The 288,358-nt window shown below is 37.1% G+C and overlaps 3 protein-coding genes, 3 non-coding genes and 1 pseudogene across 6 annotated transcripts; 2 read left to right on the forward strand and 5 right to left on the reverse strand.

The window, feature by feature from the left end:
• Positions 1-31,144: 31,144 nt before the first annotated feature.
• HFM1 (helicase for meiosis 1) lies at positions 31,145-149,991 on the reverse strand. The gene is made up of 38 exons (XM_049772559.1): positions 149,936-149,991; positions 135,950-136,062; positions 133,897-134,206; positions 130,467-130,729; positions 128,487-128,534; positions 117,539-117,609; positions 116,903-117,035; positions 114,647-114,798; positions 113,950-114,027; positions 108,285-108,443; positions 103,872-104,072; positions 103,702-103,790; positions 95,080-95,123; positions 94,531-94,632; positions 93,220-93,365; positions 91,969-92,063; positions 91,117-91,250; positions 89,506-89,553; positions 83,855-83,935; positions 81,545-81,636; positions 80,909-81,015; positions 80,766-80,813; positions 74,108-74,205; positions 73,897-74,028; positions 71,538-71,623; positions 71,244-71,327; positions 70,932-71,089; positions 67,470-67,573; positions 66,612-66,755; positions 54,675-54,755; positions 53,916-54,031; positions 52,713-52,792; positions 50,908-51,014; positions 46,420-46,533; positions 43,890-43,980; positions 33,959-34,085; positions 33,556-33,704; positions 31,145-31,211 (listed from the first exon to the last, which is right to left on the reverse strand). Exons 1-38 carry the CDS (start codon positions 149,989-149,991, stop codon positions 31,145-31,147), a joined length of 4,308 nt encoding a protein of 1,435 aa, XP_049628516.1.
• On the reverse strand, positions 38,999-39,131 carry LOC126008036 (U11 spliceosomal RNA). Its single transcript, XR_007495461.1, has one exon. It is a non-coding gene; the product is annotated as a U11 spliceosomal RNA (small nuclear RNA).
• On the reverse strand, positions 54,082-54,218 carry LOC126008224 (U4 spliceosomal RNA). The gene has a single exon (XR_007495568.1). It is a non-coding gene; the product is annotated as a U4 spliceosomal RNA (small nuclear RNA).
• LOC126007353 (U6 spliceosomal RNA) lies at positions 125,413-125,519 on the reverse strand. The gene has a single exon (XR_007494933.1). It is a non-coding gene; the product is annotated as a U6 spliceosomal RNA (small nuclear RNA).
• A 45,010-nt stretch (positions 149,992-195,001) lies between the features above and the next one.
• On the forward strand, positions 195,002-196,075 carry LOC126006772 (ubiquitin-conjugating enzyme E2 D2-like; annotated as a pseudogene).
• A 4,735-nt stretch (positions 196,076-200,810) lies between these two features.
• CDC7 (cell division cycle 7) lies at positions 200,811-236,529 on the forward strand. Its single transcript, XM_049772560.1, has 14 exons — positions 200,811-200,868; positions 201,278-201,492; positions 208,298-208,381; positions 209,932-210,067; positions 212,571-212,664; positions 212,756-212,898; positions 213,395-213,647; positions 214,231-214,326; positions 214,999-215,177; positions 216,331-216,413; positions 219,143-219,292; positions 221,836-222,224; positions 223,282-223,305; positions 236,269-236,529. The coding sequence occupies exons 2-14, from the start codon at positions 201,378-201,380 to the stop codon at positions 236,527-236,529; spliced, it is 2,007 nt and encodes a 668-aa protein (XP_049628517.1). The 5' UTR covers positions 200,811-200,868; positions 201,278-201,377.
• A 15,348-nt stretch (positions 236,530-251,877) lies between these two features.
• Positions 251,878-253,990, reverse strand: LOC126006753 (syntenin-1-like). The gene is given in 2 exon segments (XM_049772278.1): positions 251,878-253,301; positions 253,304-253,990. Coding segments are annotated over 2 exon segments (894 nt in total). The 5' UTR covers positions 253,869-253,990; the 3' UTR covers positions 251,878-252,972.
• Positions 253,991-288,358: the final 34,368 nt, after the last annotated feature.

Here is a 288,358-nt window from a genome sequence, read left to right on the forward strand (position 1 = left end):
AAGGATGGAGGCTTTTATTCTTAGGCCATGGCCACGTGGCTTCATCCCCCATCAACCGGCAGGTCTGGGATCCAGGAAAGCGACGAGTATTGAACTCACTCACAGGCAGGCTTCAGGAAGCATCAACTTTATTCATGCCCTGTCTACCACAGGTGTGGCCTATATCATAACCTTTTAAGCATTCAGCCATTCTTAGCTAGCCCTGCATCTTAACTCCTTTCAGCCGTCTTCCCTTTGACTTCCATGCTGGCAAAAGACAAAAAGGGCTAATCCCCTCTGATTAAAGCCTTATCTACCTTTTCCAAGACCCCTCCCAGGAAATGGGCGGGGTCTTGCTGGTAAGGTCAAGTTACCTAGGAAGAATGGAGGGATGAGGCTTCAGAGGCATCCTTGGAGAGCAGTCCTCTGGCAGAAGTGGGGTGCTGTCTGCATGGCAAGATGACTTAAGTTTGTGCTTTTAGTTGGAAGAAAATGAAAAAAAACAAAAACAAGACACACATGCACACAACCCACCCAGAAACAAACCCAGAACCTTGCAATCACTTGTTCCTCAACTGTTAAATGCACTGTTAATAAACACTTAACAGTGATTTCTTTCCTTCTACTCTGAAATTTCTGACAGCCTCATGGCAGAGCTGTAAACAACAGTTGTAAAAGATTGGCTCCCTGGAGAGTCCACAGGCCTCTAAAGGAATTTTTTCCTCTTAATTGCCTATATATAATTCCCCTTTCCTTATTTTTTATTGTTGGTTCAATGTCTCTTAGGGCTCACAAACTTGGTTGTGGGTTGCTGGGATTGCACACTTGTTGTGGCATCTGGGATCTCTATCTGTCTCTCATGGGGGTCCCTCTGCCTTTCTTTGGCTCTCTGGACCCATCAAAGCATCTGGCGCGGCACCCTTAGCTAGTTTGCTAAGTACTTGCTAGCTTGCTTACTCCCTACTTAAGGGAAACAAAGACAATACAATGCCAAGGCCTTTCTGCAAACCTGAAGGTAAGGCATGTACACAAACAAGTTTTCAAAGTCTTGTCCCCAATGTCCTGCTGTGTTTCCGGGTTCCATCTTTAAGGTCCTGGTATTTTTCTTAAGTCAAGGCTGATTCACATCCTGGACTCCCAAAATATACCATCAGGTATATTTATATTCCTGATATATTTATATATATTCAGATCAAAGGCCTATATATATGGGTAGAAACCCAGTTTACCATTAGTACTCTATCCCACCATATTCCACCTCTAGAAATTGCTCCCCTCTATTTCTATGCCTTCGTTGTTTTTTTTAGATTACACATATCAATGAAATAACACAGAATTCATTTTGCTCTGCCTGGTTTACTTCACTTAGCATAATGCTATCCAGATGCACCTATGTTGCAGCAAATGGCAGGATTTTTTCTTTTTACGGCTGGATAATATTCTACTATATGTATTAGATGTATAATTTTGTGTATATATTCACTTTTATTTTAAGGTTTTGGTCCACAGCTGGCCAAGGTCAGGGGTTACTTCTGTAGCCCCTGTATTCAGGAATTATTCCTGTCAACAATACTTGGGGGACTATCTGGAATGCAAAGACTTGAGCCTGGATCAGCCATGTGTAAGGCAAGCACCCTATCCTCTGTACTATATCTCTAGCCCAACTCATTCCAACTCCAATTTACTCATTCATTTTTAGAAAGCTGGTTATTGTGAATAATGCTGTGATAACTATAGGAATGCAGATAAGTCTTGACTGATTTCATTTCCTTTGGGTATATTGGAAGTAAGATTGCTAGGTCATATAGTAGTATTAATTTTAATTTTCTGAGGCGCCTTCATGCAGTTTTCCATAATGCTTGTACCATTTTACATTTCTACCATAGTGCACCCAGTGTTCCTTTCTCCACATTCTTACCAGGACTCTCATCTTTTCAGTGAGATGAGACTATCAGGTCCAAGATGATCTCTCACGGTGGTTTTGATCTGAAGCTCTTTGATGATTAGTGCTGTTGAGTGCTTTTTGAGATACATGCCGGTGCTCTGTATACCCCTTTGGAAAGTATCTACTCAGGTCCTGTAGGGCTTTTTGTTCTTTCAAAATCTCATTATCTGTTAGTAAGTTTTGTTGGCTTTACCTTAAAAATATATCCTGGAATAGACTCCTTAGAATTTCCACTACCACACACTGGTTACAGACCATCCATTCTCATCTCTCCTGCAGTTATTTCCTAATTGTTCCTCCTCCCTCTCCTCTCCTCTTCAGACTATTCCCAGAGCACAGCCAGAATGCCCTTGCTAAATTTGACCTGTCATGTGACCTCTCAGAATAATTCCCTTCTGACTCCCCACTCTGCTCGAACAAAGTAGAGTCAGTAAAGACTAAACCAAAAGACCAGGCCACTCTGCTTCACAGTCTGGTCCCAGCCTGAGTGCCCTGCTTGTCCTTTAAGTGCTATGCTCACAATTCAGCTCTTGTATCAGTCCTCAGGGAACTACAGGGAGTGTCAACTTAGCCTTCCTTTAATCACTGTCTTCACCTATTAGAAAAGTTGTCCTCAGCATCTGGTCCATAGCCTGGCCTAGTGAACACCCAGAGATATTATTAAACTAATCAACACAATTTCTTCAGATTGAAAGTTGATTTCATGATTTTCCAGACCTCAGGTTACTCAGAATTCTGACTAACCCCTTTCTCTACTGTATTAATGAATGCCTCAACTCTTTTGGGGCTAGTGCTATGGGAAGACTAGAGATCTCCCCAAAGTTTGGATTACATCTGAGGTCTAAACTTTTGGAAGTTTTCTCTAAGAAGCCAACTCTCCATATGATTCTTGTCAGAATTATCTTGGGCTCATTTCACATCCTGAGAAGACAAAGTAGACAACAGTCCCTAGAATCCCTGACAATGCAGGATAGTGTCTACAAACATCTCATCCTACTATCAAAAGACAGAAAGATACAACACATTCTATCATAGCTATTCTGGTTCCTGAAATTTCTTTGGCTCTCTTTAATTTACCACTCCTGGATTACTCATTGCCCCTTAGGCCTCACAAGCACAGGCAGTGTAAACCTGGTATATAGCTATAGTGGTCCCCATTGTTTTGGTTGAAGAGATTTAGAACTCTTTTACCTGCATTGTTAGGGTCAGTGAGGCTAGATCTCAGAAACCTGCTTTTCATTTCAATTAGCCAAGATTGGTCTGGATTTCAGAAACATGGTGTAGGATTATGCAAATATTTTATGAACATAATTTCTGATTTGCAAATAGTTAACAACTTGCTTCCTTCTTAATCCAAGTGTGTGTTGGAAATTAAGAACAACAATTTAAATGGATCTCAAAGTACCAGAGAGCTCATAATTCAGACCACAAACTCACACACACCCCAAATTAATTAGCCACTGTGGATTAAGGGGAGAAAACAAGAGAACAAAAGGCACCAGGGGGCATGTACCCACTATTTAGGAAGCAATGGAGTGTGGGAAGGAATTAAGGCAACCAAAAAATCTGCCTCACACTTCATCTATACTGTTTTTAGGAATCAAGTTGCAAATAACAACTTGGCTCTAAGAGTAGGTTTTACTTTAGTAAAACTATCTGGCTTGCCAGTTGTCCTGTTTCTGGATAATCTTCGCCCCTGGAATAACACAAACATGCAGATGATGGACTGCAAATACCACCCCCAATTCTACTTCAAATTATTCAAAGCTTTTTTTATTTTTATTTTTTCAGATCAGCAATGTTAGACTTAACATTAATTCTATCTGGGAAACTTGCTAGACCTGGAAATTCGAAGTGTTTTTGTTTGTTTGTTTGTTTTTCGGTTCCTTCGTTTGTTTGGGGGCCATACCCAGCAAAGCTCAGGGGTTACTTCTGGCTCTGTGCTCAGGAATTACTCCTGGCTGTGCTCAGGAACCATAAAGGATGCAGGGGATAGAATCTAGGTTAGCTAGTTAACTGATTGTACAATTACCCACTGTACTAACTCTCTGGCCCCAACATCTAAATTCTTTTTTTTTTTTTTTTTTTTTGGGTCACATCCGGCAGTTGGTCACACTCCTGGCCAACTTGGGGGACCATATGGGATGCCAGGATTCGAACCACTGACCTTCTGCATGCAAGGCAAATGCCTTACCTCCATGCTATCTCTCCGCCCCATGTAAATTCTTGAATTATCCCCTAGACCTGGCTCTCAGAAGGCATCCGCCTTTAAGTGATGCTGATGCAGACAGAAGTCTTAGAATTAGGCCTAAGTACTCCCCAGGCTTTGAAGTTAATGCTGGAACTGGGAATTGTTTCTACACAGAATCAAGCTCCTAAAGCTGGTGAAGCATAGTCAATCATTTCCATGTACGTGGACTAGAAGAATAATTAAAAATTTTAATTACTGTATTTTCCGGCATATAAGACGACCCCCTAATTTTGCAGTTAAAACATAGGTTTAGGCCTATATTCGCAACTGTATGTACCACAGTGAGCCAATCACAAGCAAAGGTTCAAAGGTTATACTGTAATAGACTTCCTCTCTGACTCTGGCCAATCTGAGCAGGCTTTTTACAGTGTAGATTTGGTCCAGAACATTGTCTAATTTGCATGCATAAAAAGCCTGCTTGGATTGGCTGAGTTAGAGAGGCGGTCCGAGCAGCCTGGCAGTGATTGGTGCAGGATCGAGTTGGAAAATTCGTTTTGTGGCAATATTCAGACAATTTTCATTTAGTGGCATATTTAAACATTTTTTGGGATATACTCGGTGTATAAGACGACCCCCGATTTCAGTTGACTTTTTTTTTGTTTGTTTCAAAAGTCGTCTTATACGCCGGAAAATACGGTATATGGGGCCGGAATGATAACACAGTGGTAGGATGTTTGTCTTGCACGCAGATGACCGGGTTCAAGTCCCAGCATATGGTCCCCGGAACCTGGCAGGAGCGATTTCTGAGCGCAGAGCCATGAGTAACTCCTGAATGCAACTGGGTGTGGCCCCACCCCCCAATTAATTACATATATTTCAAAATTTTAAAAAGTTTTAAGTGCTTGGCTGGAGCAGTGGCGCGAGCCATAAGCCTTGTGCACGCCAGCCTAGGATGGACCATGGTTCGAACCCCCACCCCTTGGCATCCCATATGGTCCCCCAAGTCAGGAGCGATTTCTGAGCACATAACCAGGAGTAACCCCTGAGCGTCACCGGGTGTGGCTGAAAAACAAACAAAAATTTTAAGTGCTAAGTACAAAACCACTTATTATGGGACAGGAAGATATCACAAGGATCTTTGATACTTTGATGCATTGAGCCCCTGTTTGATTCCCAGTACTGTATAACCTCCTGAGCCTCTCTAGGTGGAGCTTAGTGGCCCCGGTTTTAGTCGCTGACATCTCAGTGCCTGAACAACATCACAAATGCTGACCCTGCTCTGAGCCATCTTATCTGGTTGTTAGAGCATTTTTGTCAGAAGTAGGACTTGAACCCTGACCTCCATACAAAGGCCACAGAGCGAGGGGCAGGAAGTAAAAACTTGGGTCTGGCGCCTTGGACATCCAGATGGCAGTAGGCTCCCAGCTCCCTGAGTACTGCTTTGGGAGGTTCATCTCTCCCAAATTTTGTAGAACAAAAGAACTTAAATAAGCCAACAGCCCAGTGAGGATACTGGATGGTAAAGCTTAAAATCACTGCACACTGAACAGTCTGTTCTCTGAGGTGCTGGCAAGGTCAGCTTTTCAGTAGCCAGCTCTGGACACACAAGTAAAGGAGTACCTGAAGCAGTCCCAGGACAGTCACAGACCCCCAGAAAAAACTCACATCCAGGGATATTCTCTGGAAGCCTTGGATCCTAGAAGTCTCTCCAGGTAAATTCTGTGCTGACATTACTTCAGTTCACAATGGCCTTCAGGCAGGCACTTCCCATCATCTTAGAAGCTGAGGAAGTTTTTCCTTCACAGTCACACAGGTAAGAAGTGGTGGGGGTAGAATTCACCTTAGAATATTATGCTCTTCTCACTTCCCAGCAAGCCCTGTCTGGTCTAAGTAGAAATAGTGAGATGGATTCAAGGTAGCAGAAAGAAACACTAATGCATAGGAGAAGCCTGAAAGGCTCAGGGAACCACTATGGACATCTTCACAGCCCCTATGGCTATTACTGTGCTAATAACAATCATCCACTTCATATGGCAAAAGTTAGTATTTGCTTATTCAAACACCAAAGGCATGCAGTTATTTTAGAAAAGCTGAAATGAAATATGTGTCTAAATGAAATGACTAAAGGAATGACTAGAGAACATGATTAAAAATGTGTAATTGTTTAACATTAAGATGGAGAAAGAATACAGGGACTTAGCACCCCCTCCCTAGCAAGTATAAATTCCTGTGTTCAATCCCCAGTGTCTACACACATGGACCAGAATCCCGGCAGTTCTGCTGTTTTCGATCCCAGATCCATTTCTGGTCATACCACACACTTACATGTTGGGCATGTGTAAGTGTCACAAAGGGGTGAGACCCATAAAGAACTCATATCTGATGTGTTGGAACACCACAGCTAGGTGTATATGCAATCTGTTTATGCAACCTTTGTTATGGTAACAACAGTGAAGGGAAGAGAAAGGAGTGATAAGCTAAACTAATTTAAAAATAAATTTAAATATAATTTAGGACTTTTATATTTAAAAAAAAACAATAAAAAATACTGATGGGATATAGACCAATGTTCTTCAACGCTTTTACCCTTACAGACCAGCACCATCCTGCATTTCAGTACATGGGCTAGCAATTTATAATCAAGGTAGAGATCAGAAATTTTCATGCTTTCTACTCCTGAAGATCAACACTGAGCTATGCTGTGGTTGGAGATCACTGAGCTAGATAATTGAGGGGTCACTGCAGGTTGTTCAAATGCAAGGTGAGTTTTGGGAAGAACAAGTTCATCACTTGTATTTACTTTATAGCATGAACTCAACAGATTATGTGAACAACTAAAAGCATTTCATCTGTGGTTTGAGTAGTCAGCATTCTCTCAGCTGTACCTGCAAGTAGAAAGTTTCATCGAAGTCCAGCACACAAGCATTTCATTACATGGTTTGCATTAGTATTTTATAATACTGGGGCCAGAGAGATAGCATGGAGGTAGGGTGTTTGCCTTGCATGCAGAAGGCCAGTGGTTCGAATCCCAGCATCCCATATGGTCCCCCGAGCCTGCCAGGAGCAATTTCTGAGTGTTGAGCCAGGAGTAACCCCTGAGCACTGCTGGGTGTGACCCAAATACCAAAAAAAAAAAAAAAAAAGAAAAGAAAAAAAAAGAAATTGAATTAAAATACTTACCAATTTTCTCTAAGAAAAGACTAATCCTCTTTCCCTATTGTCAAGGAAATAACTTAAGAGTAGCACTGCTTGAGGCATCCTGATGCAAGGAAATATCCCACTCCAACTGACCATTATTAGTCCTTGTGCTCTCTCCTGCCTGCTTCGAACATGTTTATTAGTTACACCTGCCCTGTGGGTCATGCCAGGCCACACGAGCCAGAAGTCCACCAGATTCCTGTTCTGAGAATGGGAGAATTCATTATTCCTTTGAATCCTACTGGGGGATATGTGGTTGTTGTTTTTACCCCCTTTCTCAAATACAGCAGGAGAATTATTTCCTAATAAAACTTCCACTAGACCTGACCGTATTTGATGGAACATAATTTTTAAAATGTAGTGGCCTCAGATCTGACAGATATTGGCAGAGTGAGTTCCCCTGTTTTAAAAAGCTGAATGCGGTTGACAGTAATATCCCTGCTTGCTTATGTCTGTTATAGTCAGTGCAAGGTTAGACAAATACATTCCCATCAGCACAAAATAGCAACCTTCCAAAATGTATGTCAGCCGTGTATTTACTGCCAAATCCAGAAGGAGCTTGTACTTCTTATGCCGATCCCATTAATGAGACAAATGTCAGCATCCATAAGCTATTTTTTTTGTTCCTGCTTATCAAATCTTTCAAAAAATTGATAACTAGTCTTTATAGATTGTGAAAGTCAGATATAATTCTGAATGTATTACTTTACTGGACCCCTTGGGGTAAACTTATCACCTGGAAACCATTTTACATGGACGATTTGACTTTCATGTGGAGTGGCATAATGTACCCTAGATGGAAATCTAAAATAAAATATCTGGACTGCAACCTTCCTCTTGGTGGAATTTATGTTTCCCTCAGTACAATAATTTTGAAAATTGTATCCCTTAAGCTACAAGACTTGATATATTATTAACTGCTTGAATTGAAGAAGCTTTCCAATAGGCTTACGTGCTATCTAGAGGCATGGATTAATGTCTATGGAACTACAAGCTTATCTCAAACTGTTTTTCCGCATCTAAACTGCCAACTTCATCTTCTTTCTGGGACGGAGCACTGGGCTAGCTCATCAGGCAGCTTGGAGGCAGCTTTCAGCAGTGTTTCTACAAGGAGGCGGCCCTGGAGCCCCCAGAGAAATGACTGTGTTAAGTCAATCACACCCCAGAGAGTCTGTCATTCTCTTGGGGCTCTTTCCTTGCTATTTCTCATGGCATTTTCTGATTTTAATTTTACACGTGCCAAATGGAACTGTTGTACAGAGAATTCTGAAAGGAGAGACTTCTGAGATCATTTTTTTTTTAAATCCTTTGTTTATTCCCTATAAAACTTTAAGGGACTTGTACTGCCAGAGAAAATTCTATTCAACTATATTCTGCCATGTTCAAATTTCCGTTCTTTGAGTATAGACACCGTGCCTTGAAAACCCATAAGGACTGGTTGGAGAGGTAGTACACAAGGATGAAGGAGTTTGCCTTACATGATGCCAACCCCAGTTCAGTTCCCTGGCAGCTATATATATATATATATATATATATATATATATATATATATATATATGTGTGTGTGTGTGTGTGTGTGTGTGTGTGTGTGTGTGTGTGTGTGTGTGTGTGTATATGCCTCTAGAGCAGGAGCTCTTGAGTTCCACAGGAGTGACCCCAAAGCACCTCTGGTGTTTTTCTTTTCTTCCCCTCCTCCCCTCCCTCCCTCCCTCCTTCCTTCCCTCCCTCCTTCCTTTCCTCCTTCCGTCCCTCCTTCCTTTCCTCCTTCCCTCCCTCCCTCCTTCCTTCCCTCCCTTTTTCCCTTCCCTCTCTCCTTCCTTCCCTCTCTCCTTCCTTCCCTCTCTCCTTCCTTCCCTCTCTCCTTCCTTCCCTCCCTCCCTCCCTCCCTCCCTCCCTCCCTCCTCCTTCCTTCCTTCCTTCCTTCCTTCCTTCCTTCCTTCCTTCCTTCCTTCCTTCCTTCCTTCCTTCCTTCCTTCCTTCCTTCCTTCCTTCCTTCCTTCCTTCCTGCCCCTTTATCCTTTCTTCCTTCCTTTCTATTTCTTCCTTTCTTTTTTTTCATGAAGCTGCAGATTGAATCTGGGATTCCTTCATGCAAAACAAATATTTTTCTTAAAAAAAACTTTCAGGGGCCAAAATGGTGGCACAAGTGGGTAGGGTGTTTGCCTTGCATGTGCTAACCTAGGACAGTCCGCAGTTCGATCCCCGGCAACCCCTGTGGTCTCCCAAGCCAGGAGAAATTTCTGAGTGCCTAGCCAGGAGTGACTCCTGAGTGTCACTGGGTGTGGCCCAAAAACTAAAAGAAAAAAAATAATAAAGAAAAGAAAAGAAGCTTTCAACTTGTATAAGAGTCAGGCCTCACAAATAGTTAGATCTATCCTTTTCTCATTTCAGATAACAAACTCTAGATGATATAACTATCTACTTTGTGTATCATTTGATTAAATACCAAAACTAAGTTTTAAGATTTATAGTGTTAGAATCATACATCTAAAACTTCATCTCCGAAAATCATTTTTAAGAGATATCAAATGCATTAACAAATTGACATGGAGAGTCTTTTTCAAGTTAATATGGTAGAGTTTGTTGAAATCCTGAAGTTTCATCTGAAACATATTCTAGTTTACTCTTTCTTAGTTAAATATTCCTTTATTGGTCACTTAAAATAATCTCCTTATTTTTATTATTCTTATTTTTTTGGGTCACATCTGGCATTGCTCAGGGATTACTCCTGCCTATTCAGGGACCATATGTGGTACAAGGATGGAACTGAGACTGGCTATTGTACTCTTTCTCTCCAGCCCCTAACTATCTCTTTTAAAAGTACATGCAGGGCCGGACCAATAGCAAAGTAGTAGGGCATTTGCCTTGCTCATGGATGTCTTAGGATGGAGACCTCGGATCGATTCCCGGCATCCCATTTGGTCCCCCAAGCCAGGAGCAATTTCTGAGCACATAGCCAAGAGTAGCCCCTGAGTACCACTGGGTGTGGCCCCAAAACAAAATAAATAAATAAATAATATCATGATAAATAAAAGCAAATACTTTACTTTTCCAGTAAGTGCTGATGTATGACTTAAACTTACATTGAGAACTAGTTACTTGACTTATTTAATAATAAAAAAAAGTTGAATTGATACAAATAAAATCTGCTTCTTTTTTTTTGGGGGGGGGGGGGGTTTTGGGTCACACCCGGCAGTGCTCAGGGGTTACTCCTCCTGGCTGTCTGCTCAGAAATAGCTTCTGGCAGGCACGGGGGACCATATGGGACACCGGTATTGAACCAACCACCTTTGGTCCTGGATTGGCTGCTTGCAAGGCAAACACCTCTGTGCTATCTCTCCGGGCCCATAAAATCTGCTTCTTAAAGGAAGAACCAGATACTATTTTTCTGTGAGGAAAATCTCAAGTTATTGGGGAGATGCCTTGCATGTGTCAGGTAGGTTTGATCCCCAGCACCTCATAATGGTCCCTGAGCACTTCTATGAGTGATTCCTGAATGCAGAGCCAGAAGTAAGTCCTGAGCCCTGGATAGAAACAAAACACAACAAAATTAAAAAAAAAAAAAACAACAATAGCACAGAATTTCACATGATCGCCTACATGATTATTTACATGGAAATGTTCTCCTAAGGGAACTATGGCCTGTTTGGCAAGCAGAAAGTAGTGTTACAAACTCAATGGCCTTGCCAGCAGCTAATATACAGCAAGCAGTTTCTAAACCAATTTCTGTCTTGCAAGAGGAGAAACCAGTCAATACCCTGAGGGATGTTGAGCCAGAATTCAGGTAGATTTCAGCAGAGCCCAACTCCTTCCTTCAAGAATCTTGGTGCCTCTCTTCCTAAAAGCGGTGCAGCTGATCCAGGATCAGTTTCTTTTGAACCTTGAACTTTAAACCTCGGGGCAAGGAGAATGCCAGGTTGCGGGCACCTGGCAACTTGTACCAATTTCTGGGTAACCTTTTGCTTCCCCTCTAAAGTTTATCCGACTGATGAAGAACTTAGATATGTAAACAGGATCTCCCTTTGGTTCCTAAAATACAAAATAACCACCCTCAACCCTGAAATGGCGAAATCACTTCACCTCTTCCAGAAACTCCTAGCACAGTCCTTATTGTTCATCACATAGAAAACCAAGTTTGTACTTAGTAACTTGGGCTATCGAGTCCAGGCATTTGTAGAGCATTTAGCTTATTGACCCTAAATGTTCTCATGCCCATTTTTTTGGGGGGGGGGTAGTTTAATTAATTCATAGAAAACCCATTTCATGCAAGATAAAACTCATATAACCCAAACAGAATCGAATGTGTGATATGATGCAGTGATCAGCATGCAGCAGCCTTTAAAATTACAATATCTGACCTTAATATGTGTGATTCTATCAGGATTCCATTGTCGACATGTATATTTTTCAATATTCTTCTCTGAGCTGAAATCATGTCATTTATATGCAAATGACCACATCTTCAGCAGCAGCTGCTTCTCCGCTGAAGCACAGGGACTTATTTGCACTTAATAAAGCCTCATAAATAGGTTTTGCCTCTAAATGGGGGGGGGGCTTGTGGGTGGGGGTGGATGGGTAGGGAGGACAGAAAACTCATCTAGCCTTTTACAGTTACAAGCTTCTTTTTGTTTTGAAACCGAGTGGTCACCTCTAAGAGAACAATTCTCAGTTGCCAAAGAAACAGGGTCCCCCGCCAGCCAGCTCGCCCCCTTCCCTCTGCAGAAAAAAAAAATGCACCAGCCTCTGTGGACTGGCTGCGCGTTGTCCACACCCCCACTTCAGTGGCGGCATCACTGGGTGAGCGCAGACTTGACTGGGTAAGAACAAGGGCGGCTCTGAGGAAAGCCCTCTGGTCCTTCAGCTCTCCTGACTGAAGAGAGATGGAGAAGTACCTCCTGGGCAGCGGTGAAGAATTTTTTCCTTCACCAAGGATGAGTTCCTCTTTTGCAATTGTCTACTTTAGGAAGGGACAGCAATTGAGATCTTGTACACTTTGATGGTCCAATGAAACAGCCTTAGTAAGACATTAAAATTGCACCTAAGTTAGATGGCATACATTCGTTATGTATGTACTCTTCGTTCAACAAAATCTACTTTGGCTTCAAAATTTAGGGTCAAAATTCTATTTTAGGGCCACCAGAAACGTTCTATTTACCATTTAAGACCATTTAAGATATGCTGGGGAGGAATGAAGAATATTATGGGATAATTGTCTCCTGCTGTTATATGCTACAACTAACCCGAGCCATTTCTGAAAAATGAATAATGATGAGAAACAGAGTCGTTGGTTTTTAAAGCACTGTGCTGCTGATTTGGTAATAATGATCTATTATCCTTGTCAGAATAATAGACTGTTCCTGGAGCTTCATTTCTGATGGTTGAGCAACTGGCATAGTAGAGCTGATTGTACTGTCTGATAAATGTATATAATCAGTGAAGACACTAGTTGACAATGCTATCATTAAATTGTCACCAACCTGGCAAAGGCAAACATCTCCACCACATCGACTTGAGAGATGTTTATTGCTGCAAAAACGTGTCCTCACAATTTCCATGTAGCTAACCACATATATATCAACCACATATATTCCTCAAACTCTAGTCGCTAAGAATGGAGTATGGTCTCAGAACTGGAAGGGCACTAGAAATCTCCAATTCTACAAGTCAGTGGTTTCCCTCAAATAACATGAGGGTTAATTTAATGCTAGAAGTAAAGATCATATCTGACTTATGCCTCTCCCATTATCATGAGTATAAAAAATTTAAAACATATAAAATGCAAGTATCTAATAATAATAATAGAATTCTTCTTGTATAAAGTTGCTCTTAGTAAAAGGTTTTACATTAATTTACTTTGTTTTTTGGGTGACACTGGGTAGTACTTCTGCATACTCCTGGCTTTATGCTCAGGAATCACTCCTGGTGGGGCTAGGGAACAGTAAGTAGTGCCAAGGATCAGACTGGCGTCATTTGCATGCAATGCAAGTGCCTTGACACCTGTGATATCAGGGGCCGAAGAAATAGCATGGAGGTAGTGCGTTTGCCTTGCATGCAGAAGGACAGTGGTTTGAATCCCAGCATCCCATGTGGTCCTCTGAGTCTGCCAGGAGTGATTTCTGAGCATACAGCCAGGAGTAACCCCTGAGCACTACCAGGTGTGACCAAAAAAAAAAAAAAAAAAACCAAACAAACAAAAAAACCACCTGTGACATTTCTTTAATCCTTAATCTTGTATTATAGAATTTAATGGAAATTTACCCCCTCAGTTATTTTTTATTTATATACTTTTATGTTGTGCATATATAATGCATATACAATGTGTGATACCTAGAATTTATAGGTTATATATGTATGAATATATATGTATATGTTAAAAATTTATTAGAAATATCAGTCTTAATGTAGCAAATAAGAACCACTGGAAAATAAAACAAAATAATTTGGAATTGCCCAAGCCCAATTCTAAATTAGTTTATCTTGTTCAGGTTAGATGGCTATAATTTTAAAGTTCACCAGGTTATTTTAGTGAGTGGCCGAAGTGTGGAGTCCCACTAACCTATGTCCGTTCCACTTCCACTTTTAATTTTTTTGGTTCCATACCTGGAAATGCATGGGGGACTATGCAGTGCAGAAGAATCTGGGGCTTTCACAAGAAAAGAAGTCCTGTAGTTCTGCAAGTTTAAATAGTTGCCTCCTCTTTGAAAAGTTCTTGCTTTCCTAACCTTGATTTTGGGTCATCCTCATCATTATCAACTAAGAGATCAGAAATTCAGGATCTCTGGCTTCAAATCAGCCCTCTGAATCACAATTTATTCTTTCTTCACAACTTTGAAAAATGTCCTGTTGTCATTTTAACTAAAACAACAATGATAAGACAAATAGCTGCCAGGTGTCCAGTGTGTATTAGGACTCTGGCACTATTGTAAAGTGTTTTACATTGAATTGTCACTCTAGCCTTAGGAGGCATGTATTATTTTTTCCAGTTTCCTAGGCATAGAAACTGAAATTTAGAGCTGTTAAGTAACTTGCTCACATCACAAAATTGACTTTAGGTCTATCCAACTTCTAAGCTGTTTTCACAATCATTATATTATCCCCCTCAGATAATCTGGTTTCTTGAAGAAGTTGGGGCTCCAATTTCTTCTTATCCACATTTATTCCAACCCTTTCAGTCGACTCTGATGAGCAGTCTTCTCACACAGACAGAAAAGAGGTAGTACATACACCAGGAGGAGGGAATTTTGCTTCCTCGTGGCTGTTAGAAAATGCAAACCTATGTCATTATTTTCAAGCTGGGAGCCTTCCTCTTCCCAGACCTCCTCCTGCTATGAATTTCTTACTGTCTTTAGCATTTTCATTTGGTTCTGAGCATTAGCCTTCTTCCAAAACTTGAGCTACGCTAAAGACCTTGGGTATGTGTCATCTTGTTCATCTCTCACCCATGCTCATCAAAAATTTGCTCTCCAACCTAATTGGTCTCATCGGATTCCTTCTGTTTTCTTTCTCAGTGGGACTATTGCAGTGGTGTGAAGGAAAAGAAAAACAAAAGGGAAAAACACAGGGCTGCCTGTTGACCTGGGAGCTGTACTGTAGTAATTAGAGGCACCTCATCACATTCCTCTCTTCCTTATCCCCACTCCAGGAATGTGGACTCTGCTTGCCTTCTCTGCTTCCCACTTCCTAAAGTGGTCCAAACATGTATCTCTGACATCGAATGTGTTGCTTAGAACATCAGGATGGTGTACATGATTAAATATAATTAAAGCCCCTACGAAAGCATTTAGGTTTGAGTGCAGGTGTGGAAAAACTTTATTTTGCAACTACGAAGTCTCTTATTGAGTTCCCTTGATTATGAAAACTGCCATCTACCAAGTTGGAGTGATCTGTTTTTCTCTTCCTTCTTTACTTGTCCCCTGAATTGTCAAATGGTCCAAATCACAATGAGAACTTGCTAATTTTCTTAGTTTGTCTTACTTTTAATGTAACCACTACTAGCGAACTTTTTCATTAGGAACATAGAATTTATACTTCAGAGAGAGCCAAACTTGACCTATACTCATTTGACCACACTTGTCTATAGGGTTGGACATGGTGGTGTAGTTACTGTCTATATTTCCTCTAGAAAATGCTTCCTGTAGTTTCAGGAATTTATTGGATTTCACACTCAGGAAATGCAGAAAACAAACTAATCTGCCATGACTCCAAGAGTTTTTGTGAGGAAGGGGTTTAATGTAAGAGTACACAACCTAGTAAATCAAATCTACATTCAGGCTGTAATTGATAATTGGCAGTACCTTTTTTTGTTTGTTTGTTTGTTTGTTTTTTGGGCCACACGTGGTGATGATCAGGGTTTACTCTTGACTATTCGCTCAGAAATCGCTCCTGGCTTGGGGGACCATATGGGACGCCGGGGCTGGCGGGGATCAAACTGTGTCCATCGTAGGCTAGCGCCTTACCATTTGTGCCACTGCTCCATCCCCAGCAGTGCCATTTTTAAGGTTTTGTTCTTCCAATTAAAACTAGAGAAATAAGAATGAGAAAACAGTATAAGGAATATGTTCATTAATGTGCTATAAGCCCTCTTATTGAATACAGTGACTCTTAAAATGATCACTGTTCAACACCTTGACCCCAAGTGAGATTTTGATCCACTACCCAAACCAACCTTGCCAGTCTGAGTGCACTTCCAAATGAAGCACATGATTCCTCATAAAGCCACTTACCTAGCTATAGACTTCACTGATATAATTCCTATCCTCCAGGAGGTTCACTCTTATTTGAGGTACAGAACAGAGACCAAATTAATTAAAAGGCATTTGGGTTTTAGAATCTGCAAGTGGAGGATTAACTCATGGGGAATCTGGCTTCTTCCCATACCTAGGAACTTTCACAAATGCCCATTTTCTAAAATTCTTAAATAGGATCAAAAAGAGCTTATAATGAATAAAAGGCAATGGTGGAGTTTCTACTGCAGAATCTCCTAGTTTATGATCATAGGTTTTTCAGAGATTCTAGGCACATTTGGGGGAAATCATTTAATACATCTAATATGACATATGTTGTAGCTGTGTCATGCATACAAAGATGATATACTATCTTCTATTTTGTTACAACAAGTTGTTACAAACCTATTTACTTGAAACAAATACAAAATATTTTTTACAGTTTTGAAAATCCGAAGTCCAAAACAGCCTCACTGACTGGACTCTAAAGCCCAAGACATCCTGCTGGAGGTTGTAGGGAAGAACCAGTGCTTTGCCTTTTTGTTTGTAAAGGACCCTACATTCTTTCACTATTGGCCCTCTCTCCACCTTCAACGTCAGCACCATAGCAGCTTTAAATCTCCCTCACTCGGGCTGGAGAGATAGCGTGGAGGTAAGGTGTTTGCCTTGCATGCAGAAGGTCGGTGGTTCGAATCCAGGCATCCCACATAGTCCCCCGAGCCTGCTAGGAGCAATTTCTGAGCATAGATCCAGGAGTAACCCCTGAACGCTGCCAGATGCGACCCAAAAACAAAGAAACAAAACAAAGCAAACAAACAAGCAAACAAAAAATCTCCCTCTCTCTCACTTTCTGACCCTTTTCCATCCTCACTTCTCGTACTCTAACGCTACTGTCTTCCTCTTCACTTACAAAGACCTCTTTGAGTACACTGCTCCCCCAATCCCTGCTCAGATAATCTAGGATAACCAAGATCCTTCACATCCTCATAGTCACTTTTGTCAAAAGTGACATGTGCACAAATTTGAGAAATTAAAATATGGACAACTTTGGGGGTCTCATTTTGTCTACATCAAGTGTAAATTACAAGGGTTCATATTTTTTGGTCCCAATTTATATTTTGCACCTGATCCTTCAAATGGGACAAGTTGGCATGCAGAGAAGCTGGAGTTAATGAAATAAAAAGCAGGTACCAGCATGCACTTTATCAAGTCACCAAGAGAATCAAAATAGTATGATGGTAAATTTGACTCCTTGTCATGCTGAATTCTTCTTCCAGTGGCATGTTATCAGAAAGAGGTAATATCGTTACCAAGTAATTTATATAGAGCCATCCCCTGAGTGATGAACAGACCATTCCCAGGATCCTTAGAGAATTAGTCTATCTCTTTTTATCTTAGCTCAGTCACTCCAGCAATATAATACAAAGCAATAAAATATTTGTGTGCAAGAAATAAATCATTCACTGCATTTAAGGATGTTCAATTAAGAAAATTCCTTTTTGAACTTCTCCCCTATTTCATTTGAAAATGTTCTTTTAAAATTTACATTATATTAATTAAATCAATTAGTCTTTATATAGTAATCACCTCTGATGGCTTTGAATAACTACCTTTTAATAAAGATGTGCCTTGAAAAGAGATTATCGGCTTAAATTCCTGCCACTGCATAGCTTTAAGAAAACATGTATTTAGCAATTCTTTCTGCAATGTGCCTTGGGGTATAGCAACAATATCAGGTAGATAAAGCTTAGGGACTCAATGGGAGTTAATCAACTCAAAATGAGTTGATTATTCATTCATATTTACACATGTTAAAAACATGGATTTTCCTTTTTGAAGTGACTATTGGTAGAACTGAAATTTGGGCCTAATTCAGAGATTTTCTTCTAATCTACCAATATTTTCACATATTAATATTTATATTTATATTAAATATTAGATATATTTATATTTATATTCATATATTCACACTTATCATACTACCAAACTTGTACTTATATCCATCAGAATATAGTTTTTTTTTTAAGTTTATTTGAGGCATTGTGATTTACAAAGTCATTCAGAGTTGAGTTTCAGGCATACGCAATTCTAATACCAGTCCCACCATCAGTGTCAACTTCCCTTTACCAGTGTCTTCAGTTTCCTTTCTATTTCCCAGCCTGTCTTCTTGACAGGAACATTAAGTTTGGTTGTTGTAATTGGGTCTTATGTTGTCAGTTTTTGTTTTTTTTTTGGTTTTTGGGCCACACCCGGCGGTGCTCAGGGGTTACTCCTGGCTGTCTGCTCAGAAATAGCTCCTGGCAGGCACGGGGGACCATATGGGACACCGGGATTTGAACCAACCACCTTTGGTCCTGGATCGGCTGCTTGCAAGGCAAACGCCGCTGTGCTATCTCTCCGGGCCCCGTGTTGTCAGTTTTGTTGGTTCTGTGGTTCAGATATATAGGTATACCTCATCTCTCATCTTGGTACTGTTGATGTATCTCTGGCCTTGCCCACATTCTATTACCATCCCATCTACCTCTTCTTACTTGCCCTTCCCTTGGTTTCTTTGCTCCTTAGGGAGCAAAGGTTATGGACTAAGGTTATCTAGTTATCCCCTATTTGATATCTTGAATTCTCTTATTATGTTATTTGATATAACATAAATGAGAACATACAGTATTTGTCTTTTTTTCTAATGATTTACTTCACTTGACATAATATTTTCCAGTTCCATCCAAGTTGAAGTGAATTGCATGATTTAATCCATCCTGAAAGCTGCATAGTACTCCATTTTTATGTATACACCAACATTATACATTCATCTATCTTTGGATAACTACATTGATTCCAAAACCTAGCTATTACGCTAAGTACTACAATGATAGTGTGCATATGTCCTGGGGGTAGATAAAAGAAGTGGACTTGCTGGGGCTGGAATACAGCAGTTAGGACACTTGCCTTGCATGTGCCAGACCAGGGTTTGATTCCCAGCGTCTCATCTGGTCCTCTGAGTATCTCTAGGAGTAATTCCTATGTGCAGAGCTAAGAGTAACTTGCGGAACATTGCCAGGCATAGCCCCCACTGCCACCTCACCCCAGAGTGGAATTTTTGGTAACTCTAATTATTATCTTTTTCTCTGCTTCTCTCACTCAAGATTATACCATAATTTATTTTATAATAGCTATCATTTAATGACTAGTCTAATTATTACTTTGGATTAATTAACAAATATTTGTTGAAGCACGTGCTCTAGATACTAAATAGTCAAGTGTATATACTACCTCCAGTAATATTTAAGGATATTGAGAGATTTCATCTTTTTAGTTTTTTGGGTTTTTTGGGGGGGGTCATACTTGGCAGTGCTCAGGGGTTACTCATGGCTCTATGCTCAGAAATCACTCCTTGCAGGCTTGGGGGACCATATGGGATGCTGGGATTTGAACCACTGACCTTCTGCATGCAAGGCAAAAATGCCCTACCTCCATATCATCTCTCTGGCCCTCTTTTTAGTTTTTTAAAAAAATAGCTGAATATCCAACCACAGACACAGTTCTCTGCAACAGTACCACGAATCAAATATCTCCCTCACCCCCTGGGAGTTCCTAAAACCAAGCTCCATCAACTTGCACCAGGTTGATAGGACATCCTGATGAGGAAATAGTAACAACTTGATCTAAGAGCAGGTTGCCCTACCTCATCACCTAATGGTAATATGAAATCAGAAGACACTCTGTTTTTTGATCTGTACAAAAATCAAGATCACTAATTACAGAAGACTGACTTAGACAACCGCAACTAAGATGAACTCTTCCTGGGACCAATTAGTAAGACCCTATTCTAGGCTGCGGCCTAGATTTGTACAAAAACCAAGATCTCTAATTCCAGAGATCTGACTTTGACAACCGTGACTGAAGAGAACTTCTGGAACCATAAGGAAAGACTCTATACTAAACTTTGTTCTAGGATCTGTGCAAAAACCAAGACCACTACTTACAGAAGCTTGACTATAATAACCTTGATGAAGCAGAACTTCTAGAACCATAAAGACTCTATTCTAGGTTTCATACTAGGATCTGTGCAAATACCAAGATTTCTAATGATAGAGGACTGATTTAGTCAGCCACAACTGAGCAGAACATTTCCTGGCACCATAAAGACACCTTGGGGTTCAATAATCAGCATGTTCAGAGCCTGTATGCTTCAGAAGAGGAGAAACCCTGAATCTCTTAGGCCAAGAGAATTATTCTCTTTCTAATATCCCCAATACTTAACTGTGCCTAGGCAAAAAAAATAAATAAAAATAAAAGCAAAAAACAAAACATCTTGCTACACTAGCCCTCCTCGTTTTTTTCCTTTTTTCCTTATTATTGTTTCGTTGTTTATTTTTCTTGTTGCTGCTGTGTTTTTTGCCATTGCTGGATTTTTTGTTTTGTTTTGTTCCTTAACATCTTTTTTGGGGGGAGGGTGCACACCTGGTGGTGCCCAAGGGCTACTCCTGGCTCTGCAATCAGAAATTGCTCCTGGCAGGCTCGGGGGACCATATGAGATGCCAGGGATTGAACTTGGGTCCACCCGAGGTCGGCTACATGCAAGGCAAATTCTCTACCACTGTGCTATTGCTCTGGCTCCTGATCACATTTTTTTTTATCTGTTCATCCATGATGAGCTCTTTGGATGTTTCCCTATCTTAGTAATTGTACATAATTCTGCAATGAACACTGAGATGCATAAATCATTCAAAACTAGTCATTTCATAGTTGCATAAAAACCCACAGTGAATAGCAGAATCACACAGCATTTCCATGCTTAATTTTGGAGAAACTGTTTTCCATATTTCCACCAGTTTAATACCCATAGTGTTCAAGGATTCTCTTTTCCCATAATCTCACCAGTACTTGTTTCTTGTCCCCCCCCCCCCTTTTTTTTGTTTTGGGGTCATACCTGGCAGTACTCAGGGGTTTCTCCTGGCTCTATGCTCAGAAATCACTTCTGGCAGGCACGGGGAATCACATGGAATGCTGGAATTCGAACTACTGATCGTCCTGGGTTGACTGCATGCAAGGCAAACACCCTACCGCTGTGCTATTTCTCCGGCCTCAATTCTTGCCTATTTTATATTACTCATTCCAACTGGTGTGAAGGTGTCTCATTGTGGTTTGCATTTGCATTTTCCTAATAATGAGTGATGGTAAAGAAAATCACTTCATATACCTGTATGCCTTCCTCAGTGAAGTTTCTATTCAGACACTCGTTACCCTTAATCAGAATACTTTATGTTGTTATATATTTTGACTATTAATGTATTATTGAATATTTGATTTGCAAACATCTTCTATTTAATAGGTTACCACTTCGAGAATTTTTCTCCATTCAGAAGCTTTTACTCTAATATATACTTTTTTTTTTTTTAATTTTGCTTCTGTTTTCTGTCAGAGGTGAATACAAAAATACAGCTTTACGGTAGGTGTTAAATAGTTTACAATGTTTTCTTCAATGTATTTTATGGTTTGGGATCTTAAACTCAATCCCTAACCCATTTCAAAATAATTTTTGTGTAAGATAAATATTTTTAAGATGTGGTTAAGCTACATTCTTTTGCATGCAGTCATCCAGTTCCAGCACCATTAAAGTCTTTCCTTTATTCAACATGTACTCTTAACTCCATTGTTTTAAACTAGTTATCTATCTATCTATCTATCTATCTATCTATCTATCTATCTATCTATCTATCTATCTATCTATCTATCTATCTATCTATCTATCTATCTACCGTTATACTTCAAGGTTCTCAGTTCTGTTCCACTGATCTGTACCTGATTTATTTTATTATTTATTTATTTTGGTTTTTGGGTCATATCTGGTGACGCTCAGGGGTTATTCTTGGCTCTGCACTTAGAAGTCACTCCTGGCAACCTCCGGGACCATATGGGATGCCAGGAATCAAACCCAGGCTCCTCCCAAGTCAGCTGCATTCAAGGTAAATGCCTTATCACTTTGCTATCACTCCAGCCCCATTATTTTTTTCTTTTTCAATATTTTTTAAATAATATATTTAAGCACTATGATTACAAACATGTTTGTAGTTGGGTTTCAGTTATAAAAAAAAAAAAACAACCTCCCTTCACCAGTGGAACCTTCCCACCACCAATCCCTCCATCTCCCTCCTCCCCAACCAACCCTCTGATGTCTTCGAGACAGGCATTCTATTTCTCTCACTCACTCCATTATCATGATAGTTGTTAGTGTAGTTATTTCTCTAACTGCACTGGCCAATCTCTGTGGCAAACTTTATATCGTGTATTGATCCTTCCAGCCCTCATCTCTACTGTCTCTGGGTATTATTACAATACTGTCTTTTGTTTTTCATAAATCCCACAGATGAGTGAGACTATTCAGTGTCTGTCTCTCTCCCTTTGACTTATTTAACTCAGCATAATGGTTTCCATTTTCATCCACGACTTCATTTTTCCTGATGGCTGCACAGTATTCCACTGTGTATATGTACCACAGTTTCTTTAGCCACTCAGCTGCTGTGGGCATCTGGGTTGTTTCCAGATTCTAGCTATTGTAAATAGTGTTGCAATGAAAATAGGTGTGCAGAAGGCATTTTTGTATTGTTTTTGTGTTCCTAGGGTATATCTCTAGAGGGGTTATTACTAGATCATTTGGGAGCTCAATTTCTAGTTTTTTGAGAAGTATTCATACTGTTTTTCAGAAAGCTTGGGCTTGATGCCATTTGAACCAGCAGTGTAAGTATTTCTTCCCACATCCACATCAGCATTGGTTAGAACTACTATTTTTGAAAATTCATTCTACTACTGTTACTAATGAAGCCAGAGTTACTAATATGAAGTGACTAATGAAGTCAGAATCTTTAGTTTAAGAGTTAGGACAAACCTTTAAGAAAAGACACTTTGGGAGACCTGGAAAGGGGGTATACGAGTTAAGGCACTTGCCTTGCATAAGAAGAGTTTATCCTTGGTATTGCATATGGTCACTCCAGCACTGCCAAGACTGATTCCTGAACAAAGAGCGAGGAATAATCCCTGCGCACTGCAGAGTGAACTAGCAAACTAAGACACTTTAATAATGAGAGAAGTGTGCAGAGGAAAACGGATAACACAGGTTGGTACTGGAACAGTGTATGCCTGAAATTCAATCATTAATAACTTGGTACTTTACAGTGATGAGATAATTTAAAGAAAAAAATGAATACATTTAAAAATTGAAAACAAAATAAACCATTGATAATGACTTTAATTCCATACTAATACATGTATGTGTATTTTTATCTATACACCAGTGCAACAATATATTAAGTGATATAGGATGAAATCAAGAGTAGTTCTTATTACATTCTGTATGCTTTCTCTTTTTAGCTTAGTTCTTTTGTTTTGGATCAGGCGAAGGCAATAAAATTGTCAATTGAACACTGATATTAATATTTGTCCTAGTACTGATCTCTAACTGGACAGAATGGTGTCTGCAAGTAAGTCTATTCTATTGTTGATATCTAGATATTTGAATGCCCAGAATATGAAGATAATTTGTATGTTGGCTACTTTTCAAACATTTAAAATTTTAGGAATCAGAAAATTAATATTAAAAAAATAAAAAAATGCTATTTCTCGAGGGCAATCAAGATGGAAAGATGAGAAAGGTAATTCAGGTCAAAGGCATTAATTGTATGGTGAAAACAGATGTGAGATTTATGTAATAAATATACAGTTACTAATTTATAATGTTGCATATCTCAAACATATAACAATGTTAATTCAACAAAACTTTAGTGAAGTAAATAATTTTTGGGGGGCCTGGAGAGATAGCACAGCGGCGTTTGCCTTGCAAGCAGCCAATCCAGGACCAAAGGTGGTTGGTTCAGGTCCCGGTGTCCCATATGGTCCCCCGTGCCTGCCAGGAGCTATTTCTGAGCAGACAGCCAGGAGTAACCCCTGAGCACTGCTGGGTGTGGCCCAAAAACCAAAAAAAAAAAAAAAATTATTGCTGCATTAGTAAAAAAGAAAATCTAAATATTTATCAATAGGGTAATCATTAAGATATGTGCATTATGCAAAAATTATTAAGCATACCAAAATTATTGAGCATAATACATTCATAAGTAATGATAAAATGTGAAGAGATTAAGATTTCACTTGAAGTATATGCCATGTCTCTATGTATTATGATGGCCATATTCTAAAATATAGTATTATAATCTTCATGAAATAGCATTGAGGGTTAACTTCCTTTATCATTTTACTATTATTTGACAATTTTTTCTTTCATTCTTCTTTATATTTGTTTGCCTCTTGAATCACACACCCTTTCTCACTCAAATGTACAGATATTGGAAACTATCCTAAATTTTTTAATTTGTTAAGCACTCCCTCAAAAATTATTTTTAATTTTTGTATTACTGTTTTAAATTTATTTAGAATCACATCCTGCTTTTTATTTTTGTCTTTTGTACTACATCTGGAAGTGCTCAGAGCTTATTCCTGATTCTGTACTCAAGGATCACATCTGGCAGGACTCTGGGGACTATACAGAGTGTTGGGGAGCAAACTGGCCACATGTAAGGCAAGTACTCTCTCCACTGTACTATCATTCCAACTTGTTTCTAATATTTTCACCTAGTGTTAAGTAGTTTGATTTATGATTCTATGTATATACCTATTCTCTTCTATGTAACTGGTGAATTATTTTTATTTATTTATTTTTTTGGTTTTTGGGCCACACCCGGTAATGCTCAGGAGTTACTCCTGGCTATGCACTCAGAAGTCGCTCCTGGCTTGGGGGGACCATATGGGACACCGGGGGATAGAACCGCGGTCCGTCCTAGGCTAGCGTTGGCGAGGCAGACACCTTACCTCTAGTGCCACTGGGCCGGCCCCGAATTATTTCTATAGTATAGGTATTTATAAATAAGCATGCTGGTTTTATAATAAAAAATCCAATAAAGCTCCTTCCATTGTGAATGGAAAATAACCAATTTTTCTTCTGGTATAAGAGCATAAAGCTTTACAATGCACTGGAAATATCCAAATCAAGAAATAATATATGACAATGGAGATTCTATTTTACTAAATACCTCAATTTTGCAAATAGAACCTTTTCCATATGTATAAGAAAATTTAAAGATTAGAAAAGACTTATTTCTTTGTATGCTGATACTAAAATGCTTGATTTATTGTAGGAGGCAAAAATTGCAAAGTACAAAGTTATTTTGAAAGTGAAAAGTATTGAAATGAAATTACAGTGTATTCTCACTATATATTAAAAATTAAATTAAAATAATTTAAAATAAAAGAAACAAGACATTGTAATGCAAACAGAAATTGAAGAAAATCCCCAAAGCTTAGGAAATAGTTGTTTGATGGACAGCACAGAAAAATGAAAAGACAATCAGAGAAAGTAATAAAACCTATTGGGAAAAACCTGGAACTTATATATTGAAAGTTCATAATTTTTAACATAAAATCTAATAATAATTGCTAATCCTTTTCCTTTCTTTAAACTTTAAACATAGAAAGTAGAAGTTCAAGGCTAATTTTATTCTTATTTTTTATACAATAAATATTAAATACACTTAGTAAAGATTTTTGTTTAACTTTAAATCTTTCCTTCAAAACAACATATTCCTAGATAGATACAGAAAAAATTATATATATATTTCTATATAGGAAAATGGAAATAAAAATAATATTTCAGATATGTTATTGAAGTATCATGGTTCTGAAAATGTTTGAAAACAATAAGTATACATTTTGATTCTTATTTAAGGTTAGTTTTCTTTTTCTGATAGCAGTTTTTTTTAAAGTACTGTGATTTACAATATTATCAATGATAGGGTTTTATATACAACATTCTAATACCAAAACCTACACAAGATGGTTTTGTTTCTTTCCTGCACTGTTTTATAACACAACACCATCAGACAAATTGAAGTTGCTTTTCCTAAAATAAGTATTTTGTTGAAAACAGTTCTTGTTCTTTTCCTTGCCCTCCTCTGCCCTTTTTCTTCTTTCTCCTTCTCCTTTTTCTCTGTTTCAAAATGAACTGACTCACATTGACCTTGAAAATATAAACTAAATAAAACAATTTTAAAACTTTCAGAATACTGTTTCTGTTTTTCTTAATTAATATCTTTATTTAAGCACCATGATTACAAACATGTTTATTTTTGTTTTGTCAAACAAAAATACAGGGATTTTTAAAGGAAAACATAAATTTAAAGGAGAGGTTTGCTATGTTGAAATGTTAATACAAGACAAAAATTGCTTTCTTCAATTATCTGCTCTTATGCTAATGAAAATAAAAACTCTATAGAGCATCTAAGTGCTTCTCAAGTTACATCCAATTGATGAATGAGAATTATAAATATAATTTATACAGTTGAAGAAAACCTATACTGAAAGCAATTAAACAAGATATCACTATGTTACCTTTAAAATAATAAATATATGTGCAAAAAACCAAAACATCATCATTATTCTAGTCTTCTAGAATAGATTCTCTTACTATTTTTATAAATGTCCTTGTTTCACCTTAAAGCACTTCCACATTTCTTTTTGCTATTGTTTTTGGGCCACATCTGGTGGAATTCAGGGCTCTATTCTCAGAGATCATTCCTAATAAGGGATCAAGAAACTATTGAGGCTCTGGGGACATAAATGGGTTGGCTATGTACAAGGCCTTACTCACTGTACTCTCCAGCCCCAGAACTTTCCATATTTTAGTGTGCACATGATCACCATTAGATCTGTTAAAAATGCATATTCTGACTCAGAAGGTATGAAATGAGGCCAAGGACCTTTAAGCAAGCTCTGTGAGGTCAGGTGAGGCATAGACACATTAAGTATTGAAAAAGGCACCAATAAATTTTATGCAGGATTGCCAGATATGATCAATTTATAAGGAACAAATTAAGCACAATAAAATAAGGTATGCATTTACAGCTGTTTTTATCTAGGATGCCAAGGTCAATTCATGTAATGATATCTATGTAACCTAAAAACTAGAGTTCCTTAAAAAGTGGTCCCCTACAGTGCTTAATGGGTGTATTTTCTAGAAATGGGGATATTAGTGTCCCAATTGGCAGGAACATCTGTTTCTCCAGTTTCTTCGCTTTCTTCTGAGTCTGAATTCCACAGCAGGTCGTCTTCTGTGCTGTCCATTTTGATGATGCCTGTCTTCAAAAAACTGTTGATGATCATTTCTTTTGTTATGTCTTCCCATGATGTTTTAACCCAGGATGTTATGAGAGGTAGGCCAGGTTTTTTGAGTTTTTTTTTTCTTCGCCTTCGAGTACAATGCGTGGCTGCAGCCCGGAAAAGGCACAGTGTGAACTCACAATTTGCCTGAGCCTTCATTGGACTGGCTGCCACTGCCACCCCACCCCAGCCCTCGTTTATAATGCGCACCCAAACTTTGATTTCTTTTTTTGGTAGAAAATTTTGTGCATTATATTCAAATAAATACAGTAGCTTCACGGCTACACAGAAGCTCAGAAACTTTACAGACTCTGGCAGGCTCGGGGGACCATATAGGATGCTGGGATTTGAACCACAATCCTTCTGCATGCAAGGCAAATGCCTTACCTTCATGCTATCTCTCCGGCCCCCTAGGACATTTTACTGTAAAACTTTGACACAAAAGAGTTTCTATGGAAAAACTCTATTGTATAGTTTATTCTTGAATCAATAAATAAACCTTAAGTATTTAAAACTTATAAAATAAGGAAGCTTAGAGTTATTACTATAAAAAAGTATGACTGAATTAAAAAGTCAGCAAAAATGAGCCGGAGAGATAGCACAGCAGTAAGGTGTTTGCCTTGCATGCAGAAGGACATTGGTTTGAAGTCTGGCATCCCATATGGTCTCCTGAGCCTGCCGGGGGAGATTTCTGAGCGTAGAGCCAGGAGTAACCCCTGAGCACTGCCGGGTGTGATCCAAAAACTAAAAAAAAAAAAAAAAATTCAGCAAATGTTTTGAGTTTTATATATATATGTCACAATTATATCATAACGTTAAATAATTTTTTCAGGTAAACACCCAAGGCATGTCTATTTTGATTTTTTAGGAAGCAAACCTATTTTCTACTTTAATGTTTAGAAATTGATTTGATCATGACAAATGACCTATAATGTTTATTCAATCCACAGAATTTCGAATCATTTTATTAGAGATTCTAAATTAGTAATTGTTAGTTGAGATCGAGAAATCTTGTGTAATAGATCATATGAGAAACAGTCTGCTAAGTAAAATTCTGGCTTCTAAGCATCTTAAGTTCTCTAGAGTGTTGACTTTTTTTTTTTTTTTATGTTTTTTGGGTCACATCCGGCAGCACTCAGGGGTTACTCCTGGCTCTATGCTCAGAAATCGCTCCTGGCAGGCTTGGGGGACCATATGGGATGCTGGGATTCGAACCACAGTCCTTCTGCATCTAAGGCAGGGTCTCAAACTCGCGGCCCTCCGTACAACATTTTGTGGCTCGCAGCCGGCCTTCAAATATCGAAGTATTCGCGATTATTCGCTTACTTTTTTTTTTTTTTTTTTTTGGTGAAATCCCTTATGCGGCCCTGCCTCACCCTGACTTTGCCTCCTGTGGCCCCCAGGTAAATTGAGTTTGAGACCCCTGGTCAAAGGCATATATGCCTTACCACTGTGCTATCTCTCTGGCCCCTAGAGTCTTGTCTTAACATACATTCAAACATCTACATTATTAATATATGTTTAAAATTATCCATTCATTATTCCTTAGTATATCTTTACTTAGAATTTTGCTCAAGCTGTTCTCTCTGACTATAATATCTTTCTGATAGATTATTCATCAAAATATTAATAATTTTTCAAGGTTCATATTAAATGTTAACTTCACTAAAAATACTTCTCTGACTCCAATTGTATTGTATGATATGACATATGATATACTAATTCCCACAGTCCTTTAACCTTTACTTCAGTGATTCACAAAATGTGTTTCTCTGGACCAGTAGCAGCAATACTTGGGAACTTGTTAGAGATACAAATTCCTGGGACCAGAGTGATAGCATAGCAAGTAGGGCATTTATCTTGTACACAACCGACCTGGGTGTCATCCATAGCATCCCATATGGTCCCCTGAGCCAAGAGTAATTTCTGAGTGCAGAGCCAGGAGTAACCCCTGAGCCCTGCTGGGTATGATCCAAAAACCAAAAAAGGAAATAAAGGAAGAAAAAAAAGAATGAAAGGAAGGAAGGAAAGAAGGAAGAAAAAAGGAAGAAAGGAAGGAAGGAAGGAAGAATGGAAGAAAGAAAGGAAGAAAGGGAAAAAAAGGAAGAAAGAAGTGGATATGGTATCCAGAAATCTATTCTCAAAAAAACTCTATAGATGAAGAAATTCAAATCCTTAAGCTTTAGTTACTCCAGAACTACTGAGTCAAAACTCAGGGGATGATACCCAGAAATCTGTTTTCAAACAAACTCTATGGATGATCCCAATGAATTGTGAATATTTTATTACAAGTCTAATTTATTATATATTCATTATTGTACCACCATATATCTTAATTTCTCTGCAGAATGTAAAATTAAATCAATGAGCATAAAAGTGTCAATTTATTTTCTTTGTAATATCAAGCACAGTTGCACAGTTTTTCATTCAGCATATCATACATAATCTTGTTGAATTGAATTTTTTTTGTTGATTTTTGGTTTTTGGGCCATACTCAATGACACTCACTCCTGGCTATGTGCTCAGAAATTGCTCCTGGTTTGGGGGACCATATGGGACACTGGTGGATCAAATCGTGGTCTGTCCTAGGTTAGCGTGTGCAAGGCAAATGCCTTACCCCTTGCACCACCGCTCCTGCCCCAAAATTTCCATTTTTTTTTTGTTTGTTTGTTTTGGTCACATCTGGCAGCGCTCAGGGGTTAGTCCTGGCTCTGCACTCAGAAATTGCTCCTGGCACACTCGGGGGGCCACATGGGATGCCGGGATTTAGAACCAATGACCTTCTGCATGCAAGGCAAACACCATACCTCAATGCTATTTCTCCAGCCCCACCTAAATTTCCATCTCTTAACTGTTAACACCTATGCATGCAAGATGAGCAGATTGCATTATGTGATATTAAAACATTTTAATAGTGTTTAATAATCTTTAAAGTTGTGGCATGATTGATTCAACTGTAAGAACATACTAGTTGTAAAGATATATGAAAGGGATGGCGTTGTCCTTATTTTTCAAAACTCAGAACTTTTACATTTCAAGTCTTCCCCCTAAATGTTATATATATAACTCCTAAATGTTTACTAATAACAATGCAAATCTACTCTGAAAGTATCTCTTCTACTTTACTTCTCTTATCTATAAGGCTTTGATTAAAATAAAATCTGTTTCTCAGAATTAGATTGCAGGGTGTAAGGTGTATGCCTTGCAATCAGATGAACGGGTTTAATCACTGGCACTACATATATGTAGTCCCCTAAATAAAGTCAGAAGTGATCCCTTAGCTCAATTAGGAGTAATCTCTTCACATTACTGGGAATGGTAATAAACAAAAACAAAATTTCCTAACATTTCTTAAATTAGCTTCAACTTCATTTATACTACATATAAATTTGATGAATAGTGCTATTTATTTACTAATAAATATGAAATATAATTAATTGAAAAATGTAAGTCAACATAATATTTTAGAATTTTCCACATAAAACATGTAATTGAAAAATTATTAATTCATTTATTGTTGCTTCAAAATGGTAACATCTTCATATAGCCACTGTATTTTAAAAATGTTTAATAAGCCAACACTATTATTTAAGTCATATAACAAATTCACTTATTTAGCATTATTTTGCTTCCACAAAGTATCTTTATAAATAAAATATGAACCATTATAAAATAAATCCAATTAAAAACAAATAATTATTTAAGTATAACTTAAGTATCCATTTCCTGAAATAAGCTTTGTAAAAGTACATTCCAAAGTTATAATTAGAAAATAAATCAGTCTAAAGATTGTTATAAAAAAACAACTTCATGAGGAAATATATGAATAATCAAGAACTACTTTTACAATAAAATAATGCATATGTCTTTATATTTTTTATTAACATGAAAGGAATTTTTTAATTTGCCTTAGATAATGCCATCAAATATTCCCAATAAAGTCTTCATTTTATCAGCTTTATCATCAGGATGATAACTATTGGGGTAAAAAGCAAAAAACAAATATCAATATTTTTGTAAAACCTATTTTAAAATTCTTTTTTCTTTTTAGTTTTTGAGCCACACCCTGCATTGCTCAGGGGTTACTCCTGGCTGTCTGTTCAGAAATAGCTCCTGGCAGGCACGGGGGACCATATGGGACACTGGGATTCGAACCAACCACCTTTGGTCCTGGATTGGCTGCTTGCAAGGCAAACACTGCTGTGTTTGCCCCCCTATTTTAAAATTTAATAATCTAATGATAAATACAGATGAATAAATGTAAATATTAGTAAAAAGTTAATGTAGAAAGTTATTGACATATACAACTTAATATACAAAATATTTCAGAGTACTATATTTTCTGGCGTATAAGACAACTTTTGAAACAAAAAAAAGTCAACCGAAGATCGGGGGTCATCTTATACGCCGAGTATATCCCGAAAAATGTTTCAATATGCCGCTAAATGAAACAAACAAAAAAATCAGGCTGTAGAGTTTCCAAATCTCTTTCTTGGGGGCTCCCAAACAGTACTCAGGAGATCTGGGGGCCACTTTTGGCAAAACCCAGCTAACCGTGTTGGTGGTTCAGTGCTAGCTAGGGTCCGAGGATGGGGTATTGTTTGGCTCACGTAGTGGGGGAGATTAACTGATGCCACCAGGAAATTGCCAGAAAAGGTGCCTATGATAAGGGACCAATCACTGCAAGGCTGCTTGGACCGCCTCTCTAACTCAGCCAATCCAAGCAGGCTTTTGATACATGCAAATTAGACAATGTTCTGGACCCGAATCTACACTGTAAAAACCCTGCTCAGATTGGCCAGAGTCAGAGAGGAAGTCTATTACAGTATAACCTCTGAACCTTTGCTTGTTGTGATTGGCTCACTGTGGTACATGAGCACAGGAACACATGCAGCACAGGAACGTTCTGATATAGCGAATATAGGCCTAAACCTATGTTTTAACTGCAAAATTAGGGGGTCGTCTTATATGCCCAGTCGTTTTATATGCCCGAAAATATGGTATATACAAAATATATATGCAAAATCTTTTAGAGTACCTGTGGAAAAAATTATACTTCATAAACCATAAAAAGTAGAGATCAAGTCTCTTAGAAGTTTCTTTAAAAATTGAAAAATAGGGCCCGGAGAGATAGCACAGCGGTGCAGCCGATCCAGGACCTAAGGTGGTTGGTTCGAATCCCGGTGTCCCATATGGTCCCCCGTGCCTGCCAGGAGCTATTTCTGAGCAGACAGCCAGGAGTAACCCCTGAGCACTGCCGAGTGTGGCCCAAAAACAAAATTAAAAAAAAAAAAAAAAAAAAAAAAGAAAGAAAAATAATATAATCAAGCCTAGTGTATACAGGCCTCTAAATTTTGACTATCCAATAGAGAAAGGAATACTGCAACTCATAAAACTGACCAGCAGCCAAGGCACTACTGATTATATCTTTTTCTTAATTTAACCTATAAAATTGTGCAAAATTAGCTGGGTAAAATATAGCCTGAAAAGATCTGACTTAATCTCTAAGTCAGGTGACTTTCACTTTATTGTCAACATACAGTATACAAATCAATAAATACCATTTGTCAATACTATATTTTTTATTTAATAGCCTTAAACATATTTTCTGGGCTGAGAAAGTGAGTCAGTTGTAGAGTCTGCTTTATATGTGTATGTGGCTTGACACCACCATTGCTACCACTACCAAACATATACCGTATTTACCTGCATACAAGACGACCCTTCAACCCATGAAAGACTTCCTAAAAGTCGGGAGTCATATTATATGCTGGTATACGGCATGCTGAAACTTGTTCCAGCTTCAGGGACGAGTGATCCGCACCCCTCTTACTTTTAAGAAGTAACTTACTTTTAAGACTTTTAGGAAGTTTTTCATGGGTTGAAGGGTCATCGTATACGCCAGCAAATACGATAGGTTCTCAAAAAAAGATATATTTGGGCTGAAATCATAGCACAGTTGGTAGGGCAATTGTCTTGTATGTGGCTGACCTGCATTCAATTCCCAGCATTTCATATAGTCCCAGAACTTGCCAGGAGCAATTTATGAGTGCAGAGCCAACGGTAACTCCTGAAAGCAGTTGGCTGTGGCCCAAAAAATAAAAAGCAAACAAACCCAAATGCCCAAACCAACCTGAGATATTTGATAATATGAATTAATTTAAGGATATTAGTTTATCAAGGGTCCAACATATTAATGTTTTCAGTAAATATAATGTTCTGGTTTTGATCTTTAACATAAACCCAGCAAAAATAGAATGCTGAATAATTTTGTTAAAATGTTTTCATTGACAGTTTTCAAATGCTCAAAGAGTACTTACCTTACATCAACTCCCTTTTTATTTTCAGTATTTCTAACAACAAAATCAACTTTCTCATTTGAAAACTTCTTTTCAAATTTTGGGATTTTTTCAGAGCGAGTAAAGCATATCCTTTCAATCACTGGTGACAGACTTTGCTGTGAATGGATCTATTTGAGATTAAAAAATATTAGTCACTTAAAATTTAATTGCTCAGGCAAAATTGAAGAGAGAAAAACGTGCTTCTTACAATATCTACATTTCCAGTTTTTTTTTTTTTTGGTTTTTGGGTCACACCCGGTGGTGCTCAGGGGTTACTCCTGGCTCTCTGCTCAGAAATAGCTCCTGGCAGGCACGGGGGACCACATGGGACACCGAGATTCGAACCAACCACCTTTGGTCCTGGATCAGCTGCTTGCAAGACAAACGCCGCTGTGCTATCTCTCCGGGCCCCATTTCCAGTTTCTTGAGGCAAATTTGTCACGGAGGATGCATTAAACTCGAACATAGAAGGCTTTGAAATATCTGGCTCTTCATGTGATGAAACAAAACTGAAAAAAAATTAACCAATTAAAAAACAGCAAATAAGAGAAACAACATTCTAATTTATATCAATTATACTTTGAGGAAGATGATAACAATTGTATCATAATGGGGCTGGAGCGGTGGCACATGTGTTAAGTGTCTGCCTGGTGTGCATTAGCCTAAGACAGACCACAGTTTGATCCCCCGGCATCCCATATTGTCCCCCAATCCAGGAGCAATTTCTGAGTGCAAAGCCAGGAGTAACCCCTGAGCATCACTGGGTGTGCCCCCCCCCCAAATTGTATCATACTTTCAACAAAAGAATTGATATTCTATATCTTTTTTTTTTTAGTAGCAAATCATTATTTTACCCTCTTTTTCTTTTTTTTATATTGTATATACATTGTATTCCATTATTGAATAACAATATTTTTTTTTCTTAACACCACCCATCACCAGTGCAACATTCCCATCACCAATGTCCCAAGTCTCCCTCCTCCCCACCCGACCCCCGCCTGTACTCTAAACAGGTTCTCAATTTCCCTCATACATTCTCATTATTAGGACAGTTCAAAATGTAGTTATTTATCCAACTAAACTCATCACTCTTTGTGATGAGCTTCCTGAAGTGAGCTGGAACTTCCAGCTCTTTTCTCTTTTGTGTCTGAAAGTTATTATTGCAAGAATGTCTTTCATTTTTCTTAAAACCCATAAATGTGTGAGACCATTCTGCGTTTTTCTCTCTCTCTCTGACTTATTTCACTCAGCATAATAGATTCCGTGTACATCCATGTATAGGAAAATTTCATGACTTCATCTCTCCTGACAGCTGCATAATATTCCATTGTGTATATGTACCACAGTTTCTTTAGCCATTCGTCTGTTGAAGGGCATCTTGGTTGTTTCCAGAGTCTTGCTATGGTAAATAGAGCTGCAATGAATATAGCTATTCTATATATAGAATATAGATATTCTATATCTTAGGCTCAGTGAACTTTGTGTATCTTCTTTCTTTTAGAAATAATTATTTCTAAATTATATAGTACTTAATTTTTTTGATTTACTTTATTTAAAGAGCATTTATCACATAGTTACCATAATTGATCATAATACATTGTTTCTACATAACTGGGCATGAAACCACTACAAAGGAAAAAATAGAAAAAGAAAAAGTGGAGCGGGTGAGGTGGTGCTGGAGGTAAGGTGTCTGCCTTGCAAGCGCTAGCCAAGGAAGGACCGCAGTTCTATCCCCCGGCGTCCCATGTGGTCCCCCCAAACCAGGGGCAATTTCTGAGCGCTTAGCCAGGAGTAACCCCTGAGCATCAAACAGGTGTGGCCCAAAAAACCAAAGAAAAAAAAAAAGAAGAAAAAGAAAAAGCAACAAGTGCGGGCCCGGAGAGATAGCACAGTGGCGTTTGCCTTGCAAGCAGCCGATCTAGGACCAAAGGTGGTTGGTTCGAATCCCGGTGTCCCGTATGGTCCTCCGTGCCTGCCAAGAGCTATTTCTGAGCAGACAGCCAGGAGTAACCCCTGAGCACCGCCGGGTGTGGCCCCCAAAAAACAAAACAAAACAAAACAAAAAAAGCAACAAGTGCATTTGTGAACATTTTTTTTCTTCAATGAAGTCTTTAAGTCATTGTCAGAAGATTTAATAAATCTTGTTGCTAGTTGACCATTCTGTTACTTCATTTTTTTCTGAACTATAGATGGCTTCAGATACAATGGCATCTTAATTGGTATGTTCCTATGGGGAGGAGAGTATTAAACAAAAAGAGAGTTGTACAGAAATTCAAGCACTACTGCTGATTTACAGCTTTTGTAGGGCATCTTTTCAGCTGCCAGAGCTTCAAGAAGTATAAGATGATGGGTCATATGAAGAGGTTGCCTGCATTCTTACCAAAAAAAGTCCTAGTGATAGCATCCCAATATCATATACCTTGTGTTTTGGTCAGATTGGTGTTTCTACACAAAGCTGTAGAGAAGTGGTGAAGCAGGGCCATTGGCAAAGCAACAATTGTGGGTGGTGGGTGCAGCAGGAGTGGCTTTGGTAGGAACTTGGCCTGCCCTCTCCTCCAAAGATTGCAAGATTTCAGCTGTGTTTGCTGGTGTACCCATAGTTTTTCATGACTTGCTTCACATCTCTTTGAAGATATAGTGAGTCTATAGAAATGGAGGGGAGCAGATGTGGCAACTGCTTTTATAAGTGTGGTTTTGGCTACCAGAGCTTCTAGAAGTATGAGAAAACAGAGAAGTGGGGAAGGTGACCATCCAAAAAATTCCTGGTGATATCAACTCAAACACTAGCATACCTAGAGTTTTTGGCCAGATTGGTGTTTCTCCAGAGATTTCTAGAGGAGTGATGAAGCAGGGCCATTGGGAAGTAGAAAATATGAAAAATTCAAATTGTATAGTATTTTTAGAAACAATCATTTAATATTTTTTAAATTGAATCTTATACTTAGTTGTCTACTACTTAACATATGTAAATTAAATCATAACATTGTAAAATTATACTATATCACTATATTGTATAAAGTATTCATGAAAAATATTTTTTATTCATACTCATATGCCAGATACTATACTAAAAGGGGTTGGGTATAAGGTGGTATATAAATTACCAGGGAGTGATTATTTAGTAGATGATAATAAACAATGATATACATAACTTTAGATCCATAAATGATATATAATTAACTAGGTAAAATTATAAAAAGTAACAGTATGAATGTATTAAATAGTTATATTTAAATTTTTTTTGTCACAAACCAAGTGGTGCTCAGGATTTATATTTGTCTGGGTGCTCAGGGATTACTTTTGGTTGTGCTAAGGGGACCTATACAGTGCAAGGGACTGAGTCGAGGTTGACCACTTGCAAGATAAGCACTTTATTCATTGTACTATCTCCTTAATTTTAATTTCAATGTAAACCTTTAAGTTTTGGGTGTCTCCCAAAAATGATTAGAGGACCTGGAGACCATTATGGGAAATACAAAGCTAACAGTGTCAGTTAGGACCAACTCATGTGATTCTGGGGATCAAATAGGTAAAACATTGAGCCTATGATTCCCAAGCCATTTCCTTGGCACTATAAATCCACTTTAAAAAGGTGGTGATGAGAACATCTTTGAGGAGGTAATAACTTAACCTGATAAAATAGGTTAAAGATGGATAATTTGTATTGGAATAAAAGCTTTTCAACACGTATCAGGAAAATGTCAATAAAAACGATGAGATATGATCTCTCACACATAAAATAGAAACAAGTGTTCACTTGGATATGGGGGGAAAAGATACACTATTGGTGTGAGTGTTGAACAGCTTTGTAAAAATATTTCTTTGTATAAATATTTCTCAAAAAATAATGAAATAAACCCAATATAAAAACTGACTTTCCAGGGCTGAAGTGGTAGCACAGTGCTAGGGTATCTGCCTTGATTGGCAGACCCAGAAGAGACCCAAGTTTGATCCCTGGCATCCCATTTAGTCCCCGAGCCTGCTAGGAGTGATTTCTGAGTGCAGAGCCAGTAGTGACCCAAGTGCCACTGGGTGTGGCCCAAACCCCCAACTGACTTCCCACACAACCCAGCAATTTCACTTCTTAGCAACTACCTCAAGGGTCTACCCCCCCAAAACTATTTTGATACAATTATTATCCTCTTGATTTTATAGAGGTATGTTTTGTAGCCCAGCATGTGGTCTAAATAGTATTGAATAATGTCCAATATGCAATGAGAAGAATGTGTATTCAGCTTTTGGAGTATGAAAAGCCCTATCTATAGCTACTAGTCTCCTCTCTTCCATTATTCCTTCAAAGCTAGTATATCCTTGTTGAGTTTTAGTTTGGTTAACATATCAAGAAGTGAGAGCAATACTGAAGGCTCCAACTCCTACTTTTGCTATTGTTCTCATTCTTCAAGACTATTAGCAGTTGATTTAAGTATTTTTCTGGCACCTCATTGGTTGGAATATATTTAGGTGTGTGATTTCTTCTTGATGTAGATATCATGTGATAATCTCTTTGTCTCAATGTCTTGAAGGATTGTATTCCAACCTTTGACTCTGAGTCTGTTTGCTCTGATATATCCAAATTTTTTTCTTGCAGGCAGTAAAATGTTGGATTAAAATTTCTGATTAAATGCCACTCTGTGTTTCTTAACTGATGCATTGTTTCTATTGTTGTTGACTTGGCTTGGATATTTAGTTCTGTCCTTTTTTTTTTCTTCACAGTGCACCTGAGACTTTCTGGCCTCCGTCTTTTCTTTTTTCCTTCTTAATTTTATAGAAAAATGCAGAAACCTGAGGTAAAACAAATTCACGTCCCAAGGTTCTATGCAAAAGGTAGGAGCCCCTATTAAAAAAATAAAATAGAGAAAACAAAACAAAACAAACAAAAAAAGGATCATGTGGCAGTTTATTTGCATAGGCACAGCAAAAGTTGGAGAAAATAGAAAAAAAAACCCTTTGGTTTAAAAACAGGAAGACCCTACCCATAAAGTATCTTGCCAGAAGACCAATTACAGGCTCTAGGCATACTACGTTGTCTAACTCCAAAGTCTTTCTTCAGGGTCCCAGTAAAAGTTCTCAGTCACAGTTGTTGCAGTCAAGTTTCTGTAATTTAGAGATATGGTTTTTGCACAAATCCTATGTTTAAGTCAAGGTGTCACAGAGCATCTTCTGATTTCATCTGACTGTTAGGTGGTGATGCAGAGAACCTGCCCTGAGAGCAAGTTGTTGCTGTTTCCAAGTCGTCAGGGTATCATATAAACCCACTCAGGAGCAAGTCAGTACCAGGGCAGCATAGGACCTTCCCCTGTAGAAGTCTGATTCCTGGTACTGGTGCAGAAAACGGTGTAGGTTCCATAGATGGGATCCAAGGTCTGCTGTAAATCTTAAGGTAGCTCCTTGGTATGTGATTTTTTTCCTTTTTTTTTTTTTTGAGAACGCCGGGACAAACACTCACCAGCTGCCCAGGTGTTCAAAAATTATGCTTCTAAAACCTCTTGATGTAGATTCTGCATGCAGGGCAAATGAGCTACCGGCGTGTACCAGTCATGGCAGAAGCCCTTTTTGTGATTTCTTTTTTTGATCTTGCTGTTTTCAGTATTCTATCTCTATGGTTTTCATGATCCTAATTATGATGTGTGTTGGCATATTTTCATTTGAATCTCTTTTAGTGTGGCACCCGTTGGGCTTCCAAAATGTGGGAACATGTTCTTCAGTTCTGGAACGATGGTATGTTTGACTGTTATTCTTTGTAGGACTTATCTTCTGGAGCACTGATGGTTCTTATGCTATTATTCTTTAATTCATCCAAAGTTCTCCTGTTAGCTGTTCATTTATTTTTAACTCTTTTACATATTCTACTATTGTCTGAACATGTTATGCAGCTCATATTCAAGTTCACTGATTATGTTCTCACCAGCTGTTACTCTGCTGTGAGGCATTCCAGTGAGTTTTTCATTCACCTACCAAGTTTTTTAGTTCTTTCACTTTGCAATTTGATGGTGTTAATTATGCACTGTGGTGTGGCTCATTAATTGGAAGAAATGTGTGGCTATGGAATAAAGCATAGTGGCCAGACTCTTCTTGGGATGCACTGACCTGGGTACAAAAATGGCTCTTCTGAATTATAAAGAGGACCCAGCTGCCACTCTATTCATCTGCCTCAGTTTCTTGGGAGTACGTGGGCTGGGTGGAGTCAGATTTAATAAAATACCTATAAGGACACCCAGGAAATTTTCTAAAGAAAGAGTTCAAACATTCCTGAAAATCAAATAGAACTATAAATAGAATACCTAAAGCAATCCTTGAGAAAAAGAAGTTGAAAGGCATCACTTTCTCCAACTTTACACTATATTACAAAACATCAGCTATTAAAACAACATGGTATTAGACTAAAGATATATCCTCAGATCAATTGAGTAGACTTAAATATCCTAGACAAGCCCTCAGATATATCTTTAATAATCTTTGATAAAGGAGCAAGAAGTACAAAGGAGAGCCTCTTTAATAAGTGATGTTAGAAAAACTGGTTAGCTACATGCTAAAAAAAAATAAAGAACTCAGACCTCTTTTTAATGTCCTGCACCAAAAGCCAAATTAAAATTAATTAAAGACCTTGATAATAGACCTGAAACCATAGATCATAGATGCAAATGCAGACAGAACTCTCTAAACATTGAAAATAAAGATATCTTCAAGGATGATATTAAACAAGTGATTAAGCAAGTAGAAGCAAAGTAAACAAATGGGACTATATTAAACTAAGAAGTTTCTTCACCTCAAAGAAAATGATCAGTATGTGAAGACTGCCTATTGATTGGGAGAAACTATTCATCTAATACCCATCTGCTTAATATCTAAGATATATAAGATACTGGGAGAGCTTAACAAGCAAAAACATCTAACTCAATCAAAATTGGTGAGAAAAAATGAACAAAAACTTTCTCCTTTTTTTGGTTTTTGGTTCACTTTCAGTGGTGCTCAGGGGTTACTGCTGGCTTTGCATGTAGAAATTGCTCCTGGCAGGCATGAGGACCATATGAGATGCCGGGATTCGAACCACCATCTGTTCTGGATTGGCTGTGTGCAAGGCAAATGACCTACTGTTGTGCTATCTCTCTGGCCCCAGAAACTTTCTCAAAAAAGAAATATAAATAGGCAAAAAGGCTCTACATCATTAATCATCAGGAAGATGCAAATCAAAAGAATAGTGAGAAATCATTTCATACCACACAGACTGACACACATCAAAAATAACAGTACTGGTGTGGATGCAGGGGACAAAGGGTCTCTCATTCAATGCTGGTGGGAAGGTACTCTGGTCCAGCCTTTTGGGAAAACAATATGATCATTCCTCAAAAAACTCAAAATTGAGGTTCCATAATGCCCAGTAATAATGCTCCTGGGAATATACACTAGGTATCCAAAAACACAATGTTGAAATGAAATCTGCACTCCTATGTTCATTGTAACAGTATTAACAATAGCCAAAATCTGAAAACATCTCAAGTGCCTGAGAACAGACAAGTGGATAAGGAAACCATGGTATATCTACACAGTGAAATACTATACAGCTATTAGGAAAAATAAAGTCACGAAATTTGCTTATTTGTGGATAGATATTTGAGTATTTTGGCTAAGTGAAATAAGTCAGGGGATATAATGATCAAACTCACTTGTATGTAATATGTAATATGTAATTATTCTCAAAGACAATAGAGATGAGGGCTAGGAGGACTGGTTCATGGTAGTATGTTTACCACAATGAGTGAGGGAGTGCAGTTAGGGTAGAGAATGGACCACAATGACAATAACAGTTAATAATAATAATAGAAATGATCACTTTGGATCAGAAATTGTTGCTGAAAAGAGTTAAAAGTGATCTTCATAATTCCTATTCAGTAACAATATTGAAAATCAGTGGCTAAAGGAAAAAAAAGGAAGAGAGAAGAAAAATGTGTGTAATAGAGGAAGGTATGGGGAGGGTAAAAGAGAAACGTGGGACATTGGTGGTGGGAAATGTACACTGGTGAAGGGATGAGTGTCAGGTATTGTATGACTGAAACTCATGATAAACAAGTTTTTAACTGTATTTCATGGTGATTCTATTAAAATTTTATTTTAGAAAACTCGAGTATTTTGAAAACACATTTGTGCCCCTGTGTTCACTGCAGTATACATCACAATAATCAACCTCTTGAAATGATCAAAGTGTATAAGAACAGATATTTGGATAAAGAAATTGTGGTATATCTACACGATGAAATACTACTCAGCTATTAGAAAAGATAAAATAATAAAATTTGATGCAATGTGGGTGGAGCATGAGGTATGAAGTATGATTGACATGAAGTCAATCAAAAAGAGAGGGACACATACAGTATGCTCTCTCATAGATGGGATATAAAGAATCATAGTAAGGGAATAACAAATGAAACTGATTTGGCCTATAGAACTATAGAACTATTTACATGTGTAGGGGGAAGACTGGGAATGATCCCTGGAACTAATATTAGAGGAGAGAAGCAGTCACTCTGATGGTGAGTATGGTGTTGGAATATTGTGTACATAAAACTTCATCATTAATAGTTTTGTAAATGACAGCATCTCAATAAAAATGAGGGTAGGGGAAATGTGACAGTTATACAAGAAGCAATAAACAATGGAGCAGAGATGAGAAAATCATTTATATCAATCAGACTGATTTTTCACTTTATTAATAGCAATTCCAGTGGCAAAAAGTTCTTACTTTTCAAATACTTTTTTGAATCTCTGTTACCACTCATATGCACTGAGCTTGGACAGGTAGCTCTGCTATCTAAGATCCTCTGCACCATGACAGAGGTCTCTAGAGCATCATGACTAAGGTATGAGACAATGGAGAATGCCATAATTAAAATTGGAGGCACCACAATCAAGCATGTATGGTTTCATGTTATCACAATAACAACAAAAAAGAAGGGAAGTGGAGAAAGACAAAGAAGGAGGCTGGCAAATAGGTTAAGTGGGTAAAGTATAATCTTGCTATACTAAATTCCATTTTTATTGCACCACATGAACTGCCTATAAGAGCACTAATAGTTTAGTCCTGGTGGCTCTGGGACTTACAGGTCTGATCAGTAATGCATGCCAATACTGGCATTACTGCCAAGCACCAAACTGTCAGGCCCACAATGTCAGAGTACCACCAGAAATGGCCACTGAGTCCTCAGTGCCACTTACAAGGCCCCTATAAACACATTTATGTGCTCACGCACACACAAACACACACACACATGCACACAAAGACACAATACATCTATATACTATCTAGTGTAGTTCCCTACACAATACCTGATTTAAGGATATTGTCTTTTTGGGTATGTGGCATATAGATTATGTTCCATTTTACAAGTAAATTATCAATGATTGGGTAGATAGCTCAAAGGGATGGCAAGCACAGCTGATATACACCAGATCCAGTCTATTCCCTGATACCACATGACATCCTGGGCACTGGCAGAATGATCCTGTGGGCCTCAGTACTGCAGGGTTCCATAAATACTACATCACTGGTTGGTTGGAGATGAATTTGGGACAAGATTCATATGCTTTCAAGATCCGTACTCTGAGTATCATTGGAAGTTTTCTCTCAGTTCCCCCAGAATACTTCTTGGGAAGTCCTCCTTACCTTAATTCCCACCAGCCATCAAAATAAGATTAGTTTTCAATATTTTAAAACTAGGAGATAAACGTTTTTATTTCTTAAATTTATAAAAATTAAATAATTTACACTAAATTCATAGTGCCTGAACAATAATGTCTGGTTAGAGGTGACTGGTTGGTTCCCATTATATTAGATACTTTATACTTGGTTGGGCCCACCAAAATACAAGGGTATAACATACTTCAGGTCCTTCACAATCAGACCTCAGTAATCTCAGTCTTAATATTGTGGCTACATGGGTCACATATTACGAGCATGGCCATATACATAATTCTACTTGGAATGTCTCCTACTCCTTTTTACGTATCTATCAAACTTCTTTTTATTTTCAAGTTTTCTTATAAATGAAGCTTTTTGGACTTCAGTCCAAGAAACTAAGATGCTGTTAAATTTAGTGTGAAACTGAGGGATGTACAACTTTAACACACACCCCTTGATGATGTTGATGTTGGTGGTCTGACAACCATACTTTGAGAAGCATAACTCAAAGATTAAGAGGATTTAGGTTAACTAAAACCTTATGGCTTCTCTGACACCTAAGGACTTGATACCCTTCTCCAATTACATTTCAGATGGATATAAATATGTGACTATCCTAAAACAAAGTACTAAAACTTGCCTGTTTGACATTTCTCTTTGGAACTTGCTCTCTGACTCTTGCAAGGAGTTCTTGCTCCTCCTGCTACATGATCTCAAAGTGGTTCCAAATTCTAGGAAAAGATCACATATTTATTAAATCACAAATAAAATGTTTGTAATCAAATGAATAAAACATAGACAAGTTCTACAAAAGCTCTTTCCAAGACCTATGACATAGCAACATAAAAATAAATAATCCTTCACAAAAATGAAATGTTTTGTATAGAAAAATAAGAAAATAAAACTACAGAAACGTGTTAGATTATAATCGTGATATCAAAAGGTTCTCAAATCACTATTTACTCTTAATTACTCTTATGTATTCTTAATTCATATAAAAGATCATGTTCCAAGTCATCATTATTTTCAATGGGTGACATGTAATTTAGTTAAAGTGCTCCAAGTATAGGAAAATGGCATTTACTGAAACTGATTTTTTAAGTACTAAAGCAATGCTCTAATATAATCAGTTCACATCAAAGGATCATATAAAATTGCTTCTTAACTTGCAATACACATGACATAATCTGCAGGCACGGATTAGTAGTTGTTTTGTAATACAGAAAACTATGACTGTCTCGATGCCATAAAATTTTCCTGAATTGTTTTGTGAAGTTAGTCGTATCTTATTCCTTCCAAAATGAATATTAGTTCTGTAGATAATTCCTAGGCCTCAAAACAGTAATATTTCAACTTCTGACTACTTATATTAAAAGATAGTTTTAAAAATCTGAGATAGCTTTAAAAGGCAACCATAATTCTGAAGGACCAATTTTTTTCTTTTATTTTTAATTTAATTAAAGAAAATGCATTATATAGTTGACATAACTGATCATAATACATTTGTTTTAGGAAGCCCAAAAGCAACATGATTTAAAAAAATAGAAAATTGAAAGAAAAACTAAGAAGATGGAAGAGAAAGGAAAGAAGAAAAATTTCAGTAGCAGGTATATTTTTGAAAATTATTGAATCACAATGGATTCATTAAAGCACCAGCAGAAAGTTTAGAAAGCTCTTTTTTTTTTTTGGGGGGGCCACACCCTGTGACGCTCAGGGGTTACTCCTGGCTATGCACTCAGAAGTTGCTCCTGGCTTCTTGGGGGACCATATGGGACGCCGGGGGATCGAACCGCGGTCCGTCCTAGGCTAGCGCAGGCAAGGCAGGCACCTTACCTCCAGCGCCACCGCCCGGCCCCTAGAAAGCTCTTTTTAAAAAAAAAGAATAAGAGTTTAAAAAATACAGTAATAATTGTGTGAGAGTGGCAATTGTTGTTTGCATAGGCCCATCAAAATAAGGAAAAAAAAAAAAGCCTTGGCCAAAAGACAAGGAGACCTTATCCCTGAGGGTTTCTGGTATAAGACTGACTGGGCTTCAAGCATACTAGGTTGTCCAACTCCTGAGTCATTCTCTCTGGTCCTGATAAAATTTTTTTCCACATTAGCTGTTGTTGGTGTCAGGTTTCTGTTGTTAAAGATTCTGGTTTCTGTGCATTTCCTTTATTCAAGTCAGGATGATATAGAGGTAGAGAGTCCTCTAGTTTCACCTCACCATTAGATGCGGAGTGTCCTGCCCTGCAAGCAGGTTGTTGCTGTTACTAAGTCCTATCTGGGTGTTAAGAGAACACTCTTTGGAGTAAGTCAATGCCAAGGTAGCGATGATAGGGTCTTCCCTGGTAGAGGTTTACTTTGGTTGTTTCCATAGATGGTATCCATGGCTCAGGGGTATACGGGTAATGCCCATTCTTCTGAGGCCTGAGCCAAATCATTATACCAATATTCAGGATATAAGGCCAAATTACATTACAAAATATGTGTTCCTATCTCTATTAGATAAGAACTTGTTTGCATATGTAGTATTTTCCCATTTTAATGTGCCTATGCAAAAGAAGAACAATGCCACAAGATATTATTGGTGTGAAGACCATTTTCTTTCTGTCAATCATAGGAGAGTTTTCCATCTCATCCTCTGTCATACATGAAACATGATTTTTCACTTCTCTTAGTAAAACAGTGAATTTTCCAGAAACTCTAAAAACTGAGTTTAGTACTCTATATGACAAATATTCAATACAGGAGAAATTAATCCTTTTCTATTTACTTATTTATATTTAAAAGCCAAGATTTGCATACCAGAAATAAAAGTCATCTTTTATTTTCTTTGCCAGCTAATAAACACTATAAAAAGAGATATTAGCAGACCATGTATGATCATTAAATGGAGCACAGGATAGTTTTTTTATGAAGGGCAATTCAATATACAACCTGAATTTGATAATTTTTTAAAGATCATTTGGTATTTATCACCATAGAATTATTCTTACCTTATTCTTAGAGGGAGGAAATACTATTTGTATAATAACCATTCTTGGCTTTGCTAAAAATTAAATTTTTAATTAGTTTAAAGTAATTAAGCATGTATACAAAAAGGCAAAGATTAGTCCAAGAAACTAAAATAATAAACATTAAAATAATTTTTCATGAAATTAATTTATACTTAAATGCAATTTTACCTGATGATTTTATATTCTCAGTTTCGTATAAAAAGTTAGTAGCTTCCATTATCTTTTCATCTTCAAAATCACCCCAAATTTCGCTTCCCCATTCAAAGTCTACATTCTTAACTTCTGAAAAGAGAGAGTTGCTTTTATCTGCTTCTGTTAAATTCTGGCTTCCAGATGTATTAGAATTTTTATTGAACCTCATTTTTTGAGGTTCATTTTTGAGGGGCTTTTGCATTTGAAGTTGTAGAATAATTCCATCTTGAAAAGTCTATCATATGTATGTATGCATAAAAGAATATGATATTTTAAACCAAAAGCATCAATACGTTCTGAAAGATAAAACACTATCTTTAACTACTAAACAGAAAACTTGAGTTAGTTTTCAAAAGTACTGGTCAAGCATTGCAGAATTCTGTATTATATTAGTATAACATATTCTATTTATTGTATTACATGTACTGATCATCACAGTAACTTTCATTTTCAACAGGTACTTTTAGACAATTTTCTTGTTTTCATTTTTTTTGGGGGGTCACACCTGGAAGTGATCAGGGATTACTCCTGGCTCTATGCTCAGAAATCGCTCCTGGCAGGCTTGGGGACCACATGAGATGCCGGGATTCGAAACACTGTCCTTCTGCATGCAAGGCAAATGCCTTACCTCCATACTATCTCTCCGGCCCCTTAATTTTCTTTTTTTCTTTTTTTTTGGGGGGGGAGTTTGGGTCACACCCAGCAGTGCTCAGGGGTTATTCCTGGCTCCAGGCTCAGAAATTGCTCCTGGCAGGCACAGGGAACCATATGGGACGCCGGGATTCGAACCGATGACCTCCTGCATGAAAGGCAAATGCCTTACCTCCATGCTATATCTCCGGCCCCTTAATTTTTCTTTTAAATTCCAACTGCAAATAACCCTATCCCAAGATTATATTACAATAAATTTTAAAATGGTCTTCTTTCCTTTAGCTCTTTTCTCTACAAATTAATTTTTAATATTTCATTGAGTATCAAAATATATCTTAAATTTTATAGTTAAGAAAAACTTAGTTTTAGACTTATTCATAAGTCCATTAAGTTTTCTTAGTTTTAGACTTACCTATAAGTCTATGAGGGGGACTAATTGCTTCCACTTGTGCAGTTTTCATTTTAGTTTATGAAGAAATATTTAAGAATTGTTTTTATGGGGCCAGAGTGGTGGCATAAGCAGTAGGGCATTTGCCTTGCACGTGCTAACCTAGAAGGATCATGGTTCAATTCCTGGAATCCCAAATGGTCCCCCAAGCCAGGAGCAATTTCTGAGCACAGAGCCAGGAGTAACCTGAGCATCAGCGGGTGTGGCCCAAAAACAAAAACAAAATGTTTTCTAAAAAATATGTATATATATGTATATATATTTATATACAATATATTTATATTCATATAAATATATGTGTATATATATGTATATATGTGTAAATAAATAAAACAGACAGCATGCTTAATTATAAATTTATTTATCTAATTAACTATCAGTGAATATTTTTATGAAGTTTAGGTAAATTATTATTTTTATTATTTTTTTTGAAAATCTTCATTGTTATTTTATTTTAGAAAAGCATTCTATTTTAGGTACTGTGTTAACGGTAGGGTCTCTAAAAAAAAAATTACACCCTCAAAAAAAAAACATTACACTCTCCAATAGTGTTCACTTCTTTCAGTAATTCTGTTTTTTGTTTTGTTTTAGTTTGGTTTGTCTGTCTGGAATGTTTTCTCTTCTTTTAGTAAGAACATCTTTCTTGTCTTTTGGGGAAATTGCCTCAATCATTCCATGTGATCCTGGTAAGCATTCACTCATAGAATCTTGCCTTCCCTGGGATCATAGATATGAAACATATGATCCCAACCCCAGGGTACAGGGATTGATCAAGGGATGAATACATTATTCAAATCTGAACTATCACAAAAGCAAAAAACAAACAAACAAACAAAAAAACAAGATCTATGAAAGCAATAGCTAACACTAAAATTTTCTCCTGATGAGGCAAACAGAAAAGATGTATTAGGAGTCACCTACCCTGTAACTTGTATTTTATACAAAATAGTCAATAATAAATATAAATAATAAAAAAATAGATAAATAAATAAATAAATAAAAAGACTGAGAGAAAACCAGAGAGAAGAGTAAGTCACTGAATGTCTGGATCTAAAAAAAAAATCTAAAAGCTACATGTATGTCTTAACTTTATATGAGATTAAATCTGTGTGCATTTAAGTCACTTTGAGTAATTTTTGTTACATGCCATATAAAAAGATCATGACACACTGAAAAGTATATGGAGGTGAAAAAAGAAGACTTGAATATTTAAATTCTGAAGAGTAAGTGAAACAATGAGGAGAGGAAAAAATGAATAGCATGAGGACATAGAGAAGTGGCCTCCTATGCCAGAAGAGGTGAGATAAACCTTGAACAGAAGAAAAGGTAAAAATTCTTTTAGGACAGAGTGTTAATGGTGGGTGCAGAGAAAGCAATATGTTGTCGGGGTAAAAAGTTGAAAGAGTTCATATACTACGGGTTCAATTTTCAGTTTTCTAATGATAATTAAGAGTCAATTTCATTTTATAGAAATTGCATTGGACTGGGAATCAAGAGATATGGAATCTATTTCTGGCCCTACCATTAATTAGATTTGTGATTTTGAGCAAGTCATTTAATCTCCTAGTGTTTGGTTTCTTTCATTGAAAATGAGAAATTGCACAAAGGTCCCTTACAATTTAATGATTCAACATGCATTCTCATATAGTTTCTGACATTTCTTCTTCTTTCTTTACTTGAACTTATATTGAGTTAACAACTGCCATGATGTCAAAAGAAATAGTGAATACTCTGGCCCTTGCCTTTCAAAATTATGGCTTAGAAGAAGTATAAAGCAACAGCAGAAATGAAAGAAAGAGTAAAAATGGAAAGCAAGGGCACATACAAAATTATGTTTAAGAAACCACAAGCTTACCATTTTTACACAAAGCTACATGAACAAATAACTAGGATTATTTCTCACATGTTAAAGTAAATTAGCTATTAATAGTATGAACTAAATTGTCTATAGGCTATTAACTAATAATTAGTTATTATAATATAATATTAGCAAATAATATGCTATTAACAGGAGGATCTACCACAAGAGGATACATGAACCAGTCACAATTCCTAGGAATTTTTGGGGGGGATTTTTTTGGGTCATACCCATCAGTGCTCAGGGGTTACTCCTGGCTCTATGCTCAGAAATCGTTCCTGGCAGGCTCGGGGGACCATATGGGATGCCAGGATTCGAACCACTGACCTTCTGCATGCAAGGAAATGCCTTACCTCCATGCTATCTCTCTGGCTCCAATTCCTAGGAATTTATAAAAATTATTTCATTGGGGCTGGAGAGATGGCATGGAGTTAGGGCATTTGCCTTGCATGCAGGACAGTGGTTCGAATGCCGGCATCCCATATGGCCCCTGAGCCTGCCAGGAGCGATTTCTGAACATAGAGCCAGGAGTAACCCCTGAGCGCTGCCGGCTGTGACCCCAAAACCAAAATAAATAAATAAATAAATAAATAAATAAATAAATAAATAAATAAATAAAAACTACATCTGTATTACAAACTAGCAATAATATTACAAATTAGGTTCTATTAAGGTTACCATAGAAAAGTGTAAGAATCTAGGTTTAAGAAGTGGAGAGCTATTAAAGGTTCATCTAATTTACTGCTTTAATTTTATTCAGTTCTTAGAGTAATATCTGGCTGTGATCGGGCTTACTCCTAGCTCTGTGACCAGGGATCACTTCTAGCAGTGGTCAGGGGATCAAATGAAGTGCTGGGGATTGAGCCAGGGTCAGCCTTATGTAAGTCAAGAGCCTAGATGCTTATACAATTATTACAGTCCAATAATTCAAAAATTTTTGGAGGGGTTTTGGGTCACACCCGGCGGTGCTCAGGGGTTACTCCTGGCTCTATGGTCAGAAATCACTCCTGGCTGGCTCAGGGGACCATATGGGATGCCAGGATTCGAACCGCCCTACCTCCATGCAATCTCTCCGGCCCCCCAATAATTCAATTTTAAAGAGAAGGCTAGGGCTCAAAGAGACCAAATGATTTTTTCCAATATCATACAGTTATTTTAAATTGGATTAATCTTATATTACAAAATGATTAAAATAAATTTAAAGATATATAATGTAATTGTTCAACATAATATTTTATATATTTCTTCATATTACCAGCTTCTCTTTATACTACTTTTATCTTAAAATAGTCATCAGTATGTAGGAAAAAAATTTTTTTAATCTATGATAGACTAAGTAAGACCATCTGAAATAGAACCAACACTTTGAAATTGCTTCAGTAACCCAAGAGAAAAACTGTTGCTAAATTAATAATAATCTCATGCATTTGATTTTCAATAACATTACTTGTCTATCTGAAGACATGATAAATCACATTCTCTCAAGTCAATATCAATGATTTCTTACCATTGTTTTGATATTCATATGATTCTTTTTCTTGAACTTTTAAACAGATTTCATGATGATCCCTCTGCTCCGTTATAGGCAATTCAGGTAAGTTTAGATATTCTGACCTTTATAAAGATAAATCAAACCTCTAAATATGTTAAAGAAAACATTAGAAGTAATCTGCATTCAAAATTACATAAGTGAAAAATATTATCATTCACTCAACATTTATGTGAAAAACGACATCAATATGGATAGTAAAGGGTAAAGAAAAGAGCATTCAATGAATGTAATGGATAATTTAGTAATCTTTAGATGTCCCCATATGTTTGTATCTTATCTACATAGTCTTAAAGTTTTATTGCTAATGCTATTTTCAGTTAGATCACAAAAGGTAGGATTTCTTGAAGTAGCATTGGCATCTGTTCTGATTGGTCAGTCAGTGGCTGTTTTTTACTAGTTGTTAAGTACATTAAATGTCATCCCTGCATATAGAATAGCCTTATCTAAAAGGAAATTTATATATACTATTGCCTTCTAGATATCAAGATATAGCATTTAGTTTTTTGTCATTAGCTACAAATATGAGTGCTGGTTATTTCATTTATAAATAGTATTGAAATAACAATCTGTGAATTAGATTGCCATTAAGGTAAAAAAAGAGATAAAACACAAAGCACCATCTTTAAATTACAGACTAATTTTTAAACTTGAGATCTTGTTAATGTAAAATATTAGACTTTGAACACCAACATGATTTTCCTGTGTGTGTGTGTGTGTGTGTGTCTGTGTGTGTGTGTGTGTGTTTCATTCAGAACAATGAACTTACTTCCATGATTTTCCTGTGTGGTGTGTGTGTGTGTGTGTGTGGTGTGTGTGTGTTTCATTCAGAACAATGAACTTACTCCTGTGTGTGTGTGTGTGTTTGTGTGTGTGTTTGTGTGTGTGTGTGTTTCATTCAGAACAATGAACTTACTCCTGGCTCTACACTCAAGAGTCCTGGAAATAATTGGAGGACTATGCTGTGTCAGGGATCAAACTGAGTCCTCTGTGTCAAGCTTTATCTGCTTTCCTATCTCTGCCCCACAACTGCTATTTGTTAATTTCAGAAGGCAGAAAAAATCTGAGGGTGTGGCCTATAGGACAGTTAGTTTCAGGCAATTTCCCAGTAAAGATATGATTCCATTAACATGAAATTTGTCAACAACTACAGAATTCTAAATAAATTTGAGGAATGAAAAGTAACAAAAATTGAGGCCACAGTGGTCGCACAAGCAGTAAGGCATCTGCCTTGCCGGCACTAGCCAAGGATGGACTGTGGTTTGATCCCCCAGTATCTCATATGATTCCCCAAGGCAGGAGCAATTTCTGAGCGCATAGCCAGGAGTAACCCCTGAGCGTCACCAGGTGTGGTCCCCCAAAGCCCCACCAAAAAAAAGAATAACAAAAATTACAAAGTTAGAAAATCATTATTTCGGGCCCGGAGTGATAGCACAGCGGTGTTTGCCTTGCAAACAGCCGATCCAGGACCAAAGGTGGTTGGTTCGAATCCCGGTGTCCCATATGGTCCCCCGTGCCTGCCAGGAGCTATTTCTGAGCAGACAGCCAGGAGTAACCCCTGAGCACCGCCAGGTGTGGCCCAAAAATCAAAAACCAAAAAAAAAAAAAAAAAAAAAAAGAAAGAAAATCATTATTTCATTATCTAACTAAATGTTGTGATCTGATGGTCATCAGTGATTACCTTTCTCTGAATTTGGAGGAACAGAAATACTATAATATATAATTTGTTTTTTATATTAACATTATTATGTTATTATTATTACCTTGCTATACTGGGAAGAGATTTCTTGGGAGTAAAACTAAAGTCTTTAAGGTCAATGCTTTGAGATTTATTCATCTGCATCTATTAATAAAAAGATACAAAAAATTAGGTGAAATTCAGGTTACATCTCAAGTTATGTATGCTTTTAGGCCCTTTTAAATGCTGAGTTTTAAATGATTCTTTAGTATGCATTCTCTATTCTCAGCCAACAATCTCACTTAATTTCTTGGATTTAATTATCTACATAAGGTAGACTAAAATCTTTATTTCTCGCACATCTTCTCTCATTATAAAATAGTATATTTAACTATGTGTTAAACCCAGACATCCTAGCATCTCAACGTTTATTATTTCCCAAACTCAACAAATGCCTCATCTCCAAACTAACTTCTTTATTCAACTACAGATGAAACCAGCAAAGAGGCAAGTGTCCAGTTTTAATGGATAACTTTTTTTTTTCGGGCCACACCCATTTGATGCTCAGGGGTTACTCCTGGCTAAGCACTCAGAAATTGCCCCTGGCTTGGGGGGACCACATGGGACGCCGGGGGATAGAACTGCGGTCCTTCCTTGGCTAGCGCTTGCAAGGCAGACACCTTACCTCTAGCGCCACCTTGCAGGCCCTTTAATGGATAACTAATCCAAGTTATGTATATATATATATTTCATCTTTATATATATAATATATTTATATAAATATATAAATATATTCCTCTTTTCTGTTAAAAGGCAAATGAAGGAAGTCTATATAATTATGCCCCAAAGATTTACAGAATAATAATAATATATTTTCTTAGGAAAAATTATTAGTAATTTTTATTCTGGGGTATGTTCTTTCCAAGCAAGGCTCAGGAAGCCCAAGAGTCACTTCCAGTGATAGTCTACCAACTGAATTGGTAATCAGTGATAGGATTGAAAGAAACAGTTCTGGGAACCACCAGAGCCACCCAGGTGATTCTTAGGGGCCTTCAGGGCTACAAGAAGTGGTTTTTACAGAAGCCATGTGGTACCAGAGATTGAAATAGGATTAGGCACATGCTAGATATATACTCTAAATACAGTACTATTTCCTGGCCTGGTTATATTTCTAATCAAATCTAGAAGTAACTCTAAAGTAAATATGATTACCTATTTAACTGACAGACAAAAGAATAGTTAAATACATTTAATTACTGAACAAAGGGCAAATGTCGCTGAAACTAACCTTGAGGCGTTTAGCTGGAGGAAGGGATAAACTAGCATTCCTGTTTCTTAAGTCTGATAAATATGAAGAAATTACTGACACTTTCATTTCTGACTTCTGTGCAACTCCAATTTTACCTATAAAAAATTCTAGATTATTTAGGTTAAGTTTTAAATATTGTTCATCTAAAACAAATTTCTTCAAAACTTTCTTTTTTGGTCAATGCCAACTATATTCCAAATTGTCATGGGAAAAGTTTTCAATTAGCAAATGTCATGCCTCAACTAAACCTCATTGGGTATGATACTGCCACTGTGCAAAGCTCTTCAAAACTTTATATTTTCCCACGTTACTCAGAAAACTGAATTACATACTCTATAATTACATATACGTAGTTATGATGTCATTAATATTCATCAAAGACCTTCTTTTTCTATGAAGGGTAGTGGGGTCTCCCAAGCAGTGTTCATGGGAACTGGGACCATTCTTGGCTATATTTAGCTCAGTAGAGGCCTGACAGTTCAGTCCTTGGGCCTGGCAATGTGACATTGCTATGGCATGGAGCTATTCTGGCCCACCAGTGTTTAAAGGTCACCAGGGCTACATTCGTGGTGTTTTGGGCAGCATTAGGCCCTAGGGATTGAATTTGAGGTTAGTACATGTAAGGTATGCAGTCCAGCTCTTTCAGCTGTCTCCTTGGCTCTAAAAGATTTATTACTTTTTTAATTTTAATTTTATTCCATTAAAATTTTTAACATGAACTTGTTTTATGGAACTCACAGCAGTCATGCCCACACGTTTGTTTATTTTTACAGTGATGATTACATTCTCGGTTCCCAGGCTTTTTGCAGGCAGTCATTCCTAAATTTTTATAAGAAAAACAATTTTACTATGGCTATTATCATAAACTTAATATAATAAATTTTTGCTAGTCTCTTTCCTTTTAGACAGGATAAAAACATCATGATTTCATACTTTGTCAAATGCCAGACCACTTAGGGTATTGAAGAACATTATCTCATAAGGTAAAGACCACATATGCCAAACTCACAGCCAAAATAATACTCAGTAATGAAAAATGAAAGAGTTTAACATCAAGAATAAGACAAGTATATTGACTCTCATCACTCTTATTAACAATTATTTTATATCTGTGCTAGAGCAACAGAGGGATACAAATTGGAAACAAAGAATTAAAACTCTCATTATGTGCAAATATAGTATACATAGAAAATTCTAAAACTTTCGCTAAAAATTCTAGAATTAATCAATTCAGTAAAATGGCAGGCTATAATACCTATATAATGGACCAGAGAGATATTTCAATAAGTGCATGCTTTGCATGGAGGAGTTACAAGTTTGATTTCTAGCACTGCATGGTTCTCCAAGTACTAATGGGAGCAAGCCCTAGGTACCTCTGGATGTGGCTCTCCAAATTATCCAAACATACAAAAATATCCTTAATTTCCACATTCAAGTAATGAAGCAGGATAAAAAAAAAAAAAAAGCATCACCCACTGCTGCTTTCTTTCTGGCAGAAAAATAGCCTGGCTCCTCTACAAAGCTCCAAAAGAGCTTTGGCAGCTTATACTTTACAGATTTTCTGATCCTGGCAGATACGCTCGGGGGTTACTCCTGACTATGCGCTCAGAAATCACTCTTGGCTTGGCGTGGGAGCATATGGAATGCCGAGGATCAATCCAAAGTCGGACCTGGATTGGGCACGTGCAAGGCAAATGCCCTACCGCTCACTGTGCTATCACTCTGGCCCCAATCTGTCCATTTTTAGCCCCATTCCAGGTTTTCACAAAGACCACTAAGTCACCCTAATCATTCAACCTCCCTTATATAGAGCCAAATATAGAAGAATATCAGTAACTCTTCTCCTGAATGAGGAAAGAATAGGGGTGGAGTTTTTATTTATTATTTTTTATCATTGTCCAAAGCAGTTCTCAGGGGAGTCAGGTGCCATTCCCAATGATGCATAGGTGGGTGGTTCCAGTGCTTGGAATTCCATGTGATGCTGCTTAGGCCAGAAATGGGGACAAGGAAGGTAGGTACCAAGGCAGGTAACATTCAGGGCTACACAAGACTAGAGATTGAATCTGGGGCATCGATATGGAAAACATGTATGTGTTCTAACCCTTAGAAATACTTCTTTGCTACAAAGGTGAATATTTTTTTTACTTTGTAATCAGTATATTAAGGAGATGTAAGTAAATTTGAGAATTGCTTAAATTTTGATATCCAGATTTAAGCTTATGAACATGACTTAAACATACAATTAAAGCTACTCAATCATAATTTGCTACACATCAACTTTAAACTGCTCTTCTGCTTTATATTTAGGCCTAAAGAATCTAGAAAAAAGGACTGGAGTGGTATCATTCACTTGCATTCTTTCAGTCAACCTGAGCTCAAGTTCGACCCTTGGTACTCTATATGGTCCCCAAGACTGCCAAGAATGCTGCCTGAATATATTAGGTCAGGAGTGCACACTGCAGGCTGTGTCTCCAAGTCAACACCAAATACATAAACAATAATCTGAAAAAAGTAAATCTCATGGCACTTTTAAGGCATCACTGACAACTACTCATAGACAGGACACCAGAGGTAATCAATACATGCTAGAACTAAATACTATAGAGCTATAAAAATATTTATGTCCACATAAAAAAGAGATTACTTGCAGCTTAACTCCTGTAAACTAGAAGGTATCAAGATGTGATTATTATTTATCTTAAATATGCATTTTCTTCATCTTACTGGTAACATGAGGGAAGGAAAAGGCATTTGAACTGATCCTTGAAGAACCAATTCCTTCCTTGGGGAAGCTGGAAATCGATTTACTTTTGTTAGAGCAGAGCTTTTGAGTGAACTAGAAATGTTGGGGACACTGAAGAGCTTTAAAAAGTTTACAAAAGTTTTTCTTTTTCTTGGTCTTTCACTTTGCATTTTCAGTATCCTTGCTTAATCATCCCCTTTCAAACAGTATGGTACATCTAGACAATACCACATGGATAAAGATGTTCAGTAAGAATTAACTGACTAAAGTGCTAGAGCGGTGGCGCAGTGGTAAAGCATTTGCCTTGCATGCGGCTGACCTAGGAGGAACCTCAGTTTGATCCCTCGGCATCCCATATGATCCCCCCTCCCCAAGGAGCGATTTCTGAGCAAATAGCCAAGAGTATTACTGGTGTGAACCAAAAAAAAAAAAAAAAGTTAACTGTCTAAGATACCTGAGTACTGATCAGAAATCAATATATTGGGTACTGATAAAGTAATAAAACACTGGAAGCAGCAAAATTAACAGATAGAACATAATGTTCCCAAAAGAACATTAAAACCTTTGGCAGAATATAAGCTAACAAAGGCTTTACTGTTACAGTTGAAGACATTACATGTAACCATTTCTGAAACAAAAAGGAAGATACTCAAGAACCACAAAAATAACTAAATATCTCCCTCTTCTGGCTAACACAATGACAAATAATTCTTCCCATCTTCAAGATAATATCTACCAAAATGTCCAACATCCTACTTTCTGACAGTACTCAATTTAGAACAGAACCTTGCTTTCCCTAAACTTTCTAAGAATTACTTAGTTCAAACAACAATCATAGTATAGTTATCTGAGATGACTCACTTCTTTATTGTGCTCATCTGTGATATGGCAAGTTAAAAAATATTATTTTCAATGATCTTTGCCAGAAAGATTTAGACATTACATTTCACAATATGTGTGATGGCTTCCCAGTAAAGAAGCTTTATTACAGTTTGTTATCTCCTGTCACTAAAGTTATCTGACTCACTTGAAGCCAATCCTACCATGCTGTAAATTATTCTATGGACTATTTAATAAATCTTTCTAAGTTTAACTCTGACCGACTCAGATCTATTTTATCTACTTAGAAATATTAGGATATTTACTGTTGTCAGAACAATTAATTCCATTTTAAAGGTCCTTCACAATGTAATTCTAGCCTCCCCTTCTACCTATCTGTATTCTACTAAAAACACTGATTTACTTTGTGACATGTCAAGAAAGACAGTCTGTGAGAAAAAACTAAAGGTTATTTGTCATCTGTCTTCTTAGCTTTAAGGAAGCAAAATATGTTCATGAGACTGCCATGAAGAAGTTTCTTATCTGCTTCCCTGATTCCGGTAAGACTGTTTGGATAAGTAACAAACTGTTTACCTCTATTTAGGTTTCTGTGTCATTATCACCCTTACTACAGAAGTGAAGCATCCTCTGCTGCTTAGGAACTGATTATGTGATAGTATCAGAATTTACAGGGGGTTACTGATAATTTAAATATTTGATTCTAAGAGTTATAGGAAGCCACTAGATTATTTTATTTTATTGGGTCTTGGGGCACACGTGACGGTGCTCAAGGCTTACTCCTGGCTCTGTTCTCAGGGATCAATCATTTTTTTGTTGTTGTTATTGGTTTTTGTTTTGGGCCACACCAGTGATGCTCAGGGGTTACTCCTGGCTATGTGCTCAGAAATCACTCCTGGTTTGGGGGATCATATAGGACGCCGGGATCCTGGATCAGCTATGTGCAAGGCAAACACTACATCACTGTGTTAACTGCTCTGGCCCCAGGAATCAATCTTTTTGGGGGAGAGGGCACAAGGAACCTTTTGGGGGAGGGGCAAAGGACACAGGGATACTGGGGATTGAATCTGGGTTGGCTATGTACAAAGTAAGTGCCCTACCTCCTGTACTATTCCTTCACTTAAGTGTTTAACCAAAGAAAGAACATAACCAAATTTGCATTTTGAAATAAATCAATCTATATTATGTAATATGGAGAATGGATTTGAGAAAAATATAGTAAATGCAAAACTGTTTAGTTGAACTCCCCATAAGAAAATGACAGTAGCAGTCTAGAATGGTTTAGAAGTAAAATTCAAAGAAGAAAGTAATTTGACAAATATACAAAGTAAAATATTTTGACAGAGGAAGTATTTTAAAATAAGACTATATTAAATATTTTAAAATAAGAATCAAATGAGTTTCTTCATTGAGATTTATAAGTTACCGTGAAGTTTTACTGCTTTCCTTAAAGTATAGCAATATTTACCTTTTATTCATTTCAGAGATAGAGACAAATACATTGAGCACCTTAGCCATTCATCCTATACACTTCTTTTCTTAATTCCTCCCCGTATGCAATAAAGACCTGATCTTTTGTTGTTATTCTAGAACCTTTCATTGGCTTCTAGAATAGGCTTCTTTACTGGTGCATTCATTAATTTTTTTCAGTTTACTGTTGTTTTATTGTGCACATCCTTAATTATCTGTCCAAGAAAAAAGTTAAAAGTTCCTATAACCTTGATGGGGCCAGTGCAATAGTACAGCAGTAGGACGTTTGCCTTGCACATGGCTGATGCAGAACAGACCTGGGTTCAATCCTCGGTGTTTCATATGGTCCCCTGAGTCAGGAGCGATTTCTGAGTGCTAGTCAGGAGTAATCCCTGAGCATCACAGGGTGTGGCCCAAAATGCAAAAACAAAAAACTTTCCTATAACCTTGAATACACTACTTTATATTAATATGTAATAAACAGCTTGAGTAGGTTTGGAACAACATCTGAAATAACTTTTGCCAGGATTTTCAAGTTCATTGTCATGTAGCATACACTGTTGCTATTTTTTTTTATAAAAAAGACTAATATAAGTTTGAATTTTGTTTCTTGGAAGCATTTATTATTTTTCATAATCCATGATATTCTAAAATTTTGCTATTTTGTAGACTTTCTTTCATACACCCTAAATAACACTAGACTTTCTTTCATACACCCTAAATAGCACTAAGTCTTTTCTATGTGTAGATTTATGTTCATTTTAAGTCTAGAAAATTTTCTTATTAATGGCTCTTTGTAATTTTGGAGCACTATCAGGGATCAGACCAATAGACTATCTTCTTTGTCTCTTTTTTTATTTCCAGTTCTTTTGCTTTCATTTAGATTATACTGACTTTACCTTCTTACCCTCCAGCTATTTCATAGTTTTTATTTTCCTGTGCTTTCTATTCTCTAGTTCTTTTTGTAAATGCAATCTGATTCTCCTTAATGGTTGAAACTTAATATTTAATTTCTCTGAGATTGCTAATTATTTTAAAATGTTTTATTATATTCATAAACTATCCAGCTGCTTTAAATTAATTTTCTCTATATTTATAACGGGCTTTATTTCATAGCTCCAGATTTTCCTCAAACATCTATTTACTTGTGGCCACCTACTGGTAAGCCAGTAAGGATAAGTAACATGTTCAAAACCATGCAGCTAAAAAAAATGTAACTTTGAGGTTCAGATTCAGTAAATTTAATTCTAGAGCCTGACCTCTTAACTACTCCGCTTCCCTAGTTATATTGACTGCCTTAGTAGTCCCACATAATTCACTTACTTTATAAAGGAAAGGAATGTGTTTTCTGTGGATAAGATTAGAAGGAACAGGTTGCACGTTGTTTTGCTTTGTCCCTTAATACAAAATTTCTAATAGAAGTTTTTCTAAACATTACCACATGGTGGTGCACAATGACCATACATGTTTCCAGAAGTGTAGATAGATCGGGATACCAATCTTAGATATTCTGGGGAGTGCTTTAAATCTCAAGATAGAGTGTCAGATCTTGTCGTGAATAAAAATGATACACATGCTTATCATATCAGTATATAAATATTTCCTTAGTTCTTTTTTACTATATATTTTTAGAAATTGTACTTCAAAAATAAACATTATTGATTTCTTATTCCCACTTGCTCCCTATAATCTGAGAATTGTCTGAATGTGTCTTACTAATAAATAAAGAACAGAGATTGTTCTTTGAGAAAATAAGGGTCTTGGAGAAAATACTAACCTTGTTTCGAACAAGGCAGTAATTTGAAAAGTTACATACAATATTTACTAGATTATTTATAAAATCATGGATTTTGTTTTTTGATAGTCTACTTATGCCTTATTAAATTGACTTCTTAATAATTCTGGTGGTAGCTGAAAATTTTTTTATTATCACAGACCTCAGGAGTAAATCCCAGTGATTTTGGGGATCATATATGACAGGAATTGAACTTGATGTTCCAATATGCAAAGTATATGTTACAGATCTTTTCAGTCATCTCTCTGGCCCCACACTTCATACCTTACAGTGGGTGCATTCAAAACATTAATTAATATTTAGGATAATTACATTATGTATATTTCAACAAGTTCTCATATTTTCTTCTTTTGCACTTTAATATCCTCCTTTTACATCAAGTTCCTTTTAAAGATTTTTATGCTTTTCTTCCTAAATAGTAATGAAGTAATGAAGTTCTTTTTTTTTTTTTTTTTTTTTTTTGGTTTTTTGGGCCACACCCATTTAATGCTCAGGGGTTACTCCTAGCTAAGGGCTCAGAAATTGCCCCTGGCTTGGGGGGACCATATGGGACACTGGGGGATCGAACCGCGATCCTTCCTTGGCTAGCGCTTGTAAGGCAGACACCTTACCTTTAGCGCCACCTCGCCGGCCCCAGTAATGAAGTTCTTAAATTACCTTTATCTCATGTTTCTACCTAATTTTCATTAAAAAGTTATTTTTCATTGGAATAGAAAGTTAGGATGGCAGTCTTTTAAAGATAATATTCCATTATCTTATGGTTTTTATCATTACTGTCAAATCACCTATAAGCTTCATCATTGCATCCTTGAAGATAATATTGAATATCTGTGCCTATTTATGATATATTTTTATTGGCTTATAAATGTTTATTTTCTAGGGATAAAAAGTTTCATAGTATGCCCATAATCAAAATGCCTTCTTCAACACTCCACAGGACCTTTTCAGTCTCCTTTTGCTCCTTGTTAATAATTTAATTTGTATATTTAGAGTCTAAGAGTCTGTTCCCATGCTTTTTCATATACCATATTCGAGAGAGATAATCCATTATGTCTTTGCATTTCAAATCACTACTTCTTGGGTCATAGAGATAATACAGTGGGTAAGGCACTTGCCTTGTATGTGGCTGACCGGGTTTGATACTTGGCATTTCATATGGTCTTCCAAGAACTGCCAGAAGTAATTCTTGAATGTAGAGCCAAAAGTAACCTCTGAGCATTTCTGAGTATGGCCCCAAAATAATAAAAATAAAATCACTCCCCCGTTCCTTCCACAGTGTAGTAAAAGGCAAAATTTCATTTCTTTTTGTAACTGAATGGTGGTCCAATATATATATTTTATATATGTGTATGTATATTTATATATACATACATATAAAACACTTCTTATTCACTCTCACTAGGCACTAGGTTTGCTTTCAGATCTTGGCAAACACAAATAGTGTTATAATGAACAAAGGTATGAGATAGTATTTTGGGGTTATTATTGTTCTTTGATAGATAAAAAGGAGTGGGCTTAATGGATCATATAATATCCATTTTTAATATTTTGTGAGTTCTAAACACTTTTCCATAGAGGCTAAAACAATTTCCATCCCCAAAAAAACAATATAAGGATTTATTTTTCTCCACATCTTTGCTTCTCCATTGCACTTACCATTTCTTTTTTCCTTTTTTTTTAACCTTTAAACACCATGATTGTAAATATGATTGTAGTTGATTTCAGTCATGTAAAGAACATCCCCCATTCACCAGTGCAACATTCCCACCACCAATGTCCCAAATCTCCCTCCTCTCCACCCAACCCCGCCTGTACTAGAGACAGGCTTTCTACTTCTCTCATTCATTCACATTGTTAGGATAATTCTCAATGTAGTTATTTCTCTAACAGCACTCATCACTCTTTGTGGGGAGCTTCATGTCATGAGCTGCACCTTCCAGCCCTCATCTATTTGTTTCTGAGAATTATTGCAAAAATGTCTTTCATTTTTCTTAAAACCCATAGATGAGTGAGACTATTCTCTCCTCCTCTGACTTATTTCACTTAGCATAATAGATTCCATGTACATCCATGTATAGGAAAATTTCATGACTTCATCTCTTCTGATGGCTGCATAATATTCCATTGTGTATATGTACCACAGTTTCTTTAGCCAATCATCTGTTGAAGGGCATCTTGGTTGTTTCCAGAGTCTGGCTATTGTAAATAGTGCTGCAATGAATATAGGTGTGAGGAAGGGAATTTTGTATTTTATTTTTGTGTTTTCTTGGGCATATCTCTAGGAGTGGTATAGCTGGATCGTATGGGAGCTCAATTTCCAGGTTTTGGAGGAATCTCCATATTGCTTTCCATAAAGATTGTACTAGACGGCTTTTCCACCAGCAGTGAAAGGGAGTTTCTTTCTCTCCACATCCCTGCCAGCACTGCTTGTTTTCCTTCTTCGTGATGTTGTGCCAATCTCAGTGGTGTGAGATGGTACCTCATAGTTGTTTTGATTTGCATCTCCCTGACGATTAGTGATGTGGAGTATCTTTTCATATGCCTTTTGGCCATTTGCATTTCTTCTTTTACAAAGTGTCTGTTCATTTCTTCTCCCCATTTTTTGATGGATGTTTTTCTTGTAAAGTTCTGTCAGTATCTTGCATATTTTGGATATTAGTCCTTTATCTGATGAGTATTGGATGAATAATTTCTCCCACTCAGTGGGTGGCTTTTTTATTCTGGGCACTATCTCCTTTGAGGTAGAGAAGCTTCTCAGCTTAATATAGTCCCATTTGTTTATTTCTGCTTCTACTTGTTTGGAGAGTGCTGTTTCCATCTTAAAGATGCCTTTAGTCTCAATGTCATGCAGTGTTTTACCTACATGTTGTTCTATATACCTTATAGTTTTAGATCTGATATCAAGGTCTATAATCCATTTGGATTTGACCTTCATACATGGTGTTAGCTGGCGTTCTGAGTTTGCTTTTTTTGCAAGTGGTTAACCAGTGTGTCAACTCCACTTGTTGAAGAGGCTTTCTATGCTCCATTTAGGATTTTTTTGCTCCTTTATCAAAAACTAGATGGTTGTATATCTGGGGAACATTCTCTGAGTACTCAAGTCTATTCTACTGATCTGAGGGTCTGTCTTTATTCTAATACCATGCTGTTTTGATAACTATTGCTTTGCAACACAGCTTAAAATTGGAGAAAGCAATGCCTCCTATATTCCTTTTCCCAAGGAGTGTGTTAGCTATTCGAGGGTGTTTATTGCTCCAAATGAATTTCAGAAGTGTTTGATCCACATCTTTAAAGAATGTCATGGGTATCTAGAGGAATCACGTTAAATCTGTATAATGCTTTTGGGAGTATTGCCATTTTAATGATATTGATCCTGCCAATGCAAGATGGGAATGAAAGGAACCTTTCTCAACAAAGTTAAGGCCATCTACCACAAGCCAGTGGCAAATATTATCCTCAATGGAGAAAAACTAAAAGCCTTTCCTCTAAATTCTGGTACAAGACAAAGCTGTCCTCTCTCACCTCTCCTATTCAACATAGTACTGGAAGTACTTGCTATAGTGATTAAGCAAGAAAAGGTATCAAGGGAATCCAGATAGGAAAAGAAGTCAAGCTCTCACTGTTTGCAGATGACATGATAATCTACTTAGAAAACCCTAAAGACTCTACCAAAAAGCTTCTAGAAATAATAGATTCATATAGCAATGTGGCAGGCTACAAAATTAACACACAAAAATCAATGGCCTTTTTATACACCAATAATGATAGGGAAGAAATTGACATTAAGAGAACAACCCCATTCACATTAGTGCCACACAAACTCAAATATCTTGGAGTCAACATGACTAAAGATGTGAAGGACCTATACAAAGAAAACTATAAAACACTGCTCCAAGAAATAGGAGAGGACACGCGGAAATGGAAACACATACCCTGTTCATGGATTAGTACTTACCATTTTCTAGTAATTTCTTATGTCGGCCATTCTCACAGGTGTGAGGTAGTATCTGTTGTCATTTTGATTTGAAATTCCTTGATAATAAGTGGTAAATACTATTTTTCAAATGCCTGTTGGCCATTGGTATTTCTTTGAGACATATCTGCTAAAGTATTTTCCTCCATTTGTTAAAAGTGAATTTTATTTTAATTATTGAGATTTAAAAGTACTTTATGTATCTTTGTCTGACAATGAAGTGAAAATATTTTTTATTATTTTTTTGAGTTACATCTGTGATATTCAGGGCTTAATCCTGGTTCTGTGCTAAAGGATCATTCCTAGCAGGTCAGGAGCTCATATGGGGTGCTGCAGATCAAACTCAGATTGGCCACATGCAAAGCAAGTGATCTACTCACTATACTATGCTCAGGTCCTATGGTTAGAATATATTCTTCTATTCTCTAGGATATCTTCTTTTGTTTTCTTTTGTTTTAGGGCCATACCTGGTGATGCTCAGGAGTTACTCCTGGCTATGCGCTCAGAAATTGCTCGATTTGAGACACCATATGGGGTACTAGGGATGGAACCCAGGTCCATCCTGGGTCAGCAGCATGAAAGGCAAACATTCTACCACTGTGCTATTGCTCCAGCCCTTAGAATATCTTTTTGTTTAATAATAGCTTCACTATGTAGATGTTTTATGGTTGCACATATTTTGTTTTTACTTCTTTACTAGTCATGCCTAAAGATATCATTGAAATCTTCAATATCATAAAATGTATTTTTATGATTTCTTAAATATATTTTATGGATACTAAGTCTTTAATAAATTTTTAATTAATTTTGCATAAAATTCATTATATGAATATATTAAAATTTTAAGAGCCAATTTAAATATTTATGTGGTATAAAGAAAATATATTTACATTTATGAGATAATACTTTAAACATGGACTAGACATTGAATATCAGTTTCTATGATCTTTGAGTAAGAGTAACATAGTTATCCTTTTTCCTAAATTCTTATCATTTACAAATATATACTAAGATAATGCTTAGTTATATATTTGATTATATTCAAAACACATAAAGTAAAAACTTAAGGTTACATTATTAAAAGTAAGACATTATTTATAATGTAGATAATGAATATGAGTTAATTTTGTATGTTAGAAAATTCTATACTAAAAATATTGAAGTTTACTATCACCTGTTTACCATCTCAAAAATATATTTATTTTTAATAGCGCATGTGACCCCCCACAAAATGGTCACAACAATGGAGTGGATATGAAAAAGAGAAAATATATAGTAAAATGCTAGTAAAATTAGGTTGGAGAGATCATGTAATGGGTAGGGCATTTGATGTCTATGTGGCCTACACAGATCCTTGGCATCCCACATGGTCCCTGGCAGGTATGATTCCTGAGTGCAGAGCGAGGAGTAACCCTTGAGTATTGAAGGATGTGGCCCAAAAAACAAAAACACAAAAACAAACAAAAAGAATAGTAAAATCATTTGTAGCCCAACTGACAAATATTATATAAGAGAATTCTTATATTTTGATGATGATGATGATGATGATGTTTTGGGGCCATTCTGGTGGTATTCAGGGCTTATTCATGGCTATATACTCAGTGATCAATGCTGACAGTGCTTGAAGTGTCAACTGTGGTATTGGGATTCAAATTGGGGTCAGGCTTGTGAAAGCAAGCATCTTACTTCTTGTACATATCTCTCTAGCCTCCTTATTATGTATTATGAATGTGATTATTAAAATTAAACATCTAATTCCAGAGTATCTACTACTTCACTCAAAGTAATATGTAACACTGATTATTTTTCCCAGACATCTTTGCTTTAATGAAAAATCTGAATAAATATAGTATTTACCTTTATTAGATCCCACTATATTAGACTCTAACTGGCTAGAATGAGACACTTCTGTTTCCAATTTCTTCTGTATAATTATTTGATTTTCAAACCTCTTAGGTCCTAAGTAAAGGACTGTAAATTTCTTCTGAATATCAAGTCCAACTGAAAAACAAGAATGTTTATATGTCATTCTATAATCATTTAAGTCTATACGTCACATTATTTTTAGTTTATGTTATATATACATATATCTTATATACTTTTTTGTTTGTTTTTGGGCCACACCTGATGATGTTCAGGGCATATTCTTGGCTATGCACTCAGGGATTAGGAATGAGGGTGGGTTTATGAGGCAAAGTGAGGCACTGGGGATCAAATCTAGGTTGGCTGCATGCAAGACAAGTATAATTTTCCTATGATAATTAATATACAACTACCTTGAAAAATAAAGCATCTATAATTTTGTTTGGGGGCCACACCTGGCAGTGCTCAGGGCTATAAGTTTGTGGCTTATAAACTTACTTACATAAGTAAGCTTACTTACTTGTGGCTATAAGCTCAGAAAGTACTCCTGGCAGGCTCAGAGGACCATATGGGCTGCCAGGGATCAAACCTTGGTCAGCCATATGCAAGGCTGACCTACCCATTGTGATATCACTCCAACTCAAAACATCTATAATTTAGTAGAATTTTATTTTATTATTCAGAACCATGCTACCATTTTCATGTCTAAATATAGAAAACTTCCTTTAAAGTTAGCCATATTAATTATATTTTATAATCATTGTTTATCTTATGTTCTGTTTCAGTATAAAAGTGGTATTTAATGCTATTATATTCTTTACATTCATATTTTCATTAATTCAATGAACTTACCATATTCAGAACTAATTAAATTTATGCTTAGGTCTTCTGATACATGAGCTTTCCTCACATTAATTCTTTTAGTCCAGTTGCCACTTTTCAGCAAAACAGAATCCCTAAAAATAACAGACCACATCATTTAGATAGTAACCTAAACATTAAATGAAATAACATAATACTTTTTAAACATTATCTAATCCAAAGTTCTCTCTGGTAGTAAACTGAATTATGAAAACAACTTTCTCCAAATTTTGAAAAAAGAATGTCAAAGAAACTACTACAACTATAGTTTTTCTAATGATAGGACACAACCAATTCCAGGTTTCATTTCAGGCTATCCTAGAATGCAATAATCCACAAGCTTGCCAGTAAATCACTAATATTTTGCAGATTTTTTTGTTTGTTTTTGGGCCACACCAGGTGACGCTCAGGGATTACTCCTGGTTATGCGCTCAGAAATTGTCCCTGGCTTGGGGGACCATATGGGACACCGAGGAATCAAACCATGCTCCGTCCTAAGCTAGCATGCACAAGGCCAATCAATGCCTTACGCCCTGTGCCACCACACAGGCCCTAACATTTTAAACTGGCTACCTGTAAATAACATGTGTTTATGAGAATTTTAATAGTGTCTTTTAAATTGTAGTTCATAACTAAAATTTTATAAACCAGTAACCAGTTTTGTGACTGAATTAATCTAGTCTTGTAGTCACAATCAAAATAAGACATAGCTGTCATAGAGATTAAAGATTTATACAATCATTTACTATTAAACATCTCATAGCTTGTTGCAAAAGGATTACCAGAGTAAGGGATATCCTATTAGTAATGGTAGACCCTTTAGGAATTTGTGTAATACAAACGGAGAAGAAATCCTCTGTACTTTGGCAGCATTTAGGAGATTTTCATTTCAGAGTCACTGCCATTCCTGGACTTTCAGGTATGGCAGTATGATTAGCTCAGGAGTGAGAAACTGTGTATTACAGGGAAGGAGGGAAGGTGGGGAGGGATTTAAATCTACTCTTCGCTATGAACTAGTTTTATATCTATGGACAAACTGATTCAACTCTGCATCTTAATGTCTTCCTTTACAAAATGAAGATAGTATGTCTCATATAAAATTAAACAATTTAGAATCTCAAGTGCTCAAGTATATAAGCTGAAATTATAACTGATATCATTAGAGTTTGCTTATAACATCTTGGGAGAAAATAGACTGAAGTAAAAAATTACATGGTGTGCTGAAGAAGAGGGTTTATAGGAAGGTACATGAGGACAATAGCACAGTGGTCTTGCATGTGGCTGACTCAGATTTGATTCCCAGAAGCCCATATGATTCCCTGAGCCTGCTAGGAATAATTTCTGAGCACAGAGCTAGGAGTAACTCCTGATTATCAAGGAAGGAAAGAAGAAAGGAAGGAAGAAAAAAAGGAAGAAAGGAAGTAAAGAAGAAAGGAGGAGGAAGGGAAGATGGAGGGAGGGAAGGAGGGAGAAAGGAGGGAGGGAGGGAGAAAGGAAGGAAGGGAGGAGGGAGAGAGAGGGAAATGGAGGGAGGGAAGAAAGGAGAAAGGGAGAGAAGAAAAGAGGGAAGGAGGGAGGAAGGACGAAGGGGGGAAGGAGGGTGAGAAAGGAGGGAGGGATGGAAGGAAGGAGGAAGGGGTAGGAAGGAGAGAGGGAAAGGAATAAGGGAGAAAGGGAAGGAAGGAAGGAGGGAAGGAAGGAGAGAATGAAAGGAAGGAAGGAGGAAGGGAGGGAAAGGAGTGAGGGAAAGGAGGAAGAGAGAGGGAAGGAAGAAAGGAAGAAGGGAAGGAGGGAAAAATAGGAGGAGGGAGAGAGGAAGGAAGAAGGAAGGGGGCCAGTGAGATACCATAGAGGTAGAGTGTTTGCCTTGCATGCAGAAGGATGGTGGTTTGAATCCGGGCGTCCCATATGGTCCCCTGAGCCTGCCAGGAGCGATTTCTGAGTGTAGAGCCAGAATTAATCCCTGAGCGCTGCCGAGTGTGACCCAAAAACCAAAAGGAAGAAAAGAAGGAAGGAAGGAAGGAAGGAAGGAAGGAAGGAAGGAAGGAAGGAAGGAAGGAAGGAAGGAAGGAAGGAAGGAAGGAAGGAAGGAAGGAAGGAAGGAAGGAAGGAAGGAAGGAAGGAAGGAAGGAAGGAGGAAGGAAGGAAGGGAGAGAAAGAAGGAAGGAAGGAAGGAAGGGAGAGAAAGGACGGAAGGAAGGAAGGAAGGAAGGAAGGAAGGAAGGAAGGAAGGAAGGAAGGAAGGAAGGAAGGAAGGAAGGAAAGAGGGAAGGAGGGAAGGAAGGAGGGAAGGAGGGAAGGTGGGGAGGGAAGGAAGGAAGGAGGGAAGGAAGGAGGGAAGGAGGGAAGGAGGGAAGGTGGGGAGGGAAGGAAGGAAGGAAGGAAGGAAAGAAGGAAGGAAGGAAGGAAGGAAGGAAGGAAGGAAGGAAGGAAGGAAGGAAGGAAGGAAGGAAGGAACCTTTAAGTTGGAGAGATAGTATAGCAGGTAGGGAGCTTGCTTTCTACGTGGCTGATCCAGGCTCAATCCTCAATACCCTATATGGTCCTCTGAGCCTTGCCAGATTAAAAACCCTGAGCTAAGTCAGGATTAGGCTCTGAGTATCAATAGGTGTGGCCCCCAAAACAAAAAAAGGTACTTGCCTCTATACATTCAATATAACAGCTATGATCCTTAAAATGTGTTAATAGAGGATTTTTAGATTTAAATTCATAATAGGAATTTTATTTTAAAGTCACTAGAAGGAAGACTGCACTGTATTCAAGATCATGAATGAATGGATAAAAACAACAAAATTAGAAATTTCAGCAATAGGGGGCCGGCGAGGTGGCGCTAGAGGTAAGGTGTCTGCCTTGCAAGCGCTAGCCAAGGAAGGACCGCGGTTCAATTCCCCAGCGTCCCATTTCTGAGCGCTTAGCCAGGAGTAACCCCTGAGCATCAAACGGGTGTGGCCTGAAAAACCAAAAAAACAAAACAAAACAAAACAAAAGAAATTTCAGCAATAGAATACTATTGCTACATTTTTTTTCAGATCACAATATTATACTTTGTACTTTTGAGTACTAAATAATCTCATAAAATGAATTCAAGGTGGGGCCGGTGAGGTGGCACTAGAGGTAAGGTGTCTGCCTTGCAAACGCTAGCCAAGGAAAGATCGAGACCGCGGTTTGATTCCGTGGCGTCCTATATGGTCCCCCCAAGCTAGGGACAATTTCTGAGCACTGAGCCAGGAGTAACCCCTGAGCATCAAACGGTTGTGGCCCGAAAACAAAAAAACAAAAACAAAAGAAAAACAAAAATAAATAAATAAATTCAAGGTGAATATTTGATACAAAAACTACCCCTATATTCAGAAATTATAATTTAATTAATTACACCATGCCTTATTACCATTTTATATATAATTTTATTATCTTATATGCCTAAAAATAAAATTACACAAATTTAATACTTACATAATTTTGTGCTTAAAAACCAGTTCATTATCTGCATCACCTATGATTAAGGTAATATAGTGAGAATCTGGTGCTGTTCTTCTAGTTTGTAGCTGTTCAAAATTTTTTAATATAACGGTCACTAATATTTCTGCTGTGCTATCATTATATCTTGTAATCTGTAAAAACAAAATTAATAAAATGTTACAAATAACCTTATATTTCAGATTCAGTTCCAAGTTAGTCATGTATAATTTTATTTTAAAAAGACATTGAAAGTACCTAGTATGAATGAAAATCTCTAAAAACATTATCTAATTTTTTTTAAATTACCTGTTTAATTTCAAGTTCATATTTTGGAAGGTACATCACAGTTTCTTTTATCTGTGTTCCAAAAGGTGGGTGTCTATTTAAAATCTAAAAACATTTGTATCATTATTTTCTTATTACAATACTAAAATTATCTTTGTAAAATATTTAAAATCAGTAATTTTAGGTTTTAAACCAAAATCTTGATTAACTGAAATATGACAATAAAAAGGAAAATTAGTTTTAGCATAAATAAAAAAGTATATTTTTGAATTAAGTAGAATTCAGGTAACATTAGAAGCAAATGAATATTAATACCAGCTCAAGTTCTCTTGCATCTGTTTCTTCTATTTTTTTAAAGGAAGTCAAACCTGCATTAACCATTGCATTTGATAATGATATACCTGAAAAATTAATTAAATAGATTTTTAATAATCCATTTAAAACTAAATACATACTTAAATATTTAACAATTATGTCAGTAAAAATACTAAAGTCTAGACAAATACATTTTTTTGTTGTTTTTTTTGGGCCACACCTGGCAGTGCTCAGGGGTTACTCCTGGCTATCTGCTCAGAAATAGCCCCTGGTAGGCTGGGACACCATATGGGATGCTGGGATTCGAACCAACCTCCTTCCTTAGGCCCTGGGTCAGCTTCTTGAAAGGCAAATGCCGCCGTCCTATCTCTCCAGCCCCCAAATAAATTATTTTTAAGTTTTTTTCTAAAGCTTTCAGGTAGACTATTTGGGCTATGGCACCATTTAATTAGTTTACTTAATTAGTTTATTTTTCAAACCAAAATAAGAAATGAACTTATTCTATTTTAAAATAAAGGAACTGTTTTGTCCACATGTCAGTTAGCTCATGTATGAGTAATAGGCAAGAGACATCTATTATTAATTTGATTTAAAAATGACCTTATTTAGGATGGGAATATTACTTAATGTAGCCAAGTTTCACTGAATTCTTTTAGAAAGTTATCTCTATGAGTTAGTACCTAAATTTCACTCTCCTGTCTAAAACTGCCAATGTAATTCAGAAGCATTTAGAAAAAGTGAGAATTTCCTTTTTGTGAGTTTGTGCCCAAACTCCCTTAACTATAAAATTTGACCAAAGGCTACCTATCTCATTTGATTTCATACCATTCTCTTCTTGCTGACTTTTCTGGTCAGAAATGCTTTAATTTTGTTCTTGCAATATATCAATTTACTTCCACTTTATATTTTGTTTACTTGTATTTTAAGAAACTAAATTTGTATTTATTATACTCTTATGAAAGAATTTACCCAAATCTCAAAATAGAAATTATTGGAAATGTAAGATTCCAAATATTACTTCCTTATCTAAGTAAGACTTATTTAGCTGCTTACTAAGACACACATTTTATTTGTATAGGTCTGGTACTCCTACATATTTATTTCATAGCTTTAACTAACTTTTCTTAAGGACTTCTTATTTATTCTTATGAAAGAAACAGATTAAACACTTTGAAATCAAATCCATTTCTACAAAATACATTGACAAAAACACAGGCAGAACTATCCAAGTTTAATCTCGAGTCTTCTGAAATGATCCCATTGGCAATTAAAAAATTTAGCAAAAAAAAGAAAATAAACAGGATTACATAAAACCCCAAAGAAAAAAATTACACCTAAAATAAATTACCCTATTTACTAAGAAAAATATTTACATATAATTCATTAAAAGACTTAATATCCAAGATATATATAGTACTGCAACAGTTACAATAAACAATAACATACTGGTAAGTCTTCTACTTTGTATGCAGCTGACCCAGGCTTGATCCCTGCCATGCCATATGGAACATAGAGCCAGGAGTAAGTCCTGAGCACAGCCAAGTATGGCTCCTCTCCTCCCTACATCCACCCCATCAAGAAAAAGAAAGAACAAATCTCAAAAAGCCAAAGGCACCAAACTAGAAAACTTAGGAGTACTTTAGTTTATACCAGTCTTTAAAAGTGGCATTTTCTAGGGCTTTTCAGTTTATATGAGACAGATAGGAAATAATCAGGTACAATACTTTTTCTACATACTTTTTTATTAATATCATTATTAATATTCTACTGTTGTTGAAAACAAAGAGAAAAAGTGAAGCTATGAAGTCAATAGGTGATAAAATTTTAGAGAGGATTCAGGAATAAGAAACAGATGCCAACTCTATACCCTGTTATATTTTTTGAATATCTTTTGTACCCTGTTATTGAGATAGAAACAAATCATAAATTGGAAGAAAGAAGGGTTAGGGAGATTGCTCTAAGGGCTAGATTTGCATTCAGCAGCTTTGAATCCATTCTTGGCACAACATAGTTCCCTGAACATCACTGGCTTAACACACTGGCTAAGAGACTCAACATCCTTTGCTACCAAAAAAAAAAAGTGGAAAAGAGCATCCATTACATTGTTATTAAATATAGAACTGAAATTTCATTCTTGGTTTGTAAACAAAATTTTAAATTAAAGTACCCATATTTTTCCTAGTTTCTCCAATTAAATGCAAATATAATTCTTTAAACAAGAGCAAATAAAATCCCAACTTCAAGGACATAATCATACCTTATTTAGTCATACCTTATTTTTTAAGTTAAATGTATATATATCATAGTTTTATAACATCTAAACAAAAAGACAGACATTGAATATATTTCCTGCACTTACCAATTTTTTCCAGCTGTTTGGATACATGCTTAGAGTTTTCCCAAAGTTTACATCTGAAACATTTTGCTAAAATCAAACTGTTCAATAGTATGGCAAACTTCTTCTCTTGAGTACTCATAAATTCTGACAACCCTAAAACAAGTTTTCTATATGAATTGAGTATACTAGTTTACTAGAAAAATACTGAAAATCTATTAATGCTAAAACATACATCTTGTAATTCGAGAACCATTTCTGAAAATTTTTGAGGTATCCTGTGTCAAAGTGAAGTCTTGTATAGGAATGCATCCTAGCTGAGCCTGAATAAGACTGAGAGAAAGAAGAAATTTCATTATTTCCTTTAAAAGTTATCTCACAGTAGTTAACATCATTAAATTATCTAATTTAAAAATTCCACTCTGCCTTGACTTCTGTAAAACTACATGATTATATCTCAACACATATAAGATGATTAAATTCTCCTCCAATATACTTATGTCTGATTTTCTTTTCAAGACATAAAAATAACAAATTTATATAGTCAACAAATATTTTATGTACCCACTTAGTAATAAGCATAGTGGTATAGTGCTAAGGTGTCTATGTAGCTTATTAGTTGATTATTAGAAATAACCAATTGTTTGGCTACAAAATTTAAGGGGTTAAAGAAAAATCTACCTATTCTATCTATCATCTATTCTGTTTTTCTTTCCTTTTTGAGAAAGAGTTTTATTGGTAATAAAACAATAGGTTAAAAGATCGCAGGTTCAAGCTCAAACCAGCCACCTCTATTATACCCTCTATACTATAGGTTCCTTGCTACCTATTTTGATTGTTTACCTAATAAGCCAGGCTGATATGAAAATAACTATGAATTTAAGTAAAGACTTATATTACTTTCTGGAAGGAGGTACAATGACAAGATCAAAACTCATCAGGTGTGCAGAATAAAAGGGCAAAATAATTCAATAATCTTGGTTTTGTTTTAGCAGAAGGTATGTGAAATACAATAAAACAATGAACTTGCTTTTTAAAATGTGTGCCTTCAAATGAAACCATAGACTATTTTCTTTTATTGATAGTACCTACCTCTGAAAGTATTTTATGTAATCTATTAGGAAAATAGTTGTAAAGCTACAAGGCTTCATTATAAAAAAAAATCTAAGGAAAAATGTGAGCAGGGTTCCTTCTTTCACATAACATATGAATGAAACTTTTGAAATATCTTGGAATGAAAAAATTGCTGAAGTAAAAAAATGTTTAAATATGGATGAGAGAAAGAACAGACATTTATTCCAGAGGTACAGATTCTTGTTAAAATATCTAACATCGAGTGGAAATAAAAAATGATCATACCTAAACACCAAACCCAAAGTCAACAACAGAATCAAGATAATCCAATCTATATCAAACTATACACAGAGGGGATCTATCATACTAGCAGTTCAGGGGGCAATGGGGTGGTATATGATGCATGCTGGGATTAGGGGTGAAGGGAGGACAATACCGGTGGTGGGAATGGCCCTATTTCACTGTTACTATGTACCTTAACTTAACTGTGAAATACCTGTAATTCACATTGGTCATAATAACAATTCTTAGAAAAAGAAAAAGAAAAAAAAGATATCTATATCTCCATCAGAAAACACTGAGCCTGAGTTTGTTCTCTGTAGAAACATAAGTTTCACAGCTTAAGTGGGATGGCACTCTGTCTCCTCAAGTAATGGGAGTAGAACTGTAGAAGTGAATGGTAGTTACATAATGACTAAATTAAGATTATTGAAAGAATTAAATTAGCTTGAAATAGACTTAATCATGATCAGACTATAAGGCTTAAACATCATCATCATGACTTACTTTCTGTTGCAAGAGAGAGCCATTTTAGGTAGTCCAGGATTTAGTATTGTGATTCTACCAAGGGATCAGAGACCCCTATGTTCCTGCTTTCTATCACATATAGCTTATTTATTTATTTAGGTTTTTTGGGCCATACCAGTTACTCCTGGCTCTGTGCTCAGAAATCACTCCCAGAAAGTTTGGGGGATCATATCAAAGAAATATCATATCAAGAAATAAAAGAAGACACAAGGAAATAGAGACATGTTCATGGATTGGAATCAATGGAATAGACCTGAGGATTCAAAGAATGTTCTCCAGACATATAATCAATTAATCTTTGATAAAGGGGCAAGAAACACAAAGCGGAGAAATTAAAGCCTCTTCAACAAGTGACACAAAAAAGTGAACTCAGACCTCTCTAACACCATCACAAAGGTCAAATCAAAATAGATTAAAGACCTTTGATATAAGACCTAAAACTATAAATAGGCAAAACACTCAATGACACAGCCTAAAAGCATCTTCAAGGAGGAAATATCACTGTCTAAGCAAGTGCAAGCATAAATAAACAAACGGGACTACATTAAACAAAGACACTTGTGTACTTTAAGGGAAACAGTGACTAGGATACAAAGGCCACTCACAAAATGAGAGGAGACCAGTCATCCAATACCCAGATATCTGATAAAGGTCTAATATCTAAGCTATAAAGATATACTGATAGAACTTAACAAGAGAAAAACATCTAATCTCATCAAAACATGGGAAGAATAAATAAACAGATATTTCCTCAAAGAAGAAATACAAATGGCCAAAAGGCACATGAAAAAAAATGTTCCACATCACTAATCATCAGGGATATTCAAAACAAAACAATGAGATACCATCTCATACTACAGAGACTGGCACACATCACAAAGAACAAGAACAACCAGTGCTGGTGTGGGTGTGAAGAAAAAGAACTCTCATTCACTTAGTAAATTCATTGGTAAATTCTCATTCATGTGCTAGTGAGAATGCCATCGAGTTTTTTTCTGGAAAAAAATATGGATATTCCGGGCCCGGAGAGATAGCACAGCGGTGTTTGCCTTGCAAGCAGCCGATCCAGGACCAAAGGTGGTTGGTTCGAATCCCGGTGTCCCATATGGTCCCCTGTGCCTGCCAGGAGCTATTTCTGAGCAGATAGCCAGGAGTAACCCCTGAGCACCGCCAGGTGTGACCCAAAAACCAAAATATATATATATATATATATATGGATATTCCTCAGATAACTGGAAATTGAGCTCCTGTTTGATCCAGCATTATCACTGTTAGAGATATATCCTTGGAACACAAAACACAATACAAAAATCCCCTTAGTACTCCTTTGTTCATTATAACACAATATATAATAGCTAGAATCTGGAAACAACTCAGGTCCCCAACAACAGACGAGTAGCTAAAGAAACTGTGGTATATTTATGCAATGAAATACTATGCAGCCTTTAGGAAAAATAAAATCATGAAATTTGCCTACACATGGATGGACATAGAGACTATTATGCTGAGTGAAATGAGTCAGAGGGAGAGGGATAGATAGAAAAGTTTCACTCATTTGTGAAATATAAGAAAAATTAAAGACAGTATATTAATAATATCTAGAGACAATAGCAATGAAGGCCAGGAGGACCAGCCCATGATATGAAGCTTGTCAAAAAGAACAGTGAGTGCTTTTAGAGCACTAATTGTCCTGAGAAATACTATGATAATGATATAGAGAAATAAAATATCTGTCCTCAAGGCAGGCAAGGGGTATGGGAGAAGGAAAATGGGGGACATTGGTGGTGGGAAAGTTACACTGGTTAAGGGGGGTGTATATTTCAATGACTGAAACCCAACTATGAACATTTCTGTAATCTTGGTGCTTAAATAAAGAAATTCTTAAAGATTAAAAAAAAAAGAAAAGTTCTAAAGATGAAAGACTTAGTCAACTCTCAGTCAAATATATTTGTTTGCTTACAAAGATGACTTTAAGGTACCAAACAATAAAAAATAGATGTAAATCTGTAATTTTTAATATACATAAAATATTTTATATTAACAATCTAGAACTAAAACTCCAATTATATCAATCAGGAGACAGTAATAGAAAGGGCAAAAGTAAAAAGATGTAACAAAGGGGGACAGAACAACAGTGAATAGGGCACTTGCCTGTACACAGCCAATGCAGGTCAGTCCTAGGCATCCCATATAGTCCCCTAAGTTCTGCCTGGAATAAGCCCTGACCATATATATGATAACGTTTTTTTCTTAGAGAAATTTAAAAATCTTCACTTCCTAAAGATATTAGTAGAAAATTATGAATTTATCCATGCAATATAAAATTTTAAGGGAAAAGGCAAAATAAAAAAAAACGACATTAAATAATTGCTAAATCCAAAAAAAGGCAGAAAGAAAACCCTCTGGAAAACAGTAAAATACTAAAAATAGTACTTTTTAAACTTGTCAGCAATTAAAATAAGTACAATTTTAATTTTTACTCAACTCAAAATGATTCTGCATCTTATTTACATTTATAACAAGAACAAAAAACCTGGATTTGAAAACATATATGAAATCACTGAAAAATACCAGTTAGAGAAAGCAGTTAGTGCTAAAGATGAAAGATCTAGAAAGACATAAAAAAAATATTCTTAGTATCTAAAGCGATAGTACAGGGGAGTTAAGGTGCATGTCTCTATATGTGGCTGACCAGGTTCAATCTCTGGCACCATATAATCTCCCGAACATTGCTAGCAACCATGAAAGACATTCCTTCCCACCCAGCAACACCAAGCAAGACCCTAGAAGCTCACTAGAGTTAACCCAGCTAATCCCTGGCACTGCACGGCCCTCACAATAATACAACCTCAGGTCTTAGCAATGAATTGCTGACCTAGTGCTCCAAGACACTATGTGGGAGGCCCCTCATTGTCCTCAATTAAAAAAATATTCTTAAGTCAAAGGAGAGATCCTTTAAGGATTAAAATATATATATAATTAAGAGGATTAACATTCACTTGAAGAAGAACATATATGAAATTTAGAAACGCAATAGAGATATGACATGTAAAAGAAAGTAGTAATTATCAGCTAGTATCATCTATTACAAGTTTACATATTTTGGGTTATTGAAATAAGCACATACACTTTCAGGGCTTGGCCATACTTCATTGAATACACAATGGTGGCTAATAATGAGAAACTAAATTTCAATATGTATAAAATTTATGAAGGTATCAACCGAAATCTGACAGTCCCTATAAAAAATTAGGATCCAATTTAAGGCAATCCTAATGGAAACACTTAAATGTTTTTTTTGGAAGACAATTCATTTTTCTTTTTTTCTTTTAAATAAAAATTTTTTAAGCACCATAATTACAAGCATGATTGTAGTTGGATTTCAGTCATAAACAAAACACCCCCTTCACCAGCGCAACATTCCCACCACCAACGACTCCCATTCAAGTAGATGTTGTCCAAGAAGATTTTTTTTTGAGGAAATTTATTGTTTTAACTTAACACAACACTGGAAAATAAATTAAGAATTGAGATCTAGGTTCTAGTTCTGATCTGTGTGTAGCTTCAGGCAAATCACAATTTATCAGGCACGATCTCACAATTTTGTAATGAGATAATTGGTGTATACTATCTCTAATTTCTGTTTGATATTTATATTTATATAATTTTTTTAAAAAAATTTTGAAACAGAAACTTTTTTGAAACCATAACTTCTATTACTCCAGTTATAGATTTGCCTGATGATTTATATACAACAGTGAAAAGTTTCTCTCTTAGGATTCAAGGTATTTTGGAAATAAATATTTAATGGGGTGTCTAGAAGTATCACAAAGGAAGAATGAACTTTATCTAAGGAGAAAAAAGAAATTATTTACCTAACTGGTTTGATTGAGCTACATCAAAAAAATAATCATTTTCAGGCCAGGGATGCGACTCAATGGTACAGTATATGTTTTGCATGTTCGAGGCAATGAATGAGAAATTCCCAGCACAGTACAAGGAAAATCATTCTCCCTAATATGGCATACATTAAATAAAAAATTTAACACTAAGAAATAAGACTCAGTCAAACATTTGGTAAAAAGGAAAAAATATCAATGCATTTATTACTGTAAACTGAGTAAAATAATCACTACAAATTGTTGCATTACCTTATTCTACCTCTTTAAATGATTATTTCTCCTTACAAATTTCCCATGCTAAAAATGTATCTATCTTACTTCATATATTTATCCCTTCACTCATGCTTTTACTTTTACAGTATGTCTTACTTAGAATATCATTATCATTCAATTAATACTTATTAAATATATTCTCATACTGCCCATTATTTTTTGTTTGGTTCATGTTCAAGCTAAATTGAAAGCACCTGATATTGAGCATGTTTTCTTTCTGTTATATACTTAGCTTCAATAGAAAAAAAAACAAATTTTTTTTGTTTTTTTGAGCCACACCCAACAGTGCTCAGGGGTCACTCCTGGCTCTGCTCTCAGAAATCCCTCTTGGCAGGCTCGGGTGACTATATGGGATGCTGGAAATTGAACCTGGTCCCATGTTGGCTGCATGCAAAGCGAATGCCCTGCCACTGTGCTATCGCTCCGGTCCCAGCTTCAATAAAAAAAAATTTTTTTTAAAAGTTACAAAATATTAGGGGCTGGAGAGATAGCATAGCAGTAGAGTTTGCCTTGCATGCAGCCAATCAAGGATGGATGGTGGTCTGAATCCCGACATCCCATATGGTTCCTGTGCCTGCCAGGAGCGATTTCTGAGCAGAGAGCCGAAGTAAACCCTGAGCAATGCCAGGTGTGACCCAAAAAACAAAAACAAAAACAAAAATTTCACAAAACATCAATTTTTAACTAACATATAAAAGTTCCTGAAAATTAATTTCACGTTTACATTGACTCACTTTACATAAAATATTCTGTTTCATAATAAATGTAAAATGTTAAAAAATTATAAATATAACTATAAATAAGTAGTATATTAAGATATTTAACAGCTACATTTACCAATTCACTTTCATTTCTCTTGTTTTAATTCTTCCTTCCATTGGATATCTAGAAATAAAAACACAAGGCAAAACTTTATTATTATTATTTGAATTAAATAAAAGCTTTTGAAATTACTTAAAAAATTTTATCAGCTTTGGTACCTGATAGTTATCCGATTTGGATCCTTGTTCAAAGTATTTAATGTTTTCTTTTCATTTATTCTTAATTTTATATCTAGAAATTCCTTGCAACTGGATATCATTGTGACCTATAAAATTTCAGCATTTACTCATTTAATATGTTTATCATTTTTTTCATTCTTTTAAGAATTTCAAATTTTCTCATAATTCATTCATTTTTCATATTCTTAGTTGCCAAATAACTGATGGTATAAAATAAAAAGGTAAATGAACTTTGCTGTTTTTACTACTATTAGCAGTTTAAGACAATTTTACATTTTTTTAAGATGTTTAAATTTTAGAGTGGTGGCACAAGTGATAAGGTGTTTGCCTGGAGCATGCTAGTTTATGACGGACCACAGTTAGATTCCCCCAGTGTCCCATATGGTTCCCCAAGTCAGGAGCGATTTCTGAGCGCATAGCCAGGACCCTGAGTGTCAGTGGGTGTGGCTTAAAACAAACAAAAAACAAACAAACAAAAAAAGAGATAAAGTACTATTTAGGTTTTCCCTTTTTATTTTCATTCTTAGATTATATGAAATACATTAAAAGTTGTTTCTTCAATTTTATTATAAAGTATTTCATATTGTACTTATTTTATAGTAAAAATTAACTTACCAGATCTGGCAAAGTTTCATTTCCACTGATTGTAAAAAATTTCTTTACCGTTTCAAATGTAATATAATACCAAGCCATCAATCTTCCTGCCTCTATGGGAAAATATGAAAAAAAATTACTCCATCAGTGAAACAACTTGTTTTTTTTATCAGTTTAAAAACACTTCCTTAACATCTAAATATATCTTTATATGTGTATTTATATATACAATACATACATAAAATATGTATATTATAAATATATGTACATTATAATTACTTTATATGAATTACATATAAGTTACTACATGAGATTTCAGTAAAAATGGTACAAGAGCAAATACTTTTTATTGCACAGACATGAATCTACCTTTCACCTTTTGCATATGAGCCAAGTAAAATTATATAATACATATTTTAGTTTAACAAATTGTAGAAGAAAACCTGAAAACAAAACTCTAAGTTCAAATTTGTTTTGTTTTGTTTTTGGGCCACACCCGGCATTGCTCAGGGGTTACTCCTGGCTGTCTGCTCAGAAATAGCTCCTGGCAGGCACAGGGGACACCGGGATTCGAACCAACCACCTTTGGTCCTAGATCAGCTGCTTGCCAGGCAAACGCCGCTGTGCTATCTCTCCATCTAAGTTCAAATTTTATAGCAAAGTAGAGATATCAGTATCAAAACTATAATTTTAAATTCTTCAATGTAGTAATAGTTAACTGTCCACATTTCCATATTTCCCAATAAAGCTTCCTTTATATATCAAAAGGCAGTCTGTCTATCTGTCTGTCTGTCTGTCTGTCTATCTATCTATCTAATTATCTATCTATCTACCTATCTACCTACCTACCTACCTACCTACCTATCTATCTATCTATCTATCTATCTATCTATCTATCTATCTATCTATCTATCTATCTATCTATCTATCTACATATACATGGATTTTCCTAAATTTGATTAAGCTCCTGAAGTTTATTTCAGGGTTTGACTCTGATTTGGTTCCATAGTTAATTCTCTTAAAAATTGCTTATAGGATTCAACCAGAGGTAAACTTAGGATATATAAATTAAGCAATTTATTGCAAAGAAATAAATAATTTATAATAATATAAACATAATATAATATTATTATATATTTTATATATAACATAACATCTATTATATATTATATTATAATATAAATATAATAATAAATTATACTTTATACTAAAATAAATGTCTTCTCTTAAAAGACATATCTATAATAAAGTCAATGTTACACTTCCTAATATATTTTTAGTCATAAGTCCTAAAAATTAAAAAACTTTCTTCCTCTACAATTATAATCTAAATAGAGAAGAGAAAGAGTTAAGGAACCATCCAGGAAATCACTTTTTTTTGTTTGTTTTGTTTGTTTTTTTGGTTTTTGGGCCACACCCGGCTGTGCTCAGGGGTTACTCCTGGCTGTCTGCTCAGAAATAGCTCCTGGCAGGCACAGGGGACCATATGGGACACCGGGATTCGAACCAACCACCTTTGGTCCTGGATCGGCTGCTTGCAAGGCAAACGCTGCTGTGCTATCTCTCCGGGCCCCAGGAAATCACTTTTTAATTAACAACTGCTCAATAAGTGAAAACAATAACACAAAAGGTCCTACTAGCAACAAACAGTTCAGTAAATCCTAAGACAATGACTTTAATAACACCATTCTGAGATATAAATTTTTTACATGTATTCTTTTACTGAACTATTATTTTTTGATAATTCTACTTACCATTTTTTTATAGCAAGCTATATAAAATAAATTATTTTGTGCTTGCCAAAGGAAAAACTGGGGAAGAGTGGGTGGAAACTGGGGAAACTAGTGGTAAGATTGATGCTAGGACACTGAATGTCTGAAACAACTGTTCTAATGAATAACTTTGTAAACCATGCTTTTTAAATAAAATTTTAAAAAAAGAATTAGTAAAGCAGACCTGGAGAGATATTTCAATAGGCTGGAGGCTGGAGTTTATTATGGTTCCCTGAGTGCTGCTATGAGTACAGTACCAAACAATCCTGAGTAGTTACTTGAGCACCACTGAGTTGATGTAAAAAAAATAAAAACACAAACAAAAAGCACTAGAAAAAGGAGGTCTTCAAGTGTTAGAATAAATTTGAATAAATCACATAATAAAGTCAAATTCTGTGTCTGAAAAAAATTCTATATTTTCATAAATAGGATTCCTACAAATTTATAAAGCTGATAATGTTACTCTGATGAGAACAAAGGTAACAATTATACCTTCATCTAAATTTTAGATCTTAAGTAAACAATTGTTAATTTTAATAGCAATGATAGAAAACATTACCAGTAGGCTTGAAATTAATATCGTCATCCATCTTTATCAAGTCAAGAGATGATAAATCATTCAGATTCTTCAAACATAAGTCTGTTCAATGATAAAAATGCAATTCTATTTAGGAAAAGGACGAAGTACAATGAAATGGAATTTGTTATCTAATATATCATGTACATTTTTGTAATTGAGAAGAACAATATTTACATAGTGGTAAGAGAAACCTCATTGCATGCTGAAACATTGTATGTCTAAAATTTAACATTGCAAAGCTTTGTAAATCACAACACTTTAAATTTAAATATATTTAATAAAAATAGAAGTTTCGGGGCCAGAGAGATAGCACAGTGGTGTTTGCCTTGCAAGCAGCCAATCCAGGATCTAAGGAGGTTGGTTCAAATCCTGGTGTCCCATATGGTCCTCCGTACCTGCCAGGAGCTATTTCTGAACAGATAGTCAGGAGTAACCCCTGAGCACTGCCAGGTGTGACCCAAAAACAAAACAAAAAAATAATAGAAGTTTCAATAAAGGATGAAGACACTTAGAGAAAATGCATAGTACTAACCACATAAATATGTGCAAAATATAAATTAACAGGAAAGAAATTAACAATCTGTGTCCATTTTGAGTAGAAAAAACCTGTTTAAATTTACTTTAATATATTTATATTCAATTTATGTTATTTTATTAACTTTATTGAATAGGAATTAAAATTAACTTAAAAAAGCAAAACCTCCTTTATATAAAAAATAATGCCAGAAAGATTTTTATAACAGTAACAATAAAGAAAATCAACTCTCGAACTTTTGCCTCTGCTCTGCTCTATGAAGCTGCTGTAATCCATCCACCCAGAACAGCACCAGAGTGTACAACAGTAGAAAACATTTGCTGAGTGCATGACAGAAGGGGTAGGCTGTCTCTGCCCATGAAGGGCAGAGCCAAAGGAGCCTTCACTTCACAGCTCTGCTCATCTTCTAGCCAATGAACCCCGGCAAAACAGGTTGAAAGCAACACATGACAAGAATGATGATGCGGAAACAAGGCAAGCCAACACCTGCATAGAGAATGAAGATAACAGTTCTGATGACCCAAAAATTGCCAACCACCAATTTAGCCTCTCAGATAAGGAGTTTAGAGAAGAAATATGAAGGATGTCCATAGAACTCAAAGAAGCAATGTATCAAACTGAATGAACCATAAATAAGAACCAAGAGAATATAAAAATAGAAATAAGAAAACTCCAAACTGAAATAATAGGACTGAAAAACTTGGTAGGTGAAGTGAAAACCTCACTGGAAATCCTCTCCAACAGAGTAACAACAGCTGAGGAATGAATCAGTGAGCTGGAAGATGAGATGCATAACAATTCCATACACAAGAGATTGGAAAAGAGCCTTAAAGCAAACGATTAGACAATAGAAAAAAATGGGAACAGACAAAAATAGAAGTGTGATAAACTCAACAGAAATAACATAAGAATCATTGGAGTCCCAGAAACCGAGAAAGAAATCCCTAGGAAGAATCAACATTCAAGGACATCATTACAGAGAAACTCCCAGAGCTAAACAGTGCACGCAACCAACTCCTGCATGCCTGAAGAGTAATAGCTAAAAGAGTCCTGAAGAAAAGCACCCCTAGACACATTCTAGTCACAATAACATATTCCACTGATAGGGATAGAATATTGAAAGCAGCATGACCAAAAAGGGAAATTATGTACAAAGGAGCATCCTTAATATTTACAATAGACCTGTCATAAGAAACCCTCAAGGCCAGAAGGCAGTCATGGAATATAGTAATAAAACTCAATGAAATGAATGCTTCAGCTACAATCAGTACTAGATAGACTCACATTCAGATTTTATACATAGTTTCACAGATAAACAAGAGCTCACAAACTTTACAGACTCAAAACCAGCCTTAAAAGAAAAACTGAAAGACCAACCAACAGACACAGCAAACTCCTACATAAAGATGGCACTATATCCCATGACAATTATGTATCTCAATGTCAATTACTAAATGTTAAGAGACATAGAGTGACAAAATGAATTAAAAAAGCTGAATCCAACATACTGCTACCTACAATAAATACATCAGAAAAGTCAGAACAAACATATACTCAAAATCAAATTTGGAGGACAATTATTCAAGCAAACAACTCCATTAAAAAACTGGAGTGCCCATATTAATATCAAATAACACAAACTTCAGACTTAGAAAAGTCATAAGGGACAAAGATGGATATTTCATAATAATCAATGGATATGTACAACAGGCAGAAATATCACTCCTAAACTACACACACCCAATGAAGGACCAGCAAAATATTTAATTCAATTATTGACAAAACTAAAAGAAGACATCAATAGAAACACAATAATAGTGAGAGACCTCAAAACCTCCCTGTCACTCCTTGATAGGTCAACTAGGCTGAAACCCAACAAGAATATACTAGCTCTGAAAGGAGAAATGGAAGAAAGTGGCCAAGTAGTTATATATAGGGCACTCCAACCCCAGAAAACTTGATACACATTCTTCTCCAGTGCACCTGGGTCATTTTCCAGGATAGACCACATGCTGGCCCATAAAACATACCTCCATAAAATCAAGAGGATAGAAATTGTACAGACTACCTTCTCAGGTCACAATGCACTGAAATTAGAAGTCAACTACAAAGGGATACAGAAGAAAAACTTAACACCTGGAAATTAAACAGTTCACAGAAAATGATCAACAAAATGAACCAAAATATGTATTCAGTGGACACAGCTAAGCTTAGAGCAGAAATCAATAAAGTGGAAATCCTAAAATCAATCTGAAAGATCAATGAAAGCCAAAAGCTGGTTCTTTGAAAAAATAAACAAGATAGATAAACCACTAGCAAAACTTAAAAAGAAATGGAGAATAACTTAATAAATAAACTTAGAAATGAGAAGGGGGAGATAACTATAGATACTGCAGAGATTCAAAGGTTAATCAGAGACTACTTTGAGAAACTCTATGCCATAAAACATGAAAACCTGAAAGAAATGGATAAATTCTTGAACTCTCATAATCTTCCACGGTTGAATCAGGATGATCTAGCATATCTAAACAGACCCATCACTACAGAGAAAATTAAAATGGTCATCAAAAGTCTTTCCAAAAACAAAAGTGCAGGCCCAGATGGATTCACTAATAAATTCTTTCAAACTTTCCAAGAGGAACTATGACCAATCCTTTTCAGGCTCTTTCAGGAAATTAAAGAAACAGAAACACTACCAATAGTTTTTATGAAGCTAACATCACCCTGATATACCAAAAGACAGAGATTCTGCCAAAAAAGAAAACTATAGTAATAAACCTTATGAACATGGATGCAAAGTTCCTCAACAAAATCATAGCAAATAGGACTCAAAGCCTCATCAAGAAGATAATATACCATGACAAAGTAGGTTTCCATTCCAGGAATGCAAGGATAGTTTAATATATGTAAATCAATCAGCATAATACATCATATCAACAAAAAGAAAAATAAGAACCAAATGATCATATCAATAGATGCAAAGAGAGCATTTGATAAGATCCAACAATACCCTATCATGATAAAAAAAAAAAAAAACCTCTTAACAAGATGGGAATGGAAGGAACTTTTCTCAATATAGTCAAGGCCATCTACCACAAACCAATGGCCAATATTATTCTCAATGGAGAGAAACTAAAAGCCTTTCCTCTAAAATCTGGAGTAGGTCAAGGCTGGCCCCTCTCACCACTCCTATTCAACATAGTACTGGAAGTACTTGCCATAGAAATTAGGCAAGAAAAAGATATCAATGGCATTCAGAGAGGAAAGGAAGAAGTCAAGCTCTCACTTCTTGCAAATGACATGATACTGTATTAGAAAGTCCTAAAGACTACCAAAAAGCTTCTAAAATCAATAGATTCAAAGTTGCAGGCTACAAAATTAACACACAAAAATCAATGGCCTTCTTATACACAAATAATGATAGAGAAATGGAAAATGGCACGATAACAGAAAAGTAGAAGGGAGATACTAAGCAGTACTTTGTGGTTACTGATGAGTCTGCATTTTATTCAGAGTAATGAAACATTAAAAGATAGTGAGCGAGAAAGTATAATCAAATTTAGGAGTGTAAGGGCTTTAAGGCTTTAAGGAAACTAAAACCTCTTATTTAGCTTTCCAATCTTTAACAGCAAGACTTAGCTACTCTCTAATGACTAAAGATAACTACTATTATGCTAATTGAACAAAATATAAATGAGTACAATGTCATTTAAATGAGAAACATCTCAAATTTTGTGATTACTTGTAGATTTTTTAATCACTTATGATGAAAACATGATTTTAAAACTCTTACATAATTGGTCAGTAAATACTATTATTTTATACAGATTTCTACATTTAGATTTAGATTTCTCTCTAAAAATATAGTACTTTTAACTGGTTTGTAGTTTTAGTGTCTGACACACTAAAACATTCCATGTAAATTAACATTTGTAGCACTGTTTTTCTGAAAGTCTCAGAATAATGAAAAGAAAGCAATTTATAATCCTTGTAAGAGCTAATAATCTCTTGCTATTTTACATGAGATAGTGAAATAATGAGTGATTAAAAAATAAAGCTGAAATTTGATAGGAATATATCATTTTCAGAAATTAGTGTAAGAAACCTATAATCAAGTGAGGCATACATTTTTAGTTAAAATTAAACTGGAAATTTACCAGTGTCATTTGAAATTAAATAAAAATAAAACTTTTTATCAAATTAAGATAATTTGAAAGGATTTAGATTAATTCAAGAAAAGTTTATTTGTGTCAAGCTTTGCAAGTGAAAAAATAGTTGATCTATTTTTTCTGCAAAATTATTTTGTTGTTTTTTACACTTCTTACAATACTTTGAAATATTACAGAAGTTAAAGTATAGATTAATACTTTTTTTTTGGGGGGGGTTGGGTCACACCCAGTGGCACTCAGGTGTTACTCCTGGCTCTGTTCTCAGAAATTGCTCCTGGCAGGCACAGGGGACCATATGGGCTGCCGGGATTCTGTTCTGGTTATGCTGCGTGCAAGGCAAACATCTTACTGCTGTGCTATCTCTGGTCCCAGATTTATATACTTATACAGGTGTGTAATAGTATTCAGCATAGTAACACCAAAGTTTCAGTGCCATTCTATCAATAAAAAGACCCCTTTACCTATTTCTTCTACCAGCTCAACCTTTCTGGTAAACATCATAATTATCACTAAGAGCCAATTCAGTTCTTTTATGACAGTTTGTTTCTTTAATTATTTATATCCCATATATGACTGAAACCATCAACTATCACCTCCTCACTTAGCAAAGTAATTTAAAATTCATTTCTAAGAGTGTTCTCTCAAAAATGATCTTTTTTTTTTTTTTTTTTTTTTTTTTTTTTTTTGGTTTTTTGGGTCACACCCGGCGGTGCTCAGGGGTTACTCCTGGCTGTCTGCTCAGAAATAGCTCCTGGCAGGCTCAGGGGACCATATGGGACACCGGGATTCGAACCAACCACCTTTGGTCCTGGATCGGCTGCTTGCAAGGCAAACACCGCTGTGCTATCTCTCCGGGCCCAAAATGATCTTTTTTTAAGTATAATGTACAAGATAGTTTTTTTTTTTTAGAAAGAAATGCATCTAACCTTGTAATTTTGCTTCAATTCCATCTTTGTTCAATCCAGATGAAAAACCTGTCAGTTATAAATATTTGTACAAATGAAGTAGAATGGACTTAAACTTTATAAATTTCATTTATATCCATTAACAAGAAAAAATACTTTAAACTTTAAATAAGATAAATAACAGTGAAGTTGTTTTGTTTTTTGTTTTTAAAGCTTAGGACCGGAAGCGATTGTACCATGGCTAAGGCATTTGCCTTGAGCGCAGCCTGACCAAGAAGGTTCCATCCCTGGCATCCATATGGTCCCCAAGAGCCACAGGTGTAATTCCTGAGCATAGAGCCAAGAGTAAATCCTGTGTAGTGCTGGGTGTGGTCCCACCAAAAATCTTAAAACATCTATAGAAAAGAACTACAGTTATTAAATTTTTTCAATAACAACCTATCTTGGGGTAGGAGAGATAGAACAGTTAGTAGGGTGCTTGTGATACATGCCAGGAATGCATTCCAGAACCCCATATGGTCCCCAATACCACCAGAAATGATCCCTGATGCAGTCTGGAATAATCCCTGAGCAATACTGGGTATATTCCTAAAAGCCAAAAAGAACTAACAAAATCAAAACCCTGAATACTTATTATATTTCATACTCATTTGAATCGTGTATGCATTAAAATAATGCAATGAGTTCAATTTTATTTCACATTAAGCAATATTATGCAATTTCAAATATTTTTACTTTAAATCTGTACCACATAAAAGAACTCTCTGGAAGTAACACAAATATGTGTTAACTTTAGAAACAAGATTAAAATTCCAGCAGCAATAACAATTTTATATACTTTGTATTAAATACCTGTTTAGACAGAATTCAAGATGCTCTTTAAATTTTACTTAATTTAATTTTAGGCATTTGGGAGAATTATCTTCTTAAAAGAACTATTTTCACCCTGGTGAATACTACCACCAAAATATATGACCATCAGAGATCACAGCAAAGTATGCACCAGTACCACAACAATGTATGGATCCTCAGGAGCACAGTAATTAAGTATGCAAGCATTGTCACAATTATGACCCTCATTTAAACAACAACACAAGGGTAAAATATGCTTAATTAAGTGGGTAAGCATGCCACAATTGTGACCCCATTTAAAAACAACAACAAAAGGATAAAATGTGGGGCTAGAGTGGTGGCACAAGCGGTAGTGCATTTGCCTTGCATGTACTAACCTAGGACAGACAGCTGTTCGATCCCCGGTGTCCAATATGGTCCTCCAAGCCAGGAGCAATTTCTGAGCACATAGCCAGAAGTAACCCCTGTGCATCACCGGGTGTGGCCCCACCCCCCAATAATAACAATAAAAAGGGCAAAATATCCTTAATAAAGTAACAATTTAAAAATACCAAAAATGTATTTTAAAAACAAAACACCTACTTATAGTGGTTTATTTCAAATCTTAATGAAAGATAGATAAAACAAAAATTTCTCTATCTACTCTTAACTCTAAATGTACTTTAGACTATTTTTTCTCCATTACCTGGTAGATTATAGATCATATTCTGTGATCTATAAATATAACATAGGCACACTGGATTGAAAGCATTAGTACTTTTACAAATTGAAATAACGAACCATAATGAGATGGATTTTTCAAGGCTCTAATATAAAGCAAGGTTGATCGTATCCATTCCAAAGCAATATTTACATCTGTGATGGTACGTAGTACTATCTCTGCATTTAAATGCTCAATAAGATGTCTGTGTAAACTAATAAAAAACTTGCATTAGTTATATATGCATATATAAAAACTATATTTTGAAAAGTCAACAAAATATTGAATAATAAACAAAATTGAAGATATACTAATTTCTATCTTAATAAAGATAAACTAATTTTCAAAGCTTAGAAGCTTATACTTTCTTTTTTTTTTTTTTTTTTTTTTTTTTTTTGGTTTTTGGGCCACACCCGGTGACGCTCAGGGGTTACTCCTGGCTATGCGCTCAGAAGTCGCTCCTGGCTTGGGGGACCATATGGGACGCCGGGGGATCGAACCGCGGTCCGTCTCCTAGGCTAGCGCAGGTAAGGCAGGCACCTTACCTCGAGCGCCACCGCCCGGCCCCAGAAGCTTATACTTTCAACTTTTAAAGTAGACAGTAATCTACTTTATTCTCTAAGAGGAAGATTATTTATTTTTAAAAGGGTAGGAAATAAATTATTACCTATTTCTCCAAAATAAATACTATATTCCAGATTGCCCATCATTAGATATATTTTAAAGGTGTAAGAGTAAAACTACATTCCTCCTCTTAAATTATCACATGCTAAGAAACAGTTGAATGAGATAAATGATTGGTGACTTTTGTGTAAGCTACTGAATTTCTTAAAGATACAAACTATAGACAATATAAACTCAAAAAATCCTCTAAAAATTTAACATATCAAAAGAAAAATGTGAACTATTATCTTTTCTAAATATTTTATTACCTGCTTTCCACAGTGTCATTACAAGCCAACATCTGAATGTATTTCTCTTTTGTACTTAACCGAGTCATAATAACTGCAGTAGCTGTAGTGTCAAACTGGTAAAACACACACACACACACACACACACACACACACACACACACACACAGTTTAATTTAGTAGAGAATGCCTGTTAGAGCTACCCTCATCAGGAGCTCAAGTATTACATATTACATAATATCCTTCGTATTAAACACAAAGTCAAAACTTTCTGAAGATGTATGCTTCAAAAGATGAATGCTAACTGGAAATTTGCTTTTAAAACTTTCCAAAGCTAAAGGTATAAATATTTCATAAATCATTTTGGCAGTGGTAGAATCAAAATATACCTAGATAAATAGGTTTAATAACATCTTATTTATCCTATAAAAAGTATAGGTTCATAGGATTTGGAAGATGATTCAATGGCATTGGCATGCTAGATTGGCATGCTAGAGCCCTGAGAGATTCACAGCACTACAGGAGCCCCAAGCAATGTACATTGCCCCTGAGACTCCTGGTACGAGCAAAGAATTTATGGACTTAATATAATAATATTTGAATTCTTTAAAAATATTTTCTTTTTAAATGGTTCTCTTAATATCTACATTAATAACTTATTTGTTCAAGTAATTGTCTAGTAGGTTTTGTAACATTTAATATGCTAAGTAGTTCCTAATTACTGATCAATTGTCGCAATACCTGGTGACCACTATTAACACTTTACTTTAGCATTCAGGAAAAATACATGTTCTACAATGCATGACAGTCCTATTAAATTAAAAATATACCTTACAAAAATGCCAACAGTATTCCTACTCAAAATTTAAAAATAAAAACAAAAATCAGAAAAATTTTTTTTTTTTTTTTGGTTTTTGGGCCACACCCGGTAACGCTCAGGGGTTACTCCTGGCTATGCGCTCAGAAGTCGCTCCTGGCTTGGGGGACCATATGGGACACCGGGGGATCGAACTGCGGTCCGTCCAAGGCTAGCGCAGGCAAGGCAGGCACCTTACCTTTAGCGCCACCGCCCGGCCCCAAAAATCAGAAAAAATTTAACTGCATACATATCACAAAACCCAACACTCATTAACAAATTTCTCGATTAAAGTGGATTCACTGTTATGTTTTAATCTAAATTCAAATATAAAATATTAATTTATGATTAAAAATGCCTTTCTTGCTTTTTTCTACATCTAAACTCAATACAAAAAGTTAAATACTGTCACTTACTTGAGGTCGACCAGCTCTACCAATCATCTGTAGAATATCTGTTTCACTGTACTCTTCAAACATTCCTCCAGCATAATGCATAGTAGATTTTATAACTACCAGATGAGCAGGTAAATTTACTCCCATAGCTAAAGTACTGGTAGTAACTGCAGAAAATTAATTAATATTACTTTTAAGCCATAAAATTACTGTTTTCGGTCAGCATATTCCGATGACATTTATATTCCAATAAATGTAACAAAACTAACAGATAAGGACTCTTTTAAAAGGAATAAAAAGAACTTTATATTGTTAAACTCTTAAAACCAAAATAACCTATCAAATTCTACTTTTCTTTTTTGTTTGGTTTTATTTTTTGTTTGGTTTTAGATTTTTAAAGTTTATTTTATTTAAGCATCATGTTTACAAGTTTGCTCATAGTACAGTTAGCTATTTTTTTTTACAGTTACAAAGTTGTTTGTAATTGAGTTTTAATCATACAATGTACAACACCCTTCACCAGTGCATATTTCCCTCCACCAATGTCCCCAGTTTCCCTCTCACCCTGACTCATGCCCCTTCTCTTTGGCAGTTTTCTTCTCTCTCTCTTTTCTTTTTAGACACTGTGGTTTGCAATATTGTTACTAAAGGGCATGCATGTAATTTGTTTTTTCGCTTTGCAATACCCAATTTTTGTCCAGAGTGACCAATTCCAACTATCATTGTCATAGTGGTCCCTTTTTGCCCTAACTGCATTACCCCTCTATTAGGACCAGGCAAGCTTCCTGGTCCTACTGATCCTTGTCTCTATTGTCTCTGGATATTAATACCACATTATCTTTATTTTATATCCCACAAATAAGTCCAATCATTCTATGTCTATTCCTCTCCCTCTGACTCATTTTGCTCAGCCTAATAGTCTCCATTATCCATCCATGTAAATGTAAATTTTCCTAATAGCTGCATAGTATTCTATTGTATAGATGTACCACAGTTCCACGGTTTCTATCACCACTCATCTACTCTTGGCACTTAGATTTTTTTCCCAGATTCTGATTAGAAATGCAGAGGGCTTTTTTTTTTTTTTTTTTGCATTGTGTTTTGGGGCAAATTTCATTTTCAAACTGCACTAACTTCAGAAATATGATAAACAACTAAAAATGTCAAAGATTTGCTATATCCATATATACAAGTCTAGCCTTGAAATTAAAATATGCAATTTAATATATAACATTAAACAAATGAAAAAGAGCAAATTTAAGTAATAAAAGATTTTTCTCTTAAAATATTTTTTCTTAAATGTCTTAATCTGAACAAATATTTTTTACTTACAAAGAACTGGTAGATCTCCAAATGTAAAAGCTCCTTCTACAACTTTTCTATCTGACAACTCCATACCAGCATGATGATAAGCCACACCATGTATTATGATATCTATAATAACAAATATAATTTGTTATGCTATATTAGTATATTTTTGGATTTTTTTGTTTGTTTTGGGGCCACACCTGGTGATGCTCAGAGTTACTCATGGCTATGTGCTCAGAAATCGCTCCTGGCTCGGGGGACCATATGGGATGCTGGGGGATCAAACTACGGTCTGTCCTACGTCAACTGCGTGCAAGGCAAACACCCAACCACTGTGACACTACTCTGGTCTCTATATTAGTATTATTATTAGCAATGAATCCTTTTGACTATAGTTGAAAATTACATCTAAGACTTACAGAGTGCAAGAGACTGTACATAGACATGCTCCGCATGTGGGAGAACCTGGTGCAATCATTGACATAAAATAGCAACATAGGTATAGCCAGAAATAGCCCCTGTGCACTACCAGGTGTGCCTTCTCCCAAAGAAAACCAATATTAATAAAGTTACCTCTTAATTTTGAATCTCTTATGGAATATACATACTTCTGCAACCTATTTCAAAATACAACAAAATCAAGTTATTCTGATTAATACATATCCTGCATTTATTATTTTGAAAATTATTAAAATATTTTCAAAGCAGTAATACTTGAAGCACTAAGAAATATATAATTTGTGGGACAAGATTGGTAGCACAGCTGTAGAGCATTTGCCTTGCACTCAGCTGACCCAGGATAGATGCGGGTTCAATCCCCGGCATCCCACATGGTTTCCTGAGCCAGGAGCAATATCTGAGTGAAGGGTTAGGAGTAACCCCTGAGCGCCGCTGGGTGTGGCCTCAAAAATCAAACAAAAAACCCCCCATATATATAACTTTCATACTGAGAAGTGATGCATTTTAAAGCTCAATAACATCAACAAAAATTTTTATGGGCAGGACAAAAAAGCATAAAGGCATCACACTTCCTGATTTCATACTACAAAACACTAGTAATGAAAATAATGTGTCGTTACAATTAAAGGAAGGCACAATGACTGTTGGAATTGAAGTAAGAGTCCATATATAAAAAATTAATTTACACAAAAGCAGCCAAGGCTATAAAATAAATAAAGGAAATATTCTACAACAAATGATGTAAAACTGAAGAGCCACATGCAATAGAATGAGACTAAATCATCATTTCATATCATGCACAAGAATTAGCTTAAAATTAAAAACTCAGATATTTGCTACAAAGCTACAAAATAAATACATTGAAGAAAACACATAAAACATTTTTAGGACATTGGCTTTAGTGATATCTTGGAAGAATTAATTCCAAAGGCAATGAAAACAAGAATAAATAAACCAAAATAAAAACAAAATAAAAAACAAAACAAAAATAAAACAAGAATAAATAAAACAAAAAAAGTACAAAAGAAACTATCATTAAACAAAAAGATGGGACTCTACTGGGCCCCTTAAGCTCGGCAAGCCATTTTGAGACTTCCCCTGCCTTGCTTCAACCTGGGAACTTTGATCTTCTCTGGCACTCATCCCCTGATGGCTTGCCTCGGCTGAGGTGAGTCTTTCCAGGCCGGAGTTGCGGATAAAGCTGACTCTGCTGGGCCCCTTACGCCCACCTCTGAAGGGGTCGAAGCAGAGGAACGCTGGCGCTCTGCTTCGCTTTGCGACCGTGCACTCCACCTAGCCAATGAATACCACCACAACACGTAGAAAAACCCACAACACAAGCGTGACAATGGGGAAACTACACAGACCAACATCAGCCATTGAAAATAAAGATGAAAACTGATGACCCAACAATGGCCAACCACCTAGGTAGTCTTTCAGATATGGAGTTTAGAGAAGAAATATGAAGGATGCTCACCGAACTCAAAGAAAGTATAGATCAGAACACTAATAAGAATCAAGAGAATATAAAGATAGAAATCAGAAAACTCCAAACTGAAATATCAGGTCAAATAACAGGTTTGAAAGACTCAGTAGACGAATTGAAGAACATAATGGATGAGCTTTCCCACAGGTTAACAGCAGCTGAGGATAGAATTAGTGTGCTGGAAGATGCAATGCATAACAACTCCACACAGCAGAAGAGATTGTAAAAAAGCCTTAAATCAAATGATCAGACAATAAAAAAATTACTCAAAGAATATGAGCAGATGAAAACAGAAGTCTTTGATAAGCTCAATAGAAACAACCTAAGAATCATTGGAGTCCCAGAGACCAAAAAAGAAAATCTCCAGGAAGAATCAACAGTCAAGAACATCATCAAGGGCCCGGAGAGATAGCACAGCGGCGTTTGCCTTGCAAGCAGCTGATCCAGGACCAAAGGTGGTTGGTTCGAATCCCGGTATCCCATATGGTCCCCCGTGCCTGCCAGGAGCTATTTCTGAGCAGACAGCCAGGAGTAACCCCTGAGCACCGCCGGGTGTGGCCCAAAAACCAAAAAAAAAAAAAAAAAAAGAACATCATCAAAGAGAAACTACCAGAGCTAAAGAAAACATGTGACCAAATCCTGCATGCCCGAAGAGTACCAGCTAAAAGAGACCCCAGGAAAAACACCCCAAGACACATCCTAGTCACAATGATGAATCCCACAGATACAGATATAATACTGCAAGCAGCAAGATCAAAAAGGGAAATTACATTCAAGAGAGCATCCTTGAAATTTACAGCAGTCCTGTCACCAGAAACACTCAAGGCCAGAAGGCAGTGGTGGGATATAGTGACAAAACTCAATGAAATAAATGTTTCGCCAAGAATACTGCACCCAGCAAAACTCACTTTCAGGTTTGAAGGATGTATACATGGCTTCACAGATAAACAACAGCTCAAAAATTTTACAGACTCAAAATCAGCCTTAAAAGAAAAACTGAAAGATCTATTCTAAAGACAAGACAGAACAAAAAACACACCAAACTTCTACACAAATGTGGCAATAAATCCCATGACAATTATCTCTCTCAATGTCAATGGACTAAAAGTACCCATTAAGAGGCACAGAGTGGCGAAATGGATCAAAAAACTGAACCCAACCTTCTGCTGCCTACAAGAAACACCCTGAATAATCAGAATAAACATAGACTCAAAATCAAAGGCTGGAGGAAAATCATCCAAGCAAACAACACCCTTAAAAAAGCTGGGGTGACCATACTAATATCAGATAACACAAACTTTATACTCAGAAAAGTTGTAAGGAACAAAGATGGACATTATGTACTAATCAAGGGATATGTACAGCAGGAAGAAATCACTCTCCTAAACATATACGCACCCAATAAGGAACCAGCAAAGTATTTAATACAATTGTTGACAAATCTGAAAAAGGATATCAATAATAACACAATAATTGTGGGAGACCTCAATTATAATTATATATATATATATATATAGGACACTCCATCCTCAGAAACCTGGATACACATTTTTTCCCAATGTACATGGGTCATTCTCCAGGATAGACTACATGCTGGCACATAAAACATACTTCCATAAAATCAAGAAGATAGGAATTTTGCAGACTACCTTTGCTGACAACAAGGCTCTGAAGCTAGATGTGAAATACAAAGGGACACAGAAGAAAAAAAAATTAACACCTGGAAATTAAACAGTCTACTACTGAACAACCAGTGGGTCCAAGATGAAATCAAAGAAGAAATCAAAAATTTCCTGGAAACAAATGACAATGAAAACACAAACTATCAGAACATATGGGACACAGAAAAAGCAGTACTGAGAGGAAAATTTATACCTTTGCAAATACACATCAGGAAGGAAGAAGGAGCATACATAAATAGCTTAATGACACAGCTTATAGAATTAGAAAATGATCAACAAAAGGAATCAAAAATAGGGAGACAGAAGGAAATAACAAAGCAGAGAGCAGAAATCAATAAAATGGAAACCCAAAAATCCGAAAGATCAATGAAAGCAGAAGTTGGTTTTTTGAAAAAATAAACAAGATTAATAGACCATTGGGAAAACTCACAAAGAAAAAGAGAGAAAGAAACTTGATAATGCGGATTAGAAATAAAAAGGAGGAGATCACCACAGATACTGCAGAGATTCAAAGGGTATTCAGAGAATACTTTGAGAAACTCTATGCCACTAAATATGAGAACCTGGAAAAAATGGATAAATTTTTGAACTCATATAACCTTCCACAGTTGAATAAAAAAGATGTAGCATATCTAAACACCCCCATCACTATCGAGGAAATTAAAACCGTAATCAAAAATTTGCCCCAAAACAAAAGCCCAGGCCCTGATGGATTCATGAATGAACTACTACCAATCCTGGCCAGGCTCTTTTATGAAATCAAAAAAACAGGAACACTTCCAAATAGCTTTTATGAAGCCAACATCACCTTAATACCAAAACCAGACAGAGATGCTGCCAATAAAGAAAATTACAGACCAATATCCCTGATGAACACAGATACAAAGATCCTCAACAAAATCCTGGCAAACAGGATCCAATGCCTCATCAAGAAGATCCTTCACTATGATCAAGTAGGTTTTATCCCAGGAATGCAAGAATGGTTTAACATCCATAAATCTATCAACATAATACACAACATCAACAACAAGAAAAATAAAAATCACATGGTCATATCAATATGCAGAGAAAGCATTTGATAAGGTTCAACACCCATTCTTGATGAAAACTCTCAGCAAGACAGGAATAAAAGGAACCTTTCTCAATATAGTTAAGGCCATCTACCAAAAGCCAGTGGCAAATATTATCCTCAATGAAGAAAAACTAAAAGCCTTCCCACTAAATTCTAGTACAAGACAAGGCTGTCCTCTCTTACCTCTCCTATTCAACATACTATTGGAAGTACTTGCTATAGTGATTAGGCAAGAAAAAGATATCAAGGGAATCCAGATACGAAAGGAAGAAGTCAAGCTCTCACTGTTTGCAGATGACATGATACTCTACTTAGAAAACCCTAACAAATCTACCAAAAAAGCTTCTAGAAATAATAGATTCAAATAGCAAAGTGGCAGGCTACAAAATTAACACACAAAAATTAATGGCCTTTTTATACACCAATAATGATAGGGAAGAAATGGACATTAAGAGAACAAGCCCATTCGCATTAGTGCCACATAAACTCAAATATCTTGGAGTCAACCTGACTAAAGATGTGAAGGATCTATACAAAGAAAACTATAAAACACTGCTCCAAGAAATAAGAGAGGACATGCAGAAATGGAAACAAATACCTGCTCATGGATTGGCAGGATCAGTTAAAATGGCAATACTTCCAAAAGCATTTTACAGATTTAACACGATTCCTCTAAAGATACCCATGACATTCTTCAAAGAAGTGGATCAAACACTTCTGAAATTCATTTGGAACAATAAATACCCTCAAATACCTAAAGCATTCTTTGGGAAAAGAAATATGGGAGGCATTACTTTCCTCAATTTTAAGCTGTATTATAAAGCAATAGTTATAAAAACAGCATGGTATTGGAAAAAAGATTGACCCTCAGATCAGTGGAATAGGCTTGAGTACTCAGAGAATGTTCCTCAGACATATAACCACCTAGTTTTTGATAAAGGAGTAAGAAATCCTAAATGGAGCAAAGAAAGCCTATTCAACAAGTGGTGTTGGCACAACTGGCTAGCCACTTGCAAAAAGTGAACTCAGACCCCCAGCTAATACCATGTACGAAGGTAAAATTAAAGACCTTGATATTAGATCTGAAACTACAAGGTATATAGAACAACATGTAGGTAAAACACTCTATGACATTGAGACTAAAGGCATCTTTAAGGAGGAAACAGACTTTCCAAACAAGTAGAAGAAGAGATAAACAGATGGGACTATATTAAGCTGAGAAGCTTCTGCATCTCAAAGGAGATAGTGCCTAGAATACAAAAGCCACCCACTGAGTGGGAGAAATTATTCACCCAATACTCATCAGATAAAGGACTAATATCCAAAATATACAACAGACAGAACTGTTGTTATACAACTGACAGAACTATACAAAAAAAAAAAAACATCTAACCCCATCAAAAAATGGGGAGAAGAAATGAATGGACACTTTGTAAAAGAAGAAATGCAAATGGCTAAAAGGCACACGAAAAGATGCTCAACATCACTAATTGTCAGGGAGATGCAAATCAAAACTACTAAGAGGTACCACCTCATGCCACTGAGATTGGCACACATCACAAAGAAGGAAAACAAGCAGTGCTGGCGGGGATGTGGAGAGAAAGGAACTCTTTTTCATTGATGGTGGGAATGCCGTCTAGTCCAACCTTTATGGAAAGCGATGTAGAGATTCCTCCACAAACTGGAAATTGAGCTTCCATACGATCCAGCGATACTACTCCTAGGAATATACCTGAGGCACACAAAAATACAATACAAAAATCCCTTCCTCACACCTATATTCATTGCAGCGCTATTTACAATAGCCAGACTCTGGAAACGACCAAGATGCCCTTTAACAGATGAGTGGCTAAAGAAACTGTGGTACATATACACAATGGATACTATGCAGCCGTCAGGAGAGATGAAGTCATGAAATTTTCCTATACATGGACGAACATGGAATCTATTATGCTGAGTGAAGTCAGAGGGAGAGAGAAAAATGCAGAATGATTTCACTCATCTATGGGTTTTAAGAAAAATGAAAGACATTTTTAACAGTATCTTAGAGACAAGAGAGATGAGGGCTGGTAGGTGCAGCTCATGACATGAAGCTCACCACCTAGAGTGATGAGTGCAGTTAGAGAAATAGCTACACTGAAAACTATCATAAAAATGTGAATGAATTAGGGAAGTAGAAAGCCTATCTTGAGTACAGGTGTGGGTGGGATGGGGAGAAGGGAGATCTGGGAAATTGGTGGTGGGAATGTTGCACTGGTGAAGAGGGTTGTTCTTTTCATGACTGTGATCATACAACTATAATCATATTTGTAATCACGGTGTTTAAATAAATATAATTTAAACAAAAATAATAAATCCTGGGCTTTTATCCACTCAACCATTCGCCTTGACTTAGGAATTTTGATTTGCCTTAAGGGTGATTGTTGAATTTTTATGGAATTTAATTACTGTTATTTTGCCTTTTGATTTGTCTGTTTTACATTTTTGGTATTTCTTTTTCTATGAGTTTTGATTTGTCTTTTTTCCTTTGAATGCTGGTTTTCTTGATTTCTTTTATTTTTTTTCCAAAATTTTCTTTTGTGATAACAGTCAGTTAAATCAATTTGTTTTAAAATTAAACCGCATTTTTCTCCTCCCCTTTGAAAAACAAAACAAAAAGCCTACAAATTAAAAATATTTAGATGTAATACACCTGACAAAGAATTACGATCTAATATAAAGTAGAAAATTCAACTGTAACAACAAAAATCATGTAACATTTCAATATAAAGTAACTTATAAAAAGAGTATTTAAAACACAACTTTTCAATTGTATCCAAAATATCAAATACCTAGAAATCATACTTTAAACAGTAAAAGTTTATACACTGAAAACTATAAGTCGGGGCTGGAGAGAGCACAGTGGTAGGGCGTTTGCCTTGCATGCAGAAGGTGATGGTTCGAATCCTGGCATCCCATATGGTCCCCGAGTCTGCCAGGGGCAATTTCTGCGCATAGAGCAGGAGTAGCCCTAAGTGCTCCCAGGTGTGAGCCAAATATAAAAAAAAAAAAAAAAAAAAACCATAAATCACCATTTTAAAATCAATAGAAAAAAAGAATATAAAAAATATTCCATGTTTCTAACTTGGAAGAAATAATACAGTGAAAATGATCATCCTACTTAAAAGATATATAGACTTGATGCAATTACCTTTCAAAATTCTCCTAACATCTTTTAAGAACTTGAAACCATTTAATTCTCCCAAAACAAAATAATCTGATAAAAAGGAAGATCAAGGCAATAGAGACCCTAATTTAAAATTATACTTATCAGGGGTTGGAGAGATAGCATGGAGGTAAGGCGTTTGCCTTTCATGCAAGAGGTCATCGGTTCAAATCCCAGCGTCCCATATGATCCCCCGTGCCTGCCAGGAGCAATTTCTGACCATGGAGCCAGGAGTAACCCTTGAGCACTGCTGGGTGTGACCCAAAAACCACAACAAAAAAACAAAACAAAAACAAACAAACAAAAACAACAAATAAAATTATACTAATCAAAACTATCACTGAAATAAAATCAGACTCTCAGGCCAAAAGAATAGAATTGAGAGTCAAATAATCCTTAGATATATTCCCAATTAATTTATAACAAAGGTGCAATAAATACAGTAAATCAGAGAATAAAAATCTCTATCAAATGATGCTGGGAATACTGGTTAGACAATGTAAAAATAAATTGTAAACACATATAATACACTAATATGGAATTAGAAAGATATAAAATTCAGCATATTAACATTTAAAAGTTGAGTAAAAAAGGTAAAAATGGGACAAAAAAGGCAGCCAATGAAGGAGTAAAAAACTTGGTAAACAATAGATATCATTATTGTCCCAGAATCTGAGATTTTTAGGTAAGGCAATATATGAAATGTATTAAGACTTATTTATTAAGGAAACCAACTTTAGGAAATTTTACAGCAGATCTTAGATTCAAAGTGTGTAAAAGGGCTCAACATATAGCTCATTGCTAGAGCACTTGTCTTGCACATGTGAGACCTTGAGTTTGAGACCTAGCCCAAGTGGGGGGAAAAGTGTGAAAAATAATCTGTCCTGAGGAATCTTGAGAAAAATTTTATTAGAGGTCAAAGTAACTTTATAAAGTAAAGGGGGGACAGAGTGGTAGTACAGTGGGTAGGGTTCTTGCCTTGCATGTGGTTAAGCCTGGTTCCACCCCCATCTAGTCTTCTGAGCTTCACTAGTTATGGTCTCTGAGTGCAGAGCAAGAAGTAAGACCTCAGCACCATTCAGCATGGCTCCAAAACAAAGAACACCCAAAATTATATAGGGAGCCAGAGAGGTAGTACAAGTGGTGAGGCACTTGCCTTACACGTGGTCAACTCCTCTTTGATCCCAGGCCCTTCCCACAAAAGTTAAGGAACAAACCCAGTTTTCATATCTCATCATATTATCTCTAGAACTTTTTCTACATCTAAGATAATATGAAAAAATATATATACCTTTGTTGCTGTTCTACAGACATAATAAATTTAGCATCTTTCACAAGAACAGAAGCTGCTTGCTGCACACCTTTTCTTGTTGCACAAAACTAAAAAGAAATGAATGAATTTTGTATTGTCACATTAAAAACTTAGCATTATCTTAAAAATAAACCATCAACAATCCATACCACAAGTGTAGGCTTCTGATTGGAGTATGTTTGTATCACACTGGCAATTTTGTAGTTGAGACTTAAATCAAACTTAAATTCTGTTTGGTTACTACCACAGGGAAATCCAAGGACCACTTTCCGAAGTTTCACTGGTCTATGGCTCTCATCCATTTTCAAACATACAGCAGGTCTTTGACCATCAGAAAGCCATTCTGCAATCTTCAAATAACAGAAAAATTGAAAGTTTCAAATGAAAGTTTTCAAACTAAAAATAACTCAAGTATAGACTACTTTTAAGTGAAAGAACATCAAAGACCATGTATGTATGTGACTTAGTAGGAGAGGACATGGCTGTATTGTTTGTGGCCCTGGTACCAACAAATTTTTTTTCTGATATTATATTTTTGTTTTTTTTGTTTGTTTGTTTGTTTTTGGGTCACACCCGGTGGTGCTCAGGGGTTACTCCTGGCTGTCTGCTCAGAAATAGCTCCTGGCAGGCACAGGGAACCATATGGGACACCGGGATTTGAACCAACCACCTTTGGTCCTGGATCGGCTGCTTGCAAGGCAAACACCGCTGTGCTATCTCTCCGGGCCCTGATATTATATTTTTGAAATGCCTTAAACACTATACTATCTCTTGGCCCTACTATGTTGTTTTCATTTTCCTTCTTCTGAGTACAAATTAAAATAGATTTAGGCAGAGAAATTACATTTCTCATCATCCATTGTAACTTCTTTGATATCTTTTAAAACTATTGTCAAAATTAGCTGTCACTGTTTTTTTACATTTTCTGAAATACAACTTGAAGAATTTCAAAGTAATGGCTGAGGTATCATAGACAAGAATTGATATGGAAGTTTTTTTTTAATAAACAGTAAGAGCAACAACAATAAATGTGAGAGATAGTAATGCCAAAAAAACATTTCAGACTTAATGCTAGATTGATTAAATTTCTAGATGTCATAAAAATCCTTATTTTCAAATATCTAGGTTTAGTAATTGGCTTTTGTACCCTGAAGGAAATGATTACAACATTCACAAGATGGATTAAAGTTTGCATATGTTGCATATGAAGGAAATACTACATTTTCAAAGCTAGTCATGGGTAGAGGTAATCGTACATAAGAATTTATAGTTTAAAGGGCAGTAAAAAACTGATAAAAACTCAAAAGTGTCAAGTGTCAAGAGAATGCTTTATTGAAGCCCTACTTTGATCCCTGGCATCACATGGCTCTCAGAATACTGTTTGTTGGGCCCTCAGTGGTTCCTAAGTATGTACAAGTAGTCGGTGGATCCCTGAGCACCAATGGACTTAAGTAATACCACCTTGTTAGTTTAGCTTCAAACTTTCAGGTCTACTCAGCTGTTATTAGTATCACCCATAGTGTTCTTCAGGTTCCCTAGCACCACTGAGAAGCCATAACAAACAATAAGATAAAATAAATAAGCTAAATAAATGGAGTAATGGCACAGTGGTAGGGCATTTGCCTTGCATGCAGCTGACCCAGGACAGACTGTGGTTTGATCCCCTGACATCCCATATGGTCCCCTAAGTCAGGAACGATTTCTGAGAGCATAGCCAGGAGTAATCCCTAAGCATCACCGGGTGTGACCCAAAAAAAATGTAACAGTTTTTTGTTTGTTTGTTTGGGTCACACCCGGCAGCACTCAGGGGTTACTCCTGGATATGTGCTCAGAAATCGCCCCTGGCAGGCTCGGGGGACTATATGGGATGCCGGGATTCAAACCACTGACCTCCTGCATGCAAGGCAAACACCTTACCTCCATGCTATCTCTCTGGTCCCAGAAATTAAGAATCTTAATATTAGGAAAATTTCAAGAATAGAATTTATATAAAGAATCAGAATTTATAGAAGTGATTATTACAAAGGGTTCAGAATTACATTAGATATGAGAATCAAAAGATGATTCAAAGAGCTGAAGTATAATCTTTGCATGCAAGAATCTTATGGTTTGGTGTTTATGTTAAAATTTTATAGGTTGAGGCCGGAGAGATAGCATGGAGGTAACATGTTTGCTTTTCATGCAGAAGGTCATCAGTTCGAATCCAGTGTCCCATATGGTCCCCCCCCCACCCCGTGCCTGCCAGGAGCAATTTCTGAGCATGGAGCCAGGAGTTTCCCCTGAGCACTGGCAGGTGTGACCTCCCCTTCCCCCCCAAAAAAACCACACACAAAATAAATTTTTTTGGTTGGGTTACATTAGTAACCTAGCCAACACTGGTTATTCAGTTTGTGTGTGCGCGCTGCTTCTTATTCTTATTTGCAAAATATTTTACTTAAATAAGCACCTGTGATTTACAAAGCTATTGATATCTGGGTTTAGGCATACAGATTTGAAAACCAATACCACCACCACTTTGCAATCTTTTAGATATACACCATTTTCACTGAAGTGAGATTACCCATATATCTCATAGTTATCTGATTTGCCTTTACTTGATAACCATTAACAATAAATAATTTTTCATATGCTTTTGGGCCATTAGTATGGTTTCTTATCTCTTCTTCCAAATTTTGATGAAGTTAGTAGTTTTGTTGTTGTTGAGGTTTGTGCATTCTTTGTATGCCTTGTGTATTCTTCCTTTATCTGATGCACTGTGTGCAAATACTTTCTCCCATTCAGTAGTTTCTCTTAACCAGACTCAAATTAATGTTATATATCTGTCATTAGAGAACTGTCACAGGATAGAACTACAAAAACTGTATTACATTCTTACGTTTTTTGAAGATTTTGTTATTATTGAACATTAATAAGAGAATATGTATTTTAATAATAAGAAAATTAATTGTGCCAAATTAAAGTTAAAGACAATTATTTCCACTGGATTAGACAGACTATCAAACAGCTATATGTGAAAATAATTTGTAGAAGTAGTAGGAGAAAAACGTCATATAAGTACAGGGGAAGTAAACAGAAGAAAAAAAACCATAGTGAGACTATAATTTTTCAATGAGTTTTCAAAAAACATAAAAGAATTATTTATTTCAGAGTTGGAGAGAGGACAGCAGGTCAAGTCCTTGCTTTATATGTGTTCAACCTAGTTTGATCCTCAATACCCCATACAGTAACCTATGCACTGGCAGAAGTAATTTCTGAATAGCCAGAAGTAGCCCCTAAGTGACTTTGGATGTGACCAAAAAACTAAAACACAAACATCTCAACCCCACAGTTATTTAATTATATGTCTATATTCTCCATTAACCATGATATCCCTTTCAAAGGCAGGGGTATTCTTTTGTTTACTTACTTCAAGGGGTTGAAGTATATGTGCTAGAAATTAAACCAAGACTCATACAAATATGTAAAACATTCTACCACTATGAGAGATATATTCAGTTCCCAGGGATATATGATTTAATTTCTGTAATTATTATTATCATCACAATGTCAAGCTACAGGAAGTGGGGAAGGTGATAATAATCTAAGCAATTATTTTTATTTTATTTTATTTTTTGGTTTATGAGTCACACCTGGTGGCACTCAAGGGTTACTCTTGGGTTAACACTCAGAATTCACTCCTGGCAGGCTTGGGGGACCAAATGTGATGCCGAAATTCGAACCAAGGTCCATTCTGTTTTGGCCACATGCACGGCACGGCAAATGCCTACCACTGTGCTATCTATCACTCTAGCCCCTAGGCAATTATTATTTTTAAACTTTATTTATTGATTAATTTATTGATTGATTGGTTTTGAGGCCACACCCAGCAGCACTCAGAGGTCACTCCTGATTTCTGCACTCAAGAAATCGCTCCTAGCAGGTTGGGGGACCATATGGAATGCTGGGAATCAAACTGGTCCCTCCAATGTCGGCCACATGCAAGGCAAATGCCCTACTGATGTGCTAGCTCTCCAGTCCCTCGGCAATTATTTAATTATTTAATTGCTACAATACATAGTTAAAATACCAGTCAATATTATTATTACATTACAATAATAATTGTCAAGTTATGAGTTACTTAAGACCCATGAAACCAAAACATGTAAATATTAGAAAACAAAAAAATCTATATTAACAATATTTTATTGAACCATATCAACAAAACTTAATGCTATTATATCTATGAGAGCTAGCCATAAATTTCTACAACACATTTTCCTATTAAATTCACAAAAATTTGGGCCAGAGAGATAGCACAGCGGTAGGGCATTTGCCTTACATGCAGCAGACCTGGGAGAGACTTGGTTGAATTCCCAGCACCCATATGGTTCCCCAGCCTGCCAGAAGCAATTTCTGAGTGAGGAATGGGTGTGGCCCAACAACCAGTCTATCAATCAATCAATAAATAAAGTTTAAAAAAATTTAAATTCACAAAAATTTAAAATCTTCACTGTTTTTAGGATTAAAACAATGAGAAATTTCATAAATTTCATAAAATACATTTGACTAAAGCAAAAACTTACATCTTCAGCATTTGGAATTGTTGCAGATACAGCTATAAATCTAATTGGATTAACAAGACTGTTGTTTTCTAAAGTATGAAATAAAAACTTTACAGTTTTCATTCTGCTGACTACAACTTCAAGTGTTGGACCACGATCTTCATCTTTTACTACATGTACCTAAGAAAGAATAAAGAAATAAAAACAAAGTAATTAAAATGTGTGGTAATATTAACACATTTTCCTAGCCATCAATGTAATAAGCATTGGGGCTGGAGAGATAGCATGGAGGTAAGGCGTTTGCCTTTTATGTAGAAGGACGGTGGTTCGAATCCCGGCATCCCATATCCCCTTGCCTGCCAGGGACGATTTCTGAGCATAGAGCCAGGAGTAACCCCTGAGTGCTGCCAGAGGTGACCCTCCAAAAAACAAACAAACAAACAAACAAAATGCAATAAGCATCTTCCACTTTAAGACATAATACAAACATAGTTTGGTTGAAATGCTGCCTACAGGAGCCAAAGGTTTAACAACAGAGCAAGGAAAACCTATTTTAAAAAATAGTGTTGACGATTGAATCAGGATGATCTAGCATATCTAAACAGACCCATTGATACTGAGGAAATTAAAATAGTAATCAAAAGTCTTCCCAAAAACAAAAGCCCAGGCCCAGAATGATTCACTAACAAATTCTTTCAAGCCTTTCAAGATGAACTACTAACAATCCTTTTTAGGCTCTTTCATAAAATTGAACAAACAGGAACACTTCCAAATAATTTTTATGAGGCTAACATCATCTTGACACTAAAACCAGACAGAGATGCTGCAAAAAAAGAAATCTACAGATGAATATTCCTGATGAACACAGATGCAACAAAGATCCTCAACAAAATCCTGGCAAATAGGATCCAATGCCTCATCAAGAAGCTCATTCACCATGACCAAGTATGTTTCATTCCAGGAATTCAAGGATTAACATATGTAAATCGAACAACACAATACACCAAATAAACAACAACACAAAAAAGAAAAACCACATGATCAGATCAATAGATGCAGAGAAAGCATTCAATAAGATCCAACACCCATTCTTGATAAAAACTCTCATCAAGATGGGAATGGATTAACTTTTCTCACTATAGTCAAGGCCATCTATCACAAGCCAATGGCAAATATTATTCTCAGTGCAAATAAACTAAAAGCCTTTCCTCTAAAATCTGGTACAAGACAAGACTGTCCTCTCTTACCACTTCTATTCAACATAGTGCTGGAAGTTCTTGCCATAGAGATTAGGCAAGAAAAAGATATCAAGGACACCCAGATAGGAAAAGAAGAAGTGAAGCTCTCACTGTTTGCAAATGACATGAAATTTTCTATATTTAGAAAACCCTAAAGACTCTACCAAAAAACTGCTAGAAACAATAGATTCATACAGCAAAGTGGTAGGCTACAAAATCAACACAGAAAAATCAATGGCCTTCTTATATACCAATAATGATAGAAAAGAAATAAACATTAAAAAAATCCTGGGGCTGGCGAGTTGGCGCTAGAGGTAAGGTGTCTGCCTTGCAAGCACTAGCCAAGGAACGGACCGCGGTTCGATCCCCCAGTGTCCCATATGGTCCCCCCAAGCCAGGGGCAATTTCTGAGCACTTAGCCAGGAGTAATCCCTGAGCATCAAGTGAGTGTGGTCCGAAAAACCAAAAAAAAATAAAAATCCCATTCACATTAGTGTCACACAGACTCAAATACCTTGGCATCAACTTAACTAAAGAAGTGAAGTACCTATACAAAGAAAACTACAAAACCCTACTTCAATAAATAAAAGAGGACACAAGAAAATGGACACATATAACCTGCTCATGGATTGGGAGGATTAACATCATTAAAATGGCAATACTCCCCAAAGCATTTAATGTAATTTTAATGCAATCCCTCTAAGGATACCATTATATTCTTCAAAGAAGTGGATCTAACACTGCTGAAATTCATTTGGAACAATAAACACCCACAAATAGAGCAATCCTTGGGAAAACGAATATGGGAAGCATCACTTTCCCCAACTTTAAATTGCATTACAAAGCAACAGTCATTAAAACAGCATGGTACTGGAATAAAGACACTCTCAGATCAGTGGAATAGACGAGTAGTCAGAAAATGTTCCCCAGACATACAATCAATTAATCTTTGATAAAGGGGCAAGAAATGTAAACAGACCAAAAAAAAGCCTATTCAACAAGCACTGTTGGAACAACTGATCAGTCACATGCAAAAAAGTGAGCTCAGATCTCCATCTAACACCATGCACAAAGGTCAAATCCAAATGGTTTACAAACCTTGATATTAGACCTGAAACCATAAGATACATAGAGCAACTAGTAGGTAAAACATTCCATGACATTAAGACTAAGGGTATCTTCAAGGAGGAAATAGTACTCTTCAATCAAGTGGAAGCAAAGGTAAATAGATGGGACTATATTAAGCTAAGAAGCTTTTGCACCTCAAAGAAAATAATGACTAGGATACAAAAGCCACCTACATAATGGGAGAAACTACCCACCCAATACCCATCAGATAAGGGGCTAATGTCTAAAATATACAAGGCACTAATAGAACTTAACAAGAAAAAAAAATCTAACCCCATCAAAAAATGGGAAGAAGAAATGAGCAGACACTTTTTCAAAGAAGAAATAAAAATGGCTAAAGGGCACATGAAAAAATGCTCCACATCACTAATCATCAGGGAGATGCAAATCAAAACAACTAAGGAGGTACCATCTCACGCCACAGCGACAGGCACACATCACAAAGAACAGTAACTATCAGTCCTGTGAGGATGTAGAGATAAAGGAACTCTACTGCTGGTGGGAATGCAGTCTAGTCTGGCCTTTATGGAAAACATTATGAAGATTCTTCAATAAACTGGGAATTGAGCTCCCATATGATCCAGCTATACCACTCCTAGGGATATATACCCTAGAAACAACAATAAAAAACCAAAACACCATAATACAAAAATGCCTTCCTCACACCTATATTTATTGCAGTGCTATTTACAATAGCCAAAATCTGGAAACAACCAAGGTGCCCTTTAATAGATGAATGACTAAAGAATTTGCGGTACATATACACAATGCAATATTATGCAGCCATCAGCAGAGATGAAGTCATGAAATTTTCCTATACATGGATGTACATGGAGACTATTATGCTGAGTGAAATAAGTCAGAGCGAGAGAGAGGCACACACAGAGTAGTCTCAATTATCTATGGGTTTTAAGAAAAATAAAAGACATAATTGTAATAATGGCCAGAGATAATAGAGATGAGGGACAGAAGGACTGGCTCATAATATGAAGCTTACCACAGAGTGGTGAGTGCAGTTAGAAAAATAACTAAACTAACAGCTATCATGACAATGTTAATGAGTGAGAGAAGTAGAATACCTGTCTTGAATACAGGTAGGGGGTAGGGAGAGGAAAAAGTTGGCGGGGGCACTGATAAAAGGGGGGGTATTATTTTTATGACTGAAACCAAACTGCAATCATGTCTGTAATCATGGTGCTTAAATAAAGATATTATTTTTAAAAAAAGAATAGAAAAAAATGGTGTTGAAAAAAAACTAGGCTTGAGGCCATAGTGTTTGTTATTTGTTAGTATAGTGGTTTGGATGTTTGCCTAGCAGCATGAGGCCTACCTGAGTTGGATCTTTATATGTTCCCTGCCCCCACTCCCCACAGTGCCAAGAGTAATTTCTGAATGCAGACTTAGAAATAAACTCTGAATGATGCCATGTATGGCCCCAAAACAAAATAAAACAAACCCCCCAAAACTAGGCTTCCACACATGAAAGAATAAAAACTATATTACTTTCAAATACCACAAAAATTGATTTAAAATGAAAGATTCCAATGTGGGGCCTAAAACTACAAAACAGACAGAAATTCATACTTAAAGTCATAATAGATAGGTATTTGCTGGTTCAACTAAAATGACAATGTTAACAGAAGCAAAATTAAACAAAGAACATATAACAAATTAAAGTCTCTGCCCAGTATAAGAAACTTGGGTCAAAATGAAAAGATATCCCACTAAATGGAGAAGATATTTACACATAATATGTTCAACATGAGGTTAGTATCAATAGAAACCTAAAAATTTAAGCAATTTTAAAATTGATTAAAAATTGGACAGAGAATATGAATTAATATTTCTCCAACAAAGAAAAAGATAGCCACAAGGCACAAGAAAATATATTCACCATTTATTATTAGGACAATGCAAATCAAAACCAGAAAACATCACCATATACCTGTGAGAATGTATATTAACCAGAAAACAAGAAGCAAGTGTTGGGGATAATGTGATGAGAAGGAACCCTTAGAACACTGATGGTTGGCAGTCTGTCAATTGGTGTGGCCATTATGAAAATCAAAATGCTGACTCCTCAAAAAATTAAAAATTACATATTACCCTGTTTTCTCATGTTGGGGTATTTAATATAAAAATAAAAAACACAAACATCTTAACTTTTTTGGTTTCATTTTTGTAGTCTTAAACTCCTTTGCAACTTTTTTTTAACTAACGAAGACAATTGTATGGCAGAAATTTTCTCGTAAGTTTTAACCTCTCTATACATGTAATGGTCACTAGTCCATTATCACAATTCTAGTGCTATCACACATGCAAAAATATTGCAATTCTCTTTCCTCATGCCTCCCTCTGCTTTTTCTCTCATAACATCTTAGTCTTCACCAAATCTAAGAATTAACTATGTTGCATTACAAGTTCACTTTCAATAATTTCTATTCCACATATAAAACAATAAAAAAATTTCCCTTTATTTATTTAACTTATCACCTAAAGGTAAACTCATTTTAATCCAAAGGGTGCTATTAACTTGTTAATAGTAGAACAGTATTCCATTGAATATAAATACTACAGTATCTTACCAAGCCATCTACTGATGTAGGTTTATCCTGTTTTGACTATTGACAAAAATAATGCTATGGGAAATAGGATTGTTGATATTCTTTTCAATTAGTGTTTTTTTATCCTTTGAATAAATGTTATGGAAACTCTATTTTTTAAAGGAATCTATATATTGCTTTCCACAGAAGATTTATATTACTGCTAACACTATACTAGAATTACCCTTTCTTTAATCTCCTCACCAACCCTGGATATTTCTAATATTTTATACAAATCATTTTCATAGTGTGATGTGAAATAACTTTATGCTTTTATTTGAAATCCTAATGATCACTGACATGAGAACTTTTTCATATGTCTGTGGATATCTGAGTTTTCTTTGGATAAGTATTGATGAGACATTTTGGATGTGGGTAAGATGTATCTGTTAGTGATGACATGTAATATTATATACCTAATGTACCCACTGCCTAGTATCTAAATCTTATAATAAGATCAATTAAAATTACTAGAAGAGTAAGGTATAATAATTCCTAATATCCTGAATAAGTCAGAACTTTGGGGACAAATGGTATGGTAATGAATAGAACCAGAATTTCAGTGGTGAACCTAACTTAATATATTATGTTGTATTTCTAAACATACATTGTTATGTGACTTCCAAACAAATAAATAAAATTTAAAATAAAAAAGGAAATTGTTACTTTTTATCCCAATATTTTCATATTTCTAAAAGTGAATACCGTAGTCACTACCTCATCAATAAGAAATAGACGAACCAGTTGAACCAAAGAGTAATCTCTCCATTTCCTAGTCATGCTATCCCATTTTTCCTAGAGGAAAAATACAAATGGTTTAGTATAAAAATGAATACAATTAACATGTCAATAAAAGTTTAACATGTTATAAATGATGGAGACATATTACAAATGGTGGAGATATCACTGTAAAAAATAAAGTTATAAAATTTTATTTTATTTTTCTTTTTGGGCTTCACCTTGCATTGCTCACTGCTTACTCCTGACTCTGCTCTGGGATCACTCCTGGTGGGGGCTCAGGGAAACAAGGAGGACAAGAGACTGAATCCGGGTCAACCAGGAGCAAGCCAAGCATCCTAAACACTGTACTATCTCTGAAGCTTCAATTAAAAAACTTAAAGTATACTGCCTACATTAAAGAATTTGAGAAACTAAAACATTTATTTTTAGTTTTAGCCCAATATAACAAAGTTTATAGTTTAATGACTTTTTGAAAGAGCTACAATGGTTTTTATCTTATAGTATCTATTGCTTGTATAAAAGAAAACTATCAAATATATCACAAACTTTCCACAATAAAAATTAGCTATTCCTATCTTTTCTATTTTTCATGTCATTTGTCTTATTTTATTCATGAAAACAAATTAAATTTTCTATTGAGTCAAGGATATAATAAAGTACAAATAACACCTACCGGAGTGGTCATAATAATGTGGGCATGCTGAATCTCAAATAGATCATCCATTACTGTATCACCAGTGAGTTCTTTACAAATCAATCCTATAGGTCCAAACTTTTCTTTCCAGTCATCAAAACGCTGACTACACAGGGCTTTTATTGGTGCCACTGTAACAATATAAGGCATATATTTTAAATGTCAGTAAAATTTTAAAATTATTTTCATAAATATTAATAAAGCTGGGGAAATATACATGTCAATGCTGCAATATGTTGATTAATATTAACAATTTGGTGCTCACTTCAACAGAACATATACTAAAAGTTAATAGCTGCAAATTATTTAATGATAGAGTAATCACAATGTAGATGTGAAAATAAAAAAAGAAGTGATTGCTCACGGAATTTTAACTAAAAGCAGAGAGATATAGGGCACAGAGAATGTTGATATTTTTTCTTTTTCTTTTTTTTCTTTTGACCATATTGGCTTACATATCTTTCACAGTAAAATTTCAGGTACATATTAACATAGAATCAGGGGGAATTCCCATCACCAAATTTGTCCTCCCTCCACCCCATTCCCATATTGCATCCCATATCCCCCACCCTCACCCCCTGGGCTGCTAGAATAAGTGGTCCCCTCTGTGTCTAGCTTACTACTTAGTGATCGTACCAAACGGTCCTGGTACCCTCCCTATTTTCCCCTGTTTGAGAGGCGGAATTAGATAGTTCAAGTTATGTGGTTCTGTTTGAAGAAAAGAAAAGCAATAAAATGGGGTAAAAATCAAATAAGCCGAAAATGGGCAGAGTCCTTCTAGAGGCTCTGAACCTCAGTTTGAGAGAGGAAAAGAAAAAGGAAATGAAACACCACAACAATACAAAAAGAAATGTCAAATAAAATATCCAGTGAGCACTACAGCAATAAAGACAAGCACCACATAATTGTCTTGGTCCTAAAATAAAAACATGCCAGAACACATAAAGAAAGAAATAGATAAAATAAAATAAAATAAAATTGGAGACATCAGAATGTTGATTTTTGTTATGATTTTATGTGATCTTTCATTTGTCTTGTTTTCTTTGGTTACAACTGGCAATACTCCAGGTTCAATGTTAGAGATCTCTCCTGGTGTACTCAAGAGACCTTGGACTGCTTGAGGGACTGAATCAGGGGCTACATCATGGACTAGTCTTTTATTTTATTTTATTTATTAAATTTATTTAAAATTATGCATCACATAGTTGACATAACTTGAACATTCATTTCAAGAAGATCAAAAGCTGCTGGAGAGATAGCATGGAGGTAGGGTGTTTGCCTTGCATACAGAAGGAGAGTGGTTTGAATCCCGGCATCCCATATGGTCCCCGAGTCTGCCAGGAGCAGACTGAGAGTAGGTGTGAATCAAAAACCAAAAAAAAAAAAAAAAAAGACCAAAAACAAAGTTATTTAAAAAAAAAAAAGAAAATAGAAAGAAAAACTAAAGAGATGGAAGAGAAAGGAAAGAAGATAAAGTTCAGTAGCATGTATATTTTTGAAAATTATTGAATCACCAATGAACTCATTAAAGCAGCAGCAGAAAGTTTAATAAGCTCTTCTTTTTTTTTTTGGTTAAGGATAAGAGTTAAAGAAATACAGTAAAAATGGTGTGAGAGTGGCAACTGTTATTGTTTGCATAGGCCCAGCAAAAATATGGGGGAAATGGTAAAGAAAAGCTTTGGCCTAAATACTTTACCCCTGAAGTTTTCTATCATAAGACCAGCTCTTGGTTCCAGGCATACTAGGTTGCCCAACCTGAGTTATTATCTGTGATCCCAGTAAAATTTTTTCAAACAATCGCTGTTGTTGTTGTCAGGTTTCTGTAGTTAGGAGATCCTGGTTTCATGCACTAATCTTTTTAAGATATCTCCCCAATTAGTGATGTTTTTAAAACTACATGCACATATTACCTTGAAGAAAAAATATCAAAATGCACACCTAGTAAGAGAGGTAGAGAAGTTAAGTTCTTCTGGAAATTTCTAGAATTATAGAATACTTGTCTTTATTTTTTCACCTGGCTTTTCCTTTTAAAAATAAGTATATAAATGTAAAATTCTCAATTCATATATTACTTCATGTATAGCTTTGGAAATATGTGTTTTGAATTTAGTGAGACAAGACCAAATATAAATGTAAAAATATAAAATACCAAATAATAATCATCTGACTGCAGCTTAAATTGATTTTTACTTGAAATTTTGATTATAAACACTCTTAAAATATACAAATACTTACTGTAAACAATTTTAATGTTTGACCATGGCAATGGCACTTCCATTAACAATCTTGTTATAGCTAGTTCAAATACTACAGTTTTTCCAGAACCAGTTGGAGCACAAATCACAAAATTCCTATCTGTGTAAAGAAGCTTAAAAAATAAAACTTAAGTCAACCATGAAATACTTAATTTTTATATATATCCTTAATTTTTCTATAATTATACATTAAAAAGGATCTATAATTATTTCTATAATTATACTTTAAGAAAAATAATTCAAACACTTTAATCTCTAAAATCATTTAAACTGAACCTTGCTCTAGATAATTTTCCTAATAAATAACATTATTAATAATATCTCATCTTAAAATATCTCATTTTGTCTTATCAGTTGCTAGACCTAGAAGAAAATCATATTGCATGTTTCCAATTTTTTAAAATAAATTTTAATAAATGCAAACTAATCCACCTATAAAACTATAAATCTATAAAGTCAACCCACCTAGAAGATATGCATTTAATATACATTTTTGAGTTTCTGTAATGTAAAATATGAGTAAATTCCATACCAATACTGAGTATGGGACTGTTCTAATAAAATATAGCACAGATTCTAGTAAGAAGAAAATAAATGATAACAGTAAAACACTTACGTCATCAAAGGCTTTGGATTGTATGTAGTTGAAATATGGAAATTCTTTGAAAATACTTCTAAATTTTGTAGCTTAGAATAATATTAAGGAGTAAATAGTTCATATTTTTTTGAAACTGCTACTTCAAAATTTTTAATTCAAATCATAGTAATTTACAAAGTTACTCATAGTTAAGTTTTAGACATACAATGTTTTAGTATCAACCTCACCACCAGTGTCAGCCTCTCACCATCAACGTTCCCAGAATCTATCGTAAACCAACACTACTCGTCCCATTATAAAAGGCATCTTTATAAGTTTGGGTCTCGTGATTCATTGTCGTTGACTCCATGGATTGTTCTGTACTTTCTTTCTGTCTTTTTGTTTTGTTTTGGTCTTTGGGCCACACCTTTTGGCGCTCAGAACTCTGTATTCAGAAATCACACCTAGCAGGCTGGGAGGACCATATGGAATGCTGGGGATTGGACCCAGGTCCATCCAGGGTAGGTCATGAATGAGGCAAATGCCCTAGCACTAAGCTATCGCTCCAGCCCCAACTTTCTTAAAAGAACAGAAAGATTTTAAAAGCTATCACTTTAGCAAAAGTGCTATTTAGCCCCTAGTTCTGTACTTTCTCACTCAACCAATGTACCTGAAATCTCTTGGCTCCAGTCCCCTGTTATTTGATGTCTTTCTCCTCCTCCACTCAATTTATTTCCTTCTCCTCACTATACTCTGGGGCCAAGAATATTCTAGACAACTTCTTTTTAAACTATTGCATTCTTTTAATTTAAAAATTAGAGTAATATTGTCTGCAACAATGTTTAATGATAGAACTTTAATACTTATAAGGAAGGAAATGAGCAGATATAGAGAGAGTCCAACACAGCAACATAGGAGTATACACCCTCTCTCCTCCCACATATGTACTGTAGACACAATTATGAAATAATTCCCTTTAAGAGATATCCAGAAATTAAATGCTTGACTCCTACTCACCAGGCAAATGAAAAAAAAAATACTCAGGTTGAAATTGGAAAAAAAAATGGTGACATAATTCTCCCTAAACCCTAAACCCAGTGCCAAGAATAAGGAAAAAACTCTATGCAAAATTCCACTTTCTCCTAAGCTCAATTAATATATTACGAAGTATTTTAGATGCATCTAATGGCCCAACCTTTAATACCCATACCCAAGCAATGGACTCAAAACATCCAGTTCTGAAATGTAGTAAGTTGTGCATTTTTGAATCCCACAGACTTTGTTTTATTGTTAAATAAAGGACACAGATGCATCCTCTGCTCTACAGAGCTCACTGCATAAAACAAGGCAAAAATGCCCATCTAATTTCTCCATGCAGAGGATTTAAGCACATGCTTTCTCAGCTCCCATCTCTGATTCTAGCTTCCAATCATTATGCCTTTAGGTGCTAACTAAAATCCTCACTTTGGGAGACTGATAAAGATTGTAACCCATCCTCAACAACTGAAAGACACAAACAGCAAAAACAGGTTTGGACAATGATAAATGTTGCAAAGTCAACCAGTATCTTGGCTGATTTGTTGTAGTTCATGTCCAATATAAGACTACTCTGTCCTGGTGGAGGGATGCTGATCCTACTGGTGGTGCTGGATTTGGAGCATTGAATCCCCCAAAATTGTTATTAAAAGCTTTTTAAAAAGATTATGGTGCCTTGTATAAATTCAGCAAAAAGTTCATATAAAATTAAAAATAGGAAAATATGAATCATATAGCATTTGCACTATTAATAGTATCATTTGGATATAAATTAATCTATAAAGAGGCAAGAGTAGTTAGGCTGTTTGCCTTGCATATGACTAACTTGGGTTCAATCCCTGATTCCTCATGGAGGTCCCTGAGCCTGCCAGGAGCGATTTCTGAGTGCAGAGCCAAGAGTAACCCCTGAACTCTGCCAGGTATGGCCCCCAAAACAAAACAAAACAAAAATATGACAACAAAAAGAGTTTGCAAGTATATATTTTAAAACTGGTTTTTCTTGGAGCATTTTATATAATGAAGGAAATTATATATAATTGTATAAATTAAATTAAATGTGTTAATAATACTATATAGCCATCTTAAAGTTTTATATTATTTTCTATATTATATATAATAATATTAATATATAACTTATATATTTATAGTTTTATATTACTTTATATATTACATATATTTTTATATATATTTTATATATATTAAACTATATAGCTATAGTTTTTTTATTTTAATAGTGAATCATTGACATCTTCATTTTTTTTTTTTGGTTTTTGGGCCACACCCGGCGTTGCCCGGGGGTCACTCCTGGTTGTCTGCTCAGAAATAGCTCCTGGCAGGCACAGGGGGACCACCTGGGACTCCGGGATTCAAACCAACCACCTTTGGTCCAGGATTGGCTGCTTGCAAGGCAAACGCCACCATGCTATCTCTCCAGGCCCAATCATTGACATCTTAAATATATAAAGACTTGACATTCCTATGATTTGTGTCTGGTGATAGATATTGATATAGCAGTGCTGGAAGTATAAAACAATAATATTGGTATTGTTGTAAACTATAATACTAAAAACACTAATCTGAGAAAAATAAAGTTCTAAAATGTCATATCTAAAAATAAAACAATCCATCTGTCAAGTTTGTGAAGGGTGACTGTTTCTGTTAATGTTTAGAAACTCAAAAAAAGCCACAAAAGGGGCCGCCAAGGTGGCGCTAGAGGTAAGGTATCTGCCTTGCAAGTGGTAGCCAAGGAAGGACCGTGGTTTGAACCCCCGGTGTCCCATATGGTCCCCTAGGCCAGGGGCAATTTCTGAGCACTTAACCAGGAGTAACCCCTGAGCATCAAATGGGTGTGGCCCGAAAAACCAAAAAAAAAAAAAAGCCACAAAATTAATTGAGAATGTGTTCTAAACAAAAAAAGATAATAAATATCCATACACTACACTTAAGAAAATAGAAATAACCCAATAGCTCAAATTAAAGTGTAGAGTGGATCAAGTAGAACTATACATAAAAAAGTGAAGATTTTAACAAAGATATAAAATATAAAAAAATAACAGACAAAAATCACATAACTGAAGAAAAAAACTCAACTGAACAAAAAAGGAAAACCAATGAGAAGAATCACTAGTGGCACCAATGAAGGGTGTTGTACATTGTATGACTGAAACTCAATTATGAACGATTTTGTAACTGTAGAAACAAAACCAATTGATATGAACAACTGTGAAAACAAAATCAATTGATTATGAATAACCTTGTAACCACAATAAATACGTTAAATAAAGGTATTTTTAAATATATTAAAAGAATCAAAAGCATATTAGCTCAAACAGAAGAGAGCATCAGAACAAAAAAACATGGTAGTGAGTTTTTAGAGGAACAAAATAAAAATTAAATAAAATAGATTAAAGCTATCATATTAGTCCTCGGATCAGGAGGTTCCTCTAGTGAATTTAACCAACATTTAAATAATTAATACTATGCCTCTTCAAAAAATAAGGGGAATGCTTCCAAATTCCAAATTCATTTTATAAAGCCAGCATTAGCACGATACCAAAGATAAAGAAAAGTAAATTCAGACCACTATCATTAGTATACATAGATCTTTAAATTCTTCAACTAGGTATCAGCAACAAAATTCAATAGCCTATTAAAAAGGACCATATTGGGGAAAATCTACGAAACTACGCCTGCCCAGTGGGGCCCAACTGTGAAAAATTGTGAGTGCTGCCTGTGTGTGTCTGTCTACTGTCCTGTCACAGGAACCTCTTGGGAATGGGCCAAAAAGAGGCTCCAGAAAACTCGCTTTCCCAGAGGCCCATTCTAGGGTGGGAATGCCAAGGAACTGCTCCATAACGTGAAAACCGGCTATAAGCAGTACTTTGCAGAAGCCAGGTCCCGTTTGTGATGTCAGGCTGGGAAAATCTACGAAACTACGCCTGCCCAGTGGGCCTGACTGTGAAAAATTGTGAGTGCTGCCTGTGTGTGTCTGTCTACTGTCCTGTTGCATGAACTTCTTGAGAGTGGGCCGAAAAGAGGCTCCAGAAGAGCACGGTACGCGGCCGTGCACTCTTTCTAAGGAAAGAACACCATCACAACAAGAAGGAAAAAGCACACTAAGAACTGTGCTGGATCACTGAAGCCCAGCATTTCTCTCCGGACTATCTTCTCTGCTGCATGCTCGGGCCTAAGATTTGATCCTGTATGAGGCTTCATCCATGGAGGACTCCCCTCCCTTAGACGCAAGTCAACCCATCCAGAAAGGGCGGAGCCAGAGGAGTGTGACTCCCTACATCATTTAGCCAATGAATATCACCACAACACGTAGAAAAACCCATAATACAAGTGTACCAATGGGGAAACAATGCAGGCCAGCATCAGACATAGAGAATGAAGATGACAATTCTGATGCCCAGATAATGACCAACCAACTAACCAACCTTTCAGATAAGGACTTTAGACAAGTAATATGGAAGATGCTCAAAAAACTCAAAGAAACCATGGATCGAGTTGAACAGAACACTAATAAGAACCAAGAAAATATGAAGACAGAAATCATAAAACTCCAAACTGAAATAACATGTCAACTAACAGGCCTGAAAAACTCAGTAAACGAAGTGAATGACAAAATGGATAAGCTCTGGGACAGGGTATCAGAAGCTGAGAATAGACTTGGTGCTGTGGAAGATGAGATAAATAACAATTCCATACAGCGGGAGAGATTGGAAAAAAAAACTTAAAGCAAATGAACAAACAGTGGAAAAATTAGTCAAAGAATGGGAACAGATGAAAATAGAAGTCTATGATAAGCTCAACAGAAACAGCTTCTCTGTATAATTTTTTTCCTTTTATCACAAAATATATGACTCCTAGGTCATACATTTTCTTACCTCCACATACTTCTATATGTTTGGATTTTGTTGTTTTGATTTCATATGGGGGGCACAACTGGCTATGTGTGAGTTACTCCTGACTCTACACTTAGGAATTACTCCTGGTGGGCTCAGGACTAAATGAAATGCCAGAGATTGAATCCCAGTTGGCTGCTTGTAAGGTAAATGCCCTAAACACTGTACTATTGCTCCAGCCCACTCCTCACACTTTTATAAACTTTTCACCTCATAACATTCTTGACTCTGATTCATCTCTAGCTATTTTGCAGTGTTCTTTTAACTATGGACTGTGCAGCCAGCCCTGTGAAAGCCCCAAGAATATTTCAAGAGGACTATGGCAGAAATTAGGGAGGCTGATCAGTAGGATGAAGGACAGCAGGAAGGAAACAAGGTTGGAAGGACGTATCACTCAGAAATAGGTAAGAAACACTGCACTGGATTCTTTTTTTTTTTTTTTTAAACATCACAGCTCCAGGAACCAAATTCCCTCCAGGGGATTCATAATGCTGCTCTGACGCCAACATACGCCAGTTCTAAATTGATAACCTGACAATGAGGAAATGGGAACAACTACATCAAAGAGCAAGTTATCCTTCCTCACCAGCTAACGATAAGACAAAATCAGAAGACATGTCACCCTTTGATCTGTGCAAAAACCAAGATTGCTATATACAGATGACTGGTTGTTACAACCTGGACTAGACAGTACGCATCCCGGGACCAACAACACCACCAACAAAAAGCTCTAACCTAGCTTTTGGTCTACAATCTGTTCAACAAACAAGATCTCCAATTCCAGAGGTCTGACTGAGACAACCGCAACTGAACAGGTCTTCCAGAAACATAACGAAAGACTCTATCCCAGGCTCCATCTTAGGAGCAACATAATGACCAAGAACACCAACTACAGAAGACAAATTAAAACGACACTGAAGAAGCAGAACTGCTAGAACCACAAAGAAAGCCTTCATCATAAGCTCCATTCCTTGAGCTGCAAGTCACCAAGATCTCTAGATACAGAGGTCTGATTTTACCAACCATGATGAAGCAGAAGTCTTCCATACTCCACAAAATCACCGAGGGGAGAGTAAATGATCATGCAAGGAGTCTATAGCTAATCCCATGACAGTATACTTCAGGGATGGAGAAATCCTATATCTCCTATGCCAAGGGAATTCCCTCTATAATATCCCCAATAGTTACTGTGCCTATCAGGGGGAAAAAGCAAAAAAAGAAAAAATAAAGCACAAAATAATCATTTTCCACATATATATTTATTGATTGTTTTTTTTGACATCCTTATTTTGATGTAGATATTGAAGTTGATGTCTCCCTTTTATTTTATATTATTTTATCTTATCTTTCTCTTTCTTTTTGCACTCTGGTATTTGATTTCAGAACCGAGACTATTGTGTGGTGCTTCTCTTTATTGCTGTAGGGCTCACTGGATATTTAATTTGACATTTATTTTTGTATTGTTATGGTATTTAAATTACCTTTTTCATGTCCTCTCTCAAACTGAGGTTGATAGCCAGTAGAAGGACTCTGCCCATTTTCAGCATATTTTAATTTATTTTAATTTTTTTCTTATTCTTTACCCCATTCTATTGCTTTTCTTTCCCTCAAACAAAACCACATAACTCGATTTATCTAGCTTAGCCTCTCAAATAGAGGGAGAAAAAAGGGAGGGCACCAGGACCAAACAGATGTATGATCACTGATAGTAAACTAGACAAAGAGGGGACCACCTACTCTAGAAGCCCGGGGGGTGATGGTGGGGGATATGGGCTGTAAAAAGGGAACGGGGAGTGGGGAGGACAAATTTGGTGGTGGGTATTCCCCTGATTCAATGTTAATATGTACCTAAAATACTGTGAACGATATGTAAGCCACTATGATCAAAATAAAAAACAAAACAAACAAACAAAAAAAAAACATCAGCCATATTTCCCACATTAAGGACTTCCCTATGCCTAGCCTCTTCCCTCAACATTTCATTTCCATCGGTTGCTCTTTCACTTATATCAGATGAGTGAACCTCACGATCCCCCAAAAATCTTCCTTACTCTAATCCTGAATGTTCATTCCAGCATCTCTAATTTAATATCCCTTTATTTCATTCTTTTTCCCCATGTTACCATTACTTTCTAAAATACTGAATTCCTGATACATTTATGTATTTTACTTTGTATATTTATATGCTAAATAGCTTAGATATATTTATCTTTCTACCACCATCACAAAAATGTTAACTCCTTAGGGCAAGGATTCGATACCAAAATTTTCTTAAGTGGCATACAAAATATATCCGAATAATGTGTATTTTGAGTACACAGTAAGCACTCAATTAATATAGCTTCACATTTATTAAATCAAGCAGAAAAATTCAAGAATCTTCATTTTATTTCTAGTTGTATAGTGTCAGAATGGTTGTACTGAACAAAAATGTAATTTAGACTTTGGCAATCCATCAGTTTTGAAGGAATCTAATTTTTCCTTCAAAATATGTCCCTTTCTATAAAATATTTATTTGTAACAAGACCACCAGTGAGCTATTGTGCTGTTTTTTTTCTCTCATAGGTAATTCTAAATCAGTTTACATTTGCAAAACTGAATCTCTGACTCAGAGTAGACAAAGTATCAGTTTTCTAGCTCATGAAAAACCTCAAGTACTAACATCATTTATTATTATTATTATCAGCACTTGATATTAAAATTTTCCTTTAATCCAACAAACTCAGTAATATTACTGAAATTAAGTTTTATAACAGGAGAAAAACATCTTCAAAACTGAAAACAAAAGTACTGTGTCAGGATAGGCATGACCTAACTTCAACTGTACTGAGATTCAAATACTGCAAAATTTGAAAAAGATCTTTTAAGTTGTGAATAATTCATCCTCCAAATTCCTACATTATAATGAAAAGCATTCAGCCTTTCAGTTTAATATACACTTGGAAACAATAAACAATTAATGAAACTTTTTAAAATATGGAACGCTTCACAAATTTATGTGTCATCCTTGCAAAGGGATCATGCTAATCTTCTCTATATTGTTCCAATTTAAGTATATGTGCTGTTGAAGTGAGCACCAATTAATGAACTTTTGGACAATAAATCAGCACACACAGAAAAAGGGAGTAATCTTAACAGAATAAAACAAGAGAATCATTTTGGCTGTACCAAATGAAAATACTTAAAATGCTCTAAAGGTATTATCATAAAATGAAAAGGTCAAGTAAAAATAATGAATTTTCCATAATATAAATAATGAAACAAACTATTTACTGATAATATATATATATATTTTTGTTTTGTTTTGTTTTGTTTTTTGGGCCACACCCATTTGGTGCTCAGGGGTTACTCCTGGCTAAGGGCTCAGAAATTGCCCCTGGCTTGGGGGGACCATATGGGACACCGGGGGATCGAACTGTGTGGTCCGTCCTACGCTAGCGCTTGCAAGGCAGACACCTTACCTCTAGCACCACCTTCCTGGCCCCGATAATATATTTCTGATGTTACTATTCTGTGTAAATGACTGAGAGAAGGAAACTGAGAAGAACTGAGATACCATGCTGAAAAGAAGGCTGTTTATATCAAAAATTATCTGAGCCAGAGATATAACTCAATGTGCTGGTGAACATGCTTTGCATGCTGGAGGCCCAGGTTCAGTCCCCAGCACTGCATGAACTCCTAAGCACCCAATAGTGTTCCCCAAGTAACAAGCTGGGAGTAGCACTTATGCACTGCCAGGTGTGGGAGCCTCCTCCTTAAAAAGTTATATATTATCATTTATAAATGCCAAATATCACCTCACCTACTATAATCAGTTCAGTTGTCTGCATAAGAAACAACCTTTCATGTAGAATATTATTTCCACTATATTTTATAGTTATCTCAGTAGGTCAAGTAAAAAGCATTGAAATCACTGTACTCAAAATCTCTAGATCAACTACACAACAGCAGAAATTCACTGCTTTGCCAGCCAGACCACAACTTCTGTGAATTCTAAAGTATTCCCCACTTTTAACCACACACTCATATTCCTAAAGTGTAGTTTTAAGAATAAAACTTGACTTATTTAAAATGTATTGTTACTCTTCATTGCTTAATACTCTGTGTGTTCATGTTGCATGTGATGTGAAGGTCTCTTATATACAAACCATGCCTTTGAGTCACATCTCCTACTCTTCTTCATAGATTTCTTTTAAAATATAAACAAAAATTTTATCTCTGTACTCATGTTCAATAGTTTTATCATAATACAAAATTATTTTCTAATATTCAATAATATTTTTAATTTTAGCCAAACTGTAATGATTATTTTTCCATATCTATTCCACACATTTTTACCCTGAAACTTATTCAGAATTTATTTATCAGAACAGTCTTTACTTTACCTTTATTTAAATGTATTTGAGATAAGAATATGAATAAAGTATGTTTCCTACCTTCAATAAGTTCATAAACCACAGAGGAAATAGTCACATATGTAGCCGATGATTGTAATAACAGAATAAGTATATAAATACAGAGTTTAAATAAAGCCAAAGAGGCTGAGATATAATACAGTAGGTAGGGTGCTTGCCTAATTTACAACTGAACCAGGGTCAATCTCTAGCACCACTTATGGTTCCTCAAGCATGACCATGAGTGATCCCTGAGCACAGAGTTAGGAATAAACCTTAAGCATTGATAGGCATCATCACGAAGAATAGCAACAAGGATGTTAAATTCAAATTGCTTATATCTAGGCCTAGCTTCACAACTCGGAAAGACACCAGTAACCGAGTTATTCCAGGTAGAACCAGTTGCCAGTAGGCCCAGAAAACTGGAGCCTTCACCAGATGGGGGCAGATTAACTTCCCACCCTGAGAAAAGTCTAGAGTGACAACCCACTCCCACCATTGCCAAAGAAACACAGCTTCACAACTGATCTCAGAGGGACACTGATTGTACTAGTTCCAAAGTTCCTGAAGCAAATGGCTGCATGTGCAGTTGTTGCCTGACACCTCCAAGCTTCACAGAGCTGAGTCCAGTAAAAGTAAGTAAAATTAGATGAGAAAAAAAGAAGCCCATGTATGAAAATAATAACAAAGAAGGCTCAGCTAGTACCTTACAGCTCAGTAAAACCTCAATGGCTTTAGTAATACTATTAGGAAGTGTATGTTATAAGAAGTAATACAAAGTTAATCTTCTGCCCCCCCCCTTTTTTTTTTTCGGTTTTTCAGCCATACCTGGTGACACTCAGGAGTTACTCCTGGTTATGTGCATGCTCAGAAATCATTGCTCTTGGCTTGGGGGACCATATGGGACACAGGGGGATCAAACCACAGTCCGTCCTAGGCTAGCACAAGCAAGGCAGACATGCCTTACTACTTGTGGCACTGCTCTGGAAAGTTTGTGCCTTTTAAGGGAGCAGATTAAGGGAGTGGGTGACATTGGTGGAAGGAAAAGCACATTGGAGATGGGACTGGTGTTGAACATTAAATACTAGAAACATCTATTTTGTGAACAACTTTATAAATAGTAGTATTTAAATAAAATTTCATACTAATATACTTAATATCCTCTTAGAAATGATATACCTAAACATATAAGTAAGACTGGATCTATAAACTGTAACGTAGGTTCTTTCAAAAGTATTACATTTTAAAAAAACCCTCAATCTACAGAATATAATAATTATTTATTTACCCCACCCAGATTTACTTCATTTCAGTTGTTCTTATCCACTGAAATAAGAAGTTATTATAACAATTTGTAAGTAAATATGCTCAAAGGTTAGCTAATAATATAAAGTTCATTTCTATATATTTTTCACAGACTGTAATTAACTAGCTCTAGTTCGCCTGTTACTTTAAGCAGCACTATCAGACATATTGGATCTCTTATAACCCAGAACTGTATCTCTATAACCCAAAGGATTCACTTTTCTCTTCTTGCTGACCAAAATCAACAAATAAGAACACAATGTAACAAAATATCTAATTATCATGATAATTATATTATAACTTATTATATTATATTATAACTTAAGAAAAAAATTTAAAGGATACGGATTTCTGTGACAGCTTTCAAAGTATCTAAGCCAGTTTCTGATAATCCTAAAAATAGAATGTTATTACTAAATTATTTTTTCAATAAAAACTGCATCAACAAAATTTATATTATTTACTTTGAAAATTCAGTTCAAAAACACTAGAGCACCAGGGCTCATGGAAATATTAAAAAATGTGGTAAAAGTTGTTAATTTTATTAAAGGAAGCTTGCTGAATAACCAACTACTTGAAACTTTTTTTTTTTTTTTTGGAAATTGGAACAAATCATACCTACTTACTATATCATACCAAAGTTTGGTGGTTTTTAAAGAAAAATATTAATAAACAGGGTTTATGAACAGGAAGGAGATATACATATTCCTCATCAAAAAAACTCATTTGGCAAGTACTTTTGAAGACATTTGTGTCACAAAATTGGCATACCTAACTGATATTTTTGCTATTCTTTTTTTTGTTTGTTTGTTTTGTTTTGTTTTTGGGTCACACCCAGCAGCGCTCAGGGGTTACTCCTGGCTCTTGCTCAGAAATCACTCCTGGCAGGCTCAGGGGACCATATGGGATGCCGAGATTCGAACCACTGTTCTTCTGCATGCAAGGCAAATGCCCTATGTCCATGCTATCTCTCCAGCCCCCAATATTTGCTATTCTTAATGAACTGCGTTTAAAACTACAAGGAAAATATAGTAATACTTTTCAACACATGGAATATATCCAGGGATTCTGAAAGACATCATTGATATGAAAAGCAAAACTGAAAAGCAAGGTTTTTGCAACATATCAAAGAGAATTAATAAAAATAATTTGAATGAAGTGAAATTAGAGATACTGCTGCAACATACTTGTCTCAAACTTTCATTTATTTATTTATTTATTATTTATTTGGTTTTTGGTTCACACCCAGTAGTTCTCAGGGGCCACTCTTGGCTCTGTGCTCAGAAATCACTCCTGGCAGGCATGAGGGACCATATGAGATGCTGGGATTTGAACCATAGTCCGTTCTGGATTGGCTGTGTGCAAGGCAAATGCCCTACCACTATGCTATCTCTCTGCCCCTGTCTCAAACTTTTTTTTTTTTTTTTGGTTTTTGGGCCACACCCGGCGGTGCTCAGGGGTTACTCCTGGCTGTCTGCTCAGAAATAGCTCCTGGCAGGCTCGGGGGACCATATGGGACACCAGTATTTGAACCAACCACCTTTGGTCCTGGATTGGCTGCTTGCAAGGCAAACACCACTGTGCTATCTCTCCGGGCCCTCAAACTTTTAATCATTTTTTTCCAGAGGATAAAATTAAAATATTAAGGGGAAATATTTGATCAAAAGATCCCTTTGCTTTTCTAAACCTGGAATCAATAACTGAGTTAAACTTGCTGACTGAAGAGAATGAATTATTGCAGCTTAGTTCTTCATATACATTGATGAATGATTATGAAACATTAAGTTTATCTGTAATTTGGGTTAAGATTAAAGGCAGATTTTTCCTTTGCTTAGTAAAAAGAGTGTCCTATTACTAATACCATTCACAACTACTAGTTTGTGTGAGCTAAGGTTTTCAGTTTTAACCCCTTTAAAAAAGGAAAGAAATGGATTGAATGGTGCAGCAGATATGCAGGTCACATTATTCTTCTGTGCTCCTAACTGGAACAAACTTGTGAACTGACAGGACCAATGTCCTATTATATAAGTCTGACTTGGTGTTTGGTTTTGGTTTAACTTGTTTTGTGATGCTTTTCTGTTGTATTTAAGTGTTAATATTTCATTCTGTGTGAATGTTTTGTTTTGTGATCTATAATACAAATAAAATAATGTAATAAAATATTAGAGCACACACAGATTTAAAAATACAAATGCTATAAAAATGCAGGAATTACACTCATAGGTTGCCTACTATAATTTACTATATTTTTATATTCCTCCTTATGCCAAGTAATATAGAATAAGCTGTTCTTTTATAAAATTAGCTGAGAAAGAAAAGAATTACCTTGAACTTCATGATGCAAGGGTACAGATGGCAAAGATGGTGCTCTGAATAAATCTCTGGTTCTACATGAAGAGAAAGTATCACTTGCTGGATCTAGGTTACTATTTGAATACTGGGTATTCTGCCTATAATTGTTATATGTCCACAATTTCCCTTTGTTCATTTCTGTTTGGTCAATTTTCCCCGAACCAATAGAAGAGTCCATGTTTTCATTATCATTAGAAATAACATTCCTATGCATATTGTCAGATATTTTAAATAACCTGAAAAACAAAACAAAACAAGTTTTGTACTTAAAACAAGGGCTTAGAATATGTAAACATAGTGGGGCCGAAGTGATGGCACAGCAAAAGGGCTTTTGCCTTGCATGTGGCTGACCCAGGACAGACAGCGGTTTGATCCTCCAGCGTCCCATATGGTCCCCTAAGCCAGGAGCAATTTCTGAACATATAGCTAGGAGTGACCCCTGAGCATCACCAGGTGTGGCCCCCCAAAAAAACAGAATATGTAAACATAGCATAATTTTGGTCGTTTCAAAAATAGTAATAGATTGTGGTTTTCTCATGCTCACTGCGGCAACACATATACTAGATTATTATTTATTCAAATAAAAAGTCATTCAATATCCTAAAATATACCCTGCTATATTTATGAATTAGCTCTTTATACTTTCCTAAAAATTAACTCCATTTGTGAGACCAGCTTCCAAGACTTGATGGATCTTTGACTCCTTGACACTCCGATATCCAGTGAAAAATAACTTATGCCTCTAGTAGAATACTACAGAAACATGTTTATCATTTTCAAGGCTAAGTCACAAAATACTTTACTAGTTCTACATAATTTATTGGAACACTCACTCTGAGAGAAGCTTACACCATGAAACCAGTAAACCTTTCTAAAGAAAGGTTCATCTTGACAGGTACTATGGTTTCCTGTGGTACTAAAGCACCACTAGAAGAAACACTTTGCAAAGTTCTAGAAAATACAAAATATTTGAGATGCTAATTTAATTATATTTGACTGAAGAAAAGATAATGTATCAAAGTAGTTGTTTACAGTAGTACTAAAAGATGAAGTGATTTAGAAAGTTTCTAATATAGGGGCTGGAGCTGTGGCGCAAGCGGTAAAGCATTTGCCTTGCACACGCTAACCTAGGACGATCCGAGGTTGGATCCCCCAGCGTCCCAGATGGTCCCTCAAGCCAGGAGTGATTTCTGAGTGCATAGCCAGGAGTAAGCCCTGAGTGTCACTGGGTGTGGTCCAAAAACAAACAAAAAACGTTATTCTAATTCAACATTCACATCTTACAGAATAAGTAATACTAGATAATTGTCTTATTGAATTCTGTAAAATATGACATCCAAACAAAAGCTCCAAAATAGGGTCATAGAGACAGCATGGTAGTAGGGCATTTGCCTTGCATGCGGCCAATCCAGGACTGACGGTGGTTCGAATCCCGGCATCCCATATAGTCTCCCAAGCTTGCCAGGAGTGATTTCTGAGCACAGAGCCCAGAATAACCCAAGAGCTGCCCGGTGTGACCCAAAAACAAAAACAAAAGCTCCAAAATATAGAATGACCTATAAATGACTTTATTATTAACCTTAATGACATTATTTTGTATAAGTGCAGTTATGAGAGAGAAATATATAGAAATTATAGAGGTGCATCTTCTGCCAGTTTGTTTTTGAAGAGTGGACACTCTTCAAATAATTAAATTATTAGTGGTATGAAATAATACAGGAAAAACTTATGGGATTGTAGTAAGGACTATAAAAACATTCATGCCATACAATCATATCTTAATACATTAAAAATTATCTGTCAAATCAGTTAAAAGCATAGAGCTGGGATCAGACAAACTTGGGTCTATTCTAAAGCTCTTATAATTGCTAGCTAACTTTCTAATTTTAAATCTAGTTAAAATTAAGACTTTGAAATGAATTTTTCAAATTAAAAAAATATAAAACACATGTTAGTCATCTTAATTATGTGGCTGTCAAGCTCTTTCTAGGTTCTATGAACTTCCACAAATTCCCATACGTCCTCAACTTCAATACCGATTGCTATATAAACTTCCTAGTCTCAATTAAACTAATATTTTGTCCTGAAACTCTCTTGCTCCTTAAAAAATAAGTAAAAATTATTAATTCCTCCCATCCAGTGTCCCTAAGGATTGGGAATCTCTCTTCTCTGTCTAAAACCTGGATTTTATTTACTTTTCCACACTCATAAAATTTCAACTCTTCTATTTTACTCTTCACCTGTGCTATCCCACTATGTAACTCTCCTCATTTCATAAATATCTATAAAACTATGGTTACTCTAGAATCCTTTCCTCTCATTTACAAATTCTGCCATAATTTATTTAAAAAATCTTTCTATACTTGAAAATTGATAAAAAAAATAGCATAGGGTATATATACAAACTGCCATATATATGTATATATACAAACTATGCTGTCTGAGTCAGCATAGTCCTGCCTCACTCTATTACATAATTCAAATGTATTATGTGCTGGGTAGTAATAAAGTCTTCTAAAGCCCATCAGAAATATTCTGCTGATTACCACCAGTTCAGACCAATGGTCAAAATTACTGAGTAGAGGGTTGGAGAAAAAATTACTGATTTAGATCATTTTATAGCCATGTCAACAACCAACTCAAAACCATACACTCTTAGGTTTTCACTTTCAATAGTTTTCTCCTTCATACTGTTTCAATTATCTTAGCTTAGATTTTGTTATTTATAGCATTGTTCTTTTGAAATAATTCTAATAGTTCATTCTGACTATAACCTCCTATCCTCTTATCCAAGTTAACAATTAGATAGAACAAATTTATTATGTCTTCTCCCAAAGCATTTTTCCCTTCTACTTTCTCATGTCCTTTTCTTACATTAGACTAACAGTTCATGGGTTTTTTTTTAATGTTCCATGGAGTTATATCCTATAATCTATACTTTCAATTACTCTCATCTCTCTTAAACAATCAATTTGGGAATCTTCAATAATTTTAGTATAAAAAGCTTCTGATCATAGCAAGTTTGAAAATCTCTGCTCTAATCGTGCATATTTCATCAGCATGACTGTCTTGCTCTACTATATTTTGATCTATTATTTCTAATGATTTAATATTTGTCTTAAACCCACTAAAACATCAGTCCTCTGATATTTTTAGCATACCTAGCAGTATTCAAAGCTTGTTCCTGGCTCTTTACGCTGGAATCATTCCTGGCAGAGATCAAGGGACCTTACATGGTGTAGGGAACTGAACTCTGGTAACTGTGTATGAGGAAAATAAGTGCTTTACCACTGTGCTCTCTCTTTTTTATTGATGCCTTTTCTCATTCACATCCTACTATATTTCAAACTTTTAAATACATATATCCAATTTATTCAAAACATTATTTATTTAACTATTTTACCTTTTGTGAAAAATTGATGGGTCCTCTCCTTTATCTTTTGTAAAATTAATTAAGTCTGTATCTTCTTGAATATTTTTCTCAGGTGCTATCTTAGTGACAAACTGGCTTTTGCATTTCTGATAATTGTATGTCAGTTTGACAGCAATGTTTGATATGTCATTGTTAACTGCTCCTTCTAAGTACTGATCATTCTCTTTAGTTTTAAAGGAGGGGGAGGCAAATTGAAATTTCTGTGTTGATGAAATTAAATTTGTGTCTTCATCAGTTTTCTTTAGATTTGATGTTAATATTTTTGAACACTTTTCCGGACCTACAAAATAAATATATTAATGATTACATGTTCTGTCATAAAGCAAAATTCAAAGTAAAGACACTCAAACAGAATAGAATTGAGAGCCCAAAATCTCTCAAGCACATGCACAGTTAGTTTGCAGCAAAGAAGCTAAGAGCATAAAATAGAAAAGAAATCTTCAACAAATGATGGGTGAAGAAACTCAATAGTTACATACAAAAGAATGAAACTGAATCATTATCTTACACCAATTGTAAACATAAACTCAAAACCATTTCAAATTTGAGTGTTTCAGGTTCAGTAATAGAGCTCTTTTCTTGTACCTTAAATCTGTGAAGCCCTGGATTCAATTTCTGGCACCATACACACACAAAAAAAATCAAAATAAAAAAAAATCTTGTTTTAAGGGCTGGATTCTATTCAGTTAGGAAAGTAGTGGCAAAATATTTTTAAATGGAACTACAACAAACTAGAAGACTATTTTCTGTACTGAAAAAGAAAATATCCCTAAAATAAATAGGCATACTCTGATAGAAAATATGCACCATAATCTGAAAAAGAATTAATATCCAAATATAGAAAGAAGTAATAAAATTCAACAAAAATACACAGAAAAAATGGCAAAAGCTGAACAGACACTTCACCAAAGAAAATACAGATAGCCCATAGTACATAAATAAATGTTCATTATCTCTTATTATGAGGGAAATGTAAATAAAATTAGATATCTAACACCTGTGAAGGTGTCCTATAAACAAAAAGGCCAAAACAAGTGCTTATTAATATCTAGAGAAAAATGGATCTCTCATACATTGGGAGAAAAAAGGTGAAACGGTCCCATCTCTATGGAAAAGAGCACAAAGATGTCTCAGAATATTAAAACTAGAAACACTAGTCAATTCCACTCCTAAATATCTATCCAATGAATACAGAAAACACACTAAAAAAGATATGCAGATATCTATGTCTCTTTTAGGACTATCTGCAATATTTAGTAATACTTAGCTAATATTTAGTAATAACCTAATGTGGAAAAAGAATTGTTATTAGGAAATATGAACATTTGCTCTTCTGTGAACCTTTTCGGCTTTGGATAACATCTCGATAAACTCATTGCTTACTCTAGCTCTGTGTTCAGAGATCACCCCTGGCAGTGTCTGGGTGACCATTTGTAGTGCGGGGGATCATTGATTGACTGCATTACCAGGCAAGCACCTTGTACTATCTTGCTAGCTTGAAAATGTCTTTTTCTATAATATATATGGAATTAGATATGTTTATGCTAAACCAGGTCAGAACGGGAAGAAAATTCTGGATGATCTCACTTACCAGTGAGCAAAGAAACAGAGCAAAGAAATACATAATGGCCAATGAGCGAACACATTCTGAATGAAGTTGGGGAAAGTGAACTGAAAGAGTGATGAGGATAAGAGAGACTGATGAACTTAAACTTATAGCTTTATAAACCAATGCTGTTCCAATAAATATAATTTTTAAAATCACAACTAAATGGCAGGAGTTTTAATGTTAAGAGTTAAGATTCACAGAGTAATAAAACAAGTATCTATGCTATTATGTACAAATCTATGCATATAAAATATAGAGAAAACATTTTAAATTTTAGATTTGATAAACACTATTTTTAGTGAGAAGTCTCATTTTATTCCATTACATTAAAATAATTTATATTTCAATGTATTATTAGATTTCTTAGATCAACATGAGTTACATGGATTTGGATTTACAAATAATGTAACTTACCTAACAGTTCATGCATTTCTATTTCTTTCTCTAATGCCTGAGTATCCGGAATTTCTGAAATCAATGGAGCAGGTGGGAGAAACAAATCAAATGATTTTTCATTGCCTGGATAACTATATAAAGTAAAATTGAATCTAATTAATAATGCTGTAACATCAAAACATTAATTAAGCACTACTTAATTACATATTTTACATCCTATAAACTTGTCACAATTTTTGATTTATCCCATAAAACTTTTTCTCAGTCTTTTTTCATCATTAATGATATAAATATGAGATACATAACCTAAATAGTAACTCCCATCAATTCGAATTCAAATGCTACAGGAATTTTAATTTTGTTCCAATATAAAAAAGTAGTATATAATTCTCACTTTAGTATCTTAAAGTATTACAAGTAACATATAATTTCAAAGTATTCAAAGTATTCTATATTATTACAAATTAATGTCATTATAAAGATACTCTTCCAGAAACATACAAATTACAGAAAACCTACGAAAATAAAATTGATGATCACCTTGTAAATCTACAGTGATTAATGAAATTTTTGCATACATGAAGCTATCCTGATGTACTTTATCTTTCAGATATAATCCTTTTATTGTATTGCTTAATTTTCCACCTCTCATAATACTTAATATATAGCTAATTATATTTTCCAAATTACAACACTTAATCTCACAATGTTTGAAAGATTCATAATAAATATATAAGCACATAAAATTTAGGATTATTTTTGAAGATCCCAGGGTTATTTCCAGGGTCACTGTATGATTAGACATGATGATTCACAAGATTCATCATATGCTGTTAATCATGGCTATGAGAAAAACTCAGGAAAATCCTACACAAAAATCCAAATGTCTTCTAGTGGATGTACTCAGTAAAGAGTTGTGACCACACATGTGAAATATTGCCAATAAAGGAAGATCATTAGAAACCTAAGGCCTGGGTTTAGAGGTGGGAAAGCTAATCATTCAGATATTCCTTGCCATGAAGTACACAACTAAATTTCAGATTTCTATAATGGTTCTGTTTCACTATAGTCCATACATTTGCATAAAATTTGTATAATTTATGCAGCCAGCCACTATTATTAGCTAATGGTAAGAGCTTTCTTAAATTTCTTTTCAGAATCCATTCCAAGGCAAGTGAATCTTTTTAAAAAAAAATAACAGTTTAGTCCTACACTGTTGCGTTTTCTGCATAGGGAATATCCCATAAAATCCAAGAAAACATTAATAAGATGAAAAAAAGAATATACTTAGATTTACTATTCAATCTCTCCATAAAATTAAATCTTTATGATTGTCCCCTAGTGCCACCCCAGAGATGCCATTATTTTCCCATTCACCTAAAACTTAAACCACAGAATAACCTTTTTTATCTATCATATATATCCAAATACATATCATGTTACTGAATCTTCCCTATAATACTTTTTTTGGTTAGTGTTTTGGTTATTTTTGGTTGGTGGGGCCACACCCAGAGGTGTTCAGGGCTTTCTATTGGCTTTGTGCCCAGGGATCATTCCTGGAAGGTATAAGCTGATCATATGTAGTGCCCAGAACCAAACTTGGGTCAGCCAGTGCAAGGCAAATGCCCAACTCAATATTTCTCCAGTCTTCTACAATACTTTTGAGTTTTATCATTTCCTTTTTTATTTCCACTGTCAGCAGCCTATTCTAGGCTCCAAGCAATTTATTTCTGATAACAATAATGTTTGAGAATAATAACAGGCTTCACCTCCAGGATATTTTTGCATCATTAATTTTGAATTGTTTTGAAAAAATTATTTTAGTGAAGCATCATGATTAACAAAGTTATTCATAGTTGAGTCAAATGGGTTCAACATGGATGACAAATTCTGTGGTTACATTATTTGCTTTTTGTTTTTGTTCAGGGCACTCCTGGCTCTGTGCTTAAGAATAAATCCTGGCAGTACTCAGGGAATATATGAGATATAGGGAATAACACCCAGGTCAGCTGCATGCAAGGCAAATGCCCTGCTAGTCATACCACTCCAGCCCTACTATGGTCACATTATTTTTCTTTTCTTTTTTTCTTTTTTTTTTTTTGTGGTTTTTGGGTCACACCCAGCAGTGCTCAGGGGTTATTCCTGGCTCCAGGCTCAGAAATTGCTCCTGGCAGGCACGGGGGAACATATGGGACGCCAAGATTTGAACCGATGACCTCCTGCATGAAAGGCAAATGCCTTAACTCCATGTTATCTCTCCGGCCCCACCACATTATTTTTCTGAATTTTTATTATAACACTGTGATTTACCAAGTTGTTCAAAATAAGTCATTTTAAGCATTAAATGTTCAAACACCAAACCCAGCACTAGTGTGATCTTCCCTTCACCAGTGTCCTCAATCTCCCACCCACCACCATAGCCTGCCTCCATGCAGGCACAAAAAATTTTATTTCATATTGCTGTTACAACTAGGGCATTTGTCTTGCACACAGCCAACCCAGGACCAATCTGGGTTCAGTCCCCAGCATCCCATCCTGAGCATGCTAGGAGCGATTTCTGAGTGCTGAGTCAGGAGTAACTTCTGAGCATCTCCGGGTGTGGCCTAAAAACAAACAAGTAAATAAAAAACCAACAACACAAAGGCAAATGGAATTATCAAAACTTAGATCATCAACGGTCAACTTGAAATGACTGTTATATTTCTCCACGGTGTAATAAATTTATTGTCTATAAATATAGCGGGCTGTGGTTGGTACTAGTTGAGGCTCTGTGTTACTGTTTAAGCTCACTGAGTTTGGTAGATTATTCTGTAACTTTCCCTTAGGATTTCCTGGGTCATGTTATTTATTAACTCTTCATATGTTTGTTTAATCTCCTCAGATAGATTTGATTTTTGTCTGTTTATCATTTTTGTACCCCTATTAACAATCTCTCAATACTTCATTGAATAATTTACTCAATGCTTCATTAAAACAGGCTGACAAATATACAAAGAATTTAGAATTTAGAACAATTCACATGTGAAAATTCATAACTAACAGGCTACATATTTTCCATTCTTTTAGTTCTCTTATAGACACCTAATGGAGTTCTTCTAGACAGATGAGGCTACTCTCATGTTCAACCCAGAGGTAGGGACAGTGCTGAAGAACTCACTCTCAGAGGCTACCAGGGCTACAAAGGCTAGCCCGACCTGTGAGGCAAGTAGTGCTGAACACTGAAGTCAGTACCACAAGGGTATGTGTTCTACCATTTGAACTATTTCCCTTAGCCCTATTTTCTATTTTACATCTTTTATTCCAAAAGTTCTCAAACTACAGCCTGTGGGCCACACATGGCTGGGTGTTTTTGCCAAAGAGATGTGCCCAGAGAAAGAGGATTAATTTAGTACAGTGAGTCTTTCAGGATCTACAATTACACAAAAAAAATTAAAGAAATGGAAGACAATTTGCATCAGCATTTTCAAAACTACACAAAAATACTTTCTTATTTTTCTTTGGCACTCATAAAAAGAAATGTTTGTGATTATGCACAACTTATTCTTATTTGTGAGACAAACTATTATTTTCAAGTCACAGGAGAGCTTGCTGCCCTGCAAAGTATCATAGACCACAGGAGAGGATATCTATGAAAAAGTTTGCCAAACTGTGGTTTGGAGCTCGACTGGGTTAAACTAGCCAGAGTGACAACTGATAGTGCTCCTAGCTTGGTATGGTCTAAGAAAGAAATAATTGCTAACATTAACCAGATATGGACAACTTTAACTATTCTCATCCAATAGCCATCTACTGCCTCAACCACCAACAAGTGCTGTGTAGTAAATCACTGAAGTGGGACTCTGTTATAAAAATTGCAGTATTGTAAATAGCGCTGCAATGAATATAGGAGTAAGGAAGGGATTTTTGTATTGTATTTTGTATTCCTCGGGTATATTCCTAGGAGTGGTATAGCTGGATTGTATGGAAGCTCAATTTCCAGTTTGTGAAGGAATCCCCATATCACTTTCCATACAGGTTGTACTAGACAGCATTCCCACCAGCAGTGAAAAAGAGTTCCTTTCTCTCCACATCCCCGCCAGCACTGCTTGCTTTTCTTTTTTGTGATGTGTGCCAATCTCAGTGGCGTGAGGTGGTACCTCATAGTAGTTTTGATTTGCATCTCCCTGACGATTAGTGATGTTGAGCATCTTTTCATGTGCCTTTTGGCCATTTGCTTTTCTTCTTTTTCAAAGTGTCTGTTCATTTCTTCTCCCCATTTTTTGATGGGTTTAGTTGTTTTTTTCTTGTATAGTTCTGTCAGTACCTTGTAAATTGCAGTGCTATTTACAATAGCCAGACTCTGGAAACAACCAAGATGCCCTTCAACAGATGAATGGCTAAAGAAACTGTGGTATATATACACAATGGAAGACTATGCAGCCGTCAGAAGAGATGAAGTCATGAAATTTTCCTATACATGGATGTACATGGAATCTATTATGCTGAGTGAAGTAAGTCAGAGGGAGAGAGAAAGATGCAGAATGGTTTCACTCATCTATGGGCTTTAAGAAAAATGAAAGACATTTTTAACAGTATCTCAGAGACAAGAGAGATGAGGGCTGGTAGGTGCAGCTCATGACATGAAGCTCATCACATAGAGTGATGAGTGCAGTTGGAGAGATGACTACATTGAAAACTATCATAACAATGTGAATGAATGAGGGAAGTAGAAAGCCTGTCTCGAGTACAGGTGTGGGGGGTGGGGAGGAGAGAGATCTAGGAAATTGGTGGTGGGAATGTTGCACTGGTGAAGGGGGGTGTTCTTTACATGACTGTAATCATACAACTATAATCATGTTTGTAATCATGGTGTTTAAATAAAGATAATATATAAAAAAAAAGAAAGTTGTACATTGAGTCTACGGCCATACCACCCTGAATGGCCCTGTCTCATCTGACCTCAAGCTAAGCAGGGTCGAGCCTGGTTAGTTGTTGGATGGGAGAAAGTTGTACATTGTCTGATTAAAGCTCAGTCATGAATAACTGTGAGAAAAAATAAAACTAATGATGAAAAACATAACTACAATATTTGAATAAAAATTAATAAAACAAAGAAAAAAATTGCAGTATTATAGCTAATGCAATTAGCTCACAGACAATTTCAGGAATTTCTGTCTGAGCTAAATGTTACCTCTGAAGATGCTCTGTACCAAACAAAAGTCCATTGGCTGAGTCGAGGGAGAGTTTTGAAACATTTCTATGACTTATTTCCACAGATTACGGCTTCTGCAACTCAAAGGAGATAGTGCCTAGGATACAAAAGCCACCTACAGAATTGGAGAAACTTCACCCAATACCTGTCAGACAAGGGGCTAATATCTAAGATATACAAGGTACTGATAGAACTTAACAAGAAAAAATAATATAACCCAATCAAAAAAATGGGGAGAAGAAATAACATACAATTTCTGTAAGAAGAAATACAAATACCAAAAGGCACATGAAAAAAATGTTCCACATCACTAATTATCAGGGAGATGCAAATCAAAACAACAATGAGATACCATCTCACGCCACAGAGACTGGCACACATCACAAAGGACAAGAACAATCAGTTCTGGTGGGGATGTAGGGAGAAAGGAACTCTCATTCACTGCTGGTAAGGAATTTTGTTTAATCCAATCCTTATTAAAAACAATATGGAGATTCCTCAAAAAACTGGAAACTGAACTCCCATATGATCCAAACTATACCACTCTTAGGGATATACCTAGGAACACAATAATCCAATACAAAAATACCTTCATCACACCTATATTCATAGCAGCACTATTTACAATAGACAGACTCTGGAAACAACCAAGATGCCCTTCAACAGATGAATGACTAAAGAAACTATTTCATGTACACAATGGAATATTATGCAGCAGTCAAGAGAGATGAAATCATGAAATTTTCCTATACATGGATGGACATGGAAATTATTATGCTCAGTGAAATAAGTCAGGGGGAGAGGCAGGGGCTGCACCCAGAAGATTCCACATGCCAGTTCTTCTGTTTCTCTTCAGCTGGTATGTTGGGGGTTCTGGGCAGGACAGCTAGCCATAGGCCCCCTGGGCTGACCACTTAGTCCAGGGGACTGAGATCCTCCCATGCCAGAGTGGTCTTCAGGGCCATGCCTGGTAAATCGGCTCCTGGGGTGAGGGTGGGGGAGAGAAATTCCTCCCCTATGCATATTGGACCCCATTCAGGAGTTCTTTTCTTCCTAGTATTCATTTTCAAAAGCACGCGGGCACAAATGTGCCCGTGCGACATATATTTTTAACAACACCCAAAAATATTCTTCTCGACTGTTTCTAGAAAAATTCACTAGATTTGGAGGATAATATTCAAATAGGTCTCTAAAATCAGGGTATATATAGACATGACTTCCTATACAGTGGTCCTCTCTGACTTCCAAGCCTAATCCATAAACAATTCATCTATACAATGTATATAGCCCCTCTGATACATTTCCCCTCCTCCACACCAGAGCCCCTTCTACTCCCTCATCTCCCCTCCCAATTCATTATCTTCCCCTTAATTACCCTTTACTCTTTAGGGTAATTACTCTTTACCCTCAGTTCTTTAATTTGTTAGGCACCAAGACTGACCTCTTGCCCCAACAGATTCTGCCCATTCGCACACCCCTAACAAAGCTCATTATTACTCCTTAACTCTCTCACCCCCAAACATCAGTACCCCACATTTACCCTTTTTAACTTCAGTACTACACAGTTCTAATCACACACCAAAGTCGTGCATTGGATTTAACAACCCCCAACTGTTTCAAAAGACATAAATGGACACAATGTCTTTTGAATATTTTATGTGTATTTTCTTTAACAGCTATAACTTTTTCTAAATATTCTTTTACCGTGACGATTCTACCCACTTTTTATCTTGTCTTCTCTTTGTGAGCTGTTCAATAAGGAATTCTGGTGGAAGAGTCCCTCAGTTTAATGCTTATAATTGAACCATGTCACGGGGATTGTTGGACTTGTTCTTTTGGCCCCCATATGAGCCGATAATGCCACATGGCATCGTTCCTTTTTTGCATAGGCACATTAAAATGGGAAAATACTATACATACAAATATGTTCTTATCTAATAGAGATTGGAACACACAAATCTTGTACTGGAATGGGACCTTACACTCTGAACATTGATATAATGACCTGGCACAGGCCTCAGATGAATGGGCATCCTCTATTCACCCTTGAACCAGGGAAGCTATCTACAAAACATCCAAGGTTTTTTATAACAATACCTGGAAGCAATCCTCTACCGGGGAAGACCCTACCATGGCTCTGACATCGATCTGCTCAAAAGAGACTTCCCTTAACACTAAGAAGACTTGACAAAAACAACAACCTGCTTACAGGACAGGGTTCTCTGCATTGCCCTTTAATTGTGAGGTGAAACGAGAGGACGCTCTGAACCATCCTGACTGCAATATAGGATATGCATATTCCAGGATCTTTAATACAGAAACATGATACCAACAACAGAGACTGTGTGAAAAATAAAAGTGTATTGGCACTACAGACAATGACCTGGATTGGACAAACTAGTTTGCCTGGAGTCTAGAGTTGGTCTTATGCCAGGAAACTTCAGGGGTAGGGTCTCCTTGTATTTAGGCCAAAGTTTTTCCTTTCCATGTTCCTCATTTTTTGATGGGCCTATGCAAACAATAAATGCCACTCTAACACTATTTTTACTGTGCTCCTTTGACTCTAATCCTTAAGAAAAACCCACTTAAACTTTTGAGGTTAACTTAAACTAATATGCATGTGCATGGAAATGTAAAAAAGTACTTTGCCTTCAATGTTTAAGGAGTTACATAAGTTTTATGTCCTTAGATTGCTTTGTGTGCTGCTAAGAAATATTATGTACTACAATCTGGGGACTTGAGGGACAAAGTAATTGTACATGGGTTCTGTTTTATTTTTCTTAATGTTCTTTGGCTGAAAGTTCAAAGTTAAGATATCAGCAATGGGACTACTGAGAATTCTGTTTATGGGGGATTGTCCTTCCACTGTAACTTTACCTTGTCCTCTTTCTTTGCATCTTTGTTCTCATAATTAAAAACAAAAAATTAATAAAAAAGAAATAAATCAGAGGAAGAGAGATAAAGACATAGAATAGTCTCACTTATCTATGGATTTTAAGAAAAATTAGATATTATTGTGATAATACCCAGAGATGAGGCCAAAAGAACTGGCTCACGTTATGAAACTCATCTCAAAGAGTGGTGAGTGCAGTTAGAGAAATAATACACTAACAACTACCATGACAACGTTAAAGAATGAGAGAAGTAGAATGTCTTCTTCGAATACAGGCAGGGGGTGTGGTAGGAGGGAGATGGGGGCATTGGTGGTGGGAATGTTGTACTGGTGAAGGGAGGTGTTCTTTTGGTGACTGAAGCCCAACTACAGCTTTTGTAGCTTGTAATCACGGTGTTTAAATAAAATTGAAAAAAAAACAGCTCAATGATGCAAAATGGAAATAGCACCTTGCCTTTATGACAGATGTAACAGAACTACTCAACAATTTCAATGTTCAACTTCAAGGAAAGAGAAAGCTCATCTGTGATATGCAATCATATGTGAAAGTATCCAGTAAAATTAAGCCTCTTCATCAAACATGTGAAGGATGGAAATTTCTGCCATCTCCCCACAACTCAAACAAAATGCATGGATTCATTCCTGGAAAAGTTGCAAAAGGAGTTCCAATTTAGATTTAAAGAGCTTCATCTCCATGAACAGGACAAAGAGCTTTTCATTAACCCATTTTATATTTACATTGAAAATGCGGATACAATTTACCAAAGGAAACTGGCTGAATTGCAGAATTGTGACTCTCTGAATGACATATTTAAGTTAAGCAACTTCCCTAATTTCTATGCATCTCTTCCCTCTGAGACATATCCTAATCTCAGTAACCATACATTCAAAATGGCAACCAACTTGGCAGAACTTACATCTGTGAACAGATTTTTTTCCAGAATGATACATATAAAATCTCCAACCAGATCTAAACTGATGCACACTCACATCATTTGTTACATCTAGCAGTGACAAAGATAGAACTGGACATTGACCAGCAAAAGGCAAGCCTGGTGCCCATTTAAATACTGATAAGTTTATTTATTTATTTATATTTAATTTTTTTCATATTTTTCTTTATTTAAACATATTGATTACATAAATGATTGTGATTAGGTTTCAGTCATGTAAAGAACCCCCCCTTCACCAGTGTAACATTCCCACCACCAATGTCCCAAATCTCCCTCCATCCCACCCCTCCCCCACCTGTACTCCAGACAGTCTTTCCAGTTCCCTCCTTCATTCACATGATTATGGTAGTTCTCTGTGTAGTTATTTCTATAGCATATTCACCACTATTTGTGGTGAGCTTCATGCAATGAGCTGGTGTTCCAGCCCTCCTCTCATAGTCTCTGAGGATTGTTATAAAAATGACTTTTATTTTTCTTAAAACCCATAGATGAGTGAGACTATTCTGTGTCTATCTCTCTCTCCCTCTAACTTATTTCACTCAGCATGACAGATTCCATGTACAACCATGTATAGGAAAATTTCATGACTATATCTCTCCTGACGGATACATAATATTCCATTGTGTATATGTACCATAGTTTCTTTAGCCAATCTTGGTTGTTTCCAGAGCCTGGCTATTGTGAATAATGCTGCAATAAATATAGGTGTGAGGAAGGGGATTTTGCATTGTATTCTTGTGTTCTTAGGGTATATCCCTAGGAGTGGAATAGCTGGGTCGAATGGGAGCTCAATTTCCAGATTTTGGAGGAATCTCCATATCGCTTTCCATAGTGGTTGGACTAGATGGCAATACCACCAGCAGTGGATAAGAGTTCCTTTCTCTCCACATCCCCGCCAGCACTCATTGTTCTCATTCTTTGTGATGTGCGCCAATCTCTGTGGTGTGAGGTGGTATCTCATGGTTGTTTTGATTTGCATCTCCCTGATGATTAGTGATGAGGAGCATTTTTTCATGTGCCTTTTGGCCATTTATATTTATTTTTTATCAAAGTGTCTGTTCATTTCTTCTCCCCATTTTTTTATGGGATTATATGTTTGTTTCTTGTAAAGTTCTGTCAGTGCCCTATATATTTTGGATATTAGCCCCTTATCTGAAGGGTGTTGGGTAAATAGTTTCTCCCACTCAGTTGGTGACTCTTGTATCCTGGGCACTATTTCTTTTGAGGTGCAGAAACTTCTCAGTTTAATGTATTCCCATCTGGGGCCGGAGAGATAGCATGGAGGTAAGGCGTTTGCCTCTCATGCAGGAGGTCATCGGTTCGAATCCCGGCGTCCCATATATGGTCCTCCCGTGCCTGCCAGGAGCAATTTCTGAGCCTGGAGCCAGGAATAACCCCTGAGCACTGCCGGGTGTGACCCAAAAACCACAAAAAAAAAAAAAATGTATTCCCATCTGTTGGTCTCTGCTTCTACTTGTTTGGAAAGTGTTGTTTCCTCCTTGAAGATGCCTTTAGTCTCAATGTCATGGAATGTTTTACCGACGTGTTGCTCTATATACCTTATGGTATCAGGTCGAATATCAAGGTCTTTAATCCATTTGGATTTTACCTTCGTACATGATGATAACTGGAGGTCTATGTTCGCTTTTTTGCAAGTGGCTAATCAGTTCTTCCAGCACCACTTGTTGAAGAGATTTTCCCTGTTCCACTTAGGATTTCCTGCTCCTTTGTCAAAAATTAGGTAATTGTATGTCTGGGGAACGTTCTCTGAGAATTCAAGTTATTCCACTGATCTGAGGGTCTGTTTTTATTACAATATCATGCTGTTTTGATAACTACTGCTTTGTAGTACTGTTTAAAGTTGGGGAAAGTAATGCTTCCCATTTTCCTTTTCCCTAGGAGTGCTTTAGCTATTCGAGGGTGTTTATTGTTCCAGATGAACTTCATAAGTGTTTGATCCACTTCTTTGAAGAATGTCATGGGTATTTTTAAGGGGATCGCATTAAATCTGTATAATGCTTTGGGGAGTATTGCCATTTTAATGGTGTTAATCCTACCAATCCATGAGCACAGTATGTGTTTCCATTTCCGTGTGTCCTCTCTTATTTCTTGAAGTAGGGCTTTATAGTTTTCTTTGTATAGGTCCTTCATGTCTTTGGTCAAGTTGACTCCAAGATATTTGAGTTTGTGTGGCACTATTATGATTGGGATTGCCTTTCTGACTTCCCTATCATTATTGGTGTATAAGAAGGCCATTGATTTCTGTAGGTTGATTTTGTAGCCTGCCACCTTCCTATATGAATCTATTGTTTCTAGAAGCTTTTTGGTAGAGTATTTAGGGTTTTCTAAGTAGAGTATCATGTTGTCTGCAAACAATGAAAGCTTGACTTCTTCCTTTCCTATCTGGATTCCCTTGATATCTTTTTCTTGCCTGATCACTATAGCAAGAACTTCCAGTACTATGTTGAAGAGGAGTGGTGAGAGCGGGCAGCCTTGTCTTTTATCAGAATTTAGAGGAAAGGGGAAAGGCTTTTAGTTTTTCTTCATTTAGGATAATATTTGCCATTGGCTTGTGGTAGATGGCTTCAACTAGATTGAGAAAGGTTCCTTCCATTCCCATCTTGCTGAGAGTTTTGATCAAGAATAGGTGTTGGACCTTATCAAATGCTTCCTCTGCATCTATTGATATGACCATGTGATTTTTATTTTTCTTGTTGTTGATGTTGTATATGATGTTGATAGATTTATGGATGTTAAACCATCCTTGCATGCCTGGGATGAAACCTACTTGGTCAGAGTGTATGATGTTCTTGATGATGCATTGGAACCTATTTGCCAGGATTTTGTTGAAGATCTTTGCATCAGCATTCATCAGGAATATTGGTCTGTAATCTTCTTTTTTGGCAGTATCTCTGTCTGGTTTAGGTGTCAAGGTAATTTTAGTTTCATAAAAGCTGTTTGGGAGTGTTCCCATTTTTTCAATTTCATGGAATAGCTTGGCTAGGATTGGTAGTAGCTCCTCTTGAAAGATTTGAAAAAATTCATTAGGAAATCCATCTGGGCCTGGGCTTTTCTTTTTGGGCAGATGTTTGATTACAGTTTCAATTTCCTCAGTAGTGATGGGGGTGTTTAGATATTCTTGCTACATCCTCCTTGCTTAATTGTGGAAGGTTTTAAGTGTCCAAGAATTTTTCCATTTCTTCTAGGTTCTCATGTTTAGTAGCATAAAGTTTCTCAAAGTAGTCTCTGATTACCCTTTGGATCTCTGCAATATCTGTTGTGATCTCCCCCTTTTCATTTCTAATACGGTTTATCAGATTTCTCTCTCTTTCTTTGTGAGTTTTGCCAATGGTCTATCAATCTTGTTTATTTTTTTCAAAGAACCAACTTCTGCTTTTGTTGATCTTTCAGATTGATTTTTGGTTTTCCACTTCATTGAGTCTGCTTTCAGCTTTGTTATTTCCTTCTGTCTCCCTATTTTTGGTTCCTTTTGTTGGTCATTTTCTAATTTTTTGAGCTGCGTCATTAAGTTATTCAGGTATACCCCTTCTTCCTTCCTGATGTGTGCTTGTAGAGCTATAAATTTTCCTCTCAGGACCACTTTTGCTGTGTCTCATAGATTCTGGCAGTTTGTGTCTTCATTATCATTTGTTTCCAGGAAAGTTTTGGTTTCCTTTTTGATTTCATCTCAGACCCACTGGTTGTTCAGTAGCAGGGTGTTTAATTTCCAATTGTTAAAGTTTTTCTTCTGTGTGGCTTTGTAGTTCACAACTAATTTCAGAGCCTTGTGGTCAGCAAAGGTAGCCTGCAAGATTTCTATCCTCTTGATTTTATGGAGGTATGTTTTATGTATTAGCATGTAGTCTATTCTGGAGAATGACCCATGTACATTGGAAAAGAATGTGTATCCAGGTTTTTTAGGATGGAGTGTATATATCTACTAGTATATATCTACTAGTCCTCTTTCTTCCATAACTCTTTTCAGGGATAGTATGTTTTTGTTGGGTTTCAATCTGGTTGACCTATCAAGTGTTGATAGGGCCGTGTTGACGTCTCCCACAATTATTATGTTATTATTGATTTCTTCTTTCAGATTTGTCAGTAATTGTATTAGATAATTTGCTGGTCTCTCATTGGGTGCATATATGTTTAATAGTCTGATTTCTTCCTGTTGCACATATCCTTTGATTAGTACATAGTGTTCATCTTTGTCCCTTACCACTTTTCTGAGTATAAAGTGTGACACCCCCAAGAAAAAAGTTTAAAATTTAAGCTTTATTTCCTTACAACCTAATTCCATGATCACCATATGTATATCTGAAACATAATTTTGTTGATCATTTTATATGCATATTTAAGAGAGAAAATTTAAACAACAACAAAAAAACCATTTTAAAACATCATTATTTGTTAAGGCAGACTTACTTTTCAATTTTCTCTGGATTTTCAGAAAACAAATTGTTGTTTGACTTCAGCATTGTTAAAAACTGGATTTTGTTAAATCTATAAAACACAGAAATGGTAGTTTATATTTTACTTACAAAGGCAGAGAAAAATATTTCTGTATTTATAGCCTATAATGACTAATTTCCCAGAATAACTACATCTTCTGTAACTTCCTTTAAAGTTCTTCAATATTCAACTGCTATTCAAATCACTCCAAACCAATACTTAGAATGTGTTTTCTTTCATTCTTCAATTGCAAAATCATTACTTATCCTTCAGAGTATCTTTTTTTGTAACATGTCAGTTATTTTATTTATTTATTTATTTATTTATTTATTTATTTATTTATTTATTTATTTATTTATTTGGTAGAGGGGTTGGGCCCACCCTGTGGTGCTCAGTAGTTACTCCTGGTTCTGAACTCAGAAATCTCTCCTGGCAGGCTCAGGGAACCACATAGGATGCCGGGGATCGAACCTGGGTCAGTTTCGGGTAGGCCACAGACAAGGCTAATGCCCTACCGCTGTGCTATCACTTCGGCCACCTTCAGAGTATCTTGAAGAGTGTTAAATGTCATTTCTTCTACAAAGTTTTATCAAAATTTCTCAACTCCAAGATGGAATGTATGTAAACTTTGGACTCCTAATATACTTTGTTCATATCATTAGTTTTCCACAATAATACTACATTATATTTTAATGTGTCATTAATGATATGCATTGATTTACTCCAAAATAGAGGTATAGGATCTTTGGAGAAGCTAGATTGGAAATTTGTTAAGAAGTGCTAAAACTATATGACAGACATAAGTTCATTTAGTATTTTTTGTATGCTTGAACTTTTCCAAAAGAAAAGAAAAATAGACAAATATATTTATATTATGTAACATATATTTATGTTTAAAGACATTTTCATGACAAGTTTTTTCTTACATAACAGAGATGCTATCTAAATGTAAAGAATGAAAAGGTTCATCATTAACTATCTGGGAATCATGACTAAACTAACAGCCAAAACAAAGCCTGAAATCTAGCTAATATTAAGATTAGATCCATTCCAAGACAAACTATTAGCATTGCAATTCTTCAGAAGCATGCACATCAACATTACATTCATATTTTTAAATGTTAAACATAATATAAACCACAAGTCACATTTTTATTTATTCTGTGGCAAGCTAAAACACTACAAATCTTTCCCTAACATAAAGTAAAATAAAAGAAACGCTGTGGGCGCCATCTAGTGGACGGGGGGGGTCTCAACGGAGGAAAGACAGAAACAGAGAGAGAGGGAGGTCAAAAGACAGAAACAGAGACAGAGATGGAGTTCTACACGTATTTCTCATGGGTGGAAGTGGAGAGACAAAGCAGCCAGAGAATCAGAGATCTGAAAGGTACAGATGGGTACAGTGGGTAGGGTGTTTGCCTTGCACGCAGCCACCAAGTATGATCCCTGGTGTCTCATTTGGTCTCTCAAGCACCCCCAGAAGTGATTTTTGAGTGTAGAATTAGGGGTAACCTCTGAGCATTACAGAGTGTGTTCCTCCATTCCCAATAAAATCAGTCACAGAGGGGATGGGAGGGACATGCTTCCATAAGAATCCCTGGATAAAATGCCAGTAAAATACTCATTAGGACTTTTCTTATCCAGAATGTAATAAGTTTACAATGGTTACCACCCTTTTTTGTTTAATCACTGAATCACTTAATCACCAATAAAAAAGAAACAGTAAAAACTGTGGCCTGGGGATGTCTCAAAGTGTTGGGAGAACAGGTTTTGGAAGTGTTTAAATCTATAAATACTACTAGTTTAGCTTCACTAAAAATGAAGCAAATTAGCATGGTTCTTTATATAAACTTACCTAAATTTTTCTGACTCAATAATGAAAACGCAAGATAATAGGATCTTTCCAAAATATGGTAAACAGAAGAGGTTCTTTCCAAAATTTGCAAAAGCAAGTTAAGAATTTCAATATTTAATTATTATTTATTTACTTATTTATTTTTGGCTTGAGGGCTACACACAACGGCCCTCGGGGGTTATTCCTGGCTGGCTCTGCGCTCAGAAATAGATTGCTCTTAAAAGGCTCAGGGGAATATATCGGGTGCTGGGGATCAAGCCCATGTCAGTTCCAGATTGGCCGCCTGAAAGGCAAATGCCCTACCAGTAGTGCTATCACTCTGGCCCCAGAATCTTAATATTAAAGTAAGTAATTTCAGAACCAGAAAACAATAACCAATAAAGTATAAATGAAAATGCTAATCATGTTTCTATATTATGCAAAAAAGTTCTCTTTTAATATGGAGAAAACTATATAATTTTATTTTATTTATTTATTTTAAATTTTGGTTTTTGGGTCATACTCAACAGCGCTCAGGGGTTATTCCTGGCTCTACACTCAGAAATCACTCCTGGCAGGCTCGGGGGACCATATGGGATGCTGGGATTCGAACCACCATCCTTCTGCATGCAAGGCAAATGCTCTACCTCCATGCTATCTCTCCGGCCCTATATAATTTTAAAAGCAATGAAAATAAAACTTAAATTATAACTCACCTAATCACTTTTTTTTTTTTTTTGGTTTTTGGGTCATACCTGGCAGCGCTTAGGGGTTACTCCTGGCTCTGCACTCAGAAATAGCTCCTGGCAGACTTGGGAGACTATACGGGATGCTGGGATTCAAACCACCATCCTCTGCATGCAAGGCAAATGCCCTAACTCCATGCTATCTCTCTGACCCCACCTACTCACTTTTAAATGACTTCGTTAACTCATAATTTTGTAACTGAAAACATTATGGCTAATATCTTTTGGGGGGAGGGGCACACCTGTGATGCTCAAGGGTTACTCTGGGCTATGCACTCAGAAATCGCTCCTGGCTTGGAGGATCATATGGGACGCCAGCGGGATTAAATCTCAGTCTGTGCTGAGTCAGCCACGTGCAAGGAAAATGCCCTACCACTGCTTAAGGCTAGTATCTTAACTTGAATCTTCTGCAAAAAAGAAAAACACAAACGGATGATAAAAGTAAAAGAAATGTTGAGAATAAAATTATTTCATAATTAACTCAAAAATATAGATGATTTTTTTCAAAAGACTGGTTTTCTACTTTCTGGCATAAAAGAGACTATAACTTGCTTTGACTCAAAATGCACATCTTTTATTTCTGGTGAACTATGATTGAAAACCATTTATTTATCATTATCTATCATACTAATATACTTTTTTGCACAGAACAGCACCTGTAACACAGTAAGGATCTGTAAGAATCCACTGTAAAATAAATGCACTAGCAATAAGATAAATATGGTTTTCTGTCAACTCAGAAACTTAAAGTTCCTTACTCCAAGTCTCAATGTTCAATTTTTTAATAATTATTTTTTTGTTTCTAGTTCAGGACTCATGTAATCAGATTGTGATGATTGTTAAGACCTTAAAATTGGCAATTTTGGATTATTAATAAATGGTGTAAATATTTTTGTTTGCCTGCTTCAAACAGCTCTAGAATGAAACTTGCTTTATTTTAATGAGTTTGTGGTTTTTAGAAGAAGCTAGATTTTTAACTGAAACAAGATTTATAGTCAAAATTCTCAGTAACTTTTCTGTCACTGCAGTTTTAGTTTCAGCCTCTAATATAAAATTAATCTTGAAGTCTATATTTTTGACTTCAAGATTTTGACCTATTTTGACCTAGCCAGGCCCATTTATCTTGTTTTTAAGTGTTTGCTTCTGCTCTAGTTAATCACTGTTAAAATACTCAAATTGAGTTGGGGAGGCGAGGAGCAATAGTACAACTGGTATGGTATTGCCTTGCACATGTGTCCAACACAGGTTTGCTCCCTAGAATCCCATATGGTCCTTGAAGGTCCTCCAGGAGTGGTCCCTGAACACAATGCTAGGAATAACAGGAATAAGCCCTGAGTAGCACCTAAGTATGGCAAAACAAACAAACAGACAAACAAACAGCAATAGCACATCGGTAGGGCGTTTGCCTAGCACACCACCCACCCAGGCCGGACAGTGGTTCAAATCCCAGCATCCTATAAGGCCCCTCGAGGCTGACAGGAGCGATTTCTGAGCGCAATCAGGAGTAACCCCTGAGCCCCACTGAGTGTGACACCCCTCCCCCCCCCCAAAAAAAAACAGCACCACAAACTAGGAGCCAGGAAAGAATCCAAATTACCCAAGTGGCTGTGCAAAAGGCCCAAAGTTCGATTACCAGTATTTGGTCGTTCTAGAAGCCCGGGTGCAAATCTGTCAGTGTCTGTCTCATTCGGTCCCTCCCTCCATCCCTTCCTCCCTTCCTTTCTTCCCTCTCTCCCTCTTTCCTTCTTTCTTTCTCCCTCCCTCCCTTCCTTCCTTCCTTCCTTCCTTCCTTCCTTCCTTCCTTCCTTCCTTCCTCCCTCTTTCTTCTTTCCTTACTCCCTTCCTTTTTCTTTCTTTTCTTTCTCCCCTTCCTTCCTTCCTTCCTTCCTTCCTTCCTTCCTTCCTTCCTTCCTTCTTTCCTTCCTTCCTTCCTCCTTTCCTTCTTTCTTTCTTTCTCTCCCTCCCTTTCCTTCTTTCTTTCTCTCTCCCTCCCTTTCCTTCTTTCTCCCTCCTTCCACTTTTTTCTTTTTCTTTTTCTTTCTTACTTTCTCTTTTTCTCTCTTTCCTTTCTTTTACTCCCTTTCTTTTTCTTTCTTTCTTTCTCCCTCCTCTCTGTCTCTCTCTCTCTGTCTCTCTCTGTCTCTCTCTGTCTCTCTGTCTCTGTCTCTCTGTCTCTCTCTCTCTCTCTCTCTCTCTCTCTCTCTCTCTCTCTCTCTCTCTCTCTCTCACACACACACACACACACACACACACACACACACACACACACACCCCACATGCACAACTCGGGAATTTCTGGCAGGTAAATCGATAATCACCGCAGGCTGGCGGTGCGGGAGTCTCCAATGATCAGGCGATTCCCAGATGCCACGGGTGCCAGCGAGCACACACGCACTTCCACCGCCTCCCCACAGAAAGCTTCCACGTGGGATCCTCCGCGCGCCACACGGCCCTTTCACTCCTCCCTAAACTTTGAGCCCTTCCCCCTCCCCCGCTGCGACCTGAGGGCCCAGTCGGAAAACCCTGAGGCCCTACATACGCGCTGGCCTCCTGCGTCCTGGCCCTGACCTCTGACCTCTGGGACCCTGACCTCTGACCTCTGGGACCGCTTCAGGCCGGCCGTGACTCAACCAAGGCGCCAAGGCCTGTGACCGGAAATGCCGTGGAGTCGAGTCCAGCGCCTTTGAGTCTCGCTACTCACTCCGTTCCGGGACAGGCTGGAAAGGCCCAATTACCGCCTCAGGCTGCCTTCCACCGCTTCCTTGGAAGTCTAAGCTCACCCACCTGCCCGCAGAGGCTGTGTGGGGCCCAGCAAAGCCTTCCCAAAGAGCAGCACACGCGCCAGTGGGGCCTCGACCCTAGGCGTCTCGACGCCCCGAGTCTCAAAGCCTCAAAGGCAGGCGGAAGCCAAACGCCTATTGGCCCGGTTGCTGCGGGGTCAGCCCCGCCCCTTGACCCCTTCTCGTCCCTCCCTCTAACTTCCTTCTCCCCACAGGGTGAAACCCAAAGCCCAATTCACTTCCCTTCTCTCCCTTTCTTTCCAAGACCTATCATTCCTCTGCAATGGACCCTAGCATAGCCTTCTTTCTCCTAGGTCTTTCTTTCTCCTAGGATTTATTAAATTCTGCACCCTTAGTCTAACCCCTGATACCTTATAATATTTTTGATGTGCATTTTCCTAGAGAGAATAAAATGATAGTGAACATCACTCACTATATTCACTGTTCAGGTGTTTAAGGGTCAATTGAATATCTTGTTTGGACCGATGTCTTCAAGTCCTTTGGCAAATGTTTGTGTTATTTATAACTTTTTTTTTTATCAAATTGTGGATTTCCATTAATATAGCCTGAATGTCAATTCCTTATCAAATATGTGATTTCCAAATAGTTTGTCTCCTTCGGGGGGTCATTTCATACTTTTTTGAAAAAATTAATCTTTTTGTTTTTTGTTTTTTAGGTCACACCCAGCAGTGTTCAGGGGTTACTCCTGGCAGGCTCAGGGGATCATATGGGATGCTGGGAATCAAACCACAGGCCTTCTTCATGCAAGGCAAACACCCTATCTCCATGCTATCTCTCCAGCCCCATTTCATACATTTTATGTTTAATGATAAATCATGTACGCAAGAAAAGTCAGATCCTCTGAAGACTGATCTCTGGAGGTTTTTATGCAAACTCTTGGAGGGAGAAACTGATGTTTCAATGTTTTAACCAGACAATAACCACCATAAACTAACCAACTGTGCAAGTCAAACATCTATACTTATTTTTCTCACATCACCCTTGACCTCTTGACTGGTAAACAACCAAATCATAGATTCAGCAACAAATGGAAACTCACAGATCGTACATATTGTATATGGTTAATTGTATTTAGATTTGTGTGAGGTTTTACAGTCACCTCCTTAAAATTAGAATAAATTTATAGAATAGCAAATTCTCTGTCACTATAGATAATAGAGACCCGGAGTAAATAGAGATTTAATATGTTCCTTCAGTTGGTCAACATTTGAATGTAGTAAATTTTTTATTGTAATTAAGATTCTGACATTCAGGTCTAAATGGGAGTTTGTCTTGAACATGTTTAACCCCAGAGTATTTCGAGGAGAAGGAAAGAAACTTAAGTGCAAGAGGTAAAACTCAAATATGAAAGGATGGGGGCCAGGGGCCAAGTAGTCACAGGTGCATTGGTATTGTTAAAAAAAAAAAAAAAGGACAGGGGCTGAGAGGGGTGGGTGGAGGGAAAAAAAAGAATAGAACTAAATATCCATGCCAAAGGCAACAACAATGGAATTAGGAGACCCAAACTTTAACTATCTAAACTTAAATTTGGGCCTGTTATACTGGCAGACTGGGAGATAGGAGGAGTGCTATGGGATGCACTTCGGGAACATTGGTGGAGGGAGGTGGATACTGGTGGGACTGGCCCTGATACTTTCTATGTCTGAAACCCAACTATGAAGGACTTTGTAAAACACAATGGTTTCAATAAAATTAAAATTAAATTAAGATTCTAACATTCAGAATCTTAGATGATTTTATGTAAGATCGTCATAATAAAATATTAATAATAACTATAAATATAAAGTCTGAGAAGTCAGGTAAAAGCCACTTAAATTCCATTAACAGATATTTGAAGAAATATTTTAATCCAGAAATCAAATTATAAGAGGATTTTGTGGTGTGTGTGTGTGTGTGCGTGTGTGTATGTGTGTGTGTGTGTGTATGAGTGTGAAGGAATACTGGAATACTGGGCTGTGCTTGAGATCACTCTCAGTATGGTTTGTGGAACCATTCAGTATTCACAGTTGAACCCAAGTATTCACACATGCAAGGCATGTATATATTACCACTGTTCCACATCCCTCACACAGATAAAAGGTTTTAAGAATAAGTATTCTTTGATTCAATTTTATGTAAAAAACAAAAGTTATTGGCAGAATTTTGTATTAATATGAGCAAAAACATGTTTATAAATATGGTTTCTAGAGATGACATATCTCCAATTAAGAAAATGATTTCCTAGGGCTGGAGAGATAGCATGGAGGTAAAGTGTTTGCCTTTCATGCAGAAGGTCATTGGTTCAAATCCCAGCATCCCATATGGTCCCCCGTGCCTGCCAGGAGCGATTTCTGAGTGTGGAGCCAGGAGTAACCCCTGACCACTGCCAGGTGTGACCCAAAAACCAAAAAAAAAAAAAAAAGAAAGAAAAGAAAAAAATGGAAAATGATTTCCTGTGATACAAGTAATCAGTTAAGATACTGGATAGCTAGGGATATGAATAGAATAACAGAAACAATAAATAAAGAGGCATAATATATCCACTTGGAATCCTTCCCAGGAATGAAGCAGGGAAGGAATTGGGAGATGGAGGGGAGAGTGGAGAAAGCATTCATTTCAATGTCAAAGCACAGAGAAAACACATTGTATATAATAACATTTATTTGAACATTCTTAAATGATTAAAAAGAAAGTTGTATTTGTATGCCATATTTATATTTGCCCAGAATCTGAAACAACTACACACAAACATTAGATGGGTCAGTTTTCTCATACTTTCTGCAACTATTATTAATTTCAGAGAAAGGAAGGGGCTATTGAAAGATACACTCTAGAAATTCTAACTGTTCATTACTCCTGCTAGTTCTAGGAACAGTTTTGAAAAGAGAGTGGGTGTGTTAAGGTGCACAATAAACAAAACAATGCAGTAGCAAAAGTGATCCCTGGGACTGGAGCGGTAGCACAAGCAGTAAGTCGTCTGCCTTGCCTGAGCTAGCCTAGGACAGAACGGAACGCGGTTCACTCCCCCTGCATCCCATATGGTCCCCCAAGCCAGGAGCGGTTTCTGAGCACATAGCCAGGAGTATGAGTGTCACCGGGTGTGGCCCAAACAACAAAACAACAATAAAAGTGATCCCTGAGCCCTAGTGCTAGGAAAACTCATTCAGGTTCAAGAAACTGCAAAATCAAATACATCTGATTGCTAAAGCCAAAAGCATTTACTTTAAAAATCCTTTCATCTAGGTTTTATCTGGAAAAGAGAAGAACTCATTGGATCGTATTTATTAAAGATATGGCATTCCAACAATGAGTAAATATAGGTTCAGAGTTACAATTTGTTTAGTTGCCTTTGGTGAGAATCACTTGCATAATTACCTTGCCTGTTCTAACTCAGATTAGTGGCATATATATATATATATATATATATATATATATATATATATGACAAAATTTATATAGCACTATAGAGTCTGACTTGTCCATCATTGAAGAGTTTTCAACTACCTTTTCAGGGGAAAAAACACACTCAACACCACTCCCCCAGAAATTTCCCTTCTTGAAGAGAATGAACAGAAAGTATACTCCAATTGCTTCTGAGGTCACTACTGACCTCTATCCCTGAATCATTCCCAGGGGCAATATAATCCTTTTAAGAAAACATTAGGACCGGAGAGATAGCATGGAGGTAAGTCATTTGGAGAATTACAAAAATCCTTCATACAGAAGGATGGTGGTTAGAATCCTGGCATCCCTTATGATCCCCTGTGCCTGCCTGGGGCAATTTCTGAGCATAGAGCCAGGAGTAACCCTTGAGCGCTGCTGGATGTGACCCAAAAACCAAAAACAAAAGAAAGAAAGAAAGAAAGAAAGAAAGAAAGAAAGAAAGAAAGAAAGAAAGAAAGAAAGAAAGAAAGAAAGAAAGAAAGAAAGAAAGAAAGAAAGAAAGAAAGAAAGAAAGAAAGAAAGAAAGAAAGAAAGAAAGAAAGAAAGAAAGAAAGAAAGAAAGAAAGAAAGAAAGAAAGAAAGAAAGAAAGAAAGAAAGAAAGAAAGAAAGAAAGAAAGAAGAAAGAAGGAAAGAAGGAAGGAAGGAAGGAAGGAAGGAAGGAAGGAAGGAAGGAAGGAAGGAAGGAAGGAAGGAAGGAAGGAAGGAAGGAAGGAAGGAAGGAAGGAAGGAAGGAAGGAAGAAAGAAAGAAAGAAAGAAAGAAAGAAAGAAAGAAAGAAAGAAAGAAAGAAAGAAAGAAAGAAAGAAAGAAAGAAAGAAAGAAAGAAAGAAAGAAAGAAAGAAGAAAGAAAGAAAGAAAGAAAGAAAAAGAAAGAAAGAAAGAAAAAGAAAGAAAGAAAGAAGAAAGAAAGAAAGAAGAAAGAAAGAGAGAGAGAAAGAGAGAGAGAAAGAAAGAAAGAAAAAAGAAAGAAAGAAAGAAAAGAAAGAAAGAAGACATTAATATTATTTATTGTAGTGAAAATGTCAAAGATCTCATAAAAATGTGTGAGCACACCTTTGAGTGGTAGGAGAGTAAATGCATTGTATGTGTTTAATTTGGGGATAACATAAAACTATGTGGATGGATAACAAATTCTATATTGGAATTATAATCTAGAATTATGAAAGAATTCTTTTTTGTTTTGTTTTTTGAGCCACACCTAGTGATGCTCAGGGGTTACTCCTGGTTATATGCTCAAAAATTGCTCCTGGCTTGGGGGACCAATGGGGCACTGGGAGATTGAACTGTAGTCCATCCTAGGCTGGCACCAGCAAGGGTACACACCTTACCGCTCTGTGCCACCACTCCGGCCCCATTATGAAAGAATTCTATCATTACACTATACATTACTTCTACTATCATACACACATAATGTAATAAGAAGTCAAGGTAAAGCTATTCTAGCTAGAAACATACACAAAAGGTGCAGGTAATAGATTGGGATGGAAATTTAAAAACCCTATAAGCCTAGGAAGTAAGTAAGGTAGAAAGTGATTAACCTGAAAGCGAAATGAGTTATGTGTGAGAATTTTTCAGATACCTGAGGCACAAAAACTCTCTAACAATAAAAGCTGTCATTGAAGATTAGGAACTTTTGTCACCTATTTTATGCATTCTTTAATTAACAGAATAATTAAAACATGCTATCCTCAGAAAATTATAGTGTTACTTCTGAAAATTAATTCTACCAACCTCCACAACCTATGTTCACACTTTATATTCTATTCACACCTGTAGAACTGTAAATTTCTCCCAGCAACATTGTATCACAAGTCTCTTAGAGAAATTTAGATTAAATCATGTAAGTTATGACCTGTAATATGGAGAATTAAAAAAATCCCAAATAGGGGCTGGAGAGATAGCATGGAGGTAAGACGTTTGCCTTTCATGCAGGAGGTCATCGGTTCAAATCCCAGCATCCCATATGGTCCCCCGTGCCTGCCAGGAGCAATTTCTGAGCCTGGAGCCAGGAATAACCCCTGAGCACTGCCGGGTGTGACCCCAAAAAAAAAAAATCCCAAATAAGTCACATTCATATTATTTAACTGGAAATTTTATCCAAATCAGAAAACATTCTAGAAATTAATACTTGGTTCTAAATATAATGAAATTATTTTGCCTAAATTTTCCTATACCTGATCTCTGGCTCTTTCTACAAACCATGATATTTATTTTGTTTTTGTTTTTCGGCCACACCCTATGACACTAAGGGGTTACTACTGGCTATGCATTCAGAAATCACTCCTGGCTTGGGGGACCATATGGGGCACTGGGGAATCGAACCACGGTTCATCCTAGGTTAGCACATAGCAAGGCAAACACCGTACTGTTTGTGCCACTGCTCTGGCCCCAAACCATGATATTTTTGCTACAACAAAAGTTGTCTCTGGTTGTCATTGTTCAAATGTTGAAATTAAAAAATGTTTATTTCCTAAAAATTCAGTCTTTACAAAATCCCTGTTTTACTTGTAACATCTGGTTTACCTAGAGCAGACTTAAAATATTAAAAGATATATCTTCTCTGAGACTTCACTCCAGAAGTCTTGACAATTTATATCTTACTCAATCTTAGCTGCCATACGTTTTAAATTTTTCTAATTCACAGAGATTGCAAAGCAAGTTACAAATCTGTATGATATAAACCATATGCCTAGAAAATCTAGTATAAGAAGTTAGGAATCATTGATCCACATGCAAATGAAAAATGTACAACCATCCCACCCCAACTAATTTGATTACAAAATTAAATTCTTTTAAGTCAAAATTGTTTTTGTAAGCATATTATCTTGATTGATTTATTAAAAATTGAGAACATTTCTCATGTGTTTCTTACCTGTGGCTTTGGATTGATTTGCTTAAAATAAAAAGAATGAGGCACACTGGAAGAACCACAAACTTGAGTTTTACTATACCAGTTCTTGGTTTCTTTCTACACACCATGTTATCTTGAACAAGACTTAAACAGGGGCTGGAGAGATAGCATGGAGGTAATGCATTTGCCTTGCATGAAGAAGGATGGTGGTTTGAATCCTGGCATCCCATATGGTCACCCGAGCCTGCCAGGGGCGATTTCTGAGCATAGAGCCAGGTGTAACCCCTGAGCACTGCCTGGTGTGACCCAAAAACTGAAAATAATAATAAAAAAATGACTTAAATAATACATAGAGTATTGTGTTTGGTTTTGGATGATCCAATTTCTAAAAGATACTTACAAAATGTTTAAATGGTAAAATAGGGCAGTTATAGAGCCTAGGTTTTAAAGAATATCTAAAGAAGCATATAGAAGATATAAAATGGTGAAGAAAAGACAAAAAAAATTATGGCAGAGTAGTTTAGCAGTAAAGCATTTACCTTCAATCTGTGAATTTCAACACTTTCCTCCCCCACCAGAAAAAGACTAAGAGAACTAAGCTATATTTTGTCATGTATTTAAGGAACTCATATGAAATAAATGATTTTACTATGTCTTTTTTGTTTGTTTGTTTGTTTGTTTTTGATTTTGGGCCGCACCTGGTGATGCTCAGAGGTTACAGCTGGCTATGTGCTCAAAAATTACTCCTGGCTTGGGAGATCATATGGGACACCAGGGGATCGAACTGTGATCTGGCCTAGGCTAGCGTGCACAAGGCAGACACCTTATGACCTGCATCACCGCTTTAGCCCCTACTATGTCTTTTCTTTTTGTCTTTGTTTTAAGTATTGTTTTAGAGAAAAAAAACCAGGACCACATAACTAAGTCCTATGTTCAAAACAGATAGCAGCTATGAAGAATGGCTGATTCTTCTAATTTCTTTATATCAGTGTATTGACAAATAATTTGAAATACATATTTTAATGAGTTATAGAGTTTTATAAATCTATAAAAATTATCACTTTTTAAAACAACAGAACCACTTTGTGGATCTATAAGAAGTATTTTTTCCAGGCCCGGAGAAATAGCACAGCGGTGTTTGCCTTGCAAGCAGCTGATCCAGGACCTAAGGTGGTTGGTTCAAATCCCGGTGTCCCATATGGGTCCCCGTGCCTGCCAGGAGCGATTTCTGAGCAGACAGCCAGGAGTAACCCCTGAGAACCACCGGGTGTGGCCCAAAAACAAAAAACAAACAAACAAACAAACAAAAAAGAAGTATTTTTCCTTTACAGATATTCTTTCCCTTTGCCTTTGGTCACATACAAACACTAATCTGCTTCTTATCACTGTAGAAAGGCATTTATATTTTATATATATTATATATCATATACGCTTTGTTTTGGCTTCTTTTGTTCCATCTAATGATTTTCAGATTCATTTCTATTATGTAGATCATTCCTTTATGTGAATTGTATGAATATGTTAAATTTTGCTTATCATTTCACTAGCTGGTAGACATCTGGTCATTTCCAATTTCGTATTAAATTAAAACTACTATAAACATTTAAGTAAAACTTTTATCTAAACATACTCTCATTTCTTCTGGATATATACTTAGGTGTAGAATGAGCTGTATAGCTGTGTGGTCAAAGCAGATTGTTTTCTTTTCTTAAATGGAATCTCAAGAAAAATCTATGTTTTTCTGTTTTTGAATATCTGGGCTCCTTGTTCTCAAGTTTTGGGGCTCATATTAAATTATAGCTCTGGCTTTCCAAGTTTTTGACTTGTATATGCAGATTGTGAAACTTCTCAACCACTATAAATGTGCAATCCTATCTATATCATCTCTATCTCTGTCCATATCTATAATCTATATCTCCACATATCTATATCTATCACCTATACGTGTCCTGTTGGTTCTATTTTACTAAAAAACCTTAATTTTTTTGTTATTTATTGTTTTTGTTTTGGCCATACTTGGCAGTGCTCAGGGGTTACTCCTGGCTCTGTGATCAGAAATTGCTCCTGGCAGGGTTGGGGAACCATATAGAATGTCAGGGATAAAATTTGGGTCTGTCCTGGGTCATCCACATGCAAGGCAAATGCCGTATTGCTGTGTTATCACTTCAGCTCACCTTAACTAATTTTTTTAATTTATTTAAAGAAAATGCATTAACATAGTTGATATAACTGATCATAATACATTTGTTTTAGGAAGACCAAAAGCAACATGATTTAAAAAAAAAGAAATCAAATGAAAAACTAAAAAGATGGAAGAGAAAGAAAGAAGAAAAAGTTCAGTAGCAAGTGTATTTTTGAAAATTATTGAATCACAATGAATTCATTAAGGCACTAGCAGAAAGTTTAGTAAGCTCTTTAAAAAAAAAGGTAAGAGTTAAAAAAATACAGTAATAATGGTGCGAGAGTGACAATTGTTGTTTGCATAGGCCCAGCAAAATAGGTCCAGCAAAAAAAAAAAAAAAAAAGTCTTGGCCTATATACAAGGAGACCTTATCCTTGAAGTTTTTTGGCATAAGACTGACTCTGGGTTCCAGGCATACTAGGTTGTCCAACCCCTGAGTCATTCTCTGTGGTCCCGGTGAAATTTTTTCGCACAGTAGCCATTGTTGGTGTCAGATTTCTGTAGTCAAAGATTCTGGTTTCTGTACATTTCCTTCATCGAAGTCAAGATGATGTGGAGCGTCCTCTAGTTTCACCTCACCATTAGATGAGGAGAGTCCTGTCCTGCAAGCAGGTTGTTGCTGTTGCTGAGCCATCTGAGTGTTAAGAGAAAACTCTTTGGAGGAAGTCAATGCCAGGGTAGCAGTAGGGTCTTCCCTGGTAGAGGTTAGCTTCCTGGTGATATTATAGATAATTGTGGATGTTATAGACAATTGATGGTCAATGGTTCAGGGGTGTATGGGCAATGCCCACTCTTTTGAGGCCTAAGCCAAGTCATTATGCCAATATTCAGGGTATAAGGCCAAATTGCATTACAAAATATGTGTTCCTATCTCTATTAGATAAGAATTTGTTTGCATATGTAATATTTTCCCATTTTAATGTGCCTTACCTAGTGCACCCTGGGTTTGCTCTGAACGCAAAGTGATATAATATTACTAACAGGGAAGAATAGTCAGCAAATTCTACAATTTCTCTGTCTTTTGTGTTCAAGGCGCCAGAAGAAAAAGTAACTGTCATTCCAAATATAAGATTCTTTCCAAAGAGCTTTATCAGTTGAATGTACAATGGGACAATGTAGATAGAAGCTATTTCTATGGCATCTTCGACTAAGAACAACAGAAGAAAAAAAAGACAAATGCTTCATTCTCAGGAGCTCTCTTAAATGAGAAGTCTAAAATTAACAATCTTTTTTTTTTTTTTTTTTTTTTGGGTTTTTGGGCCACACCCGGCGGTGCTCAGGGGTGACTCCTGGCTGTCTGCTCAGAAATAGCTCCTAGCAGGCACGGGGGACCATATGGGACACTGGGATTCGAACCAAACACCTTTGGTCCTGGATCGGCTGCTTGCAAGGCAAACGCCGCTGTGCCATCTCTCCAGGCCCTAAAATTAACAATCTTAAAATAGTTCACATTCTTTGCTTCTTGACCCCACTCTCTCTGGCACAAGTGTAACAAATAGTTCCACAGATTTCTCCCAAAATGCAGTTAAGAGAATCAGCAGCACCATTTTTTAACACTTAGAAGGTATCATTCACATTGAAGTCTTTGACTGAGTTTAAATATGTTTTCCTTTTTATACTTTTATTACCATTAAGTACAGATTATAATGCATTTGGAGACAGTTGTAAGTTTCATCATTTCTTGTGAGAAATTATCTCAGTTAACTATGTACAATACTCTTGTTTTAAAACAAAAAGAGGGGCCCGGAGAGATAGCACAGCGGCGTTTGCCTTGCAAGCAGCCGATCCAGGACCAAAGGTGGTTGGTTCGAATCCCGGTGTCCCATATGGTCCCCCATGCCTGCCAGGAGCTATTTCTGAGCAGACAGCCAGGAGTAACCACTGAGCACTGCCGGGTGTGGCCCAAAAAAACAAAAACAAAAACAAAACAAAACAAAAAAGAATGTATGAGGCTATTGGGGTTGAACTCTATGTACAAGGTTTGCACTCTACCTGCTATACCATCTCTCTGCCCCACTCAAGGTTTCCCCGGAGAGATAGCACAACCGCGTTTGCCTTGCAAGCAACCGATCCAGGAACAAAGGTGGTTGGTTCGAATCCCGGTGTCCCATATGGTCCCCCATGCCTGCCAGGAGCTATTTCTGAGCAGACAGCCAGGAGTAATCCCTGAGCAATGCCGGGTGTGGGCCCCCCCCCCCAAAAAAAAAACATTTGGGCCCAGAGAGATAGCACAGTGGCGTTTGCCTTGCAAGCAGCCGATCCAGGACCAAAGGTGGTTGGTTCGAATCCCGGTGTCCCATATGGTCCCCCATGCCTGCCAGGAGCTATTTCTGAGCAGACAGCCAGGAGTAACCACTGAGCACTGCCGGGTGTGGCCCAAAAAAACAAAAACAAAAACAAAACAAAACAAAAAAGAATGTATGAGGCTATGGGGGTTGAACTCTATGTACAAGGTTTGCACTCTACCTGCTATACCATCTCTCTGCCCCACTCAAGGTTTCCCCGGAGAGATAGCACAACCGCGTTTGCCTTGCAAGCAACCGATCCAGGAACAAAGGTGGTTGGTTCGAATCCCGGTGTCCCATATGGTCCCCCATGCCTGCCAGGAGCTATTTCTGAGCAGACAGCCAGGAGTAATCCCTGAGCAATGCCGGGTGTGGGCCCCCCCCCCAAAAAAAAACATTTGGGCCCAGAGAGATAGCACAGTGGCGTTTGCCTTGCAAGCAGCCGATCCAGGACCAAAGGTGGTTGGTTCGAATCCCGGTGTCCCATATGATCACTGAGCAACGCCGGGTGTGGTCCAAAAACCAAAAACCAAAAAAAAAAAAAAAAAAAAAAAGAATGCAAAATGTTCCTTAGTTCTACAGTTTTGATTCCGTGCATGCTCTCTCTCTTTTAATCTGCCTCACCTTAAATTTCTATGAACTTGGATAGTATCTCTTAAATTATCTTCCCCTGGTTTGTTATAGATACAAATGTTATTGATACATACCTTTCTTCAGTGTAAGAATGTCTCCATTTCTATTTTTCTTCTAATTACTATTTCCCTCATAAAAATATTTTTCTCTTAGCGAGCCAGAGATAATAAAGAGGTTAAGGTGCTTATTTTTCCCATGGTAATCAGGTTTGATTCCTGGCAACACAGATGGTCTACCAAGTACCATCGAGAAGGATCCCTAAGCAGAGAACCAGTAGTGAAGCCTAAATACCATCAGGCATGGCTCAGTATCCCCCAAGCAAACCTCTTTTTCCTAAATCATATAAGGTTCTTTCTTCAGTTTTATTTTAATATATTTAAATGTAGTAGGATTCCTGACTAGGTTGCCTTTGCTAAATATTTCTGTTACACCTCCCATTCCCTCAGCACATCCTTTCTAAGCATTTCTATAATGACCTATGGCCACTTTGTCTTGAGATCCACATGTGTCAGAGATGGGTACAGCCTAACCCAACATTTTTCTTTTTTATCAGCACAAACCTCCTCCCTTCATTTACACCCCTGTTGTACTTTATGGGACCAAGGGATACCTTCTTACTATAGGATTAGAAAAGATATAGATTTTTTTAATCAAGACAACTCAAAAGAGTTTGCCTTTTGTTTTTGCTCCTTGGCAGGCTTGATGGAGAGGAACTAAGAGGAACTCAAGAACCCAGGGCCAAGAAGATTCAGTAGACACTAGATAAAAGGATTCTGGGTCTTGCTGTCATGGAATATCATGTGGACAGGCAACCTGTCAAACATCTGCTTTGGCTGATGAGAACTAGAAGCAAACTTTTGTTATTTTAAGATACTGAGATTTGGCATGAGCAGATGGGACAAAGGCTTTACTATATGATTAACTTTGCCTAGTCTAATTAGTATGATTTTTCTCAGTCATATCTGAATATCATCTAATTATGGCCTCCAAATCATAATAATTATAAAAAATAAATTACACATAGATAAATTATACTTTTAGAAAATATTTAAATTTAATAAATGATGCTAATCTTCCATATACTTAAATTTTATATTCAAAATTGAAACACAAATATCTTCTCTTGTTTGTAGGAGTAGAGAGGATCTCCCAGCTTTGGTTAAGGAGTCCAGGACTCATACCAGGCAGAATTCAGTCAATTGGTTGTGCTGATTCAATATTAGAGCCTAAGTCTATAGTACCATTCAAGACTTGCCTATGCCAGGGAACATTCTCATGCTAGGCTGCAAGGCGACAGATGGAACCAGGGTCCTTTATGAAAGTAAACACCCCACAACTTCTGCATTACCTCCCAGATAAAGTCTTGTTTAAAGGAAAGATTAGGATCATTTCTGTATTTTTAAGCAATTGTTTTCATTGAGTAGTCACATACATTTATACTAAAAAATACAAAAAGTCCTCTGTATACATCAACATGCCTTTACTCATTTGCTGTCACTGTTGTGATAGCAGAAGGTCAGACATGTTTTTGTCTGTATGGCTTGCACACTGATCATGGTGCTCACTAATGTCCACTCTTATAAGGGTGCTACTTGCATTTGGTGTGCTGAGGTTCATAGCTGAGCTGCCAAGCACAAATAGCAAACCATACTTGTACATGCAAGCAAAAGTATTCCTTACATGCTCTTTCTTTATGGAATATTATTTATGGAATATGAATCCCATTTTACCTATCCCTGTTATTTATGATCTCCTTAGATCTCCCTCTCTATTTCTTTCTCTTCTCTCTTTCTCTACCTACCAATACACTAGGATATAATGATAGTTATCATATAATACTCTAATGACACCAGTTTCCAATCTAAAATGTAATCTCTATAAATGTCAGGACTAAGTAAGTATATCTTAATTCCTCATTCACATTACCCGGTGTGGTGCACAAGACCAATATTCAAAATACTATTAGATTATTTTCAAAAAGAGTCTCTGCTGTTTCTTAAAAACTCTCATGTTTCTTTAAAAAAAAAAGAGCTATATTGCTTACAATTTGATACTCTAATATAAAAAAACTCTCCAAATGTTTGCTACTGCCTTTTCATTTAATGATATGGTGAACATTCTTTACCATATTTCCTGGTATAGCCTCCATTGACGTTTGGCTAAATCAGGACATCTACATAGGAATCTGGGGAGCTGTGTTGCTAGCAAACTGAAAATAACTGTGCCCTGGTGAATTTGGCACTCGTTCCTTTGGATTACATTCATGACATTGCTGTTTTATCTCTTTGCACTCCATAATTTTTGTTATATTGCTCTGGGGCCAAATTCTTTCATCATCCCTGCCCAAGGTCTGTGTTGATTTTTCTTTCAAGGCTTCATCTCCTGTGCCCACATATGCTCTCCAAGGACAGATGAAAGACCACCCTGGATGCCAATTTAAAAATCTCATTAATTTCATCTTTATATTTCTTGTCTTGCTATCTACTCCAACTATAGAGACCACACAGTGTAACAGTTATCTGATCCAACCTCATAGAGAATAGAAAGGAAATTATCTACAATTTAAGAAATTTCTTACCAACAAACAAGAATATGTTATCTGTGTGACCTTGAAAATGCTACCTAACTTCACTTCAGGTAAATTATCTGCATCCAATCAAATGGCATACTATCAAGTCAGAACTTTGCAAACTATGAATGGATGTGCATTAGTTATAACTGATCACTTTAATCAACCAGCTCTTCACAAGATAGGCAGGACTATTATCCACTGTGGAGTTTTGAGGGAAAGGACATCCTTTCCTGCATTGTTTCATTCCTTCTATGAAATAAACCAACAGGCCATTTTCTCTGACTTTAACATGTCCCAGACATTGCAGTTCTGACTACACAGTAGAATCTCTTAGTACATTGCATCTTTCTGTTTTTCACTACATGTTTGCTAAATGACCTGCTATGGTTGAAGCAATTCTATTTATGAAAATAAAACTCTCGGGCCCGGAGAGATAGCACAGCGGCGTTTGCCTTGCAAGGAGCCGATCCAGAACTAAAGGTGGTTGGTCGAATCCCGGTGTCCCATATGGTCCCCCATGCCTGCCAGGAGCTATTTCTGAGCAGACAGCCAGGAGTAACCCCTGAGCAACGCCGGGTGTGGCCCAAAAACAAAACAAAAAGACAACGAAAATAAAACTCTCAAGTTGTTCTTTGAAAAAATAAAAATCATTACCATAGAAGGCAATACAATGATTTCTACTTCTGTAATGATTTTTACTAATTCCCCTGTTGAGGGAGATACCATGATCACGAAGGTGGTTTCCCCAGGGCGAGGCTCACCCATTGCACTCCGGGTGTGCTGACCCCTGCGATTTATAAAAAGAAAAAATAATAATTCTCCTGTTGACTGTCATCCAATCTTCTTTATTCTAATCACTAAGTCTCAATTTCTTTCTCTGCCTTCCTCTTCTACTGCCTTTGTTTTGTTCAAACTTTTTCATCCTTAATGCTCACCTCACGATTTTTACTCCTCCCTGACACATCTATCTTTTATTTGCTATCTTTCCATGTTTTCCTCCACATGACCTTCAAAGGATTAGTAAACCATTGCGCATAGGCCAAAACCTTGGTAACAAATCCTTTAGAATTTCTTCGGTCCTATAACTGCAACATTGAATAGTTTCAGTAGAGACAATTAGTTCTATATAATGGTTTGACTAATGGCCAAATTCATGTAAATCATGCATGTTACTTAATTAAAAAAAAAGATCTTGAGCTTATACTACCTTATCCTCTTGGTCCTTAAGTTCAAAGATAGATGCCATTATTGCAGATAAGCAGAAAAAACAAACACAGAAAAATTCCTCAAATACTGCTAGGAATGATCTCTGAATATGAATCTAGAAGTAATCTCTAAGTACTTTAAAGTGTGACCTAAATCTCTCCCTACCAAAAAAAAAATTCAAAGTCCAAGAAATAGCTTAATAGGTGGAACACAGCTATGCATGTAGGAGTCCCAGGTTTGATCCATGGGATCCACAAATTTCTCTAATCACTGCCAGAAGTAAAGCTCTGAGCACAGAGCAGGGAAGAGCCCTGCTGGGTGTCACTCAAAGCTACACACAAAGCACTATGATCTCTGAGATGTGGGAATGATCTGGCTGTGACATCAGTCACTCTATTAAACACCAGGGTTGAGTTGATTGATCTGACTGACTAGACAGGTCTCCTCTTCCTCTTTCACCCAAGTTTTCTCCCAAGTTGTAAAGTTACATATTGAAAAGGACAAAAAAATATGACAGTGGTTGAGGGTAGTAGCTGCACTCCCCTGCTAGAATCTCCAAACAAGGTCTCAAAACTAATATCTCAAGCTTTGATTGATGAAAAATATAAATATGTGTGAATGTTTCAATTGATTTCATTTTAGAATATTGCCTTCTGCTTCATTTTAATAAAACTAGTTTACATATATAGTTTATCAGAAGGTGTTTTTGTCTTCAAAATAAAACTGTCTTGTATTTATTTTTATATTAGAGACATGCCCATATGGGATGCCAGGAATTGAAACATCGTGGGTCCTGGGTCAACTGCATGCAAGGCAAATGCCCTACTGCTGTGCTATTTCTCTGACCCCAAGAAATGTAGGGGGTTTTGTTGTTGTTGGTGGTGGTGATTTTTGGGCCATACTGGTGCCGCTCAGCGGTTACTGACTATGCGCTCAGAAATCGCTCCTGGCTTTGGGGGGCATATGGGATGCCAGTAATTGACCAAGGTCCTGGGTCAGCAGTGTGCAAGGCAAAAGCCCTACCACTGTGCTATCGCTCCAGCCCCAAGAAATGTAGTTTTAAACCAATATTTAGTATTCATCATTTTGGCAAATGATAATTTAGAATTAGCTCTTTTTCCTAAATTATTTAATTAATGGTGGGACTTTTTCCTTCCCTGAAAGCAGAAATAAAGCCTGCCCTACATCATTTGAGTAGTGCTCAATAATAAGTATTTGGTTAGATTTTATGTAAAAATTTGCAAACCCATTCAGTTCTGGTATTAAAGAGATATCAAAAAATATCATCTCCCTAACTTCTAGTATTTTTGCAAAAAGTTTCTTTATCATCCCCTTTAAAAAGTGATGGACTCTCTTTTAGACAAGGTTCTGAGTCACACTATGTTTCAACTACTCATATTGAATTATTACTATTTGCCTGGACTTTGTCCTCTAGGACCATTTTGAAGAACAGAACATTTAGTTCTAAACAGCTTGCTACTTTTAGCCATATCCAGGGTTGACATTGTGTTTAAGATTTATAGTGAAATTAAGTTTAAGTTATAGTGAAGAAAGAACATAGTGCTTTTTCTAAAAGCTATTTTTATTAATTATTGGCATATGATAACTTTTAGTATGAACCATATATTATAATCCTTATAACTTCTGACCTCAATTAATACAAAATATTATTAGGAAAAGAGGGTAAACCATTTTTATGTTAAAGATTTAATAGAAAAATATGCTAGGTTGAACAAATCAACCATATAACAATGTGCTGGTAAATCACTGTTTAGTAAGATTAAGTATTCTATAATACTGCTTGTTAAGTTTATTCAATTTAAAATGAAAAACTTCCAAAACTAGCATAAAAAATCACCAAAATTGTTTTTATTAAGGTTTTGAAAAGAGTTTTTTTTTCCTTAGCCTAGCCATTGCGTTTTTAGGATGCTCACTGGAAACAGAATTTTAAGGTTAAGAAGACATAAATAAGGTTCAAAGATTTTGTATTCTATAGCACTTTAATCATAGTAGTTTCTGGAATAAGAGAAGAGTAGGGGTAGACCAAAGCAGCTTAAGGGACCCAGCTACTGGAACACTAAACCACAGCCCCTGAACAAAGTCCGTTTTAACAATAGCCACAGAGTCCAGTTTTCTAAAGTACTGACTCATCATTAATATTTTAAATACAATGCCTTAAGTGATATGCTGGTTATTTTCCTTTCTATAGATGATTCCTGCTTTGATGAGTTGCTTTGTGTTTTAGGATTTCAGTACATGGTCTGGTGGGAATGGCAAAAAACATTCACACTTGCCTGTTGAGATTTCTGTTCACTTCTGACAAGCTGCGGATTTAGAGGTAAATTAGGCTTTTCTCTGAATGTGCTTCTTTGCTTTGTCTAAGGCTTTAAAGATTTTTTTTATAAATCCACAATTTCTGTTGAAAACCAAAAACCTTATGACCTATAAAGTACAGTAAAATAATTCTTAAAAGTTATAATCTGGGGCCGGGCGGTGGTGCCAGAGGTAAGGTGCCTGCCTTGCCTGCGCTAGCCTTGGATGGACCGCGGTTCGATCCCCTGGTGTCCCATATGGTCCCCCAAGCCAGGAGCGACTTCTGAGTGCATAGCCAGGAGTAACCCCTGAGCATCACCGGGTGTGGCCCAAAAACAAACAAAAAAAAAAGTTATAATCTGACTGACAAAATCTTGTGACTTCATAGAATTTTGGCATTTCAAAAATATGAAATGTATAATAGAAATAATGTTTTCAAATGTGATATGTAGTAGGTGCTTAACGAATTCATGATAATTACTATCTTTTGAAGCCATTTCTTCCTTCTTTTTGTTTTTGCTTTTGTAATACACCTGGTAGTGATTAAAAATTACTCCTGGAAGGCTTAAAGGAACTATATAGGATATCAGGGATTGAACCCAAGTTCGCAGCATGCACAGCAAAGTAAATTCCCTTACTCACTGTGCTATCTCTCTGGCCCCAAGATTCTTTCTTCTCATCGCAAAATTACTAGTATTGTAAAATCATCCTTGAAATTATTATAGACTTGGGATAATTATGTTGAAAAAGTATCTGATTTTCGTTTTCTTAGTATATTATGAAATCAGACTTCCCAAATCAGCCTTGTATTTATTATAAGGAGGCAGGCCATTCAGAGAAGCACATTGTATGATTAATGAATAGGACCATATATTTCAATATTATCCATATCTGTTTGAGTATGTTGGATCCAAGTACACCTAACTGAGTTCTGAATCTCTCTGGACCTTTATTTCTTTGCTTATAAAGTTAAAGAAAGAATACTTACCTCCAAAGATAGTAATGAAGTGATTATTCACACAGAGCCTAGGGCCTTTTGAAGATTTATTGTGACCATTGTTATTAATATCTTTTTATTATCAATAGTGTATGGTGTCAGAGAAAAAAATAAGAACTTAAAAGTTCTATTGTTAACATAAATATAAAATTTAATATTTATAATAATATAACTCTAGTATCTTTACTAAATTAGCACTTTCTACATGTGATATCACCAGAGAATTCCTAATTTTTTTGTCAATAAAGTCACTATAAAGGGCTGTGGTGGCAGGAAAGTTCAATTATTTCTCTAAGTCATAAAGGAATAACTTTAGTGGGGAAATCCAGAAAGCAATGGTAGCGACTGTTTGTTACCAAGGTAGTGGTCCTGCAACAGATTCATGCATTTCAGGTTCTGGATCTAAGCTTGTGACATGGATCTCAGTTTGGTACTTATCAGTCAAGCTCTATCAAAGCTGTAGAGAAATGCGGGGTCCAGAGAAATAGCATGAAGGTAGGGTGTTTGCTTTGCATGCAGATGGACCGTGGTTCGAATCCCGGTATCCCATATGGTCCCCCTGAGCCTGCCAGGAGCGATTTCTGAGTGTAGAGCCAGGAGTAACCCCTGAGCGTTGCCAGGTGTGACCCAAAACAAACAAAAAACAAACCAACAAAGCTGTAGAGAAATGAGAAAACTGGGGTAGGGAGACAGTGTGAAAGTTTTTGCTAGTCCTCCTGTCCTGGGGGTCTGGAAAACTGTTAGTCTGAAAGTCTTTGTCAGTTTTGCCTACTCTGTAAGTCCCATCTGGTTGATATGATGTGATGCTGTACTTGCAGAAGTTGTTGCTTAGCCCCTTTGCCCCCCTCATCAATTTCTGCAATTACATTGTTTCACCCATTGTTATCTAAGAAATAATAAAAGTTTATCAATGTGATAAGTGACCAGGGTTTTTTTAATGATGATAACAACAATAATGATAATGAGTTACTGTTTTCTCTGCCCGACATTTTTGTACTACTAGTAATATGAGGAATGGTGCTTTGAGAACATATTTAAGAAATATGATATTTTCTAGGAAAAGGTACTATGAGTGCAGACAGAAAAAATGAGTGAATAGTCTCTATTAAACAATGACAGACCAGTGGAGAGGGTCTTAAGTATTTTGGTGTGATGTGGTGAGGTGTTTAATCTATAACATTAAACCATTGCCCTAAAATCTCCCTTAAATAGACTGACTTGATTCAATTTTCCTCCTTTTTCTCACAAGATGAACTACAATATTTGTGAGTGAAAATTACAATAAGTGAGAAATGACCGTGTACATCACTGATATAAGGTTTAAATTTCTCATCATTTCATTCATTTAAATTATTTTTCTTTATTTTATATAATAAATGAACCAGTATTGTTACTAAGAAATATCTTGTTGTAAATATTACTTTGTATTTAGATCCCCTGAAAATCTCTGAGGTATTAAATTGGGAGATTCTCTTTTCCTTTGTTATCTGTCTTCACCTAGTGACAGGAAGTATACATGTGAGTTATGTCAGGTATGTGGCTGCACAATTCAGGAAATTCTAAAAAGGTCCCAGGATGTCAACTGAGAAGTTAACAAAGTCTAGAGCAAGCAGAATTTCAAATTCTTCTGTAGTGTGATGAATTTATTCCTTGTTCTACTTTAGAAGAAAAAAAATCCCAATTTATAAATACTTTCTAGCACTCAGATGATTTTATGTGATAATTCTTTGTTATAAGAAATGTGATCCATTCAAAATGACCGCTACTGCCCCATTAGCCACAATTATAACTTACAATGAATCTATACTGTCTTATGCAGGAGAGATATCTCCTTACCACTAGATAGCCTGTTTCCTTCTCAAGAAGTAAGTCCAATTTCTTATTGGAGATCTGGCAATAATTGTCCTGTAAGCAGAGAGCAAGATGTTCAAGTAAGTGTTTGGGACTAAAATATTTCACTGTAATTGTAGCAGGTCAGCCCCTGAAGAGGTTGACTGATGGTGGGATGGAGAATGAGGCCCTTTTCTTCCAGCTCGGAGCACGCGTCTGCCACCCTGTCTAGCCCACGGTTCTGAGGTGAAACGGCGGGTAAACAGCTCGCAGACAATCAGGCTCGTGGAAATATTTGCTTTATTCGGATGGACAAAACTGAAGTCCAAAGACTCAGATTCAGTTCCAGCCAGCAAAAAGCCCCCGCCTTCCACAGACCCTTGCTCTTATACTCCAGAGTCAGGTCCCACCCAATGGTGGGATCAGATACCAACCAATGGTGGAAGCAGAATCAGGTCCTACCCTAGGGTGGGGGCAGAATGCCAGGTCACACCCTAGGGTAGGGCACAGATTAGGGTGAGCAACATAGTAATCCCCCAAAATATTTACATACACAACAATTCCCCCTTTTGTTTTTAGTAAACAAACAATATTGTCTACAATTATTAAAAGAAAAATTAGTCAATAATAAAAGAGTGGCTGTTTGCATAAGCGCATCACAAGAAAATGTAACGAAAAACTTCTAACCTAAGCACAGGGTGTCTAAAACCAGAAACATGTATCAAGGAATCAACTACATGCTCCTGAGAAGATAAATCTAAGACGTACATAGATCTTTCGAAGAGACACCAGAAAGGTTGTGTAGCAGGCAAGAAGAAGCACCTTTTCTTTATTTGTTGTTGTTGTAGGTGGTGGTGGTGGTCGTTTTTGGGTCACACCTGGCAGTGCTCAGGAGTTACTCCTGACTCCACGTTCAGAAATTGCTCCTGGCAGATACCGGCATTTGAACCAATGACCTTCTGCATGAAAGGCCAATGCCTCACCTCCATGTTCGGCCTCCATGCTATCTCTCCAGCTCCATTTTCATTCAAGTTCAGGTAGACCAGAAAGCCCATCTTTGAGGGCATTGAACTAGGCCTTTATTTAGGAAGAAGAGGCACATACACCCTCTGCACAGTGGGGAGCCACTGCAATGATGATCAATAGGTATCTGAACTTAGTCCAAGTTCTTAATCCGGTCTGAAGTCCATAAGATGTCTGAAATTGATGTCGACTATTTATAGATGGGAGCTTAAGTCACAAACCAAAACAAAATGTTTAAGGCAGAGACCCTCCCTGTGTAAATAAACAACTTGAAGGCCCATCCAAAATGGATGGAACCTTCTATAAACCTAGTATTTTGCCTATGATGCGCCCACGCAAAAAAACCCTGAGAACAGACAAAAATATCATTTGGGAAATTATAGACAATAATATCTAACTCACAAACCTAAAGTCAAGAAAGCAAAACCTTAATGTAATACAACATCGATTCCTAATATTAAAAACTAAAATAGAAAAACATTAATTACGATAGTCAAAAGAAGTGTAGTACCAAACATAACTTCAAAGGATTACAGTTATAGGAAAAACAACAGATGTAATTTCTACAGAGTTCAATACCAATCTGTAAATATGAGGGGTCTGGAACTCCAAAAAGACCGGCAGAAGACACTTGATGGGTCTGGAAAAGCGGGTTGAAGCCTTGTACAGGAGATAACATCAAGCTGAATGAAGAAGGAAGGCCAGTACAGTCATCCATGTGTTGGGGCATCCCCAAGCGTTACATCATTACATCATAAGTTGGTTGGGCTTCTGTATTTCCTTTGGGATCGGTGCAATCTTGGGGTAGCCATTGTAGAAACGGTCAACAATAGCATTTTGTATGTGGATGGAAAACCAGAAATTCAGATAGCACAGTTTAACTGGGATCCAGAGACTGTGGGTCTTGTCCATGGATCTTTTCTCTGGTGTTACATTGTGACACAAATCCCAGGTGGCTTCATTTCCAACAAGTTTGCAGCATATATGGTGTAAAACTCCAACAGTCATGGATTTCTTCTTCCCGCCGAGATCAGGAAGCTTGTAGTTGTGGGTGAAGGAGATGGGTTGCACATGAAATCCTGAAAATTAAAATGTTAAGGACTAGGAAGAGAGAAGGAAGGATAAGGAAGACTAATTTGGGGAAGATAAAGTTAGGAAAAAGGAAACTATATACAAAATATGCAGAACAGACAGACACTAAACAAGACATACATACACAGACTTCACAAAAAATATGGCCATAACACTCACTCATACTAAAAAATATTTGTTGGAAAGGATCCAAAATAGAGCAAAAGAAAAGAGAATTCAGCTGAATTAACTAAAAGCTCCTTAAAATGTAATAGCTGGCAATTGTTTAGATAAATCATTTCAAATTCACAAAAAAAAAATTTTTTTTTTATGGTTTTGCCTAGCAGATCTGAAAGAGAATTTCATGCGTAATACAAACATGGACAACTCTACTATACGTGTATATCAGTATATATACAAAGTTATTGTATAACAGTAACTTTATGATAATCAATCATAGGCAAGAAGCACTGTGAAGAAAGTCCACCTAAAATTATCATTATGTAAGCGTCTTAAAACCTAAATTGAGGGAAATAAAGCAATGATGTTAAAATAAAAAGAGTGAAAGTCGTTAAATGAGTATACCTAGAAAGAAAAACAACATTAATATGATGAGAAATTTCTCTTTCAGGTGAACCTTGACTAAATTAATTTGTAAAATTTCATGATTAACTGAGACCTAGAGCAATAATGAAATTAAGACATAAATCCATCCTACAAGGAAACACATTGGGGATTCATGATTTTCAATCTATATTCATTGATCATGCCTGTGGAAAGAATCCTAGAGCATTAATAGCAACTGATAAGGAAGTAAAATGATTATCTGGTGTTCATTGTAGATCTCTAAGAAGTATAAAAGAGGATGTATGCTGCTGTGGATTTCACCAATATATTAGGGACTTTTTTGATCTTCTTGTCATCAAAATTGATCCAGTGTTGTTTTGCAGCAATTTTACAGTATGAAGTACAGTGTCCATAGTGAACTTTACCATAATGGTTTGACACCGATGATAAGTTGTATTTCTTAATCTTGCTTTTATTCTCTGAAGTGAATTCCTCTAAATTGAGGTGTTCTAAAGGAAAATCTACATAAGTATGCAATTTTTTTATTTGTTTGCCATCAAAAGCAAAACGTTTCAAGTGTATTATAAGTACTGGTGGCAGTTTCCATAAATACGTTTTCTTTGAAAAATCCCTTCTATTTTTGCAACTGTTGCACAGAACTTTGTTGTCATTTCTTAATTCTTCTTCTTTAAAAAATTCAGAGAGGCATTCCTGTAATGTACATTTATCTGTAGATGTAACAGCCAAAGACAAATGAACAAATGTCTCATAAACCTCAGACTTTTGGTGGCAAGTGAGACACTGGAGTATAGATTTGAATTGTCCTTGAAAGAGATCATAAATAATAGATTTATGAGCCTTTTGGTGTTCTGGACTAAATTGTTCATAATTTTCATTTCCCATGAGATGTGTAGTTTTGTCTGTCATTAGATTTACAGTAAGCAAGTCCTGATGTAATCCCTCTATTAGGAACATCAGTAGTTCGTGAGGATCCTGCTGATTGTGTCCAGCAAACTGGTCATTAAGTAAACCAATTGTTACTTTGAAGCTTTCAGGGTTAATATACCTATGAAATCCATTTCCCATGGTTTTGATGAGCCGACCAAATTCTTCGGCTAATTTACCTTCATGCCCCATCGGATTTTTCTTGTTAATATCCTTTTTATAATGATCTTTATAAAAATACTGAGTTAAGTCTGAAATATTATACAAGCATTGCAATATTGAGTTCATGTAGCAAGAGTTTCCTATATTTTGGAGTCCAGTTAAGACAGGTTCCTGTCTTTCCTTTTGCATCTCGGAGTGTAAGGGCTTTATTCGGATGGACAAAACTGAAGTCCAAAGACTCAGATTCAGTTCCAGCCAGCAAAAAGCCCCCGCCTTCCACAGACCCTTGCTCTTATACTCCAGAGTCAGGTCCCACCCAATGGTGGGATCAGATACCAACCAATGGTGGAAGCAGAATCAGGTCCTACCCTAGGGTGGGGGCAGAATGCCAGGTCACACCCTAGGGTAGGGCACAGATTAGGGTGAGCAACATAGTAATCCCCCAAAATATTTACATACACAACAGTAATAAGCAAGCTTTGGTACTGAAATGATATTAGAGTGGATAGAGTGCTTATCTACAAATGGTTAACTTCAATTCAACATCTGACACCATATACAGTACCACATGCAATACTAGGAGTGATATACGAGTACTGAGCCAGGGGTAAGATCTGAGCACCACTTAATGCATGTAGTACAAAAACTAAAAATTAAAAATAAATGTTTTCATCGACTTTTGGTTGAAGTTTTAAAAAAAATTCTCACTTCTATTGGTATATTTTAGTTAATCTTTCTTCATTTTTCTTCCGTTTTCTCACTAGCTAATTTTTCTACTTTACTTCAAAATTTCCAGGATAACTTGCTATTATAATGATTAAGAATAAGGTATCTAATTACTATTACCAGATATTTTCCTAAACCATATAGTTACATATATGTTTCACATCTTCATGATCCACTCATCTGTTGTTGGATATCTAGGTTGATTCCAAGTCTTATCTATTGTATTGAATGCTGCAATGAATAGCATGCATTCTTTTGGATGAATTGTTTCTGTCCTAGGGATAGATACCCCAAAGAGATTGCTGGGTCATATGGCAACTCAATTTTGAGTTTACTGAGAACTCTCCATACTGTACTCTATAGGGGTTGGACCAGAATACCAGTAGTAGATGAGAGTTCCTTTTTCACCACATTCCTACCAACACATATTGTAATCTATAAATTCCTTCATAGTTGAATTTCAGATATACACTGATTCAGGGCCATTCCCATTGCCAATGTTGACCTCCATCCACCAATGAACTCAGAGTGCATCCTATACCATTACACTATGCCCCCTGCTTGCCAATATAACAGCACCAATTAAGTTTAGATTGTTAAAGTTTAGGTTTTTTTGATTCTAATATTGTTGACTTTGGCTTAGTTATTTAGTTTTGTCTTATTTTATTCTCCACCAATGCATCTGAGACCACTTGGCCCCATGGCCCCAGCCTTTCTTTTCTCCTTTCTTTTTAATTTTATAGAAAAATGCAGAAATATGTAGTAAACAAAGTAATCAGTGTCCCACGGCTCTATTAAAAAAAAGTGGAAGCCCCTATTTAAAAGATAAGAAATAGAAAAAAAAAAGAAAAGAAAAGAAAAAAAAGAAAAGAAAGGAGTGTGTGAAGCAGAGATTTTGTTGTTATGGTGGTTGTAGCATAGGCACAACAAAAGATTGGGAAAATAGAAAGAAAAACCTATGGCATAAAAACAAGGATTATGGCATTTTTACTCCTTCCATACTCAATTTTAAATTGTTATTATAATGCCACATTGACCTTTAAATTATTTTATAAATTTTACACCTATAAAATATACAAAGTGGGTTTGAAACAGGAGATAAGGTGTCTCAATCTGAGTCCCTAAAATTGTTGCTGTGTTAATTTTTGGCTGAAGGTATCTCATGTTAGGTCTATAATGAGTAAGGTCTGTTTCAATACAGGGTTACTGAATCTTTGCCTTTTTAAAATTCATAATTTAAGCATCTTTAAATTTTTGTTAAGCTATAGAATAATTAATTGTATGTGACTGACTAAAGCTATGAATCTAATAACATCACTTATTGGAAATTTTCCTGCTTATAATGTTAATTTATGGTAATAGTTTTATGTATAGTAATAATAAGTAACATTTATTCATGGTTTATAATCTGCCAGAATCTATGTTGGGGCCTTTACATAAATTACATCAGCTAATATTCATAACAAAATATTTGTTCCCATTATGTAGATAGGGAGGAATGAGGAAATTAGTACAACTGGTGAATAGCCAAGATTTGAAACCAGTATTATTGATGCCAAAGTAGTATGTGAGGTCCCCTATAGTAACAGTCCCACACTAGAGGCATTTTCAGAAAGGCAAATCATCAAGTCATACTGCTTCATTTGGCTTATCTTGCAAGTGTTTGGGAAAGATTAATATTTATCTGCTGTCAGAGGTAAATGAAATTGCATAATAAGAAAACAAGTTAATTGCTATTGCATCTCTAGGGTTAGTGCTCATTTCTATCTGGAATTTCAAAGGATCTTTGTCCTTTGAAAAAAAGATGTAAAAAGAGCTGTGCTTAATTATGAGGTTTAGATGAATGATAAAGTGTATTCTGGAAAACTTTTAAAGTTGTGAGCATGAAGATAGCTTGTTTGTTTAAGAAGAAATAGAACGTTCTCTACCTCAAAAGGTAAAAAATCAACTACCCTGCTGCTCATGGAAGCATCTGTATTTTTCTGCTTAACTCATCCTCTATGAATCATACATTTCTGGGAATATTTCAAAGTAAATTTGTGCCCAAAGGGAGTGCAAAGAAATGAAATGCTTTTATATTCTGTTTTCTGGTTTAAGTCAAGGATGATGTTTTTAGATACCTGGATAAGTTGAGTATGTGACTGAATGTAGCTCGTGAGCCCTGTTGAGTCTTTTATTTTATCCAAGTTCTAGCCTAGAGACTGTTATTAGATACCGTCCTAAGTACATGTTTAGTAATTTTTAGTTTTGACTTTAATTTAAGCCAAACAGGCCATATGCAGCTATTTGATCTTGAGCAGTGACACTAGCATTCCACTACTGTTGATGTTCAGTCATACTACTAGGCATCAACTAGTCCCAGGAACAGTCAAGCATTTCTTTACTTAGCTTTTTAAGGCTCTTGGAAAGAACGACTTTTCTTTAACATGATACAGTGAAATTTATAAGTCTGAGTATACAACAATTTCTAAAAAAGGCATTTGTCTTATTCTAATCTAGTTCTTCCTTCATGTTTGATGTTTCGCACAACTTATGGTCTCTCGATCCCCACCACGGGTCCCTAAGCATAGAGATTGGAGTAGATCGAGAGAACCACTTTGTGTGGCCAAACAAAGAAAGATTATCACCCTACCTAACTGTATTAGCTGGCCCTCTCTTTTCCTTATTTATAAGTGCTCTCTTTGGCAACCCATATTTTTATAGATAATGCATGATGTGGAATATTTTTCCTAGACTTCTCAGAAGTCTTAACAGAAAACAACCCTGCCAGGGAATGCACCACATGGAATCTTGCTAAGCTTAAAACATTTCCTCCCTTGTAGTGCCAAACCAGTTTATACTGGGAACTTACATTAACATTTAGAAGCAACTACACAACTTGCTTTAAACAGCTTCTAGTGTTAATTTCCATAATTAATGTGATCTGGTTTCATTCTTGTTTTGTGACTATTTTTTCCTTTTCAGTCTCTTACATCATATACTCATTTTCTATCCAAGATGTTGTGTTAGTGTTCCTCAGAATTCTGTCCTGAGCCCTCAAGTCTCTGTTCTCAATATTTTCCCTTGAGAAAGTGCTATCAATTCCCAAGACTGCAGTTAACTGAAAGTTCCCAACTGTGTGTCTTTTAAGCACTGTTCACACTGTGAGTAACAAATCTGAGTATAGATTTGCCTATAGACTATTTCTATTTGGATATCTCAAAGGAAGTGCCAAATTATACAGTATATTCAAGACTGAACTCATGATCTAGCATTCCTTGCTCAAGTATGTGGCTTTATTATCAATCCAGTTGCTCAATCAGAAGTCCTGAGATCATACTTGATTTCTCCTCCTCTCTCAACTAAGGAAGCAAGGAAAGTAATCAACATCTTAAGTGTAATTTACCAAAGTCATTATCCAGTAGAGAGTGTCTTTGGCCACAGATACAAGCTTCCTAGTTCCTGGGAAGGGTTCTCTCCCCTATGAAACCATCTATTACCAAATAGAAAGCTGAAGAAAGACTATATGATAAGTGCTATTACCACCTGCCATCCCTTTGCCAGGGATGCATATGCCTCAATAATATTAGCTGCAGTTTCTATATTAACACCAATTCTATTTTTATTTTATGATTTTATGACACATGAACTTTTCTGATTGTAGAACTTATTCAAATTTCCTATCACAAACAAGTATTTCAGTCTTTGAGACATCTATATATTAATAGATGTTCTGACTTTTTCCATCACTCTTTGTGGGCTGGATTAACATGAACCACTAATGACAAATAGATGTTGTAAGTGTTAACAAAACTCAGTTTCTAAATCCACAGGGCTGAGAGCCAGATTACAAGCAGTAGTAAATTCACCAAGATAATCCATCCTGTGGGGACTCTTGATAGGTAGCCAATTGATCTTGCCTGGAGATACCCATGTGCTTTTCATTTGAAATGTCTCTAAGATTTTCTTGGCAAAAGGTTTAAAATGCATGAAACATTAGTTTTAAAAAACTGCCTGATTTAGGATAAGACATGAACAGAATTCTTTTAGTGAAGGGGATTATTTGCAAAACTAAATTGGAATTTGGGCTAGGAGAGGGAATTACTTCAAACTGTTTAGAGAGATAGGATATGGTCTTCCTCTTAGGTAATACTATACGAAATGCAGCACTTTCCAGGGCTGAAGAAAGAATACAGAGGTTAAATGTTCTCCTTGCTTGCTGCAAACCTAGTTTAATCCCAACACCATGTATGACCTCTCCATCACTCCACGAAGTAAACCTGACATTTTCCACAATAGCAAACTGAATTCCAGTACCTTTTTTCTTTAACCATGATTTTTTAAAAAAATAATATCTTTATTTAGGGGCCAGAGTGATAGTGCAGCAGTAAGGCGTTTGCCTTGCACGTGGCTGATCCAGGACGAATCTGGGTTCAATCCCTGGTGTCCCATATGGTCTCCCAAGCCAGGAGCAATTTCTGAGCGCATTGCCAGGAGTAACCCCTGAGCATCACCGAGTGTGGCCCAAAAACAAAAACAAAAAAGCCTAATAACAATATCGTCTTTATTTAAACACCTTTGTTACAAACATGATTGTAGTTGGGTTTCAGTCATAAAAGAACACCCACCTTCATCAGTGCAACATTCCCATCATCAATGCCCCCCATCTCCCTCCTCCCTCCCTTTTCTATGGAGCATTTTACCTCTCTAAATAGGACCAACAACCATACAAAACATGCCTTTGGGTCAAGTTTATGTCAAGTCATTTGGAGATTACTAGACTCAAATAGAGTTGATTCTGACACCTGCAATATTTCTTGTCCAGTGCACCCCTCTCAGACACCAAGTGGGTATCATCAAAGCATCCTGCCAGAATAATTTCAGAATAAATTTTCAGAATAATTTTAGCTTACACAGGAAATAAGTGATCATTCACTGAATGTGGTAGACCAGTGGCACATTCAGCAGAGAACACAGACTGCTTCTAGAACTTAGAACTATGACACACATGAAACCACAACAGAACTTTAGAATGCCCTGAGTGCACAGGGAGAAGGTTGGCCTTTCCAGAGATGAAAGTGAAAATGAGCTTTAAAAAGACCAACCAGCAGAGAGCAGCATGAATGAATCAGGTCAGAGGACTGTAATTGAGTAGATTCATGCCAGACTGTAGAGGTCTTGAAAACCTAAAAGAATAGATTAATCCCACTCCCAATCATTGTTGAGTCCTGGAGGAATTACATGATTGGGTTTAAGGCATACAATGTTTCAACACTGAGAATAGATTAACTTTGATGTGGCTGAAAAGACAGAATCAAGAAGACCATACAGGTGGTAATTGTAATAACCAGATCTCAAGGTTTTGAGCTAAATTGGTGCTGTATGAAAGTAAGGCATTCTGAAAGGAAATGGTTTAAGTGGAAAATAATCCTCTCCATGATTATAACCAGTTATCATATAGAAGAGATGGTTCAGGCCACCTTTAATCTCTCTGGGAGGGGGCAGAAAAACATTTATAAATATCCCTTTGATTACATTTTATCACATAAATTTTGACTCAAAAATTTGCTATTACCCATTTGAGCTGCAGAAATTTTGCAAAAAGAGAATTGGGGGTCTTTTAGAAAATTGTTGGCCCACATAGCAATGATATCGTTATTACTTCCTATTTCCATCTTTATAATTTAATCCATCACCAAGCCCTGCAGGTTCCAAACCTTCCTCCCATCTGGCCCTGTTTTCCATCTCTATTTCCTCTGTTCTTATAGTTACTGCTCTAGATATGTAGCAGGTCAACCACATCTACTCTTGTTCTTTTCTACTGTATCTCCCATTTATTTTTCAATAAACTGGTAATCTTTGTAAAATATAAGTCTAATTGTTTCATTGCCTAATAATATTCAGTGTTTCCCCACGCAAAGTGTTTAGGAGGAAGTTCAGTTTCTTTATCTTAACAAAGGATCTTCATGATTTGTCCCAGATGTTGCTGGCAGATGTAATTTGTTTAACCACATGATATTTTAATAAATTTCAGGGAATTCACATAAAACTTGTATGTTTCTCTGGTAATAACTGGGCCTGCATCCAGTAGTAACCTTAGGTGGGGGTAAGGTATAGTTGCACATTTGGATAGCAGATGTGCTCAGGGATATATCACAATATTCAATCTTCATAACATATTTTATCCAAACTGCTTCCCTCATTGATTTAATTTGTAAGTTGGGTGTGTGTTGAGGGGTGGTCTGGTGTGATCTGTGAATTCTATTTTATTACTAGTTATTATTCTTACCACACTCCATTAATTTACTAAACTACATAGTTTCTGCAGTGAATAATTTATGTAGCATAGAGAATGTGTGCATGCAAATATCATTTGTTCTCTTGAGAATGTTCTGCCTTTACCCCATTCTTTACTCTTTTTTTTTTTTTTTTTTTTTTTTTGGTTTTTGGGTTACACCCGGCAGTGCTCAGGGGTTACTCCTGGCTCCACGCTCAGAAATCATTCCTGACAGGCTCGGGGGACCATATGGGATGCCGGGATTCGAACCAATGACCTTCTGCATGAAAGGCAAATGCCTTACCTCCATGCTATCTCTCCGGCCCCTACCCCATTCTTTACTTATCGGATATCTATCTTTCCTTTAAAATTCAATACATTTTTAATATCTAATATAAAATGATAGTTGGAACTGATCTCTCTAGACAAAAACTCAGTGCTGAAAGGGAAGAAAGTGACACTCAACGCACCTCTCCATCGACAGCAGTGCAGATCATAATATCAAAAGGAAAAGAGAGGAAAGTGAGAGAGAGAAATAGAGAGAAGCAAATTGCCTGCCATAGAGACAGGTGGGGAGGGAAATGGGAGGAAAATGGGGGTCATCGGTGACCAGAAGGGTGCACTGATGATGGATAATGTACATTGTATGACTGAAACCTAACAATGAACAATTTTGTAATCATGGTGCTTAAATAAAGCAATTTTTAAAAAGTAATTTAATAAATTAATAAATTAAAATTTAAAAATTATCTAATGTCAATTTTTTCTTCAAGATTAAATTTTTTGAAGAGGGATATTTTGGGGTCACAAGTGATGGTGCTCGTGGGGGATAGTCTGTGTCCTGTTCATTCTGCCTACCCAGGAACCATACACACTGTTGGAAATCAAACTGGGATCAGCCACATACAAGGCAAGTGTTTTATTCCCATGTAGTATAACTTCAGCTACATAGATTCCTTCCTTAACTTTCCTTTTGCTCCCATCTTACTACTTTGTCCCTTCTGTCTTTTTTTTTTAAATAATATCTTTATTTAAACGCTGTGATTACAGACATGACTGTAGTTGGGTTTCATTCACAAAAACACCCCCCACTTTCACCAGTGCAACGTTCCCACCACCAATGCCCCCATCTCCCTGCTACCTCACTCCCTGCCTGTATTCGAGATTGGCATTCTCCTTTTCTCACTCATTAACATTGTCATGGTAGTTGTTAGTGTATTATTTTTCTAACTGCACTCACTCCTCTTTGAGGTGAGTTTCTCTGTCTTTTTAAACTCTTGTAAGATTTCTTATCCCATTACACCTTTTTGCCCCTTCCTCACAGTATCTATTACATCATGCTAGAGTTGATGTTTAGTATTTATGGGTTTTTTGTTTGTTTGGTTGGTTGGTTTTTGAGTCACACCCAGCAGCACTCAGGGGTTACTCCTGGCTTTATGCTCAGAAGTCGCCCCTGGCATATAGGATGCCGGGATTCAAACCACCGTCCTTGTGCATGCAAAGTAAATGCACTACCTCCATGCTATCTCTCCAGCCCCAGATGTTAAGTATATTTTGTACACAGAAAAAAAAAAAGGAACCTGCATTTTGGTCTGGAAGATGGCAAAAGAAGAGAGTAAGAGGAAACAATGAAGGCTTAGATTAGTTTAGATTAGGCTCCTTGAGAGATGAATATTTTTACCTTCTTACCCCATCCCTCATGTTGACTGAAGACAGGAATCTAAAGAAACTCTAGACAGGCTTAGGAAAGTGGGGAACAGATGGCAAGACCACATAGGACTAGCATCTTTAAAGAGATTACCCACAAGCAACAAGTCCAAAAAACAAAACAAAAAAAAAGCCCTGAAATGGTTTTGTGTACCCAAGAAGTCACAGATATAACAATTGATCCTAATACCTCAGAGAGTTTTCCATTGCACTGAAAGTCTGGAACAGAAAACTGATTACTGTTGCTTAAGAGAAGGGTCTTAACCCAAAGGGAGCTTTGGAAATCAGCTTAAATAGTGAGTCAACAAAAACTGTCAGACAGACATGGTCCATGAATATTCAGTGAAATGATATTAATCTCAAAGTCTGTCATTTTGGTGTACTCACCAAAGACTTTCTCTTGCCCTCTAGCATTCTTAGGACCTAGATACAACTTTAGAAAAGGGGACTAAAATTTTCAAGTAAAATTATGTGTCTTTCTTCCCAAGGGCAGAAGTAGAATGGAACTTAAGTTGAGTTCAGGAAAACAAATTTTTTTGTTTTGGGGCCACACCTGGTGGCACTCAGGTTACTCCTGGCTCTGCACTCAGAAATCGCTCCTGGTGGGCATGGGAGACCATATGGGATGCCAGGGATCAAACCCAGGTCCTTCCCGGGTCATTCATGTGCAAGGCAAACACTTTACTGCTGTGCTATCACTCTGGACCCAAAACAAATATTTTTATTTCTTAAACAACTATTTGTGGATGATATTGAACCAAAACATCAAGGACCTAACGGATGACAGAATCATAGTGTGATATTCTAAAAAGAACAAATCTAGTAATGCAAACCAGAGTAACTTTGAATCTAGACTTCCTCCACTTATACAGTAAATGTAAATAATTACCACAATTCTATTTCTTTTAAATTCACCACAATACACTTCTTTAAAGCTCTTTCAATCCCACTTCCTTGATTCTAGCCCCTACTTTTAACCTTCAATGCTAAAACCTTTGTCCAGGTATTATCATTCTTTTTTTTTTTACTAAAATTTTAATAAGATAATGAAAAGTTAATGTTCGTTTGGGCATCATTATGTGGAAATCGTTGTATTATATTAACTTTGGGGAGGGGAATAACCACAATTGGTAATATTTACGAGTTACTCCTGGCTACTTTACATTACAGTAACTGTAACTCCACCCTGGATTTAGGTGTAGCTACCTGAGACCCATTTCTGGGAGGGGTCTTGGGAACCAGATATTATGTGTGACCTTACCTGCAAGACCCCACCCATTCCTGGGAGGGGTCTTGGAAAAGGTAGATAGCCTTTGAGCGAGAGGATTAGGGCTCTGCCCTGCTGGGCCCTCTGGCTTTTGGGTCTTTGCCTCTTGTGGTCTTTGACCAGCATGGAGCCCAAAGGGAAGATGGCTGAAAGGAGTTAAGAGGCAGGGCTAGCAAAGAATGGCTGTGCTTGAAAGGTTATGATAGAAACCACACATGTGATTGATAGGGATGAATAAAGTTGATGCTTCCTGATGCCTGTCTCTGGATGAGTCTGATTCCGCCGTTCACCTGGGCCTGGGACCCGCCGGCTGAATGGGGGTTGTGGAGCTACGTGGCCTGGGGTGGCAGAGAGAAAGATCCCTCCATCCTTCGCCATCCATCACCATCGTTAATTATTTGATACAACAAGTAACCAATACAATTATTACCAAAGTAAATTAGATCACCCTTTTTGTCTTTCTTCTAGTGAACTTAACTCAATATGATATTTTTCTGTTTCAACAATTGCTTGATTTTATCAGTCCTTGGAGCTGCATAGTATTCCATTGTGGATATGTACTACAAGTTCATAATCTATTCATCTGTCATTGGACAGCTAGGTTGATTACATATCTTAGCTATTGCAGCAATAGATAATGTGTATATGTCTTCTCAAATGAATTTTATTATTTTTATTAAATTTTAACAGTCACATCAATCATATAATAGCCAGAATCTGGAAACAACCCAGATGCCTGGCAATACAACAGATGAATGGCTAAAAAAACATGGTACATGTACACAATGGAATACTATGCAGCCATCAAGAAAAATGAAGTCATGAAATTTTCCTATATGTAGATGGACATGGAAACTCTCACACTGAGTGAAATAAGTTAGAGGGAAAGAGACAGGCACAGAATATTCTCACTTATATGCAGGATTTAAGAAAAATAAAAGACAGTATGTTAATACCCAGAGACGCTAGAGATGCAGGCTGAATGGCTAGCCCCTGATATAAAGTTTTGCAAAAAGTGTGGTGAGTGCAGTTAGATAAACTGCATTAACAATTACCATGAAAATGATAGAGAAATAGAATGCCAGTCCTGAAGACAGTCAGGGTGGGAAGTAGGCAAATGGGGAGCATTGGTGGCAAAAAAAATGTTACAATCACTGGTGATCATTTGATGACTGAAACCCAACAACAATTTTTCTAACTATGGTGCTTAAATAAAGAAATTATTATTTTAAAAAAAGAGTAATCCTTGAGCATCATTGGGTGTGGCCTCAAAAACCATAAGAAAAATAAAGGAATATATGCTGAGAAGTGCATGTAGAATATTAAGAAATAATGCTCTACCTCAGATTATTTTTTTTGAGAATTTAAGACAGTGTAATGTAAGTACCAAGTACTGAATATAGCAATAATTTAAACTTATTAACTGTTGATTCTTACAACCATTAATCAATTGGAAGGATGAGGACTTATTTGTCTTCTAACTATATGCTGGTTCAAATCCACCACAGCTGCTCATGATTTAAAATTAATGTCCTGTCTTCTTTTCCTAAGACCATTACTTTCATTTCTTCAATGTTCATTATAATCCTTGATGAAGCCCTTAGTTCCCACAAAGTTCACATATATAATTTCTAGATATCTTTTATTTTCTCCACAAAATGAGATACAGCTCCCTTCTGGGGATTTCCTGACCCTACTTTGGGGAATACATTCCTACATTTTTCCCAGAATTTAGAAAGAATTTCCTTCCTGGACTTATGAAAATGAATGCTGCCCACTTCTTGTCATTTTTAGAGTTGAGGAGTTGCAGCCTTTCCTAAGTATATCAAGCAAGCATAGCTACAAAAAACTTAGAATCATCTGGATCTATTCAGATGAGCCAAGCAAGACCCCTTCCACCTTCAAATTCACTTTGCTGTCTCTCTCTCAATTGATACCTGAAAATGTTCCTCTTCTTGTGCTAATGAAGCACCATAAATTCATTCTTACCCACTGTGGGGATTGGGGGCTAGTCAAAACAAATAAACTGTGCCCCGTTTCTGATGATACTCTTCCTGTTGCCACTCATGCAACTCTTTAAAATCTGGAGTAAGAAATGGGAGAGAGGGAAGGAGTGTAAAGAAAAAAAGCGGGTGGTTGTAATTTTGGCTTTATGGGTATATACACAAGTGAAACCATCATACCCATCTGGTTATTCAGAAGCTGGACAAATAATGAAATATTGTAAAGACAAAAGCATTGATTAATAATATAACAATATGTATGCCTTCTATATAGGTGAGAGAGACCCAGAAAACCTAACTCATCACACAGCTTCAGGGACCTTCTTTAATAGCTCAATTAAAACAGAGAATACTGGGAATAAAAATAAAGGCAAGAAAACAGAGATATATAGGGTTTCAGTCCAGTCTTCCTACTGGAAAAGATATAGATCATAGGGCTGGAAAGATAACAAAGAGTAGGGCATTTGCTTTACATGCGACCAACCCAAGTTCTATCCTCGGCATCCCATATGGTCCCCCGAGCCTGCCAGGAGTGATTTCTGAGTACAGAGCCAGGAGAAACCCCTGAGCACTGCCAGTGTGGTGTGGCCCCAAAATAAAGCAAAAAAAAAAAAAAAAAAAAGATAAGATCAGGTACTGGAAAAGAGGTAAGGTAAGTAAGCAGGCACTAGAAAACTCCATCTTTTTCTCTGAATTCTTACGTTTTTCTGTTTTCTCATAGTTAAGAAATGTAGGAAGGTTGTACCTGTGAAGGGGGGGGTGTTCCTTTTGATAAATAAAACCCAACTACAAACATGTTTGTAATCATGGTGCTTAAATAAAGATATTATTTTAAAAAGAAAAGAAATGTAGCTGTAAACTTTTATGATATTCAGAGACAATAGAGGCAAGGGCCAGAAAGACCAGTCTGCAGTAGCAAACTTGCAACAAATACCAGGAGAGTGCAGTTAGGACAGAGAAGGGACAACTATGACATGATCACTTGGAAATGATCACTCTGGACAAAAACTGACTGCTGAAAGAAGATAAAGTGATAAGATTGGTACCCCTACAGTAATAGCAAATAACTGCAAACCAGTGTCTATAAGGAAAAAAATGGGGGGGGGGGTGCCTGCCCCTTAAGCAGGCAGGGGAGGAAGAGAGGGAAACTGGGGCACTGGTGTTGGGAAGGATGTTGTACATCATATGACTGAAACTCAATCATGAATAACTTTGTAATTGTGAAAAGACAACTGTATTGTGAACATTGTAACCATGGTGTATAAATAAAATAATTTAACACTTTTAAAAATATTTCTGTAAACTGTGTGTTTATGTTAGACTAGAAGCCAAGCACAAATGAGAGGGAAAGAACAAACAAATATCTGATAGATAACATCACATGACTACCAATAAACAACACTGCACTGTGGGCTTAATTTAAGTATTACAAAGAACAGGTTAGCAGGTCCCAGTAACTTTAAACTGCATGACTAGACTCTTCCTCCATTAGCCCAATACCTGTTCTGCCTTTGCTGACTTCCTCCACTATCAATTTATATACCAGGACTTGAATAAACCTTACTTGCACAGACTTTTGTCTCATATATTGACCTTCTGAGCTGTGAGACCTTGGATTCTGCAGTTGAAAGGCGTCCTTTTTGGAGATTCTCTCTTTAGATGTATAAATCTCTTCAAAAGACCACCTCTACCCAGTTGTCAGTATTCCCATGAAGTAAACATCCTGCAGAAGACAGATTTTGCAATGGACATTTTTTCTTATTTATATTTCAAATTTATGCTTGTTCTTTATACGTGGTTCTTAATTCACAGCTCTTCAAAGTCTTTGAAATTACTAAATTCCAAATTGGAAATTTCTCTAAGGAATTTTTTTTAGAATTTAATGCTAAGAAATATAAGTTTCTTAATTGTTCAGAAAAGAGAATCTGGGCTGGAGAGATAGCATGGAGATAAGGCATTTGCCTTGCATGCAGAAGGTCGGTGGTTCAAATCCCGAGATCCCATTTGGTCCCCCAAGCCTGCCAGGAGTGATTTCTGAGCATAGAGCCAGGAGTAACCCGAGCGCTGCCGGGTGTGACCCAAAAACAAACAAACAAAAAACAGAAAAGAGAATCTAAGCCTGAAGATTTCAGTGTTACAAAAATACATAAAAGTAAGTGTGGACCTTGAATCCAACGAGTTCACTGATATTTTTTTTTTTTTTTTTTTTGTGGTTTTTGGGTCACACCCGGCCGTGCTCAGGGATTATTCCTGGCTCCAGGCTCAGAAATTGTTCCTGGCAGGCACGGGGGACCATATGGGATGCCGGGATTCGAACCGATGACCTCCTGCATGAAAGGCAAACACCTTACCTCCATGCTATCTCTCCGGCCCCCGAGTTCACTGATATTTAAGCATCTTTGCATATGGACCAATTCAGAAAAAATGTTTACATTTTTGGCAGGGGTGCAGTTTAATATTTTTTGTCCAGATTTCTTCATACCTTATAATCCTCTCTACTACTCAGTGGCAGAATAGAAGCTCTGCATATTGCTTCTACAAAGAGATGACACTGCAGAATATGAATAATTTTTGGTTTATGAATTTCAAAAGCCAAGATATAGAGTTAGTGTATCCAACTAAACCTTTTACATATAACCCCTCCCCAAGTGCCAAAGTAATCCCTGAAACCTATGAAGATCACTTTACAAAGTAAGAGAAGCTTATAGATGGAGATACAATTAAGGATCTCAAAATGGAAAAAAATGCCCTGTACTAACCAGATGGGTCCAACAGAACCACAAGGATTCACTTAAGAAGGCTATTTTCTGACCCTCAGGTCATAAAAAATATAGAAACAGAACTATGGGGTGGCGAGGACATGCGAAGGGGGAGTAGAATTCTAGTATTCACTCATATTAGCCAGGAGCAGGAAATATTTGATTATGCTTATGATTTGGACATGGTTCATATTTTGTTCTAACATAATTATAGAATGGTATTGCTTTTTACTTTGATCTATGCCAATTGCAAAATGGCTATGTCTGATTTTACTTTTCTGTGAAATTTTTCAACAGGGAAGCAGTAAGCCCAAAGTATTAGGCTCCAATGTTAAACACTGCTTCTTTCTCAATTTTTATATAGTTTGAATAATCACCCACTTAGTAGTGCTTTCTTCTTTGTTTTTATCCAGTCATTTGTGTATTTTCTGTATCACAAATAAACCTAGAAATTTAAAGCCTGAGAAGGATTGGACTTGGCCCCCATCTAATCAAGAAGTACAACCTGGCATAGGGCCTGAGATAGGCATGTGATGGGAAGCAGGGAAAGGAAATCAGTTCAACTTGATTCTTCAGAGAACTTGTCTTAGAAGAAACAACTTTTTACCTAAAAATTCTTCAGGGAGAGCTAATCAGCTTTTTGGTCACAAACTATTCTATTCCCCACTCCAACCTCTCTCTCTCTCTCTCTCTCTCTCTCTCTCTCTCTCTCTCTCTCTCTCTCTCTCTCTCTCTCTCTCTCTCTCTCTCTCTCTCTCTCTCTGTCTCTCGGCAGGAGGTAATTCTAGCTCTTGTCCATATACCCATTATAGCACCTTCTGAGCTACTAGTAACAAGCAGCTTCTGCGATCTCAGTGTGTGCTTTGGTCTCCATTTGGCATGAATAGACTATCAGCCACATTTTGGAACTTTGTACAGTAAATTCCGAGTATACATGCACAGTTCCAGACTAATGCAACATTTCCTGGTAACAGACAAGATGGCAACTGGTTTGGCAAGATGCTTTTCACATTCTAGCACAGAAACTGAAAACCTTTATCACACTTTCCTTAAATGTCAGCCATGGGAGTCTGTCCTGTGTTACCTCCTGCTTGCTCAGTCATAAGTCCCCTCTTCTATCCCTCCATAATTCCATTCTTCAATAAACTGTGCCTAGAAGAAAGAGTTCTAGCCCCTCATACATTCCTATTTATGAAGAACCAAAGAATTTGGGCTGGTGTTTCAATGTTGGTTCAAAAAAGTTTAAAAGTAAAATAAATTCATAATTTATTATTAAAAAAAAGTAAATGAAGCTCTGGGCCGGCCACGAGGTTCTCGCGAGACCAGCGCCTGCATGAGGCCGACACGACCGATCGACTGACCGACCGACCGACCGACGACGCTCCCCGCCCCGTCCCCGCCGCCAGAGAGCCCGGAGAACAGAGCCCGCCGCCCCGCGCGAAGCACACCAGCCCCGCACGCACGACGATGGCGCTGAAACGGATCAAAAAGGAACTTAATGATTTGGCCCATGACCCTCCAGCACAATGTTCTGCAGGTCCAGTTGGGGATGATATGTTTCATTGGCAAGCCACAATTATGGGACCTAATGACAGCCCATATCAAGGCGGTGTGTTCTTTTTGACAGTTCATTTTCCTACAGACTACCCCTTCAAACCACCTAAGGTTGCATTTACAATAAGAATTTATCATCCAAATATTAACAGTAATGGCAGCATTTGTCTCGATATTCTAAGGTCACAGTGGTCTCCTGCTTTAACTATTTAAGTTCTTTTATCCATTTGTTCACTGCTATGCCATCCAAACCCAGATGACCCCCCTAGTGCCAGAGATTGCACAGATCTATAAAAAGACAGAGATAAGTACAACAGAATATCTCGGGAATGGACTCAGAAGTACGCCATGTGATGCTACCTTAAAGTCAGAATAACCTGCATTATAGCTGGAATAAACTTTAAATTACTGTTCCTTTATTGATTTTCTTATGCGGCTGCTCCCCTATCAGACCTCATCTTTTTTAATTTTATTTTTTGTTTACCTCCCTCCATTCATTCACATGCTCATCTGAGAAGACTTAAGTTCTTCCAGCTTTGGACAATAACTGCTTTTAGAAACTGTCCAGTAGTTACTAGAGAACAGTTGCCCAAGATTCAGGATTTTTTAAAAATGAGCATGTGTATTATGTGGCCAATGTCTTCACTCTAACTTGGTTATGAGACTAAACCATTCCTCACTGCTCTAACATGCTGAAGAAGCCATCTGAGGGGGAGCTGAATAGAGCTCAGTGGTCAAATCCAAGGAAGCAGCATTGTTTAGCAGCGTCCATCCTGCGTAAGCCTTCCACTGTTAGAGATCTGAGGCTACATGATATACTTTATGCTCTTAACTGAGGTGGCTGGAGAATTGGTATTGAATCTATAGCATCGGCAGAACAGAAAATGTGATGTATTTTATCCATGTCAATAAAGGAATGACCTGTTCTTGTTCTACAGAGAATGGAAATAAAAAGAAAAGAAAAAAAAAGTAAATGAAAAGAAAATCCAACTATATTTATGAGATAATAGGAAAGAAATGAACAGAAAATAAAGTAACTTTATTATGCTCATGGATCAATTTTACAGAATTTATTTAAATTAAATATATTACATATATTCTTGGAATGAATAGTAAAAATGATGGAATATTTTTTGCCAAAAATATGATTTTATATAGAAAAGGTCATTGTGGGAAGATTTTTGGCTCTTTGAGAAATAATAATTATAAACTATGCAAACATTAATAGTTGTAATTTTAACCAAAGACAAAGAATTAATGCCAAGATTTTCACCACATTATATGTTATATAGGTAGGCTATTCATATACTTTACCAAAATTTTTCAAACTGGGATAACTTTGAGTGGAAGAAGAAATCAATAATTATGAGACCACAGGCATAAATTGGCATTATTTCAAAAGAAACTCCAACTACATCTCTAATGACAGACTGTTTCTTTGAAGTGGTTCCTTTGAAGTGTATCCTTCTCTTCCCTTAAAAAAGAGAATTTTATTAATATATAATGACATCTAATAGGATATATATGCCTCTTTGATAACAGTGTATCCATAAACCAAAATTATACTTGCCTCAAATCTGTGTAAAGTGAGGTATAATTTTTTTTTTAATTTCAGCATTGTATTTGACAATTTATGAGCTTGAGTAACACATAGCACTAATAGCTAGGCACTCAGGGGTTACTTCTGGCTCTGTACTCAGAAATCATTCCTGGCAGACTCGGGGCACCATATGGGATGCTGAAGATTCAACTTGGATCGGCCGCCTGCAAGGCAAACATCCTTCATGTTGTACTATTCCAGGCCTCTTAAATAATCTTTGATTTTTTAATAATCATAGTTGGAAATGAAATCATTATGACTTTGTTGAAATTGTGTGTGTATGTGGTGGTGGTGGTGGTGGTGGTGGTGGTGGTGGGTGGTGGTGGTGTGTGTGTGTGTGTGTGTGTGTGTGTGTGAGAGAGAGAGAGAGAGAGAGAGAGAGAGAGAGAGAGAGAGAGAGAGAGAGAGAGAGAGAGAGAGAGAGAGTCAAGAACCTCAGTAGCAATTCTTGGTCAACTGGTAAGATAACTCAATGCAAAAGCCAGAGGATTTGGTACCACTCAGGCCTTGCAGTATCAGGGATTACCCAGGCTCCCTATGGTACTGAAGGACTCCATGGTTGCACTCTGTAATGCTTCAGGAACCATATGGTGCCAGGGATTCAACTGGTTTCAATTTGTACTATCTGCTGTGCTATTTCCGTCATAGCCTTTTTAAAGTTATTTTTCTCATGAATGGCTGAATTGATATTGTCAGCTTCTTTACAAAATTTTACCAGACCCTATCAAGTTTCAGACCTCAGAGATTAACCTTGATATATTATTATTCTTGATCCTGGGTCTCTTTCTAATAGTATCTTAATTTATCTTGAAGTTCAGTGAACATAAGATCTTAGGTTTTAAAGTGTGTATTAACATATTTAAATATGAATTGTAAAACAACTGATTATATGAATCTCTGAATTTTTGTAGAATTTTGTTAGATTCTGAAATCTATATGCTCTGGAGGGGAAATGGGGGACTATTTTGCTTATGTATGCTAACAAAACTTTATGTAGAGCAACCTATATATGTTTTCTTCATCTAGATATTTCTTACTGAGATTCCCATTCTTCATCTTGTTTATTTTGAATCTGGATAACATACAACTACTCACCAGTTCCACAAAACTGGAAAAATGAAGTAATTGACAAAATGACAAAATAGAAAATTGTAGCATATGAAAAAGTTTCCATAAGATGATTCTTGGAATTGTATATAAAAGTGTCTCCTTAGGATTGTTCTGTGACTTTTGCCCCACCTAACCCTTCCAGGTGGGGCGCTGTGGAGTTGGGAATAAATAGCTGGAGGGACAGGAGTTAGAGGTCCTTCTGTGAAAAGCTGCTGGCTGCAGGAGGATTCTTTGGCTCTCCTTGCCCGATCTTTTAAACCCTATCGTTCTGGTCTGTGTGGATTATTATTTGCTGCGGATAAATATTTCCAAGGTCTTCCCCCGAAAGGGGACAAGGGGATGGGAAGTAATTTCTCATTCTGGGGACTGTTCTTGGATTCACCCAGCCAAGATAACAGCGAAGATATCTTGCAGAAAATTATTATATTAACCAACCTGACTTTTCTAATTTGTTTTTTTTTTTTGGGGGGGGGAGGACACATCCAGCTATGCTCAGAGCTTACTCCTGGCTCTTCACTCAGGAATTATTACTCTTGATAGTGCTTGGGGGGCCATATGGAATTCTAGGGATTGAACCAAGGTCAGCCACTTTATCACCTTTCAGCACCCAGTTCTTGTCCAGAGTGATCCTTTCCAACTATCATTATCATAGTGGTCCCTTCTCTAATGGGGCAGTTTATTTAACCATTACCTGTTTAGAAAATTTCTTTTCTTATTCAAAAGCTATATATTTTAGTTTTATGTTAATCTTAAACTTGTCTTTTAGTTGTTTTGTTTTGGGCTACATGTGTATGTCTCTGGCTTGATCAATATATTCTTCAATTTACTTGACCTTATCATTTGGGTATCTAATAGGCATCTCCACTATGACCATGTTTGGTGCTCTCCAGTCAGAGTCCAGAGGAAAACTTCTGTTTGTATCTACTTGCTAGTTTGTTTGTTTGTTTGTTTTTTAATTGTTTCTGTGGGTAAGAATGCACCCATAGAGAATCTCAGGGCTTCTCATTCAGAGGGTGTTAAAAGAGAACCTGCTGCAGAATGGACTTGTGTTAGGTGATGAAGGAAAAGGGTCCAGAAATTGCTCAGGTTTTAAAACTATAAAAAGGCTGGAATAATTCTATAACTGTGAGGTTTTGTTGTTCTTGTTGTTAATATTGTTTTGGGGCCATACCTAGTGGAGCTCAGGGGTTACTTCTGATTCTGCATTCAGAAATCACTCCCAAAGGGTCAGGGAGGCTGAGAAATAGTAGTCTGGGAATTGAACCAAGGTTGGCTACATGCAAGACAAACACCCTACTCGCTATACTATTGCTCTGGCCCCAATTGTATGTTTTTGTAATTATTGTAGAAGGACCTAATATTATTTACTGGACTGAACTACAGCTGTAATTGGTAAAGAAAGCACATTCATGAACAGAGGATAAAGAAACTTTGCCCATTTTGGTGACTTTGATAATATTTATGCTTTGTGTTCATACATGATGGTAATATAATTTTTGTTTGTTTGGGGGATACACCTGTGATGCTCCAGTGATCATATGTGATGCCAGGATGTACCTGGAACGGTACATCCAGGAAATGCTTTAGCTACCGGTTGGTACGATCTTTCTAGCCTAATATTAGTTTTTTGCCTTGATCATCATGGATCAAGAGACCCTCTCCCAACACATCCAGCTCATTCCTCCCTCTGTACACCACTATCCCTTGCCTGACCATTTTTTCTTTAAAGCTCTTCCTTTATCGTGATTTCTCCTGTTTACCATTACATACCTCTACTTCCATTTCTCCATGTCCTTCAGGGCAATGACTCCTGGCAATATCTCACTGGCATTAGTCTTCATAAAGGAAGAATGTCTTGCTCCCGCTGCAATGGCATGCCTCATAAAGACAAGGGAGATAGAAACTAATGAACACCACTATATATTCATTTAGGCAATTGAGTTTTTTCTACATGAGTGTCCAAAGTCTTGCATGGTCTGTGGAGGAATGCCATAACCAGAAACTACTATGTCTCGGGATTTGGTCCTTTCCTGGAAATGCTAGCTTTAGATCTAAGATTCACTTTGCTCTGCAACAGATGAATGGCTAAAGAAACAGTGGTACATATATTCAATGGAATATTATGCAGCCGTCAGGAGAGATGAAGTCATGAAATTTTCCTATACATGGATGTATATGGAATCTATTATGCTGAGTAAAATGAGTCGAGGCAGAGAGATAGACTCTGAATAGTCTCACTTATCTATGGGTTTTAAGAAAAAGGAAAGACATTCTTGCAATAATTTTCAGAGACAAAAGAGAGGAGGACTGGAAGTTCCAGCTCACTTCATGAAGCTCACCACAAAGAGCGATGAGTGCTGTTAGAGAAATAACTACACTGAGAACTATCATAACCATGTGAATGAATGAGGGAACTGGAAAGCCTATCTAGAGTACAGGCAAGGGTGATGTAGGGAGGCGGGAGATTTGGGACATTGGTGATGAGAATGTTGCACTGGTGAAGGGGGGTGTTCTTACATGACTGAAACCCAACCACCATTATGTTTGTAATCAAGGTGTTTAAATAAAGATACTAATTAAAAAATAATTTTTATTGTGACCAAAAAATGAATAACAAATCTTTCACAGTAATATTTAAGGTCCATAGTGACAATGAATCAGGGCCATTCCCACCACCAGGGTTGTCCTCCCTCCACCCCTTTTTTCCCAGCACGTGTCCCATATCTCCCTCCTTTGCTCCCCGGAATGCTAGTTTAACAGTTCCCCTCTGTGACCTTTCCTGACACCTTTTAACTCCATCCAGCCTTGGAGAAGTAACCAACCAAACCCTTCCAAGCAAGCGCCCACTAGCGGATTCTACGGGAGCCTCCCAAAGCGCCCGCGCACGCGCACGCGCACTCCGAAGCGGCACGGCGGGAAGCGCTGCGCGCAGGCGCATTCGACAGTCTAAACTCGGCTGTAGGAAGTCTCGGCTCCGACGGCGCTGATGTATGGGGCCGCCTCAGAAGTCGAATACCCTGAAACCGTGAGTCTCCGACGGTTGGTTCCCTGGGGCGGGATTGCGAGGCATTAACGAAGGGACTCCGGATCACTGCTTCGGTCTTTTCGCAGCGCAGGGCCCGCCCTTTCCATGTCCCTCCGAACCCCGCCGGCCTGCGGCGGGAAAGATTTGCGCATGCGCACTTTGTGCGCCGCCCGCTGCTGGAGGAAGAAGTCCCTGGGCGCGAGCCGGGCTCCCTAAAGGCTGCCTGCCATTCATTCATTCATTCCCCGCCGCTGGCCGGGCCTTGACTTCGCAGTCTAGGCCGAGGGACGATCGAGTCGCCTGGGCCCTCTTCTGTGGCCAGACGAGGGTCTCCTTCCGTCTGAGCCGCTGCTCTCGGTTCCATGCATGCTAGAAATGTCTTGTTTTTGATTTGTTTTCTGAATTCCAGGGCCCTGCATCTCCCGCCTCCCGCCTCCCGCCGCCGCCCCGCACATCCTCAGCCTTGAGCCAGCCAGGAACGGACCTTTGCGCCTCCCACCGGGTTGGGGATGGAGTCACCATTGGGGATCCCCTTGGATGAGCCTATGGCATTTTCTCCCCTCCGGGAGCCGTCCCAAGCGGAGGGTTCGCTAAGGAAATGTGAGCAGAATTTTAAACGGTCAGGTACGTGGTGGATTTGCAGAGAACACGTCCTTCCACACACTTGCCAAGACTGGGATGGTAGGCAGCCGTTCCACGCAGGTTTTTTTCATTATTGACAACAGAAATGACTCCCTTGGGTCTGGAGAGTGAGTTGATCCTAGAGTTCTCCCACAGCTAAAGCTGTTTTAAGATAGGTATTTGTACCCGATCGTGTTTAGAGAGAGGGTTGTCCTAACAAGATGAAGATGCTAAGGTCTTTAAAAGACAAGGAGGGCATACCGTGCCAGGAATGGAATCCAGCAGCTGATATGTGCCAGGCATCATGCACTTCTGACCACTTGAGCTGCGGCCCCATTTGACAGATGCTGAGGTCTGAATGTTAGTAATTGTCTGAGAACACAAAGTGTGTGGATGCTCAGACTAGAGTTTTTCTGCTAGGGCTAGGTTCTTTACTTCGTATTGCTTGCTATAGACTTGGACTTAGAAATTTATAAATATAGGAGGATTTCCGTCTGAGTATTATTCAAATGCAGTGTTTAGTAACAAAAATAAAAGAGACAAGACATTTGTAGTAATAATAAAGCATTTTATTTCAGCATACATCATGAAGTGTTTTTGGAACCTGACTCATATCTTGAAGCACACCGAAATTTTCACCCTCGATCCTGCACAGCTTACATAGTGTCTGGGATTTAATGAATACTTAATAAATATTTGTTAAATCCGAATTCCGGGTGACTTTCACTACCCTTTGACATAAGTGTATTTGGTTCTTGTCTAAAGATGCTATTTGACCTTTCATCTATGATATTCATATCAATTACAAAATAGACTTCACCCAATAAAAATTGGACATCAGTTTCTGTTTCCTGATTAAAAGTAAACTCAAGTTGTGTCAAAAATGTACCGTTTCTGGCACCCCTATTTTGGGTAATAAAGCCTGTATTAGACATTAAGAGCTACTTTTGACAGTGCTAACTTTGAGTTGCAAATTGTGTCCACTCATGCATTTTATCTTAGTTTTAATTGTGTTGCCACTTCTTTCTACTCCCATTGTAGAGACTGGTGCGAGATATTGTACCTGGGTCTTAAGCATGCAAAGCCCATTGAGCTTCCTCTCAGCTCCTTATAACAAACTTTCTTACCTAAACTACCTGTCCTCATTCATTTGCCATTTTTCAGTTTATCTTGTACAATGCTACTGAAAGTAAAATTTTTATTATTCCAGTCGCATTGTATGTAGTCTCTACATAACTACTGGGATTAACCCTGAATGCCAAAACAGAGTAAGCACCCCAGTAACATTGGTGTCCCCTTGCACCCAAAAAGCACCTTATAATTTAGGAGCAAGGATTGAGAGTGAATTCATACAGTGGGAGTAGTCACATGGATTCCCTTAAGATTATCTGCCTTTTATGGTTTTATTTCCTTTATTAGTTATTGGACATAATAAAGTACACCATATTCTTTTCATACTGTTCAGCACTCTTGTCTTTAGTTTCTTCACTGATGCTCTAGGCCCTATGAAGGGAGTTTTGCTTTTAACTTCTGATTTAAGTTTTACATTTGGCAGTATGTATGTCTGACTAATTGGCTTCTAGAATTGCTAGGGTTCCATGTAATACCAGAGGTCACACTGGGGTTGGTTGCATGCAAGACAAGCACCTTAACCTGTCTTTCCAGCTTCACACCATCTTCAGAGTTGTTAAATCTGTGTCTTATTTCGAATCAAAGAAATATATTATCAGATTGAACATAATTTGAACATCGCACTGCCTTTCCTGTGACCCAGAATTTTGAAGTGGTTGGAACTCATTAGGAAAGATTTGTAATTTACTGAGAACCTTGACTGCTAGAAAGCCAGATCTTGGTTTGATTTTTGTGGTGCTCTATATGTAACTTACTGCTTTTAACTTCACTCTATTATAATTTCTAGGCTTTGAAAAATTTTTCCCTCCTACTATGTGACTGCCCATAATAATAGCAATTCATCCATTCAACAAACATGCCAGGCCTTATTCTGATTTTATTGTGGTGAACAATAGGTGGAATTTTACTGGTTGGTGGAACTGTATTCTAAAGGGAGGAGGTAGACAAGCAGGAAATAAATAGGATAATCTTACAGTCCAGTGGACTAGTGCACAGTAAATAAGGTAGTGTGAGTAGTGAGAGGAGAACTTAATTATGATGTCAGAAGAGAATGGATAATTGAACCAGTTACATGAAGTCACAGCACAATGAATTTGAATCAGGAAAGATAAAGCAAAATCCTAAAGAAATAGCCACAACGTATTTACCACGGTCATTTAAAAAATACTATACCAGGGTTCCAAGCAATAGCACAGCCAGAAGGGCATTTGCCTTGAATGGGTTCAATCCCCAGTATCCCATAAATTTCCCAAGCCTGTCAGGAGTGATTTCTGAGTGCAGAGCCAGAAGTAACCCCTGAGCACTGCCAGGTGTAGCCAATTAAAAAAAAAAAAAATAACTATACCAGGCATTATGGTAAAAAATTTATAGTATTTCAATCTTCCCAGTACCTATTAGACTGGGTTCTATGATTATCTCCTTTTACTTTTATTTTTAAAAAGTTATTTATTTTATTAAATCACTGAAATACAAAGTTAAACAGTTGCTGATAGTGGCGTTTCAATCATACTGTGTTTCAACACCTAACCTTTTGTTTTTTTTGGGGGGGCCACATCTGGGGGAGCTCAGGGGTTATTCTGGGCTCTGTATTCAGAAATCGCTCCCGGCTTGGGGGACCATATAGGATGCCGGGGATTGAACCACAGTCCTTCCTAGGTCAGCCACATGCAAGGCAAACGCCCTACCATTGAGCCACCAATCCAGCCCCAACAGCCAACCTTTTACTGGTGTTCATTTCCTGCCACCAATTTCCCCAGTTACTCTTCTGTCATCCCACCAGTCTCCCCTCCCTCCTCCTTTCCTCTCTCTCTCCCGCCACCCCTCTCTCATTACCCTTTTTTCCTTTTAGGTACTTTGGTTTGCAATGCTTTTAATGAAGGAATATTATGCATATACTTCCTTTCATTTCCCAATTCTTGTCCAGTGCCATCATTTCCAACTATTATTTCATAGTGAACTTTTCTCTTGTCTTCAGTGTACTTCCCACTCAACATTTTTATTGTCTTTGGGTATTATTTTCATACTGTTCTTTTTTTAAATATTCTGCAGATGAGAGATCATTCTACATTTTTCTCTCTCCTTCTGACTCATTTCAGCCAGCATGGTACTCTCCATGGCTGTCCATGCATAGGCAAGTTTCCTGACTTTATTTTTTCAAATACTGTATAATATTCCATTGTGTAGATACACCAGTTTATTTATCTGTTCTTGAGCACTTGGATTATCCCTTTTCTGTAGATCATGAAACTAAGACTCAGAGAAAAAACTTTGTTCAAGAAAAGTCATACCACCTAATAAAATAGAAATCAGGATTTTAATTGACTCCTGCCATGTTCAAACTTTGTTTTTATAATTTTGTTATTACCTCTTCTTGAGACTATTTATGAATAGATGGAAAGAAAAATTAGGATACTTTTAAGTTTTTACCATTTTATATTTTAGATGTGTCACTATAGTGGAAGGAAAACTAGACTGGATCTTCTTGTCCTCTTCATTAGTCTTCAGCTCTTATTTAATTTGTTACCCCCTCAAATTTGTCCTTGTTTTTCCCTGCTTCAAATTCATTTTGGTTGCTTTTGATTTCTATGCCTTTCTCTTCTTTAGCTGCCCTTAATTATCACCTTGAATATTCATATCTTCTCAGAAGCCTGCCTCTTTCCTCTTCCATAATTTTAGTTACTTCTTAAAATATGTGTTGTATTTTCTACTTTGTGAATGTTCTATCCCACCTAGGAATACTTACATACCTTTATTATTTGGATAGAGTGATGAAACTAAATGGTGGGAAGTTGTGGGTACAAGTGACATCTAAACTTCCAGAGGTATAAAAGACGCTCTCCCAATTTTACAGTATTACTAAGAGCAGTGCATATTATCTGCTGCTGACATCACAATTGCTGTGATTGTGTTCTCTTTCTCTCCTCCCTACCCTAAGTAAAACTTAGGGTAAATTAAGTAAAACTTTTATGTCATAAAAAGTTAACCAGTGGGGGCCGGAGAGATAGCATGGAGGTAAGGCGTTTGCCTTTCATGCAGGAGGTCATTGGTTTGAATCCCGGCGCCCCATATGGTCCCCTGTGCCTGCCAGGAGCAATTTCTGAGCCTAGAGCCAGGAATAACCCCTGAGCACTGCCGGGTGTGACCCAAAAACCACAAAAAAAAAAAAAGTTAACCAGTGGTAAAAAAAAAGATTTGATAGAGACAGTACTGTGGACAAAGCATTTGTCTTACATACTCTTAAACCAGATTCGAACCCCTGGTCACCTGAGACTGCCTGGAGAGATTCCTGAGCATCACTGTGTGTGGCTCAAAAAGCTGAAAAAAAAAAATTTTTTTTTTTTTTAAAGAATGAGTTTTAACTTTTGTAACTTAAACTAGATTAAAACTCTTAGTGAATAGAGAATTTTGAAGATAACTTTCTCCCCTTTTGAAGGGACAGTTTTGTTTTATTTTTCTGTTTATTTTTCTGAGGGACTAATCAGAGGTCTAGGGAGACCATGCTGTGCCAGAGACGTGACCCATAACCTGTGAATGCCAGATATATGCTCCAGTCCTTTGAGCTATTTCAGCAGTCCAAAGGTTTTGTGAAGAGTTTAAAAGATAATGTATCTAAAAAGTGCTTTGACTCAGCAGAGTATTATTATAATAACCTTAAGTAGCAAATACTTGGCTTTTATACCCTAATAAAATTTGATAACATACATACTCTTGTGTATGCAGTATTTTATTACATTTTAATTATTTTTAGATGATTTTTGAATGCTTTTGTAAAGCGTGTATAGTTAAAGTAATTTCTGTCAGGATAATGGATACAGTACCGTATTTTTGGTACTATAAGACACACATTTTTTCCCCCAAAACTGCATCTTATGGAGTGAATGCAGCCTGGAGCTGAAGCCTGAATGCAGGGGAGGAGAGCATCTAAAAACTGCATCTTATGGTCAGGTGCATCTTATAGAGCGAAAATATACAGTAATTGTGACCGTGTGTGTGTGTGTGTGTGTGTACAGATATATATATATGGATATATATACAGATATATATGTAGATATATATCTGTATATATGTATACATACATATATAATTTTTTAAAAATAATTTTTATTTTGACCAGAGTGGTTTACAAATCTTTCACAGTACACAGTGACATTGAATAAAGGATATTCCCACCACCAATGTTGTCCTCTCTCCACCTCTGTTCCCAGCATGCATCCCATATCCCCCTCCTTTGCTGCTAGTGTAAGTAGTCTCCTCTGTGTCTAGCTTGTTTTAGTTTGGGTATTGATTCTATTGTTGTTAGCTTTGGATTTGGTGTTTAAGTCTGTTCATTTTTTATTTCTAGTCAATGTTCATATGACTGTTTGGTCTTGGTACCCTCCATTATTTCCCTCTCAATTTATGAGGCAGAACAAGATAATTCAAGTTATGTGGTTCTGTTTGAAGGAAAAAAAGGGAGGGGCAAAATCAAAATTTTACATATTTGTATTTACTTGTGTTTTTCTGGTTTTGGGACCACATCTGTTGGTGCTCAGTCAACTGCAATTCAATGGTTGATGGGGATAGGGGTCATTTCTGGTGGCATTTGGGTACTATGTCGTCCCTGGGATTAAACCTGGGCCTCTTGATTGCAACACAAATCCTTAACCCATTAAGTTTTTCCTTCATTCTTAAATGTATGTTTTGCTATTCCTAAGAGATATAAATAAATCTCTCAAGCTTAAAGATTTGTTGTTTTTGGGGAAAGGAAAAGCATTTTTTGTTTTGCTTTGGGTTCACACCCAGCAGTGCTTTGGATTTACTTATTGGTGGTTTCATGAGACCATATGAGGTGTGGAGATAAACCTGTGGTCAAATGTGTACAAAACAAGCACCTTATCCACTGTACTGTCTCTCCAATTTTGGAAAATATCTTCCATTATTGTATTGTGAAAGTGTTAAGGCATATATAATGATAAAATTATCATTAATAAATTTTTGTTTGTTTGTTTTTGTTTTGGGGCCACACTTGTCAGTGTTCAGGGAGTTTCTCTGGCTCTGTGCTCAGGAATCATTCCTGACAGGCTCAGGAATCATATAGGATGCTGGGATTGAACCTGGGTTGACTACCTGCAAGGCTAACTCACTGCTATCACTCCGGCCCCATGTTTTCTTTTAAAAAGACTATAATTTGGGGGCTGAAAAGATAGCGTTTGCGTTGCATGCTGAAGGATGGTGGTTTGAATCTGGCATCTCATATGGTCCCCTGAGCCTGCGGGGAGTGATTTCTGAGCGTAGAACAATGAGTAACCCTGAGAGCAGCCAGGTATGACCCCCAAAAAACCAAACCAAACAAACAAAAGAGTCAATAATTTAGCTGTCTTGCATTCTCTGCAGTATTAGTGTACTTTTATTATGTAATTTGAGAATAATAAAAGTTGTGTGTCATATTGTTTTTTACCAGTCTTGTTTACTAGTCTTGTTTATTCATGTTTAAGCATGTGTATGAGGGACTAGAGAGAAAATACAGGCAGGATGCTTGCCTTGTATATGGCTAACCTAATTTTGATTCCCAGCACTCCTGCTGGAAGTACAAAGCCAAGAGTACAGAGCCAGGAATATTTTTTGAAGAGATGGGTAACTTAAGAACATGTAAATTAAACTCATAAATTATAACTATATGTTCTTATTTCCTTTGCAGGTGTTAAAAAAGATATTGAGAAGCTTTATGAAGCTGTACCACAGCTTGGTAATTTGTTTAAGATAAAGGACAAAATTGGAGAAGGTAATAAAACGGTGTACTTTTATAATCTTTAAATGCTTATTATTTTTTCATGTGTAGTCTTGATTTTTATAAATGCTTATTTGAAAATAAACCCCTTTAAAAGAATTAGGTTATGGTTGTATAGATATATTAACAACAAAATGAATAGTCAATTTTGTCATACTTTTTATACATTCTGTTATACTTTTAGACATTGCTAAATAATTTCTAAATAAAAGATCAAAATTTCTTTTTTTTTTTTTTTTTTTTTTGGTTTTTGGGCCACACCCGGTGACGCTCAGGGGTTACTCCTGGCTATGCGCTCAGAGGTCACTCCTGGCTTGGGGGACCATATGGGACGCCGGGGGATCGAACCGCGGTCCGTCCTAGGCTAGCGCAGGCAAGGCAGGCACCTTACCTCCAGCGCCACCGCCCGGCCCCAAAAGATCAAAATTTCAATGAGATTGGAAGAGCCAAATATGCTTACATTTTTTTTATTGTGGTGAGGAATGACTTCATGTTCAAAATTTAGGATTATAAGTGATGAAAATAGAATACTAATTAACATATAGATGGTATAATTTTATTGGTGAAATGAAGAACAAATTTGGCAGATAGGTGAAGGGAACAAGAAAACAGATTTTGGGATAGTATGTTGGTATGTGCCAATGTCTGATTTCCAAAATGATTCTGCCCCTAAGTGTTGGAATTAGGGAGATAAAGTAGGTAGGAATGAATGGGGGCATGTATACCCAGTGGTATACAGTGCTAGGAATTGAACACTGGGCTCCTGTGTGTGAAAGCATATACTGAGAAAGCATACGTTTAAGCCTTTAGAGCAATCTTCTCAATTGTAAATATTATTGTTCTTTGATGTCATTGTTAAAAGAATTTGATTCAGGTCTCCTAACAGTAGAAATAGCAATCTTAGGGAGATAAAGTGTATAAAAAACATCTGGGCTTTTATATTTTGTTTTAAACTGACCCCCAGAAAACAGTTTGCTGAATTTGGAAGAATTTCTGAATAAAACAAATTGATATATTTTTCTTTCTACAGATTTTTCTACTCTTATTATAGATTTTTTCTGGAGTGTTGATATACAAATGAACAAACAATGGTGTTTATATAGAATGGACTGTAATGGGAAATATTTTAACCCAAACAGATTTAGTCTAGAGCTTAGTCAATAAATACATCTCCTAAAGAACCAGGGATAGTTAATTTATTAAAAATTGAACAAAAGATTTGGGGCCACAGTACATGTTTTGTATACTGGAGTTCCACATTCAAATTTGTCACTGTCTGGTTCCCCTGAACACTGCTTCAAACTATCCCCAACTATGAATCTTCCAGAAGTGTTGTCCATTTAGCATTCCCCTATAATTTTGGGGGAGTCAGAAACAAAAAAACTCCCAAAAGGTGTGTGTGGGTTGGAGTAGGTATAGATGTGTGTGTTCTTCATTATTAAAGTAATACAATGTTATGGGTTTCAAATTATTTTAGGATCTCTTAGCACTGCTTTATTAACGTAAAAAAATCTAGGTATAAAACCTATTAAATTATTTTATAGGCACTTTCAGCTCTGTTTATTTGGCCACAGCACAGTTACAAGTAGGAGCTGAAGAGAAAATTGCTCTAAAACACTTAATTCCAACAAGTCATCCTGTAAGAATTGCAGCTGAACTTCAGTGTCTGACAGTGGCTGGGTAAGCTATCTAAAGGTTTTAATTGAACTGGCTATATATAATTTTTAAGAATTTTAAAAGTAGGGGCCGGAGAGATAGCATGGAAGTAAGGCGTTTGCCTTTCATGCAGGAGGTCATCGGTTCGAATCCCGGCGCCCCATATGGTCCCCTGTGCCTGCCAGGAGCAATTTCTGAGCCTGGATCCAGGAATAACCCCTGAGCACTGCCAGGTGTGACCCCCCCCAAAAAAAAAAAAAAAAAGAATTTTAAAAGTAGCCAGTTCACTGTCCCTCAGACCATTGGAGGGTCTGACTATAGTAAAAACAAAACTTATGAACGAATTCTTATGCACACTGCATATATCTTATTTTGCAATGAAGAAACAAAACAGATACAAATACAATATGTGACCCTGCGGGCCATAGTTTGAGGACCACTGAATTAAATATTTTTGAGGTGTGTGTAAATTGCTAGCATTTGCTTTCTGACTTTGGAATAGTTAATATTTTATATTCATTTTTTAGAGTGGATTTTCCTTGATATTCAGCTTGACTTCTAATTCAACTTCTCTTTCTAATTTTTTGCCAAATTGTAAACTGGCTTCCTCACTATAGATGTATTATAGAGAATTTATTTTGTATCTCCCTGGCTATTGGCAATCTTACTTTGTGTTTTATTTTGAACTCATTATTTTGTGTTTTCCTCTGATATCTTTCTACTAGATCATTGCTATTTTCTGTTAATATACAGATGTGATCTAAAATTTCTATTTCTGGGCTGGCATTATATTGCAGTAGTAGGGTGTTGCATGCCGCTGACCTAGGACCGACCTGGTTTCTATCCCCGGTGTCCCATATGGTCCCCAAAGCCAGGAACGATTTCTGACCGCATAGCAAGGAGTAACCCCTGAGTGTCACCGGGTGTGACCAAAAAAAAATTAATAATAAGATCTCTATTTCTGATTTTTCGGTTTTTTGCTCACCTTCACAGTTCGGCATCTTAAAAATAAACATTCTACAGCTACACATTTCATTCCCACAGCTCCCTCCTCTAGCAAAGTGTGGCTGCTCTCTTCTGTACTAACCCGAAACTACTTTAAGAAGAGTCAGCCATGACATTCATTGTGCCACATTGTGTTTTTGTTCACAAGCATTTCAGAATATAACATAATTCATATTTGAATTATTGTTTTTTCTTTCTGCCTTACTTAACTTTTAAATCAATATTTTTTTGCTGGCTCTTTCTCTTTTGACCCTGAATATTGATGTTTCTCAGCACTTGACTCTGAAACACTATGCCAGACTCAAGTAGACATTTCTTTTTTCAAGGAAGTTAAAAAAATGTATTTAGGCATAATTCACATATTGTTTTATTGATCAGATTCCCCAAAAGAATTTGTTTCTTGGATTGGAGAAGTAGATCAGTGAGCTGAAGCATATGCAGGATTCCCAAGTTAGATCCTCAGCTTAGGACAGTTCAAGCATTGTCGTCACGTACTGTTGTGGAGATTGTGAATTTATTAATAAGTGGAAAAATGCTTATTTAGCTCAAAGCTTGGCTCGTATTGAATATTCCAGAAACTTAGCTGTTACACTTAAATATTGTTTAATCTGCTATGATCTTATTAATTTAATCACTCATTTTCCTTCTGTTACTTTCTCAAATCTTGTAACTCTCATGTACTCTTGAATAATTATGATAACTTGATAACATGCTTATTTTTAAAATTTTTGTTTTGATTTTTTGGGCCATAACTGGTACTCAGGGGTTACTCCTCTCTCTGTGCTCAGAAATTACTCCTAGCAGGCCTGCTGAGGACATTTATCTGGACCACTGGGAAATTTTTGTCACTGCTCTTTTTGCTGCTGTTGCCTGTTCTGTTTAGCAGCCAACTCGACCCATGCCTGCAGTGCTCATGTGTAGAATGTATACAGCACTCTCCCCTCTGCTCTGTCTTTCAACTCCTCCTCTCAGTCTTGGGGAGCAGTCTTCAAACTATAACCGTCAGGCCACCGTTGTTCATAGTTCATTGTATCCTAAAACTACAGCCTTTTATCAGTCTGAGGGTCAGTGAACTGGCCCTCTGTTTAAAAACTTTGAGGTCCCCTGTTTATAATAATTACTTTAGCCCCTTATTTATTTATTTACTTATTTATTTATGTGTTTGTTTGTTTGTTTGTTACACCCGGCAGTGCTTAGGGGTTATTCCTGGCTCTATGCTCAGAAATTGCCCCTGGCAGGCACAGGGGACCATATGGGATGCTGGGATTCCAACCACCGTCCTTCTTTCTGCATGAAAGGCAAATGCCTTACCTCCATGCTATCTCTCCGGCCCCAGCCCCTTATTTTTTAATCTTACACAAATCATTTAAACATTTCTATGTGTCTTACATGATGATGACTTTAGTTTTCTAACATTTATGTGTTGCTAATAATGTATTGAATTTTTTAAAAAAAAAGTAGGGCATAAAGTTTTAGTTTGTTTGACCCTCCCTCTAAAATTCATTATACATTTTTCCACTAGGGGGCAAGACAATGTCATGGGAGTCAAGTACTGCTTTAGGAAAAATGATCATGTAGTTATTGCCATGCCATATCTGGAACATGAATCCTTTCTGGTAGGTTTTATATGTTTCTTAAATTTGTATTTGCTACACAAATTGTTCATTAAAATCTATTTTTGTGACTTTATTCCTAACTTTATTTTAGGATATTTTGAATTCTCTTTCCTTTCAAGAGGTACGGGAATATATGTTTAATCTGTTCCGAGCTTTAAAACGCATTCATCAATTTGGTATTGTTCACCGTGATGTGAAACCCAGTAATTTTTTATATAATAGACGTCTGAAAAAGTGAGTATGTTGTTACTAGAAAATATTTATATTTGATTTAATTTGTGTGTGTTATCCCATCAGACAGTTCAAATTTCAGTAGAATTTCACAGAGTTTCTTTCTTGTCCCAGATTTTCATTGCGTTTGGAGAAGGAAAATAAAGGAAGAAAGACAAGGTTATATTAATAAAGTATCATTACATACAGCCAAGGCCCAGTAGAACTAGTAGTTACTTAAGGAAACTGACAAAGGGTCTAGTCCTTTTCTCTGACTGTAGACATTTCTCATACCTCTGAGCTTCATTTTTTTTTCTTAGTAAATGAAGGAATTGGGTTACATAACAATTGACCTTTGTTAGCATAGTGTATATTATTTTGCTGATTATATATAGAGATATAATCTGAGAATAAAATACACTTGTTTCTGTGAGGGATGGGTCATATTGAATATGGTAACAGTGGTGTTATTAAACTTTGATTATTACAGAGAAGTAAAATGCTTACTTTTGTTTCTTAGGTATGCTTTGGTAGACTTTGGTTTGGCCCAAGGAACCCATGACACGAAAATAGAGCTTCTCAAATTTGTCCAGTCTGAAACTCAGCAGGAAAGTGATTCACAAAATAAATCACATGTTATCACAGGAAACAAGATTTCATTGAGTAGCCCAGCGGCACCTAAGGAGGTGGATCAGCAGCCCACCACAAAAACTTCTGTTAAAAGACCCTACACTAATGTACAGATTCAGATTAAACAAGGAAAAGATGGAAAGGTTCTATCTCTTATTTATCCTAAGTACTAACAAGGTCTTACAATGTATTCCATTCAACAAAGGGAGTTATTATATATATATATAAAATCACAGTTTTTTTTAATTTTTTGTATTCAGTTGACTACTTTTCACTATGATTTGTAATGGGCAGGCTTTTTTTAATTCTAAAATTACTTGGGAGTTTTATGATGTCTTTGTCATAGTTATATTACATAACAAAATTTCCTGCATGTTATAATAATCAGTTTACCATTTTTAAAAGAAAGCATTAGTTAATAGGTAAAGATATCTACAGGTGTCTATCTCCATTTTAGCTGCACAGCAAAATGTAGCATCTATGCAGGTGGTTTTTGAATTTTTTTATTTACATGATTTATGGACTATGATAACATTGTATGGGTGTTAAGAGTTCTGTCTAGATTATTTTCTCCTTTCACAGAAGTGTTTTGATGCTTGAGAATGACTTGGTTGCAGCTGTTTTTGTTTCATGTCACTTATCTCTTTCAAAATGATGGCAGAGTACAGCTGGCAGAAAGTGTTACAGATGTAATCCTTGTTTTCCTTGTTTTTGTTGGTATTGTAGGAGGGATCTGTAGGCCTTTCTGTCCAGCGCTCTGTTTTTGGAGAAAGAAATTTCAATATACACAGCTCCATTTCACATGAGAGCCCTGCAGTGAAAGTAAGTAATGTAGCTTAATAGTGTAATCATCAGTTAGTTGTACAGAGGGAATTTAGGGAATAGCTAGGTTATCATTTATTATCAGTAAGTATTTAGAATTAGAATTTTACTTTGGCAGAAGGTTATACTGCTTTGAGCAACTAGTCAAGCTTTTATTTTCTCCCTTTTTTTTCCCAAACTTTTAAATGGTTTTTTTTTTTAAATTATTTTTGGCTAGATGATAATTATTGATAAGCTCTTTTGTAGAGGAACATTTAGGAAGTTAAGATTTTTTTTTATTGACTAGAATTTGAACTCTAAAACCAACACATTTACAAATAAAGTTTGTAAAGCTCGAAAAGTGTCATAATTTTAATTTTTAATTTGAACTACCTTATTTTAGAATGAGAAACATTTGATTATAGCTAGTGTAATTGTGCAGTTTACTGTTCTGAAATGGAGTTAGACACTAGAATATAATTTTTAATAGTTTTACCTCAAGACTAGCTGTAATAAAATATGAATCAAATGTATACCAAACTAGGACTAATTGGTCAATTTTAATGTTTTTCCAACAGAAAAACTAAAAATACTTTAAATGTGTCACATGATTTATAATAAAGTAGCACATTTAGCTGTTCTAAAAATTAGTATTTTGTGGCATGAAAACAAAAGGCAATTTTTCTTTTACAGTTTATGAAGCAGTCAAAGACTGTGGATGGATTGTCTAGAAAATTAGCAACAAGAAAGAAGGCTATTCCTTCAAAGGGTATGAATAGTGGTGTGATGAGGAAAACTGCCAGTTCCTGCCCAGCAACCCTGACCTGTGACTGTTACGAAACAGATAAAGTTTGTAGTATTTGCCTTTCAAGGTAATGTGTTTGGATGGAGCTCTAAAATTGCCAACTTGCTGCCAGATAAGATTAAGGAATTGCGTTGATTTTGCTAGTGAGTGTGGAAGGGAATACTGTGAACTACATATGTAGACCTGAGGCAGATTAGGACCAAAAAGAGCAAGTGACAAGTTTCATAAATTGTTTTACATGCATATGCTCTATGGTAAATACATTTCCTTGCATATGCAAATGGTTTTTGATCTGGGGTTTTCTTTTGGAACCTTAGAATTGAACATTTTGCTTGCTGATAAAATCTTTATTATATTCACTCTTTGTTCCTGCTAATATCAAGTAACAGAAATGCAGATAATAAACTTCCTCTTTCATTCCCATTTCCAACTCCTTGTCACCTAATTTCTTCTTCCCTTCCTTTTAAGACTTGACTTTTCTGGGACTGGAGCAATAGCACAGTGGGTAGGACATTTGCCTTGCATGCAGCTGACCTGGGTTCTATCTCTGGCATTCCACATGGTCCCTCGAGCCTGCCAAGAGTAATTTCTAAGCACAGAGGCAGGAGTAACCCCTGAGCAACTGCCGGTGTGGCCCAAAAGACAAAAGAAAGACTTGACTTTCATGAACCTTTCCTGAATATATCAGCAATTAATAACTTCAAATAAATTATTTTAACCTTTGAATTTCTGTAGTAGTCCATATTCTGTTATGGTTACCATCACCTACTTCTCTTCATGTCTGAAAATTGCCTGATAGCATTTTTAGGAAAATGCCTCTGAAGGTTAAGATGGGAAAAGAGAGGGGCCGGTGAGGTGGCGCTAGAGGTATGGTGTCTGCCTTGCAAGTGCTAGCCAAGGAAGGACCATGGTTCGATCCCCCAGCGTCCCATATGGTCCCCCAAGCCAGGGGCAATTTCTGAGCGCTTAGCCAGGAGTAGCCCCTGAGCATCAAATGGGTGTGGCCCAAAACAAAACAAAACAAAACAAAAAAAGATGGGAAAAGAGGGGAGAGCAATAGAAATGAAGTGAAAATTTCTTATCATGCCGTATTTTATTGGTTTTATAATAACTATAGAGAGATAACAAAGAAATTGAAAATTTATTAAGATGAATATAAATGTGTTTTGGTCTTAAATAATTAAACATTACTTAGAAAAATTATATTTTGTCATCTTAAGGCGGCAGCAGGTTGCCCCTAGAGCAGGTACACCAGGATTCAGAGCACCAGAGGTCTTGACAAAGTGCCCCAATCAAACTACAGGTATGTTTTATTTATAAGAGGTCCCAGTTAAAATTAAAAGGTAACAGACTGCACACATTTTGCATGTGGGAGGCCCAAGTTCATATTCTAAGCACTGCATATCTATAATCTAATTTTACTTCAGCACTCCCAAGATCAGAGCCAGGATTAGACCTTGAGCAGTACTAAGTATAGCCCCAAAACAATAGCAAACTTTTAAAAGACATTTCCCCAGGTAAATTTCTTTTTCAATCCTTATGACTTAATTTTGTGCTCTTCTGCTTTTAATTATATAAGGATTCCAGAAGTGTGACAGTGCAATTTTAAGAAAGTGCTATTTGTGAAAGTTTATAATCTTAGTGTTGCCCTATATATCCATTCAATTTTTATCTATAAATTAATTTTTACCCTTTATTTACAGTATGATTTTAGCAGGAATTTTGTTCACATCCTTTTTGTGGGATAAACAAGATTTAGTAGATTTTATAGATTTTTAGTAATTAATTCTTGTGACATTTTTGTGGGGATTGAAGAGCCATATAGTGCAGTGGGTATGGCATATGTCATTTATGTGGCTGACTCAGTTTGATCCTTAGCAACTATTATTGTTTTCTGACCACTGATGGCTATGAACAAAAACCAAACAAACAAAAATAAGACTTGTAGCATTTTAATGGTTTATCTAGCAATATACAAATTTTCTGGGGTTATATATGACTAAAATTATTTTTGTTTCAGTAAAAGTAATAATTTTGTGTGTGTGTGTGTTTGGGTCACACCCAATAGTGCTCAGGGGTTACTCCTGGCTTTACGCTCAGAAATAGCTCCTGGCAGGCTTTGGGGACCATATGGGATGCCAGGATTCGAACCACCATCCTTCTGCATGCAAGGCAAATGCCTTACCTCTATGCTATTTCTCCGGCCCCACATTAAAATATTTTTGAAAAAAATAATTGTTGAATTGTAGCTAGAATGATTGTGCTTATTGCATTACAATTTATAGAGTTATATTGATTATATTATATATTTTACAATTGAAATTAATGTCAAATTATAATCTTATTTTACCTCAAATTAATAAAAATAGCATAGAGCCAGAACCCAGGAAACATAAAAAGAACACATTTATGTATTACGTAATCTAAGTGGTAGGATTCATCCATTATTTGTCTAATCAGAGCTTGCTAATAATACCAAAAAATGAAACCATTTATGACAAACCAATCTTTGTCAGTTAGGATATACTTTCAAATAACTGAAAGAACCTTTGAGTAAGTAAAATGATCAAACTTTATACAAGGTATTTTAGGGTTTTTATTCTGACTTGGAAAGATTATAGAAGAAAGTTTGTGGACAGTAAAACCTTTGAGAATTATAAATTGGGCTTGTGTGGGCATTCAGGTATGAGTAGAGGAATTCAAGAAAGAGCATGGTCTAGTCATACTGGAAACTAAAAAGTCTACAGTCAGTAAAAAATGGAAATTGATGAGTGGTGAGAAACCTGGAAAGAGTAGACAGGTCTTACCACACTTGATATAGAACTTGAACTTTGTTCTATAGATACTAGAAAGTTAAGCAAGTAAAATAATAACATTTTTTTCTAGGTGTATTGTTCTAGCAGGTGTGTAGAGTTATGACCTTCAGTGGTCAGGGTGAGAGATGATGAAAGCCTAGGGAGGACCTTAACATCAAGAAGAAGAGTGAAAGATTGGAAAGACATTGCTTAGTGACAATTGAATAATAGATTGGGATCTGGGATGGTAAGAAAAAGGGCATTTGAGATGATTGTTGGGTCCCTAGCATGGACTTGGAATGAGTACTAGCAGCTATAGTGAGATTAATTTTTTTTTTAAAGTGATGTGTAGTGGATAAAAACAGGTATAATTGGGATCAAATCTGGGGGATAGAGATAGCCAGCAGAATAAAAGTAAATTTCCTTCTGGAGACCCTTTTATACCATTGGATGGTCTGGTGGTCCCTGATACCTAAAGAATCTAAGTAGCATTGCATCCTTGTGCCCTAGCACTGAATCCCTCTAGTCTGGTTTGTTGAATATCACCAACTGGGGCCCTAGAGCTCCCTGAGCACTGCATGGGTGGCTTTTTTCATTACCCATCCAAACAAAAAAATGTTTGAAACTCAAGGAAATGTAAGGTGGTGTGTCTTTATGTAAGTGGTAGTTGGAAACAAGTGGATAAACCAGTGGAATTCTGGGGAGCCACAGCACTTAAGACTAAATAAAAATTGGAAAAACAGGAAGAGAGGAACAAAGAGAATCAAGAATGGGAAATGATGAAGTCAAGGGAGTAGAGAGCAAATCATTCATTGATGCTAGAGATCCACAATTAGAGATATCCGTAAAGGAAAGAAAAAATGTGTTTCTTTACATGAATTTGGTTTTAAACTTCCAGGTCAAACTTATGGAGCTAAAATTTCTGTGACAAAAGTTAATGGCCTGTACCTGGCTGAAGAAGATGTTGACTACTTTTCAGTAAAATGAAACAGTTTTACTATTTCAATGTTTAATTCCTGAGGAGTGTCTTGCTTTTCCCATGGAGCTATTTTTGATCTTATAAAATGTGCATTTACTTAGTGATTCCCAATGATGATATATCCTTTTTTTTTTTTTTTCCAAGATTTTCAAGATGATTTAAAATACACAGGGAGGTTTGGAACTTTTGATGTAGATAATGTGGTGATAGATTCATTATTTTTTTGTGTGGTTTGTTTTGTTGTTTTTTTTTTTACAGCAATTGACATGTGGTCTGCAGGTGTCATATTCCTTTCTTTGCTTAGTGGACGCTATCCATTCTATAAAGCAAGTGATGATTTAACTGCTTTGGCTCAAATTATGACAATTCGTGGATCTAGAGAAACTATACAGGCTGCTAAAACATTTGGTAAGCAGGTTTTCATTATATAGCAAATGCCATTGACTTATCTCTCACAAATAATTTAATAAATGATGAATCCTCTTTATAAAGAAGCATTGTGCTCATATAATTTTCTAATCTTAAATTTCTCAATTAAGCATAAATGACATTGAGTTAAGATTTTTTTATTTCTGTACTTGTAATTTATTTTTATCAAGCACAAAGTGCTACTCTTCAAATATTAGAAGTTTAGCTTCAAGGCAGAAGTGCTAGAATAGTGGGTGGGTTGGGCTTTTGTCTTGTACATGGCTCACCTGGATTTAATCTCCTCCCCGACACCCAATATGGTCCCTGAGCCTGCCAGAAATGATTCCTGAACATAGAGCCATGAGTAAGCCCTGAGCACTACCAAAGTGGCCCAAAAATCAAACAATGAAGTTCAGCTTCAAATCCTAGAAAAAAACAGCACTATCTTAATTTTAATTTGGCTTTTCCTTAATTCTAATAATGTGTTCATTTTATTAAGCACCATGTGCTTTTGAGCCTGTCACAAATTATCTTAGTGTATACCAACAAGTAAATAATATTACCATATGGGGAAATTAGTAGAATGTGTATTTTTTTTTTTTTGGGGTTTTTGGGCCACTCTATTCTACAAGTATGCTAATTGCCATGACCCAAAGAATACCATATTTAAATAAATATATTATAGTCATACTTAACTAAAGTTAAGTAGTCATAGTAAATTCCAAACAAAAATTACAGGAGTCAGGAATAGTATAGTGGTTATGGCTCATGGCTAGCATGTGGCTGACCTGGATTTGATTCCTGACACTACATGGTCCTCTGAACATGGTTAGTTGTGACCCATGTATCCCCAATACCAAAGGGCCCATGCAACACAGCATTCTCAAGTCTTTACACTGAAGGACTCAGTGTAAAGTCCTCTACCCATTAGATTGAGAATTACCCTTGGAGCATAGTTTAGGATAGCTTTGTGTCCCACCCCCTACAATTGAAAATAAAGAAATGGCCCTTGATAGCTATTGTTCTCAGAAGAGGCTTTGAAAACTCATGCATGTCCACAAACCTTTATGGTTTCTAAACATACAGAGTACATTTCTTTTTTTTTTTTTTTTTTGGTTTTTGGGCCACACCCAGCAGTACTCAGGGGTTTCTCCTGGCTGTCTGCTCAGAAATAGCTCCTGGCAGGCACAGGGGACCATATGGGACACCGGGATTCAAACCAACCACCTTTGGTCCTGGATCGGTTGCTTGCAAGGCAAACGCCGCTGTGCTATCTCTCCGGGCCCAGAATGTGTATTTTTGTATTTTGTGGTGCTGGGTATTGAACTCTGTGTTTCATACATACAAGTCAAGTGTTCTACCACTGAGCTACATCTTGAGCCCCTAGCAGGCTTTTTTTTTTTTTTGGCTTGGTTTTATTTCTGTTTTATTTTGTTTCCATCCATATCCAAAACTGGTGTTCAGGGCTTATTTCTGTCTTTACACTTAGGAATTACTCCTGGTAGATTTTGTGGAGACCTTATTGGGTATGCAGGGCCTATTTTCAGAATAGTGCACAGGGGCTACTGCTTATGGTGGCCAATAGACCATATGAGGTACCAGGGATTAAACCTAGGCCCTCCAACCATGAAAATCATGTTCACTATTCCTTTGAGCTGTCTCCAATGTCAAGCATTTAAAATTTTAAAAATGAATCTTATTTGTTATTGAGTCATAAATGTTTATTAGAGCTTTATGTATACCAGGTGCTTTGTTGAGTCTCTGTTCTCAGAACTTAAATTGCAGTAACGAAGTTAGTCAACTATATACAGTCAAAAGATGAATGGTACCAAGAAAGATAAAAGGGGAAAAGAGGTGAAGAGGACTTCTTTCTTACATAGATTGGTCAAGAACAGACAATATAAAGATCTGGTATTTGAACAAAGATGTAGGAGGCTGAATAATACCTTTTTATCTAGTCCAAAAGGCTAGTTATTAGTTTATAACCTAACATAAATTTGAGGGGTTTATAACCTATAAATTTGAGAGTTCAGAAACAAGGTCATTCCTATCATCAGAGAGCTCATTTGTTTTGTAAGAATGAACAAAATCTTAATAGAAGTCTTCACAGGTACTACAGAATCTTGGAATGACCAACTCTGAGAATACCAGGACTTACAGAGATAAATCTTGAGGTTTCTTATAAGTGGGAGTATTGCAGGCACACAGGAAGGAAGTACATTGACATCCTGAATATAAGGAGCTATGGAACCATCCAGTGAAACGCATACAAATAAAGCTTGGAAAGGGGAGAAAAGATTACAGTTTTTTAAAAGATTACTGAAGTTTTGGAGTGAAGCTGAAGCTGTTGAAAGTCAAGCAGAACCCTGAGTCAGATTAATGTATATCTACTTTCTGCTATTGTCTCATAATTTAGGGTTTATCTTTCACCATGTAATGCATAACACAATTGAAATATATGGTGTAGTATCATACTCCATAAATATGACCACAAAGCAAGATGTTTGACTTTAATGTTTCTTAAAAAATTTCTTTTCTCTTAGGTAAATCAGTTTTATGTAGCAAAGATGTCCCAGCACAAGACTTAAGAACACTCTGTGAGAAGCTTAGGGGTCTAGACTCTAATATTCGCAACTTAACCAGTAATGTACAAAGGCCTGCTTCTCAAGAGACAGTTTATTCAAAGAAGACTATCCATAAAGCTTCCTACCTCAGAGAAACACCTGAAGAACAGCACTTAGGGAATTCATTGTATAAAGAAGACAGTAATGATTATAGGAGTCATTTTGATGAGTGCACTGCCAGTTTCGAAGGCTGGGATCAAGTACCAGATGAAGCTTATGATTTGCTAGACAAACTTTTGGATCTAAATCCAGCTTCAAGAATAACAGCAGAAGCAGCTTTGTTGCATCCATTTTTTAAGGGCATGTGTGTATGTTAATTACATAACTTAATGTTTGCTGTTGTGTATTGTGAAATTAGTGAAAGTTTTTTGTACAATAGTTGTATAAGATAATTATTTTGAAATATTAGATTTGTTTTTATAGCAGATCCTAAATAGAGATTAAGATTATTTAAGATGCCAGTGTAGATTTTTGGACAGTCTGGGTGATCTAGATCTTCCCAAGTAGAAAATCAAATTTTTAGTTTCTCTTATTACCTGTAACGGCCATATGTTGTTAAAGGAGCAGTGTTAGCCTATAATTGGGAATTCACGGTGAAGTCTTGAAATTAATGGATATAAAATGGAATAAATGAGCCACACAACTTTGTTTTGATGTTTCTTCAAGCTGTGTGCTCTGAAAGCCTGGTGCTGGTACTCATTCTGTCGCTAAAGATCTCTGTTGGTATATATCACATATTTTATGTGAACAGTGAAAAACAGTGAAGAAAGACTGGTCATGTGAAAGCATTGTTCTGTGAATTGTTTTTTTCTTTCTCTATTCCCACCTAATATATTGTAAATTATATGGTGCTTTCTGTAAAGTTCTTAGGTGCTTTTTAAATACTATATATGTTTACAATTGTGAACTTAATATAGACTGATAAAGGGAAGCCACTGTGAGAATTGAAAGTCCAAATGTTTTCCCTTTTCTCTGTATGTTTCCATACCATTTTAGACATGGTTGGGTAGCTATTAAGAGAAAAAGAGAACACAGAATTAAGAATATTAGAAATTTTTCTCTGCCTAGAGCCATAAACAAAATCTATATTGTTTTAACTAAATTGGTCTTGCTTCTAGAACAGTGGTAACTGAAGTTTTAGGTGAGTTCGTAAGAGAAAACAATATAGGCAAAATAGAAGGAACCTTCAGTAGAGATTTATATATTACTGTATTCCAAAAATATTGTATCAATAGCAGCATATCACTTTCCTGTAAGAAATAGGATCAGATGGATCTGCTGCAAGTCTATCCAGCCAGTAGCCTGTTATAGAATATCAAAACAGCTTAGGAACATGGGCATTTAACATTCATTTTGTTCTTTTAGGCATTTAAGTTACCAGTCTATTGGGTAAGTAGGATAGATACACACATATATAAATCATTACATTTGACCTTAAAAAAAAGTATTGGCTATCGGGACCAGAGCAATAGCACAACGATAGGGCATTTGCCTTGCACATGGCTGGCCCAGGACGGACCTCAGTTCCATACCTGTTGTCCCATATGGTTCCCCCAAGCCATCTAGTCAGGAATAACTAAAAAAGGATTGAGTACAGCTGAACCTAAGTTTCTCTAAAGAGGCTAAAGCCTCATTCATAAGATTCTTGTTGCAAATAGTAAAACAACAGTGAAAATCTATAATAACTAAAAAAATCATTTTTTTAGAGGCTGGAGCACTAGCACAGCAGACTTGCATGCGACTAACCCAGGACTGAACTTGATTCTATCTCCAGCAGTCCGTATGGTCCCCCAGGCCTTCCAGGTGCAATTTTCGAGCACAGAGCCTGGAGTAACTCCTGAGCCCCCTGGGTGTGGCCAGAAAAAATTCAAAATAAAAAATATTTTTAATTGAATCACTGAAGATATACAGTTAGGAAGTTGTTCATGGTTAAGTTTTCATCTTACGATGTTTCAACACCTATTTCTTCAGTATACATTTCCTTCCACCAATATCCCAGAAAGTAATGATTAGTGTGGCTTAATCAAGGTAATAGATTCTCAGGAGATAAACAGGAAGGGAATTTTTTATCTGTTTAAAGGTCAGTTTTGAGAGTTTAATTTTCAGGGTTGTTTTCAACTTTACTGTGACTTTTAGAATAGAACTAAGTTGATATGCAAGGGAAGATAAAGGGAACTAGTGATTTTACAATATCTAAATTATTACAGCTTATCAAGGAACTAAATATTCTGGCTTTTCACCTTTGGAATGACATTTTATAATAATGTTCTTGCCCTTGAATATTTAATATTTATTTATTTTGTTTTGGGGCCCATATCCTGGCTGGGTTGGGGGAATTATATGAGGACCCAGGTTGGCTAAGGTACAAGGCAGGTGCTTTACCCACCAGTCCTACAATTTTAGGTAAATGGTAATTTATAGGGAAGGATTAAGAAGGTAATTAGTTAATGCAATTTCCTAGTGTTCCAGGATTTCTTGTAATAGACTGCTATTTTTCATTGTCAGCTTTTAAAAATTCTTACTACTCTGCCTTGAGATAAAACTTTTGGGGTGTTTTCATTTAATCTGTAGACATAGAACTATTTATATAACAAGCTACAAGTACTGGTTTTTTGAGACAAACTGCAACTCTCTAGCATTTTTAATGAAACTTTTCCTTATAAGGAAATGATTGTGGTTGTCTTAACAACCTAAAATGTGACTCAAGAATGATTATTACAAAGCATTAAGCTTCGTTTATTTCAAAATCTAGACAAACGTCATTGAGTGCTGTTAATCTTGTATTTCTGGAATCAGTATTTTAGAAAGAAAATGGTATTTGATATGTCAGTGTATTGGTTACATAAAATCTTAAAAGCCACAAAATTTTTAATGAGGCTTGTTTAAGTAATTATTTATTGCTTATGTAATTTTAGTCCTATGTATATCAGAGCTATTTATCATAAACTATAGATAAATGTTAGTGGCTGATGCTGTCAGCCAGTGTTTGCGAGTTGTATTGTTTCCACTGACATTTGTTTATACTAGAATACCAGGAAGTAGGGTCAACCTGTTGAGAATTTTTCATTTTTTCTTCGAACTAATGTTTTCTACTTTTGTTAAATTATGTGTTTGAACCATATTAGTGCTTGAAAGGTGGCTATTGTAACCTACGAACTGGATAAAATGATTAATCAGAAGTAGTGCTTTATCAAATTATAGTAAGATTTTAATACAGTAAGTAATCTTAGAGGTCAACAATAATCAAGTGTAATATCTCTGGAATGTTGTCACTGGCAACTAATGATACTGTAAATGTCTAAAGTAGGAGTCTTAGAAAAGCAAGTGCAAGTTTGGAGAGAAAATTAGTAAAAGCAAGTTCAGAAAAATAATAGCGGGGCCCGGAGAGATAGCACAGCGGTGTTTGCCTTGCAAACAGCCGATCCAGGACCAAAGGTGGTTGGTTCGAATTCCGGTGTCCCATATGGTCCCCCGTGCCTGCCAGGAGCTATTTCTGAGCAGACAGGCAGGAGTAACCCCTGAGCACCGCTGGTGTGGCCCAAAAACCAAAAAAAAATAAAATAATAGCAAAATAGTTTGAGTTTGATTGGACCTGCTAATTTTGTTTTCCCCTTGTAGAAAATAGCTAAAATAAAACTGCCCTGTTTTGAAGGCTTTTAATATTTTTTGGTTGTTGTTTTTTGTTTTTGGGCCACTCCTGGTGACTCTCAGGGTTACTCCTGTCTGTATGTTCAGAAATCGCTCCTGATTTGGGGGACCATATGGGATACCGGAGGGATCAAACCGCGGTCCATTCCAGGCTAGCGCTGGCAAGGCAAACTCCCTATCACTCGCACCACTGCTCTTTAAAAAAAAAAAAAATTTAAAGTTGGGCCAGAGCAGTGGGGCGGAGCAGTAAGGAGTTTGCCTTGCCGGCGCTAGCCCCCCCCCCCCCCTGGTGTCCCATATGATCCCCCAAACCAGGAGTGATTTCTGAGTGCATAGAAAGGAGTAACCCTTAAGCGTAACTGGTTGTGCCCCCCCCCCCAAATAAAGAAAACTGCTCCTGGCTTGGGGGATTTTGAGGATTGAACCAGGGTCCATTCTAGGTCAGCACATGCAAGGCAAACACCCTACTGCTGTACCACCGCTCTGGCCCAAGTTTAAATTTTTTTTTTTTTTTACATAAAAACAACATGGGAAATAACTCAAAAGAATGAGCAAAATAACAATTATTTGGGACATGTGTATATTGCTTTCATTATGCAAAAAAAAAAAAAACCTAGAAAACAGATTTGAGGTGGCTTTGAATTTCAGTTTAAGTATGTATTTTTCAGATTGTACTTTTAAACATACTTGCAGTTCTAACCTTTACTGGATTCCATCTTGGACAGTTATTTGAGGAAAGTAGCAAAAAAATATAATTAAAGAATTTTAAATTATGTTTTAGGAGGGAAAATACAGAATAGCTTCTAGTTCTAGATTTGCAGAAAACCAATAGTACATTAGTTGAGAACCAAGTTGTATCAGGGGATGAACTTCTGACATCCTGAAATCAGAACAGTAGTAATGCTGACACAGCTTATGACCAGCATAGGGTCAGAAAGTAAAGAACGGAGTGTTGAAAGGAGGTAAAATGATATGCATTATACCACTTCAGTAAAAAATATTGTAAGTCACAGTGTAAAGGAAAAAAAGATAGAAAAATTGTCTGCCACAGAGGGGGGTTGGGGAAAGGAGGAAGGGAAAAACAGGAATTTGGTGGCAGAAAATATGCACTGCTGAATGGATTAGTGTTGGCCATTATATGGAAAACTATCATGAACAGTTTTACTCTCTCACGGTGATCCAATTAAATTTCTATTAAAATAAATGAGCCACCTGATTATTTTTTTGATTAGAATGCTTGCATGTGTTATGCACATGAGAGAGAGAGTGTGTGTGTTTTAGTTTGCTTTTTGAACCATACCAGACGATCCTCAGGGCTTACTCCTGGTTCTGCACTCAGGAATTATTCCTGGAGATTCTTAGAGAACTTATTCGAACACCATTACTAGATGCCAGGGATCAAATCGGGGTCATCAACACATAAGGCAAGCACCCTACCCACTACTATCTCTCCAGTTCTACCTACTATCACGTTTTTAACGTTTATATTTAATTGTGCAAGTTTTTCCTGTAACTTCTAAAACAAATAAATGATATAGAAATGATTCAAGTAATAAGATACCAGGTAAGTAAATCAGAAGCATGTATGGTTCCTTAACTTCAACATTATTTGGAGTGTGTCCTTAAGAGGAAAACAAAAGTAACCTAAGGAATACCAGTCTTCTGAAATTTACTCACACATCCTTGAAGTTTGTTTTTCTGGCTTGTTGCTGACATTCTGATTCAAAACAACCAATTCTGCTTGTATAGGTAGGTGCAATAGTAATTTTTAGACATATTTTATTTCCTGTAAGTGTTGTGACTGGAAATGTGTTTTCTGCCATTTGGTATGTTTCTGTTATTGTTTGTTGGTGTTTTTTTTTTTGGGGGGGGGGCACACCCAGTGACGCGCAAGGGTTGCTCTTGGCTATGTACTCGGAAATCGCTCCTGGCTTGGGGAACCATATGGGACGCCAGGGGATCAAACCATGGTTCGTCCTAGGCTAGCGTGCACAAGGCAGACGTCTAACGGCTTGCACCACTGCTCCAGCCCCTTTTAAAACTCCCTGTCAACGTATGCTCCAAAAAGAACCAAATTTACAAACAGGAGCTTTTTACATTTCTTTGTTGTCTTATGAAGAATTATCTTTTTATCTGTCCCTGTATAAGTTGACTAGAAGAGTACCTGGCATTTATCAAGTATATGTTTAATAAATAATACTTAGTGGATTCATTTAAGACACAATTACTTTCCTTTCTTGGCAAGCTAAGTCAACTCTTACCTCCTTTGCAGTTCCAGGGAATTGAACCAGAGCCTTATATATGCAAGGCAAGATAGTCAGCAAAACTACATCCCTGGCCCAAACTTCTCTTAATAAAGATGTGTATTTTGGGGCTCGGAGAGATAGCACAGCGGCGTTTGCCTTGCAAGCAGCCAATCCAGGACCAAAGGTGGTTCAAATCCCGGTGTCCCATTTGGTCCCCCGTGCCTGCCAGGAGCTGTTTCTGAGCAGACAGCCAGGAGTAACCCCTGAGCACCACCGGGTGTGACCCCCCCCCAAAAAAAGATGTGTATTTTCCTAAGTTTGTTACACTTTGACACAAAATGGCCAGATAAGTGAAATTCCTCATTCCTCATTCTCTTTAATAGACTATTGTCCTCCACAGATCCCCTACCCCCCAATAATTATAGTTTAGATGAAGACAGGATTTTGATTTCATCTTTTAGGGTCAGAATAGCCCCCAAAGAGATCTTTTTCTTTAAATGAATTTTATACATTTTAAATACTTTATTTGATAATCCCAGCCAAAGGACTGCACCTTTTAATTTTAAGTGTCTGTAGGATTCTACTGTTCCCTTTGTAGCCTGTCCTAACATTTCCCAACTTATACTTCATTCCATCCACATCAGTTCTAATTTTTCTGCATTCCAGTTTTCTGGTTGTCCATTCCCATTGCTTTGACCTCAGTAGAGACAAAAGTGAGTAGGCATTCTGTCCTTAAGAACCCTTCATAGGGAGGGGAGGGGGAAAAAAAAAAAGAACCCTTCATAGTCTTATATAAGAGGATATTGAACAAAATGTTTCCATTTCCCCTTTGTGCTGCTATTTAAATGACCAGACCACACAGGCTTGGTTGTGGTGCTGTCTGGAGTGGCACAGGGATTGGCAGTGTTCACTCATTTGACCACGGCACTCAATAGGGATCTTGGCACACCTGCTTTTGGTGCTCGAGTTCAGGGCTCATGCTCACAACTATGCTGGCCAGACTCATGGTTCTGGCCACAATGTTTATACATCTTTTCTAATTAGGGTGTGGCTCTGAGGACTGTGCTTAGCATATGGAAGTGGCACTAGAGATCAAACAGCCTATGCTTGCAAGGAAGATTCTTTTAGACATTGAGATCCTAAAAATATCTTCATTATGATAGTCACGTTTTTAGTTCCTACCATAATATTAAAAAATACTTAATTTTAATCCCATTTGCTGAAAGGACTGGAAAAAATATATAAAGTATATGAAATAGTATGGGAAAACATGCACAATTATGTTTGCTAGTGCTATTTATTTTCATACATGTAGGGCTCTTATCTTGGATTGTTCTGAGTTTGCTTCAGTTCTAAAAATGTCATTACTTGATGCTTTCTAAAAATTTAAGTATTCTGCACCAGATTGTATTTAAGAATGTCAACTAAGAGTAGTGTGAAATTTTTAAATGTTTTTAAAGTTTTAAAATTTTTTTTAAATTTGTAAAATTTTTAAAGTTTTTTCACTTTGAAAATAGACTCTATTGTAATAGATGGTATTTGAGGCTCTTTGTTTTGGGAACTAACTAATGTGCATATCCTTACATGGAAAGGAGATTTTGTCAGTGCCTTTTGAGTACCAATGGAGTTTTAAGGTATTTTTTATTGAGTTTCAAACATTTAAAATATAAATATAACAGTTAAGGAACTTATACTGCACCCTTACTTTGATTAAAAAGACCAAAACATGCAAAAAACAATCCTGACTGAAAGACAGCATATGATAAAGGAATAAGACAATAAATCCCTGGCTTTAAAGACAGCATATGATAAAGGCATTAGACAACATTATCTCTTTTCAATACTGTGAACTTTTTTGTTTGTTTGTTTGTTTTGTTTTTGGGTCACACCCAGCAGTGCTCAGGGGTTACTCCTGGCTCTAAGCTCAGAAATCACTCCTGGCAAGCTCGGGAGACCATATGAGATGCTGGGATTCGAACCACTGTCCTGAATGCAAGGCAAACTCCTCACCTCCATGCTATCTCTCCGGCCCCGAACTTCTTTCTTATTTTAGCAAAATGACATACCTACCTCTTGGATAAATAAATGAGCTACATGCAAGTATAATGTTGACAGTACATAATCCCTTCTCTAATTTTTTTGTTGTTACTTGGGGGGTGTGTGGCCGGAGGTGTTCCTAATAAATACTCAGGATGCTCAGGACATAATTGGTCAACCTAGCCAAGCAGTTCAGTGCTAGGGCCAAGAAGACAGTGTTGCAGGGTACCCTGCAGAACCCAGGCATCCAAGGCTACACAGGGCAGTGTTAAGAGGGAACAGATCTGGTGCCAAGGGTCAGACCAGGGTTTGGCTGCATCCCTGACCCCAGTACTTTTTCCCTAACCCCCTCCTTTGTTGTCCCTAGTTATTCATTTCATACGAGCATTCTTACAAATTTGTTATTTATCTTTCTCTGTCGTTGGGGGCTTTTCAGTGTACAATCTGAAGTTCTCTAATCCTAGTACCATGGCCATGCTAATTTTGCGATCATTAGAATGTCTCATATGTCCAGAAGATGGCAGCAGTTCCTTCAGCATGTTTTTCTCAGCTGCCAGATGATTTGCAGTCAGTGTTACCCAGTTAAATTTAGTAAGAAAAGAGAATGAACAAGTACTGGCCCTTGAAAGAGCACTTGCCTTACATGTATCTAACGTAGTTTTGGTCCTCAGCATCCCATATGGTCCTCTGAGCCCTGCCAGGAGTATCACTGAGTGTAGAGTTGGAAATAATCTCTGAGCATTGCTGGGGGAGGCCCTCAAACCAAAACAATATAATTTATCTGACCATGGAGGAGTAGGCTAGTGAACATCTATTATGTCCCACTCTCCCTACAAAATTTCCCCACCCCAAAATCCATCACCTGGATAAGTCTTTTTCACACTCCAAGACAGTGGGAACACCACTGCCTTTAGGAAGACTTCCTTTTTTTGGGCTAAGTCCCAAGCAGTGAGTGCTCTGGGGATAGAGGACCACTTCCAGTGATGCTCATTTAAGGTGTGCAGACGTGTGTGTGTGTGTGTGTGTGTGTGTGTGTGTGTGTGTGTGTGTGTGAATACACAAGTACAGTGGTGCTGAGAGTCAACCATACAGAGCCAGGAATGAAATTGCATACCTCCTGCATATCAGGCATGTGCTCCAGCGCTGGAGCATTTCCTGGCCCCTGACCACACTCACCATACTCTCTCTCTTCCTCCTTGAGCTCAATGTTCTGCTCCTTGTTCAGTACACACAGCTCAAATGTTACTACCTGATAAAAGCCATCCAGTTTATCTTTTCTCTCTTCTTTCTTTCTTTCTCTCTTTCTTTCTCTCTCTCTTTCTTTCTTTCTTTCTTTCTTTCTTTCTTTCTTTCTTTTTTTCTTCTTTCTTTCTTCCTCTTTCTTTTTTCTTGTAATTTTTATTGTGACCAATGTGAATTACAAGTCTGTCACATTATATGTAAGGTACTTAGTGGCAGTGAATCAGGACTATCCCCACTACCACTGTTGTCTTCCCTCCACTCCTGTTCCCAGCATGCATCCCATACCTCCCTCCTTTGCCCCCTGGACTGCTAATGTAACAGCAGTATACCCTTTGTATATAATTTGTTGTAGATTGGGGGTCTTGATTCTGTTGTCGTTGACTTTGGGTTTTAGTTCTGATCATTTTTTATTTCCATTCAAATTTTAAGTGACTGTTTGCTCCTGGTATCATCTACACTCCCCCTCACCCACCCACCCCCCCCCCACACACACTCAATTTATGAGGCAGAACAAGATGTTGGAAGACAAAACAAAACAAACTACCAACAATGGCAAAAAACACAACAGCAACAAGAAAAAAACAAAACAACAATAATAAAAAAGGGGGGGGAATGAAGAGAGCTAGTGTGGCAAGGTTTTTTTGTTTGTTTTGTTTGATTTGCATAGTCACAATAAGTATTAGGGATATTAGAAAGGGAATTCCCTTGGCCTAAGGGTTTTCTCCATTCCTAAAGCATACTGTCATGGTAACAGCTACAGGCTCCAAACATGCTCATTATCAAACCCCAAAGTCTTTTTATGGTGCCAGGAAACCTGCTCAGTTGTGGCTGACTAAATCAGTTCTCTGTCATTAGAGATCTTGGTATTTGCACAGATCCTAGGACAAAGTCTAAGATTTTTTTATGGTTCTAGAAGTTCTGCTCTGTCACAGTTGTTGTAGTCAGTCTTCTGTAATTAGTGGTCTTGATTTTTGCACAGATTCTAGAATGAAGCCTAGTATAGAGTCTTTCCTTATGGTTCCAGAAGATCTGTTCAGTCACAGTTGTCAAAGTCAGGAATGTGTTCTTATCCCTAATAGATAAGAGCTTGTTACTATACATAAGATTCCCCCTTCTTTAGTATGCCTATGCAACAGGGAATGGTGTCATATTATATTGCTGGTGCTTTGAGGGGGTAAGAATGATAGGCTATATACCTTCTCTGTGCCCTGGTTTTATACTATCTCTTTTTCCAACACCTTTTCAACACCTAGCTCAATCTTATGCTGGCCTTTCTGTTTGTCATTTCTTTTTCCAAAACCATTTTTGGGACAGTTAGACAATACCAAACCCCATGTCAAGGGATTAAGGCTCCTACTGGCCCCCCATGGCCACCAGTCATTTCTTGTGGCACTCATAACATGCATCATCAATTCCTTTACTCACTGTCACCTTAGATCATAAACTTCATGATAAGAGTCATATCCATTTCCCCTCCTTTGCCTTCCTCTTGTTTCTGCAAGAAATTGAGATTACATTTGGTTTTAGTTCTTGCTAAGGGTCATCAGGGGTTGCATATTGGTTGTGAAGCTTGCCCTTTATTGTGGGACTGAGAGTTTAATCCCTTGCAAAATTTTCTTGCAAGAAAGCACTGAACTATCCTCAGCCACCCCAAGAATTTTGTTCATGTTATGTAACAGTATCTTTCTAGTGCTGGCAAATATACATATTTATGTGTGTGTGTGTGTGTGTATATATATATGCTGAAATCTGAGCATTTGTAGCTATAATGGACACAGAAGTAAAACGTGTGCCTACGCTTAAAGTAAAAATGCTTTTGCTCTAAATATTCTTAACCAGAACTCTCAATGAATGGACTTAGAATTAATCCTAAATTAATTTTGTAGAAAATTAAACCTGATTTTCAGAGCAAGAGTTCAGTAGTCCACAAATTTAAAGAGATAAATGTTCATAAGCAAACAGAGATCTTGTAGGAACATGCATTGACTTGATTTCTCCTTCATTGGACTCTCCTCATTCTGCTAAAAGTGAGGCTTGATTCTGACCTTCCTTCCTTCCCTCCTTCCCTTTCTCCCTCATACTCTCCCTCCTTTTCTCCTTCCTTCCCTCCTTTTCTCTCTCCTTCCCTCCTTTTTTTTTTTTTTTGTTTTTTGTTTTTTGTTTTTTGTTTTTTGGGCCACACTCGGCAGTGCTCAGAGGTTACTCCTATCTGTCTGCTCAGAAATAGCTCCCAGCAGGCACGGGGGACCATATGGGACACCGGGATTCGAACCAACCACCTTTGGTCCTGGATCAGCTGCTTGCAAGGCAAACGCCACTGAACTATCTCTCCAGGCCCTCCTTCCCTCCTTTTCTCCCTTTTTCCTTTCTTTCTTCCCTCCCTTTCTCCCTCCTTTCCTTCTTCTGTTCCTCCCTCTTTTTGCTTTTGGGTCACACTTAAAGGTGCTTAGGACTTACTCCTGGCTCTGCATTTAGGGATCATTGCTGGTAAATATCAGGGGGCCATATATGGTGCCAGGATCAAATCTAGGTCAGCTACATGCAAGGCAGGCATCCTTCCTGCTGTACTATCACTCCAACCTTACCTCAATCTTAAAGACAAAGCTTACTAGCTTCAGAATCTTATGCTACCCTTTCTTCCATCTCCAAATATATTCTACCTCCTCTAATTTCTGGCTCTGAACTCAGGTCACCCAGATCCAGCTGGGGTCAGCTGCATTTGAGTGGCTTACCTGCTGTAAGGGCTTACTGCTGACCCTCACCTCCTCTCGTTAAAAAAAAAAAAAAAAGACAGCTCATTTGCTTCTATTATATCCTCTCCCATGGTCTCCCCTTTGCCTCTGCCTCCACTAGAACTATAGACAAGGTCAGACAAAAAGTTGAGTAGTAAGTGAGAGCACTGTGATTCCTTATTCAGTTGTGGGCCAATCTTCCTTGAGTCTGAGAGGTCATGTGTTCTCAATCAAAGAAGATGGTTTTGATAATCCCAACAAGACCAAGAAGTTTAAATTGTCACTCTCCCCACCATACTGTGGGCTGGGTCCAAATATATTGCAATAGCATGACATTTAGCTTGCAGCTTTTGAGTTTGCAGCAAGTTTTCATTCTACAGCAATGTTATGATGAGTCTAGCCTTAATCTTACCAGCAAGAATCCTGAACGACTTGTTCCTTGTGCCCATACAATTTTCAGAATAACTGTCTACTTGTTGGAACAGATTGCTGAAATTTTTCTCAGGAGCATTTGAAGGAACCGAGGTAGGATTCAGGTGACAATTCCTTTTGCCTTCCCAGAAACATGATTATGCAGTCTGTCTAAATGGGGATTTGGCAAAAGAGCCCCCTGAATCTGATGTTTTCCTAAGCACACACCGAAAGGGTGGTAGATATTTGAATTGGCAGTGGACTGCAGTAGGTGGAATTAAGCACGTTGTGTTCTTTTCCACATGGAGTCATATATAATCTCTGCAACATATGATGAGGTTGCAATAAGAAAGAAAATATGCACTGTGTGTTTTGGTTTTCTTCTGGATATAAACTCTAAGAGATCTCTCCAGACTCTAAAACCTGAGAGCACATTGTACCTCATTGTCATGATTTATATAACTCTTATCCTTGGTCCAGGTTTTATTAATTTTCACATCACGATTTCATCCTTTTCCCTATTTTACTTTGCACAGAGTAAGTATTCAATGGTTCTTTGGAACAGTTTAAGATACTTTCCTTGGACCTGTTTTTTTCCTTTATTTCTATTGCCCAATCTCAGTACGTGAATCATTTCAACATTAGAAAGGCGTCTGTAAGAGACTCAATCTGGGGTATTGGCCCAGATCTCAATAGTTTTCATTTTCCTTTGGGTAACTAATCTATAGGAGTAGTATCCAGTGGTCACATTATAGTTCTGTTATCCCAATTCCTTCACCAAACTTTGCCCACCATAGCTGATTTATCCTGGGATTATATCTGACTGGGTTCCTCAAATTTTACTTGCAGATATTTGACACTTTAAGAAAGTATGGATTAAAAAAAAAAAAAAAAAAGACAAGAAAAAAAGAAAGAATAAAAAGACAAAAAAAAAAAAGAAAAAAAAAGAAAAAAGAAAGAGAAAAAACAAAAAAAGAAAAAAAAAAAAGAAAGTATGGATTTTAACAGGTCATGTTGAACATTGGGATCTTGGAGAAGAGTTAATGACTTAATTTGGATACTACCTCGTTCTTATTGTCCCTGAGGTCTTGTTTATCAGCTTCTCAAATTGCTTGTACTGAGGGCATTTCATGATCTAGTTGACTATGGTTAATTTCATACTGCATATTCTCAGTGGAGCCAGTGCAACAATTGAAAAAATCACAACGAAAGCCTGCTGGGCTTTGAGGCCTGACACTGCCTTCTTTTCACTGTGGTAAGTTATAAACCGCTCTGAATCATGCATATTTGTCTTTGAATTACCAGTGATTTAAACCCCTGCTGGCAAGAGGACACTGAAGAGCAGATAAAATATTAATAAGAGACATGACAGAGAAAGTAGATTCTGAGGCTGAGGAATAGCACAGTCAAGGGTGTGCACAGAAAAACAGAGGCCAGTTAGGGAAGCAGGAGTGAAACAAGTTATTTTCAAATCTGGATTTGATCCCTTTGTCAAGGCAAGGACAATACATTCAGAGAGGTTTGCCATGGAAAATAAATTATATTTGCAGACCCCAGAGAAGAATCATGCCACCTGAGGTAAGAGGACATGAAGGAAGCATGAAGGAAAGAAGGAAACCATATTTTTCTTAGGCAAGAATTGACCAGTCAGGTAAGTTTAGGATGATGTACAAGACCAAATGATTTTACTGGTTTTCAAGCATTGACACTGAGTTGTTTTAGGCTGAAGGACAGTGACCTTGAAGGTGAGAATCCATAGTAAAAGTAATTTGGGGTCTGAGCTCTGTATTGGTTGGCCTTTCAAAGGTACATTTGGGAACTCAAGGGGTTTAGTGACGTGTGTGATGACATGATTCGAAAGTTGAGGAATGGATAACTGATGGTGAAAGGCTGTGGCTAGACTCATTTTAACCCCCTGAATGTTGTGCTACATAAGTGTGCTGCAGCCATGCATGCACTATGACTGTTCTTTGAAACAGACATGGATTCAAACAAAAGAGAATTTATTGGCCTGATTTCAAAAACTCACAAAACAGGACTTAAGAAACTGGGCAGATCTGGGAGTTGAGGAGCAGGTGGGAGAAAAGGTTGACAGCTTTTCCCTTTCTTTCCACCACTCAGTTCAACTGTCCGGCGGCATGGTTCACCTCCCAGCTGCAATGGCAGAGCGCGGCCGAACAGGTCGAGTCTGGGCTAATTGCCTCTTCCCACTCAGTTCCACTGGAAAATTCCAAAAGGGAGCATTTCATTGGCCGAAGGAAAGCTACATACCTGATCTGTCAGACCCACCAAAATAACATAATGAGAGAATTCCCAAAAAAGAACACAAGTGATCTTCCCAGAATGAAACTGGAGTGTGTGCTGGGCATCCAAATATATAGCAAATGTCCACTACAAACTAAACTGGCACATGGATGACTGCCAGCATCCTGAGCCAGAAACAATCCCCCAAGTTAGTGGGGAAGAATCAGGAAGTGAAGGAATCTAGCACAAGCTGTCTTTGCATGCCAGCTGACCCCTTCCTTAGAATCCTCAATTGTGGAAGTGAGAACTTATTGCCCCCACCCCCAACTCAGCACCCCCCCCAATGTCAGATTTAGCCTGTGCAGCATTGTTCGTTACTTCTGTTGTTACACTTTCCTATGGAATCATTTCAAATCTTTATTTCCTGATGATCCAACATCCTTCTGTAATCAACTAGCAGGGGATGAAGCCTGCCAAAGCCTTAGGTAGCAACCCCGCCTGGCACCATTTTTAGCCACATCCTGCACTCACAGCAACCCAGTTCAACTGTTGCCAATTTTGTTTTGTGAAAATTGGGTTGCCAATTTTGTTTTGTAAAAATTGATTTGCCAATTTTGTTTTGTGAAAATTTCCACAGCCTTCTGGTAGGCTAGTGTTCACACATTCAACCCCAAGATGCAGTGACCTTGGTTAGTAGACTGCTCTTTTGTTGCTAGCCCTGCTATGACTCCAGCTTCTAGCCATCATGGTTCTCTTACACTGGACGCTTTTATTACTGGCCATCAGTTCAGATGCTGAAGTAGCTGAACAATCCCATTTGGTAAGTCAGGTCTATCTTTGGGAACCAAGAGAAACAAAAGAGCCTATATTGAAAACCAAGACATTTAGGTCAAGGTCTCAAGCTTCTTTTTTAATAAGGTTCCAAAGTCAGAGGCTTGTAATTCTACAAGAGAGAGCTCCAAATTCTACTTAAAAAATCTGGAATTTTCCGTAGAAATTTTTAATTGGTCCTGAATTTTCCCTTTGCAAAATACTACAGTGTTACAAGGTTCTACACAGTTTATGTACATTACAGACATTTACCTCCTAGATTCCTTGGTATTTATATTTTAGCTCCATTTGATAGAAGTTCAAAAAGGTTAAGTAATTTGTTTCAGTTTCACCCAATTACTAAGAGCCAGAATATGGATTTAGACTCAGCAATCTGACCTCAGAGCCCCTATGTTTTTTCCACTACACTTAAATCCATAACTCTCTCCTATAAGTATTCTTTCTTGTCCTCTCTCTCTCTCTCACTCTCTCTGTCTCTCTCCCCCAGAGAATTGTTTTGAGTCTCCCTGTTTTTTGTTTTTGCAACTTTATTAAAGTATAATTTACAATCTATAAAATTCACCCATCATAAATGTGCCATGCAATTATTTAAGTGAATTTATAGAATTATAGAATCATCACAATGATAATAAAGTTTTTAGAAGATGTCCATATGACATTTGGAGGACATTTGGATTATTTCCAGTTTGAAGTGTAAGAAAAAATATTTTCCCTTCTATCTTCTGAATTCTTGGCTGAAAGGCTTATAATAAAAGACAGATTAACAACAGAGAAACAAGCTGAAATTTATTAACATGTTTACCCCATGTATACAGAGGAAAGAGAGGAAAATAGTAACTCCCTGAGTTTACCTAATCTACCAGCTCACATACCATTTTCAGCAAAAGACAAAAGAAAGTTGTTTATGGGTGGTGGGGGTAAGAGAACAGTGGAGAATAGTTCTAGGAGGAGATTACTAGGAAAAGAATGGCAAGATGGGGCCAGAGAGATAGCATGGAGGTAAGGCGTTTGCCTTTCATGCAGAAGGTCATTGGTTCGAATCCTGGCATCCCATATGGTACCCCCAAGCCTGCCAGGAGCGATTTCTGCACATAGAGCCAGGAATAACCCCAAATGCAACTTTGAACCAGCCTTCCCACTGGTGAGGTTCTCTTGTGATTTAGATTATCCTTCTATTCGGGCCGGAGAGATAGCACAGCGCCATTTGCCTTGCAAGCAGCCGATCCAGGACCAAAGGTGGTTGGTTCAAATCCTGGTGTCCCATATGGTCCCCCGTGACTGCTAGGAGCGATTTCTGAGCAGAGAGCCAGGAGTAACCCCTGAGCGCCACTGGTTGTGACCCAAAAACAAACAAACAAACAAACAAACAAAAAAAGAATATCCTTCTATTTCAGGTACAACAAGGGAAACTTCCTTATAAGTGTCAATTTCCTTTCAGAGTGTTTCCTACATTTGATATTTCTTCAAATAATCAGCTCAAAATACCACTTGCCAAAGATTCATATTTTGAAATGGCATATTTTTCTAGCCTTTAACTATGAATAATGCAGCTAAGAGCATTTGCATATGTTTATGTTATTGTAGGACTTATTCTCTTGGGTAGAGATTTAGGAGTAGAAATCCTGGGTCATATGGTTAGTGTATACCAGGGGTCTCAAACTCAATTTACCTGGGGGCTGCAGGAGGCAAAGTCAGGGTGAGGCAGGGCCGCATAAGGGATTTCGCTTACCGAATATTCGCAATAAAAAAATCGCATTAGTAAGAAAAAAATCGCATTACACATTTGCATACCCCGAACGGAACTGCTTGGCGTATGCGAATGTTTAATGCGATTTTTTTCTTACTAATGCGATTTTTATTGTGATTATTCGGTAAGCGAATAATCGCGAATACTGCAATATTTGAAGGCCAGCCTCGGGCCACAAAATGTTGTACGGAGGGCCGTAAACGGCCCGCGGGCCGCGAGTTTGAGACCCCTGGTGTATAGTTAAAATTTCTAGAAATTAAGAAACTTAAATGATTTGTACTACTTTATATTCCCAAAGTCGATGGTGAGTTCTGATTTCTCCAGATCCTTGACAATTTGTGATACTGTTATATTATTAGCAGCAATTCTAGTGTTGGGTAACTCATTATAATTTTCATTTGCATTTTTTATTATTATGTTGAACATTGTTATGTCTTTCATATGTTGATTGATTCTATTTAAATCTTTTATTCACTGGGGCAGGAGAGATAGTATAGCACGTAAAGTTTTGCGTGCAGCCAATCCTGGCTCAAAAACCTTGTACCACATAGGGTTTTCTAAGCATCACCAGGGCTCACTCCTGAGCACATTCAGGAAAAACTCATGAGCACCACTGGATGTGGACCCCCTCCAATTCATGAAAGAATAAAATAAAGTCTTTTGCTTATATAAAAATCAATTTGTTTATCTTTTTAGTGAATTATGTGTTCTTTGTATTGTGGATACAAGTACTTCATCAGGCATGTTATTTATGAATATTTTTCACCAGTTTCTGGCATGCCTTTGGTTTTTCAATATTGTTTTCTAAAAAGCAAAAGGTAAAAAATATTTCCAGTATATGCAACATGGTTACAAACATGTTTGTAGTTGGGTTTCAGTCATAAAAAGTACACTCCCCTTCACCAGTGCAACCTTCCTGCCACCAATGCCCCCCATCCCTTTCCTATCTTTGAAACAGGCATTCTATGTCTCTCACTCACTACCATTGTCATAACACCAATCTTTGTGGTAAGCTTCATATCATAAGCTGCCCTTTCCAGACCTCATCTCTATTATATCTGGTTATTATTAATGGACTGTCTTTTATTTTTCTTAAATTCCACAAGTGAATGAGACTATACTGTGCCTATCTCAGTAGTTTATTTAGAGTCAGATTGCAAGTTCTTTTTTGTCTGAGAATCTTTTTGGTCCCTTCTTCCATATAAAAGAGAGACTTGCTGATTAGTGGACTCTAGGTTGAAAATTTCTTTAATTCAGTAATTTGAATATGTCATTCCACTCTCTTCTTGACTGGACTATTTTGTATGGGAAATCTGGTGTAATTCTTAATGTTCTTTATTTTATACTTAAGGTTTTTCTTCTCCCTTATTGTTTTAAGGAGTCTATCTCTTTCTTTTCTTTTCTTTTTTTTTTTTTTTGACATTTTGATACTATATGTCTTGATGTTGTTCTATTTGGGTCTATTTTGTTTGTTTTTTTAATTATCTTTATTTAAACACCGTGATTACAAATATGATTGTAGTTGTATGATAACAGTCATGTAAAGAACACCCCCTTCACCAGTGCAAGATTCCCACCACCAATTTCCCAGATCTCCCTCCTCCCCACCCCACCCACACCTGTACTCAAGACAGGCTTTCAATTTCCCTCATTCATTCACATTGTTATGATAGTTTTCAGTGTAGTTATTTCTCTAACTGCACTCATCACTCTATGTGGTGAGCTTCATGTCATGAGCTGTACCTACATGGGAAGATGGGGGGAAAAAAGGGTTGGGACTGAGGCAGTAAAAGATTAGAAATGAGCTTTGTAAGGGCAGTATCAAGGTCACAATACAAGATGGATATTATGCATATATAAACTATATGCATACAATACTATCAATAGGAGACCAAGGAGAAAAAATTTCCAGTGACTGTCCCAACATAAATCAGTGCTAGAATGGCCCGCCCTCCTCCCAAAGTGCATTCTCATTACTGTAGGGAGAGGTAGAGGGAAAGCCTGATGACCCCTATAGAGCCCACCTGGACTGGCGCCCAGGAAAGGCCTGGAGTCTAGGGAAAAAAAGAGAGAGACGGAAGGGGGCCTGCCAAGCATCCCAGCTCTCCCCAGGCTAGGAAGAAGGCCTCTGGCATGGGGACTCCCAAATCCCATACCCGAGAAGAGCTGGCCTTCAAAATCAAAGGGGAAACCGGAAGCCAGATATCTGCCCATCCTCCTCCCCATGCACCTCCCCACTGGACTATGGGAGGAGGGAAGCCTGGGGACCCCTAAGAATCCACCTGAACCCACTTCTGGCCATCTGAGCCAGCACCCGGGGAAGGCCTGGAGTCAGGGGAAAAGACAAGGATGGCTAGGGGCCTGCCAAGCCTCCCAGCCTCCCATCACTCCCTAGGCTAGGGAGAGGGCCTCCAGCATGGGGCCTCCCCAAACCCCATACCTGGCAAGAGCTGACCTCCAGAATCAAAGAGGAAACTGGAAGCCAGATATCCACCCAACCCACTCCCCATGCACCTCCCCCCTGGAGTACGGAGGGAGGGGGAAGCCTGAGGACCCCTAAGAATCCACCTGAACCCACTTTGGCCATCTGAGCCGGCACCAGGGAGGGTCTGGAGTCCAGGGGAGAAAGAGGGGGATGGCTGTGGGGCCTGCCAAGCCTCCCAGCACTCCACAGGATAGGGAGAAAGCCTCCCTATTTGGGTTTCCCCAAACCCCATGCCTGGCAAGAGTTGCTTAAGCTCAGTTTTTCAGACCTGTTATTTCAGTGTGAAAATTTATAATTTCAGTCATCAAATCCTCTTGATGCTTCAGTCAAGTCTATCAATGCTTTTTTTTTTTTTTGAGCTCCCTGTACATCTTCCATAATTTTACTCTAAACTTCTTATTTGAGAGGATACCTAGATGTTTCCTACTTTTTAGATTATCAGAGCAGCCTTCTTGATTTCTTTAAACATGGGGGTGTTCTGCAAAATTTCTCCATTGGTAAGGCTGTAGATTGCTTCTTACAATGTGGAGAAATGAATTCAGGGATTAAAAGATAAGCACAGAGTGGAGCGGCAGCACTTCTCGGGTGTGGGTCCTGGAGAGATTATGGTCCTTGGTGTCTGTAGGCTGGCTCAGCAGGAAAAAAACAGGTCTATTTTGTTTTATACTCTTTTGGCCTCTTGGATTTGTACAGTAGCCTCTTCCCAGAGAAGATCAGTTTTCTGTTATTATCTCTCCCACTATTTGTTCTTCCTCTTTCCCTATTTTCTCTTCTTCTGGTATTCCTTAATTTGGAGATTATTTTTTTTTGTTCACTAAGTACTTTACATTTTCTTTCATTCTTTCATCTTTCTTTTTTTTCTTGACTTCTTTAGCAATGATAGTTTGTATTTTGTCTCCAAGTTTGTGTATACAGTTCTCCTCCTGTGTTATTCTACTACAGGGAAGTAATAAAGCAAGAAGTACTAACTCTAATCAACATATATGTAAAATGTTGGCTCAGCAAACTTGTAAGGTTTTTGCTCAAAAACCTAGAGAAACACATGGATGGAAAACATGATAGAAGTGGGAAATTTCAACATGCCTCTCTCACCACTGGATATATCCACTATGCAGGACATTAGTAAAGACATAAGAGCCCTGAAAGAGATACTAGAAGAGCTGGACTAACCAATATATTCAGGGTCTTCCATTCTCAAAAAGCAGAATATCCATTCTTCTCTAAACATTTTCTAGGATAGATCACGTTTTAGGACATAAGTCTAACAAAAAAAATCACAAACATAAGACCTCTTTATCTGAGGTGTTGAGTGAAAATATTTTCTCCACAGTGATCAATTCCAACTATCATTGTCATAATGGACCCTTTTCTACCCTAATTGCACTGCCTACTCTTTGTGGTGAGCTTCTACTCATGGGCTGGTTTTTCTGGCCCTTATCTGTATTGTCTCTGGATATTATTACCATACTGTCTTTTATTTTTCTAATATTCCACAAATGAGTGAGATTATGCTTATCTATGTCCTATATTAATTTCTCTCCTGCTGACTCATTTCATTAAGCATAATAATCTCCATACCTATCTATGTAAAAACATATTTCTTTAATTCACTTTTCCTAACAGCTGCATAGAATTTTATTGTATATATGTATTGCAGTTTTTTTTATCCACTCATCTGTTCTTGGCACTTGCATTGTTCCAGATTTTGTCTATTTTAAATAGTGCTGCAACAAACATAGAAATGCAAAAGGCTTTTCTGCTTGGTGTTTTTTGGTTCTTAGGTGTTTGGGGGTATATCCCTAGGGGTGGTATTGCTGGATCATATTTCTAGGTTTTTGAGAAATATCCATATTGTTTTCCAAAAAGGTTGAACCAGTCTACATTCCTACCAGCTGTGAATGAGATTTCCTTTCTCCCTGCATTCTCCCTGCCAGCACTGGTTGTTCTTGTTCTTTTCTATGTGTTTCAGTCTGTGATGTGAGATGATATCTCATTGTTTTGGTTTACTTTTCCATGATGATTTGTGATGTGGAGCATTTTTTCATGTGCCTTTTGGTCATCTGCACTTCTTCTTTGAGAAAATGTCTGTTCATTTTTTTCTCCTATTTTTGGGTGGGAGTTAGATTTTTTTCCCTCCTAAGTTCTATCAGTACCTTGTACATCTTAGACATTAGCTGATGGACTCTGGGTGAAAAGTTTCTCCCATTTTGTGGGTAGTCATTGTATTTTTCTCACTGTTTTCTTTGATGTGCATGCAGAAGTTTCTGGGTTTATGTAGTCCCATTTGTTTATCTTTGCTTCCACTTGCTTGGCCAGTGATGTTTCATCCTTGAAGATGCCTTTACCTTTAATATCATGAAGTGTTCTGCCTACATTTTTCTCTATGTACTTTATGTTGTCAACTGAATTTCAAGGCTGTATATTGTCTGACATAAAGAAGTGCTAGGACCCACCTACCCGGAAATATTAGATAAAAATTGGAATGTCTTTGCGTGTTAGCATTTGCAGGGTTTTGGTATGAGAGGGCAGATGGAGGTGAGGATGGGTGATAGACTGGGTCTAGAGCATGGGGAAGTGGAGAGACAGATGGCATTGTGAGCTAAGGCTATTCAAGTTTAGCTCCCTAAACTTTATTTTTTGATTAATAAAATATTCTTCAACTCTACTAAACTTCCTTCTTGGTTTTGTAAATCCCTTAGGCTTTTCTACTCATAAGATCATGTCATCTTTGAATAAAGAATCATAGTTCCTTATCTCTAATTTTTTTATAGGAAAACTGCATACATAATGCCTCACGTGAATGTATTTGAAGAGTTGGAAGCTTGACTGCCTACATTCTCCTACAAATGGAACTTGAGGTCTTGTTTGGAGATTCTAACGAGGGAACACAGTTATTCATATACCCTCAGATGAAGAGCAATTTGCCTCTCTTTAGGAAAGGTCATTCTTTTTACCAACAACACAGTTATGGGAGGGATACAGATGGGCCAGTATAGAGGAAGAGGACACTCATTGAGCCAGCCAGATAGCTCTTGTGATCAAAGTGGTGAAAATTTGCTGTCAGATTACCTTCACATTCCAGACTCAATGTGTATTTTTAATTTTTCTTTCACCAAAGGACACATTCTTCTGGTAATATAAATAGTAGGATAAGGACTTGAGTATTCCGTGTAGAACTGGAAATCTGAAGTTTAATAGTAGACTGCAAGATAAAAGCCAAAGACCACCCCTCTTGGCTGCCCTGCTGTTCAGGGAGTGCAGAGCTGAGCTACCTGAGAAGTTGAGCAGTCGGCTATGCTGAAGTTGCCAAAGGTAAATAATCAGCATCAGATTGTTTTATACAAAGTTATAGAGCTATAATATTATGTTACTATATGGTATTAATATATAATACATATGTTATATATTATATAATATAATTATAATTATATAATAACTATGTAATATATGATTAGTATAGTATTATATATGTCATATAATATGTCATGACATATTATATAATATTTTATGCTATAATATATAATTATATCATTAATAATATATATCAATATTACATAATATTGATGAACAGAATTTGGAAGTCTTTGCAATCCAGACACAAATTCTTCTTTAATGCCTTCTTTAAAAAAATTTTTTTATTTAAACACTGTGGTTACAAGGTTGTTCATAATACAGGTTTTTTTTTTTCCTAAGATAAAGTTGTTCATGATTGAGTTACAGTCATGCAATATACAACAACCTTCACCAATTCACATTTTTGGCCACCAGTGTTCTCAGTTTCCCTCTTACCCTCCCTGATGCCCTCTTCCTTCCTACTACCCTCCACTGCCTGCTTCTGGAGTATTAATGTATTCTTCTTGCTCACTTGTACTGACTAGGATCTTTTGCATTAAGAAAGATTGGAGTGTGAGAACAAAACAAAACAAAACAAAACAACAACAAAACCATTTTTACCTCTCTCCTGTTCTTCTGACAGTCCCTAGATGTTCACCATCATGGTGGTGGGAGATACCGAGTGATACTCAGAAATCACTCCTGGGAGTGCTTGGGAACCAAATGAGATGACAGAGATCAAATCCATGTTGGCTACAAGCAAGGCAAGTGCCCTACAGCTGTACTATCTCTCCAGTCTGGATGTTCACTTTTTAAATAGATTTCTGCTCTCCCTTTAAAATAAAAAAGGAATCACAATACAGTAACTTTCCAGCAGTGACCTGAGATGGGGGTCATTTCTCTTCTCCTCAGTTCCTGTCCCCTCTTCTTAAGACTAGCTTCCTGCCCATGGACTGATAATTGACTGGTAATAAAGTCTGTCCTTTACCCAAAGACTTTCTGTTTTTTGTTTGTTTGTTTGTTTTGTTTTGTTTTTTAATATCTCCTCCTGCATTTTGGGTTCCAAGCCAAAAACATTTTTGAAATTCAGTAGAGACCTATATTCCTTCTGAAGTCATCTCATTCTTTTAGCCAATTTCAGACACACTGAGAAAAAAAATACCTGATTTTTTTTAGTCCCACTTATTGGGATTCAGTGGAAGGAGACTAAAAATTAACTAAAATCCTGGAACTTGGATTAAAGATTTCCTCCATTCCTCTAGGAGTTGACAATGGGTCTTAGGAGAAGAACCTGAGACCTTTCTGGGTACTATGGGGTGCTGTTCTGAGCTTCCTGTGTTCTCTTATTTTCCACTACTAAACTCCAGTAAGCTAAATCTCTCTCAAAAGTCCCTTAAATACCCACACAGAAACTTGGGTTGATGTCCTCTCCCTCCTAATGTAGACCCACTTTCCTCTGCCTGTTCAAAACCTGCCAATTCATGACACAAATTTCACATTTGTTTTTTCATGATCTCCAGCTTGACCTCACATACCAACACTGATGAGAAAATCAGTATTGAACACTAATTGGAATGTCTCTCCATTATTTTTTGTTTTTGTTTTGGGGGCACACCCAGATGTGATCTATAAGAAAATAGACTTTTGTGGCCCCTGTCAGCCATAAAGTGGGCTATTGTCCTTTTAAGGGTGAAGACATTATTTACCAGAGGCCTGTTTTTTGTAACTGCAGGATGGCAGTTGGAGGTTATATATAAAGTCCCATACTGAAGTTCTGGAGAGGTTGGCAGATTCTGCAGCAGCTAAGCCTGCTGGATTGCTCTTTCTGGATGGCTGCTGCTGCTGAAATGCTGGAGAAGCTGTTTAATAGACTCTCTGCGCCTGCTGCCTTTTGCTTCCTTTCCTATTGCATCAGGCCTAACAGCACTCAGGTGTTACTCCTGGCTCTGAGCTCAGAAATTGCTCCTGGAAAACTCAGGGAATAATAATGGGATGCTGAGGATAGACCCCAAGTTGACCATATGCAAGGCAAATACCTTATCTGCTTTGTTATCGCTTTGGCCTTGTCTCTTCTTTTTGAAATTATTGTAGTGACCCTGGATAGTGATATCTTTTTTACACCTCACCACTATTGACTGACTCATACCCATTAGTTAGCAGCAGGCTCAGAGCAACCACTCAGCAAAACTTTGCTGATCAACTGATGATGGTGTACATTGAGATTCTTCTTGTCATTCTATGAGTTGTTTGTTCCTTCACTTTCTACAGGGAGTCTTTCTGTTCTCCACCACACACATACTACCCACCAAGGACTACTTGGAATTTTGTAATCTTATCCTCATGTAACCACCAAAATGCATGGAATTGGTACCATCCCTTCTAGCTCGGTCAGCCAGGTTGTGGGAGGGTTAGAAACTGAGGCCTGTAAGGCTGGCCAGGCCCTTGGGCAACACTATCCTTGACCCTGGAGCCAGAAATTGTTTCATAGTTCATGCTTTCTAACTATAGAGTGCATGTCTATCTTATTGATTTGTCAGAGTTTCCATTCCACACAATTGCAAAAGTTAACTTTTCTCCAATCAATTCAAGACTCCCTGGCCCAAGTCCTTCATTCTTCTTTGTTTGGGGGCAAAGACTCAGTTGTTCACACAGCTTTGTCCTGCAGCAAAGCAGCCCTTTCCTTGCCCTTCCTTTCTCCCTCAGAAGCCCAATTGTGCCTCTCCCTTGACCCTGCCCTATGGTGTGTACATACTCTATTTCTCCCCTACTTTTAGCTTCTTATTGCATGGGCCATTCCAGGACAGGTGAGGACAGAGATGAGAGGGAGGAGTAGTTGTGATTGGCAACTATTTGTTGGGTGTTATCGTACTACTGGGTAAGAATGACCAAAGCAACCCCATAGGATGGTTTCCAAAAGCCCAAGCCTGGGCATGGAGTTGGACCAGCAGAGATTGGAAGCAGGATGTGGTCTGTTATTGTCCCAGAGGCTGAAGATAGATTCTTGTGGGTCCTGAACAAATGCAGGTATTTCTTTCCTATTTAAAAAGTCTCATGATTTTTCAGGAAGGCCTTTTCCAGAGTTTGTTCTGTTCTGCCTCCAAACCTCTGATTTGTATTCCCTTCTCTCAGCAACCACCTTTATCCATATAATGATTGCCTACCCCAGCCCCCTACCCCTTCTCCCTTAGGCTATTTTTCTTTCAACCTACCCAAATGGATGGATTCTTCCAACCCATTCATTCCCACATTTTTTCAGTGCACTGGTGCTTATTCTGTTTGATTTATTTTGCATGTGTTTAGTCCATATTTTGGAATGGTCTGAAATCTTATGCCTTAATTGAAAATACCCTGCAGCCAAAAGTCACATCTTCTGGCATCCTCCCCAATCTAAGACAGAGTTTCTTGATGCTGAGCACCACAGTAAAAGGATTAACTCCCACAAAGCATTACCTCTATCTCACAATGGATGTGTGTGTGTGTGTGTGTGTGTGTGTGTGTGTGTGTGAGAGAGAGAGAGAGAGAGAGAGAGAGAGAGAGAGAGAGAGAGAGAGAGAGAGAGAGAGAGGGAGAGGGGAGAGAGGAGAGAGGAGAGAGAGGAGAGAGGGGAGAGGGGAGAGAGAAGAGGGGAGAGAGAAGAGAGAGGAGGAAGAGAGAGAGAGGGGAAAGAGGAGAGAGGGGAGGGAGGAGAGGGGAGGGAGGAGAGGGAGGAGAGAGGAGAGGAGAGGGAGGAGGGAGGGAGGAGAGGGGAGGGAGGAGAAGGGAGAGGGGAGGGAGGAGAGAAGGGAGGGAGGAGAGAGGAGAGGAGAGGGAGGAGAGAGAAGAGAGAGGGAGGAGAGAGGAGAGGGGAGGGAGGAGAGAAGGGAGGGAGGAGAGAGGAGAGGGGAGGAGAGAGGAGAGGAGAGGGAGGAGAGAGAGAGAGGAGAGAGAGAGGGAGTGAATTTTTGGCTCCCAACCATCCTGAGAATATTCAGAGCAGCTAGAACCTTATGTCCTCTCCTATATGTAGTCCCAAATGTCTTCAGGGAGGGTAGTGAGTTGGTCTTTTGAATGTATTTTCTTAACCCAAAGGTGAGCTCTGATGCAAATGGCCAATGCAAATTCCTAAGCAGGCACTATTTCAGTGTAAATCTTCCCATGTCTTTAAACCTTTAGGTGCCCAGGGCATCAGAATCTGTCATTTAAACAAGATTTGACATACCAGTAATTTTGAGAAGCAAAGATAGAGCCTTGTTCCCAAAAATGGGATCATTAGAGAAATAGCAGCAGCAGGCATCCTAGCCTGGGAGGTTTTTTGTTTGTTTGGGTTTTTTTTTTTGTTGTTGTTGTTTTGGTTTTTGGCCACACCTGGTGGTGCTCAGGAGTTACTCCTGGCTCAGAGCTCAGGAATCACACCTGGTGGGCTCAATGGATTATGTGGAATGCTGGCAATCTAACCGGGCCAGATGGGTGCAAGGAAAATGCCCTACCTACTGTTCTATCACTCTGGTCCCATCACCTTGGATTGAATCACAGTGTTTAAATAAAGATATTAAAAAAAAAAAGAATTCTAGACTTTGGGGGCTGGAGAGAGAATAGAATGGGTAAGACAACCAACACAGCCCTGTAGGTTCCTTAAGCACACGCCCCACAAGTCCTGCCAGTAGTTATCCCTGAGCACTGCTGGGTATAGCCTTCCCTCACCCCAAAATAATAAAAGCAGATTCTCAAGCCAGCCCCAGACATTCTAACTCTAAAACTGCATTTTCACAAGGCCCTTGAGTGACTGGTAAAGATAGCAAGGCATAAAACCTCTGCTCTATTCATGATTTTATTGGGACTTGAACTTAAGATAAAATAGCTAGAACTTATCATAAAGATCTTTCTCACAGAGATAATAGGTGGGGTGGAGAGAATGATCGAGCAGTCACAGGTTGGGTGTCTTCTTTTTCCCCATACTGGACCCTGCTTTGGAAGTATGTTTCCAAGAACCTATTTTCACTTCTAAAATGTATAACCATCTAATAATTAAATTATTTTTCCTGAAAGTCAATTATTATTATAACAGTTAGTAGTTGCTCTTAAAGTTTGTTGAAGGAGTAAGGAAAAGATTTATAGCCTATGGGCTAGACATAAAGGGGAGACCCCTGTCAATTCCAGGCTCCACCTACTTCTGCAGAAACCTACCTTCCATAACCAATACTGTTTAATATAACAATTTGCTCTTATAGCCTGTTCCTTTTTTTTTTTTTTTTTTTAAGTTCTTGACATTTTGTTTTCTTGGCCTCTAGTCTGACTTCTGCATTATTCGGTGGCATCTTATGCATATCCCAGTAAATACTTAGAATTTCAAGTGAATCTGAGACACAAGCACAACCACTTAGAACTGTGTAGAGATCCTCCATGCCTGCTCAGTGTCTCACATACAAATTTCATTTTCTGTCACATTTGCAAGGCTCCCACTTTTAGGTTAAAGAAGCTGAGTTAAAGATCTAGGCTAACACCTAATAACAAACGCAGAATTTGGGTTCAAGGCTGATTGTTTTAAAAGTCTTTCTCTCTTTTGGGCCATAGAGGTAGCAAGGAGGTAAGGTGTTTGCCTTACATGCAGAAGGATGGTGGTTCAAATCCCAGCATCCCATATGGTCCCCCAAGCCTGCCAGGAGTGATTTCTGAGTGTAGAGTCAGAAGTAACCCCTGATCACTGCCTAGTGTGACCCAAAAAACAAACAAACAAAAAGTCTTTCATTTATTTTCAAAAATTACTTAATTTAAATGGCATGGTTAACAAGGTTGTTCATAATACGCAATACAGTTGGGTTTTATTTTTTGTAGATACAAAGTTGTTCATGACTGAGTTTCATACTTGTGTTATAACCTTCACCAATGCACATTTTCTGCCACCAATTGTCCCCAGTTTCCCTCATGCCCTTTCCCCTGCCCTCTCCCCTGCCTCTTCTATGGCAGACATTCCCCTTACCCTGTCTCTTTCTGTTTTTCTATTAGACACTGTGGTTTGAAATATTGTTACTGAAGGATACCGTGTATATCACTTAATGACCTGCCAGTACCCAGTTCTTGCCCAGAGTGATAATTTCCATTAACATAATGATCCTTTCTCTGCCCTAACTGCCCTCCCCTGCTATTTGTGTCAAGCTTTCTATCATGGGATGGTCCTCTACTGTTGTTCTACTACTGTCCTCTACTGGTCATCTCGATTATCTCTGGACATTATTACAATACCATCTTTTTATTGCACAAGTGAGTGCAATTATAATCATTGTATGTATATCCCTCTCTAATTCATTTCACTCAGCATAATACTTTCCATATCCACCCATGTATAATTTATTGCTAATTAAATGACTTCATTTTTCCTAACAGCTGCATAGTATTCCACTGTGTAAATGTACCATGGTTTCTTAATATGCTATTCTGTTCTTGGGCACTTGAATAGTTTCTAGATTCTGGTAATTTGAATAGTACTGTGATGAACATAGAGATGCAGAGAGCTTTTATGAATTGCGTTTTTGGACTTCTAGGGCATATTCCTAAAAGTGTATTGCTAATATTTTTGAGAAATTTATTTTGATATTTTTGAGGAATATCCATAGTTGTGGGATTAATTGGATTATGGGATTACTTTTATCCCATCCCACTCAGTATATGCCTTGTTACTCGTTGGTTAGAAACATCTTTAAATGTAGCACCTTGGATTGATGTTTAGACCACCTAGTCCCATCTCTGAGTGTGGTCTCTTCTTTCCTAATAAATACTCAGATTTTCAAGAAAACGCTCTCTTATATTTCTGGATTTCCATGAAACTTGCTGCTTATAGGGGCTGAAGGCCAATGTGTTGGAATTCCTAAATTTGTTTCTCCTTCTGTGTGTGTGCTCTCGTGTGTGTATTATTTCCTAGATTGACATTTGCTTCCAGCATCCTATATAGTTTCCTGAGTTTGCCAGGAGTGATTTCTGAGCTCAGAGACAGGAGTAAACCATGAGCACTGCCAGTTGTAGACAAAAAAATTCTTTTTTTTTTTTTTTTACAGATTTAATGAATATGGGATAGGCATAAATCAAAAAGAAGGGGGGAAATCATAGTAAAGTGACACTGCTGGTTTGTTTACAGGGAGGAATCAGAAAATGGAAAACATTACCAGGGAAAGTTTTCAGACTCAAAGAACTAGGTTACATAATATTGAGAGGAAGAAGCCAGGTCTGGATATTAGTCCACTTAATTCACAAATGAAAAAAAAGGGCACCAAAAGTTTATCCTACATAGTTTAACAATTTTTACATTAAATATATAGTGATCTATTTAATCAGAAAAAGATACAGGTCCCTTAGAAGACAGAAGTTCCCACTACACAGTAACTAGAAAATCTCAAATGCAACAAAGCAGGTATGCGATATTAACTTGGTATTACATTGTTCTGGACTAGAATGCATTTCAGTTTAATATAGAACTGCATTTTGGGTTTAAAAAGGCAGCAGTAATTATATTTTGGCTCTTATTCTAGATGCTTAACACAGTTAAGGCGACAGTTTAAGCATATTAAGTGAAGGTAGTTAAAATGTCATATAATCAACACAATCTCTTGCAACCTACAGACACTGCTTAATGCTTACATGGAATGAAACCAATGCCACTTAGTTGGTTTTATGCACACACGCGGAATTAAAAAATCTTATCAAAAACAGTCATTCTAAATGCATTATAGTAACACAATTAAAATGCAAAAAATGTCCTGGAATTAAAGTTAAGAACAGCACTACTTGAGAGCTAGGATAAAGGTGACTGGTTCTAAGACAACGCAAAGCATATATCAATCATCCTAATCATAATGGCTTGTAAAACATCAGGTTTCCAGTATTGAAACTATTCTATAAAAGTCAGTAAATCTTCTGCAAAGTTTCACATCTGTAAAACCAGGATAAGGCTACAACTATCTTGAGTTCTGAACAAGATATGAGATCAAATAGTGAGATTCCCAGCCATAAGAAAGAAAGGTCGTCATGCAGCATATGTTGTCTGGCTCCTAGAAAGCTGCTTGTGCATAATAAAGAAGTTGCTGAAGAAGTACACTGGAATAGTTCAGCAAATGTCCATGGGGCCATGACTTAAACCTCAGGAATGGCATGATCCATCAGGCTTTTCATAATGCTTGGGGCCATCCGTTTAATAATATGTTCAAAGATAAAAGCAGGCATGATTGTGATAGTAACTATAGTTCCAGATGTTGATAGTATGTCAGCAATTTGAGAGTCCTTCAGCCCAATGACATTCTGTCCATTGATTTCACAAATATTATGTTCTGTGAGAAGACCGTTTCTGGCTGCAGAACTGTCCTTCACTATGGATGTTATTTTCCCATTTTTAAAGATAAAGCCAACATGTCCAGTACTGTCCTTATGCATGGTAATCGTACGTTCAAAGGGCCTATCACGATAGTCATAGTTATCTTCTCTCCAAAAGCCTGTTTGAGCACCTTGTGTGCTTTATCAGAATTCCAGCCTGCACAGTTTTCCCCATTGATCTGAAGTACTTGGTCACCAAATCTCAGACCAACCAATGCGGCTGGAGAATTTGCTTGGACTAGCTGAACAAATATACGGTTATCTACTGACCTAAGCCTGAGCCCAATTTTCCCATCTTGGTCCTTACACAAAATGACTTCACGAATTCCTTGCTTAATTTCTGCTCTACGAATTCCCACATCATTACCAGTTACAGGAGCCACCATGTAGTCCATACTGGAAGGTCTTACTGCCAACTGCCCCTGCATCGGTGCATCAAGGACTTTGAGCACATTTACATGTATTTCTTCTTGATTTAAACAAAGACCCATGTATTGAGAGAGTTCTGGATACAATTTAGGATAAAGACTTGCATCTTGATAGATGGGAGCAGAAGCTTCGGACAAAATAGCTGGGTTGGCAGGATTTGCAGAAAAAGCAGCTTGAGCCTGAATTACTTTGTCTACCTTCAAGTCTTCAAGAGATGGGTACAGAGACATTTTTGCAGAATTTTTCTGGGCCGCAGGGAGCGAATGCAAAGTCGCTGCCTCCGGTCACGGGCTCCGTGGAAGTAATAGCTGAGGTGGGGCGAAGAGCGGCTCGCACGGCCCGCCTCCGCTTTCCGCCCCACAAAAAAATTCTTGAGATTACTTCTTTGTCAAAGTGTCTGTCCATTTCTTCTCCCCATTTTTTGATGGGATTAGATGTTTTTTTCTTATAAAGAATGGACAGACACTTTGACAAAGAAGAAATACAAATGACCAAAAGACATATGAAAAAATGCTCCACATCACTAATCATCAGGGAGATGCAAATCAAAACAACTATGAGGTACCACCTCACACCCCAGAGATTGGCACACATCACAAAGAATGAGAACAAGCAGTGTTGGCGGGGATGTGGAGAGAAAGGAACTCTTATCCACTGCTGGTGGGAATGCCGTCTTGTTCAACCTTTATGGAAAGTGATATGGAGATTCCTCCAAAAACTGGAAATCGAGCTCCCATATGACCCAGCTATACCACTCCTAGGAATATACCCTAGGAACACAAAAATACAATACAAAAATACCTTCCTTACACCTATATTCATTGCAGCACTATTTACCATAGCAAGACTCTGGAAACAGCCAAGATACCCTTCAGCAGATGAATGGCTAAAGAAACTGTGGTACATATACACAATGGAATATTATGCAGCTGTCAGGAGAGATGAAGTCATGAAATTTTTCTATACATGGATGTACATGGAATCTATTATGCTGAGTGAAATAAGTCAGAGAGAGAGAGAGAAATGCAGAATGGTCTCACTCATCTATGGGTTTTAAGAAAAATGAAAGTCATTCTTGCAATAATAACTTTCAGATACAAAAGAGAAAAGAGCTGGAAGTTACAGCTCACCTCATGAAGCTCACCACAAACAGGGATGAGTTTAGTTAGAGAAATAACTACGTTTTACTTTTCAAAGTATCTTTTGCTAAAGTATTTTTCTATCATCCCAACAAGCAATATAAAATAATTGTATGTCTCTCAAGGATGGAAAGCTATGAGTTGCATGGGAAACTGGGGACAATGGCGGAGGGAATGTTATACTGGTGATGGAATTGGTGCTGGAACATTGGCAGAAACATGAGAAATTTTGTAAATCACAAAGTTTAAATAAATATTCAAATATATGTGTAAAAAAAAAAAGAAATAACTACGTTTTGAACTATCCTAATAATGAGAATGTACGAGGGAAATAGAAAGCCTGTCTAGAGTACAGGTGGGGGTTGGGTGGGGAGGAGGGAGATTTGGGACACTGGTGATGGGAATGTTGCACTGGTGATGGTTGGTGTTCTTTACATGACTAAAACCCAAACACTGAGTGGGAAAAACTATTCCCCAATACCCATCAGATAAGGGGCTAATCTCCAAAATATACAAGGCACTGACAGAACTTTACAAGAAAAAAACATCTAATCCCATCAAAAAATGGGGAGAAGAAATGAACAGACACTTTGACAAAGAAGAAATACAAATGGCCAAAAGACACATGAAAAAAGGCTCCACATCACTAATCATCAGGGAGATGCAAATCAAAACAACGGTGAGATACCACCTCACACCACAGAGAATGGCACACATCACAAAGAATGAGAATAAACAGTGTTGGCGGGGATGTGGAAAGAAAGGAACTCTTATCCACTGCTGGTGGGAATGCCATCTATGGAAAGCTTTATGGAAAGCGATATGGAGATTCCTCCAAAAACTGGAAATCGAGTTCCCATATGACCCAGCTATACCACTCCTAGGAATATACCCTAGGAACACAAAAAATACAATACAAAAACCCCTTCCTTACACCTATATTCATTGCAGCACTATTTACCATAGCAAGACTCTGGAAACAACCAAGATGCCCTTCAACAGATGAATGGCTAAAGAAACTGTGGTACATATACACAATGGAATATTATGCAGCTGTCAGGAGAGATGAAGTCATGAAATTTTCCTATACATGGATGTACATGGAATCTATTATGCTGAGTGAAATAAGTCAGAGAGAGAGAGAAAAACGCAGAATGGTCTCACTCATCTATGGGTTTTAAGAAAAATGAAAGACATTCTTGCATAATAATTTTCAGACACAAAAGAGAAAAGAGCTGGAAGTTCCAGCTCACCTCAGGAAGCTCACCACAAAGAGTGATGAGTTTAGTTAGAGAAATAACTACATTTTGAACTGTCCTAATAATGAGAATGTATGAGGGAAATGGAAAGCCTGTTTAGAGTACAGGCAGGAGTCGAGTGGGGAGGAGGGAGATTTGGGACATTGGTGTTGCACTGGTGATGGGTGGTGCTCTTTACATGATTGAAACCCAAACACAATCATGTATGTAATCAAGGTGTTTAAATAAAATATATAAAAATAAATAAAACCCAAACACAATTATGTATGTAATAAAGGTGTTTAAATAAAAAATAAAATAAAATAAAAACAGCAAAAAAAAATTCTTGAGATTAAAAAAATTATATGAAATGCTTTCAATTTTTTCTGAAGGAAGAGATGATAAAATTTTCAGATTTTTTCAGTCATAACGTGGTCAAACCCCAAATCCTGAGGTTGGTGTTCTACTGTAACCTATAGACGATAGGCTGAAAGAACCTTTAGTTGTTTCATCAGATAGTTTGGGCTTGTCATCACTTAATAGTGCTAATGTAGAAGAACCTCAAAATATTTCACCTGAACATTTTGATCTCATACAAGAAACAAATGTAGTCCAATCAGCTGAATCACAGGGTGTATCTGTAAACTTATTACCCAACCCCCCTCTATTGCAGCTTTATAGGAAGTGTAGTACAGATCCAATCTCTCCCTTGCAGTGGATATTTATTAAATAGGTTGGCATAAATACAGAATGGGATCTATGTTTTCCACACCAGGAAAACAATTTACCACAATGACTAGATCTTAAGGAGATTGGAATTGATACAGACGCAGAAAACAAACAAACAAACAAAAAACATCAGGATAATATCTGGCCATGGGGACCAGTTCTTAAGGGAATTGATGCTGATACAGAATTAGGAACAAATTTCCCCCATCAGGAAAACAATCAAGCCTCAACTTATGAGGGTTTAAATATAGATTATCTTAGTCGGTTTAAGAAAGCATGTTCTGAGTATGGTCCTCTTTCTCCGTTTGTCTTGAATTCCTTGATTCCTAGAGAGATAGGGCAAATTGGATTCATCAGGATTATAAAACCATATGTTTAAACCCATCTCAGTATTTACAGTGAAAGATGTGGTTTTATGAAACAAAAAATATTAATACCTAAATAACTTTGGAAAAACGGTTGCAAGAATAAAATTGTTTTATGAGATGCTGACAGAAGAAAAATCCACAGAAGTAAATAAGCAGGCAGGATTACCACGTGTTGTTTTAAGAATGGTCAGAAAACTTGCTTTGGAGGCTTGGAAAAAAGCTGACTCTGAAATGAATACAGTGATAGTTATATTCAGGGAACTACAGAGTCATATGCAGATTTATAGGAACATTAACAAAAGAAATTGAGAGATAAATAAAAGATAAAGATCATAAAATATTCTGACTAAAACTTTAGCATTTGATAATTCTAATGAATATTCTCAAGCAATATTATGCCCTATGAGAGAAAAGGAGGATACTATGGAATACCTAAATGCTTGTAGAAATGCCAAACTTTATGATTATCCCCTTCCACTTCCTAATGGTACTTATAATTATTCTCTTCTGCCCTCCTCCGCTGTCTCTGTGGCCTTTGCTGGACTGTCCTTACCCCCTGCTACTGCACCTTTAATAGCATTTGCTATTCAGATGCAGGCTCCAAGGAATCAGATCAGTGGCCTTTGTCACAATGAAAGTACCTGTCTGAATATTTTGTCCGAAATGTGGTAAGGGAGTTCATTGGGCAAGGGACTGCCGTTCAGTTCCTCAATGTCTCACTGGCAAATAGGGGCAGGGTTCAAAACCAAACTCTCCAGTTCAGGTCAGATGCTTTAAGTATGGCAAGATGGAGCATTTAAGAAAACAATGCAAATCACAACCTTTTTGTACCAGCCCAGGTATCTGCCCCCTCGATACCATAACTTAATCAACATGTCTCAGAAAATTGCATAAGAGGACATTACCTAGCCCCTCAAAATCAGGGAACCTTTTCATCAATAATTCAGCTTTCTAGTCTAGACAAAGGGAACTCTGAAGCTTAATCTCATTAAAGCCTGCCACTTCAGGAAGCTGTGATTCAGATATCCCCTGTTTGATGGGCTTAATCATCCTCCCAGATCAGTGCCCTTATAAGATTAGGTCTGGCATAACAGGACCATTACCTCCAGGGACTTTAGGGATAATTTTAGGAAGAATTAGTTTAATGCTCAAAGAAATAATAATAATTCACCTGGGAATTATAGATTTTGACCACATAGGGGAAATAATAATTCTTATCTCAGTACCCACAGTCTGGACCTTTAAGAAAGGTGAAAATATAGATCAAATTTATTACTTTCTTATATTATGCATGGAAAATCAGAACTTACCAGGGAAGGAGGCTTTGGAAGTACTAACCCTGAGGCTTATACTAATGCATTTATAGCTTTCACTTTTAGACTTAAAGAGGAAAAATCCAATATTAACTCTTGAACTCCTGGCACTAAAAGTATCTTTGATTTCTTGAAGAGATTGGCCCCAAAATTGGGCCCTACAAGAAATTCAGAACATTCTTTAGAAAGAATAGAAGGGATCTTGCCTCCAAGTTCCTTTGCCAGAGTGCTAGGTATTTGAAGTGCATAGGACTAGAAAATCAACTGTGGTATTCATACCATATGTAGCTTCGGTTTCTCTGAACCTATGGGGATATGATTTGCATAGCAATGGGAAGCAGAATATCAAATCCTCATCAAAACACCTCATATGTGTTAATTCAGATGTTTTGCCTTTTTAATTGGGGCCACTGGGGTAAAGTGCCCCAAACTCATTCCCATTAAATGAAAATTTGATGTTTCAATCTGGATTTCCCTGGTGGCCCATCCACAGCCAAAAGTAGAGGTGTTTAGAAACTTAATCAACAAACAGTTAAGATGGGACACATTGACACCTCTTTTTAAAATTGGTATTTACTGGTATTTAATATTAAAAAGCCATTAGGTAGCTCGAGATTTTTAACTGATTTAAGGTCTGTAAGTTTTCAGATAATTTTGATGGGCAAAATGCAGACTGGCTTACCTTTATCAGAAGCATTCCAAAAGACTGGCTTTTGACAGTAATTGACTTAAAAGACTGGTTTTTTTTTTTGTTTGTTTGTTTGTTTTTTGTTTTTGGGCCACACCCGGTAAAGCTCCAGGGTTACTCCTGGCTATGTGCTCAGAAGTCGCTCCTGGCTTGGAGGACCGTATGGGACGCCGGTGGATCGAACTGCGGTCCCTCCTAGGCTAGCGCTGGCAAGGCAGACACCTTACCTTTAGCACCACCGTGCCGGCCCCAAAAGACTGTTTTTTAAATAATATTTCTGTACACCCAAAAGATAGAAAAAGTTCTCAGTTTCTTCTCATAATAATCGGGCCCCTCTGCAGAGATTTCAATGGACTGTTTTGCCTAGGCCATGGTGAATTCATCCACCATGTGTCAATATTTTGTTGGTGCAGTTTTCCATCCAGCTCGTACAAAGTTTCCCCCAGGTATATTTGGTGCATTACATGGATGGCATTTTATTGTTGGCTCTGACTCACAAAGAAATACAATGTGTTTATGACTTTGTTGTTAGCTGCTTGCACAGTGCTGGGTAAATAATGTCCACAGAAAAAAATCCAGACTTTGTCTCCCTTTCAATACTTGGGATTAGTACTGAACATACTTCAGCGTATCCACAAAAGATTTCCATTTATCAGAAAAATCTAAGGACTCTTAAAAACTTTCAAAACTTTTTAGGTAATATAAATTGGATTAGTCCCTCCCTGGGGATTTCAAACTCAGAACTTAGTAACTTGTTTAGTACTTTGGAAAAAAATCTGGACTTAAATAGTCCCAGGAGTTTAACTAGAAAGGCCCAACAGGAATTAGAATTTTTCATGGACCAGCTCAAAGAGTCCTATCGTGCCAGGTTTATACCTGAAGAGTAATTATGGCTTTTAATTTTTGCAACCCCTCTTTTTGCTATGGATGCTATTGCTCAGCTGTCAGCCTCTAGAAGGGTTTTATTTACATAACAAACAACATTGAACATTTGTGCCTTATTTGGAACTTGTTGCTGCTCTTATCATCAAAGCAAAGCTCTGAACAGTTTCCCTGTTATGTTTTGATCCTGAAATAATAGTGTTGCCAATTCCTAGAAAAAGGAAATAGAATGCATAATACCTCTTAGTGAGCCTCTTCATGAGCCTTATCTGATTTTTCAGGACAAATTCCCTCCCATTATCCTGCTGGAAAAGCCTGGGACTTCTCTAAGAGGACACATTTTGTGATATCCTCTATTATTTGTTCCTCTCCTATACCTGAAACCCCCGTGTTTTATTAACGGGTTATCATCAGGAAAAGGTGCTATCACTGACCACTGATCACCTTACAAGTCTGCTCAGCAAGTGGAACCTGCTACTTTAAATTACTTACTCTTATGCATTTTAGAGCCATGCAAAATAGTTCAGCTTATGTGGTAGGATTATTTCCAGGCATAGTAACCACCTTTTTAAATCCTCATAATCAAACTGCTCAAGATTTTCTGCAGCAATTACAAGTACTTCTGCAAAACGTCTGAGCCAAATGTTATCACTAAGGTCCTCAGGGCCAATGGCTAAAGGGAATGAAACTTCTGATCATGCCAATATTTAAGTCTTCTGCAGAAGAACAGGCAGTACTACATACAAACACCTATCTTTTGCATGTCAACGCTCATATTCCATGAAGGCAAGCTAGATGAATAGTTGACACATGAAACATATGCATGTCTTTGAATAAAAGAACACACGTAGCTGAGGCCAACCCCTGAGGGTTACAGAATTATGAATTGTGGCAAATGGATATTACACATGTTGATTTTCCCCTCAAAAAAAACCCTATCTTGATGTGGTTGTGAGTCCATATTCCCAATGCCTTCTGAGACAACGCAGTATGCACTTTCATGCTGTCATGTTTTTGTGTTATGAGTGTTTCTCAATCCATAAAGACAGGCAATGGCCCTGCCTACATAAAAATTTTTTTAAGGAATAGCAAATCATATCACTGGCATTCCATATAATCTGCAGAGACAAGCCATAGTTGAAAGAGCTCACAGGACTCTCAAAACTCAACTATTAAAATACAGAAAAAGAGGCATGCCACCCATGGAATTTTATCTTTAAACTTATTTTCACTAAACATTTTAAGTTTACTTCTAGAAACCTATATTGCTACAGAAAAACACTTTAAGAAGATGTTCAGGTACAAAAATAATTAATTTATCTATATGGTTAAAGAGAGAACATGAATGGACTGTTGATAATCTCCTCATTCAAAGAAAAAGATGTGCTTATGTTTGAATAGATGGCAACCAGCCAAGAAACTCTGGATCCCACTTCACCTTGTCAAAAGCAGGATTCTCACAAATGAAAAAAAAAATCAGACACAAATGTATGATAAGACATAAACTTCCCCTCAGAACTGACATAGATCACTCAAAAGGATGAGAACAGGAAACAAATTGCAACCTCAACAGGTAACCGGGACAATAACTTTACACCACACAACAAATAAAAATGACTAGTTCCAGGATCTCGAGTCTGTAGATAAGGGAATGGTTCCTGCTCTGCTCTCACCAAATTTTATAATTAAGTAAACACTTGTTAGTTGAACTCAGTATTACAATACCTGTATAATATACCCAGTTTGACTGATTATTTATAACAGAACCATTATAAGGAGGACACTAACAGGTCAAATCTGTTGGGACATAAAGACAAAGTGGCAGAAGAATTTGGTAAGAGTATAAATATCTTCTGGGCAGGACAGCACAGGATTAGGGGTCCTCAAACTTTTAAACAGGGGCCAGTTCACTGTCCCTCATTGGAGGGTCTGACTATAGTAAAAACAAAACTTATGAACGAATTCTTATGCACACTGCATATATCTTATTTTGCAATGAAGAAACAAAACAGATACAAATACAATATGTGGCCCTCGGGCCATAGTTTGAGGACCACTGGCACAGGTATATAAACCCAAAAGACTTTATGATGACCATTGGAAAGATAAATAATCAGTTTGCAGGAGAAAGTTAACAGGACCCACATGGACTACATCTACTCCTGATGGAAGTCTTCATCAGGACTTAAAGAATATTAGTAGACAAAAGGGGGAAGGGAAGAAAGGGAGGGGAGGGGAGGGGAGGGGAGGGAAAAGGGGAAGGAGAAGAGAAGGGGAAGGGAAGGGAAGGAAGGGAAGGGAAGAGAAGGGGAAAGGAAGGGAAGGGAAGGGAAGGGAAGGGAAGGAAGGGAAGGGAAGGGAAGGAAAGGGAAGGGAAGGAAAGGGAAGGGAAGGGAAGGAAAGGGAAGGGAAGGGAAGGGAAGGGAAGGGAAGGGAAGGGAAGGAAAGGGAAGGGAAGGAAAGGGAAGGGAAGGGAAGGGAAGGAAGGGAAGGGAAGGAAAGGGAAAGGAAGGAAGGGAAGGGAAGGGAAGGAAAGGGAAGGAAAGGGAAGGAAAGGGAAGAAAAGGGAAGGAAGGGAAGGGAAGAGAAGGGAAGGGAAGGAAGGGAAGGAAAGGGAAGGAAGGGAAGGAAAGGGAAGGAAAGGGAAGGAAAGGGAAGGAAGGGAAGGGAAGAGAAGGGAAGGGAAGAAAGGGAAGGAAAGGGAAGGAAGGGAAGGAAAGGGAAGGGAAGGAAGGGAATAAAGGAAAGGGAAGGAAAGGGAAGGGAAGGGAAGGAAAGGGAAGGAAGGGAAGGGAAGGGAAGGAAAGGGAAGGAAGGGAAGGAAAGGGAAGGGAAGGGAAGGAAGGGAATAAAGGAAAGGGAAGGAAAGGGAAGGGAAGGGAAGGGAAGGAAGGGAAGGGAAGGGAAGGGAAGGGAAGGAAGGAAGGGAAGGAAGGGAAGGGAAGGGAAGGGAAGGGAAGGAAGGGAAGGGAAGGGAAGGAAGGGAAGGGAAGCGAAGGGAAGAAAGGGAAGGGAAGGGAAGGGAAGCGAAGGGAAGAAAGGAAAGGGAAGGGAAGCGAAGGGAAGAAAGGAAAGGGAAGGAAAGGGAAGGGAAGAGAAGAGAAGAGAAGGGAAGGGAAGGGAAGGGAAGGGAAGGGAAGGGAAGGGAAGGGAAGGGAAGGGAAGGGAAGGGAAGGGAAGGGAAGGGCAGATTAATAGAGAGAATAGACATGGAGGAAAATAGTGATTATATTCTTGGCTCAAAAACAGTAAAACAGGGGCCAGAGTGATGTCATGGTGATAGGGTGTTTGCCTTGTTTACAGATGGACAGTGGTTCGAATCTTGGCATCCCATATGGTCCCCGGAGCCTGCCAGGAGCAATTGCTGCCAGGTGTGACCCCAAAACAAAAACAAAACAAAACAAAAAACTCACAAAAAACAGTAAAACAAGCTTGGCAGAGACACAAGTGGTCTAATGAGTCTATTATTACTACACTCTTTCAAGATCTAAAAGCCATAATTCAATGCTTCATCTGCCACTGTGAATCTCAGACATCAGAGATTTTTACTCATTCATTCTTGCCTTTGACATCCACAAATAAATGCATATTATAAGGTTGCCTTAAAGTGTTTTTCAAAGAAGGTGAACTTAAAAATAACAGAAATTTCTACAGCCATTGTAACACAGTAGGGTTTCTTAAAAAGAACAATTTGGAAATTACTTACTGTGCTATTAATACGTTTGAAACTTCTCATTCTTTCTGGTTTTTCATATATCATATAACTTTTTTTTCCTAGTTTGCTTTCAAGAGAGGAACCTGAGTGTCAGAAATTTATGATATTATACTTCAAGGTGCAGACTCCTTTGACAGTGCTTATTAATCATATTATTTAATATTTTAGACTTGAAAATTATTATTGTTTTGGGAAGTTCTGTGCTCAAAATAAAATTTTTTTATTTTCAGCAAAGTTCTACTCCATCAATGTCCATCTACTTCAAGAATCTGGAAAAGTTTTACATCTGACATGCCAGCTTTATATTTAGAAGTGCTTTGACCCATTTCCCCTGGTCAGTTTTCCAGGTGCCACCTTTGGATCAATCCTTTTGTCCATCTAGTGTATGTATTGGGTCTGAGTGGTCACCTCTGTGTTTGTTTAATATCTATCCGTGAAGTTTGTAATGTCTGTTTATATGGTATCTCAGCCTTTCCTTCTATTGTATTTTAGCCCTCTATTTCCTATTGTTTTCTTTTATTCTCCCAATACTGATTTATTAAATCTCACTAGTTAACTTTTTACCTTCAAGTTTTTTTAACTTATCATTAACCCCCTTCAAATAGGCTGCTGGTGGGAATACCCATCTCCACCTTGGTTCCTGTATCTGTCATGGGAAGAGGATGATGTCACCACTGTGAACCACCCACTCTTTGCTGTCTGGGGCTCAGGTGGCACCATTGGCAAGTAATGTTCATGGTCCTCTCCAGTGGCTCATCCTACAAGATATGATCTTTCTGGTTGCTGATGCTCGAGTCATGGGGCTGTGAGTCATTCTCTGTAATCACACCACTTGTGCTGATAAGTTCTCGGCAAGTGCCTCTTTTGCCACTTCACTTCACTACAAGACTGTTGTTCACGACTAGTTTCAGTTTTGAGAGTTCCTCTGCTCTAGGACATCTTTGTATCTGTGACTGCTACGAACTGTTTTTCCAGACTCCACAAGACTATGTTGACAATTTCTTTCTTTAATTTTCCTTCTTTTTCTTCTTTTTATTTTATTTTTTTTATGATTATGATGCTCAGGGATTACTCCTGGCTATGTGCTCAGAAATTGCTCGAGGCTTGGAGAACCATATGTGATGCTAGGTATCCAACCCGAGTCTGTCCTGGGTCAGACGTGTGCAAGGCAAATGTCCTCCCTCTGTGCTATTGCTCCAGCCCCAATTTCTTTTTTTTAATTTATATTTTTATCAGACAATTTCTTAAGACTTTAAGGGTTATATTATAATATATATATCATTTGTATACTTCTTAAGTGTATTTCTTTAACATGTATATTCTTTATTGTATATTTTATTATGTAGTTATAACTTTTCCCCTTTCTTTAGATTTGCTAGTAGAAAAAAATTTAATTATGGTGTTAAAGTAAAAAAAAAAAGAAAGAAAGAAAAAAATTTAAAAGACAGTATATATAGGGGCCGGAACGATTGCGAAGTGGTTGGGCATTTGCTTTGCACATGGCTGACCCAAGATGAACCTCAGTTCAATCCTTGGCATCCCATATGGTCCCCCACGAACGATTTCTGAGCATATAGCCAGGGGTAACCCCTGAGCGTCACTGGGTGTGACCCAAAACAAACAAACAAACAAAAAAAGATAGTATAAAGAGCACCCTTGGATTTTGCGTTATTGTAGAATTTTGTTTTTTTTTTGTTTTTTTTGTTTTTTTTTTTATTTAAACACCTTGATTACATACATGATTGTGTTTGGGTTTCAGTCATAAAAGGAACACCACCCATCACCAGTGCAACATTCCCATCACCCAAGTCCCAAATCTCCCTCCTCCCCCCCCCCCAACCCCCGCCTGTACCCTAAACAGGCTCTACATTTCCCTCATACATTCTCAATATTAGGACAGTTCAAAATGTAGTTATTTCTCTAACTAAACTCATCACTCTTTGTGGTGAGCTTCCTGAGGTGAGCTGGAACTTCCAGCTCTTTTCTCTTTTGTGTCTGAAAATTATTATTACAAGGGTGTCTTTCATTTTTCTTAAAACCCATAGATGAGTGAGACCATTCTGCGTTTTTCTCTCTCTCTCTGACTTATTTCACTCAGCATAATAGATTCCGTGTACATCCATGTATAGGAAAATTTCATGACTTCATCTCTCCTGACAGCTGCATAATATTCCATTGTGTATATGTACCACAGTTTCTTTAGCCATTCGTCTGTTGAAGGGCATCTTGGTTGTTTCCAGAGTCTTGCTATGGTAAATAGAGCTGCAATGAATATAGGTGTAAGGAAGGGGTTTTTGTATTGTATTTTTGTGTTCCTAGGGTATATTCCTAGGAGTGGTATAGCTGGATCGTATGGGAGCTCGATTTCCAGTTTTTGGAGGAATCTCCATATCGCTTTCCATAAAGGTTGAACTAGACAGCATTCCCACCAGCAGTGGATAAGAGTTCCTTTCTCTCCACATCCCCGCCAACACTGTTTATTCTCATTCTTTGTGATGTGTGCCATTCTCTGGGGTGTGAGGTGGTATCTCATCGTTGTTTTGATTTGCATCTCCCTGATGATTAGTGATGTGGAACATTTTTTCATGTGTCTTTTGGCCATGCGTTTTTCTTCTTTGTCAAAGTGTCTGTTCATTTCTTCTCCCCATTTTTTGATGGGGTTAGATGTTTTTTTCTTGTAAAGTTCTGTCAGTGCCTTGTATATTTTGGAGATTAGCCCCTTATCTGATGGGTATTGGGTGAATAGTTTCTCCCACTCAGTGGGTGGCTCTTGTATCCTGGGCACTATTTCCTTTGAGGTGCAGAAGCTTCTCAGCTTAATATATTCCCATCTGTTAATCTCTGCTTTCACTTGCTTGGAGAGTGCAGTTTCCTCCTTGAAGATGCCTGTAATGTCCTGTAGTGTTTTGCCTATGTGCTGTTCTATATATCTTATGGTTTTGGGGCTGATATCGAGGTCTTTAATCCATTTGGATTTTACCTTTGTACATGATGTTAGCTGGGGGTCTAAGTTTAATTTTTTGCAAGTGGCTATCCAATTGTGCCAACACCACTTGTTGAAGAGGCTTTCCCTGCTCCATTTAGGATTTCCTGCTCCTTTATCAAAAATTAGATGGTTGTATCTCTGGGGAACATTTTCTGAGTATTCAAGCCTATTCCACTGATCTGAGGACCTATCCTTATTCCAATACCATGCTGTTTTGATAATTGTTGCTTTGTAGTACAGTTTAAAGTTGGGAAAAGTAATTCCTCCCATATTCTTTTTCCCAATGATTGCTTTAGCTATTCGAGGGTGTTTATTGTTCCAAATGAATTTCAAAAGTGTCTGATCCACTTCTTTGAAGAATGTCATGGGTATCTTTAGAGGGATGGCATTAAATCTGTATAATGCCTTGGGGAGTATTGACATTTTGATGATGTTAATCCTGCCAATCCATGAGCAGGGTATGTGTTTCCATTTCCGTGTGTCCTCTCTTATTTCTTGGAGCAGAGTTTTATAGTTTTCTTTGTATAGGTCCTTCACATATTTAGTCAAGTTGATTCCAAGATATTTGAGTTTGTGTGGTACTATTGTGAATGGGGTTGTTTTCTTAATGTCCATTTCATCCTTATTACTATTGGTATATAGAAAGGCCATTGATTTTTGTGTGTTAATTTTGTAGCCTGCCACCTTGCTATATGAGTCTATTGTTTCTAGAAGCTTTTTGGTAGAGTCTTTAGGGTTTTCTAAGTAGAGTATCATGTCATCTGCAAACAGTGAGAGCTTGACTTCTTCCTTTCCTATCTGGATTCCCTTGATATCCTTTTCTTGCCTAATCGCTATAGCAAGTACTTCCAGTGCTATGTTGAATAGGAGTGGTGAGAGAGGACAGCCTTGTCTTGTGCCAGAATTTAGAGGAAAGGCTTTCAGTTTTTCTCCATTGAGGATAATATTTGCCACTGGCTTGTGGTAGATGGCCTTCACTATATTGAGAAAGGTTCCCTCCATTCCCATCTTGCTGAGAGTTTTGATCAAGAATGGGTGTTGGACCTTATCAAATGCTTTCTCTGCATCTATTGATATGATCATGTGGTTTTTATTTTTCTTGTTATTGATGTTGTGTATTATGTTGATAGATTTACGGATGTTAAACCAGCCTTGCATTCCTGGGATGAAACCTACTTGATCGTAGTGGATGATCTTCTTAACGAGGCATTGAATCCTATTTGCCAGGATTTTGTTGAGGATCTTTGCATCTGCATTCATCAGTGATATTGGTCTGTAATTTTCTTTTTTGGTAGCGTCTCTGTCTGGTTTAGGTATCAAGGTGATGTTGGCTTCATAAAAGCTATTTGGAAGTGTTTCTGTTTGTTCAATTTCATGAAAGAGTCTTGCCAAGATTGGCAGTAGTTCCTCTTGGAAAGTTTGATAGAATTCATTAGTGAATCCATCTGGACCTGGGCTTTTGTTTTTCGGCAGACATTTGATTACTGTTTTAATTTCATCAATGGTGATGGGGGTGTTTAGATATGCTACATCCTCTTCCTTCAACCGTGGAAGATTATAAGAGTCCAAGAATTTATCCATTTCTTCCAGGTTCTCATTTTTAGTGGCGTAGAGTTTTTCAAAGTAGTTTCTGATTACCCTTTGAATCTCTGTCATATCAGTAGTGATCTCTCCTTTTTCATTCCTGATACGAGTTATCAAGTTTCTCTCTCTCTCTTTCTTTGTTAGGTTTGCCAGTGGTCTATCAATCTTGTTTATTTTTTCAAAGAACCAACTTCTGCTTTCGTTGATCTTTTGGATTGTTTTTTGAGTTTCCACTTCGTTGATTTCTGCTCTCAGCTTTGTTATTTCCTTCTGTCTTCCTGTTCTTGGGTCCTTTTGTTGAGCATTTTCTAGTTCTATTAGCTGTGTCATTAAGCTACTCAGGTAAGCTCCTTCTTCCTTCCTGATGTGTGCTTGCAAAGCTATAAATTTTCCTCTCAGTACTGCTTTTGCTGTGTCCCATAAGTTCTGAGAGTTTGTGTCTTTATTGTCATTTGTTTCTAGGAATCTTTTTATTTCCTCCTTGATTTCATCTCGGACCCACTGGTTATTGAGCATGAGGCTGTTTAACTTCCAGGTGTTAAAGTGTTTCTTCTGAGTCCCTTTGGAGGTCACAAATAATTTCAGAGCCTTGTGGTCAGCGAAGGTAGTCTGCAAAATTTCTATCCTCTTGATCTTATGGAGGTATGTTTTATGTGCCAGCATGTAGTCTATCCTGGAGAATGTCCCATGTACATTGGAGAAGAATGTGTATCCAGGTTTCTGGGGATGGAATGTCCTATATATATCCACTAGGCCTCTTTCTTCCATTTCTCTCCTCAGGTCTAGTATATTCTTGTTGGGTTTCAGTCTGGTTGACCTGTCCAGTGTTGACAAAGCCGTGTTAAGGTCCCCCACAATTATTGTGTTGTTGTTGATATTATTTTTCAGATTTGTCAACAGTTGTATTAAATATTTTGCTGGCCCCTCATTCGGTGCATATATGTTTAGGAGAGTGAATTCTTCCTGCTCTACGTACCCCTTGATTAATATAAAATGTCCGTCTTTGTCCCTTACAACCTTCCTGAATATAAAGTTTGCATTATCTGATATTAGTATGGCCACTCCAGCTTTTTTATGGGTGTTGTTTGCTTGGATAACTTTTCTCCAGCCTTTTATTTTGAGTCTATGTTTGTTCTGACTATTCAGGTGCGTTTCTTGTAGGCAGCAGAAGGTTGGATTGAGTTTTTTGATCCATTTAGCCACTCTGTGTCTCTTAACTGGTGCATTTAGTCCATTGACGTTGAGAGAAAGAATTGTCCTGGGATTTAACGCCATCTTTATTTCAAAATTTGGTGTGTCTTTTGGGTAGTCTTGTCTTAGATTAGGTCTTTCAGTTTTTCTCTTAAGACTGGTTTTGTGTCTGTGAAGTTTCTGAGCTGTTTTTTGTCTGTGAAACCATGTATTCTTCCATCAAACCGGAAAGTGAGTTTTGCTGGGTATAGTATTCTGGGTGAAGCATTCATTTCATTCAGTCTTGTCACAATATCCCACCACTGCTTTCTGGCATTGAGCGTTTCTGGTGACAGGTCTGCTGTAAATCTCAGGGAAGCTTGCTTGAACATGATTTCCCCTTTTGATCTTGCTGTTTTCAGAATTCTGTCTCTATCTGTGGGATTTGTCATTGTGACTAGGATGTGTCTCGGGGTGGTTTTTCTGGGGTCTCTTTTGGTTGGTACTCTTCGGGCATGCAGGATTTGATCACATATATTCTTTAGCTCTGGAAGTTTCTCTTTAATGATGTTCTTGACCATTGATTCTTCCTGGAAATTTTCTTCCTGGGTCTCTGGGACTCCAATGATTCTTAAGTTGTTTCTGTTGATCTTATCATAGACTTCTATTTTCGTCTGTTCCCATTCTTTGACTAATTTTTCCATTGTCTGCTCATTTGCTTTAAGTTTTTTGTCCAATCTCTCCTGCTGTATGGAATTGTTATGTATCTCATCTTCCACAGCACCAAGTCTATTCTCAGCTTCTGATACCCTGTCCCAGAGCTTATCCATTTTGTCATTCACTTCGTTTACTGACTTTTTCAGTCCTGTTAGTTGACATGTTATTTCAGTTTGGAGTTTTGTCATTTCTGCCTTCATATTTTCTTGGTTCTTATTAGTGTTCTGTTCAACTCGATCCATGGTTTCTTGGAGTCTGTTGAGCACCTTCCATATTGCTAGTCTAAAGTCCTTATCTGAGAGGTTGATTAGTTGTTCAGTCATTATCTGGTCCTCAGAATTGTCATCTTCATTCTCTATGTCTGATGCTGGCCTGCGTTGTTTCCCCATTGTCACACTTGTATTGTGGGTTTTTCTACGTGTTGTAGTGGTATTCATTGTCTATATGATGTAGGCAGCACACTCCTCTGGCTCCTCCCTTTCTGGATGGGCTGACTTGCCTCTAAGGGAGGGGAGTCCTCCGTGGATGAAGCCTCACACTGGGTCAAATCTTAGGCCCGAGCATGCAACAGAGAAGACAGTCCAGAGAGAAATGTTTGCTTCTGTGATATAGCGCCGTTCTTAGTGTGATTTTTCCTTCTTGTTGCAATGGAGTTCTTTCGTTAGAAAGAGTGCACGGCCGCGTAGCGAAGCGGAGCGGCCGTGCTCCTCTGAGCCTCTTTTTGCCCCACTCGCAAGAGTTTCACGCAAGAGGACAGTAGACAGACATAGACAGGTCACACTCACAGTCTTTCACAGCTGAGCCCCACTGGGCCGGTGTACTTTTTCGTAGAATTTTGTTAATGGGATTTTTTGGCTTGTTACTATTTTACCTTAGGCATCTTAACATTCTGTGGCATAGGTTTTTTTGCATAGATGCATTAAAATAGGAAAATATTAGATACTAAGAGATTATCCATTAGGGATGAGAACTCAATAATTTCAGGTTATAGGGGTCTTCCACTCTGGACAGTTGCCATAATTACTTGACTTGGGCTTTAATTGTTCTCAGAATCAAAAAAAAGTTGTGGAGTTACTTGAGAGATACTCTGTCCTATCCTACAGGACAGTCTTACAGATGATGAGAAAGTCAAAAGCCACTTTCCAGCTCATCATATTGACTTGACCTTCACATTATTGTGTCAGCCAAGCCTGGGTCCTTGAAGTGACAGGGAAACCATAAAGGCAGACTGGCCTAGGAAAATTGGAGATCATCTAAGAATGAGCTGCCTCATCACATAATGGTGAGATTAAACCAGGAGAAGCCTCAGGACACTGTGACTGAGGGTCTGTCTTTATTCCAATACCATGCTGTTTTAATAACTATAGCTTTGTAATACAATTTAAAGTTGGGGAAAGTGCTGCTTCCCATATTTGTTTTCCCAAGGGTTGCTCTAGCTATTCATGGGTGTTTATTGTTCCAAATGAATTTCAGGAGTGTTTGATCCACTTCTTTGAAGAATGTCATGGGTATTCTTAGAGAAATTGCATTAAATCTGTACAAATCTTTGGGAAGTATTGCCATTTTAATGATGTTAATCACCCAATCCATGACCCAGGTATGTGTCTCCATTTCCTTGTGCTCTCTTTTATTTTTTGAAGCAGGTTTTTGTAGTTTTCTTTGTATAGGTCCTTCACTCTTTAGTTAAGTTGACTCCAGTGCTTCTCAATTATTTTCTGTCATGCTCCCCTAGGAAGAATAAAACATTTTTCATGCCCTCCCGCATGACTGTAAACAGTATCTTTATTAAAAAAAACTTTAACCCGCAAAACAAAAATATATAAAATAATTTGAGCTGGTTTTTTAATCAGAGGTGATGTCTGGATCAATGGCTACAATGAGCACGTTTTGCAATGTATAGATTTTCGAAGCGAAGTTTGAAGCAGGACACAGCAACTCTCAGCTCCAGAGACATACAGAGACATAGACACAGAGCTTAGCTTGTTATGACAGTGTTTGCCGAGGTCAAACGCACCCCCCTTTATGGAGCCTTGTGCCCCCCGGGAGGTGCGCCCCACTATTTGAGAAGGACTGCTCTAAGGTATTTGAGTTTATGTGACACTAATGTGAATGGGATTGTTTTATATAATGTCCATTTCTTCTCTTTCATTATTGGTGTATAAGAAAGTTTTTTTTTGCATGTTGATTTTGTAGCTTGCCACTTTGCTATATGAATCTATTGTTTCTAGAAGCTTTTTGGTGGAGTCTTTAGGGTTTTCTAAATATAGTATCATGTCATCAGCAAACAGTGAGAGTTTGACTTCTTTTCCTATCTGGATACCCTTGATATCTTTTTCTTGCCTAATATGTCAGGCAAGAACTTCCAGCACTATATTGAATAGGAGTGGTCTGAGAGAGCAGCCTTGTCTTGTACCAGATTTAGGAGGAAAGGCTTCTAGTTTATCTTCATTGAGAATAACATTCACCATTGGCTTGTGATAGATAGCCTTGACTATATCTATCCCACTCAGTATACACCTTGTTACTCATTGGTTGGAAACATTTTTGAAAGTAGCACCTTGGACTAGTTTTTAGATCACCTAATCCCACCTCTGGGCATGGCCTCTTCCTTTCTAATAAATACTTGGGTTTTCAGGAAAATGCTCTCTTGCATTACTGAACTTCCACAGAAAGTGGTAGGGGCTGAAGGCTTATGTGTTGGAATTCCTGAATTAATTTCTCCCTCCGTGTGTGTGTGTGTGTGTGTGTGTGTGTGTGTGTGTGTGTGTGTGTGTGATTATTTCCTAGATCAATGTTTGCTTCCAGACCAAAAATTGCTCCAGGGTCCTGGCTATAGAAGCAGAGGATTAATTCTATACATAGTGTTTTCTGAAAAGGCTGGAGCTGTCTACATTCCCATCAGCAGTGAATAGGTGTCTCTTTCTCCCCATATCCGTGCCAATTCTAGTTGTCTTTGTGTGTGTGTGTGATGTGTGCCATTCTCTGTGTGTGAGATATCTCATTTTAATTTGCATCTCCTCGATAATTAATGATGTGAAACATTTTTTATGTTTTTATATCTGTATTTCTTCTTTGAGGAAATAGCTGTTCATCTCTTCCCATTTTTTTGATGGGGTTAGATTTTTTTTTCTTCTTAAGTTCTATCAGAACTTTGTATATCTTAGATATGAGCCCCTTATCGTATGAGTATCAGATGACTAGTTTCTCCCATTTTTGGGTAGTCCTGGTATCTCAGAAACCATTTCCTTTTAGGTGCAAAAGCATCTTACTTTAATGTAATTCCATTCATTTATCTTTGCTTCCACTTTCTTGGTCAGAGGTGTTTCATTCTTGAAGATGTCCTTATCTTCTATTATCATGGTGTGTTCTGCCTACATTTTCCTCTATGTGCCTTATGGATTTTTAGTCTGACATCAGGTCATTAATCTGTTTTGATTTGACTTTTGTGCACAGAGTTAAAGAGAGGTCTAAGTTCTCTCTTTTTTTGCATGTAGTTGACAAGTTTTCCCAACATCACTTATTAAAGAAGCTTTTCTTGGTTTACTTTGTATTTCTTGCTCCTTTATCATATTAACTGATCATATACCTGAGAGTCAGTTTCAAGATATTCAAGTCTATTTCATAAATCTGAGGGTCTGTATTTATTACAATACTATTCTGTCTTAGTAACCACTGCTTTATAGTTCAGCATGAAGCTGATAAAAATGAGCCCCCCCCACCCCAAGGATTGCTTTAGCTATTTGTAGAATTATATAATTCCTTATGCATTTTCAGTAGTATTTGCTCAATTTCTTTGCAAGATGGCATGGGTGTCATTATAGGGATTGCATTAAATCTGTACAATGTTTTGGAAGTATTGACATTTTAATTATGTTGATTTTTCAATTGTGTCCTTTTTTATTTCTTGAAGCAGTGTTTTATAGTTCCATTTGAATAGATTTTTCACCTTTTTAGTTGTTGATTCAAGGGTACTTGATTTTCTGAGGCACAATTATGAATGGAATTGTTTTTTTATATCTCTTTCTTTTCTTTCATGATTTGTATATATAAAAGCCATGGTATTTTGTATATTAATTTTGTAGTCTGCCACTTTACATTTTTGGCTTCCAGTTTATTAATTTCTGCTCTAAGTTTTCTTTTCTTCTGCCTGCTTGCTTTTGGCTCATTTTGTTGGTCATTTTCCAATTTCTTAAGCTGTGCTATTAAGTTATTTATGTAGGCCATTTATTCCTTCCTGATGAATGCTTTCAAAGTTATAAATTTTCCTCTTAATATTGCCTTTTCTATGTCTGACAAATTTTGATAACTCATTTCTTTATTGTTGTTTGTTTCCAGTATATGTCTTTTGATTATTAAGAAATGACCCTCTCTGTCTTATAACCTTTTAAGCCTGAAGTCTATATAATATGATATGAATTAGCACTGATTGGCAACATCAACCATTTTAAGGAAGTTGTTTGACCTTTGGCTTTGAATCTGTGTTTTCTCTAAGTCTGTTTCAACAGGCAGCAAAATGTTGAATTCAATTTTCTGATTCATTTTGCCACTTTGCTTCTTAATTGGTGCATTAATTCACTAACTTCGATAGAGATAATTGTCATGGAATTTTGTGCCATCTTTCTGTAGGTTGTAGTGTTCATAGGGTTTGTCTTGTCTTTAAATACCCTCTTCAATTCTTTTTTTCAAGTTGGGTTTGAGTCTTTAAATTCCTGAACTGTTGTTTATCTATGAAGCTTTGTATTCTTCCTTCAAGCCAGATTGAGAGTCTATCTGGCTGAAGTATTCTTGGTCAGGCATCTACTTCATTGAGTTTTTCACTATATACCACCATTGCCTTCAGGTCTAAGAGTCACGTGTGATAAATTTGCTGTAAATCTTAAGGATGCTCCATTGTATATATTTTCCTCATTTAGTCTTGCCATTTTCAGTTTCCATCTCTATCTGTAGACTTATTATAGTGACTAGGATGTTTTTGGTGGTTCTCTTTTTCTTGGGCATACTGACTTGGGATGAAAATGGTTGGTTAGAGGCCTGACACATTAAAATATCAAACTTAAATTTTAAAGTCATTAAAATCCATAGTTGGATAAATTAATGAAGTTCAACTTTCTAGTCTACAGAGAAATTTTTTGTTTTTGGTTTTGGTTTTTGGGTCACATCCTGGCTCTGGGCTCAGAAATTGCCCTAGGAATGGAGGACCATATGGGATGCTGGGACTCGAACCACTGTCAGTCCTGCATCGGCTGCATGCAAGGCAAATGCCTTATTGCTGTGAAATCTCTCCAGAAAAATCACCTACAGAAAAATATTTTTGATCTCTCCTTCCTCATGCACTTCATGAAATGTTACATGAGAGGATACCTGGTAGGAGCTTGGCTCTCAATAAACATTCAGTGATACTGACTTGTAACTAAAGTCAACATTGAGGTTATTGTGTGAAGCATATCTTAGGACTTTGTTAATCAGTTTGACTTAAAATTTGTCCCCTTAACTGGCTTCCTAAGGTGTCCTTCTCCTATCTTGGACCAGTAAGGCTATCCTTAGATGTCCCAGTTCTGTACAGACTTTGTTTATCCATTTTTTGTTATTCTACTTTTTGACTATAGCTTCTACTTAGTATTATAAATATATCTCTTTAGTCTTTACACTCATTTCAGGCCTGAAATTTTAATTAGTTGAAGATCAAAATCATGGAACAGACCTCATCCGTACTTTTTTTTTTTTTTTTTGGTTTTGGGGCCACACCCAGCAGCGCTCAGGAGTTACTCCTAGCTCTGTGCTCAGAAATCACTCCTGACAGGCACAGGGGACCATATGGGATTCGGGAATTCTAACCAACGCTGGTCCTGGCTCAGCTGCTTGCAAGGCATATGCCCTACAGCTGTGCTATCTTTCTAGCCCCATCCTCTGTATTATGATTTCCTGACCACTCAATTCAGAAAGACCCAGGTCTCAGGGTTTATTTAGGCCAGCCAGGAAGAGGAGGTTCAATCCCAAGAATTCATATCCATTTTAAAAGAGAGATCACGTTTCATTCAACCACTACCACAAATATTTCATCTTTGCCACCAAATGACCCAAGATAGGTACTATTAAGGTTTTACTACACATGAATTACATTACATTTTAAACTAGTTACATCCCTGGGATTCTGCAACACAGACCAGTACAGAGAAAATTTCATTCTAGAAGAGGCAAGCTATTGACTGACAGTGCCAATTGCTACTGTTTTTCATTTGAAGCATAATGATAAGCATGACCTGCTTATAGTTATTACTAAAGACTAATCCCAACCTGGGCAGTTCAATATGTTTAAATTAGTTTCAAAGTAAAATTTAAGTTTCTTCATTCATAGTTGGCTGTCATTTATATATTTGACAAATCTCTTTTGTGCTTCTATTTTGTATTATCTACTGTTCACTGTGCCAGACATACTATTGAACAAAGAGTGCTAATTCCCACATTTAGTGAGAGAAAAACACCAAAAGTAAAACAAAGTTTATAAACAAGTAAACTATTAGATGAATATTTTGCAGAGAGAAGTTAAAAGGGGATGGGGAGAGCTATTCTGAGGGGAGTAGTAACTGGGTAACTGTTTTATATTAAGTGTCAGCAAAACATGATCTGAGGAAGAAAATGACTAGAACCTTACTGGAAGGGGAAAAAAATAGGTCCAATGATCTAGGACTTGAATAAACTTTATATTCTCTCTCTGCAGCCTTCTATGTGTTGAAATGCAAATTCTTTACCATCAAGATCTAGATGGTCCTTTCTTTTACTTTGAAGTTTGTAATTGTTATATTAATATTGAATAACAAGAAAACAGTGGAAGCAACTCTTAAAAAGCAAACAACACAGATTCCTGTATTTACTCTTGGTATTGAAGGGGCTAAGACTTTAAAAATATTTATTTATTTGTTTATTTATTTATTGAAGTTTTGGGTAGTACCTTTCAGTGTTCAGGAGTTACTCCTGGCTCTATACTCAGAAGAAGTTGCTTCTTGCAGGCTTTGGGACCATCTGGGATACTGGGGATCAAATCTGGGTTGGTCTTGGGTGGGCCGAATGCAAGGTAAAAGCCCTACTGCTGTGCTATTGCTCTGACTACCTACAATTTTATTTAAACACTATATTTATAAAGTTGTTCAAAATACAATTGTTTCTAGTATTCCAACACCAATTCCATCACCAATACGACCTTCCCTCTACTTTAGTTCCTAGTTCCCTACCCACCCCCTAAACTGCCTCCTGGTAGGCACAGAATAATTTATTCTATATTGCTTGTTACAACAAAACAGCAAATTGAATTATGAAAAAAATTCTATAAAAGAAAAAAATTGTTATATCTCACAATATGAAAGTCACTGTGAGGATTTATCAAGCTGTTTGTTGCTAATTTGAGCATTCTGTATTATTGTTTTGTTTATTGAGCTTGGTTGACTTCTATGCTACTTTCCAATCTAATTTGCTGTGCTACTGCTGGGCTGTCAATATTGTGTAATTTGGAGGTGTCTCACAGCTGCATTTGCAACTGCATGCTCCTACAGGATCTGTAGAACTGGTAAGATTTTCAACTTTCTCCCCTCTCAAAGAGGCATCAGTATCTTCATCCTAAACATTGTTGTAAAGAGTTTAAAATAAAAATAAAAAATAAAATAAATTAAAAAAAGTTTCATCAGCTTGACTTAGCATTGCTTCTGAGATTAGTCATGGAGCTGTGAAGATGGGCTATTGTTTACATGAATGTGTCTATGAGTGTAGTTGTTGGGACTTCCAGCAGTAAGAGTGAAGTCTATAGAAGATTGCTTACCCTGACTCCGAGAAGACCCTAGAATTTTCAGACCCAAAACGAGTGCATCTGGGAGTTTTTTTGGCTTGGTGTCTCGTCAGAGTTTGTAAAGCAGTAAAGTTGGGACATTTATATGGTGGTGGTTATGGAATGTAGGTGTAGCTACCAGGTCTTCCATAGGGGGGGAGAGAGGGAGGGAGAGAGAGAGAGAGAGAGAGAGAGAGAGAGAGAGAGAGAGAGAGAGAGAGAGAGAGAGAGAGAGAGAGAGAGAGAGAGAGAGAGAGAGAGAAGGAACTAAGATTTTTATTTTTATTTTATTTATTTTATTTTATTTATCTGATGGCGCTCAGAGGTTACTCCAGGCTCTGGGCTCAAAAATTACTCCTGACAGACGGGGAAATCTGAGCAGCCGCATGCAAGGTAAATGCCCCCTCCACTGTGGGCCCAGGAGCTAAGATTTTTAAAGCACTTTAAAACCTAAACCTTGACAATGAGAGAGAGAGAGAGAGAGAGAGAGAGAGAGAGAGAGAGAGCAAAATATATATTTCATAAATATTTGTTGTTTAAATGGAAGACTTGATGAATTGACTGTAAGCTATGATCTTATAGCTAGCAAAAAAGTGAATTAGAATGGTTTCTATTACATTAATATGCTAATTATTAAAGACAGTATGCTAAAGAATGATAGGAAAGAACCAAAATTTTACTGTTCAAAACAGAAATGCTAAATTGAGACTCCCTAAAAAATTATTTTGCCTATTTCACTATACAACCTGTTAGTCTAAGTCAGTCCAACTCTCCTCTTCATGAATCACTCTGGCATTTGTTCTGTAGTTGTATCAAAAATTGGAAAAGTGTTCTGAAGTCAGCATAGACTGTTGATGGCATTGACTTTGTTTTTCCTCACTTTCACTCTCACTGTTGCTATAGCCTGTTTTTAAAGCCTTGAAATGATTTGCCCTTGAGATAAAATTGAAAAACTTGAGTTTGTGGGCCAGTTTGGTTTCTAGCCCATTTCCCCAACCAAAGAGAAGGAACAATTCTGCATTTGTGGTATCCTGAGCTGGCAATGACCTTCCGGGACAGCCAGGATGCCTGAGGGAGCACATATTCTCTGAAATTACAGTAGAGGAAGAACCAACCCATTGCCTAAGGACAGATGAAAGGGCCTCTCTTTTCCTTTGGGATAGCCTCAGCAAAACTCAATGGAGGACTTAACTCTTTTCCATCTTAACTTCTATACAGAATCTTACCTCTTCTGTCTCCTAGCTGAAAATTAATTAGTCTAAAAGTAGACAATAGTTAGTTCTAATTCTCAATTTGTTGTTGCATTTGAGTAAAATAATTGATTTGTTCCACCTAATTGATGAAGATGAGGACAATGTCTCCTTTGACATTTCATTTCCTAGTACCTAGCATAGTACATGTTAAATATACTTGCTATGGAGAACAAGAAGACAAGGGAAGGGAAGGTATTATATGATAACAGGTCCTGGCTCTGGATTATGGAAATGTGAAAGGGTAGGGGTAGAAGAGGAGGTGGATTGTAATTACATAAGGGTCTTGGATATTCTGGTGATAAAGTGAGATTGACTCAAAACCGTAAGAGTAAATGCAAGTGCAAGCATGTGACCCAAACTATAATAAGCAAAAAAACAATTTTTAGTGAGTTTGTTAAGGATGTAGGGCTGAGAGAGGGAAGGAAACTTTGATCACTGGTGGAAGAACATGGACACTGATGATGAGGTGCGAGTTGAAACATTAAATACTTGAAACTGTCCTTAATAACTTTGCAAATGATGATGAATGTAAACAGAGAGTAGTTATTTACAGCATTATTTACTAAATGCAAAATGATTCTGGACCAACCTTGCCTTACAGCTTTAGGCTCGCATCCTGTTTGTTTTATCCCAATCCCCCCAAAATTGATTATTTATTTTCACTGTAAACACTAAATATAGATCAAGGTTTACATGCTATACATTTAATAAATATATTATGAATAACTCTGTGCTAATACATTTTAAGACATATCAAAACTCTCTTTAAAATATATTTAAGAACCATGATTACAAACATGTTTGTCGTTGAGTTGCAGTTATAAAAAGAACATCCTCCACTTCACCAGTGCAACATTGCAACATTCCCACCACCAATGCCCCCCACTTCCTCACCCCTATCTGTTTTGAGACAGGCATTCTACTTCTCTCACTTATTAACATTGTCATGATAGTTGATAGTGTAGTTATTTCTATAACTGTATTCACCACTCTTTATGGTGAGCTTCATATCATGAGCCAGTCCTTCTAGCCCTCAACTCTATTGTTTCTGGGCATTATTGCATTATTATAATAATGTATTTTATTTTTCTTAAAACTCATAGATGAGTAAGACAATTCTGTCTATCTCTCTTCCTCTGACTTATTTCACTCAGCATAATAGTTTCCATGTCCATCTATAGTACAGGAAAAATTCATGACTTCATCTCTTCTGACAGTTGCATAATATTCCATTGTGTATATGTACAGCAGTTTTTTTTAGCCATTCATTGAAGGGCATCTTGGCTGTTTCCAGAGTCTGGCTATTGTAAATAGCACTGCAATGAATATAGGCATGCAGAAGTCATTTTTTGGTATATCAAAACTCATTATGTTTTTGACATAGTGTCTATCAGAACTGTCAAGACAAAAACTTATGCAGAAACTATGACCCTTCCCCAAGCTTTCAATTTTGGGTCAGTAGTGAAAATTTCCTGGTTTCCAAATTGTTGCTGGAGCCATATATTCTGGCAATAACCAGTACAAAAGTGCCACAAACCAGGGACAAACACTGTCCTATTGATTTTTTTTTCTTTTGGCTTTTGGGTCACACGCAGCAGCACTCAGGGGTTACTCCTGGCTCTGCGCTCAGAAATAGTTCCTGTCGGGCTCAGGGGACCATATGGGATGCCGGCATTCAAACCACTGTCCTTCTGCATGCAAGGCAAACACCTTACCTCCATGCTATCTCTCTATCCCCCTATTAAATTCTTTTATACAAACCAAGTGCTTTGAATTTCTATGGTTTAACAGCTTGTAGGTCTAGGAGGTCTATGACTTTTCTAAAATCTCTAAGATTCACATAATTCCAAAAAGAAGCAATGGAACTTCCACATGCTAATTATAAAGCACTGCTGATTCTAGTTTTAGTGCTGTAGAAGTAACCCAATACAAACCTCCAGATGACAAGGGCCTTGGGCTCTGCACTAATTCCTAAAGATCTGCATGGGGAAGGGAGAAGATTTCTTCTGCAAAATAGTATTTTAGGTAATGAGCAGGTCAGATTTCTCCTTAACAGTAGGCTAAGACAGGAAACAGGTGTCAAATGTTTTCTTAGAATTCATCTGTTTTGATGAAGCAGAGCAGTGGTTAGAGGATAAGTCCTGCAAGATCACTAGGATATGCACAGGGCTGACTTGTAGTCTCACAGGGTATCCTGTTTTCCAGACCTAGTGCCATTTTGGGGGAAGAAAAACAGGCTTCGATTGAAAATTATGAGAAAGGGTAGTGAGAAGATAAGAGAAAGTAATGTGCTCAAGAGAGCAGATAGAGGAGGATGGGAGGGAAACTGAGGACATTGGTGGTGAGAAATGGGCACTGGTGAAGGGTGTTGTATTCTATATGACTGAAACTGAATCATAAACAACTTTGTAACCACAGCATTTAAATAAAGTAATTAATAAAAATAATAAATAAGAGGAACTGGAGCGATGGCACAAGTGGCAAGGCGTCTTGCCTTGAGCTCGCTAACCTAGGATGGACTACAGTTGGATCTCCCAGCATCCCATATAGTCCCTCAAGCCAGGGGCGATTCTGAATGCATAGCCAACCAGAAGTAACCCCTGAGCATCTCCGGGTTTGGCCCAAAACCCATAATAATAAAAAAATAATAACTAAGAGTGCAGATAAATAAATCTATGGAAAATACGTTGCTTGAAAAATTAAAAAAACATTTTCATATATCAAAATAACCAATAATCCTGAGCATCTCTAAGTGTGACCATGGTAATCCCTGAGCTTTGTGGAGATGGTCTCCAGTATCACCTCACCTAACTGCTGGGCAAACATTCCTTAATTGTAGGGTAAAAAATATTATAGTCATAGTTATATAATATTTTAAAGAATTTTTATTGCAGTACTGGGATTTGTAATTCTATTACTAAAACTTTTTATAGATATATCATATCAAAGCCACCTCCTCCATGAGAAAGCCTGCATTCTTCCATCAGTATCCCAAAGGCCCCCTACAATTTCCATCTATAACTCAGTTCTATAGACAACCTTTTCAGTTATAAAGCTTTCAGCATATGCTGTTATTTTACTATGTTTCTTTTTCAGCTTATATTTGAAATCTCTTTCTCTCTGTCTCATGGAGTTGGTGACATCTATACATATAGGTTTACAGGTTACAAATTTAATAAATAATATTATGAATAACTGTGCTAATACTTTTTAAGGTTTAATTAAATAGAGCAAAAACTATAAAATTTAATGAGAGTATAGAGAGCTAAGAAAAAGTTAAAGAGAATCTGAATAGATCAACAGAAATATAAAAGCACTTTATCCTAATAAAGGGAATATTGGCTTTAAGTTAAAAAGTATTACGTTATAGAAACAGCTTAAGTGTCTTAGTAAGTAAATGATTGCAATTAAATTCTATGGATTAAACTAAATGTGAAACTGGTAGATAACATTTGATATAAAGTGGTCTATTAATTCATTATTCTGAATATATAAAATCTCTGAGCAGAATAGGAGTAAAAGAACTTTCTTAATATTAGTATTAAGTAGACCGGAGCAGTGACACTAGTGGTAAGGCATCTGCTTTGCGTGCACTAGCCTAGGATGATCTGTGGTTCGATCCCCTGGCATCCCATTCAGTCCCCCAAGCCAGGAGCAATTTCTGAGCGCATACCCAGGAGTAACCCCTGAGCATCACTGGATGTGACCCAAAAAACAAACAAACAAACAAAAAATAATAGTTTTAAGCACTCACTCATATGAATGTCATATTAATATAGTTATATTAAATAATTAAATTAAAAAGTTGAGAATTTTGTTTTGCCTTTTAAAGAAGAGCCTTAAATGTGTTTTGCAAAATAGGTTACAAATAGATTACAAAATAGATTACAAGGTTATAAATTCCCTAAACTATTGCCTGTCCCTGAAGCTCTGGATAGTTATTTTAAATGTCAATGACTGTTCTTGTTTTTGGTGATGTGTGCCAGTCTCTGTGGTATGAGATGATATCTGATTGTTGTTTTGTTTTGCATCTTTCCAATAATTAATTATGTGGAACATTTTTAATGTGTCTTTTGGCCATCTGTATTTCTTCTTTGAGAAAATGCCTGTTCATTTCTTCTTCCCAGTTTTGGGCTCAGACTTCTTTCTGTTTTTTTTTAGTTCATATTTTATTTTATTATTTTTAAAATTAATATCTTTATTTAAGCACCATGATTACAAACATGTTGGGTTTCAGTTATAAAAACGGACACCCCCCTTCACCAATGCTACATTCCCACCAGCAATGCCCCATTTCCATTTCAGTTTGTCTTTTAAGGCTGATTTTGAGTCTGTAAAGTTTATGAGCTTTTGTTTATCCATGAAGCTATGTATACTTCTTTCAGACCTGAAATTGAGTCTGGCTGGGTACAGTTTTCTAGGTGGAACATTCATTTCATTGAGTGTTGCCAATATATCCCCCCACTGTCATTTGGCATTAAGAACATGCATTAAGAACATGCCTTTGAATATGATTTCCCTTTTTGATCTTGCTGCTTTCAGTATCCTATTCCTATCTATGTGATTCGTCATTGTAATTAGGATGTGTCTTAGGTGCTTTTATTCAGATCTCTTTTAGCTGGTACTCTTCAGGCATGCAGGATTTTTCCCCATGCACTCTTTTTTTTTTTTTTTTTTTTTACCATTTCACCTTTATGTGTAATATAAAGAAACAAAGCAAATTAACAAATGAAAATTTTCTTATTGGTATATTTAAAGAAAAACCATGTTCTATTTATTTAAATGGTACAACCTGCAGTGACAGTCCACTGGTATCCCAGGATCCCTCTTGGAGGCCTGTGAAGGATCCCACACCTGGACTCCAGCACTCTATCCATTGATGGGGACCACCCAGCCACCAGAACTCTCTTGACCTATAACATGAGAATCACCCGGCACCAGCTCTCCATTCATTTCCAGTATTGAGTCCACTCGGCAACAGCAATTCCAGCATTGGCTCCACCCAGCAACGGCATTTTGTCTAATTCCAGCAGTGGCTCCACTCGGCAACAGCACGTCGTCCATATTTAATAGTAGCCATCTTGGCTACCACTTCTTTGTCCATGTCCAGCATTAGGTTCACCCAGACACTAACACTTTGTCCTTTTCTAGGATGGGGTCCACCCAGCCCCAGTATCTCATCCATCTCTGGCATAGGGCCCACCAGGCCACCAGCACATTGTCTTCCTGCAAGATTTTGTTTTTGTTTTGCTTTGTTTTGACCATACCCTACCACTGTGCTATTTCTCCAGTCTCCTGCAAGATTAAGTCCATCACACCAGAGCACTTTGTTCATCTCCAGTATAGGATATATGATGGAAAATAGACCCATAGCTGGAGGCAGGGTCTTTAGGGGACATGAGAAGAAATAGTGTCCCAAAGGCCAGTCCAGGAGCCCAGGTTGCCAGAGGGCAGTGTGAAGAGTGGAGCTCTGAAGCCAGGATCACATCCGGCCTTTATGGTGGCTTTCTGTGCCTTGAAGCCCAGCATGATGTTTCCCTGCTGGTCACTCCTCCTTGTTGGTTGTGGCGATGAAGAGGCCAAAATGGTGGAACTAACGAGGAGGAGGGGGCCGGGGTTTGATGACTAAGCCCCTGCAGGTGGGCTCAAGGGCAGGCAGATGGCTAGGAGCCTGAGGCCGGTTTCTGGCAACCCTTGAAGAGGTTCCAGGAGTGGAAGTTGGGGGTGATACGGTAAGAGGGGCGGGTGGTGGCAGGCAGAAGGGGATAGGTCTCACGAAGGTTTGAGGAAGATGGGTGATCCTGGGCTGGCTGATGCGTGGTCTTGTGATATGTGAGGCTGTCGTCGGATGGTGAGTGACCCGTTTGGTCGGACGAGATGTTACAGGGCGGACAGCCTCACTCCTGGTGTCCTTGGGTGGTGAATTACTCCCAATCTTTGGGAAGATGGTTGATTGGGAAATATAAAGGGATGGTGGGTGTGGGGAAGGAGGGTGAGGGGTAGGAGAGGCAAGGAGAAGGGAAGGAAAATGAGTTTGAGAAAGAGTTCTCCGAGGCATTCTCGTTCGAGAAGAATCTCCTCTCGCATCCAGTGAGAGAATGAGCTTCCCTGGAAACTGGCCTGCTTTATACTCTCCGTGACATCATCGTGGGATTGTGATGCCCATTGTGACATTGCCTCCACACCCAGGACTGACATATCATCATCAGAGAAGGGGGTTCTGATCCCATGTGATCATAATAGGAGATAGTCGGATTGGCAGAGCACATTCCCCAGTCATAGTGATTGGTCCCAGCTAAGCACGTGTCCTATTCAAAGTCAATGAAATGGTTCAGACTCTTTCCACTGTAGACTCGGGGCTGGGCCAAAGTCCAGAGCTGCCGCCCCTTACTGTGGGACCCAATGTCCGACCTGGTACCTGACTGATATCACTTTGCCCTAGAGCCCTCGAGAATAATAGGGAGGGGTGATGTCCTGGTAGAAACAAATGAAAATTAAAGTTGGATTCTGACAAAAGAAATGATTAGCAGAGTAAGGGAACAGTATAGGGATGGATTTGGTTGATTGTATGATGGGGTGATTATTAAAAATGTTATGGTTAATGATGTACAGAGTCATGCAGTTTAAGAGGTATAAAGTAATACTCTTAAAATTTACACAGTGTTTTTTTTTTATTTAAACACCTTGATTACATACATGATTGTGTTTGGGTTTCAGTCATGTAAAGAACACCACCCATCACCAGTGCAACATTCTCATCACCAATGTCCCAAGTATACCTCCTACCCACCCGACCCCCGCCTGTACTCTAAACAGGCTCTCCATTTCCCTCATACATTCTCATTATTAGGACAGTTCAAAATGTAGTTATTTCTCTAACTAAACTCATCACTCTCTATGGTGAGCTTCCTGAGGTGAGCTGGAACTTCCAGCTCTTTTCTCTTTTGTGTCTGAAAATTATTATTGCAAGAATGTCTTTCATTTTTCTTAAAACCCATAGATGAGTGAGACCATTCTGCGTTTTTCTCTCTCTCTCTCTGACTTATTTCACTCAGCATAATAGATTCCATGTACATCCATGTATAGGAAAATTTCATGACTTCATCTCTCCTGACAGCTGCATAATATTCCATTGTGTATACGTACCACAGTTTCTTTAGCCATTCGTCTGTTGAAGGGCATCTGGGTTGTTTCCAGAGTCTTGCTATGGTAAGTAGTGCTGCAATGAATATAGGTGTAAGGAAGGGGTTTTTGTATTGTATTTTTGTGTTCCTAGGGTATATTCCTAGGAGTGGTATAGCTGGATCGTATGGAAGCTCTATTTCCAGTTTTTGGAGGAATCTCCATATTGCTTTCCATAAAGGATGAACTAGACGGCATTCCCACCAGCAGTGGATAAGAGTTCCTTTCTCTCCACATCCCCGCCAACACTGTTTATTCTCATTCTTTGTGATGTGTGCCATTCTCTGTGGTGTGAGGTGGTATCTCATCGTTGTTTTGATTTGCATCTCCCTGATGATTAGTGATGTGGAGCATTTTTTCATGTGTCTTTTGGCCATTTGAATTTCTTCTTTGTCAAAGTATCTGTTCATTTCCTCTCCCCATTTTTTTGATGGGATTAGATGTTTTTTTCTTGTAAAGTTCTGTCAGTGCCTTGTATATTTTGGAGATTAGCCCCTTATCTGATGGGTATTGGGTGAATAGTTTCTCCCACTCAGTGGGTGGCTCTTGTATCCTGGGCACTATTTCCTTTGAGGTGCAGAAGCTTCTCAGCTTAATATATTCCCATCTGTTAATCTCTGCTTTCACTTGCTTGGAGAGTGCAGTTTCCTCCTTGAAGATGCCTGTAATGTCCTGGAGTGTTTTGCCTATGTGCTGTTCTATATATCTTATGGTTTTGGGGCTGATATCGAGGTCTTTAATCCATTTGCATTTTACCTTCGAACATGATGTTAGCTGGGGGTTTAAGTTCAATTTTTTGCAAGTGGCTATCCAATTGTGCCAACACCACTTGTTGAAGAGGCTTTCCCTGCTCCATTTAGGATTTCCTGCTCCTTTATCAAAAATTAGGTGATTGTATGTCTGGGGAACATTTTCTGAGTATTCAAGCCTATTCCACTGATCTGAGGGCCTGTCCTTATTCCGATACCATGCTGTTTTGATAACTATTGCTTTGTAGTACAGTTTAAAGTTGGGGAAAGTAATTCCTCCCATATTCTTTTTCCCAATGATTGCTTTAGCTATTCATTGTTCCAAATGAATTTCAAAAGTGCCTGATCCACTTCTTTGAAGAATGTCATGGGTATCTTTAGAGGGATAGCATTAAATCTGTATAATGCCTTGGGCATTATTGCCATTTTGATTATGTTAATCCTGCCAATCCATGAGCAGGTTATGCGTTTCCATTTCCGTGTGTCCTCTCTTATTTCTTGGAGCAGAGTTTTATAGTTTTCTTTGTATAGGTCCTTCACATATTTAGTCAAGTTGATTCCAAGATATTTGAGTTTGTGTGGCACTATTGTGAATGGGGTTGTTTTCTTAATGTCCATTTCATCCTTATTACTTTTGGTGTATAGAAAGGCCATTGATTTTTGTGTGTTAATTTTGTAGCCTGCCACCTTGCTATATGAGTCTGTTGTTTCTAGAAGCTTTTTGGTAGAGTCTTTAGGGTTTTCTAAGTAGAGTATCATGTCATCTGCAAACAGTGAGAGCTTGACTTCTTCCTTTCCTATCTGGATTCCCTTGATATCTTTTTCTTGCCTAATCGCTATAGCAAGGACTTCCAGTGCTATATTGAATAGGAGTGGTGAGAGAGGACAGCCTTGTCTTGTGCCAGAATTTAGAGGGAAGGCTTTTAGTTTTTCTCCATTGAGGATAATATTTGCCACTGGCTTGTGGTAGATGGCCTTCACTATATTGAGAAAGGTTCCCTCCATTCCCATCTTGCTGAGAGTTTTGATCAAGAATGGGTGTTGGACCTTATCAAATGCTTTCTCTGCATCTATTGATATGATCATGTGGTTTTTATTTTTCTTGTTATTGATGTTGTGTATGATGTTGATAGATTTACGGATGTTAAACCATCCTTGCATTCCTGGAATGAAACCTACTTGATCGTAGTG

Source organism: Suncus etruscus, chromosome 4 (assembly GCF_024139225.1).
Source record: "Suncus etruscus isolate mSunEtr1 chromosome 4, mSunEtr1.pri.cur, whole genome shotgun sequence".
In the NCBI taxonomy this organism is placed as follows: domain Eukaryota; kingdom Metazoa; phylum Chordata; class Mammalia; order Eulipotyphla; family Soricidae; genus Suncus; species Suncus etruscus.

Coding starts and splice junctions, on each gene's coding strand:
- HFM1 (XM_049772559.1), bottom strand. CDS start 149,991: ATGACATTTAACACTCTTCAAGATACTCTGAAGGTGGCCGAAGTGATA. Junction 91,251..91,968: donor AATGACACTGTGGAAAGCAG/GTAATAAAATAT, acceptor GTTTTTTATTAG/TTTACACAGACATCTTATTG. Junction 46,534..50,907: donor ATATGAATATCAAAACAATG/GTAAGAAATCAT, acceptor CTCTCTTTTCAG/AAGTTAAGAATGTAGACTTT.
- CDC7 (XM_049772560.1), top strand. CDS start 201,378: ATGGAGTCACCATTGGGGATCCCCTTGGATGAGCCTATGGCATTTTCT. Junction 208,382..209,931: donor AAAGGACAAAATTGGAGAAG/GTAATAAAACGG, acceptor ATTATTTTATAG/GCACTTTCAGCTCTGTTTAT. Junction 212,899..213,394: donor TATAATAGACGTCTGAAAAA/GTGAGTATGTTG, acceptor TTTGTTTCTTAG/GTATGCTTTGGTAGACTTTG.